We start from the raw sequence: 276,958 nt of genomic DNA, 5'->3' as shown, positions 1-276,958 counted from the left end.
ACAAAGCTCAGCAGTCTCTGTCCAAAAACCTTGCTCAACTCAGGACTTGCTGTTGAATGAAGAAATAAGAGCCTTTATAAATAATACAACTTATTTCTGCTACTGTTTTTTTTTCCAACACATTTGGGATGATAGTGCCCGATATGGTACAATGTTGTGGTCTTTCATTAAGATCCTTATTGTGGCCATTTTCTTGTATGTAGGGGTTAACAGTTCATATGAAGTATTGCAATTACTATTTTTTTTCCCCTGAAACTATAAAAGCTTAAAAATTGAGTGGAATCTGAACTATTAAAATAAACCTAATGACCTTAAACCTAATATCCTTAAAGCCTAATAACCTTAAAAAGGCATGGGGAATAAAACTAGTGTTTTGTCCACCTGTTAACACCAACCTCTGGATGCCTTGTGGCTGTTCCAGCAGTGCCTAGCTAGTAAGCATTAGGTTCTACTGTACTGCACAACCAGCTCTAAGACACATTTCCTATTTTCATTCTAATTCTAATGGACCCGGGCTGTAGCAAATCATTGAAAACTACCTTTTTCAGTAAGTTTAGAATTAAACGTTTCCTGTACTTAACCAGGAATGCAGAGGATTAATTGCACACTCCTTTACACCCAGATGAACTGTGAGCTTTGCTGACTGAAAACTCCTTGGAAGCATTCCACGCTGAAGTGATTCTCCCTGCAGCAGCAGCAATAAGAGATGATGACTGATAAGGAAAGCTTTTTCTGGTACTTTAATGATGAGTTGGAAGAGTTTTCATCCCTGTATCTGCACTCTGCTTGTCATTTACGGGCAGGAAATGCCTTTCCCATCAGCCATTTTTACTGTTAAACGCTGGGAAAGCGTAAAATAGAAAGAAGGAAGAGAAAAGGATAATCTCTGCTAAACTCACACTGCAGCAAACAGCAACTGCAGTAAAGGTAGAACCAGGACTGGAGCCCAGGCACTGCTAGTGGGACTACAGAGACCAGAACTGGAGGTAGGTGAGCTGCTGTCTATAAAGTTTGCAAGCTAAAGAAAAAGAGGAAAAAAACTAAGAAATTTCACCCAGGCAGCTGCAGAACAAAAAGGTGTTTTGATGGTTCTGTTCAGCTCTGTGTGAATTACTATATGTTGTTAAAGGGTTATTTTGTTCCTTGATCTTCCACGGTACCATCTCAGGCATTCCAGAGCTTAGATGCAAACTTAGGCAAACTCAGATGACGGAGATGTTAAACTACTGTAAAGAAACACGACAAAGAGGCTGATTTCTTAAGCTATATATTCTTTTTACGTAGATAGTTTATGCCTTATAACTTCACTATATTTTTGTCAGTGCTTCACAGGACTATTCAAACCACAATTTGCACAAACATACATAAAAAGATCTAGCTTACACTACAAGAACCAGGCTTCAAGAACCAGGACAACCAAGGGGTGAATCAGAATATTGGTCAGTGCATGTGAGAGCATTTTGCTAATGATTTCTGGAGACAGAAAACTGTCCGGTGCCAGCAGTCTCTAACAGGTACAGCTAGTTTGAGGAATTCTAATTGATTAATTATTTAATTCTAGTACATATCAAGACCTTTAAGAACCAATGAGGGAGGTTTTTTTTCCCTTTTACAACTCCTGTGAAGTTCAGCGCAAGGTCAGCCCCAATTAATTTTGCAGGGCTGTGCCTGCAGTGGGAGTGGACTGCTGTCCAGAACTGCTGATTATCAGGTCAAGAGTCTGCTTGCTTTTGCAAATAAACATTGGAGGAGTTTTAGTGACTGTTTGCACATGGACGTGCACATTAGTTTAAAAACGTAAAGATCTGTTTAACTAAAAATACCACGCTCCCCTTCATGTACAAAAGAGACTTTGATATGCATTTGTATAGAAAAGAGGCTGTGATATGCCAAAAGGCAGCAAACGCCATGAGAGAGAGTAAAGATATACAAATAAAATACTCGTGGAAAGGGCTGTTAGGACTATTCAGCAGGTTTCATTGTGACTTTCACTGTGTTCTATACTGGAGTTCAGTACTCTATTGCTCCACATTAAGGGAGGAATTTACTATGTTTAAGGGCTTGGTTTCCCATAAAGAGAAAATGTTGTCCAAGTATATTTAAGTATATCAGTTTTTCCCATAAGTGAAAGCCGATCAAAGCAAAACGTGGTTTACCATCCCATTTTAATGATGTAGATGTCTGTTACTTTTCTGGAGAGGAAAGCATTTCCATACCACTGCCCTTGTTATTTCCTGCCCTTGTATAAGCCAAGATGTTCCTCTCTGTGTCAGAAAAGTTGTGAAATATTTCATTAAGTGCGCTCCAAACAACAGCCATGTTGTGGCATGGGTAGGTACCAGGCAACCACCAGCTCAGCCTGACATGTGGTCCTGAACTGACAGCTTTCATCACCAGGTAGCACGTGTTTCACACACGGCTCTTTTTCCTTTTCAAAATGCCCGTTGCGTGTATTTTCACAAGAGGTGATGTAAGAGCAGCACTCCTGGCTGCAGCCCAGCTCCCAGGGAGGTGACCGGCACTGCGGAGCAGTGGGTGGCCAGGGCAGGGCTGCCTCAGGAACTGTCAGTACAGGCCTGGGAACTTTTTCTCCATTGGAAGCTTGGGCCCTTCAGAGAGCAGCCATTTATCAGGGCTCATCTTAGGATTCTTCCTTTCCTTTCAGGTTTTCTAGTATGTCATTCGGTTGCACTGGTACTTCAGACACAGCCATAAAGGCAGTGAAGGGGCTGCATGCTCACACCACTTCTCCCCATTGAGCCCCTACCATGGGCTGTCAGAAGGATGGAGGCACCGTCCCCCTCTATGAACCCACTCCCATGAGCTGTGTGACAGGAGAACCTCTATGCCCTTTGACTCTCCCACATAGTCTGTTCATTAAGGTGTGCTTCCTTGAAATGTGCTTGTCCCAAGTGGACTGCTGACAAAGCTGGAGGTGGGAGGGGGTTGTTATAACCACACTTTTTCTGTCACCCCAGCCCAAGACCTGTCCTTGTCTCTCTCAGCTCCTGCTACATGTCTCATGGAGCCCAAGAAGAAGATTATGCGGTGCAAGTTAGTGGCTGCAGTATACACGAGATTGGGTGAGATAAGGGTCATCAACTATTACCATAACAGTGACTGTTATCTCAGTTACCTATCCCCCAGATTCCCCTCAGGTTGGTACAAGGGTCTGTCTCTCAACCTCAGCTCATTTTGGCCCTAATTCTCCTCTCACATCCTGGGGTGACTTCACTGGCTTCATTCTGACTGCACTTAGTTGGCACAAAGAAGAGGGTTGGTCCTCAAGACCAGCTTCTGATAGACCTAGCATTCCAACAGCATGTACATTTATGTGGTAAGACATCTAAATATCTTGTGAGGTAGGATGTTCTAAGTGTTCTTTCTGGGTTATGCCTCCTTCTACTACAACACAGATTATTTTAGATGTTACATGTATATCGTTTTCTAACTGCAGCCTGTGAGGCCACATTTCGTAAGCATTAAACTGGCAGCAGGGTTAGGGCAGGCCCTAATTATATTACAGTCTAATGGGGAAGCAGGCTGTGTCAAGTGAGAGGTCAGCAACGTATTTTTGGAGCACATCTCAAAGTTCACTCTGTACGCATCCTTTGCTTTTACTAGAACCTTCACAGTCTGTTTGTTTCAAACAGGCAGCATCCCTTCTGTGAGCCTCTCCTGAGAGGCCTTCGGGACAAAGATGGTAGGTAGAGCCTCCAAACAGACATCAGCTGCAGGGCAATCTCCTGTTCTGCGTTCTCTCCCTCTCCAGCTCTCCTGTGATGGATTAGGACAGCAGCTTTAGGGTGGACATGCTGTAGTAACCCAGACAGCAAATGTCAAGCTCTAGAAGACCATATGTGCTGCAGCTAGCAGTCAGAAAGCGATCTCTGTTTAGGCAACCTCCTAGGTCAAAACAAATCTGATTTAAACCTTGTTAGACAATCAGTGGGACCTAACCCTGGTCTTACCTATCCCTACTGAGTGTGCAAAATCAGCAGCACCACCTTGTTGTTCCATGAGGCTTTGTGAGAAAGGAGTGCTATGGAAAGGAGCTCAACTGAAGGTAAGGAGTCAAAGCCAAGGCAGAGATCTCACGTTTAGGGACCGGAGAGGACAGAGATGCCCCCTGCAGCCCTGGGGTCTCCCACTGTGGAGCTCGGGCTGCTCCCTGCACACTGCGGGCACTGCTGGGAGCCGCTTCGGGGGCAGTGATTTGGCAGAGTTTAGTAAATCTTGTTTACACAAAGCGTATTTCCAACCCAAAGTAAAATACAGTTTCATTTTATTTTTTTTTCTGGAAACATCAAACTCGTGTTTATAGAAAAGTGAAATGAATACATGAAAAAAATCCTATCTTCTGCCACCTTATTTTAAAACAACAATGGGATCATCTTGGTGCAGCGTTCATTCCTTTATACATTCTCTTATTCATTCAGCTTATACTCGTAAGGATTCCTCCTTCCTACCAGAAAGCACAGCCGCTCAGGAAGGTGATCACAGCGTCCGAGTGTTTCATTCCATTCGATCTGATACACGTGTGTTTTATAAAATACTTCACCTACCAAACAACTACCACACAAGACCCTTAAAATAAACATCATTGCCATTTCCTTACGTGAGTATGTGGTTACTAATTCTGTTCTTTCTTTTTAGACTCTGCACTGTGGAAAGAAATTGAACATCTTGACCTTGAGACACTTTCACGCATGCTTAATTTTAATTGTGCAAGTAATCACAGTGGGCCCAGTGCTACTCATGTGTTTAAATTTCATCACAGGTGCAGGTGCTGGCAGGTCAGGGCTTTAACACGGCAGAAAAATTAATGTCTCATTTTTCAGCATGAAAATGAATACGGGTTTTTAAAGATAAATCCTAAGGAACAGACGATAAAAACGAATCTGTATCTAGCAAACACTTCAACTGATTTATATATCTCGTAGAAATATTTTCATAATTGCAATTCTAAACATCCTGTTGGAGGCTTGGCTTTCCCAGCAGTCATGCAGGAAAAGGGAAATCAGGGATCTCCTCACATAATTAGCATCTATTTTCTGTCACTGAGCCTACGTGCTGCGCCTCTGCATCCTATGGAAACCATCCATGCTCCAGTGCTTTGCCAAATTCGGGCAATAGTAAAGCCCCCCCGTAGTCTTTCTGGAGTATAACAACTGCTAAGGTTCACGCTGGAGATCTGATACACAACCCCATGCAGAGAGGAAGAAACCCACGGAGAGAGGGTTAAAGGAAGGAAAAAAATGGGGAAACTCTGTTTTCTCTTCTCTTAGCAGAAGAGTCAGCACTTATTCCAAGGAGGCATTGCAGCCCCTGCCCTGCCCCACACGGGTGCCTGGGATCCTCCTTGATAGCTCTTCTCTTTCCAGCCCACAGACCCAAGAAGGCCGGCTGGCTCCATGTTAAAACAGCCGCTCTTTGTCCTTGTTAACTCAGTGCCTGTTGACACAAGCACTGGGGAGCTATCGCCATTGCAAACAAAAATATTTGCGGTTCATCTGAGGATTTCCCAGGTATTTCCTAGCACATTTGTTTTCCTTTGCTAGGGTGTTGCTCTGACGCCAATAGTAGTGCTCCCAGGGCCTCCCCCAGGGGAGGAATACGGAGAATCTTATTTTGCTGCTGTTGGTGTGGGTATGCAGTCCTCATTCATTCAGCATTCAGTTCAGTACTAATTCAGGCTAAGACATTATTGTCACTATAGCTAATCTTATTTTAGGAAACACTGAGCCGCTATGTGGGATCTCTACACCCCAGAAAGTCCAAAAATTAATGAGTTAATTTTTCCCTAACTCAGAAAAGAAACCCAACCTCAACGTTGACTTTTATTTGCTTTTTCAAATGGTAATGATTTTCTATACCGAACTACTGTCTGAATACTTTGATGTGAGCTTGGTTTAAAAATCAAGCTAACAACAACAAAACCCAACCAACCAGTAAGGGCAAGCTGTACTCAACAAGATCTTATCGGTTACTTCCAGCAAACTCCCCTCATCACCTCCTTCGCTCTGCTATTCTAAGTTAATTTGCAAAGCTTCAATAAGGAACAAAGGTTAAATAGTTGGGATTTGCACAGGTTCTGCGGTGCTGCCAAAAGTTGAATAAACATTACAAATAAATGCTAGTTTCTCCAAGAAGGACAAAGGCAGATGGTGGAGGCATGGGGCGCAGCTGCCCTCAAAACTGTGGTAAGAAAAAAATTCCTCTGGAGCCGGTAGCAAAGCAGGAGCTGGAAATGCAGAGCATTGCAGAGGTACAGCTTTCAAGAGTGTGTGATCGGGGGCTCCAGGTAGCTATGGAGCCCAGAACTGTTTTGCAAACAGTTCCTATTAAAACACAAAACTGTAACACATAAACCCACTCTGGGAATAATGGACTATGTTTTTTGCAGTTTGAGCTGAGCCATGAGTTTTGGTAGCTGGGGATATTGCTAATTACAAGTGGTGAAAATACACATGAAGCCAGCCATTAGATCCCTGTGGTGACACAGCATGTTACGGTGGTGGATGTTTGTAGTTATAAAACTGGAGCCCTGCATGAGCTTATAGCAAAGGAGAGTCATTTTATGACTACTAGGTTGTGCTATGGGAGATTATTTCTATCGATGGCATTTGGGTTGTTCTGTTTGTGTATGTTTGCTTTGGTTTCTGCTTAGTAATATTCTCAAGATCTGTTAACTTCATTCAGGTTGCTCGTTGTAGTAGCAGCTGCCATTCAAAACCACCTAAGCACAGCACACCATAGACCTCCTAGCAAGTAAGAAGCAGCAAAGCTGAAGATGCAGAACGAAAGTCACGGTCCTTAGGTCATACAGTATGGAAACCACTGCAGGGAAAACAGAAAGCCTCCAAGTCTTGGTCAGCTCTTCTGGCAAGTGGCTGGGTGGCACTGTCAGCACAAGATGCCATGGCAACCCTTTCTTCCTCCTGCCTTCTTCAGATACATACAACTATTTTGTGACCAGTTCTGCTGTTCATTCACTCTAAAAATCAGTGATGATAATCAGAGCACGGTAAGTGCCTGGTCTCGGCGGCGTTTTGAGTGCAATTAAAATACAGGATGTGTTTGGAAGTTTCTCCCGAATCCTTTGAATATGCCTCCTGGAAAATAATCTTCCTACCAACAGTTCTGCTTGCCAGCATATGTTTTCTGCATTTCACTCTTTCCCGCTTGTACTACTGTGACACCGTACAGGAAAGTGATGAACTATTTTCAGTTCTAGTACTCAATGGACTCGTAGTTCATTTGTGTTGGTATTTCAGAATCAGACTTCTACCTTCCCAGGCCAGTCCTGGGAGAAGTCAGGCGTACTCAGCTCTTAGGAAACCTGCGGGGCCGTGTGTGCTCAGCACACAACTAAGGCTGAACGATACCCAGCCTTAGCAAACAACCGGCTGAACAGCAAATGCCCCACTATCATTCCGAAAAGGAAACCAAAGCAGGCAAGAAAAAAATGGCAACTGTTTCTCCAGCTATCCTAACAAATTATTAGGAAGCCGGTCACTTCTGAAAACGGCACCTAACTCTTGAAACTAAGCACTGACATTTTCATTTCTTCTTACAGTTTCTTTTTTTCTCCTGGCTTATACATTTCACAAACACTTCTCGTAGCATTTATTCAGAATGCACTCATCGTAATTCTCTGAACCATTACCACCAGCCTTCTGACACGTTTTTCTTAGGAAGGAAGCTTTCATCACGGTAACAGTACCCAGCTTTGCCTTATTCTTACTGTTTTCCTTCTTTCGTGTTATTCATGTACGCAAGGTCCAAAATATTTGCAATATGATCTCATACTTTTTGTTGCTGTTTCATTTTGATCCTGTTTTCCTGCCTGGAAGGATGTGTGTCACTTGCGTTTTGAAACCAGCTCTGGTAAATACAGCCACTTCTTGAAAAGATCACTGCTTTCATGTGAGCACGACTTTTCCATAAATATACAAGTGGGAAGAAAACCATGAAGGCTTCTTGTGTGAACTACCCACAGCGGGGCTCAGTCCGAGCCCCATTACAGCACGCTGCTGTTTCTGGATTCTTCCTCGCAGCCCACAACCTATCTTCCAGCTGTGTGCAACATGAGTTCCAAAGAGGGATAATTGTGTTATAAGACGTTTTAATTCCCCAACTTACTTCAGCTGTTATCAGCAGCTGGTTACTTCAGCTAGCTGATATGCCTCGGTGCCTTGTAAACATTCTCTCTAGTATTGCACATTACTCATAGTTTGAAAATCACTTTGACTCCTCTAACATAATTATGTTAATGTCAGATGAGTCACAGAGAAACAGAAAGCCTGCATCAGAGCTGCACCTTAGTGCCAGTTTCTGAAGGTCCTGTTGGCACAGGAGAAGTAGGTTAGGGGGTTCACCGGGAAAAACAACTTTCATTTAATGACTGATGCGAGATGACGATAATGACTCACGAGGAGGGCGGTGTGACAACCAAATTCGGATTCGGGGAAACAAAACCAGAAAGAGAATAGGCTGCCTGATTATTTATGAGAGCAAGAATGAAAAGTGCTGCATTTCTAAAGAATGACTTCTCTAGGAAAACTCCACAGATACCTTCTGAGCATAAACAGCTTTTCGACATTCATGACTTAGCACCGACCGCAGTGCTTTATTTAAATTTACATTGTAATTAGGCTGCACCTCACAGCCACCCATCTCCAGTGCTCTATTAGTTCTACGTCCTTGCTGGTTTAGTTAACACGAGTCATTATTTGGGATCGCAGTGTGAAAAGGCAGAAGCTCTTCAAGCAGCCCAAAGGGGCAGCAATGCGCTTGTCTCGCTTCAGGCAGCTGGAGGGACTCTGAGGGCAGGGCAGTTCCAGAGGTACGGGATGGGGACACAGCCCTGCGGCAGGGGCCATCACACTGTCACCTCTGGCACTTTTTCCATGCAATACAGAAGCTGGTTACTCTGGTATTTCCCTAACAGGTCGGTACGCGCTCAAAAAACCTATCGATATTCATCAGATCGGCATGCATGAGTAAGATATATCACCTCAGTGTGAGAGAAGGGCTCTTTTATTATCATTGAGCAGATAGATACATCATTCCCGGGACAGTTCAGTTCTCAACAGACCCGCGGCGCCCCTCACAGACTCCAAGCTACCGAAAGGCACAAGCTGCAATCACAGCCCGCTCAGGTGAAGCGGAGGAAGCACCCGCAGCGCTCATTCAGCCACAGCCAGCTCCACGTTCGCATCCCGCCAGAAGCCCAAAGCGCACTTACGGTTCCCGAGCGCTACATCCCTCAGCACCGCCCGGCGGCTCGCTCCCTCACACCCGCTCCCACCCGCCCCGAACCCGCTTATTAAGCGCCATCCCGCGTGCCCCGCGCCGTTACTAAATCGGGCGGGAGGAAGGTCACGCCGCAGGTGACTAACGGCGCCCTGGATGCCGGCTGACCTCAGTGCGGGGCCGCGGCATCCCCTCGGCTTCGCCGGGGGGGGGTCACGGCGCTCCGCTCCCGCCCCCTGCCGGGCGGACCTCGCCGGCTTCCCCACCGCGGCAGCGAGGGGACCGCATACGGCCCGCAGCCGCTCGGGCTCCCCGGGCGCCGCTCCCGGCCCTCAGCTGCGCCCGTCCGTCAGGGCCGCCCCCCGCGCGCGGGGCGGGGCCGGGGGGCGCCGGCCCTTTAAGGCAGCGAAGCCCCGCGAGCATTCCGACCGCATCTCCCCCCAACGGCGCGGCCGCGTCATCGTTCCGGGAAGCAGATGGCGTCATGCCGTCCTCCCGCGGCGGAGGGGCGGGGACTTGAAACAAAGGAATAAAAATAGAAGGTGAGGCCCAGGGCACGGAGTGACGTCGTAGCTGAGATCGGTCCCGGGCACGCCGAGCCCCGCCCCCTCTCTCTCCCTCCCACACCCCTGAGCCGCGCCCGCGCCGCGCATGCGCCGTGCCGCGGGTTATTTATAGGCGGCGGGAGCGAGAGGGGTGACGTCATTCGGCGCTCGCTGCGTCGTGCGCGCGGTGTGTCACGTGCCTGGCGGCGTTCCCAGCGGCCTCGCGCCGTTGCCTGGCAACCGGGACGAGGGTCCCTGCTTCCCCCGGAGCGCGCCCTGCCCGCCCGCACCCGCTCCTGCTCCTGCTGCTCCGCGCGGCCTGAGGTGAGGGAGCTGCGAGCGGGGCCTTCCGCGGGACACAGAGAGCTCACCAACACGCGTGGCCATCCCCACAATTAGTTGGTACACGAATATCATCTTGAGGAGGCTATAGCTTAACTGCAGCTCGCATCTCCGTTCTGTTAGGGACGCCTGTGTAAAGCCCGCCTGTGTGGCCCTCGTGGCTGCGTGCTGGGGCAGCGGGAAGCGCGGGGTGGGCACGCTGCCATGCGGAGCTGCCTCGCATCCTTGGCTTTGTTTATTGCTGAGAGTCAGCTCTTCCTTCATTAAAAACCAAAACAAAGCATGTAAGGCTCTCTGATAGTAGCGCCTCCTACTTATTGCTGTGCAAACAACAAAAAATGGCCCAGTAGCTATTTGATAGTTCGGCTAGGAGAAGTGATTTTTCAACGTAGCACCCACCTGTGTTGAGGTTAGCTACGTATTCTCACCAGCACTGAACGAGAGCCTGCATGCTGCGCTCATAAAGCTCTGCACCCATGGAGGTGACCTGCTGTCACTGTGGCTGAAACACAGCACCTCGCTGTGTCACACCCTCTGTCCAGTAAACATCACTGACTGGCTGGGGCTGCCACCTTTTTCCGCATGCAGGAGCTCAGTGATGCACCACTGCTCCGTACCCAGTGCCATGTCAGACGCCACATTGTCAGACTGCCCCTCTGATGCCATCTGTCGCATGGCATCGTCATGTAATGGAATATCGGGAAGGTTTGACTTCTGCTGCCCTAACACCGACATCTGCCTGCGATATGGTGAGCCAACATCATAAAATGGGAGGCATTACATTTGCAGCAGCCCTTATATAATAATGATTGTGTATTTGAAAGAGTGCTGGGCCATGTGCAGGCTTTTAATAGACTTAAGTAGACAATACTTACTCGCTACTGTATTTCTGTGTGTCAGAACCAGCTGTTACAATGATGCTTGGGCCTTTTGATCCAGTCAGCAGATGGCTCTTTAGAGAAACTGTCCATTGGAGTCAGCATGTATCTGCCTCAGAGCTGCTGCTTTCTGTATATGTATGACCTACCAGGCAAGAAATAGCTCTTTAGCTTGCGAAGGCTTGCGTCAGATGGGTTGAGCTCAAGGAGAATGTGACAGGCCACGTGAAACAGAGTCTGAACATCAGTAAGTAGCTTCTGGGCCTTTACTGGCTGAGGAACAGTGAGCAAGTGAAAGACCTGAGAATATGGTCAATTAGACAACAAGTACCAATAGCCATGTCTATGAAAGAGCCTGAAAGTAGGTTAAAATTGCTTGAGGGCAAAATGAGTGTTCTGACTTCTGTCCCGTTAGGGCTGATGTGTCTATATCAGCATGCACAAGAACTTAAACTGGTTGCTCCTCTGTCCTTCCAGTTGGAGGTAGACCTGGGAAGAAGGAGGAGAATGATGGGGATTGGAGTGAAATGATCTTGAAGGTCCCTTCCAATCCCAGCCATTCTATGAATCTTTTTTGTACTAAAAAAATAATGCTGTTCTTAAAATTAGGGTTAGAAAATGGTTCTCTGTCAAAAACCTTCATTGCTTCATCAGTTTCTGTGACAGAAACACAATAGCTGCTGTTTTTCCATTAAGCCGTTTCTGGTCACATGCTGCTATGAACACACCTCTCCAACAGAAAGCTGTTTGGTATACATGCTGTTGCACAGTTAGTTGCTCTATGTGCAAGAAAATGGCCCCAGGATGTATTGTCAGTTCTGCAGTTAGCTCTGCACTGCTCCAAGTGGGCACTTGCAATGCCTGCCTCTCTGTTACAACGATGACTGTGTGCCAACAAGGAAAGTCTTTGGAATGAGCTACCAGAATGTCACTGCAAAGCTTACTGTAATTCTGAACAAACCTGTACTGACTGTACATCCCTGGCTGTGATGCAGTATCCTATTACTGGAACCTCTCTGGAAAACGGTTAAATAATCACCTTATCCTGGCATCAGTCCCGTGCTGTGAAATGAAGTTTTCCTGAATTTTCCCATTTGCCCTCTGTGGCTTTCAGGCAGTGCTGCAGCCTTACCATCAGGAGCCACCTTCCTGGAAGCCCTTGAGCACCAAGCAGAAGCGTGCTGTGCACGTCTTGCATAATAAATGTCCTCTGCAGCAGAATCACCGTGAGTTATGGATCCTACTCATTTGCATTCCAAAATGTGACGTACTTGCTCAGTATTCCGAATGTCCTGATGGAGGATAGCAAGATGAACCCAGGCTGCCTCCAGGCATTTAGTGCTGCCTGTCACAAGCTGAAGGACAGAGATGCCAGGTCAGCAGCTGGAGGACATTTTCATAGGGCAGTCCAAGTAGACCATTTGAGTGCCCCTAAAACACAACCGCTGTGTTTGTGGATGCCAGAAAGCACGGCTACAACAGGAACTTGAATTCAGCATTTAATTTTGTTAATAGTCTTCCTGCTAGCCTTTTTGCGTTCCCGCAGGCAATAAGTAGCAGCTGTTCTTTAAGTTCCGCAGTGATTGAAGCTTCTCCTCACTTTGCAGTGCTAATTGCTCTTTTCTCCAAAAATCTCTACTGTTTTCACAAAATCAGAGTGATTACGTGAAAAGTCTCTTTTGTGAGGGCCCGCATTTCTCTGATCCAAATAAACAAGACATTTTTGATTGCATTCTACACCCTTGCTTGCTATGTCTCCATGCCTTCTGAGTCTGGAGTCCATTTTCAAGGCAGACTATGAGGAGCTTCTGAATTTAAGAAAGACTTGACAGAGCTCTTTGTTTTCAAGGAAGAGAAACCAAGAGGATCTCTTTTGAGTTTCCTTTAATTACAGGCCCGAGGGTAGAGGGAAAGGAGCAATCATTTTTGTTTCTCAATACGATGTTTGTGATTTAGTTCTGCCTGGAGGAGTTGCTGATTTGTTGCTACACCGTAACTGCAACTTCCCTGCGGCTATAGGGTTTGGGCTGTGTTGCGCTTCTGATTTGAGGTTGTCTTCCCTTTTCTGTGGGAGCCCTCCCGAAGGCACACGGCAGCTGTATCTGTGACCTAAACATTCATCAGTGCACTTCTCACTCATAAGGGTTTCTTTTTGGTCAGATCCGGAGTTGAACGTCAAGTCGGTTCTTGCAGTTTGGCTTTTTCATTCTAGAGAAAACATGATACGTTTGAAAGCATTTGAAATACCGTTTTCTCATTAGATCGTTAGGTTATGCAAGGTGGAGGGCGGCAGTTACCCTTTAAGCTATTTATTAAACTGTGGTTGTGAATCTAATGAGGGAAGATGAGATTCAAGAAAGGACATGATGAAAGTTTTGGTAGAAGTGGATATAGTCGGGGTGATGAAGGTGGGAGAGAAAGTTAATGTCAAAAAAGGGTTCACAAATCCTTTGGTGTGTGCTTTTCTGCTGCTGTGTGTGAGTGGCCCTTGATCAGGCAGAGGTACTAAGTCAGTACTCTGTGGTTTCCTTCTTTATGGCAGTTTTCTTCTAGCAGCACCAAACTGGGGAGTCTGTGACTCTTTGAGAAGTGTAGGAATTATTTATGCCATCCCTTTTTGCAATAAGTTCTTGCCTCCAAGCAAGTGCAAACAGAACCATCAGGGAACCTGAGCGTTTTTCTTTATGGGTAGGAAGAGCAGGTAACTTGGGAGCAAGGGTCTCAGGAAACAGTCCACCACGGTTTGATTTAGGTAAGTCATTTAATACCTTCTGACAAATGGAAATGGTGTTTTGTACCTTATAGCAATGTGGCGAGCATATCATTTGGAATGTTTATAATGTAAACAGTGAAGATAAATAGAGATTGCACTTAAAAGGCCCTTTACTGCTTTCGACGGAACAGATACTGCAGCATCTGTGCGAAGTAAAACAATGCAGCTATTCATAGAAGCTGCTGTAAGCTCTCAAATAAATCTATGAAACTTCCATATTGAAATTTGAATAACTGTTGAGAATAAGTCCCTTTTTGACCTCTGCCTTCAACACTTGGTCAGACTTCAGGGTAACCAGCTATCTGTGAATTAATCATGAACTGAAACGCACAAGGATATCATAACTTCTCACTTAACAATTTAAACTCTGTCGTTCCATTTGAACATCCAGCCCATTCATGGGATGAGTGCAGAGTTATTGTCTGTTTGTATTTTTCAAGAGAGAATGAATTATAGAATTCACGAATGTTTTCTTGTTGCAGCTGCTCTCTGCCAACAGCATAAATCAAATGTTTATATTAAATATGACTCTTGATGTTCAGAAATAGATCAAGCACCACTGCTGCATTCTCTGTTCTAATCCTTCCCGTCCTTACCTCCCCCCCTACCCTCAGAACAGTGTTTCCAGTAGTGTAGAGTGAAAATATTTCACTTAAATCTTGGTGCACTTCAGTACTTCCCTATTTGTTTCTCCCAAAACTCTCCATGTCACATTGCCCATTTCCACTCATTCATGTTTTGTTTGCTCTGGCATGATATTTAGCTTTAACATTTCTAGTGGTCTGGAACTCTTTGTTTTCAACTCTTACTCAAAGATGTGGATAATTTCATTACATTTATACAGAGACGAACGTAGCACACTGTGAACTGCAGGGGGAAACTTATTTTGCAAAGCAGGAACAGTTCTGTAAAGAAGCTTAAAACCAGTTAAAAACCCCTCTGTTTTCCCCATAGGCTCCTGTTATTATAACTCTAGACTCAGACGTTCTTGGAACTTACCTCAACGCAATATTACTTGGCTCTGGAACGCCCTACCAAATGTGAGGAGTCTGAGACAGACTCTGTAGATCACGCCTGCCATTTTGAAACTTCCATAATCAGTAGGGCACACTGTGTGTTGTGAAACATCTGTCTTTAGTTGAGCACCTTGCTTACATATCCTTCAGCTGTCACCCACTCACTTGTGTGCGCAGCAGCAAAGACGTGCATGAACAGATCTATGAAGGCGGTATATTTAAATATTACCAGCAGAAGTGCAGTGTGTGGCTGATGCTGGAGGTGATGGCTGTTGCTCTGTGGGAATTTCACCTTTCTTTTTGTTATTGAACGATTCTGAGATGTGTCTTCCTTCTGCCCTACCATTAAAAACAGTGCAAATAATATAAAGCTGTCTCCCAAGTTGGGTGTGATTCTTTCCCTCTTGAGCAAGTGTTGGACTTCTCGCTAAGTGGAGCGATGCAGGACCAGGTGTGCAGGTTTCTGTGATGGAGAGGATGGGTTGTTTGTTCTTGGCTTCCTTTCTGCATATGGATTGATGTGTGCAAAAGCCACAGGTTTGGCTGCTAAAACACACAGCCTGCACTGCTAAAAGTGAAGATCGTTTTAGAATTTGTTTGATTCCCTTTCAGTAATTATTTTTATGATAAACAAAATCTGTAAGTGGAGATTTTTGTCTGCTGCTTTTTTCTCCTAGTACCAGGGATGCAAATTCTATTTCTGGCCATTGATTTCTGTTTGAACTTGACTGGCTTCTTAAAGCTGTGCTATCAAGCAGGGTCTTCTAAGGTTCTGTGCTAACGCTGTCTGATTTTACATACTTTGTGTGACTGGGAGAATTCCCACAGGAGCTTTTTCCCTTCCTTCCTTGCCCCATTACAGTCCTTAATATGTTTTTGAAAATACCTTTCAATGATACTTGTTCAATTGTAAGTTTTCTAGCTTTTAAAGTCGCTTTCTCTCCTAAATAACAGTATTTTTAAGGAGAAAGCTGTATAGTCCATGAATGTTATTCAGAGTTCTGCTGCCAACTGGTTTTTGTTCCGCTGTCACTTAGTCTCTCATTGTTTTAGTTGTGTCTTTAGAACACTGGATTGCAGTAACTCTTAGTAGTATCACATGTGATAAAAGCTCCTCGAAACTCAGAAGAAGAATATTCTCTAACAGTTATGCTGTGCCAAACACAGTATTAAGAAATAAGTCTCGCTTTATAGAAGTTTTGCTTTAGCCCCTGTAATTCAGATTGGTTTTAATAACTTACAGCATAGTATCATGCCTGCCTCCTGGGCAGTTATGCCATCATTGATGCAGCCTTTGACAGCTTGAAAATGCAGGTAAAGAAATGAAGACTTTATTCTTTTGCCCTTTCGTAACTGCTTTAGAGCACTGCAGTTCATGATTGCCGTCCTGCTCAAATGCCAGGTTGTTCAGTGCTGAAAAGAAGCAGTCTTCAGCTGTTGAAAATAAACATGCATCTGCATTAAAGCTTGTTATGATTCATGTTTGTGCTTGTTGTCAGCTCTTTCATAAATATCTTTTCAAATGTAAAAAGATAGATCCTTGTTTATTTAATGATCCATTAGAATATGTTCCCGTGTCACCGAAACAGTGATAATGGAAAGAAGGAAAAACTGATGATTAAAGGCAAGATTTTAAATTTCAAGTTCATGGAGAGTGTTTTAGCATTAGCGGATCACATTCTGCACCCAGTGAAGTAGAGATTACCAATTACTTCTGAAGGAGTTTAGGAGAAGCTAAATGTGCTGAAATGGTCTGTTTTCACTCAGACTTGCAATACAAGGATTACGTGTTGACGTGTATTTAAACCAATCCGGTGTGAATACTGAACAGATGCTTCTTGGGAATGTTTTTTCTGATAGATTTGAGCCATAAAACACAAGGTGACACTTTCTTAATCAGCATTTCTGATTCCTGCGCTGAGGACGTGTGCATTCTCACAGATACAGTGCTCAGTGTTATTGTGCAGATTCTTGTTTGGTTACAAACTATAGTGATCTTGTACAGTGCTAAGTGCTGCAGTGAAAATCTAGATACAAAATAGAGTGGTCATTTGTACGAGAGAAAATAAATCACCTTGACCTAAACTAAATAAGTTCTCTTGCTAAAATAACTTTCGGAAAGTTTTACAGACTGGGTTAAGTCTTGGTTTCTGTCCGTTCTCGCTGAGCACGAGGCCAGCAGCACACAGTCGATATGTCTGATGCAGAGTCCAAGAGTGACAGTGGAGAAAATGTACGTCCCCTCATCCTTTTTTCCCCTCATGGAGGAGCTTTCAGAGGTGGGACAGTGCTGTTCCAATGCTAACCTCTTCTGTACCAGTGTCAGATAACTGCACCTAGAGACACAGCTGGGAGATCATCATCTTCATATTGGAATGCATTACTGTCATGGGTGTTGGCTTTTATTATTTCTACTAAAAGGAGTAAAGGAAGTTCTACCTTCCCCCCACCCCCTACTTAATGCTTGACTATTCTACTGAAATCCTCTAGCACCGATAATGAACTTACCACACTCGTGTTAAAAACAGAAAATCCACCAAGTTTGGACAATTGATGACTATAAATTATCTCTTCACTATGTAGTAACGTTACCTCATTGAATCACAGGAGTTTTGCTGTAGCTGTGTCTGGAAATATGACTTTCTCCCAGTCTTTGCTTGGCTCTTAGATCTACACAAGGCCTCTTATTTCTCAGAGAATTGGATTATACATTTACTACAGAATGCAGTAAATTAAAAGGGAACAGTTGCACATACACAGAAATATTTTCTGCTCTCCCTTTGTTTGCATTATATGATTCATGTAGAAAACATACTGAAAGCCACTTGTATCCTTTCTTGTATATCTTTGCATGGCTTTTCTCCAAAACCTGATGGTTTAGAGAAAGCCTTATAGCATCTGACACTAAGGATGACCTTGAGGTTTTGTAAGATGTGCTGACAGTTCTGTGCTAACGTTTTGCGTAATATTTCAATAAGACAGTATGTCTTTCCTGCTTGCATCTGCTTTCAGAGAACTTCTGTTTCAGCATGTTGGAGTAGTTAACTTTCTTGTGAGTGGCAGTGTCATTACAGGATATACATTGTGCATAGTGTTTCACTATGTGCAGATGGATGCAGCTTGGAACCAATTTTACAGCGATCAGATTAGACTATTTCTCAAAAACACTATACAGGTATATACTATCTAGTAGTAGCAGCATGCAGGCAGGGGTGTGTAAGTTAGTACTGAAGAAGCACATGGTATCTGTACATCGCGGTATGGTGTCTAGCTCGGGTCTTTGATGTGGTGCAGTGCTGTTGTGGATAGCTGAGTTCATTTGACAGCTATGCCCAGACAATATACAAGCTCATATTACATATTGTAAACTTATCTATTACTTCTTAAACTGCATAGTTCTGGTTTAGGAGAGGATGGAGGCAAAGAACACTTTGTACAATAAGTTTGCATTATTCCATTAAGGTAACTTTAGTATGAATATAAGCAGGTCGTAGAAGTTTAACAATAACTTGACTTTATACACTGAGTCATAAATATGTAAAATGTAGAATAAAAACTGTACTTATGTGCTTGCATAGCCGTGCCTATAGTTCAGCTGCAAAAGGATATGTTAATTTAGTTAATGGTTAAGGCTGCTTTTTGTTAATATTTGCTTATGCATTCTTTTGTCTAACTGCCAGTGATGCCAGCCACTTGCAGAAGGACAACAGCATCTTAATTGATATCAGCTGGGTGGGTGAATTCCCAAGGTAATAATAGGTCAGCTGTCATATACAAATCTTCAGTGATGATGAAGGCTTTTAGCACAGTGAGGCCTGGAGTATAAATTCTTACTGATGTGAAGCTGCAACAGCTGCCAGATTTCTTGGCTCTTGACTTTGTAGGTGTTCAGAAGTCTGGGAACCCGATCATTCTGACTGTGGGTCAGCCTGGAAACTGAGTTCACTCATCTTTACTTAGCACCTGCCCAAGTGTTCAATAGCAACTGTTCTGAGGTTGTTGGTGTCTTTGCTTGTTTATTTCATTTTGCATCATGGCTTCTTTGATCCAAATGCTCCCAAAAGCAGCATAAGTCCCTCTTTAACTATGATTAGCTGACCATCACATGACATAATAGTAAGCAAATATTGATTGATTCTCTTTAGTTCCTAACAGACACCCACACATCATGGAGAACCATGAATGGCCATTGTCTCTGTTACTCACTTTCCTTCCAGTAATATTTCATTTTCAGTATGAAACCCTTGGTCCTACACAGTATTACAAGTAAGCCACATAAATAAGAAGATCTTGCCACATAACTGGAGTAGTAGGGGTGGTATTTTCTAAACTTGGAGCTTTCCCAAAATCATGGTCACTGATCCATGTGACATGTTACAAAAGTTGCTGATATCATTGTTTGGCTTTTTAAGCATGACTTTCAACTTGTAGATGGCTGAAGGCTGCTGCAGTCTGTAGGCGGAAGGGCACAAAGGACAATGTATTACATAGTGAAATGGAACTGTGACTCAGCTTTTGCCTGAAAGCAACACTCAGTTTATTCCTCTTCTTCCTGGTTATAAAGAAATGCCTTACAGCACTGGAACAAGGGAACGTTCTGCCTATTTAAGGATTACTTTCAAAACTTGCTGAAAATAGTGAATCACAGAAAAGTAAAACAGTAACTAACAGTAGCAGTGTTGCTTTCTCAGCGATGAAATTTGTAGCAAGTACAGAGCAATTCCTAATCTTAGGGGCAAAGTGTCTCATTCTGTGTACACATGGCACAAAACACTGGACAGAGGTGAAAACTTTCTGTTAAGTTTTCCTCTGATACAATACTGAAGGATAACAGTAGTACATATGTTTTGGGAAGACCTACAAAGTTCTTCTGGTAATGGCAAGTGTTTTCCACGCTTGGTTTGTGTTATCTCAAATATCAGGGATGGAAAGTTAACGGCATCAGGACAGAATGGGTACTCTGCCTCATGCAGATGTTTCTTTGATGCTGATGAGAGCTGGTGGTCTTACATTCCATGAACAGCTCTGTACTGTAAATAATGTAATGTTAAATAAGTAGGTTTATGGGGGTGTTCTTGTTTGAGTTTTTGTTACTATGGACCATAGTTTCTACTCTGCCTCTCACACCACCTAAATTCTAAAGCTTTCAGACCAGAAACCCTGATGCCTCTCTCCCACATTTGCCACAGGACTATATAGAAAAGTAAGCACTGCACATACTTGTTTAAAAAAGTTTCAGAAGTTACCACAGATAAACTAACAGGATTATTTTCTTTAAAAATCTTTGACCCAGCTCATCTTCCTGGCAAGCGAAATCCCTGTCAAAGAATCACAGGAATCTATAGAAAGGGGTATCTGGAGACTATCTAATTCAAAGCACCACCTGCTTAAATCAGGTTGCTTAAAATGTTATCCAGTCAAGATTCAAACATTTCCAAAGGCAGAAGAACCGGCTTCTCTTGGTAACTTGTTGCAAGGTTCAACTAGTGTCACAGTGAATAAAATCTAATCAGAATTTCCCTTCTTGCAGCTTGTGTACATTACCTCATCTAACACAGTCCTATCGCTGCATCTTTCTGAGAAAAAAAATGACTGTATCTTCTCTACATACTTCCATTAGGTCATGGAAGACAGCAATGATCTTCTCTTGTTAAAACCATATAAGCCTATTCAGTGCTGCTTTGGCGCAGCTTAACTTCCCTCTGTAAGACTGAAGTACATGTCTTTTTTGAAAGAACAGGTTTGTTCATCTTCAAGGCCTTTCTATAAGACTCACAGAATGGAAGGTGAAGAATCAGTAAAAAAAGCCTGAAGACAGAAAAACATATAAATATATTTTGCATTGAAGTGCCTGACCCTTACAGTATGGAATAAGAAAAAGAGTCAAAAGATGGTTCCCAGTATTGTATTTCCACAAACAGCATTGGTGCTGTTGTCTATCATTACAGCCAGATACGGTGACTTAATAAAGTTGCTTGAAGCTCCACACATCCAACCCTCCACTTCCCCTTCTATTAATCTCTAACACCTTTTTGGGTACCACTCCTGCTAGAGATTCGTCTGGCAGAATTTGTTCTAGGAAGGAAAAAAAGTCATTTCTGGTGTCTCCCTTGTTATGTATTGAAGTATTCTTCCCAGCATGTAGCTATCCCCTGGGTAGTTCTTTCCCTTCTTTGATTCCAGTACCATTACAGATTGATGTGTAGACTGGAAAACCCTGGTGTCATTTTTCTTTGAAGCGAGCGCCCACATTGACACTGCAATCACTACTGATGTTGGAAGCAACTTCAAACTGGTTCAAACACCATCCTCTTTTTGCTCTTTTTGATAGGTCCTCACCTGTGCCAGCAAACTGCTTACGCCCACAGCTAAATTCCAGATCTGGTAGAAACACTGCACGAGGTAGATCCAGGAGCAGTTCTCACATGTTCTCTCTGCTATACCCTAGCCTTCCTCTTTGGCTGGAAAAATATTTCCTTGAGGTAGTGTGAACAGAACTGGTCAAATAAGAGGTTGGAGGTGTCTCTAGAGTGCCCTCTGGTGAAACTGGCACTTCGGGTGCCTCTCCCTGACACAGGAAAAGGGTGGCTGCTAGGGGCTGCAGATATCAGCACGGTGCCTTTGGGCATCCTGTCTTACTCTGTGTGGCTGCCATCATTAATGTCACAGGACAGAAAGGAAGACACATCAAAGTGGTGTGCTCTGAGCATTCTGGTCAAAAGCACAAATAAAGGCCAAACAAATTCTGAATCCAGCACTCAGGAGTTGCCTCAGCTATGAGTGGAAGAGCTGTATCTACTTTGAGAACAGGATATGAAAAGGTGAACAGTTTTTCTCTTCTACGTAGCACACATCCCTCACCACCTAATCTTCTTCTTGTGGAAATCTCTATTGCTCACTGAAAATAAAAGTCAGTCTAAGGAAACATTACATAATATATATATTTAATGTAACTGCGCGTCTGTGAGTTTTTCTGTAGTAGCAATACTTAGTATCTCTTGGATTAGTGCTTCTGTTGTCTTCAAGCCTAGGATAGGAAGTGCTTTGGAGTAGACTTTAGAGCACATATTTGTTCTGTGCATTAATGTTGCTTTATTTCTTTGCAGAAGGCAGTTAGAGAACAAAGTATGTCTTAGAACATTCTACTGACACCTTGACTTGACAGTTAAGTTTCTAAGAATTCCTAATGGAGTGAACTTCTTAATCTTCTTAGGTTTTAGTGTTTTTCTGGATTACAGTCTGCCTCATTTCCTACCTGAGAAAAAAATTGGTAATAACTCTTAACAGAGATAAAAAAGGGACAAGAGCAGAAAGATCTTCACTTCCTCCCTGTGTTCTCTGTCTCATAGATAGCATAGCATCCTGCCTCCACATTCCTGATTCCTGGGTGCAGTTTGAGCACAGCAGTCATCAGAAGGGAGGTACAGTCAGAATGCTTTTCTGTAGAGATATCTACCTCTCTGGTAGTATTTTAAGGGCTGCATTATGTGCATGAGCTGGGAAATATGGAGAACTGCCCTAAGTTGTGCTACAGGCTGTACATGGCTCTGCCTGTTTCTCATGTACGAAGATACAAACCTCCTCTCTTAGATCCTTGTACCCTGCGCTGGCAGAAGAATGTGGATCAATCTGAGTTGGTGTGGAAAACTCAGGTATAGTGAGCAACCACATGGCTAGGATGGCTACTGTGAATTTGTTGTCTCCACGCGATGGGCTTTGCTGCTCTTAGAATTACAAGTAGGTCGTTTATTCTGAAGGCTCAGGTGTGACTGTGAAAATCTGTGAAGCATTGATAGCATATGAACATTGTAAGCAAATGCCCACACTTCAAAGTGATGGTGTGAACAACAGCTGAGTTGTGTATATTGACTTCTGCCCGTCCTTTAATTTCCCAGTGCCATATCAAGCTATGTTTTTTATATACAGGTAAGGCTTAAATTACTGTCAATATTTAACTTACAACTTGAACTAAGATTACAGCAAAACCAAATTTAGTATCAAAGAAGCCTGCAGGAGTGGCTCCTGGATCAAAATAATAGCTGATCCAACATGCCAATCTCATGTATGGGCCCTCTGAGGAACAAAACTGTTCTGAATTCCTATACATACAAAGACAAACCCTAGGGAAGTGAGGTCACTTTTCATCTAAGCATGTAGATCGAATCAAGGGCTTCAGGAGACCTAGTTATAAATTTGATTTGCTTATCTTGTGTACAAATTACTATCTTTATTGCTACTGCTAAGTTTTCCATACCAGTGAGCTCCTGACTGCCTGAAGTAGACCATTTTGCCAACCATTGCTGAGCTCTGTGCTGCCCCACCTAGTTTGCTGCAGGTATCCCAGCAAATTGTTCTAAAGCTAGAACAGGCATGTCTAGGTGATACTGCAGCCACTGTTATGACTGCATTCTTAATTACTGTGAATTAATGTAATTTTTTCCTTTATGAGGACAACTCCTGGAGACACTACTCTTTGATTTTATTGTTTCTGTTGGTTGAAGATAAAAGCTGCTTAGAGTGAAAAAGGACACAAGTCTTTTTTTTAACTAATAAATGATCTATGCCAGTGTGAACACATCTTATATGAAAAAAGTGGCAGTTGTACTTCATGCTTCTGGAACTCTTAAGAAATGAGGTGCTCAAAAGATCTTAAAGCAGCTTTAAACAGGACATTGTGATGCATCTATCTTGAGTAATTCAGGATTTCTAAAAGCAAATATTTTGTTGTCAAATTATGTTATACATACGTAGCTTTAGCCATGCTTAGATGAACTACTTAGTCATGTTGAGATGAACTATGGATTATTATGCAGATGTTATGTGGTGGAGAAGGGATAAAGTTAGCAACATAGAATATAAAAGTGGAATGGATCATTGAATTAATCTTCAAGGTATGACTTAAATTGATGAAAGATTTGGTTAAATCCTTAAATTCACTCATTTGCAACAGGTAATAACAGCAAAAAAATAAAAAAGGGTTAATAGAATACTACATGATCTGAAATTTTCTAGTCTGAATGTAATCCAACCCCCTGCCACATGCAGGGCCACCAACCTCCATATCTAATACTAGACAAGGTTGCTCAGGGCTCCATCCAAATGGGCCTTGAACGCCTCCAGGGACAGGGCATCCACAGCCTGTCTGTTCCAGCACCTCACCACTCCCACAGTAAAGAACTTCTCCCTGACATCCCACCTAAATCTTCCCTCCCTCAACTTAAAACCATTTCCCCTTGTCCTTTCATTGCTCTGAATGCTGAACAGAATTTCCTCTCAAATGTTAATCCTGTACAGGTAGCTCTTCCTCCTAGGTCAGCAGGACTGCTCTTAGAAGGACTTGATGTCATTATCCATTTTCTTTTTCAGCTACTGTTGAAATGGCCATCTTTTACCTGAGAGTGGGAATTTTTCACATGAAATGAGACAACTCTCTTCCACTTGACATAATCAATTTAGATTTATTTTTAATTAATGCAATTTTGTATGTGTTATTCCTAATTGTAAAATATAGTTAATTTGTCAGGTACAGTTCAGAGTACATACAGGGCTATATTCAGGGTAACTATCTTGGAACACATTATGTGTGTCTATAGCAACCCATAATTTTACCTCTTCTGCCAAGTTCTTACAAAGTAATGTCAAATGCATCATATTTTGCTCATCAAGGTTGCTTGACTTGTTAACACACAAAGTGTAGCTACCTTTGTTTTAATATGTATTGATAAGACCCTCCACATGATATAGGGCTAACAGTGGGAGTGCTATTGATAGAATAGGGTCAGATACTCTATCATAAATCCAGTGTCTATATAGGCTGGGTACAAATTCCATATTCTAATCTCCATGTTTCAATGTTCGTATGTAATAGTGTACCTTGATATACAATCCTCTGTATTCATTTAGAAAAATTACAGTTTACATCCAATTATAATTTACTGCTGTTCCAATGGATATTTATCTTTTTTGTTAGTGTTAAATTAGAGTAATTTCTCTAGTTTACTATTTTCTGTATGACTTTCTAACCAAGAGTTGTATCATAAAGGAACCAAGGGAAAATACTAAAACCTACCTGGCACAGATAACGCATTTAGATTTCCCTGCAGGTTGCCCCATATTGTCACATCATGCAGACAAAACCTTTTTACAGCTGATTTTTTTTAAATCAGTGTTTGTTAATATTACAGAACGTGTTGCAAAAAGAACAGTCATTTACAATAAATCTTTAGTTTTCGATCTTGTGTTCTAGTAAGACTCTTTGGAAAGTATTGGGATTTTGTGTGACTCATTATGGTAGGGAATTCTTAATCTCAAATATACATTCTATCATCCTTGGGAAGTACACTGTTGATTGCATAGGAGATGTCTGAGTTGCTTAATATATTACCAAACACTTGATTACTAAATAATGCTTTATATAAATGAATTTTGCTTACAGAGAAATTCCATGCTAGGTACAATTTACCACGGACTTAAAAGTCAAAGAAAAGATGTGTTCAAGGCAAGGTTGGATGGGGACGTGAGTAGCCTGATGTAGTGTCTGATTTAGTTGTTGGCAACCCTCACAGAGAGGTTAGAACTACATGATCTTCAAGGTCCCTTCCAAGCCAAGCCATTCATTCTATGATTCTGTGTTTTGTTTTTCTCAGATCTGTGACCTGAAATGACAGCTTAGGAGGGAGATACACTGTGCCAGAAGCACTTGTGAAAATCCAAAACCCCCACAAAAAAAAGTTTTACTTTTTGTTATGCGCTCTGTATGGGAGTTAGGCTTGTCATCCATGCTTGCAAATCAAGCACGTTACTATTATTTCTATTTTATGTGTCCCAGTCAGAAAGCTTGTGCTAACCACTGTAAAAACTGAGTAGATATTGCTGATGTCAAAATAGAACACAGTTAACAAAATGACATGATTTTGCAGCAAGACCAGGAGAAACTGAATTCTTCAGAGTTGGAATTGTGAATGGCTTTTTTGGTTTGTTTTTGTTTTTGTTTTCCATAGAACATGATGAAGCAGAAGGTCTGGATTTGGAATGAGACTTACATTAGATTTTGTAAACTAGTTCAAGCTATTTCGTCTCATTACCAACAATTCTTATACCATGTCTTCCAAACTCAACAAGCAATCTGGATTGCATATGAATGCTTATGTCCAGCTACGCAGCTATGAATTAATCAGCTTCTGTTATCCTCAGTAACACTAGCATCAGCACAGTTCTTCACCATATTAGATTCAGTCATTATTTTAAGCCAGGCCTTGATTTGTTTGTAACATCTAAAATTGTCACTGCTCTTTACAGTGATGTTGGTCTGAGGGTTTGTTTGTTTTCTAAGTTAATGAACTGAATGCATTCTTAAAGGTTATTGGGTTTAATGTTAGTTTTTGTATTTCTCACGTGTTTTCTTTATACAAGTTATCCCTTCTCCTCCTGTAATCCCATATATTTGGTAGTTAACTGTAGAAACCTTTGCTAAACTTTCTGTAGTGTGACTTTCTTTACTGAAGTCACACCTCATATTTAGTTGCTGACTTCATTGTGCTTACTTTCCTGAATGCTTTGCTATGTTGGCTTAAGGATTTAATCCGTTACCTCACTGAAGTACTGTATTACATATGTAAGATAAAAAACAAAGACCAATCTGGATAATGATATGGACCCAAACTCCATGTTCACCTGATGAGAACTGTGAGTTAATGGTGGTTCTCTGAGACAAGTTAATTTTCCCTCCCCATTGCACTTCTTTGAGCAATCTTTTGAGGATGAAAAGTGGGGGAAGTTATGATTAGTGAAATAGATGGAGTTAGGATTGGTGAAATGACAATTCTGGTGTGATTTTTGTTTTCAGAAGCATTTTTTTTTCTTCAAATCCAGAATCTTCTGTTAGAATGAACAGGTTTTTTTTTGTTGCTGAGAGGCAGATGAGCTGCTCAATTTTTCCAGTTTTACAGCCAAGCAAGAACGAGCCTGAGGGAAGCAAGAAGATTTACCGTTATGTCATTTACTAAACTGCAGTTATTAGTTCTGTATTTTCAAGGCTCCCTTGTTCAGGGAGTTTCCAGATCTGGAGATCAACATTCTCAAACTGATAAAAATATTCCAATCATAAAGTCTTGTAACATCTTGTCCAAAGACCCTTGGAATTTACCGATTTACATACTGCTCCATATGCACAGTTGAATTTTGCCAGTGAACTGTGGAAAGAAATACTGCCATTAGAAAAGCTTTGTTTGATTGGGGAGGAATACACTTAGCTGCTAACAGCTGGATCAGATACTTGTCGAGTGTATGCCTTGTCAATAACCATTCTATTATTTCAGTCTTTTTTAAAATTTATTATTATTTTTTATTTATTTTTTTAATTCTTGTGGTTCTATAGATAGACTGATTTACCAATAAGACTGTTGATTTCTTTGATTGCGTTTCATATGTAACATTACTGTTTACTTTTGGAAATGGTCCATTTCTGACTTGTTGGGTGGAATGAATAGCACTGTTGAAAAATGTGAGTTGCCTCTGGCTTCATTACAGCAGGCTTGTGTAACCACTATCATGATGGCACCTCCATTTCATTACTAGTCTCCATCAATTTGAGGAAGGAATTCCGAGGCTTGGTAAGCTGGAAAATTTGGTTATTCCTTCCATGGTCTTTTTAAATATTACCAGTTTGCCTTTTACATGTATAAAATATTTCTTAAGGATGGTTTATTAATTACATGTAGCTTAAAAGTAAGGACATGATATGATTACTTCCTCTTTCAACACTTCACAGTGCAATAGTAATACACTGAGTACTGAAGGAAAATTTACAGCAAAGTAACTGTACAATTATTCTTCAATGTATATGTTACCAGAAATTAAAAGGAAAAAATAAGTCATTCAGCCTCGCTTTAAGTTATGGTGCATATAATTTACTGATCGGGCTTACTTGGTTTTTATCACTATGCTTTGATTTTATCACATTTTGTGAGTCAGTGTCCATTAGCTTTGATGAAAACTTGGATTAGAAACATCCACTGAACATATTTGTGTTCTAGGAATTGCTATTAAAAAATCCATATTTGGAATTCATACTTCTAGGAAAGTGGAGTTGAATGCTATGATATAGAGGTATCTTTTGGAAAGAAAAGCCATTTGTGGTCAGCAGGAATTCTTTTCAAGGCTGTAAATTTCAGCATCCTTAAATTACGTGTATATAGCTGACTAACTATTTCTGAACTTTCACAAACAAAATGATTGTGTAACACTGATGTGCAGTTAAACAGCTGTTAGATTTTGCCTCACAGGTGGCTGTTTCAGTTTTATTGAAGTAATTTCTGGATACCTTCTAAGTCAGTTGCAATGGTTGAATTCTTTTGTATGTGTGTATGTTTGAATATTGAACAGGTTTTTGACACTGTCTCCCATAATATCCTCATAGGTAAGCTTAGGAACTTCAGGATAGATGAGTGGACAGTGAGGTGTACTTAGAATGGGCTGTCTGGCAGAGCTCAGAGGGCTGCGATCAGTGGCACAACCTAGCTGGAGGCCTGTAGATAGTGGTCGGTTCCCCAGGGCTTGGTACTGGGTCCTGTCTTGTTCAACAACTTTGTCAATCATAGAATCACAGAATGGCATGGGTTGGAAGGGGCCTCAAGGATCATCAAGTTCCAATCCCTCTGACACAGGCACTAGATCAAGCACCAGATCAGGTTGCCCAGGGCCCTATCCATTGTAGCACTGAACACCTCCAGGGATGGGGTGTCCACAACCTCTTTGGGCAGTTGTGCCAGCACGTCACTTCCCTCTCGGTGAAAAACCTCACCCTGACATCTGATCTGAATCTTCCCTTCATGAATTTAAAACCATTTCCCCTTGTTCTATCACTATCAACCTATGTAAAAAGTTCTCCCTCGTGTTTATATTCTCTCTTTAAATATTGGAAGGCCTTAATGAGGTATCCCCCAGCTCCTTCAGCCTTTCCTTATAGGAGAGGTGGTCTAGCCTTCTGATAATCTTCATGGTCCTCCTTTGGGCCCTCTCCAAATGTATGACATCTTTCCTGTGTTGGGGGCCACAGAACTAGACACAATACTCCACATGGGGCTTATTGCCGTCTTCCAGTACCTGAAAGGTTCTTACAGTGAGAGTGGGGCAGGTCTCTTCTCACTAGTGACAAGTGACAGGACAAGGGGAAATGGCCTTAAGCTGCGCCAGGGCAAGTTCAGGTTGGATATTAGGAAGAATTTCTTTACCGAAAGGGTAGTTAGGTACTGGAATAGGCTACCCAGGGAGGTGGTTGAATTGCCATCCCTGGATGTGTTTAAGAGCCGTTTGGATGTGGTACTCAGGGATATGATTTAGCAGAGGTTTTTTTAGAGATGGGGTGCTGGTTAGGCTGCGGTTGGACTTGATGATCTTCAAGGTCTTTTCCAACCTGGGTAATTCTATGATTCTATGATTGTCCCTTCCCTCACTCTGCTAGCCACCTCTCTATTTTAGTCAGGATCATTTTCACTGCCCATGAGGAAGAACACTCCTGCAGTGTGCATTTTAAAGTCCCCTTCTAATGGAGAATTATTTTTTTCTTTGCTAGGCTTTTTGTTTAATGGGTTGCAGAGCTTAATGGGATGTCTTGTGTTGGGATTTTAACATTAGCATTATATGATTGCAGAAAACTGCGTACTGTTACAATCCTTGCGTTTGTAAGACTAAGTTTTCCTGGAAGCATAGGTTTCAACTGCAGCCTGTGCAGACTCTTCTTCACTTAGAGGCACTAAAATTTCAACCTTTCTTTTTTGTTTGTTTGTTTGCATACAAATAATCATTGGTGTTCTGTGTCATTCCACAATTGCCAACTTTTTTCCCACTTCTTATTATGATGTGTGGCTGAGTTGAAAATAAGAACCCCATGTCCTCTTCTGGGGTTGGAACAGAGGCTTCTTTATCATACTGTCAGCTGTTTACCTGAAGTTGTACCTCGGTTCCTTTAAATCCCAGCACTATGATGCAGCAATCTAACTGCTGGAGATTCTGCTTCATTTTTGTCATAAAAAAATTGGCATTTTTCGGTGACTGGAACTGTTTTAAGACATAATTTCTTTTTGTATTTAGACTTTCTGTAAAACACTTCATATGCTGTAAAAGATGTATCATCACAGAACTGAGTCACGTGTTTAATTGCCAATGACTTGAGCTTACTGCATTTTAGTGTAATTCCGTGATGTCCTCACCAAAGAAACAGCACATGATTATTTGTAAGCTTGCCATATCTAGAAGGAAATTTGATAAGGCTTTCAGAATCTGCATTGTAATGCTTGTAATTGCCATGATCCAATAAGAGAGCCCTCGGTGCTGGCATCACTAGAGAGAGTAAGCGTGGTGTGACTGCTGCTGGCTTCTCGGATCACACTATCTAATGAAAGATTCATAAGATGATGCTTTGTAACAAGCATCTACTACTGCCACCAGGTCACAAGCTTGATTTCAGCCAATCAATAGAGTTCATCCTCCTAAAGGTAGCTAATGACAGCATGCTTATGAGAAATGAAATGCCCTGCAATCTAAGACAGCCTGCAGGTTCCTATTGTGTCAGCTTTAAAGAAACAGTATTCATTTTGTTAGGTCACCTAAACCTTGGAAAGAAAGAAGAGGCAGGGAGAAACTGCCAAGAAAACTCCTTAAAATTCTGAAACTCAAGACAACTGAACTAAGGGAATCCTGAAGTTAAAAACAAATTGTAATTAAAGCTCTCTGGAATATAAAGGAAATAGAAAATAAAACCCGTCATATATTCTTAGTGCTAATAGTATCTGAAATAGAAACAAGTATTTAATTTGACTTCAGGGTTCAAGGATCAGATGTACATGAACGTCTGGATTCTTAATCCTAGCAACAGCTCACTGGCCCATGAAAGGCAGGGGGTCATGTCCCCTTCTGTGTCATATTGACCTATCTGAGAAGAGATGAAAAGAAACTCCTGTTCTTGCACTCACAGAGAGACAGATAATTTTCTGTAACTTAAATGAATCTCCAATTTATTTATTTATGTGTTTTTAAACATTCTGCCCTCAGACATGATCCTGTGAGAGACCAGGCAATCTGAGAGCTGGGGAGAAAAAGGACGAAACAAAAGCCAAGACTTTCTTCTGAAGTTCTCAGTAGAACCTTGCATCTGTGCTCCACTCTGAGCAGTACTGTACTGTGCAAGTGTTGGCAATGAGTTGTTTTAACATATGGAATAAGGTATGTTAACATATGAATAATGGAGCTTGACTTCTGAGCGATGGATTATTAGACCTCAGTTTTCCAAGCTGCAGAGTGGGAGATCCTTACTTTTCTAATTAAAAATCTGTTCAAATTGTATAGTGAAAGATTCTGATTTTCCTAGCAAAATAGTATTGTCCTCTGTGCATATATGGGACCATACTGACCTGGCTCCAGTTTGTACCTTAGGTACAAAATAGCATTACAAAAAAATGACAGTTTATTTCCAAATTGAAAGTAGTATTCGTTTAAAATTTAGGATACTTGCTCTGTGTAGTAATTTCTTTCTGCTTAACTAAGTAACATGATAAGCTCTATGAATCTTAACGTTGTTTTAATTAGCAATGTTGTGTTCCTTGTACCTGGAATAGCTTGAAATTGGTCACAAATATCTTCATGATAAACAAATATATAAATATATATATACATAATATCAAAATATCAATACAGGATCTAGAGAGGCCAGTAGAACCCAGGAGAATATCTGTGCCAAAATCATTTTCCAGGAGCGCAGGTGCATCAAAACTCTCCCTGGCAGTGAGTAAGCAGTCTGTTTGGTGAGTAAGCCACTTTTAAAGCACTGAACAGCAATTCTAAGAACAATTTCAGACCACTTCTACGCTGTTGTAAGAAAGCTGTATATCGTCATTAGATGATGTTTCTTAATGTTTGTCTTTCTAGTTTCTTACAGTAGAGGTGGGAACAAATTAATCACCCCTAACTGCAATTTGAGCTTACGATCAGATCTTTGCTTCAGTAAGTAACAAGTTAATTTTTTCCCTTTATATTGATTGCATTTTGCTTCCAGGCTGCACTCTGATCTATTGCTCTCATGTTTCTTGGATTAACTCAGATTTCTCATGCTTTCTGTTTCTTTTTCCCTGTTCTGGTAAATGCTTTAAAGTTTTAGATGTTTAAATAGAAGCACTTTCCCATAAGGCTTGGAATTTGCCAGGATCCTTTCCTAGAAGAGCATCATGACCTGTTAGTCAGCACACACACACAGGAGATGGATGCTGCTGTGTTCTTATCCTATTTGACATACATTCGTGGCCTTGGGCAAGTCTGTAAACTACCTACTGGGGACCTATGAGGATTAATGAAACAAGCTAGTGCACCACGTAATGCTTAACATGGTCTGATTTGAGGATTACTGTACATTCACTGTAAGCCTTGAATATGGACAGTTTGGGGAAACTGTACTTTTTCAGTGATCTTGCCTGAAGAGCAACATTCAGATTCCTGATTCCAACAAAATGAGAGTTGTTTTCATGAAGCAACCAAATTCTGTCATTTCTGCCTCTCTTTAGTGGATGATGATGTTGCCAAAGTTTCCTATAAAGCTTTCAGAAGAAGTGGAGTTTATCTACATTTGTGACGATCCATATTGACATAAATTTCATATCCATAGTCTTGGAATAGAAGATGGATATAAGAGATGTCCAGAACACAAATGTGCTAAAACTGATGTCTGGAGAAAGGAGAAAGTAGTACATAATGGTGGTTACATAAGTTGTAATTATTTACTCATAAAAGATATTATAAAGGAAATATTAAAAGTATTGATTTTAATTAGCTTGTCAATAGTTTGATCAGACTATTTTCTTTCATAAGGCATTTGATCTACATCTTTAGCATCTATCTTATTAGTGTTTTGCTTGGGAGCTCAGGTCAGATTTTTTTCTGTAATTGCTCTGTTTTGATTTAATTCAATCTTTCTTGAATGTTAATGAGAAGATCTCACACGCAGTACCTTTATTCTTATTAGCTCTTTGCATCCTGACAGAATATTTTAGTGCCACATCACAGTGATGGCTCATAGTCATCCTCTGGTGTATCTAACATATCCTATTCTTTTTCCTTATTTGTTATCTCCAGCTTGTCACAGGAATTCATAACCTTATGTGTATGACTATGCGCTTCATCTAATTCCACTTTTTTTTCTGTCATTGCAGAGTTACTCATTCTCTTTTGGTGTGGAACACAGTCTTTCTTTGTATTAACAGCTTATTATAGACGTAGCTTCTGTGCCAAGGTCACAAGGGAAAATATTAAGCATGTCCCAAGACTTGAGGAATTATCCCAGCAGTTTCTCTTCAGCGTGATGTTTTTTTCTGTTTTCTCTTAAGCCAAGCTACAGAAATACCAGGGCATATATTCCAAATTTACCTGTTAACTTTATAAAAGAGCCTGAGGCATACAACCCATACTTAAGTGTGAAAATGGATCCTCCATCAGTGGTCAGAAAAGTCTCGGATTCCAGAGATTCTTCAGGCATCTGTAGAGCAGCTCCACTCAGACCACAGTGCCATCACTACATTTTCCAGGCCAAATAGCACATTTGATTGTAATTGCTACTTGCTCTGGTTTTATTCTGATGTCACCAAGGTTTTACTTTGCAGCTTCTAGGGGTGGCATGTGTTTTTGGGCACCTTTCAATATTAGAACAAATTGGTGTTTGTCAGCGACTAGAGTTCAAGTTGTGGTATCCACATCATAGAAACTTTAAGGTTGGAAAAGGTCTGTACTCCAACCACCAACCCATCACCGCCATGACCCACAGTGCCATATATACTCTTTCTTCAAACACCTCCATGAATGGAGACTCCACCACCTCCTTGGGCAGCTTGTTCCAATGCATTGCCACTCCTTCTGATGAGAAATTCTCCTTAATATCCGAATTGAACTTCTCCTAGCACAAACTGAGGCCATTCCCTCCCATCCTGTTGCTGTTACCTGGGAGCAGAGGCTCATTGCCACTTTGCCACAACCTCTTTTCAGGGCAGTTGTAGAGAGCAACAAAGTCTCCCCTGAACCTCTTCACTAGACTGAACAATCCCAGCTCCCTCAACTGCTTGTCATAAGACTCATGTTCCAGACCCTTCACAGCTTCATTGCCCTTCTCTGGATGTGCTCCAGGACCTCGATCTTTCTTGTAGTGAAGCCACCCGGGCACACTGCTGGCTCACGTTTAGCTGAGCATCAATCAATACCCACAGGTCCATTTCTTCTGCACAATCTTCCACGTGCCGCCCCAAGCCTGTAGCGTTGGCTGGTGTTGTTTTGACCAAAGTGCAGGACCAGATACTTGGTCTTGTTAAACTTCATTCCATTGGTCTCAACTCCAGAGATCCAGCCTCTCCAGATCCCTCTGCAGGGCCTTCCTTTCCTCCCAGCCTGGTGTCACCTGCAAACTTATTGAGGGTGCACTCAGTTCCCTCATGGGCCTTGATACCAACCCCTGAGGGACACCACTTGTGACCAGCCACAAACAGTATTTAACTCCATTCATCACCACTCTCTGGACTGGGTCCTCCAGCCAGTTTCTTACACAGCAGAGTGTATCTGTCCAAACAACGGACTGCCATCTTCTCCAGGAGAACACTGTGAGAGGCAGTTTCAAAGGCTTTGCACTTCTTCTTCTGCGGTATATTGTCAGGTAGTTACCAGAGGAATCAATAATGTTGCAGTCTTAGTACAGAATGTCTCTTGTCTGTCTTATAGAGGAGAAAAGATAGCCGGTTATGTTTGTGCTGTAGGGCTGTGGAAAGGGTGAAAAATAACTCATCAATTTCATGAATTGTTGGAACTGAAGCCAATGATCAAGAATTGCAATGTTAACATGGCAGATGGTGTGACTTCTTAAAAGCCTGTTTGACACATTTTTGGCACAGCTAAGTTTCTAGTTGAGAAATTTTTGAAGCTCTTGAAGCACTAAAGCTGTCAGCTGGATTAAATGGCTGTTTAATATTTGTAAAGAATAGTACTTTATCACAGAGATGCCTTTCCCTCCCTATGATTAATGATAAGTGAGCTGCTCTGGGAGAATACTGTGGCGACAACGTCAAAGGCTTTGCTGAATCTAGACTGACTGTTTCAACAGCCTTTCCCTCATCCATCTGGCAAGTCACCTGGTCATGAAAGAAGATGAGGTTAAATATGCATGTGCTCTGGGTTCTATTGGGTCAAATCTTGATCTGCTAAGGATAGACTGCAGAACCTCTTCGGGCAACTTATGCCAGTGCTTGGCCGGTGGAAAACTTCGTTATTTCAAATTGCAACCTTTGTTTCAATGTGTAGTTTTCCTCTTATCCTTCTGCCGTGCAACACTGCCATTAGATGCTTCCACACCACCTCTTCTCCAGGCTGAACAAGTCCATTTCCCTCAGTCTCTCCTCACTAAGCCTGTACTCCAGCCCTTGACCATCTTGGTCACCTCTCAGTGAATTCAGTGCAGTTTATCAACACCATTCTCATGCTGGAATGGCCCAAAGAGGATGCAGCATTCTCAGTGCTGTTCCAAATGTGCTGAAATAAGGAGAATAACCACTTCTTAACCCTCTGGCCACGTCTGTGGTGATACAGCCCAAGTAGTTTTTTAACAATTACATCACTTCATCAGTAAATCTCTCTCTCTCTCTCTCCGTTTATTTGTTTTGGTTCATTTGTTTTTGTTTTGTTTTGTTTTGTTTTAAATTCAGTTAATACATTAAGTAACATTTTATCATAGAAATGCATTTAAACCATGATACTTAGGGACCAGAATAGTTTGGAGGAAAGAAAGGAATGGATAATAATACAGCTTTTAAACCTGAATTTATTTCATTTATTGGCTGATCCTGAGATAAGAAGTCTCTAAAACTGGGTGCTCAGTGGAACACTGTGTTGATGCTCCCAAGTTGGTGCTTTTTAATGATGTCTCAAATCTAGGGAGCTTTGCTAACTCAGATGGAGTGCCTTGGGAGCAATGTCCTTTCTGAGCTCAGGTTTGCCTGAGAATCCAGTACTCATACTTGTGTGCTGTTGCTTAGGTTTGGTGGACTTCAGCTAGTGTGTATGTTACCCTATTAAGTATCTCTGCACCTGTGTTCTGACTTATCTGCAGAGTAGGTAGGCCACCCAAGAATGTGACTGAGTTATTGGCTTTGCACTGAGAATAGAGTCTCAGTAACTAGGTGGTTCAGCCTGAACATGTGTTTTTAGTTAATATTTTCCAAGGCAACCTCCTATTTGTGTTTTGCAAGTGATTTGGCAAATAAAAATTGAGTCATTTGGTAAAGTTTTCTATCTGATGTCATTCACAAATTAAGCAGATGTTTAAATGTCCCTGTTTACGTTTATAGTTATTTGCAATTGTAAAAATAAATGGGGAGGCAGGAATCCTTTTAAAACTAGGTCCTGAACGTTTTGGTCTTGATTTTGCTTTGGTTGAAACTTCTGAAGAGCTCACTGCTAGTGTCAGTGGGAACAAGGTGGGGTGTGTTTATAGGATATGGACATTACATGACTGGTAGTGGTGCGATGTTTTATATCACTCAGTATTAAGTGGCTTGCCTAGAATCACTTTCAATATTATTTCTTGTTCTCTATATAGTTAAGTATGTTATTAGGGAACATGTTATACAGCAAACTCAGTTTCAAAAATTCATTTTTAAAGCATAGAAGAAGCAGTGACCAAAGTCCTGTCAGACTCTATTGGATACTCACATGTATTTTATTGCAAACATAATATGATTATGCTGTATGTTGTCATAATAATTGGCAATAGTATGGAAGTCAGTCACTGAGTGCTTCGTTCATGTAGTAAAAGATGACAAGGGCTTCAGTATTTGTTGGAAGAAAACCTGTTTTGCTTTGTGTTTTTTTCTAAGTAAATTGGTTTTAAAATAATTTTCTGGGATGTATTTTTAAACCAACTATCTTAGGATCCAGATGGCTTTATCTATTTTTAATGAGATTTGGGACATTCTCCTTAAAAGTGCTGTTTGCTCAGAGCTGTCACAAAGGCTGTGTTTTTTCCTTAAAACTTAATGCTAGAACAATGGTGGTAGGGGATACCAAGTAGTGATCAGCAGCACAGAAGGGTATGTTAATTCTGATTAATTACAATCCAGAGCTGAAGGGTAGTATGAGTCAAGAGAGTGAGTGCATGAAAACTGAGTCTGGATGCCAGCAAATAATTTTAGGGTTGTGAGGAGCAACAGCTTACCTGCTTATCCACATAGGTTTGGTGTCCTAATCCTACCTCGTGCAGGCCATGTTGCCAGGCCCCAAGGGCTGCCATGTGGCCAGAGCTGGTTGTTGTGTGTAAGTGGGGCAAAACATACACTACTTAAGGCAGTGACCCCCCAAAGAGCAGGTAGGATAGGTAACAGGAAAGGGGTGTTTCTTCTGCTGCAACTTCAAGATGTTTCTTACTGACCTAATTGCCCGTGTCATAGAGGACAAGACCCTCTTGAACTGGTTTCTTTTAAGGTCCAGACTGTATAAACCACCATGCTCTGCAGGATCCTGAGAGAGAATTTTTTGATGGCTGGTGCGCTCGCAATAGGTCTGCATTTGTGTTATGATGGAGTGAACTTCAGCTTATACCACCTTATACAAACTCAACAGCTGAAAAAATGTTGCCTGTACCAACTTTTCATCTTCCATCAAATTCATATTGTAAGGCTCAACTACTTAGCTTCAGATTTCTGCCAAATCAGCACCAACACATACACACACACCCTATTCATCACCATTCTTTCACCTTTACATATATCCTACACTTTTGCCAGTTTGAGTCCCATTCCAGCCCTTGCTGACTTCATAGTACGTGTTATTGCCATGTGCTTCCTGCCTTCCCAGGCCTCCATGGCTTCTCTCATACTGTTTATGTGTCTGTCCTGTCTGTCTCTGTGCCAGTCATTTTCCATTTCCTCACTTGAGGCTACACTGCAAGGTCTCTACTTACCTGCTGCGGTATCATCTAGCGTGTGATGAAATTGCTCCTGTCTTTCCTCACCAAGACACAGTGATACGTGCATGTGTATATTCTAATACACAGTGCATTATTAACTCAGGTGTTAGAATCATTGCAAACTGTGGATATTCCAAGTGCTTTTCTCCTTAATATTCCAATTGCTAACTATATAGCTAATCATCATTTAGAAACGAAGTTGTACATGAAGACTCTGTTTACCCTTTGAGGTCTTGCTAAACAATAAAAGTTGCATTAGCTGTGATGACCAAACAAAATTAGAGAAGGAAAGTTTTTGTAGCATACAAGGTATCTGAAAATTTGTTTTTTTTCAAAACTTCTCTGAATTTATCTCAGTGTAAGGTACACACTGGGATGGGAAATCTATTCATACAGCAGTGCCCTGTGCTGAAATTGGGACTGGTTTATCTTGTAATTTAAACATTTATAAAGAATCCTAAGGTCGCCACCATCTCTTGTGACTTTTATCCACTCCACTGCTTTAGCATTTGAGCATTTTTAGCCATGAAAATCTTGAAGATACAGCTGTGCTTTGCCACATCTCTTTCTCTATAAGGAATAGTAGAATGGGAGAGAAAAGGTTTCCTGTACCAAAACCATTACTCAGAAATCGGGCCTTTTTATATCCTCTACAGTGAAAAAAATGACAAGGGTAGTCTTCACATTCTTGATATTGTAGGGTAATATGCTTGAAGGCACACAGCAACCTAGCCTTAGGAAAATACACTCTTCAAATATTCACAGCCCTTTTATGCCTGGTATCGGAGAAGGAAAAGAGCAGACATGACTTTTCCTTCATGGGTCATTTTATTCCTTACAGCTCCCCCTTTGATACAGTTATTTGCAAAGAGACTTAAAACTGTCTTCCTCAAAGTAACACAGCTTCTCAGAAATCTGAGAGATCCTAAGTTAGCTTCTGCTTCTTGCACATTGAAAAATGCATTCCAGTCTTGCTTTAGATTCAGTTCAAAGGACAGATACAAGGTTTGTGAACTTGGGTGTTGCACTGCTTCAGAGTCACGCTAAACTCTGTGCTGAAGACAATAATGCTGTGCCCTTTCAACAGGTATTGTGGAAAGTGTTGGCCATCATCCTTCAAACAGCACGGTATTTGCATTGCTGTTGATCGTCTGTCCCAGAGCAAAGTTCAGTGGGTTGAGGAAGTATTGTTTAAGTGCAGTTGATCTAAAAATATATCAAAAGGAAACAATTGTATATGAACAAACTATGGAAAGTCTTTATATAATTCTGTTGATGTCTGTAAATATGTAAACAAGGAAGCAAGACCTCATGACATGGTTATTTCTGGAAAAGCGGAAGGTCTGACTGTGTTATTGCTGCACCATGCACAGAGCCAGGCGGTTGCTCTTGAAGAAACTGAGTGGAATTAAGAACCCCAAAATTAGAACTGTTTCTGCATTCTTAGGAACTCGTTGCTCTGGGTCTCACCTCCATGCAAATAAATGGCAGATCACATGTGAATCTGTTTGATCGAGCTTAAGATCTCTGCTTCCCTCTCCACTCCAAATCTGTTTCCTTTCCTTTCCTGTTCTGATCACAAGCCTGAGGATATGGTACTCTTCAGTGATTTATAGCAGATCTCAACAGAGCATATTCTAAGGTCAGTGATCTCTGCTGACTTCCAGAAAAGAAAGAGTGAAACGTACTTACTGCATATGCAGAAATACATAGATATGGACAGTCTACTAAGTCAGTTACCTTGTTCTCTGTGTCGTAGGTCATTATTACGTAGTAGCCCCTGTACAGAATATTTGGTGTTCAGTTGCAGCAATAAGCATTTACATACGTGTGCCACTGCAGCCCTCAGGCTTGAAAACCTCAAGAACTAAAGATGCTATGGAAAATTTGCATGGTAATTGAAGTTATAAATAACTTGTTATTTAATATGCCTTATTTCACACCTGAACTTTGTGTTTACACTCAAGAGCCCTCTCAGAGCCTGTATTTCTGTGACATATTAAGTCAAACTTGTTAATTTTTTTAACAAATGGACTGTAAATCTCCCAACATCTCACTGTAAAACATCTTCTCTTTGTTTTGTATACTTTTTATATTCTATTTTGAAAAAAACTAAGATGTGAAACTTGACGTGGTGTTTCTCTGTGTGTTTTACTGGTGTAACATGTAGTCGTATACATCTGTTTTGCTGTTCACCACTTATTTTACACACTAGCATCATCTGAGATTTTTTTTGCTGCAGCATCAGCTGATTGTCACCTCTAATACTAAATACTTTCCAGACTATGTGTTTTTGAGAGAGGAGACTTGCCTGTGGTGGAGCTTTTAGGTCTGATCCCTCTGCGTTTGGTCATAGTAATGCGTGCTTAATTTGAGTGGCCTTCATTTAACTGATCTAAATCAGTCTGCATGACTATTTTCTGCCCTTGTCTTCACTTATATTTTAATTAATCTCACAAATTTTATTATTATAGATTTAAGTATTTATTTCCAAGTCACTGATAAAAATGATAAGCACTAAAGCACATTCATATTACTAGTCTATGTTCGTTATTACTTTTCTGCCTTTTTCTGTTGTTAGTCCATTGATTGTATTTTCTTCACGTTGTGTCACACTAATTTTCATGACTGGAATGTTGTGCCCTGTTGAGTCAAGCACACTCCACAAATACACTACATCTGTACCATCTTTCTCATCAAACAGTGTAATAACTTTATGTTTCAAGATGTGTTTGCCACACAACTGTTGACTGATATCAGTTATATTCCCGTACTTTACTTCTTTATGAATTTGATTTCATAATGGCTTTCCCATTTTATTACCTGGAAGTAGTGTCAGACTAACTGGCTATCAGCTCTCTGAGTCATCCTGCCAGCTTTCTTTGTGTTGGCACAAATGTGAGCTCTTTTCCAGGGAAATGGAATTTCTCTAGAATGCCTTATTAAAATAAAATGTGGTTAGTTCAAGGCCTTTTAGTCTTATTTCTCAGGTATAAGGCGGATGGATTGGCTGATTTTGGAATGCTTGTTTCTAGTACCTGTTGTACAGCATCCTGCTTGGTTAATAAGTGACTGGATAATTCTTTGTCATTGCCATGTGACATGAGAACTTTCTAAATACAGCATGGAAATATTTCTAATAGTTTTTGTATTTTCTGCATCACTTTTAAGAATTTTTATCATTTCCATCTGACAAAGGGGATTGTGTTACTGCTGCAACTACTGGAGCCTTGATAACACTTTAAAAATCTTTCACACTGCGTTGGTACTGTCACCTATGGCCTTTTTGCTCATGTTTCTGGCTTGTCTTATCAATTCTTGCTCTTTGTGAATCCTAATTCATATGGATTATTGCTGTTTCCTTTTTATCTTCATTTATTATGTCGTATTTTTATTACTAACTACCTCTGGCACTTGGGTAGTGAAACAGGACACCATTTGTAGCCAAAATTATGCTGTCCTTAGCAACAATTTCTTGACCATCCTAAGAATTCTTCCTAAATAAACAACAATAACAGAAAAACTTCTGGCTTGATTTTTCCACTTGAGTTTAAGTCATCATTGTAACTACTCTGCTAGGATACTTTAGTTGCAAGTTCCTGACAGCTGTAACTCATATGCTACACTCATGGCTTTGTGCTGGAGTGTCTTTGATCTCTCCTACTTATTCTGCCCCTTCTCTAATGGCATTTTTTTTCTTTTTTCTTCTTTCTCTCCCCCCTCTTTTTTTTTTCTTTTTTTTTTTCTTTTTTTTTCTTTTCTTTTTTCTTTTCCTTTTTTTTTTTTTTTTTTTTCATTCAAATCAGTCACAACATTGCAAATGTTCTCTAGTGATAATGGCATCGTACTGCCATTCTTTTCCACTAGTGATAATTCAATTTATTACCTCTTCCAGTCTCAACATGTAAAGCCTTGAGAAATGTCATCTTCTAGTACTTCTTACCACAATAATCCAGTGTCTTTGAGGGATGCTGGAGCATGCACTGTGTTTGCCTACTTACCAACTTCCTCAGGGGCTGCCACTTTAACATTCTCCAGCTTATCTCCAGCTCAGACTGGATACCCATAGTACGCTCCTTTCCTCCAGGGCATTTCAGTCAGGCCACCAAGCCATCAATGTCACACCATGCTAACAGCTCACCTGTTTGCTGCCAGCGTTTTCCAACTGTATGGGAGCAATGTAGTATGTCAGGGGTGTAGAGAAAGAGGGAGTACTTGCACCATTCTATTTAGAGGATTTATTTTATGGATATTCCTGCTTAAACCTGCTGATAGCATGGGCTAAAGAAGAAGTCAGAAGAAGAGTTATTTCTTTCTGTAGGTTTTAATCTCTGGAGAGTAGAAATGCTGATAGATGATGAGCAGAGAGGAAGAGAGCTAAGAAATTTTTCCTGCACCTATTCCTTTATGGGCTTTCAGTCTGTTTTGTAACGAGAAGAACACTAACCAAAGGAAAGCAGAATGTACTAATAACCTTAAACCTGGGCTTTTCTCTTCCAAATTCATAGTGTAGTACTCTGTTTAAGTGGGCCTCTTATTGTACACATTTCACCTAATTTTTTCCAGTGACAGATTCAAAACCCAGTGATGACTGAGTGTCATGCACTTAACCTGTGGCCTTGGAATGATTTAGTCCAGGTCATGCTGCTAAAGAAATCTTTAGATCTCATGAGTTCATAAGAACATTTATTTCCTTTCTGAATAAAGATCACAGAAGCACTTTGTGTAAAAACAAGTACAGTCCTACTGTAGCAGCAGTATTTTACTTGACATGATAAATACAGAAAAAGTGCTAAGAAAGGGTCACAGTGATGGAGCTACAGTTCTTCTAAATCCAGACTTGTTTGGATGTTTTGAAAGAGAAAATGAAATTGTCACATGGTTGCTGATTACATAGTGAGTGAATTGTTTCTAACTGTGTGTGCTTGGGGAGATAGACTGTGCAGCTGGGAAATCCCCAGCATGTGACTGGTACAGCTGTGCTTGATAGCATGATTCAGCTTCACTGTAGACCTGAGTATTTCACCACATTGCATCGGTACCTGTGGGTGTCTGCTTGTTGCAGCATTCCAGTAACTGCCGAATGTTTCTGGTCTTTCAAAGTTTGCATCAGTCTTTGAACACCCAAGGTTCTTCAACTGTGTTAATCTTTCTTTTGTTGATAATGAATGAGGAAATAAATAGAGTCCCAAGTGCAGTGAAGAAGAAATTTTTCTTTAATAGTGAATACAGTATCCTTAAGTCATTTGTGCCCTGCTGACAAAGGACAGAAATAAACAGTTGGGAGAAGCAGAAGCTAGGACTTCTGCTTTTCTCCAGGCTATTTTCATGCTTATCCATCCACATCTTGTTCCTGTGTTTTTTCCCCCTGTGGCATCTTGTCAGCAATTGAGCTGGTGAGTCCTTTGGGATAGGAGCTCTTTGTTACTTGCTGGTACAATGCCAAGGTTAACAGGACTCAATTCCTTATGGGGTTTATAAGTTTTTTTGTAATACAAATTTTCTATTTCAGCTCCTGGTTTGTTGGATGACTCATCCCGCCCTAGCATGTTACTGTGTGTGTCAAAGCTGGAGGCACTTGGTCGTGCAAAGTGTCCCATATTCATCCAGGAAAGGAGAGATACTTCATGGCTTTGATGTGACCCCTGTTAGGGCTGCAGAGCTGCCATCCAGCTGCACGGTAGGAGGTTTGGTTCATTAATAATTGCAAAGCATCACTGTGATGACTTTGTCTGTTTTGTAGTCAAACTTTTTCACAATTCTGCTATTTTCAGGAGGGTTTTTAACACACTGTGGACTTCTGTGTTTCTCCCAGATAGGAACCCATAGCCCAACCTGATAGTGAGCAGTCATCATCATGATGTTGCAAGAAACCACCTCTCCTTGGATTTAGAAAATCAGTTATGTGGTTTCTAAAATACTGTGATTCCTGACCAGAGCAAGTTACTAAGAAGTAATGTAAATAGAACATTATTGTTCAGTTGGAAGGGACCTACAAAGACCATTGAGTCCAACTGCCTGACCTTATCAGGGCTAACCAAAAGTTCCCCCTCACCACTCAGCAGTGGTGAGGCTACACATCAGGTACTCTGTTCATTTGTGGACTACAAGAAAGACATGGAGGCCCTGGAGCATGTCCAGAGAAGGGCAGTGAAACTCTGAGTGGCCTGGAGCACAAGTCTTATGGGGAGCGGCTAAAGGAGCTGGGTTTGTTTTAGTCTGAAGAAGAAAAGGCTCAGGGGAAACTTATTGCTCTCTATAACTGCCTGAAGGGAGACTGTGCTGAGGTTGGAGTTGGCCTCTTCTCCCATATAACTAGAGATGGCCTTAGAGAGAATGAACTCAAGTGGCACCAGGGGAGGTTCAGGCTGGACGTTAGGAAATGCTGCTTCTCTGAAAAAGTGGTCAGGCACTGGAATGGTTTGCCCAGGGAGGTGGTGGAGTCACCAACTCTGGAGGTGTTCAAGATACTGTACTGAGGGACGTGGTTTAATGGGAAATATTGGTGGTAAGTGGATGGTTGGAATAGATGATCTTGGAGGTCTTTTCCAACCTTGGTGATTCTGTGGTTCAAAGCACATTACTTAGGACATTAAATGTGTGATACCCTGGTGGAATCTGTTAGGGCTGTAAGCTTTCCCTTCTATGACAATTCTGCTGATTATGGGTCCGGATTATAACAGTGCTGCTTCAGTGGTCCTGATTAAACAAAACATTTAAAATGTGTTTTCCTCTTGATATGTGTTTTTTAACATTTAACATAATGATCCCTTTATGAGGCCTTTAGTGGGCTGATACTTCATCATTCCAAAGAATTCTCTTCTGTCAGTCATTTCGTAATGAAGAGCAACATATGCCTTAGTTGATCTGTTTAACTAGTCAAAGATAGCAAGAAATGGCACAAATGTTTGGTAGAGCACGTAGTAAGCATTAGCACTACAGCAAGAAGATCATGAGCTATTATTATTCCACCGATTTGTTGTTTTCTATTTTCTGTATGCTATATATTTCTCTGTACTCTTTGAGGAAGTAGTCAGATAAAAGGTCACACTGGCTTTATGAAAGTGAATCATACACTTAATCACTGTACGCAGTGTGTGTTCTGTGTATTTGGATTGTGCCTTCCTCCTTTATTTTGCTGTCTGTACTGCTTAGATGAATTGGGATGTAAATCAGTTAAGTAGGTATGATGTTGCAACATAACTTTATGGACTTGAGTGGAAAATAATGTAGTTTGTTTACTTTCCACAGATAAACTATAATTCAGTGTTAACTTACGCCATAACACCAAGATCTCTGAGATGGGACTGAGATGAGGAGAGACTTGCTTGACCAAAGTGGAATTCAGGGAGCGTGCCCATCACTTGCTTGTCATAGGATGGAGAACACTCTCCCTTTCCAGATTTCCATGACTGTTTGCAAGTGTCAGAGTTTCAGGACATGATACTTCCCCAGACTCACATTAAAATATGTAAAATGGAGTTGGGGTTGAGAACAGGGCCTTTGTGACAACCCACAAGAGCCAGAGCAGCAGCTTCTCTCATGCTTTTCTGTTATTGCCAGTAGGGTTGGCAAAGCTGCCACAGCTGGGCTTTGGGGAGAGCAGGCAGGGAAAAACACATCCCAGGTAGAATTCTGAAGCAAAATAAGTCACCAGAAATTTTGATCAGGATGGTGCAAGAATCTGGTTTGGTGTTTGTTTGTTTCTTTGTTTCTTTGCTTTCCACAACAAAGCTGACATATTTGTGCATGCTGCATTCTGCTTAGTCATTTGGCTAACGTTCCTTGTTCTCCATGGCCACCATGTTGCATAACGTAGAGGCATTTAACCAACCTCACATGCTTCACCACAGTGTGATAGGTCACTTGACATTATGAGGAACATTGCATAGTAATTAGGGACCTTTTCTTTCTTCTTCCTCCCCAAAGCAGACAGTTCCATGCTTGTGGTATCATGTTAGCAGTTCAGGGAAGTGATGCTTTCTTTTTGCCCCCAGGGCAGATACAACACATACTGTTATGCTTCAGGCTTTCATCATGCTGCCATGTCAGCATCCCAATTCTCACTTGGAAATGCAACTTTTAGGGCTGAAAAAAGCAGCTTAGGCCAGCTTGGGCATTTAGTTCATTGTTACCGAACATTTTGGCTGAGCTAACAAAACATTAAAGCTAGAGAATTCCCTGTAGCTTCCACTGGAGCAGACAATCTTGAGATATCAATACTGATGCCAGTGTGATCTTCATCTGCTAGAGGTTCTGCTTGGTACAGGAGACAGCCAACAACTTTCTTATAAATCATGTAGACCAAACCTTTAAAGCTGTGATCTACCGAGGACACTGTACAGACATGAACCATCCGTACGTCTGGGTACTGTTGCTGGGAGTGAGGGAGAGAGACAGTCCTAGTAGCAACACCTGTTATTCTACTTAAAAGTAATTGGAAACCAAAGCCTACCAAGGAAAAGTACCACTAAACTTCTCTATGATTCTTACCAACAGAAAGCTAACCAGTTTCATTGATGCATTTCTGGTCTGAGGCACCTCGAGTTTCTTCTAATGACAAGTATAAGTACAGGTCCTCTGACCTCTAGCTGGTTTAATGCCAGCATCCAGCCTTGAAAGTTGTGCGCTGTGCTAAGGGAGTTTGAGTTTGGTTTTCTCTTACTTACTACACCTACAAGTGGAATGCCAGTCTGATGTGCTCAGTAATGAAAATAAACACTGAGTTGAACAAATGGAAGCACTGTTGGACACGGGCTCAGTTTAACTTTGGCATCATAACTTTGTTCTTACAATGCCATCCTGAAGGTGTTTTTCAAGATGAAAGAAATCTGTTTTCCAGCCTTTCTTCTTCAGATAATGTGAGATCAATATACATGGAACTGAATGGACTTCATACGGTTTGTGGTTTACATCTTTGGAATTACCCTACAACATGTCTGCTGAGTGTCACTTCATTCTGTTCCTATATTTTGTACAGATAAAACAATGTCTTAAATCTTTATTTGAAATATGAACTGACAGTAGTGGTAAGAGAGGGAATGCCTCTGTAAAGTGTAATTACTTGCCACTGAATATGCAGGCATTATACAATACGCAATCTTAAAAGTGGCTTTGTCTCTTCCTCATAGGCAGTGCTTGTCTCTTTCTGAGATGCAGGTTTGCAGTATTTAAGGGGGAAAAACAGGACTATTGATTCCCCTTCAGTTTATCTTTACAATTAATTGGCATAAATTCTCTTTCTGTGATTTATGTATTCAAGGGGAAGACACAGTTGCATTCATGCGTTTGTGTGTTATTAACTGTTCAGGTGAGCTTTGCAGAAATTGGGAAGCTTTACTGATGCACTTTGTTTTGTGTAGTCTTATACATTACAGAAATTGTACTCTGAGAGATAGAGATATGCACATCACCAATTCTGGAAACAAAAATGCGCCCAAACTTCTTGGGCACTCGGAATAATGGACAGTAGTGAATAGTTATGAGGACAGGGCAATGTATGCAGCTGAGTTTGGGAGCTAAAACAAGAAGCACAGAGTAAGTAGGAAGTTTATTTTGGATATGCATAGAGAAAAGCTGAGTGAGAGTGTAGGGCTGTATCCCACTTTACCAGCTGGGGGCTCTTGTAAGCCATCTCATTTGTTTGGTTCCTACACAGCTGGAAAGTATCAAGCTCAGTAAAAGGAGTTGTTAGTTTTATCCTGAGAGCATAGCTGATAAATAAATTGGAGGGAAAAGAAGAAAAACAAACAAAGTGTAAAGTCAGTTCTAGTTTCTGCCTTCTCTCTGTGGGAGGTTTCTAGCCCTTCAGCTAGAGTGCAAGTACTCAAACAAGTTGAGTGCCTGTCTTAAGCACAGCTGAGGGCCCAGAGCTGTGGTGAGGAGCACATCCTGCAAACAAGAGTTAGAAATCTCCTAAAACCGATCTAGCATCAACAGAGGAGGTTTCTGTGCTCCCAGCAGCAGAGCTGCAGGGCAAGTTTTGCACTCCTTGCCTGGCTGCCCCATTTTGTTCTCTCTGTGGCAGAGGCTGAACCAAGAGTAGTCCCTGTGGCATGCTGCAGCTGGTGAGGCAAGGCCAGTGAGCAGGGTGAGCACGGGGTGGGATGATAATCAATTAATAACACTCACTGTTTTACACTGGTAACACTGGTAGTAAAAGCTAATGATTATTTGTGAAATTGGTAATAGCAAACCAGTTACTACATTTAATTAAAAATCTATGCCAGTGTCTTCTAACTGGAAAGACCTCCAGAACTCTTTGTTTTGTTTAGGTGCTCAGGTGTTTAGGTGTTTTGTTTAGGTGTAAAAGGAGTTGCTGCTAATGGCCCCTCGTGCTGCACGGATGTAAATCCCTTCTAGGTATTCACCTCAAATCTGCTGTTTCTTGTACTGTAAATCACAGCACTTGTGTGCTTTGACAGCTGTGAGGCTGCCCATTCCCTGCTTTCCTGTGTGCGTCTCATCTTTCGCAGAGCTGTAGTTCCCTCAGGTAAAGACATTTCTTGCCTTGCTTTTTGAGGTGTAATGCTGGAAGATTTTGCACTTTATCAGGTGCTTTCTCCTTACAGTTCTCACGGTGACAGACGCGCTTTGTCATTTCTTATATAGAAAAATAGACATAGATGAACAGGTTGACCAAGTATCTTGACCTCCATCAGAGCTCAGAATAGTTCAATAGCTCTCCTCACTTGAGGCCGTTGCCTGAGTCATCCACATCTTAGCATGGGACTATTCCTTCTATAAACGTCATTTGCTTGTTTTCACACGTTTATGTTATACCTCTGTGGTACGTGTTTTTATTAATTCGGGCTAATTTGGTCCTTTAATACAATTACCTTTTTTTTTTTTTTTTTTTTTTTTTTTTTTTTTTTTTTTTCTTTCCCCCTTTTGATTTTACCACGCTCCTCTTTTTACGGATAGTCCTATTTCTCTGCCCACTGCTGCATTTCCAGTTGGTTACATTGTACTGCCCTCTAGCGGTAAAACACTGCTTGCTAGCTCGTATCAGAAGCAGGAAACTTTCAGGTACTTCTTTCTCTATGTTGGTCACGCGTTAATGCTATTCCAGAAGAACGTCGTGCCTTGAGAAGGTAGCTTAATGATAACGAGCATTTAGGAAGAAGTTTATTAAGCATAGGAACTTTGTAACAAAATCGATTTTAACTGTGATAGTGTTACTTTGCTAATGCAATTTGGTTTCAGGTTTAGGTCTAAATTCTGTTTCACTTCCTCGGCCATTATTCAGTGCTGTTTCTTGAACTTGCGCGTGGAAGAATATTTGTTGGAAAAAGTATGAAACATCAAGTTAGATTCTAGATATTAAGAAGAAAGCGAGGCCCTGGCACAGCTACCCAGAGAAGCTGTGGTGCCCCATCCCTGCAGGCACTCCAGGCTACACTGGATGGAACTGAGCTGGGGGGAGAGGCACTGCTCACTGTTGGAGCATAGTGGGCTTTAATGTCCTTACCAACCCGAATCGTTTTGTGATTCTAAGTCAAGAGTAGTTGCTCCTTTTCAACTCTATAAAGTTTTGGCAAAACATTCAACATCATTTTTCCCTACTGCTTTCTGTATGGAGAGGGGAATGACTCTACTAATCATGGTGTTTGTTGGCTATTGATGAAATCAAGATCCTAAACACAAATTATTTGCTATGTAGAAAATAGTATTGTATCACCACTTATCAGAGAACCCTGTCTCAGAGATGGTATTTTTATATGTTTGCATAAAATCAGGATGAGTTCTTACCATATGTAATTAACAGAGGATTGTAACTTTTCCCTCAGTGAATTGCTACCTATGATAACAGACTTCAGAGCAATTTGGGAGCTAAGGGGAATAAAATACAACACTAAAACTTATTTCAAACTTACTTTATTTTTTGTATGCATAAACTAGAATGCTTTGTTGATGCATTTGGGCCTACATTAATAAATCATTTATTAATTAGTGTTTAATTTCTGATTTAACCTTTAAATTAAAATAAAGATAATAATAATAAAATTAAATTAAAACAAACAAACAAACAAAAACTGACCTAAAAAGTAATGATAATTTCTAGTTTCTGGTGTCCAAGTGTATTAATATACAAAACTAGGTGAAAATTCCATGAATTACCATGTTGATAATTAACCTTTTTTTCTAATAGGACAAAATTCACATGGATTTTTATACGCTCTTCTGCAAGAATAAGCATAGAAAGAAAGAAACTCTCATGAAACCAAGTGCTAACTTCAGCCAGCATCACTTTTATCCTCCCAGTGGGGCAGAAATCTGAAGAACTTTTCATATCCAGAGTACAGCACAGTTAGGTAAGAACTGATGACTTTCATGAGTCCAAGACTGATTACACGGTGTCATTGTTGTACAGTTACACTGCTAACTGCAAGTGACAAGTCAGCTGTGGGAGCACAGGTGGAGGTAATTCAGCTGTGCTCCTGGAAGGGGTGGAGCTTGGTTCTACCTCTCCTAGAACCCATTTAAGGGCTGACCACCACTAAAGTAGCATCTCTTTCTGGAGATTGCTGCTTTGTGGAGTTCTTGTGGTGAGCCTCAATGTTGGTGAGCATCTATCTCAACTGAAAGCCTCAGCACTGATGAGTCTTCTCCTTAGATATCCTTTAGCTATCTATTTATTCTATAATTATGACTATGCCCTTGTATTATTCTATCTATACAATTGGTTCAAATTCTGGAAGTAGATTCTAATTATGCTAGGTATTAAAATCAGGCTCAGTGGTTATTTGATAGTTAATAAATGTTTTATTCCATTCAAGCATTAGAATTAGTGTTGATATGACAACTGTATCTAGAAGTTTTTACTAGACAGCAGTAAGAAGTGCCTTGTGGACATTTCTTTCCTGCTTTTATAGTAGTATAGTAGCAACAGCAGCACAGCTGAAAAACCTTGTAGGGTAATGCACAGTAGAGTGAAATATCTGTATTTCTATGTATTAGGAATAACTACTGTAGCTTGATATGTTGTTTAGCTTGTATGTAATGCATTTTTCTGTGCATGTATATGGTAGGAAAGGAAACAAATTTCTTCTTGTATTGAGTCTGTCAGTTTTTTTTCTTAGTAACGAGAAGCGCATCCTACTGATGTGGGGTGTCACGTTATATGGCTGTTCTTTACTTCACTGGCTGTATACAATTTTCTTTCCAAAAACACGGATATTTGCTCAGAGCTATCAGTTATAACCTCATCTTCTCATTCTATGCTGTTGTTAGTGAAGTCAACAATTGCCTGCATTCAATTCTTCTTTAAATTTTGGAGGATTAATCCATTCCCTACTCTCTTACCAGATTTTATTGGTATATGTTTTTCAGGTTTGTAAAGGTCCCACCCTTTAAAAAGTCAATGATTAATGTATGTCATTTGCTTTTAGCAAAAGAGTTAGTTGTAAATCATTATTGCTAATAATTTGTCCAAAACTTTATTTCTGTTTTTCCTCTATTTACTCATTCTGTCTTTGCGTTTTTAAGTGCTCGTGTGCTTGTTTGTTTCTGAAGAAGCTGTATTTTTGTTTATAAGAAAGTTTGAACGGGACAGTAATTATAAGGATTTTTTAATAACAGATGCTGCAGATACCACTCATTTATAGTGGCAAATTTTGTTTCTTATTATTACATGAAGATCAAGCCACTTAATATAAGGGTTTACCACAATGATTCTCTGGACTTCTCTGGTATCAGTAATGGCTAGGAAATCAATTTACTGTGTAGATGAAAATAAGTAGTACAGAATTGGAGAAAATATTTGAGTGAAAGGTGGTAGATGTGAAAAGCACCCATAGGCATGATGAGATGTTTAGAGTTAGATTCTGGGTTGACAGAAACTGCTATTGTTCCTTGGAATTTAAGACCAATTTCATCAACTGAGAATCAAAATAATGAAGTTAAGCTTATGAGGAAAAAGTGAGAACCACACATAGGACTTAGCATGCACAGAGAATGTCTGCAGGTGGCAGGAGGAATACCCAGCACTGGTGGCAGGAATAGTTTCCTCTGGTTCTGTATCTCTTACAGTTGGGAAGCATAGGAATGGCTTCTTATAAAGGCATGAGCATGGAGTATGTTAGAAAATCAGTTTGTCTCGTTAGATTAAAAATGCACTTATACGATCCAGCCACTGGATGTCTCTCTTGTTCTGCTTACAAGGACGAAGACTGGCTCTCAGAGCCAAGAATCTCAGGGATAAATGGGCCACTGTGGAAAGCCAGCTGTCAGAGATGCCCAGCTGACTGCAGTGACACAGTGCCACTCCTGGACTTGCCAACCTACAGTGTGTGAGGATGTAACAAAGATATAAACAAGAACAAGAGCTGAGAAATGCATTTTTCTTGCATTACAGCTGCACTTCTTACCAGCCCCGTCTTTTCCAGTGTTCAACACTGCTGTATTAAGGATGTTGCTGCCAATAACTGAATATTATTTGAGAAAACAAGTTTAAATCAATTCTGTCTTTCTCAGTAGTTAAAATATATAAGCAAATAGTTCGTTGGGCTGAAATAGAAAAATGCACCAGATATATTTTCTTTTTTCCTGCCAGGTTTTTTGTTCAAGTGGGTTGAAGTTGGCGGTAACTTCAGCTAGACAAGAACCAGATTTCCTTTTTCTGGAGAAGTCTGCAGCTTCTATTTATTTCTCTGTTCTGAAAGGGAATTAGAAGAGATGCATTCAGAGCTTCCCATGAAATTCTGTTCTGGAAAAATAAACATTAGGAAAGGCTTTTTTTAACCTGAGTGGAGGTACAGGATCAGCTTCTTGTTTTGCTTAGCTGTGTTACTTGAGCAAGGGAGATCTTTCTGTATGTACACTGTCTTGTTCATTTGAGCATCCTGAGGTGTCAGAAGTTAATGAATGTGGGAAAGGGTGTAAGAAATCCTTCAGAGGTTAGGAACCTTAAGATCTCTGGCTTGTATTCACACTGAATCAAGTAGTTTCATGTGGCATCAGAGCACACAGCATATAGTGTTCCAGAGCTCTAAGGAACAGGGAAGGACAGAGTCAGGCCTTAGGCAGTGATTTCAGGGCAGATGAACCTGAGTGCTGGGAGCACGGGGTTTCAGTGGCTCACACAGGATAACACAGGAATCTGGGAACTGGGAGAACTAGGTCACTTTCTCCATTCTTCCCATCTTCACTTTTTTCAGTTTCATCAGTATGTTTTAACATACACTCTCCTCCTTATATGTTAATACCACGTTTTACTTAAAAACAGAATAAAACCCTAGGTTACAAATTCTGAATGAGGAAAGCCTTGATGTCTGTAGGAATTTTGCTTGGATTTTTTTTTTTTTTACTTCTTAGTATACGTGAAGTGAGTTATGTAACTTTTTGCCTTGGTTGTTGGCCAGCGTGTGAGCTCGTTGGTTTATTTCTGTCAAAATATTGGTAGGAAGTGATGTGTCTTTGTGGACATGCTTTGTAACCAAAATGGGATTAAACTGCAGTCCTGTTTCCCTGAATGAAGCAGGAAAATAGACAAGAGGAGACAGCTCCTCTGGTGGTAATCCAAGCCTCTCAGTTCAGGCAGAACTCGGAAAACTCTCTCCTGTTCTCTCCTTATGTGTGCTCAAGATCATTCTACAGAGTGTCTCACTGATTTCCATCTTTGCCTGCATTTGGTCTTCAGATGGGTTTTGCTGCCTTCTGTCTTAGTGGAGTTACAAAGGGTAATGGAAGCACCTTTTAACAGCCTAAACTGAGCCTTAAACAGTGGATATAGCAAGTGTCATTTCTTACTGTCTGATGTAGGCAAACCTGTGTTTTGCTATACTGAACATTTTAACTTCTGGATTCCAGCATTTTCCAGTTAGTAATCCCTAATCCTCATCATGTGAACACCATCATCTGAAGTGGGCATTTAGTTCAGGAACCAGACTGTATGGCTCTTACCTTTGGCTGGGAAAGCCCTGGAGAGCTGCTTACTTTTGCCTATTACTGTGCAATTGGAAAAGAAGTGTTCATTCCACCCCCAGAAATCAAGAATAAGCATCATCATAACTTGTGATTTCTTTTTTAGTGCCTTCCACTGGATTTGGCAATAGCTTCAGTGTTCATTATTTATCCTATACTGCATCTTGCAATGATATTTGAGCTGCTGTTGTGGGAACTCCTTGCAGCATGTATCCATAAAACCTCTGCAAAAGAAGCTGTGAAGGGAAAGGGATAATGATGTATGCAGATGACCGCAGTAGGGTACTGAAGTTCCAGTGTGTTTTTATTCAAAAGCAAATGTCTAATTCAAAAATTGTGGATGGAAACTGGGTCTGTAATTACGTTCACCAATTGAGAGGTCTGCTTTTGGAGCTTAATCTAAACAATACAGAGAATGTAGGTTTCTGAACACCATAGGAAACATCAAAGCTGACCACACAGATTATGGTGGTGCAGGAAAAGGAGGAGGGATTGGATTCTGAGACATTGAGCATCAGCATAGCTCAGTTGAAGCTTTTTATTGATGTACGCAAGTTGAAGATTGTTTTATGGCTTCAAGTTGCATAGAAACAAAGCAAACCAAAGAATCTGTTATGAAAGCAACTGTCCAGGAAAGCAAGGGAAAAGAGGAATACGGTGAAAACAGAACTTTCTAAATCAATTTGACTTATTAAATAAAGTTTCCTACTGGGGAGTTTCTGGGAAATGTAGATTGAAATGTGAAGGAAACTTTGATTGCTCTTTCAGCTGCCTTGATGGTATTCTTAAAGCAAGAAGTACATTTCATTTTTGTACTGCTTCTAAAAAAGCTTTCTAGATAAAAATGCCTGCGCTTCACAACCACCTTAAGAAGCATTTGTTGTGATTGTTGCTAAAGGAACAACATAATGGTTTCATAAATACCAGAGTTAACAGGCTTCTAAAAGCAAGCAAAATTGCCTGTAGGTGATTTCTATTTATACAGAAATAGTTACTCTCTCAGCTTAGACTTTCCCTAAACTTTCTCCCTGGGCCTGTTACCTATTAGTGCATACTTTATTGTCCTGTTCCTGCTTCCTTTAGCTGTTTTGAATTAACTGTGGGTAGAAGCAATACTTAATTTAAAAGTACTCGAGGGAAAAACCTGATCTGACAAATTACAGAAGATAAATAACATTATGGATAGCTTGCGACTGTGATGAGATGAGAAACAGGCTGATGGGGAATGCTTCCTTTTGAAAAAGCAATGGCTGTGCCACATCATCATAAAGCTTGTGACTGATGTTAGAGAAAAGGGGAAATCTTCCAGCAAAGTGGCTTCCAGAGTAAAGTCTGAGGACAAAGAGGCTTTGATTGTTATTATTTCTTTTGTTGAGCTGCTAATTGATATTCATGAGGAGGTGCTCCTCCCTTATTTTTTGCTGTCTTTTTTCCACTTGAATTTTAATTTCGATGATATTAAGGCACCCGGCATCTTGGTAAGCAGCTTTTACTAGAGCTGATAAAATGATTATTTTTCCCCGCTGACTTGATGTTTGGACAGGCCTCATGCTAGTCATATTTAGAGCTCTTTCCTTTCCTTGGAAGTGCAGGGGAACCCTGCTGCTGGCCAATCAGCTTGCATTGTGTTTTTCTGTCATACTTGGGATGCTTATCGGTGGACAGCTGACAGGGCTATGCTTATGAAAGGACACATGAAGTATGAAGAAAGATACTAGAAAACTGGGTCTTCCTCATCTGGTTTTGTATCAGGCTTTGAGTCCTCATGTTCTTATCCCTGAGAGAACCTTAAAGAGGTGGAGAGTCCTGCAGCAATTCCCTCTGAGCAAGAGCAAGGTGACAGTAGTATACTGAAAGGATTCACAGTGCTGGTCCAAAGCTGGCACACTTACTTAAAGTGGTCTCAAGTGCACAACGCACAAAGTGTTGATTTTACAGAAGGAAAGAGACTGGAACAAGGCTGAGCAGTACATTGTGGGGACTGTCTAAAGAAATCTCCTGGTGCTCCTGATCACAAAAGAGCCATTTCCACAGCACAGGTGGACTGTAGTAGTGTGTCCACATCCCCATTTGGTGCTCACCAGGTAAACACTAAGAGGCCCATGCCCTGTTCTTCTTCAGTGTTCCCAGGTTTGGTATCTTCACTTTGCGTTCATCATATTAGATAATTTGTACTCTGCATTCCTCAAGTCTTCTGAATTCTGAAGTCTTTACTGGTTAACACCTCTGGGAGATTGATTCCACCTGGAAAATGTATAACTCCTTAGAAAAGATGAGATGTTATGGTCTGAAGAGTGAGTTTGTAATCCCCTCATCTGCTGTCTTTCTTTGGCAAATCCCTGATGCTTCATTGCAAGGCACTAAAGAAAATCATTTCTTTCTCCTTCAGGCAGTACATAAGCCTTTCCACTTTCCCACCTTTGAACTGTGATTAAACAAAAACCATCACAGAAATGGAGATGGAGAAATAAAATGTGAAATATTGGTCAAAATATAAAATATAAATAAATCTCCAAGTTTTCTCTTTAAAATGTGTGTGCCGCCTTTCCCCACTACACTAGGCTGAAATAAGGAGGCAGGACCCAACTAGATAATAAAGGCTGACTCTGATCTTCTCTTATTCCACCGTGACTGTTGGCATCCAGATTCCTACTACCTCTCCATTGCTTAATTTGAGGTATTCGTCTCTACATTCATTCTCTTTCCCCCACTGATCTTTTCCTGATTTTTGTCAGCTTTTCAGTTTGTTCCATGGTGGCTGGGTTGGACCTACTATATATTTTGTACTGTGTGACAGGGGAGCTGAAGTTCATCTTCCCCTGGATTTCTCAGGTGCTGTGTGATGGAATCATCTGGAGTGTTAATTCTTACTTGACTGTTCTGACATTCTTGATGAAAAACATGCACATTAAAATCATAATGCAATTACAGATTTTGCTTTTAGCATGAATATATTTCTTCTCAGTGACACTGAAAATATTCAGTGCTCCCCGTATCTGTACATTATTTTGACAAACAGGCAGAGAGCTATGTGTAATTTTAAGGTGGCACAGTTTGTTCCACATAGCTTAAAAGCAGGGATTTTCCTCCTCCTCTTTTTTCCCATCACATTGTATTATTAATGGATGCATGTGAATTGCCAGCTTTCCCAAAGCTTTGGCATACATGCTGGAATGAATAATTAACTGATCAGATTAATTTAATTGCTTAACCACATCATTGACTAACCGGGAGCACTGAATTCTCCCTTGCTCTTGCTTTATCTTTTCTGTAGCAGCTCTCCTTCTGTCTTTCACTTCCATCCTCTTAAACAACAGAGCCTCTACTGTGGAAAACGCAGCATTCCAGGGGTTGTGTGTTTATGAATTAACTTGAGGCACTGTCAGGAGGCAGGATGCTAAGGCTGGCAGGTTAGTGATGGTTGTCATGAATATTAAATAAAAGAACTGAAAGCTCCAGAGAGATGCTTTGCACAAATGTGATGTATGGACACAGCCAGCGCAGACAGCTGGCTCTCTGTAGTCTGTCTCAAAAGGAAACAGCACTGAGGCACATCAGGATGACTTTTGTAAACCTGAAGGCCAACTTGTAATGTATTGTTTGAAAGTTAGAGGTATTAATGATTTATAGCTGGAAGTAGAAGGCTGCTTTCTGAAGTACACGTAGATAAAAAACACGTAAATGATATCTGTGCTGTTCTCTCTCTTATTAGCCCATTCAAAACATCATTGAGCTTAGCACTTGCTGAAAATCTGTAGAGGGGGGTAACCCTCAGTGTTGACATTTGTATCAACTCTCTTGCACAGCTGCATTCCTGCTCCTTCCTCAGCAGTTCCTTCATTTCCTCCTTTGTTGTCTTCCTCTCTGAAAAGATCGCATTGCAGGACGTAGCACTGTGAATTATGGTTGTGTCTATTCCCTGACAGGACAGTGGCTTGCTATTTGAAGTGAGCTTCCTCAGCTCCAGAGGGGTAAAACCAACTCCTGCTACATAGAAGAACTACTCCAGCACAGGAATAAATAATATTCAGAAAGTCTGTATTGAAGTAATAGTACTGTAGGTCTGGGGTGATTCTGCTAACAGTACTGCAGTTATGTTCTGTTTCTAAGAGGATAAAAGGCCGTAAGTGAAACATTCTGTACAGCTTAAAGAGTAGTATTTCAACTACACTGTAAGTTGGGGTAAGGTTCTTGACTGATAGTTTTGCACATAAGAGCCATAATGGCTATGGTTATGTAAATTTATGTCAACTTAATATATGGTTCTGTGATTTCCAAACACCAAAACGAACAAGCTGAAATAGCAAAGTAGGTTTTCTCAGATAACTGCATGTTGGTGCGATCCATTTTGTGCTGCTTGTCTGAGTTCAAAAAGATAAAGTAAATCTGAACTGTTTTTATGTGCAATGAGTCAGTCTAAATGCACTGATGGAAAATGATATAAATGAAAGGACAGTCCAGTTAGAGGAAGGTATGAAATGTAATGCTTTTATATAAGCATTTTGCAGAACTGATTTGGCTTTCCAAACAGTGCTTCACAGTGGCTCATGGAGACTTCGCCACTCACATAGTGCTGCCTGTCTCTGCTGTCAGTTCAAATGCATTAAATGTAGAATGTATTTTTAATATAGAATTGTAGAAGTATTTATGTAAATAATCAATGTGGTTCTTACAGTGTTATGTCAATATGAATGGTGTGTGCAATTGGAAATAGAAGAGGCCAGCAGATATCTATCTGGGGGGGGGGAAAAGAGCATTTGGTGAGATATTTTTTTTCAGTTAGCATCAGGGCAACCCCTTGATTTATTTCTGCTGCTGTTCTATCTAACAGGAGTGCGAGTGACTCTAAGGGTGACATAAGCCAGATTCATTTAAAAAAACTCAACAATTGCCTTTGGTTTTCACAGTCACGAGAAACTTACACCCAAGCTCTCTGACACAGCATGCAGTGTTGCATGCTATGATACTCTGGAGTAATTGTTTGCAGCTATTTCCCTATGTATTAGATGTTCTCATAATTATATACTAATTTGTTTAGCAGGAACAGCTAATATAATTACTCAGATAAAAACCTGCTGAAGAACTTACTCGTTTCCAAGCAGAACAGCTCCTTTAGGTGCTCATAGAAGTTCATGTTAGTTTATTTTTGTCTGCAAAGGCCACAAACTCTGTTTTGAGGGTTGGAGGCCCATTTCTTACTTATCTGAAATACCTCATTTATTTTAAAATAAACCAGCTAAGCCTAGAAGATGAAAAGTTTACTTCTGGCTTTCAGCTGCAGCTTCATTTTGTACATTCTGAATGTGTGATTATGCGTCTTGGCAATGCTGTGAAATACATTCTATACAGTATCTTTAAGCAGCTGAGTCAGAAATACTTTTGGGGTCATTGTTCTTCCTACCAGTATTCCAATTATCTGATGGGCATAGGCAAATTCCAAGTGATGACAGATGTGGATGAACATGAGCCCTGGTATCCAAGCAAAATTACCTTCTTCAAATGGCAGAAAGTTCCAGTACGGATGAAAGGTGAAGGGAATACAAGGGAAACATGAGATCATTTAACAGACAGAAAACCTGCAACTTGCAAAGCTGTAGTGGAGCATTGCACTTTGATCTGTGTCCCTGGTCAGGAGAACTGCAGCCTTCTTTCTTAAACTGTCTTCTGGAGATGAAAGGAGAAGAACTGCAAGTTATGGGCTGAATAGCACCAGTGTGATTAGCTGTGAATCCAACAAATACCTCTGATAGCTGCAAGGTATCAAAGCCATATGCCTCTGTATTTTTGGAAATGAGACTGAGGATGTCAAGGAGCCAGCAGCCACAAACTGCTGAACTTCCCAGAGCTGTATCCATAGGGGATGTCACACTTTTCCATTCTAAGTTCAACCTTTTCTGTGAGTGCATCAGCAGTTCTCACCACTTCTGAAACTGTGCTCTCATGTGAGTTATTTATAACCTCCAGCTGCTTTCTGTAAGTAGAATTTCACTCACCTGCTGTGGATTGTTCAATCCCACTGCTGTACTTCTGCTTCACATATTAACCTTTCAACAGCCTATTTTCTTCCAGCTCCAAGACATATAGTCTTAAAGGAGACCTCTCAGAACTGGGAAGTAGGGTTCCGAGTCAAATACTTCCTACAAGTCTGACTGTTAAGGGTCTTTCTTTGCTTTAATCAAGTCATTCACAGGCAAAATCTTTGAAACTATCAGTTCCTCAGACAGTGTAAGTAGCTTTCAGGTTATGGGTTCACATGCATTTTATTTTGAGTGTTCCTCATGTTGCATCCATCTGTCATCTGAGTTGTGTGGCTCTGTAGTGTTTCCTGAATGGACGTGAGCTTTAAGCAACAGTATACATGGATGATGGGCAGCAAAGTGTGTAACTGTTACCATTTACATCAGTTCTAGGGATTTGAAGGTATTCCTGAGGATATCCAGTATTCATCTGAGACTATGCAAATATGAATCACTGTGACTTAGCACATCTTACAGATGTGCAGCTGAATCCCACTGAATGGCAGTAGGTGACAATCCCATTTCATAATTACATATGTTCTGAAAAGCAGACTATTGTTTTGTTAACTGCTGAAATAAGGTATTTTGGTGCAGCTGTCCATTAAAACCTCAGATCATTCCAACACCCATGTTAAATCAGCAAGGTGCAGGTTAGAAGCAGCACAGCAAAAATATTGGTACTTGCAATGGAAGAGATGCAAGAAATTAATCACCCTCCAGTGGAGCTGTGGGGTAGTAAATGTCTTACAGCAGGGCTTTACACAGTGTGCTTGTTTTGACTGCAATTTATAGATAGTGGGGGCAGTTGTCTTACTGGAATAATATGGAGGTCAGGGAAATGCAACTGACTGCACAACACAATACCAGTTTGCTTGTAAGCAGAACAAATTTCAGGCTGCTGGCAAGCAACAATCTTAAGAAATCAAAGCATCGTCAGATTAACACTGAAAGAAATATTGTGGTACTCTGAATACATACTCTTTATTTATTATAAGAGTAGTTGAGGACCTATGTTCACTTAAAGGCTTATTGCCATAAGACTGTCCTGTTGAGTGAAATGCACTCATTTCATTTGTGATATCATATTCATTAGTAACGGAAGGGATGGACAGGAGTATCTCCCTCAGTTTGCAGGCATAATGGTAGGCTGGATCCACAAGGATCTCACATGAAAAGTGGTGTTTATATCAACTATTTCCTGTTGCAGCAGGATGTTTCTTCACCAAAATGCATCTGAATTTGAGTATGAATGGGAGCTGATGAATCACCTGTGTTGAGATCAGCATTAACAGGAAAAAGCAGGGAGAGAATGATAACATTAAGCAATAGGTTACAATCTAGCTACAAAACTTAGGAAATGCTGGTAGATAAACTGCTCCCAGATAAAGCAATAATGTGATAGTAATCACAGCAGCCCAGTTACTGCAGCCTACCCCATAAGTAAAATGGAAGGGGAAGAACTGCTGGCAAGAGAACAGCAGTCATTATCAGCGAGCTGATGTGCATTGCCATTAGAAGGGCAGATATTAGATCAAGGAGCCAACTCCCAGCTGCTGCTGGTGGTGTATAATCAAAAGGTTAGCAGTTATAATAACGACAGTAGAACAAAACCAATCATCTGAAGTGGTATTAATTTCATCAGTGCAAACTTACTTTTTTCACCCCAGAACCCTTCTTAGGGCTTCATAACTGGTGTATGATAACATACCAAACAAGAGCGAAATCAGTAGCACTGTGAAAATAAGAATAAATACATAGAAAGTATTTTTTGTTGTTTTTTTTAACTGACAGCCAGCAGATCCTTTGTCAGAGCACAGCATCCAAAGCCTAAAGTGGAGAATCATCTATATACATTTCTTTCTAACAACAGCCAAAATGCTAAAGAAATAGAACAAAACATCTTTGAGGAAGTGGGAGCAGATGCTCAGTTTTTCCATAGCAAGTCAACCTGCTGCAGTGATTGAAAAAACCCATGTGACAATTTACATTCCTCTTCAGTTACTCTAGAAGTCAGTGGTCAGCAGCAATTTATATAGTGCACGCTTGTACTGTCCTCTTGCTTTACTGCGTTTTTGCCCTCGGGGACCTGGAGGCTTATTTTAGATTAAAAGGAGAAACACATGAATGCTTTATCTCATTGCAACAACAACGACGACAAAGCCGGAGTAAAAACAAAGAAAAACTAACAGAAATTAAAAATCATACTGACAATTTCAAGTCTCAAGATGCCATGAATATACATAGGATTCTAAAATACTGTAACAAACTTGGGCTGCAAGAGTATGTGGTAAACAGTAGGTGAGTTCCCTTTTTTTGCCCAGAGAAAGAGTGGAGGAAGCTAAAAGGAAATCATAATGATCTAATATAGATGATATACTTCATTTGCTTTTTCAAAATAATAATAATGAAGTATCACAGTAGTTCTCATGAAGAGAAAACACCTATTTTTCCTGTAGGCTTTACACAAATATTCTACTGTAACTATGTTTTGAGAGCGAGTGTTTTTATATCCAGTGTTCTCAAACCTATCAAACAGTAAAGCCACGATGCCTGTTCAAGTACAAGCATCCATTACACCTCCTTATACACACGGGGCCAATACTCACATGAAGCAGAGAATTGATGTTAGCTCATCCAGATAATGCATTGCTTTTCCAAAGAATGAAAAGCAATTCGGGATTCACAAAAAGACCATTCATGTTTCAACCCTTAAAGGCTTTCTTTTTCTGCTAAGAAATGTAATTTTACGTAATGTACTTGCAAACAAAGAAATACAGGCAGAAAGAACATTCAAAAACATCAAAAAATCCCCACCATTCAGAGCAAAGATCCTGTGTATACGCCACTAATACTGTTTTCTTTCATATTTTCAGGAGTTCATTACAAAAATTAGCTATCAGCAATCAGCCTTCTGTTTAGACAATACAGATGTGTACACACATATACAGTACATTGCGTTTTGCCTTTCAGGAAAATATCTCATGCTTCTCCCCAGGCATTTTCCAGGTACAAAAATGTTTATCAAAATTCATCTCTAATGTTGAAGTGTGGCTGATCTTCAGGCTTAAAGTCTAGATTGGGGCTGCCATCCTCATTCAGAATTCTTCGAGAAGTATAGCCAACAATTGGGTATTTGGCTTTGTAAACATTATTGAAGACATCATCCAGTGACTTTAGTTCCTCTTCTGTGAGTCCCGTCTAAATGAGATTGAGTCAAAGAAACAAAAATGCAGGTATTTAAATGAATTTTTCCTCTTCTTTTGATTACTGTGAATCCAAAGTCAGCTTTTGGGTTTATTTTGCAGAGCACCATTAACTGAATTGATAGAAATTACAGGTTAATCTTTCTCCTCATTCAACCTTACGGAACTTTAACATATTCAGATCAAACAAAATGTTAGTCACCTTTCTTTTTTTTTTTTTGGAAAAAGTAAATCAGATGTAAAATGAGCAACAGCCCAACGTCCCTTCCAACCAAATGCTCCATTCTCATACCAGCTAATTGAATGTTATCACTCATCATCCTTCTGAGCTTTTCACGCACACCAACTAGCACACAAAGCAAAAGAATGACATTTTGCAAGACGGAATGAAATTAAGAAATCAGTTTCTTACTATGTCGTGAGTAAGATCTGCTGGATCCAGAGACATCTTTGCAACTCCCCTTGTTGAATCCTTCCCAACCAAAGCATTGTATGGGGCTCCTTTTCCATAGAATTCTGTCAAACAATAACAAAACAAACATAAAACCCCGCAAAGTGATAATCTGACAGAGTGAGGATCGTCTCAGCCTGTAATTTTCACCAGCCTATTTCACTTGTTAGTGAATTGAAACTGTCGCCTCAAGTCTAAGATTCCTGCTTCCAAAACTCATGCTTGTTTATCTCAGTCCTCAGAAAGTGGAGGATGGAGTTTAACACAGCCTCTGAATTCCAGCACTTTAGGGAGCAATGCTTTACGTTCTCACAGACTGTTTGTAGACTCCAGAATCTGCAGCAGCAAGCCTCAGCTCACTTAGGATCTGAGGATCATCAGATACGCATGCCCAAACAAGGCATATGAATGAGCTTCGGACAAGCAGAGCAGCAAGCCATGAAGGCCTGTTATGGCGTTAAGTTCAGTGGCCAGGAACCCTTGGTGCCTTCAAACATCATTATGTGATACATGCAGTGTGATACAGGCACATCCAAGTTCGCCTTGATCTGGCCAGTTTACATGCCCAGAGTACTAAGATAACAAGGACATGGGGAGCCAGGCAGACGTGTCCAGCAATTCTGCCATCAGCCTCAGCTGCCTGCACTATGCTGTGGGTATGCAGTAATTGCAAACCAGAGTACATCCTACAAACAACCTTAGTGTGGGAGGTGCCAGCAGAGGAAAGCTGAGTTCTTTTAAAAATGGAACACATATCTTCTTTTTGTTGCAATTGAACCGTGGGTTTCTAATAGTCTGGAGACGTTTGGAAACAAATGACTGAATAACAGCAAAAAAACAAAGCAGGAAGGAGAGGAAAACCCAACTTGCCTTTTCCAGAGGTGACATCAAACACTACCCCCTTCACTGCCAGGTAAATGGGCTGTCCTTCCTGAAAGAAAGAAGTTGGTATGTCCTCAGTTCTTAAGGTAGGCAAAAGTTAATTACTTTAACCTATGAAATCTGTACTTTCCATCCTTAGGAAAGGGTACAATGCTTATTTGTCGGTTCTCAAGGGGCTTACAATCCAACGCACAGCAAATACACAGCCCATAGTCAACAACCTGGTACAAATGGCACATCTGTGTGTATGTGGGCAATGCGGTGCATGGTATTTTCATACCTGGCCACTCTGAAGGCTCTCAGATACCACCTACTCGTGCATCCTTGTGTCAGCTATTGTCCATATGCAGCAGAAAGAGAAGAAACAACAATGAAAATGACATCAAGAACCAGAAAGGAGGGAAAGAAAGGCTGCACACTCCTATATCACAAGCAGCTCCCTGCAAAAAAAGATATCTTAGTGCTATCTGAAGACCGACAGCAGCACTGCATCTCCCGGCCCTTCTCCTGAAGGCTTTAGGGTGCGCTAAGAGTAGGGCTGTGTTCCATAACACAGTGCCTTTTTCTGGAATGGACATGGATGAAAACTGTTTACTTTGCAGAGGTCTGTTTGTGGGTATGCAAACAAACTTGTTTTCTCCCTTGACATTTCTTGCTTGTGCTTCACGCTGTCTCTGCATCTTGCTCTTAATGCAGATGGATGTTGCCCTGGATAAAAAGGTGCAGGCGAACAGCATTCTTTATTTGATTAAGAGGGTATGGGATTAATGCACAAATGGAATCTGCTGCTACCTGCATGAGGTGTGCAAGCTGCTGAGTTCCCTGGGAGGACGAAGAGAAGGCCCAAGGAAAGTTGGCCAGCATGTCTGTCAAAAGAGAAGGCTTCTCTCTGTGCACTGTACAGGAATTTCTCATCTCGAAGTTTTGCCAACTCCTCTGCCTGAGAAAGTTTCGCCAATCTGTAGTTCAACCACCTCGTTATGCAGCAGTGCACGGAGCAACTACACGTCTCCTGGGCTCAGAGCTTCGGCAGGCCCGGGCCGCGCAGCGGGACAAGCACCCGAACCCGGCTCCGCCGCAGCCCTACAGCCAGCGGCGGGCAGCACAACGCCCGCCCCGCCGGGGCCCCGCAGCCTGGCAGTCCCCGTCCGACCTCCCTCTCTCCCCGCTTCCCTCCCTCCCGCTCGGCCCTACCTGCTGCCCGTCGTATCTGGCCAGCTCGGGCTCGGTGAACAGCCGCACCGGGGCCTCGGCGCGCGGCGGCGCCTTGAAGCGCAGCTCCCGCTCGGCCGCCGCCAGCGCCGCCACCGCCATCAGCAGCGCAGCGCGCAGCGCCCGCTCCGCCCCGCCGCCCGCCATGCTACCGGCCCCGCCTCCGCGCCCCGCCGCGTCCGTGCTGCGTAGCGCCGACACCCGCCTCGGGGCGGCTCCGCTCGCGCTGCTCGCGGCACGGCCTGCCCGGAGCGCCGCCCCGGCTGTGCAGCGGGACCGTTCCGCGTTCACCTGTTCTTCTAGAATAACGTTATTAGCGCCCCCAGGGAGGGTCGCACGCGAGCCGGTGCCGTGATTGCGTCAGCGGGACGGGAGCCCACGCAGGCCGGCTTTGCGGCCACAGCGCCGGGTCTGTGCGCAAGAAGCGCCCGCGGTGCCGTTTGCTCGTCGCCAGGCGCTGCCGAGCACGCGCCGCAGAAGCAGGCGGGGAACGGCGAGCGGCACCGCAGCAGCAACGCGGCGCCGCCCCTCCCGCCGCCTGCTCAGCGCGCCGCCAACCGCAGCCCGCGGCCGTCAGCGCGGCTCTTGCCGGACTACGCCTCCCAGCAGCCCCTGGCGCCGCGGCGGGCCGTACCAGCGCCTGCGCGGCCCGGCACGGGCAGGGCGGCGGGGATCGATGCCATGCTGAGGCCGGAGTTGTCCGCGTCTTACAAGGAGGTACGGCGCGGGGCGTGAGGCGGCGGGGAGGGCTGCCGCTTGCCGTGCGGAGGAGCCGGCACCTTGGCGCGGCGGCCCTGGCGATGGGATGCCTTCCTCGTTCGTGTCGGGCGTTCCCGTCAGCACAGCTGCGGCGGAGATACGGAAGGGAGCCGCTTTTCGCATCCCGCGGGGTAAAGCGGTGCAGGTGTGTCGGTGCTCGTGTAGCAGCTGTGTGCTCCGTGCACCTGGGGCGAAGCGAGGGCTGCTGTGGCGGGGTTTGGCTGCAAGGAGCCGCGGTTCAGCTCGGTGCCGCTCGTTCGGTTTCAGCTGTCTGTTGCCTTCGGAGCAAAAGGCGTTAGGAGGTGATGAACCCGTTGTCCAGCAGCAGGCCTGCAGGGACAGGTTCTTCTTTTGCTTATGAGGGTTTTATCGAGTAGGAAGGCCTCATCCCGTCATTATCAGGATGGCACCGTTAAGGTTGGAGAAGACCACTAAGATCACCTAGCCTAACACCAGCCCACCCCACCGTGCCCACTGACCGCTTCCTTCAGTGCCACATCGCCACGTTTCCTGAGCACCTCCAGGGACGGTGCCTCCACTGCCTCCCTGGGCAGCCTGTGCCACTGCCTCAGCGCTATCTCGGAGAGGAAACGTGTTCTAACATCCAACCTGAACCTCCCCTGATGTAACTTGAGGCCATTCCCTTTCATCCTATGGCTGTTACCCGGGAGAAGAGGCCGGTCACCACTTGCTTTCAGGTGGTTGTAGGGCGCAGCGAGGTCTCCCCTAAGCCTCCAGACTGAACAATCCCAGTTCCCTCAGCTGTTCCCAAAAGACTTGTGCTCCAGACCCCTCACAGCTTCATTACCACCCTCTGGACATCTTCCAGGGCCTCATGGTGTGTAATGCATGTAAGAGCTTAAGTCGTGTAAAAGCTTGTGTTCAGGAGAGTGCTTGAGACAGTCACTGACATCACAGAGACACCTGAAAGCAGACTGAACTATGCATATTGCCCTATGTGTCAGTCACCACCACCCAGCCCTGCTCCATGTGCCAGCTCCAAAGTACCCACCTGGGCAGTGAGCGATGTGCCTGCCCTAGCAAGGAGGGTGACGTAGCTGGAGTTATCTTCTCTGCATTTGTTTGTCCAGTGTGAGGGATGGGCAAGGAACTGCTGGGTCACCAGCCGGCTCCTGCCATTGTTTCTCAGCCAGCTGCATGTGCTGAGCACAGAGGATTGCTGAACAAAGCTCTGTTTCATGCCCTTCATGCTCTCAATATCCTATCTCCCTGTCCTCTTGTAAGCTTAACTGCCCTGTGAGTTGTTTTTGCTGCACGATAGCACCATGCTTCACCTCGTTATCAAAAATAGCAGAGGAAAAGCCAGCCTGTGGGAGTCAACAAAAAAGTAACACCACTGACGCCTGATAACTTCACTGATGTCAACTGCTGCAGCATAGGGATTCTGTCCCAGCTTCTGGAGAAGCTAGAATGAACTGCATGCAGTACTACTGTGCAGGCTTTTCTGCAGCTCTGGGTACGTTTCTGTGCTGTAGGGCCACAAGTAGTGCTAGCTTCTAGCATCCACAGTTTGGGCTTACTTAGCTCTGTTTCTTCTGAAGGCAGGTGTTTGGGATTTGCAGTGAGAAATTAGTTGGTCGAGGGGAGGCTTTTGTTTCAGCTCAAATTGCTAAGTACACCTGAGGCTATGTGAGTTCTGCCTGCTTTTGACTATCTGTACTTGACTGGTGCTCCATGTGAAAGATGTCTGAAGCTATGTCCATCTTAAGTAGAGATCATAAAAAATGTGGTTGCTTACTGGTTTTCCTGTTAGATTCTAAGTTATGTTGGCTGCTTCTCCTCCTACTTAGAAGAATCAAGAGGATCTCTCTCGAAATGTGATAACAAGTGTTGCCTACTGTGTTCTCGTTTAAACCCCTGTTGAGATCTTGCTGTTAGGAATAGAACCCACTTAACCCCCTACACAGTGACAGCTGATGAGGTGTGGGTGTCAGGGAACCCAGCCGGAGAGGTACAGGAGTCAGCTGGGACACTGCATGGACTTTGTAACTCCTGGTCATCTGTTTGGGTCAGGAATTTCCGTCGGTATAATTCAGAGTGGCTTTTCAGCTGATGTAGCTAAACTGGTGCAAAAGGCTCGGTGAATGTTCTTCCTGTGTCACAAGAGCTTATTTTAGATAAGGTAAACAAGTAGAAGCGACGTGGCCCTGTATAAAGGGGCAGTCTGGAGTTTCACTGATTTTACAGAGGTTACTGGACAAAAAATGTCTTCAGTCATACCCAGGTAAGTCTCCTTGAAAGGAGCTGAGTGTAGCCTATGATTTACCTGTGTATTCCATGCCTAATACCAACATAAATTGTGCTTTGTTTTAAATGCTTAGCACGTGAATAACTGGTGAATGCTTCCAGCTTGCTTTGTTTGGTGGAAACAAATACAGAAATGCGTCAGAAGGTGATGGAGGCTTTGCATCAGCCTTCTGAGATGTGAAATTAATGGATTCTTTCCTAATAAATGCAAATGATGAACTGTGAATGATGCAATGATGATAATTTTAGTACTGGAGTTGCACAAAAGAAAAGCACTTAATGGATACAGACAGTTACTGTTCAGTTGGGAGCGTACAGTTTGTTAGCACTCAGTGTGGTTGCTGCATCAAGCGTGCACCCTTTTTCCTTGGAACAGGAACAAAGCTTATCTCCCTGAATTAGGTATTGGATGCTGAGTGTTCAGCTGGATGGGTACTGTGCAGAACATGATATGCTGTGAGCTCAGGACTCAGTTTACAGTGCTGCAGATTGTGTTGTCCCCTCCCATGGAAGACAGACGTGCAAGGTATACTTTTAACACACAGGAGGGGGACCAATAAAAATGTCAGTTGTTTCCTAATCCCATGTGATCTTCTGATTGAGGAGCTTCTGACTCTGATGGAGACGACTCAGCTGTTGGGACCCAGAGCTCTGAATAGCAAAACAAGAAAACATCAGGTCTCTGCTGGTGTGGAAACACTGGAAGACCAATTAGTTGCATCACCACTAACGCAGAATAATATTTACAGAGAGCTCAAGGAAACATTAAGGGTGTCTTAATGTCTTTTAATGACCCACCCACCTACCTATATAGCCGGGACTGCGTCTGAGTTATTTGTCCTAATATCTGTCAAAATTCAATTTGCTTTTTACATACTTCTCTATATTAAGGGGTGCTGAGGCTCTGTTTGTTAGTCTGTTGTGGTTTCTTTATGCCTAAAATATGTTACTGAGAAACAGAACAGAGTTCCTGCCTATTTCAGAAGGCATCCCCTTAACTGGGGGTTCTGTGTGAGCTGAAACTGCCAGAGAAACAATTGCATCCATCCTGAAGGAAAAGGTGATGTTATTCTTGAGGCAGCAGGCCAGAAGTAGGTTAAATGCGGTGTGCGTGGCACTTAATTCTCAGCTCTAGATCTACGCAAATGTGACTCCTGTGAAGAACGGGAACAGACACTGGGTGCTGTTGGACTGTGGGCACGGTTTTGTGTGTTGGGTTAGTTGGAGCCTCTCATATTTGTACCATAGAAATTCCAGCTATTGCAAATTGAGAGTATGTTTGGAAATTGAACCACTGTTTTAACTACACAGCTGAGTGAAGATGTGGAACGAGTATCTGAAAACCCAACGGATGAAGGAGAGGGAGAGATGGGAGTTGATGAAGACACCAGCTCTGCTATTTTACCAGGTGAGAACTGCTGACCCCAAGATTTCTGTGCCTGGTGAGCTGTTTCTGTGCAAGGTTGTGGGTTTTTTTGTTGGGTTTTTTTGAATCAATGGGCTGATGCAGGCCAGATTTGAACACTGAGGTACGCCAACCTGAAATGAATATCCCCTAAACGTTCTGCAGCTGCTCAAGACAGACTTTTTGTTAATAGTGCAATTTTATGCATATTAATGACCTAATTTCCTTGGCTGACGTCTCCTGGCAATGAAGTTTGGAACACTTGTGTGGCCAGGGACCTTTGTATGTGGTTGCGCGTTCAGTAGGAGCTACAAAAAGGCCAGTGTTTGCTGTGGTAAGGAGCAAACAGCAAACCCTGCCATTATAGCTGAAGGGCAGAGTGTGGCATGGCCTAAAAGGGCCTGACTCATTAAATTACACCACACAGAAAAGTCATTTTAAAATATGCCTATTTATTTCCTTCCATGGGTTTGGTTTTTATGTTTATTTTGCATGTTCAGCTTTATATCGCTCACAATCAAAATAGGAAGGCGTAACTTCGGTACATGATTTTTTTTCTTACAAGTACTGCCAAAAGAAGTTCAGAATGCAAAGGAATGAGGAGTAAACAGTGTTTGTGTAGCTCTGGGTGCGTAAGTGGAACTAGCAAGAAGCTCTTCAGAGAATAAGCTTTGAAGGCAAGAAGGAAGGAAATGGGTCTGTTTGTTTTTTTTTCCGAGATGTAATTGGATGGAGCCTTTTTTTGTGAAAAGCACTGCCATGCAGTTAACTTTGTAAGAGCATTATTAGAATATTGGGGCTCTCTGCCGACACATATGCTGGAGGTGGGCAGGATCAGATCAGACTGGAAGCAGGGAGAAATGGGATGTTTTTTCCAGGAGGAAAGATGGACCGCTAACAGACTTTGTCTTGTGAACTTTGAACTTTGTTTCTGGTTGGCCTTCTTGAAGATAAATGCTGTTTCCTGCCTTGTCCTTTGGTGAATGCCAAGTTCAACGTTTAATCAAGAGGCACAGCCGTCCAAAGATGGTGCCTCGTGCTTCAGGAGGAAGCATCTGTCTCGCTGGTCATTGAAGACAGCAATAGTTTTGTTTTTTTAAATCAAAGTGAGCTTAGGGTATATTTTCCTCTCAAGTGACTGATCTTTAAACAAACACTATGTAAATTCAGCCCCCAAATCCTGCATTTCAGGGTCCTAATTCATGTTCTGTTTGGTTCCAGATAGTGAACTGGGTACCAGTGCCCCTTCCTTGCGTTTCAGCAAGACCTGCCTAAAGAATGTGTTTTCAGTAATTCTTCTGTTCATTTATCTGCTGCTGATGGCTGTAGCTGTATTCCTTGTCTACCAAACCATCAGTGACTTCAGGGAGAAGCTCAAGCACCCTGTGATGTCTGTCTCTTACAAGGAAGTGTCCTTGTACGACGCACCTGGTAAGACTGGTAGCTAATAAACAGGAAAGAATTGTTCGTGTTTGTCTTGCACTGTTTTACATTTACTCAGCATTGATTACGTGGGCCCTGGGTGCGTACAGTGCTTTGACACAGATCTTTGGATTGCAGTTTTTTCATTGTGTGTTGCCTTGACATTACATGGAAATGTTAATATTGTAGGTCAGATTTGGGGGGAAATATGTGCCTGCCAGTGACATGGTATAATAACAGGGACAGTGGCTGCGGACGGTCACGCAACATTTGATAGACAGGAAGTGTCTGCACACTCTATTCGGGCCCTCATAGGGAAAGAAGATGGTTTCTCATGGAAATGCTCCGCAGATGGCATTACTGAGGCAGTGGAGCACATAGGATCTGTTCCAGGATCTCACCCCTGCACTGGACTCTGAGGTGCTGCTGGCAGTACAGAATGGTTTTTCAAACCAACAACAATAATAACAACAAAAATCAACCAACCAAGCAAAAAAACCCAAACCAACTAACCCAGAAGCAGTGCCACTTCCTACGTCTGTTTGGAATTCTTTACCACTTGGAGGTACATCAGAAGGCAGTGACAGTGTGATGGCACTGCAGAGAACAGTGTCGGCATAAAAATGTAATGTGGCATCAGAAAACTGTACTGCAGTTTGCAGGAGGGATTCCTGCACAGAAGCATTTTTGGATCGTGAGTTCTATAATTGCTTTTAAAACTTATCTGGTAGCCATTTGCAAATAGAGCTGTGGTAGCAAGTGCAGCTCAGACAGCATTGGAAGCCTTTTGTATGTTAGTTTCCAGTGTGAGAGTAACATTTCTGTTTGAAGTATTACCACATCTTAAATATCACAGTTCCAGTAATTGTAGTTGTGAGGTGTTTCTTGTTGTCTTTATTCTTACAGATGTTTGTAGGATTAATGTAGCCTTTTGCTAATGTGCACATTAATGTTGCCTTCATTGCTCTGTTAAGGTAACAAGTTGCATGCATGAAGCACCAAAGGAAGGAATAAAGCATTTTTAGACTGATGTGTTCTGACTACTCTGACATCTCACATTTTGGTGGACAGGTCATCTCAGTTGTGTGAGTTAATCGCACAGCTCATAGATCATACTTTATTTTTTGTAGTTGGTCTAGATTAGCTTCAGGCAAGTTTGTTTCCAGTACTGAACGTGGCATAACAAGACGTTTGGATTGGGGCCTTGTATTTTGCTAGGTTTCTACAGCTGAGGTATTTGAGGTCTGAAACCTCTGCTTGCTGTTGGGATGCAGTCACAGACTTGTGGTATATACACGTACATGTATTCACATAGAGGTGAAGTAGTAGCTTGTCAACCGAGCAATAAAAGTAATAAGGGATTGGTTGTCGCAACGTTGTATTTTATGAATAGAAGATGCTAGATGTTCTGAAGAGCATCTTTTCACTTTTATGAGATTAGTTGGTGGGCTTTATCTCACATATATAGCACATATGTTTTTTCCTTTTAGAATATCATGAAGTAAATGATAACATCTGAGTAAATACGTGTTGAAGCACTTTGTGTCCCATCTAACTTCAGTGATCTCCTAGCTTACTTGGTGCTTTCGTCTCGTCTGGGGCTGGAAGGACTGACTCCTTAGCTGTTTGCTAAGGAGCATGAGGGGAGCTTTGTAACTTCTGTGAGCTTTGAATTGCAGTAATTCAAAAGAAACCTGGATTTTCTTCAGTGCATTGCAGGACTTCTGTCCTGATGAGTGCAGCTGGCATTATCGTCCTGCTGCAGAAACGTACTCAAGCACAGGATGTAATTTGATTGTGCTGCTGGATCTTGGCAGGACGACTCAGTGTCCTGTGGGATTAAATCCCAGAGTGAAAATCTATGAATGTCAGCTCTCTTCAATGTTTTCTCTCCTAAAACAGGTATTGCCTTTTACCCAGGAAAGGCTCAGCTGCTTAGCTGCAAGCATCATTACTATGATCACATTCTGCCTCTGATAAATCCAGGTCAGCCAGGAGAAATTGATTGCACCACGCAGAGAATCAACTACACAGATCCTTTTACTAATCAAACGATGGTAATAATACAACAGAATAAAGCTTATTCAGTGGGGTGCGGGGGAGTTCTGCTTGCAGTAGGGGTACTTGAGAGTAGAAATGTTTATGAAATGCTGCAAAATATCCTTGCTTCTAGGGTTGGTTTTTTTTCCTATTATTAAGTTTCCTTTTTTCCTCTAAACCATCCCTTCATAGTTTCAGAAATGTAAAATACCCCAGTCAGTTTGTGTACATGTTATCGATGATCAGCTGTCTGTGGCTCTGTGTAACAAGCAGACCTGAATGGAACGGAAGTCTTGCTTTGCACAATTAAACTCAATTCATCCCCTGAGTGCAAGCACATTCTTTGATATAGTAAATGTAATGCTGAAAGCAGTAGCAGTTGTGTCTTTTTTGTCGCACTTGGAAAATTCTTAGTTAGGCAACTGAGCATTTTATTGTCCTTTAGCTCCATGTGCCAATAAGATAAGACAGTACATTCAATGGCAGTCTAAATTCCCCTTAAAAAATGCAGGGAATCTGGCTTCTGTACAGATAAATGTTCAGAAACTGAAAGTATGAGGTGGGGTCATTTGTGTCTAATCTGAAGTTATTGCAGATTGTTCCTAAAAGAACTAGACATGAACAAAGAGTGTAGCTACCTCTTTGGTCAGCTTTTTTCCATCCTCATGTTTTTCCTTCTGTCTAGTCACCAGTTCTGTCTGGGAAGAAGCTCCCAGTATGTTTTAAAACAACGTGCCAAGTCTCAATATTTAATGTATTTCATTTCATTCTCTATTATTTTTTTTCTCTCCTCATGTTTTAATAACCTAAGAACCTGTCTGTTATGCTGTGTGGTAAATTTGTTCAAGAGCTTGCAGTCCTCCGATTGAATGGAGAATCACTGAGGCAGACCTCTGAGCCACACAGCGCCCTGTTTGAATTGGCAGAGTCATTTTGCAAGCAACAACTTGCTGTCCAGTGTAATCCTGCACTTTAAGCAGTAATTTGCCTGCTAGCTACCTTTTTTTTCTTTCATTCCCTCCCTCCTTAGCAGCTTGCTCGAGGGCTATGAAACTGTGCCTCTTTCTCAAGGACAAGCCTGATGTTCTCTACATCAGACTTCAAATGAAAATTGTTTTATGTCAAGAACTGAAAGTGCCCAGACTGTAATGCCCCAAACTGTCTTGATTGTCCTTCTGCAGAATGCAAGCTGCAGAGCCTTAGCTGATAATTCCACATGAACCCAAATAACAGTGATGGAAGTGGTGCAGATCGATGGAAGTGGTGCAGAGTGATGGAACTTGTGCAGATTTCTTAGCAACGCTCTGAATTTTGACTTAGGAACTTCATTTTTCTACCAGGAGGTGGAATTCTCATTTGCTTGGCAGATGTTGTTTGTGGATGTCTCAACCGATGTCTGCTTACTAGAGACGAGGAGAACCTCATTCTGTATTAGATTTCTATAGAGTATCAGTGACAGGTGGCAAATTCATGAACAGGAAATGAGGATTCCTCCTCTCCTACTCTCACTGTCTCTCTGTCTGCTTATAGAAGTATGCTTTGATTGTTCAAGGCCCTCGTGATGTGAAGAAGAAGGAGCTGGTGTTCTTGCAGTTTCACTTAAATGGAACAGACCAAGATTTTAATGCCATTGACTACCTTCTGTTTTCTTCTTTCCAAGAGTTTGTCAACAGGTATGTGGAGGGATGAGCCTGTAACTGCATTGAGCTGTTACAGCTGGGGGTTTAAAAATGCTTTGTGTTGATTTGATAGCAGTGCCATTGAAGTGACTGATCAACCTTTTGGTTATTTTAATAGGGGTGGAATTAGTCCTTGCTTGAACATTCTTGAAAGCTCCAACCTTTTTCCCGCCTCGTGAGAAGCTTGATTTTAGCTTTTAATTTAAAGTTGAGTTCTGATTTTCCCGCTGTGGTTCAGATGAAAAGTCAGTCAAGACCCATTAGGCACAGTGGTACCTAGTAAGGAGCCTTAATTTGTTAATGGTCAGATGTAGAGTGGTAAAGGGCCTATGCAGAGAGAAATAAGGTGAGGGAGAGGAAGAAAAATAACCCATTATTGTAATGAAGCGCTTTTGAAGGCTTGGGCATGTTCATCCTGGTGTATTTCCGACAGAGGAGCAGACTGAGAGCGTTCGCTCATGGTGTTTCTGGATGGCTGAAGGCCAGTTATATGAATTTGCGTTTTAGAAAGCATTTCTACTTCAGTGAAAGAGACAAATATTAAGCTTAGGTTTTCAGGTACTTCCTGTAAATGCACAAAGATGCATCTGAACAGTGCGAATGTTCCAGGTATTTTGGGCAGGCAGTGCAGGAATGGTGGGACTGATTCCAGCAAAGTGCTCAGTTATTTCTGTGCTTCAAGACGTGATTGAGTGTCTGAGACCATCCCCAGTGGATGAAGATCCGAAGGGGTGGTAGTGTGGTGTCTGCTTGCTGTTCCTGTGCAGAATGAGCTAACTTACAAAGACACAAGTTGGCCTGTGCTGACCGGAGTTCTGGAAGCTGCCATTCTGTTCTCATTGTATCAGTTTGCAGATAAGCCATTCTGAAGAGCTGTTTGTTTCCCACTTAAAGCATGCATGTCCTGCAACCTGTCTCTGCCTGCAGACAAGTCCGTGTGCTGCTTTCTGAAATGCTTGTATGGTATGTTGTGCAAAGGTTGGGTAGATGTGAAAAACAACGTTAAATGGTATTGCCAAGGCCCTAGCTTGACGGCTGTAGTTGAGCCAGAGTGGATGAATCCAGTAAGAAACATCTGTAAGCTGCCTGAAGAAACTGGGGATTGCAACATCCTTACTCCAGGTTTCCCAGATCAGATGAGTTAGATGGCAGAATTGATCCCTGAAGAGAAAGGGAAAGGATGCTCTGTTCCTAAAGAAGCTGCCTTGTCTCTGCTGGGAGAGTGAAGACTGAGCCCAGGTTATGTTTGAAGCAAAGCAAAAAGGTAGGAAATGGTGTTGTCTTTATGAAGGTGCATCCTTTGTGCCAGCTTGTAGCACATAATAGGAATGTAGATTAAGGGTGGTTTTGAACTAATCCAGATAATGGTAAAATTGGCAAAGGCCTCCAAGTGTGCTGGTAAATGATCTGATTGTCCAGCTGAAATAGAGAATCAGTTGTGCGCAAGATATTTGATACTGTCTCTTAAGGCATTCTCCAAAGCCTAGTACAAACTGTATGTCTTTGTCTTGCTCAGTATTGTGTATTGCCCTCTTGGTGTCCCAGGGCACAAACAGGACAGGTTCAGGACAGGCTGAAAACTGATCTTTTCTCCTGACTGTGAACTGCAGGTGGAACATCCTGCATTTGTGGGATCTGCTCGTTCTGTTCAGCTTCTAGCAGGAGGGAAGATAGAAATGGCTTCTGGTTCCTCAGCTGATGCTCAGTGTAGCTGATGGGAAGTCTGGGCTAATATCCTCAGAAACTGTTGTGTATTGACAGTGTTCCTTTGTCCTTCCATAGACTCTAAAAAAACTTCAAATACTGACCAGTATTTGGCTGTTGTTAATTCCTTTTCCTGACCACATGTATCACTTGTGGGTTACAAGAGCTTGTTTTTAGCACGGAGTCCAGCAATGAATGTAAAGTGCTGTGGTGTTCCTGTAGATGCTGAGATGCATGCTGCAGTTCTTCAGATATCATTATTACCTTTACAGGGCTTTTTTTTTTAGTTAGCTTTTAGGATGGCTGCTAACAGCAAACAGCTTAGGTTGGGCTGGACAGTCAGGCTGCTGCAAAGTGCACGTGTTGGATGTTTGATCATAAATCGTAATCTGAACACTGCCCTCTTTGCAATCAATGAGAAGAGTCCAGCTGTATCTGCACCACCACAACTTCTCTGTGGGTATTAACAATAACCAGTGAAGGCTGCTGCAAGCATCAGCTGTAAGCAATACTAACAATGGTTTGTAGACTCTTGTGCTTTAAGAATTAGTTGAGTGGCGAGGACTCAAGCAAGGCCCAGTTGTTTCTGCCAAGGGTTTTATTTTTTGTAGCTCTCATGTTAAAATTGGATCACCAGCCTGTATTAAACTGGCAGTGTGTGCTGGCTTTGTTTTGGCCTTCACAGAACACTGCTGAATTGGGTGCTGTTGTCGGACTGTGAGTTGGAGGAATTACTGCCAATGGATTTTCTTCTTTTGTGTTTTTTCTTGAAGCCGGTGGCAGCTGCTGTGTGTACCACATTGATGGAGAAAGGGGAATAATGAAACCCTTGCATGTTAACCAAAAATGGGTAGCTAAGTATGCAAGTTCCTTTCCTGAACTGTCATTAGTGTAATACATGGGTTTAAGATGAAAATCCTCTGAACGTATTACTGTCAAAAGTACTGTTATTTTAGCATGTAAAATAACTTATGTGAGATGACGAATACCAGTCAGAACGGGGCAGAGATTATTTAAGGGTCTAAACAGAGCTCCGTGTTCACTTCTCTGGATTGCTGTGTGCAGAGAAATAAATGGTAATGAAGAGGAGCCAAGGCTTTAATACCAGAACATCTGACCCTGTGTTACATCCCGTGTAATGTCGGAGAGTTTCCAGTTCCCCAGCAGAGGGGAACTCAGGCATTATTTGCCCTCTGCTATTATTCATGCACAGCTTCTGCATCTCTGCGCTGTCCTGCCTCCTTTATTTTTTTCCTGACTCGATGGCAGTGGTGTGGATGGTTGGCACACGCAAGGAGATGCCTTCTCAGATCACCTCTTCACAGCTTCTCTTCAGATATCAATCTTTCAAGCCTACAATTACCACTGAAGGCAAAGTATACTATTGCTGCCTGCTTACTGTGTGAGCTGTGGCTGTGATGTTCAGCTCTGAGTCCTAACTTCCTGCCTCAGTTTTCCATGTTGGTTTGGAAAGCTTTTCTGGGTGTATTGGGCACATGACTGGCTGGCACAGTGCTAATTATGTATGTTCTCTGAGTGACAAAATGCCACGCTCTTCCTGGCTGCTGCTGTTCCCAAATATTGAGAGCGGCTGCTGAAGTGGTTTGTCACTGGTTTGCATGGCAAGGAGCAGTCAGCCTTTCCTCTCGTGTTTTGCCTACATCTTCACTATGGGATTGGAGAGCTGCATCTAATGTTACAGAGAGCTGAATATCTCCTAAATGGCGTAAGCACTGTGCAGTATCTCGATGGTTAGCAGAGCATTGTTTTTTCTTTCTGGAAATGCTTCTCCTTTCTATTTCTGTGTGTGGTGGAGTTCTGTGTTTGAGCCCTCCACCCGAAGCCCTGAGCTGAGAGCAGTGACCTTGCTGGGTTGTGCCCTGCCACTGTCACGTGCATCCTGAGCAGTCAGTGTAGCGCAGAGCAGCCATCAGCATGGTCATCTTACCAGTCCGTGCACGTGCTGCCAAGCGGACGAGTCATCTTTCTTTATCAGAGAGAAAGGAGCCCCAGTTCTGAAAACTGAGGGAAGAGTTGGAAAAGGTGTAAATCCACCCAGTGCTGGTACGTGGTGGCAGATCTTCAAGGTCACTCTTGATTTCCTTGCATCTTTCTCCTGGAATACCAAAGTGGCTTCAACTTCCAGCAGACCTTGCCATGAGCTTCCTCTGCCCTTTCCCTTCACCTCAGAAGGTGGATTTACTCTGGGTCAAAAACATTGTTCTTTCCCCTGGCCTCAAGGAGCAGCATGCCCTGCCATAGCTCCAAACCTGAGATTCACTAAAAACTTGCAGTCTCTTTTAATGCTTTGTGACTCATCGCAGTGGGTTACCTGTTTGTTTCAGTCGAAACCCTGTGGAAAAGCAGCTGTAGAGACAGGCTTATTTCATGGGGATGTCATGAAAGTGGCTAAAACGACAGTACTGAGAAGCTCCAAGTAAATGGAATGGTTAATTCAGTGTGTCCTGTGCATTTAATAGAGACGGGGCATGTCCGGTTCCTACCCTAGAGCAACCTCGTTCCTACTTGCAGGATGAGGGATATTGGAGGATTTAAGACGGCAGAAAGTCACAGTAATATAAAAAGATATAAACCAATCCTGTTATTCCAGGGCTGCAGATAGCTGTGATTGTGTATTGGGAAAACAGCCGTATTGCAGAGAGGAGCCTTTATGTTGTTCCTAAATTAATAGAAATACATTAGATGTAAATTTCAAGGCATGTTGTCTCCATTGCAAGCAGTTTATTTGCTCCCCAGAAATGGGGTGAAGCAGCTTGCTTCGGCCTGAGGTTATTCCTTCCATCTCTTGCTTCTTAGCATTGTGGTGAGCTGTTAGCTGGAGTCCTGGCTCTCTTCCTCCCTCTTCCAGTGGTGACACATGAGCAGGACAAAGCTCCCCTGAAAAGCAGCACAGTCTGCAGGGGGAGGTAGAACTCCAGGGCAGCAAAGCAGCAGGTGAGTCTCCTGTCATTAAGAACATGAGCACAAGTGCTAACGTTAATCAGAACTTTCCTGCTAACAGTGTTTTAAATATGCTGAATTATAGCAGTCAGTATTTCAGAGGAGTTTTAAACACATGTTTGTGGACCTGACGTTCTGCTGCTGCAGTGTCCAGGCACTGCTCTGAGTGTGGTCAGCACAGTAACGTTCTTTCTCCTTTAGTCCAGAAAAGGCCGAATTCATGAAGGACTGTGAAAGTTCATACTCCAGCTGGAAGTTTTCTGGAGGCTTTCGGACTTGGGTCAAGATGTCCTTGGTGAAAACGAAGGAAGAGGATGGTAGAGAGACGGTGGAATTCAAACAAGAGGTGAGCAAGCAAAGAAAAAAAGCCATAAGGATGTTGGGCCGTGTTATGTGATTAAAAAGCTGGTAGCTGCCAAAGAGTAGGCTGCTTCTAGTCGCAACTGGCCAACTGAGCAGCGCTTGGAGCAGGTAGCAGTGTGAGCTGGAGGAAGGGGTGGGTGCCTTGGTTGGTTGTTCGAAGTGAAATGCCAGGAGTCTGGCTTCTGCTTAATGGCATCTGCTGTAGCCCTTGCTGCTGAGCAGTCTGTCGTCTGAACCATCTCTGCAGTTACTCGAGTTCTTTCAGTGTGGAGAAATTCAGTCAAACTGTAGATGTCCTGATGAGCTCTGCTCTTGGCGTGGAGGAGATTGGCTTCTCAGGAGAAGCATCTAACAGATAGGTGAGAAGTTTGAGGCCCTGATTGTGTTGTGACACCTGTATCCAACACGTGGGTCTGAAAAGACAGAGCTACCTTAGTTCGAGGTAGAGGAGCTGCAAATGGAAAGAGGTGCTTTTTAGGTTGCTACAAGGGCTGATGTTAAAATGAAGGCATAAATATAAGCTGTGTATTGATTATAACACTGTCATATCTGCTTTTTGTTTGGGATTGGGATTTTTATCTATTAATTACCCTTAGAAACCTGGAGTAACTCAACTTCTTGCAGTATCTCCAGCTAGAAAGTATGCAGGTGGAAGATGCAAACTTAGATAGAAATGAAATAAGTCCGACTGCTCACAGTGACAGACAGGAGTGTGTTCTGAGTGTTGATGGGAGAGGCCTTCTGTGGCAGAGCCTTGATGGACAAGCTGTGACTGTGGGCGGGTAACCTCAGCTCTGCTGTGGGAGAGTAGGAGAATTGTGAAGTCCTGCAGTGTGGGCCTTAGTCTGGAGGAAAGGATGTCCCAGTCAGCTGATGTCTTATGAGCACTGACAGCAGCTGTCTGCCCTTCGTCATCTGCAGCCCTGTTTCACTTGCCACTTGTGGTATTTATGTAACGTTGGGTTTTACTATTTTTTTAAGTCTTTGCTGTGTGCCCACATCTGAAGCATCTCAGAGAAGAAACAAAAGACTGACCCAGAATCAAGGGTGAGCTGTTTGTTACCGCAAGCATCCGTTTAGTCCAGCAGTTGGCTGAGCTTCCCAATCATCTGCGTGGGCTGTTTGTTTTATTAAAGAAAGGACGTAGGAATTGGTACAAATGTGCATTTCACGTTTCAGTTACCTATTAATTAATGTCAGTTACCTATTAATAAATACTGCAGAGGTTGAAATAGTTCAGACTAATTGCACTTGCTGTTTGACAGCACAGTGTCTGCTCAGATGGAATAAGGAAGTTCATTGGCCTGTCAAATCTAAAACGGGGAGGCAGCGTAGCAGAAAGCTGGACACAAATACTGGGTCAAACAGCCAGTCGGTCAGCGAGTAGCGCAGCAGTCATTACTCGGTCTGTTCTGCCTTCCCCATTGCCTTTGTGACCTGCTTTCCTATTGTGCAGTTTTCCTGAGTGAGTGCAGCTGGGGTGTTGTATGCTGCAATAGGTAAAGGAGCCATAGAAGCATAGGCTGAATGTGCGGCAAAGGGGTTTGACTAGAAAACACATGGCTGTTGAGACCTGTATGGGAAATGGGTGATCACAGCCTGAACCTCTGATTAATCAGCTGAGGCAAGTGTCGGGTCAGCTGTGGGAGCACAGGTGAGAGTGATGTAGCTGTGCTCCTGGAAGGGGTGGAGCTCAACTCCACCTCCTCTGAGACCTCATTTAAGGGCTGACCCCTAGTTAGGCAGCATCTCTTGGAGATTGCTCCTCAGTGAAGACTGCCCCAGCCCCTCCGGTCAAGGCATCAACACTGGTGAGTTTTCTTTTACATATAACCTTTGTATACTTACCATCATCTTCATTAACATCTTTATATTAGCCACCCTTACAAGACCTGATGCCTCCATTTCCCAGTTGTCACTCTTTGGCCTAGAGCTCCACATGGCTGCACCATCTCCGTGGTCCCCTGAGCTGTAGGTGTGTTGCAGCTGCTGGGAGGTGTCACAGCACTCTGCACCACGCAGTGGTCCTTTCAAACAGTAGTTCAGCCAAAGGGCAGCACTGGGAGGTACGGTTTGGCCAGCAGCGTGTAGGCTGCTTTTCCCTTTTTCCCTCTGCAGTTGCTGGTATCCAGCTTGTTCTGCACATGGTTCTTTATAAAAAACACACAAAAAAGCCCCAAACCCGAGCCCATTCCTGCCACCATCACTGTAGTTCTGTGGTAAGTGGGGACAAAATGTAATGGGGACAAAAGTGATCATCAACACCAAGGGTGAATGGAGTGGGGCTTCCTGTGCTGGTACATGCTATACCAGCTCAGAGCTGTGCTGCTGCTGCAGCGTGTGCTGTGGTCGTACCTCTGCTTGCTGACACAGCACAACACCAAGTAGGAACAATGAAGCACTGCTATATATAACAGAAGCCTCGGCTGCCCATCTGAAGTGACACAGTGTTGTATTAGGTGAGAAACAGGAAGTGAATGTGATCACGAAACAGATGGAGGAAACTGATGTTCTGTGCTGTGAAAGCCTGACACTGCAGGCAGAGGCAGAACAGCCTGCTCAAATCGCCTTACTCGCCTTTTCTGGTGCACTGAAGACTGGACTGTACAACTGCAGAAAGTCATCTGCACCTTCTTCACCTTTCTCTTTTCTTCCTCCCCAGACCAGCGTGGTTAACTACATTGACCAGAGGACTAAGCTGAGAAATGACCAGCTGTTTTTTGTGGTGTTTGAATGGAAGGACCCTTTTATACAGACCGTTCAAGATGTAAGTGAACAGCCTTGCACTTTATTTTCTTGCCTGACGTGCTGATGGTGTGTGTTTGTGTGTGTGATATGTCAGAGCTTCTGCATGGACCGAGGTAACAGAGTGATGTTGGTTTTGCAGTCTCACTCTGCGGGGCTTTGTTGTGGTTTTTATACATTCAGTAATCAATAGCCAGTGGGGCTCAAGAGCACCAGATGTCCTTCCTTGGCTCAGTGACACCACATTACCTTGGCAGCCAGAGGTGTGTGTAGCTAAGAGGAAGCACCTTCAGCCCGTGGGATGGCCCGTGTGCCCCCACCACCTTCCAGCTGGGAGGAGGGCGCTGTTAATTTCCTCCTGCTGATGCTGCAGCCCATGCTGCTGTGTTGGGTGGATCTATGATAGGGGCAGCCTGGTTGCAAACCCTGTGGCTCAGCTTGTGACCCCGTGCTGCCGCCTCTGTGCTGACTGTCAGTGTCTGGTACACGCAGCAAATCTGAAAGCTGTGTTACCTTATTGCTGCTTAAACCTAAATCCGCTCGCTTCATCCTGAGGTCCCAAGAGTCATCGCTGTGCCCGGAGGTGCCAGAAGAATTGCAAACTGTAAATAAGATCCACTACTCCTGAACCAAGCGTAGTTAAAAATAGAAAAGGAGATACTTGCTGTAGTTCTACGGAGGCAGTTGCTGCTGTCAGAATGTGGTTTATCATTACAGTGAGTCTTGTCGGAGCTTTCCAGTAGTTCTGGCTTTGTTTGGTCTTAATGGAAGAGCCTCTTCCTTGTGATTGCTCGTGTTTCTTAAATCTGTACATCACGCTGTCAGTTGCTAATATAGCCGTATTTATTGAAAGCATTTAGCAAGCCCCGAGGTCAGAAGGAATTGAGCAGGGCACAGGGCAGCTCCTGGCAGAGCGCTTCCTCTCTCACAGAAGGAAGGGAATGAAGGAGGCACAGGTGTGGTGCGGGGCCTCAGCCCTTCTTTGCAGCGTGGAGGCGTGCGCTGCCAAACTGCTGTTTGAAGAACGGCCGTGCTGGTTAATGGACAGGTAGGACTGTATGCCAAGGAGATTGAGGAGAAGAACATTTTCAATCTCTTGCAGATAATCACAGCAAATCCTTGGAACACGATTGCTCTTCTCTGCGGTATCTTTTTGGCTCTGTTTAAGGCTGCAGACTTTGCTAAGTTAAGTGTGAAGTGGATGATCAAAATCCGAAAGAGACATCTGAAGAGAAGGAGTCAAGTCATGAACCACATAAGCTGAGACTAAAACTGCCCCGTAAGTATCTGCAGCAGGAGGGACGGAGCAGAGCTGGAATCAGCTCCCATGGGCAGTGCAGCCAGCAGGTATGTTTTCTTCAGGAAAAACACAGCTGCTGAAGGAGCGGCCTCGTGAACTGACGTCTGAACCTCTGGGAAGAGCTTAACTCTAGGAACAGCTCTAACAAACTCATCCTTTTCTATTCCAGATTTAACGAGTTGACCTCGTGTGTGGGGGGAGCGAGGGGGGCTCTCTACTGTAGCAGTTAGATTCTTTAAAACAAACCAAAGGAACTGTTTAGAACGCTGCTCAGAACAGCAGGCTGTGAAAGTGCTGCCTGGGCTCCGAACCCGTATCCGCTACCAGAGAGCGGTTACTTCCTTGACTGTACTTTGCGGAAGGTAAAACCCAAACAACAAAACAGTCCGGCCTCCCCTCTCCAAAGAATGTTTAAAACAAACCAAATACACTGGAATTTCTACTGCAGCGTTTCTCATTTGAAGTGTATTGACTTGACTATTGAAAAAAAATAAAGTAAGATTGAAACGAGCTGTCACATCCTTCTCTGAAGCTGCCTAATCCAGCTGGGTATCTACAGGAGGTAACGATCTGGACAGGATTATTAACACAAGATGTTGTTTATGTATTTCTGATCAGTCTACCTCAGGCAACTCGACAGTTTCAGAGAGAGACTTGGGCTGCTGCTCCTCCCTGCTTCTTGCAGTCTTTGCTAAGGTACTAATGGAGCCTTTCATCAGCCTGGCACTTAAATGTGATTCTCTGTTCTAAAGAGAACGTGCAGTAATGAGCTGTGCTGGGGTGGTGGAGTCCTTTTCTTCCTTATAAGTCCCTTGCTGGTCAGACGTGTAACGACTGGGAGCTGTGCAGTCTGCAAGGCAGCAGTGCACCACTCACCACCGTGTTTGCTCTGTAAGGTTTGTTGCAAGAAGGGAAGCATGCCGTGCCATATTTTCTTCTTCCATCCTCCACTAATGGCTTGGTAATTAAGTGGTAAGTAAGTGTACTCCCAATTTTTTTTCCTCTTTGCCTTCTAAGGAAATATTCTGGGACAAAATGTACTAATTTATTTTCAGGTGCTTCCCAGAGCAAAATCGAGGCACACACTGAGGTTTAGAAGCCACACTCTAAGTGCCTTGACACTGCCAAGAGTGGTACAGGCCAAGGGTCGTTGGTAAGAGCCATTCTAACACTCTGGTCTTTATGAGCACAAAGATGTGATTACAGCACTAAATACAAACATAAAGACTTTATTGAATGCTGCTCAGTTCCCCAAAGATCTTTCATTACAAAAGTTTTCCACACAACTGCAATGATGAGATTGGAATGGTACTCTGATAAAAGGTGTGAAAGGTACTTGATCAGGTGACAGACAAGACTTCCAAAGTCAACTCCCCACTTTCACGAGGTGGGCTGCATTTTCTTTAAATAAAACAAGGACCTGGTTGCTGACAGCCCGCCCTCCTTACTGAAAAGGAGCCCCCTTTTTAGTATTGCTCATCCATCCACCAGGTGCTAAAAGTAACACAGAAATGGCCACAGCAGATGGGCAGTGTCCAGGAGAACCCTCTGTAATCTCAGGGTAATCACTGATGGGCTCTCTGAGCAAAGCTCCATCCTCAGCTGCAGCAGGAGGAAATGTTAAGTAGCGACACTCGCTGTGTGTAACCCAGCACGTGGGCCATCCTGCCCTGTGGAAGCTGCCCTTCTCTCCCTGTTCTGTCTCACACTAAGTGACCTTATGCAAAAATGACACGTGAATTCAGTCAGGAGTTCCTGACCAGCACCGCCTGAGAGATCCTTCCAGCGCTGCGAGGGATGCTCACTGTGTGTCTCGTGCTACCGGTAACCGACCTTGGTTCCATCTGAGAAAATACAGCACCACTAGAAGCCTTCTCTATCATCTTCACCAAGGTATGCAGCGATGTGAAAAGCACATATAAAACAAGGAAAAAATGTACATAGCAAACTATACCACCTATGTGCAACACAATCAAAAATTCAAGTCATAATTCTCACCACTCCCGTAATTATTTCACTCATTAAGGATGATAATTCAGTTCTAGGAAACGCTGGAAGTGACAGATATCGATAATGAGACAGATGTACAATATGCCGTGGTACTGACAGCACTTCAATGCTGAATTGCAATTCCAATCTTCTCATTTACATTTAGCCAGAGAAAAGCCGGCTGTTCCTACTGCACTGATGAGGTTTATCTTGCAAAGTTGTACGTATCTCAAGAGGGTACAAAAACGTGTGTTTGCCCAGCAGAGGCTGTCATTTCTTTTATTTGGCACTTGTATTGTGTGCATTGAGCACGCTGTGAGTGCTGTTCTGATTCTCTGCCATCGCCTTCTTCAGCTTTAACTCCTCGAGCTTTCTCCACAGCTCCTCACGTTCTAATTCTTTCTTTTTCTCTCTGGAAAAGAGTGAAGTATCCATTTCAGGCCCATCTTTAAGCACAGTGTGGTGAAGCAGGTACCAAACAGCCATGGTCTGTACCTGGAAATCTGCAGCTTAAGGTTTTTTCCCCAGAGCTACGTTCAGAGGCATTCCGTTTCCTCCATTAAAAAGCAAGCATACAAGTTAGTAAAGATGAGCAGTAAAACACTAACTGTGCTCTGCCATGTCAGATGGTTACTGTAGTGTGGTTTTGCAGATGACTGCAGTTTGCAAACAAGATACTGAGCACTTTGAGCCAGTGGAAGTACAGCTGCTGGAAGGAGCCTTAGTGTGCTAGCACAGCTCCAGCAGCACTGCTGGGTGGCTGGTGGGACAACAGAGGCGTTTGAGCAGTGAGGTATTTTCCAGCCAACAGCACCAGGTGGCCCCTGCAGCACCTGAGCCCACTTCTCCCTCACCAGGTGCCTCCTGCTGCAGTGCCACCCACAGCAGCAGTATCCACTGTGTGCTTCTACAGAACCCTGCAGCCACAGCAGCTCAGTGCTAGATTTCAGCTGGCACATTGTAGGCATGGACTCATCAGCACCATCCTTTTGGACAAGCAAACAAAACAAAGCAAACCCCGTTACCTTTGCCTTTCTGCTTTATACGAGCTGGTGAGCTCATCGAAAAGCTTGCCGTTCATTTCCATCAGTGTTTTCAGCACATTATATACCAGTGCCACAATGGTTCTAGAATGGAAGGAGAACAGCCATCAGAATCAGCACATACTTCACTAAGCAACTGTTTAGTTTCCTTTTTGGACCCTGCACTTTGTATTTAAGGTGCTGCTGTAAAGCCCAGTTTCTGAAAGAAAATCCTGTGCTGCAGTTCCCTCCATAAACAAACAAACAAACAAGTATTTAACTTGAAACTCCCGGCTTTGGTTATCACCAGAGATGCACTGTCATTAGAACATCCCAATTCCCTCATTTCTGGAGTGGATTCCAGTCCTCCATCATAATGCACAACAGTGACACATGACATTGCTGAAAATTACACCCATTTTAGCAGGTTTCATCCAAGTCCCAAGGAGGACACGTCTGCAAGGGTATGGCCTCAGCTCAGAGCAGTGAGAGTTACTTACGGGTTCCAGTGTTCTTTGGAGATCTTGTACAAACTACCAAACATAATTGGCAGAATTTTATCGATGTTCTCCTCGATCAGACTAAGGATATATTCATTATTCCAAAAGTACAAAGCTCTTTCTGCAACCTGAAAAGCAAAGCTGGGGGGTCAGCAACCAGAAAACAAATGAACGCAGGTGATTTTGTGTGGTTTTTTTTTTTTTAATTATTATTATTTTTACCTGAAAATGTGAACTTGACACACACTTGGATATTTGCTTAAATAAAGGCTCCTCTATTTTTTTGAATTGTGTCGGCTCTATTACATCTAAGATTTCTTCAATTTCACCTAAAAACATCACCTGTTTGTATGAAAGAAAAGACATCAACAAGCATGAGAATGGTTTGTATTGACAGTGGGAACAGAAACAAAATAGGGCTTAAACACAAGGACATGCACAGGGCAGCGCCTGGGGATCCACAGGCATTTCTGCAGGCTGAAAGAAGGCAGCACACGGTGCCAGCGAGCTGGATGCAGTTCCTGCCTCGGGGTGTTCCTCTGTGGGACTGCTCTGGCACCTGGCAGAGCTGCTGCAGAATTGATTTTCTTTACAGGTAATAAAAGCTGCAACATTTTACTTCCAGAGTAGCAGCAGAGGTTACCTCTGAGGTCTGCAGAGCAGCTGCTCAAGCAGCCAGTAGTTACAGGGGTTTTAACCTACATCCTGCAGGGCAGTGGGCAGGTGGCGTGGAAAAACTCAGTGCCTTGCAACTAAAGGGACAGCAGTGCTGCAGGGCCCTGCTCTCAGGCAGCAGCAGAGGTGAGCTGTGGTGGCATAAGTCCAGCTCCTGACTGTGCTCATTGGAATTACAGAGAAGAAAAGCCAGCCAGATAAAAACCAACTTCCCCAGAGCACTAAGAGTTATTTTCACCCTGCGGACAAACGTACGGACGCTTCAGAGTTCTATTCAGCATCTCAGTGACTACATCTGGGTTGTGGTACACACGACTGCCTCCAACGTACTGCAACCACTGCAGTACTTTCAGCTCAAAAATCTATTTCTCTATACGGTATCTTAATTGGAATGAACATCTAGCACAGTTTGAACATAGCAGCACCACAGTGACAACTGGCATGCCAAAGAACTACGCTGAGTAGCGTGGCAAAGATGAGCGCTCTATAAAGGTTCAAGAGCTGCAAGTTTGTTGCAAGATCCCTTGAGAAGCGCAGCAGAGCTGGGGAGCACAGCCCGGCCATGGCACAGTCTGCAGCACAGCAGGAAAGAAACAGAAAAGAGAGGAAACAAAACCAACCTCTTTTTGACTGCAAGTCTTGGGCCAAAATTTGAGCAGTCCTCTGATGACCTGTATGAGAGACAAGCAAGTTAAACCAGAGCACGTTTCTGTTACAGATTTGATAAGATGGAGGAGAAAAAAAAACAAGTCTTTTTCCCTCCCGAGGTTCAATAGTAACTGAATAAGGCTAAAAGCAATTCCATGAAAATACTTTGTCTCATTTAAATGTTCACCTTGCTTTGGTTTTCCATCCCACCGCACCACCTACACTAACTGATAGCGTGTCAGTATCATCAAAGCATCCCAAAATGAAGCTCACCTCCCTGCAGGCAGACTGCAGTACTCTTACTTGCTCCCTCCTGACACACACACTGCAGAGCACTGCACCCGGTGGGTTCTGCAGGCCATGAGAAAGTGCACAGGCTGCACAGTGCACAGGCTGCACAAACAGCAAACAGCAGCCCTGGCCTCCACCATTCCTTTTTTTCTTCCATGATTTGAAGTGTCAAAGGCTGGAGACCAGAAATGATGGGAACTTACAAAGAAAACGTATTTCAGTATCTACACTGGAAACTACCTCATGTAGGAGTGCAAAAACCCTTTGGGAAATGTATTTGGAAAGCACAGCCTCTAAGGGGGGCAGGAGAGGAGGGAAATCACCACCAGCAAAAGGAGCAGCAGCTGTTCCCCAGAACAGACACCTGACCCAGTACCTGCCCTGAAGCACCAGCACTGGCTGAGGAAAGCCCAAACTGCGCGTTTCAGACACAGGAACCACCTTCAAGCACTGACATTTCATTGTGAGGACAAACCTCAGCTTTTATGGGACAGCAGCACCTAATAGATCATACCAACTGCAGAGCTTCACCTACTACATGAATGCCTTCCATACTGCCATTTTCCCATGGCTGTTTCCTCCAGTCTTCCCAGCTGGCTGTTTGGCTCACAGCTGTGCGTACTGCCACAGGGGACGTGCTGACAGGGAGTTAATGATGGCAGGTGCTCACCAGGCTTTATCCTGGGATACGCAAACTAGAAGCCTGGCTGTCACTTCAGGTGAAACTCAGCAAATGAGGACTTTGTATTTTCTATTTCTGAAGAACAAGCCGGTACACGTACGGTCTGCCAGCACCTCCCCTTCCTCCACACAACACCAGAAAGCCAGAATCATTTCAGATGGGTACATCTCCCAAAGAAAAGCTACTAGAACTGAACATACATCTCTGTAACCTGGAGCACGAATGTACTGGTATTGAAGGCACAGAGCTGGGTCAGCTGCAACAGTCCAGTTTCCAGCAGTGGACAATGGGTGCTGAAAATACTTCATTCACTACATGGACCCACGTTCTCAACTTGTCAAAGTAATGATATGTTACTGCTATAAAGTGCATGCCCCCACAGCATACCTATTCCTCGCTCTTTAGAGGGAGTATCAGTTTCCAGCTTGACCACGCTCTTACACTGAAAAGCTGATATGTGCATACTGAAGTTCAGAGCCTTTTTTCCCAGAACTGCACAAACGTAGATGTGAAGTTGCACTGTTCTCACAGCACAAAATACACACACTTAATACTCCTCCCAGGGCTACGAGGTTCCCATAAAGCTGACTTACAGCAGCAGGCACCTGCTAGACAACTTCCGCACAAGGGCTGCACATTCAGCCCGATTCTCATGAAATGAAATTCCATCCCTGTACAGGCTGTGGCACTCAGCAGGGTTAGGTAATGAGCTCCTGTCAGCTCTGCAAACATCAAGACCGACCTAAGGCAGGCTACCACAGCTACATGGGCTCGGAACACACGTCCTCTGCACTGACCCTGAGAGACAATTCCTGCCAGAAAAATTACAGGGTGGAACTCAAGGAGCCTTCTGATGGCCTTCTTAAAGCACTGCTTCACCTACAGCCCAGCAAAAATCCGTATGCTATTTCATCAGTGGCTTTATCAAGTTTTAACACATTTCAAGCACTTCCAGTTTCTTACATCTTCACTTACTACTCTCTTTATAAAGGCAGTTTTACTGCAAATTCACATGAATAGCCAAAGTATTAAACTTTCCAACACCTCCTTACTGGAAGGTTTTCCAGTTGCTGACCAAACAGTTTCTGCCCTGGCTGCTGCAGTGCCGCTCTGCTTCCCCAGGAGCTGCAGCACTGCCTGCACTCAGTACGGCACAGCCAGCCCGCCTGCAGGAAGCGCTGCCATTCCCTCCGTGGCTGTGCAGGCTGTGTGTGCCACAGGAGATGCAGTGTGGCAGAAGCCACTGATGCCCGAAGCAACCTCTACTGCAGCTGCCAGGAGGGGTCCTGGGAGCCCCAAAGACAAACTTCACATTTGGAATGTCAGCATCATCCCTTCTGTCTAAATAAAGAGAAAGTGCACTTTAAACCTGGGACTTTCTCCTACACTTCCCCCCCCCTCTAAAAAACGCCTATGGATCATAATCAAGAAGTTGAAATTAAAACCAGAAAAACATGCGACTGAAAAACACTTACAGGCTCTGTTAAAGTTGTGTCTTTCTCCAGGAACTGTACAACACAATAGGCGAGCTAGAAGGTAAGTCACACAGTTATTTAAACAGACACTGGCTGACACTGCAGCACAACTAAACAGCACAGCTTATCGTGAGAGCATTCAGAGCATGACAAAATAAGGAAGGATAAAACCCCAACGCTGTGTTCTTCCCCCCCCCCTCAGTGACTGCTGCTCAAGGGCCTGAGGAGTGATACTGCACACTCTATACTCACTTATTGACACACTGGTTAGTTACTTGGCACACAGTTAAGTGACAAACAACCACAGCTCTGCCATGTACAGAAGCCACACAGTGATAGTTACACTTCTAAATTCAATCCAGATTGATTTTGAGAAATCACGGTGTGCTTCATCCCACAATCTGACCCAGACACAGAATTATTGCTGTGCATTACATGCCTATTGCCAAACCTGAAATCAAGAATGACCTTCTTTTCTTCCCTTTTTGAATCTGTTATCCTAGAACAGGCCATTACAATAAGCCTAACTTCCTGCTGCTGCTCATAAGGATGTGGATTCAAAAAACAGTAGGGCACATGCAGACATCACGAGTTCCCATTAAGGCATTACTGTGTCACTTATCCACTGTTCAAAGACACCAAAGGCTCAAACTGAAGCCAGCCTTAAGACTTCATCTTTTAAGGGTGGGCTCCTTGTGCTGTAGGAACACAGCAGTGAGGTTACATCTGGCAGACTGTGCTGGTTTGAGGTTAACACGAAGGCAGAAACACAGCGATGGGATTGCTCCTTCATTGCCAAGTGCTGGTTTAGTACGAAGCACTACTGGTCTGTAGTTCAGGCAAGCAGCCTGCTCAACAAACCAGATGCTGCTTTCCAGTATCCAGTACAGCAGAGTATAGAGCATCCTTGTAGGTACCAATGGACAAGATTCAGCATCACAGAAAATGGGCAGCTTGCATTACTGATCTATCAAGGAGACAGATACCTCTGGCATGTGACCAGCTCCTTCATTTCACATGGCAGCCTATCGCACAGTAATAAACCCCAGAGACAAGTGATCTAATTAACTCCCAATTCTCATATACAGTCTTAACTGAGCTCTCAATCCTGTTTGTACTCTATACAGTCATAATGATTTTGCTTTAATTAGAAACTCATTTCCTCATTTTGTCTATAAAGGAGCTGTATTAGCAGGCGGACTGAGTTAACAAAGCTATTTTTTAATTAGCCAAGCTGAATTACTTGTAAGTTTACATCAAATGTATTCAATGTTTAAGTGCCGTATGTCTGGCAAGGATATACATTATTCCTCCAACAAGATGAACGGCCTCACTAAGCATGAGAATGGAAGTCAAATGAATAACTGCTGCACTCTGACAGCATGTCATGGATCTACATAATTTCTAGCTGAGCCAGAGAGCTATTGTGCATTTCTGCTGCTTCTACCCAACACCCTTCCCCCCTCACAATCCCTGGAAGGCTTTAGAAATAAAGCACTTCTGAAATAAGCACCTAGCCACACTCGGGGTTCCTTGATACACAGCATGTAGACTACATTTAAAAAGTGATAAGAGCACAGAACAAAGGTCTGGGATTAAATGAAGCTCGGAGTGTGACAGACTGCCAGACCAAGAAGCTTCCCACTTCAGCTGATGCGAGTTCAAATCGCTGTTACGTTCCTTCACTTTTAATACACGCTAAGCATTATCTCAAAATTGCTGTTTATAAACAAGATTGGCAAGATGTTAAAAAGCAAATACATTTACAAACAGCTCCAGATGTTGGCATTATAACACACGCCGCTTCAAACTCTCATTAGTTTCAAATGCAAATACAAAGAAAACCACTACTCTTAAAAATAGGTGAAAGCTTACCTGTGCGTGAAACAAAGCTAATCCCTTTGCAGTATGCATGGGAATCAGGACTTTCATAAGGAACTGTTTGTGTTCCGCTTTCAGTGGCAGTGCAAAACCATTGATAATACTGAAAACGTGAATAAGCAGGATTTATTTTTATTAAGAACTCAAAAGAAAAACAAGATTTTCCTAGCAAGAAGTAAAGAATTCCTGTACATTCAGACATTCTATTTCTAATTCCATTTCTAACCCCGGTAATTATGAAGCCAGAAAATAACTTCACATATGCACAGCCTCTAAAGGTTTGCCATCTTGGCAGGCATATGAGAGAGAGTGGCAGAGTGGAAGCCCACTGACACTCAGGAGAGGACTTTCACCATCACCTCCTCCAGGTAGAATTATCTAAAGTAGCTTGCTGCCACCTAAGGATAAAGCTCATACACATCAGGAAGCTGATCCTTTCATGCCGAATCCCTTAATCACAGCTTGCAGAGGAACAAAATAGATGGCATATAATTTCTTTTAATTATTACAACAGCGCAGTTTGAAAATACGTTTTGAGTTTTCCCCCTAAAAGTAAAGCTTCCAAGTGGTCGTTGATTCAATAACCTTGTCGTAAGAGTCAGCCATAGAACAACAACAGCCCTTCAGGAAGACTATAGGTTTTGTTTCCCAGATTTTAGATAAACCTGAGCAAATGGAATCCTGTTTGCTTGGTTTCCATGATGACTGATCCCTTTCACAATCTGTTAAGCCACTTATGGTTATAGTTTTCTACCATGAAATACATCTGTGTCAACTTCGGAAAATTACTCAGAAGACACCACAAACAGCTTTCCAAGTAAGAATTAAATAACTGAATTGGTGGCAAAAATGGTAATGAGATACTTTCAAGGCTTTCCTGAACACACTCTGAACAAAGTCAGCCTGCTGAAGGTTAAAGCATTGCGTTCAACTTGAGAGCTGAAGTTAACATTCATTTTCCAAAGCAAAGAATAACTCTGCTGGATATATTCCTCAACAAGAGAGGACTCCTGAGAAATATTTTGCCTGTCATCTTTAAAACACACACTGAAAAAGAAGGATTTAGACTCGATATCCTAATTAGATGTTCACATGGTAACCCAGACAGGATTCAATTATATCAGTGGCTGCACTTCATCACTCATTACTGTAACAATCTTCCCGGTCCCAAAGCAAGGAAACTAAAGCAAGCATTGCTCACGGTAGCATTTTGTATATTTTCTGTCAGTTCAAACTTACCTTCCTAATATCTCAAGAAGTTCAGCAACACCATTGAAGTGCTCTGTTTCATATATAAACCTATCACGAAAAAAGACAAAAATGGAAGCGGATTCCAAGTAAATAATCTCTAGTAAGTTTTAGAGATTTGAAAGGCAATCACAGATCCAACCCAGCTCTTTCAGTGCAAGAACAAATCTCTGCAGTCACAGACTACAAAGGGAAAGTAGAACATTGCTCAACCTGGACAGACATACAGACTGAGCATACCTGAGGAAAATGTTATTGATCTGTTTCCTGATGAATGCTCTTAAACCAAGGAATTTGCCATAAATTCGATGCAGAACCGTCTTCAGGAAATCACGTTCTCGTGGGTCTTCACTGTCAAAGAGCTCCAGTAACTTCAAAAATTAAATTGAAATGTATTACCTGAGGAAGACTTACATTTTGTCATGCCCCTAATCGAGCTGAGCTCCATCTTTAACTTACAAAGTCTGCATTAGAAAAAACAGAACTGGTATGACTTCATATTTGATTTGGATATCCAATGTTATTTTCAAAATCAGATTTTGAATAAAGCTGATTTTTTAAGTGCACCCAGCAGTTTCACTTCTTTCGTATCGAAAAGTCTGCATACAGCAGACATCAACAAAGCCATCCCAACCATTACCCTATCAAAATAACAATGACATTTTAAGAAGGATATTATCCAATTTGAGGTAAGTGGTTTGTACTCAGTCTTCATGAAATTAGAATGAAGCAAATTTGTGTCATACATTTATGATTTCTTAATTGAAATCTCGTTCTACCCATTTCGATACCCTACTCATGCCTCCAAGGTTAAACACAAGCATAATTCTCTGCAGAGTCGTTTTGTGAGACAAGTCTATGATAAGAATCATGCACATTTCCTCGGGGGACAGAGAGGGAGACAGATGTTTAACAGAATGCAAATGCACTAAGAACGAGCTGGGGAGGGGAGGGAAATCACCAAGTACAAGTTTCTTCATTTCTGTCTGGCTTTAATGTCAGCATTTCCCCTGACCTGTTTGGTTTTGTTAAATACCTTTTCCCTCCCCACAGGAACTTAGCTCCAGCAATCACTACAGCCTCCTGCTTACTCCAGATCTGCAAGCTCTCAAACACCTACACCAAGCAGCAGCAGGGACTGGGAACTGCTGTTTAAGAACTTTACTCATTTCATTTCCATATTCAGAAGGAGTTCCTCAGGGTCACTACTGCACTTCCTCCACACAAACAGCTTCGTGTGCTTTGCACCATCTTTATGTGAAACAGGAGCTAAAATACTGCAAGATAGCTCTTAAGAACTGTGGGCCAGTTGGTGAATTGGACACACATGGCCAATAGCTCAGCAGCAGATTCGGGTTTGAATTTTGTTATGAAAGTTGAACAAGACAGAGAAGAAGGGAACACCTACAAACAAGGACAGTAAACCCAAAGAAGCATGTAAGCATGCATATAAGCAGTCACTGAAGGCAGCAAGTGGAAGCATTCATCTATGTTTTCACTTCTCACTGCTGTACTGTGACAGCCTTTTCACACTCAAGCTTTGGGCATAGTAAAAATCTCCAGTGCGGTAACCTTGGACAAGAATTATTAGAGTATCATACAGCCTAATGTGAGGTGGGACATCCTACTTCACTTTTCTTCATAGTTACTTCGTGCAGTGAAACAACTTTGCGCTATTTTCTCATGAGCTTTCTCATTTAATTTTCCTTCTGCATATAATACACCACAGTATGAGAATGACACCATCCAGTAATAACTCAGCACATGTTGGAACACATTTCACGTACATTAAGTTACTTATTCATAGGAAAAACAATTTTGCTGTAAGATTTCCCATCGTAAATCTCCACGAAGAAAACAAACATGAAAGCACTACAACAGTGCCATTGGCACGCTGCTGATTTGACTGGAGGTAAGTTACTAATCATTAAAAACACAGCTTGCATTAACAAAAAATAAAAAGCTTGCATTGCAAAGCAAAGAGGCTAATACCTGAAAACAAAGTGTTTCTGCAGTTGCTAATTACTAATTATTGCCTGTGCAGCAGGAATTGTTTGGCAGAAATCACTGTTGAAACAACTGGAACTGACCCTCTGTCAAAGTGCTTTTCAGTATCGCCTCCTCTAACAACCATCAGTTAAGCCTGAGAGGCAATCTTTAACTCTGAGGTAGGAAACCTGTCTACTTACCTGCTGTACAAATTTCTGGTCAATGAATCTCTTTGCAATGCTGGGCTGAAAATCCGGGCTTTCCAAAAATCTTAGGAAAAATTCATACACCAACTGCAAAGAGCAAAGAGAGAATTTTGAACCAGTTAATAAGTGCACCGTGGTATGGATCTTATCCCCTACCCGAGTCACTGGGACTGTTCACATACTTAACATCAACGAATGAAAACGGTCATGGCCTCTAGTGCAATTAACTGTAAGCACCAAATGCATTTTAATTCCCAGAAGATTCTAAGCTTAACAAATCAATAACCAAAAATATCACTCCACAGCAAAGTAGAAGTATCACGTAAATTCACACTTCCTACTGCATTAAGAACTCATTACATAGAAATAAGTTACCAAACGCTTATAAACAGAGGGTAAAATTAAGTGCTCTAACAGCATCTAATTCCCTGAAAACAGATTCAGAAAAGTTTGCTAGGTGTTCCTGAAGAATGGTTTCAGATTGAAGCACCTAAAATGGTCACACTGATAAAGCTGAAGAAATACATACAAACTGTAGTGCTTAGCACAGCATTACATATTCTGTATTCTATACTCCAGGCACTCCATTCAAACAGTAAGACCTCCTGCAGATTTACCTTCAATATCCTGTATATTCTGTAGTATATTCTTTCTATTGACTTCAAGTCCCCATTCACTATGATCCCACACGGCCCACAGAGAGGACATGGAGGCAGCAAGGGCCTGAGGCAGCAGAGCAAGGCACAGAAATGGCAGAGCACAAGTCCCACACAAACATGTGTATCCATAACACTGGCAGGTGGGAGAGAACACATGCAACCTTCCAACTTATAAAATACACCTCAGGCATCTCGTAAGCAAGGCAGAACTGAGAGGAAAGATATCTTCAGATTAGCTGCATTCAGGGCCTCTTATGTTTTCAGTGCCTATTTCTCAACTCAGGAATAGTTAAATTGTAAGCAATAATACTAAAGCAGGTTTTAAGTAAATACAGAGGTAACAGAGGCACGTATTCCAACAATTTTCACTAAGAAGAGTTACTAAACCACTGCTATTCCATCTCTTTCAAGCTAGAAATTAGATAAATGTGTCAGTGGTTTGTACTGGAATGGGAAACATGACCGGAAGGAGGCTAACAGAGTACCACGGGAATTCATGCTGCAATTACATTTCATTATGTACTGAATTTGTATAGTACATCTTTCTATCAGCAAACACAACAAAAATAGTTATCTGAAAGCTGCTGGAATGAAGCCACAATATTGGAAGCTATTGCTTGATTTAAAAAAAAAAAAATTAAAAAAAAAATTAAAAATGAACATCAGGTTATCAGTAAGAGACAAGGTAGATACAGGATCAAACTAAATGACTGCAAAGTCAATTACAGAGATAAGAAAAAGCTCTACTAAGGAACAGCAAGCTTTGAAAGTGAGACAATGATTGGATACTAGTTCTAAATGCTAGGATGACAAAGTTCCCCAGCTACACAGCAAAGCCACAGCAATGACAAACAAAATCCTGGGATTTTCCAAGATAATGACAGAACACAGAGAGATGTGCAGTACCATACATGCTGCAGAAAACATTCAGACCTGAAAGGATACAGAGGAGCCACAAGAATGGCCAAGGGCCAGAGTACCAATTGTTATGAGCCAAGACTAAATAGGTCTGTTTTGTTTACCCTAAAGGAAGGCAGGGAGGGAGGACAATTATGGCTCCTTTCCATAAATAGATATGGGAACTGGGATAAACACCCAGCAGAAGAACAGGGCTAAAGCATAATGCCCTAGCAGAGTCATAGAATAAATCAATATTAATGCCAGATTCTCAATATCTGATGACATGGCATGTCTCACTTCGAATACAGAGATCCACTGGTAACCGTGTGAATACTCTGAATAATCCAGGCAACTCTAGAAACACCACTGTTGCTACCGCTCTTAAAGAGAGAACTTTCAGAAAAAAAAAACCATGTAATGCTCAAAAAGCCACATACAGTTACTCAAACCACACTTAAAAATGTACAGACAGTAAAAGGTAGCAAAAAAATTTTTGAGATTCCTTGGGAAATTTGGAAAACTTTATCCATAGTGTCACAAGCTGTAATGGCCGTTTCTGGATAACTCAGCCTCTTCCTTTTCCCCTACAGTAGTGCTTGAAAACAGAAGCACAATTCTAAGTACCAGCAAGGGGAACAAGGATGGGTTCTAGACACAACAGATACTGGCTACTTCAACCTTGGAAAAAAACAAACAAACCAACCAAATAAAGAGACTGGCACATTTAACCTTCCTGAGCACAACTGAAATGTTACCATTAGGAATACTAAATCATGGGGAGAATTGCTGGATTTAGTAGTTTCAGTTCTCCAAGTCAGTCTGTTTGGGTAAAAGAATTATGGCAAATAGCCTGTTATATTGAGGAATATATATATGATTCACTGTTCATTGTTGTAGAGACCACTAGAATACTATTGCTTTGAGCTAATAATTCTACCATCTACCTACAGCTCCCTAAGCCCAGAAACACAGGGTGGTTCTAACACCACCTTGTTCAGTCTAGTTTGGTTGCTACAAACCACCTTGTGTATAACTTTAAAGCTACATCTTTCAAGTGACTCTAGTTTTTACTGAAGGTCTAAGCTCTTTTGTAGTGGCTACACTTGCTGCTGGTAACTAACTACGTTATTATCTGTAATGTTATGTTACAGTGAAATAACACATTCAACAGAACAGAGAACAGTAGAGCCAGAAAACTGGCTATGTGACAGACAACAATTCTGAGTTCTACCTTTCTATGATGGAGAACTCAAGGAGAACTAATGGAGAGAAAAAACACAAGCTACTTCCATTGTGCTGCACTGAGCAAATCTATTCCGCGGACCAGAATGATCAGCTGCAGGAGCAGGAAATCCACTATCAGTAATCAGATAGCCTGGCCAAAACTCATTTAGAAAAAGGCAGAGGAAAAAGCCAAAAACAAAATTTCAAATGATAACAAACACCACAGAGCTCTTCCCCTTTCTCATAGATGAACCTAAAGCACAAAGTGAAATGGTCACAGAAACCACAAGATTTTTCCCCTATAAACTATAGTTCACTCGTGTCCTAAAGTGAACTGAGCAAACATTTACAAATTTTATTCCTGGGAGACAGCATTTGGAAGTCAAATGACGCCTCTACAGACTTTAGGAGATATTTACATAGCCTTTGCGCAACATCCCCACTGCACAGGGATACACATGCCCCTTGTAAGGACATAAAATACCTTCATGCAGTATTTTAAGGACAGAGGGGAGCAGACAGCATATGGACACTTAGCAAGTACTGATCTTCTACTTTCTATTAGAAGTTGCTACACAACTGAGTACCTGAGATCTGAACATGGATGATGACAAGTGATTTAGGATTGTTCAGCTTCTAACAGATAATTGAGAAAAAAAATCAGCAGTAGCACAAGTAAATCATATCATTGATACAGAGATGCCATAAAATCCCAAGACTGATAGAGGAGAATGACAATAGAATAACTAACCTACTGTTAGCAAACAATGCCTATATTGTAAAGTTCTCGAACAGAGGGAGTGAAGAATGAGGAGATATCTATTTCTTGCTCAAAAGACAAATAAAAGCTACTGCTCTGTTTTTGTTATTGTGACAAACCGAATTGTTTACATTCACTTAATATTTTATTGAAACCCTACAAAAATTCATCAGGTGCAGAAAACAAACCTCCTAAATACAGAACATAATTACCCAGAACATCCATACATTTTTAAGACATATAGATACACACACCGCACTTTAACACTACAAATCACTCAAAACAAGAAAGTGTGTTTAAACAATTTGGAATGCTTATGTTTTGCCATATTCCTGCATGTAAGAAAAACACATTTTTCCCTTTTCCAAGTATAAAAACTTCAGTTATGTTTTTATAAAACCAATTCTGACTTTCGTGCCAAAGGTACAAAATTACTCAGATATCTATTCACAGTTTGTGCCTTACAAGAAGGCTTGACAATCAAGGAATCCCATACCTGTATGTGGGGCCAAGAGGCTTCAAGAGTTGGCTCATCTTCTTCTGGATCAAAATCTGGGTTATCGCTAGGCGGAAGTGTTCTGAAAATATTAGAACTAATCTGAAAGAGAAAAAAATACATATTAATGGAATCATTTCTTTGCTTCCACAGACCACACAGAGTAAGGTACTGCTCCTGTCTTAAAATAACACAATGTCACACCAGCTAAAGAAAAAACAATTACCAACCTTTCTTTACGTTTTCCAAAGGCCAATGAAAATACTACGAAAGTAACTGATGGCTTCATTATTTTACACATTTATAGCTAGATACAATCATACCTACATTTTTTCTTCAAAGCAAAAGAAAATCTCTGCTTCCTCCTACTGAAGCCTGGTTTTTAACTACATGATGCCACGAGCCGAAGCTTTTTATCAGACACGAAATACAGCATGGCTGATTATGAGTCAGACACAGCTCTTTCCACATGGAAGGTTCACAGTTCCAAAAAGCATATCTGACTTTAGATTTCTTAACTATATTTCAAGATGCTCTTCACTCATAAGAAAAAGCATAAGAATTGCTTACAGTTTTTTACCTTCCGTAACTTCAAGGGATTTCAAGGTTTTGGGAAGTCAAGCATAGCTAACAATTGTAACCTTTTGATCTAGCAAAGTAACTTTGAAAAACTAGCAAACATGGCTACCATGTTGCTTTAAGTATGACCTAGTCATGTCAAACCAATTTCAAGAGAACTGATTTAAAAGGAGGTTTTTTGACTGTACGCAAGTCTGGATAGAAGACCCATCTTTCAGATGTCAAAAGAAAAATAAATGTCATGTCATCTGCCAAACGCAACACACTGGATTTTAAATCATTTCAACACGAACAATAGGGAACACAAAGCTAATTTCATTTCTGCATTTTTCCACAGTTCTCTCAGGAACACATTTAGCCCAATTTTTCCAATTAAATTTCAAACTCATTAGCCTTTTCAATCAAATCTGCTTCAAATAGCTGCTATCCACCCAACCCTACTAAACGCAAAAGAAAGAATGTTTGACAGTTTGAAGCCAATGCTACTGCACAGCTTCCATGGAGTCTCCAAGGTGTTTGAAGGATCTTGCAAAAGGACACAAAAAGATCCAGAAGTCACCCAGCTGGCTCTGCACAGAAGAATCAGCTGCTTCATTAAACAAAATACAAAGCTATTGCATACACTGACTTCTCAGTTCCTCCTATGCCCTTCATTTCATTCCCTGTCACTGTCTCCTGCTGGCACACATTAAAGCTGCAGACACTGCTGCTCTAGACTAGAATGTCAGTGATGTTCTATATGGATGGGCATTGGAGCACCATCTCCTAGCTCTCCGCACAGCGGGGAAAAAAACACTGCAGTTTGTTGTGTGGTCTTTTAAACATATGGGACATGAGTAAAATTGGCTGGGGTTGGAGAAAATGGGAGCCTGAGAGAATGTGGATTTTAATCAAGCCCAAAAACCAAGTCTTGGTTCTGTTACTCAACAATGACTACTCCTATCAGACATGCAAGAAGGTAACCATGAAAAGCATTCAAATCAATCCCCTACCGAGGCTCACCTACATCTGCCTGCAAGACTTCTGGTAATGTCTATTGAAAATGCACCCTTTTATTTCTAGATGCATCTTGCCAGACAGAACCAGTTAATCTTTTAGCACAGAGCTTCAGTTTCCATACAGAACACAACAATTTTGACACACGAACAGAGTACCGATTACCAAACATGTCTATGTAGCAGAAAAATAGCAACTTCTATTATTTAAAACAGCCCTTCTCATTCCTAAGCAGGGGGTGGTTATTATCCCAAAACAGCGATTTTAAAAACACAAATCATAACAGAGTTCTACAGGCTTTTCTAGCTCCATCAGCTTTTACAGAAACCCAGCATTAGCTTTCTAAAACTCAGCAACTACTGTAAAGTGGCCTCTGAAAATGTACCAGTTGAAGCATTAAGATAAAGCATTTTTTTTATTATCATCTCTGAAATAGAAAAGAATCTCCTACTTTCCACTACTTCCCAAAGAAGCTAAAAATCTGGAGAGACACCAGATTCAGTTCTCATTTCACAGCATGCAGATAGAGATATGTGATACCTTCTGAAATTCTGAACACGCTGCTGCTAGGATAATCCATTTGCATTAGATTTCTATGTGCTGGTGTAGAATGAGGGGAGGTTGGTGGACAAATGAGAATAAAACAGAAATGGGGACAGTGCTCTGCACCTCAGAGCAGAGTGGGGTCACTTGCACAAGGCACAAGTGCAGGGTGCTGGCTCAGCAGCTGTCACAGTACCAGAGTTCATGCAGAGACAAGGAACACCAGGAGACCTCCTCACCTACACAGACGGCAGCTCTGGTTATCTGTAAGGGATTGCTGACCTCGCCTCACCAAAACACAGGCAATTCCAATGAAATCTGTTCAAATCAGAAGAAAGTGATCCCAGGCCTAGAGAAAGACAAGGGGCCTTGGAAGAAAATTAGCTCTGTTTCTGTCACTGATGCCACTCTGGATTTTCTAAGGGAATTTTTGTGGTCTGTTCATCCTTTACTGAAGTCAGGTGGCTGTGGGACTTCACCAAGGTTGTTTTTTTTTGTTTTTTTTTGTTTTTTTTTTTTTTTTTGCCTCAGAAACAGTACCCTTCTATACGGATCCAATTGTACAGTTATAATGTCAATGACAGAAGTTATGGAATAGAGAGAATAAACACTAAATGCTCACTGATGTTGAGACTCACTGTAAAGATAGATGCTCACCAGTGTTGAGGCTCACTATAAAACTTCACACAGGAGCAACCTCCAGAAAGGGATCCTGCCTTAGTGGTGGTCAGCCTTTAAATGAGATCTAGGAGAGGTGGAGCCAAGTTCCACACCTTCCAGGAGCACAGCTGGATTACCTTCACCTGTGCTCCTGCAGCTGACTCATTGCTCACCTCAGATGGTTAATCAGAGGTTCAAGGCAGTGATCAACAGTTTCCCTTACACCTTCAAACTCTGCAAAGACCTCTAACGCTTTTTCTTTTAATGTATTAACACTGAAAACAAAAGCTTGACAAGTAAAAATAAAGATACATATTTTTTCCAAATCTCATGGAAGCTACAAAGAAAGGCCTCAAACCTGACACACATGTTATTTGTAGGGATAGACCCATCCAGGGCTCTTTCAGAAAGCTGGTACTTAGTCCTAATTCATAGCAAAGACCTTTTCTGCTGCCAGTTGCCAGGGAGACTAGAAATACTGTTCAGGCTTGGAGAGGTCTTTTGTCTCAAGCTCTGAAAAAGCTCTCATTGAGCATTTAAGGCCTTCTTCATTTTCTGTCATTTTAAGAGAGAAAAGGAGATGGAAATTTCTTGGAAGGAAAAATAAGCATCCACAGAGCCCAGTCATTTGCACAGCAACAATAACCTCAAAAGAACAGCCTAACACAGTATCTCCAAGAAAGGGAAACAACTCCAGTATGAAAGAAAATCTCTTCACCCTTCAGCAAGTATGATAGGCTAGTTAGTGTACTCTTTCTTCTAACAAGAGGCTGCAGAGGACACAGCCAGAAAAGGGTTCAGGGTTGGTGCCACCAGCAGTGGGAAAAGAAAAAAAGAAAAGCCAAGAAATAGGTGGACATTCTCTGTCCTCTGCAATCTTGGATAAAAACCATTTAGTGTGGAAACACAGCACCTCTTTAAAAACAAGACTACACACACACACAAAAGCGCCCTAGATCTTTTGTAAAGCTTAACAAGCATCCTGTGAAACAGCCAAAACAATCAGCAGAGTTTCAATAATCTGTTTCAACAGTCTTAGCCCTTCATTATAATGGTTACAATTCCTATGCTTACTTATAGTAAAGACCATCCTGCTGCTCACAGAAAGAAATAAAAAAGCATTGAGGGAAAAAACCAACACACTTCAATGCTTCAACATACAGAAAATGATAAAAGTTGCAGGCTGTGTGCTTGAAACTTCTCTGCTTACCTACTCCACAGTTACTTCTGAGGTCAGCAATGTGCATATAAGCTTAACCAAAGTTTACTCAACTGTTAGCCTAAGCACAAGGGGGATTCAACACATCCTTTTTTAAGTTCATATCTTTAGACAAATTAATTCTGGCAATATTCTGAAACATTTTTCAAGGCCTTCAGTTGTGTTCCCTGCACACATAGTATACATACACATAAAATGACCTTAGTAGCATTTTAAAACGTGTATTAAAGATCTAGCAATGTCAGCAGATAATGGGCACATATTTTGTTGCTTATTCAACAAGCCATTTGCTGAAATGGCACAGAACAAGTCATTCTGTGGTTTACAACTCAAGAGAACCACTTAAGCTTATCCAGCACAGCTCTCTAAGGCCCAAACAGTACTAACAAACAGCCACACTGTGTATTTACTATATACAGACAGTTTCTCACACTGATAAACCTTTCTGTCAACATTAGCACCCACAAGAATCCTCACCAGAAGACTTCATGCTACCATTCCACTGGCATTCTTAAATAAATAAGGACAGGTAGCACTGAAGTATTTCCATTTTCTGAATGAGAATGACTTCAAAGCATACAAAAAATGCCAACACCTGCAGTACACCAATTCCTTCATTTTAATTACCCTAGAAGCATTGCACTTAAGCTAATAAATAAAACATCCCAGTTGTGTTGCTTTTTTCTTTTGTTACTTTTTACAAGCCTTTCTAAATAATCCTGTAAACCAAGTTACCATTAACAAATGACACTGTGTTTTATAAGCAGAAAAAACCAACAGCAGCTCTGAGTTAGATGCCATCACAACTGTAAACCGGTTCATTGAGGATACTATATTCAGTTTAGAGCATTCAGTTCCAGATTCTACTTACCATTTTCACTATGTCAGCATAAGCTGATTCAACAATCACTCCACGATTCGTTGAAACATATTCAACCAGTTCATTCAGTGTTGCTCTCTTAATTTCTTTGCCTCTCAAGTCTGAAACAGAGTCCATGAAGTCAAAGAGCACGCAACACTGCTGCAACTTCTGACAAAAAAGATCTTGCTGTTCATTGGAGGTGGCATCTATAGAAAACAAAAAAATAACAAACACCGAAGTCCATAAAAGCAAATTCAGTTCACTAAAATTTGCATAATCTGTCAGATTTGCATAACCTGTCAGTATGTTGTACAACCAGTAAATTAATAAGCTAAGTAATACTGTGAAAAGGGAAAGACACTGAAAGTATCTGCTTAAGTATGTTACAATGGCTCATCATTCAAAACTTGTATTTCATGGAATCCCAAATGAATGCAAGGCAGTACATGTATATATAGAAATCAAGTGAATTAACTTTATTTGAAATGCACAGGCTTCGGTAAGTACCAGCTCTCCCTCACCAAAAGTTACATACACAAGCAGTGCATCATACTAACCTCTCATTCATCCGATTTATCTCATTCTGTTCCCTAATCCTTTATTATATAACCTGCTTAAAAGCTGTAAAATCAGCTTTGAAGGAACTTTGTCTTTTTTTTTGTAACCCCAATGCAACATACTTCACATACTTTTGATACCATGTGATGAATGTTTCCCTTGAGAATTGACTCCAATATCTCAAAAGGATTAACCCCAAATTTTGACATTTCGGTCTAAGTTATTTATTACAGTCTTAGTCATGTAAGGTTTTACAGCTTTTTTGGCCTATTAGAGCGATGTGTTTGTCTACAACTTGGCATTTCCATTTTATAGTGTGGGTTCTCCAATAGTCAATAAGCAAAATTCCTCCATTAGTATTTCACGCTAGCTGTACATCAGCTAGATTACTGAGTAATATATGCTTCAAAATAAAACACACCCTGACAATGTTCGAAGGCAGCCATGGCTTTAACTGAGAGATCAGATTAATGTCACAGTGCCCAGGACAATGCTGAGAACCCAGGTGCCCTTTGTCTGGTTTTTCTGAGTTACTTGAATTGTCAGGCTTCTTCTCAGCCACTCCAGCAACACAGAACCACCTCATCTATCAGTCACTTGGGATTTCACTTGTTCTGGTGAAAAAAAAAAAACGTATTCCCTATTTCATCTGGGAGTAAGGAATGCTTTTCCCCCCGTAAAACATCCAAGACCCGTCTACATGCAGATGACCTAACCCCTTAGTTTCATTCATCCCCTGTAGTATTTGTTTTAGCACCACCCCTTCATCAGAAGGAAGAAGATGAGGAAAAGACAAAAGCCCTGTAACACCACTGAAAATCTTAAGCCTCATTTTAAAGGTTGGCAAAACACAGAAGGATCTCATGCTTCTCTTCGTTGTTCTAGGATTATTCTAAATTAGCAAGCTTTAGAATTTTTAAGTTTAGTGACTCAAACTCGTTTTGATGATGCCAGTTCCTCAAGTTTCTCAGCAAAACACCTTCCATTTCCAACAGTCAGCAATGGTTTTAACATTCACATCTGATAGAATCCTTTCATTTCCATGCAAACAAAGAAGTTATTGCTAAAATGGACTAAATGCAAAATCCCAAGTGCTTGCTGCATCCCAAAAGTTCCAGCATCAGAGCACTGTACTGTCTTCCCCTTTGCCAGCTGACAGTGACAGTCCTATTAACTGAGCACAACAGCTTCAGGGATCTTGTAAGAAAGCTGATGGTTATTATTCCCTCGTAAAGAGCAATCCATATTATTGTACAGTAATTCTGATTCTTGGACCATCTCTTCTGGAGAAAAAACTTGCAAAAGATGCTTGTTGCTCACAGATATCAACAATTCACATGGCAGCAAAGATGTGAATCGTTCCTCTGTGCAAAATAATGAGCATCAGCTGTAAAAACATTTGTAAGTTACATAACATTTCAGCTCAGATCTTCTAATATTCTGCAGCAGATTGCATGAGTAAGTGCTGTATCATAGCAACAAAGCAATAACAGTGACATGCTGAGGAGAAAATCCAAAAAGCTGAGCTAAAGGAACCGACACAGGACGCGTTTATTTCTGATAGTAACCCCAAGCACATAGCCAGCCTCAGACAGGACTCACATCTCCTCTAACTCTGCCTCAGTACAAACCCAGCTGTATTCCACATTATAAAAGCCCAGCAGCAAGAGGCAACACGTGCTGCATTTGGTTGATGGTCAATAAAATGAAGCCTTATTCAAAAACCAGCCGATGTCACCTGAACACTTGCAATAGTGGTGAAAACAAATTCAAGACCTAATGCTGAAATCAAGTAACAGGAATTCAAGAAAAACAATTAAATCACTTATTAATTTCCCTTTAATATCAAAGAAATCTCTATATTAGCCACTTTCATTTAGATATTAGAGTAACAGGGATCGTATCTCTCTGACCACACATCAGTCCATTCCATTAGCAATCCAATCTAGCTTAGTTAGACATTTCTCCAAATGAAAAACCAATTCATTAATCAGTTTTGTTCCTTGTGCCACTCAGAACCAAACTGAAGGAGGTATTTCCTTCTACACATCTATTTTCCACAGTGACACAGGGAAATCATATAACAGTGACATCTGCAAGAGATAAAAATGATGTGCAACCACCATAATAAATAAAGTAAGAGGACAGGCAGCTCTGCTGGATCAGCAATACCTGCCTCCACCAGTGTAGGACCTGCTTGACACACAGCACACCTATGCCAGGAATGTTAGGAGATGTGCAGCACAGCACACATATCCCAAGAATGTTAGAAGAGGTGCCCTGGTAAGCCCCTGGGGATGTGGGAAAGCTCCTTTGTCAGATAGCCTTCTGACCTCCTAAAGCCTTGTCTTGAACTCTGTTTAACTATCTCAGCACAAGAGAAGCCAGACACTACCACAGTAAAGTCATGTTGCAATAGTGTATTCCAGTTCCGTGAAAAAACCTGTGCCACCTTAACTGCAACACCACCAGAGCTTGTAGCTTTAGTAGTTTAACAACTGGCAAGGTGATTTTTAAACTAGTTTCAATTTAAATTCTGTGTAGATTTATACCATCCATCTGAAGTTAAAGACAGCTGACTACCCTAAATAGCACGAGGGCCATACACTACAACGCAGGTTCAAAGTAGGCAGTGGATGCTTCAAGAAAACAACCTTGTTGGTAGGCTGTACTTTGAGGTGACAAAATACAACAAACCCTGAATTCTATTACCAGCACATTCCAAAATTGCTGTACGTTGTTGGAAAAGTCACTTAAAAGAAGGGCAGGGAGAAGGAAGAAAACAAAACACATGGAAGTCTAAAGCAGAAAAACAGAGCAAAGACATTTAATCCTGTTTGGAAGTGTGTCATGACAGATACATTAATAATAAAAAACAGAAAATGGCCTACACAACATCTGATCCAGGTGATCAAAACCCAATTGCCTCAGCTTTGTTTTCTAGAGGCTGCATGGCAGAAGCACAAGTCAGGAAATTCTTTCAATCTATTCTTATATCCTTTGAAAGGCTGTCAGTAGATCTCAGATACTTGGGAAGGCAGTAATGAAGTTTTAGGTAGCTGCAGAAAGCCAGTTCTTAATCAGACACGATGGCAGAAAATCCTGAAGACAAAATCTTCTACCCAGTACAAAAAAGAAAAAGCCACTGTAAATTACTATTCACTTTAACCGTGACTTTTAAGGACAGTCACTGCCTCTGATTGTTTGCATGATAGATATTAACATGTGCTTGTAACTGACAAAACTAGTAAATTTGATCCTCGCACTCCATAGCACTGCAATTCTCAGCCTCTCTCTACTATTTACAGAAGTCTAATGATTACAGACAGTAGCCATGATATCAGTAAACCAAGCGCTTAGTACTTGCGAGGTTAGCAATCTAAGTCTGAGCAAAGTACTGAAAAGTTAAAAAGTAATATCTTTATTTATATTGAAGGAAGATGCAACAAAAATATAGATAGGGAACTTGACAATCCCTGGCCTACTTCACCAGCACTTAACTGGAGACAACACGAAAGTATCACTAGCCAGGGAACTACAGTGACATCTTCCCACAGTATGTTTATTTCGTATGTTTACAGGCACTTCTCTTGGAAGGAAATGAAAGATACTTCTCCTCTCTAAATGTAATTGTTTATCCAAGAAGTCCTGTGCAAAGCCGCAGAACTTAACACAACTCTTGCTTCAGCAGAAGCGGGATCTAAACCCACAAAAGCTCCCCTCCCAACTACACAAATTGGAAACTCAAAAACTTACTTTCCCAGGCAGTGCAAAATTAACTCACTATGTGCAGCTGTACTCAGTACTGGAGGGATTTGCAAACGAAGAATGAAGCCTTAACAATAATACAGCAAGAGAAGCACATGTACTATGGAAGACGTTGCTTGTTTTTTTCTATTTCCTCACCTCATTAGAATATCAACATTGCTGTACAGTTTCCTCTTTCCAGAGTAGAAAGAGGCTGTTCTGGTAAACTCTGGTCTAACCCTTCTAAATCAAGCACAGGGAGTTCTGCCTAACATCACTGTAACATTTGTTTTTGTCCTGTGAAGTTCTTGCGTGCACTATTGTTGCAATCTCCTGAAGCACCTGAAAGGCTTGAGCTCCAGTGTTTATGTTACAGCCATGGTAAGACATCGTTAACAGAGTTTTGGTGCAACTGATGTTACAAGAGAGGACAGAATATACCTCCCAGTCCTCAGAAGCCTATGCCTGCAGCTTGACAGGCGGCAAAACAGCTAGCTGACACTGACAAGGAGAGGTCTCCCTTGTCATGTACTCATCCTTTCCCTCCTTTGCTTCCAGTCACATCTATCCCTCAACACTGGCTCTGGAATTTGTCAGACCCTTCCGTGCGTTGCTTTAACTCAATAACATGGCCATATTAGTGAAGTTAAATGGCTTCTGGAGGGGTCTGATGATCACCAGGTCTGGCACAAGGGTAGAAATGGGAGCAAAAACTCCTCTCTCAGCTGCATCAAGCCGTTAACCATAGCTGTAACCATATCCTCCAGCCTCACAGGTATGACATAACTGAAACATCTTAACTATATATTATTTCCCCTCCTCCTGTCTCCCAAAAAGCAAACTTTAAACACCATTTTAAAGAAAGATGCAGCCCCTGTACGAAATGTCACAGTGTACTTTGCTATACTGGTGCTCTAAAATATTCTTACACTCTGTCCTTATATCCGTAAAAGATGTTCCCACAATTTCAGCCTTTGGTAGCTCAGCAGCCCAACGAGAACTACTCAGACCAGAATTATGCACCGTGTTGGGTATCCAAGGAATCCTGTCATCAGATTGCCATATTTTCTTCCCCCATCCAGAAATATGCTGCCATCTAAGGAATAAGTGCAATTTCCTAACAGAATAGGGTTTTTTTTTGTTTCTGTCTTTGTGGGTTTTGTTTTTTGTTTTGTTTTTTAAATGCACAGTTTGGCAGCATACCTTTTCCAATTACCCATAGCCCTACAGTAGTCTACAGGCCTTGCTGGAATCCTGGAAGGAGTTGCCCTGGGTGTTTTCACTAAACACAGCTCAGATTTGCAAGTCAGATAAGAGAGTCAGAAAAAAAACAACAACAACAACATTATATACCTTAGGAGTTAACAAGCTCTCTTCCTGAGGGGGTGGTTCAGAAGATAACAAAGCAGAACTCCATTCTCAAACATTATGATACTAGGAAGGCCATACCACATACAGAAGACAGCCAAAATAAACATTTGACACAGGACTAAAGGCATGGGAGGCACACTGATCGATCCTGCCTGGGACACGTATGTTCATAAAAACAGTCACTCCTCTTCAGAAATCCAAAGGACTGCAAAGGAGCAATCAAGGCAAAGTGCTGAACTGCAGCTTCCACCACTTACAGATAAACTGTTCTGCATGTGATCATCAGGTGGGACTTGCAAACAGATCCACGTGAAGGCTACTTTAAAAATGTAACACAGCACCCTCCCATTTGCTCAACCATCCCTAGAACATGCATTTTATCCAAAGAGCTGTGCAAAAATAGCAATGAATATCCTTTAAAATAAAATAAAATTAAATAACTAGTTGAAAGCAATTAAGATTAAGAAATCACAAGTTTTGCTTATGAGAATATTGAGAATTTAAGATTAACTCCTTGATACATCCTACAGCAAAAAGTAATTAAAAAAAATCTCACACTAAATAGAGATAACAGCCTATGCTGACTTTTATTCGTATACTTCATTCTGGCTTTATAAGTTAGCTAGGAATTCTAGGCTATAAAAAAATGTTAAAGTTGTTAACTAAAAGTGCTACTCAAAAGCTATCTTCTGTCCAATAGCAGCACTGCTTTGCAGCAAGACTCATCTGCCACTCCATGTGGCCAGCAGTTGACCTTAACAAATCAGTCCAGAAAATCTGAAAAGCCTACATTGATCCAACAACATCTGTCACAAATTTTCTCTGACATGACTCCTTGGAGTGACAGTAAACTAAAAGTGTCTCCGATCTAAATTGTTTCTACCATCTTCCAAGCATTCTTATAATCTCATATGGCTAAGGCCTCTTACAATAAATCCCTTGTCTTTAATGAGAATTTGACTCAAATGAGACACTTCAGACAATAGGAAAGTACCCAGCTGAAGTGCTTTCGTATTTAATAGCCCTATTTTCTGCCACTTAATTACAGAAGACAACATGCAAACAGATGCAGAAGGTAATAAATTGCTCACATGGTCCCCAAAAAGTTAAAAATAGCAAGACTCTAGTGACCAGACCTGCCACAATTCATCTCATTTCTTTCATAATGTTCTCAAAAAGTGGGATTAAAACCATATCGACTCCTTAACACAAGTTGGTATGGTTTTTATATAGATATAGATAGAGAGAGAGATGTATAGATAGATACATACACACATACCCCTACATATATATATAATGTGTGTGTGTGTGTGTTAAAAAAGAAGAAGAAAATCTACCAAAGCAAACACCATATCAACCACTGGAATGGGAACATGGATCATCCTATCACACTAAACTCATCTTTGACAAAACGTACAATATGAACCTTACAAACTTTTCCTCGAGAGCATCACTCATTCAGACCCTAACTGAAAGTCTGTTGCATGCAACAAATAACTCCCCAAAACCAAAACCCAACAAAACCTAAATACCATACATGTATATATACACGATATACATGCACACACATATATACAGCTGGTGACATGAAACAGTTGAATCGATGTTGCTTATAACAGAAATTACCAAGAAGCTGAGGAATTTGCATGTGGTTAACTGCATGCAAGCTTCATTTGGAGCGACACTATGCATTTATTATAGAAGGCATATATGTATATATGTGCAGCTGATGTATGCATTTTCACAGACCAGTTATGCAACTCTTCTCGACTTTGAAGCAAGTTTTCTTGCATCAGTAAGACAACTGGCATGTTCCCTAGTGTGTTCACTTGTTTTTGGCGTACACTGCTACTACATTTGCTGTGTTCATTTTAAAAAGCAGCAAGCAGTGGTGATGACTGATCACGTGCCAGGATGGGCCTTTCTTGAACTTACCCAGAGGTTCCAGGAGTTTAGCATTCTCTGCTGCATGCAAACACAAATATTGGTTTCACTGGCTCGGTGAAGATGGAAAGGTTGGTGATTATTATGTAATATTAATCTTAAAATCATTTAGAATAGGAAGCCTGCTTCTTTATGGAAGACAGTGATAAACGTAAGGATGATAAACCTCATCATGGCTTTAGTGTTCACAGCCAGACCATTAAACTGGGGAATAAGTGACTTTTGAAATGGGAAATTTTTATTTGGAAGGCAAGAAGATGGGACAGGTTTGGTAATGCTTTTCCAAAACAGATGTAGAAACGTAACACACGCCTCAGCAACAAGCACACATCGGTGTGCAAGGGGCAATGTTGGCCTGAAACCAGGGCACTAGTTTTATGGTTTTGCTCTCTTTTAAAATATGTTTATTAAAGCAGATAAAAATTAAAGAAAGTTTTATTAACTACATCCATTAATTTATATACACCATGAAAGTAATGCCTCCTATTCTATTATGTTGGCCCACGATGCCAGAGGCAAATGTTGCTGGTACAGCTGTAGAAGTTGAACTTTCCCACCAATATTCCATTACATGCTGTTGCTGCGTGACAGACAGCAGCAGAGGGGCACTCTGACACAACAGCATCTGACATGAGAGCGTGTATCAACCAAAGATGTGTCACTGAATTTCTCCATGCAGAAAAAAACAGCACTCACTGACAGTTATTGATCCTTTCTGAACATTTACAGAGAGCAAACAGTAGATGTGAGCACCATGAGGTGGTGGGTGGTACATTTCAGCAGTGCCAACAGTGGGTCAGCTCTGCTGCTGCGAAGTGTTACAAGCATGGTATGCAGGCTCTTGTTCATCACTGGCAAAAACGCATAGCTAATGGTGGTGACTATGCTGAAATACAGGGTTTTTTTGTAGCTGAGAATCTGCATTATCAAACAGTTACTGTGTAGTTATACCTGCTGTTTCAATGTAAATAAGAGGCATTACTTTCAGTGTGGCCCATGTATACAAGACCTAAGACAATCCCTTTGCCCTGAACATGACCCTCGCAAGCAAGAAGGTTGGGCACTCATGCCCTACAGAAAAGGAAAGCAAATACAAACCAAGTCCCTAAGACAGCCACATCCAAAAGATGAGAAGGGAACAATCACTGTGGTTCTGCTGGTTCCTTTAATACATACTGCACCAAAGTACGAGAGCTGTTGTCAACTCCACAACAGACTTCTATAATTATGCTTTCTCCCAGACACAGTTGCTTTTAATGAAAAGTTATTTATTTAAATCTATGTGTTTGACACAATGTAGGATTTTCATATGTCATTTTGAAGATGCAAAACAACCCTTAGGGTCATGAAGACCAGAAATGTTCCACATCTCCCCTGCTTAGAATTAAAGTAATGGGAATGCTCTGCTTGCTGCTCCCCCCTCTTTGAACAGCTGTACTACTCCATATGTCCACAAACCACAGTACAAAGCCATCTGGAAAGCAGGTGACAAGATGGTGAGCCACACCAACTAAGCACAAATTTCAGCTCAATAACCACCATACAGTACAGCGTTAATAACATCCTCAAATTCACAAAAAAAAAAAAAAAAAAAGCTTTGCTTGGCCAGAAGCTCCAAACAAATTCATCTGCACCTCTACGGCTAAAAGGATAGAAAGTATGTTTACTATTTGAATAAGGCCCCTTTTATTAACTTAAATGTACTTTAAAGTCTGTTTTCTTAACTTCTTCCCCAGTCATTTGTCTGCCTGACCCAACAAATTAATTTTTGAATAAAATGCTGAAGTTACTCAACCAGGTTATGCCAACTTTAGCAATCAATCTTCCAAAACCTGAAGGAATGTTCTTATCATGATCACATGGTAAAATTAGCGCTGAGTGCAACACAAAACTGTTCTTTGCAAAGCAAGAGGGTAACTGTTAAAACATTACTGCACAGAACTACACAAGCTCATTTTACAGTTAATTTAGCACTTATACTGTTTTAAGCACATGAAGAGGACGTATAGGGGAGTAATGTAATAGGAAAACCAAGGAAAACCCTATTCTTTCTTTGATTGCCTCTGTAAACCAGCATGGAAGTTACAGGCATTGGAGTGATTCCTTGCATAAATACACACTTAATAATTGGCTAAACTTGTGTCTCTTGATTCCTCAAACAAATAAGATGATACTTAATAATGATATAAGAGTAAAAGTAGGAAGAAATTAAATTAAACTATACTGGATACAAAGGTGAAATCCTGGTCTTGCTGTGATCAGTGACTTAACTCCCACTGACCTCAAAAGGAATACATCATTGTCTTTAGCAAACAATCATTCAAGCACTTGCACCCATTTCACTTAAACTAAGCATTCAGCTGCATACATAAAGGGCCAAAATACTTCTTTTTCACCCATTTTATAAGCATGTTCTTTCTACCAAAAGTTGTAAACATCAGGTTTACAGGATAACAGGATAACAAGGGATTTCTCCTACACCTCAATCTACTTCCATTTGGCAAAATCTCATGGCTGTTTTTAAACTCTACTTAAATCATTAAGATGTGCTGAGTTTATTTTGCTCCTGCTCCCTCCTACTCCTAAGGGAAAATCCTCAGAAATACAAATCATTAAACCTTCTCCTTCCCAACTGCATTGTGGGACCCAGCCTATGCCTCTCTAGAGGGCTCTGACATTTACATCTTAATCTCGCATCTCAGAAGACTAATAAGTGTTTGTTTGCCTACAGAAGCCACCAGTGCTAAATGATTTGCTCACCCCACCTCCTTTCTCATTTCTTCTGAGAAAATATCCTAAGCAATTTCCACCCCTTTTACTCAGAGCATGTCAATATTTAAAGTATGCTTATGGCCCCATTTACATCAGTTTCTCTTAATCAGTAATTTGAAAAAGTAAATCTCGTTTTGCTAACCTTTACATTCTCAAGAGTCTCACTTGATGAACCAATTCATCCGCAATGAGTTCCTGATTTATCGAGCAAAAACCCTATGCTAGTGAAAATTCAAAATTCACTCTTCAGAGTCACAGGTTTTCAAACCTCCTTGGTTACAATGCAAGACTATGAAGAAACAAGAATTGGAGATGGTATTTCCAGGAAGCTTCACAGCCAGCCTCTGGCAGAACAGGAGTGCTAAGATCCTAAATTCCAGCCTAGGTGCACCTGCCAGACAGGAAGGCTCAGCTACAGACCCTTCTGCCCTCTCTTTCCACTTGGCATCTCCAGCCAGCCTGCTGCTTCCGATTCCAGACCACCATCTGCAATACACTTGCAGGTTTAGAGCTCAAGACTATTGGTTTTTTTTTGTTGGTTGGTTTTATCTTGGCTACGTATAATGTATTTTTACTCTAGACTTAGAAACAGTTTGAATTGTTTTTGCTGAAACTAAGAAAATCAGCTTGAGGAACAGTTCCAAATCAAACTGTCCATACTTGGCATGGAAAACTTCAGTTCAAAGAGTTCAGCAATGCTGCAAGCAGCTGAGAATAAGGTCTCATGAAGGAAAATTGCTGGTAACTTAACTAAGAAGAGTTTGGCCTTTAAGTCTAAAGTATACCACTGAGAGTGAGCAGCAGCTCAGCAAAACTTAACAGAAACTGTTTCAGTGACGCTGTGATAAAAACCTATGATTCAAACATTAAAATAAGCTGCCACTGTCAGTCCAGCTTTTGGAAGAGTGTTTAGCCAAGACACTCTTATACAAGAGCAGTTATTTACCATTTATTTGTCTAGATAGCCTGTAGTTCCAACCTTCAAAGTTCACACACTGCTCCGAGACTACAGATGTAATTTTTGCCTGTGCTACAATGGCACAAGTTGAATTTTATACTCTTCCCAAGGGAAACATCTTGTCTCATAACAACACGACACTTAACCCTTCTACACTGAAAGAACATCAATCTGTCTGGAGCAGTTGGTACAGCGCCTTTCCAAAAACACCAAACAATTTTAAGGAAGACAGATATTAAGAAGAGTTGCTGATTGACATAATCTTTTGATCGGACAGCCAAAGCAGTATTTCTGTTTGTATTTCCTACAGCAACTACCACTAAATGCAGCACCTGCAAAACTCATATCTGACTAAACTAGAAAGCAACGAATATGGAAAAAGAAATGTGATACTAAGCTGGCACGCAGAAGATGTGAAAGATTTAAATAGAAAAGTTCATGTGAAGACTGTCAATAGGCTCTATATTTAGGAGTTGTTCTTGATGGAAGAATATTCTAAGACCAAAAATTCAAGTCTAAGGATAAAAAAGGTCAATTTGTTAAGAATTACAGACCAAATGTTCCACTCCATAAACTAGAAACAGTTCCTTAATATAGGAAAAAAAAAAATTTAATGGAACTGTATTAGACTATTAAAAGAAAGGGGGGAAAAAAGCACCTTTAATCTCCTTTAGCTATTACAGGTTGTCTATTTTTCAAGACTGCAACTTCACTAACCAGAAGCTCTAAGTGCCTCACTGCATGCCCTGTAGAGACTGAACCTAGGAGTTCTTTGAATATTCCCCACCAAACATCTTCATCTGAAATCACCTCTTAGGGAAAAATGTAGCTGGGAAGATTGGAGCTGCAAGCAGTGCCAAACACAAAAGGTAAAGGATGGGGCACTGTAGGAACTAGCATTGAATTATCAGGGATTTAGAAAAACACCACCACAAAACAGTGCAAGCTCAAGGGACACACAACTGCCTTTAACTTACAAATATTTGTTAGGGCTGTAGTAAAAGCAAACCATTCTAAACTATCTGAAAGGTATTTTCCTTTTGGGAACAAAGGCAACTTAATGTTAGCATGAATTAAATTCCTTTCAGATGCTTTTAACTCCATTTATTTTTGTCACTCTGAAATACGCACTGGATGACTCAAAGCATCAGATGTTTAAGGTCCAAACTGCCCCTGCTGGATTTAATAGGATGAAAATTATACCCATAAGCAATCTTACTTATTAGGCCTTCCTATAATGTTTCCACAAAAGCTTGACTTGAACACAGCACCTGGTTCTCAGTCAAATCCAAGCTCCCACTAGATGGCTTAAATAAGGAAAATACTACCATTAGCACCTATTCTGAGCCCCATCCTTGGATGCTAAAACTACCTACTGGAAGGACTTTTAACAAACGTCTTATCCCAGACTATTCCACCACTACACCGTACAGCCCCACAGAGATTCTTACAACCAACCCTGGCCTACAGCTGACAGACTTTTGGACCAGTTTCCAGCTGTTCTGCTGCAAGGGCCAGAGTTTTCTCTGTGGGGAGACAGTTTAATTTGGAAGCGAATACTAAGAATTTCTCTTAATAGTTTTGTTCTTTATGTGTGATATAGGAAATAAGCCTGCAGTGACATGCACTTTCCCAAATGGATCTTCAGTACTGAGAAAGATATCAGGAGACATTTATTCATTCCAGCTGTACTTGACAACTTCGGTAACAGGAAAAAGGCATGCTTGTTTTAAGGCCTGACAGACCATATTAATTGCGTTAAACAAAAGCAACAAGCTGTTGTATTTTTAGCAAGACCTTTTTCTTTCATTACATCTAGTTCCCATTTTCCACCTGTATTTCTACATAGCTCAAAGATCATAAAATATGTGTAGTTACATTGCCATTAGTCAGACCAAGTCCCAAGGTCAGGCTATTTTCTTTCCTCCAACAATGAAGCTGACTGCACGTGCTCTCACAGCCTTCCAAAACAAGTCACTAACCAGACAACACTACCCCTCCTTGCAGTGGTAAAATAACACTTCCTCCACCAGATTTCTTTAAGCCCGGCACTCTTGGCATTGCCCACTAAGTGACAAAATCCTGCTGCTAACAAGCACGTTATTTTGGCTGCAGATTTGCAAAGGATTTCTATTAAGTAAACCAGCAAGTAAAAAAATGAAAAGGAGCAATTTCAGTATGTCATAGGTCTAATTTTTTTCTTTTCTTTAAATTCTCAATCTTCAGTCTTGCTTATTCAGCTTAAGCATTACATTAAAGTGCATCTCTCCTAAGTAACAAATACAGAGGAAGCTTAACTGAACAACAGATTCCTCACTCATTTTAGATGAGTTAGGTTCTGCCGAGCTTTTATCCAGCAATGATACATAATATCACATGAACAATCCTAACGTTAATAACCAACAGGAAGTGCGGCTGCCCTCCCCCCACCCTCACAAACTCCCTGAAGTTACAAGTCTGTACCGTGCGGGACCTCTGCTATTCACAGACAGGGCTTCTCCTAGCAGTGACATCACAAGCAGCCAAATTAGGGAATACACACAAACAGCACAATTAGCTCCAGAATTATGTAAATAAAAACATCTTTCGACAGGCTTCCAGACACTACTATGGAGACCCCTCCAAAAGGGCCTTACACAACCTGGTCTGTCTATATTAGGTGGCAAACAAGAAACAGTCCCTAGATGAAAGGAGGGGAAAAAAAAATCTACTCAAGGAAATGTTTAGTAGCACCAAACTACTTTTTCATCTACAAAATGCTACTTTTCTCCCAGTAGAGGCTTCAAACACCCTACATTTATTTGAAGATATCTGGAAAAGCAAAAGGTCTCAGTCTAATTTCTTAAGTGTGTGCTGAGCACTCTCGGGCATTAGGATAATGACTGTACTTTCCTTTTTCTGCCCCTCCCTAGGAACATTGTCTACGCAGCTGGTAGATGACATTACAGCATCACAACTATTACTGAATCTCACGTTGGCTTTAAAGAATAAAGCAGAGCTTCATCTTCCAGAGACATACGTGACTACAACAAGAAGTTCCACAAAACTGTACATTTATGGAGAACAAACACTTTTCTTCCGTTAGTTCCTGTGGTTTGAGGCCAGTGGAGGTTTGAGAGGGGAAGGGAGAAAGGGAGTCAGAAGCGAAGGGGTGAAAACACCCTATATCCTTAGCTACGTTCACTCCATATCTAAATTCCTATTATATGCAAGCACCACAGTCCTGGGGACAAAGCATGCAGCAGAGTGCTGCCCAACTTCCTGATACAGGACTAAGTGGGATACTGTAGCTCCTAAAAGCAGATTTACCCTTTGTTTTCTGAAGCAGATTTGGAGGGTGATACTCTGAATGTAAACCATAAGGACAGCTGTGATTTTCCTTTAAGAATTTAAGGCAATTCAAACAGCTATAGAACTCTGCTTAACTGAACACATTCCTGTGAGAGTTTATGGCCTCGGATTTCTAAACAGCCGAGCTGCTGATGCAATGCAAACTTTCTCCACACAGTAAGCAAAAAGCCGTAAAACTGCACTCACTAAATTTGAAGACTTAATCATACGAAGTTTAGGTTTATGTTGAAGTCCAGCAACAAACGCGAGTATTTTGCTGATTGAAGCTGGAAGTGCTCCCTGCCTGAAGAATGAACACTCAGCTGTTTACTGCATCAGGACCCAAACTTTCTGAAGTCTGCCACCTATGTGCAATATTGATCAAGTGCTTTTTACAAGGTCTTTGGAGCTTTATTAAAACGATCTTTGAGGGAAATAGGCTGTCTGAGCAGCACGTGAATTTGTCTTTCCTTGTAAGTTATTAAGAACAGGTTTTGTCATACTAATAGCAGAAAATCAATCGTGATCTCAAAGAAATTATTTTGGTTATAAATCCCATAGATCAGGCTAGAATACCAAGATAGGAAAGAACTTCACAAACAAATAAGCACCACGAAGAACAGCTCTCTTGTTTAAGCAATAATGGGCACAGCCACTGCAACAAAGAAGATAAATAATTCCGGTGCTGCCTTCCTGCCCAAACTTATTTGCACTTAATATTATTTCTGCTAATGACCAGATTCACAATTCGTGAACACCCACCATTTAGGAGAAGCAAGAAAATATCTTGAGATCTTACAGCCGTGACTGTAAAACCCATTGAAATGAAACAGACAAGGATTTAGTTATCAGCTAGGACTAAACTAGTTGGCCATGCTGCACTCAGCTTTCAGACATTTGCTGCAAATCATCACGTTTTTTTCCCCCATCATATGATGCTGCTTTAGAAACCAGGAGATTTTATTTGTTGGGTAACACCAAGAGCAAGGTAACCTCACCCTTATTTTCCAGATCCTTGTCACAGACTTTAACAAATTTATATTCCCTGTCTAATCACTATTTTTCTAACTTGAGAATTATACAGAACTTCAATGAAGCATCCAAAGGTGTGGGAGGCTGCTGTTAACTTCCGCTTCATTTTTGCTGTCATGAACTATGTACTTTCTGATTTCAGTTTCACAACAAAGGATAAACTCTTACTCATTTTACTGTCAACGCCTAAAATCTTCATTCGCTGCGCCCAGGAGGGAGACAAACCCTCGCCGTTCCACCAAGGCAGGCAGCGGGTCACTCACACGGCGTCCCACAGAGATAGCAAAGAACACACGGGCCCAACGCGAACACTCCGCTAACTCAGGTCGTTATGTCACAAGCACAGAGTTCCTTTGGCAAACCCCCCGTGGGAGGAGCCACCGCTCGCTCGCGGGCTGTAGCATTCAATCCCCTCGCTCCTAAACTCAGCTTATCGCCTGCATTTTGCGCGGCACGACCTCTCCGGGAGCACCTGCCCAGCCAACCCTCGCTCCCGGGTGACCCGCAGAAGGGGAGCGAGGTAGCGGGGCCAGTCCCCGGCACAGCGGGCGACATCCGTCCCGCAGGACTCTTGTTTACCGAAGCACGGGAACGGACCGCCAAAGCGAGCCCGTGAGCGAGGAGGATCCGGGGGGAAGGCACGGGGAAACGGCCCGGGGGCACCCGTACGGGAGCGGGGCGGCGGGGGAACGGAGGTACCTTTGAGCTGGGGCAGCGGCGAGAGCTCCACCTGGCTGCTCTGGCTGCGGAACTGCGAGGAGCCCTGCGAGCGCTTCTGCCTCTGAGCCTTGCGCACCGATTTCCGTGTGAAGCCATCCACTTTCTCCGCGGCAGAGATGGCCGCCGACATGGCTGGGCGGTGAGGCGGCGCGGGGGGACGTCGCTCTCCAGAAGCATATATTAAAGCGAAGGGAGAAGCGGGCGGGCAAAAAATGGGGCTCGGAAAGAAGAAAAAAATTAAAAAATAAAGGGAAAAAAATAGATATAGAAAAAGCAAAGCTTGCTGCCCCCGCGCACAGCCCGGGATTGGGGCGGCCGCCCGAGGGGACGCGCTCCGTGCTCCCGAGCCTCCTGGATCCGGGCTGCGCCTGGCTCCCGAGTTCCTGCTTCCCTCGCAATTTCCTCTCCGCGCCGAGCCGGCTCCAGGGGAGGCGGGGGGGGAGAGAGCGGAAGGGGGGAGGAAAAGGAAAAACAAACAAACAAACCCGACGGCAACTTTGCCCGGTGGGGCAGCCGCTCCGCAAACTTTCCGGCGAGCGGGCGGGCGGCCGCTCTCCTCCTCAGGGCCGGACCCGCCGCCCGCCCGGCCCGGCCCGCCGCCGCCTGCCTCTCTCGCTCCTCGTCTCTCTCAGCCCGGCTGGCCGCGCCGATCCCGCTGTCATCGGCCGGACTGCCCCGCGCCGCGCCGCCCGGGGAGGCTGTTCCCACCCCCCGCTCCCCCGTCGATCTCTTCCACACGCCCCTTCTCCGCCTTCAACCGCCGCCAGAGGCTCTCCGCGCCTCCGCCGTCATGCCGCGTCCCGTCGCTCCGCCACGGCCCGCCGGCGGCTCCGCGACTCGGGGCGAACGGAGCGGAGCTGAAGGGAAAGAGCGGAAAAGCGCCGGCGGGGCGAGAGGGAGCGCGAGGAGCGGCCGTTGCCGTGCGGTGATTGACGGCGCCGAGCGGCCAATGGAGAGAAAGAATCGTGCAAGCCCTGCCATCCAGGCCGGAGGGTGGGGAGGACGCGACGAGGAGCGCGTGATTGACAGCAGACTCCTCCAATCGACAGCGCGCTGCGGGGTGGGCGGGCTTTCCCTTGGCGACATAAATACGCGGGAAGCGGGAAGGGGCGGAGAGCCGTGGGGCGGTCCTCAGCCAATCTGCGCGGGGGGCGGCCGCTGGTTGGGGGCAGTTGGGAGCGGGCGGCCGCGGAGCTCCGGCGGTACCACCGCTGGGGAACGGCTGCGCTCCTGGGCCGCTGCACTCTGCCGCACTCTGCCCGGCTCCTGCCAGCCTCCCGGTCCCCGGGGCTTCTTGTTGCGGCTCGGGGGTGATGAGGGGAGCGCGGAGCCCGTGCCGGTTCCCGGCTGCTCTGGAGCGCGTCAGCCGCGCTTCTTCCTTTCCAGGAGGCCCTCGGCGGCCGCGTGCGGATGTGCTCCTCGCGGAGGAAACTGCTGCGAGGGGTTCGTTCCAGCGCCAGAGGCGCGAGCGGAGTTCCGGCAGCACGCAGCGTGCTGTGCTGTGTGTGCTGCGCTGTGCTGTGTGCGCTGCGCTGCCATCGCGGCACTCGGAACTTTGTTGTCCCATCCTTCTCGCACCGCAGCAGTTTGTGCGCTGCTTTACGCCTCCGGCTCAGCTCGGCTGCCGCGGGTCTGCGCTGCTGTGGCGGTGTTTCTCTCACACGGAGTCGCGGTCTGGATGTACGGGCTGCGAAACACGAGTTATCCAGGACACGTGCTTAACTTCCTAGGGGTCAATAGTTAGGGAGTGACCGAGTGCTCCGTTCTGTTGGCTCGGGGAGAATGCTGAGAGGCTTGTGGGCTGCTGGGGATGGAGACTGACGCAGAAGGTGCCTGTGAGGCCGGGACACAGAAATCTGAGAGCCTTCGGTCTTCCCGCACAGCAAAATACGACTCTGAACTGAGGGTGAAACTTTGATCTGGCGTCTCTGTTACAATGTGTTTCAAGAAGAAAAATGCAGTCCTGCTTATGTGGTTTGAGGTGAATTAAGTGGGAAGCAACAAGCGTGTGAAAATTGTGTGCCCAGCACAGAGGTGACCTGCCCAGGCCCATTGCCAGCTGTGAACAGCCCAGCTTTTGAACTGCAAACATGTGGGATGCCTTAGCTTGTAGTCATTCGGGTGCAGAGTAGCTTCACACACATCAGTGTGTTTCTTAAGAGGTAATTCTAGGTACCAATTTGACAAGTGAGCGTTTTTAGCATCTAAAATCACAGAATTGCAGATGCTACAGTCTCAATTTCAGTAGGATGCAAATGCTGTCAGGTATGCTCAAGTGCTTTCATGAGGTGGAGCTTAAATAGAATCCACAAATCAAAAGCCATGTGTCGATAATAGCTTTATGCCTCCTCAATAGAAACCATTGGCTCTGTTTCCTTCGGTCATTTTTTCCCTTCTCAGTTCTCCCATCAGCACTATCTCTACTAATTATATCTTTCTTCTAAGTGTACAGACCTTAAACTGCCAACTTGCTCTTTGTAGTAGAGGAAATCCTTGCGTTCCTTGCCTGGTGAATTCACATTGCACTCTGTGGCCCTTAGGTCCTATGCAGGCAGCAGTAGGAGCCAGGTCCTGTGTGTGCTCCTCTGTTCCTGCCTGCCTTCCAACAGCTGTCATTTTCTTCTGCACCCATTTTTAGAAAGTGACACGGTCCCGTGTGTCCTGAATGCTGTTCATTGGCAACTCAACCCTTGCTGCCTGTTCCCAATATAAAAGTGCCTACTGTGAAGCTTTATCTATTAAATATTTTCAGAACAGTTAATGAAAAGTTTTATACGGGTTCTGAGCAGCATCAGAATGTTTCCTGGGATTCCAAGTATTTTCTCCAAGGCTTTGGGACGGTTGCCATGTTGTTTGAAACAATGTCATAAAATAGTGTCAGTTCAAATTCTGATGCAAAGCCCTAAATAAATAGAAGGTTTAGCCTTGCAGTGATGAGATTTTCATATCAGCTGCACTGGAAAACATTTTCAGGTTGTTTCTTCATTTGTCACTATTATTGTGTCAGAAATATCAGTGAAATCTGAGTCAGCCAAACAAAAAATATACTGCTTGATTATCTCAAATAAATGAGAAGTGCTTTGAGCTATTGTGTTTCCTGATGTCTCTTTAATGTCATTTTTCATTTGGGGGGGGGGGGGGGGGAGGAGGAAGGGACCATCAGTTCTACTGTAGACCAGCTACAGTTTCCCAAACTGAAAAGGTAATATTTGAATTGATGAATGCTTCAATAAAGTTGAAGTTCATGTTGTATGAGGCCATTTGAACAAAAAGGCCTGTGAATTGTGTTTGGGGAAAAGGAGAAAACAGGAGAGAGCTGTGGCTGGCAGTCTGAAATAGCTGCACTGGAGAAGGCTGCAGATTACCCTTCCCTGCTTTCTGCACTTACTGCTTCTTACACAGCTGTCTGAGCTGCTTCTGAGTCAGCTTCTGAACCCCATGATTCCTAGACTGTATTTAAGGCATACAGCAATGATGCCAGGTTATAAGCTGCTGGCTCCAAGTCTAATTCATAAAAGTCTGTGGTGTCCACAATGAAAGCTGTGAATAGTAATTTTATGCCAAGCTGTTCCTGCTCTTCAATCAGAGTCTTCAATATGCACAGAAACACTGATTCTGCAAAACCTCGTGTACCTAACTTTACTTAGAAGAAAACCCATCATCATTCATGATCCTTGTTCAAAACAGAGCTGCAGCATTTTAGAACAGATTTAATTAAAAGTCATATTTGCAGTTGTTTTCATTTAATTACAGAGATTTATCCCCTGTATCTTCTTACCATCTTTTTCTTCAGGAGTGAGACCTTTGGAAAGGTGAATGGGAACATGATTCCGCAATGCTGTCCAACTTGGATTGGAAGCATGGGGCTCTTAGTACCAGGTTGTTGCTGAGCACTTGCTGCAGGAAGTACTACTGGAAGTGTTGATCTGCCCCTGGGGTAGCGAGGCCCTACAGAAGGATCTGGATGGGCTGGAGAGCTGGGCTGAAGCCAATGGGATGAGGTTCAATAAGACCAATTGCCAGGTCCTGCACTTCGGCCACAACAACCCCAGGCAGCGCTACAGGCTTGGGGCGGAGTGGCTGGAAGACTGTGTAGAAGAAATGGATCTGGGAGTATTGATTGATGCTCAGCTGAAGATGAGCCAGCAGTGTCCCGGGTGGCCAAGAAGGCCAACCACATCCTGGCTTGCATCAGAAACTGTTGCCAGCAGGAACTGGGAGGTGATTGTCCCCCTGTACTCAGCACTGGTGAGGATACACATGGAGTACTGTGTCCAGTTTTGGGCCCCTCACTGCAAGAAAGACACTGAGGCCCTGGAACACATTCAGAGGAGGGCTACAAAGCTGGTGAGGGGTCTGGAGCACAGGCTGTATGAAGGGCAGCTGAAAAAGCTGGGATTGTTCAGTCTGGAGAAGAGGAGGCTCAGGGAGACCTTATTGCTCTCCACAACTACCTGAAGGGAGGTTGTTGTGAGCTGGGGGTCAGCCTCTTCTCTCGTGTAATCAGTGAGAGAACTAGAGGGAATATCTTCAAGCTGCACCAGGGGAGATTTAGGCTGGACATTAGGAAATACTACTTCTCTGAAAAAGTGGTGGAGTCACCATCCCTGGAGGTGTTCAAGGAGCACTGTGTTGGAGAACATGGTTTAATGGTGAATGGTTGGACTGGATGATCTTGCAGGTCTTTTCCAACCTCGGTGATTCTGATACAGAGAATCATCTAGTTGCCAGCAGGCAAGGAGTGAACTACGGTTTTTCTCTGTTGTTCTTCTGTACAGGTGCTGAGAGGCCAAGCTTCAAGAAATCCAGTTCATCTCAGAGACAGTGGGGGGAACAATACAATAAAGAGGATGCCATGAGTATGTGAGCCCTCAGCCAGGAAGGTTTGTGGAGAAAAGCTATGAATTACTTTGATTTCCTTCTCAGAATTTTCAAGGAAAATTCATGTTGACTGCAGTAGTGCTTTTATTCACTACTGTGCCATCCTGCCCATTTTTAAAGATATTTCAACTAACTTAAAATACTTTCTGGGTTAAGACCGTGCTCTTTCAAGTATACATGGAATTAAGTTTAAGCACTTGAACTGTCATAGTAAAACCAAATGAGCTATTCACATATGTCAGGTTGAACTATGTTCTGTGATCCACACTGGCTAGTCTCTGCACAGCAGAAGTCTTCCTAAGTCTTCTGCCTGATAAATCCTTAAATAATACCAAATCAATTATCTCAGGGACCATCTGCTACCTTCCTCCCAGAGCAGGATTCTGGGATTGAAAACCAGAGATTAGTTGGCAAGACCTTCTTTTTAAGGGTGCTGAGTTAGATTTCCTTCCACATACCTTTGAATACGTCACTAAAGTCTTTCCAGGCAAAACTATGCACAAGGGTATGTGCAGGCAATGGACTGTTAAAAGTAGCTCTGATTCATGTTGTTATTTTAAAAACCTTTTAATTACATCTTCTGTCAGGCAATCCAGCATCATTGGGCTGCAGATAAAAGATAATTTTAAGAAGCTTGTACACAAGCACATACATACACTCGTACACCAACTGTCCTAACTGATAGGCCAATGAAAATATATCCCAAAGTAACTAACTCCTTAATTCTGTTTGTTTTGAATTATCATTTTGAGTAGAAACAGTGCTGTCTGACAGCACTACAGGAGCCTGGCTCAGTAAGATGCAAAGCACCCCTAAGGGACATAGGTTTACAGCTAAGCTTTCAAAGTCAGTTAGCATCTTGTCCATAATGGCATTCCCTTAGCAAAAATTTACAGCACATAAACATGTATATATGTTAATCTGTTACCTGTGTTGTGTTATGTAGCAATCTTTATAGCAAGAAGAATGGATTCATAGTATTTCTAAATGTAACAAATAGCACCTCCGTTCACTAAAACAAATAACAAAACAAACCTGAAACCACCACCAAAGAAAGAAGGAAAAAAACCCACCGTACCAGCTCTAACCTTTCTACTACCACTTGTTAAGTGCTTCTCTCCATTGAAAACTGGATTTTTGTAAATGCTAGCTAGGACTCTTCTACAAAGCTTGTTCAAAACAGCATTTAGAAAATAAAAAGGAAACATTTCTGTTATGAAATGTTTGCATTTAATAGCAAACACCTGGGAGCTAGAGTTCTTTCAGAAATAATTCCTAATGCTCAGGGAAGGGAATTAAACAAACAAACAACAAGGCTTATTCTGTCAAGTTCTCAGCAGGCTAACGAGAATTACTGTGTGCTAAGAATCAGCTGCTCTTGGAAACTTAATGACTGTGGCAGCCAGAAAAGTACAAAACACAGCTAAGAGATGTGATATAGACTGTAACAAAGGGAAATGAAGAGAACTGGTAAGTCTTTCAGTAAATCCAAAGTGGAAAGACTTCGCTGTTCCAGGGTTTCCAAACACTTTCACAATGTAGAATACTCTGTAAGGAATCGGTTTTGCATCTCAAATTGTAATTCTACTCCCATGTTGGAAGTGGTAATTACTTGGAAAAATAATAGAACATAAGTTTTATATTTTCATGTGTCTCTGCGGGGATTTAACAGCTGGAAACAAAGAGCCAAACCATAACAGCCAGGTCTCTGCAGTCCACTAGCCAGTGGCCTGACAGCTGCTGCTGGCAAGTTTGCCCTCTCTTTCCATCCTCAGTTTCAAGCAGTACCTTCTGAGGGACATGTTTTTGTAGCTTTTTATTGAGAAAGCAGAATGAGTGCCAGTATTAAGGAGGATCATTATAATCAATCCCTCCACACTCTCGTCAGTGGAAAAAAATCAAATCCTATGCATTTGTAGGTCTGTGAATTTATCGTGTAGGTTACAAAGTTTTTGTGTGGTTGCTTCGTGTTTTCAAGTTGTACTCACCTGTCCTGAGAGCTGGAAGAAACTTTAAAGAGACAGCTATGGTTTTCATGCACTAACATGGCTCCCAGAGCTGGATGTTTGGGAAAAAAAATGGGATAAAGTCATCGCTGTGAGTAAACCCACAGGAGAGACTGAATTGAGCTCTTAATAAATCTAGGTGATGTTTATAATAACTCAGTCATTTGTCTGTAACGTCCACGAGGATTTGTTTTTGCCAGCAGTTGAAACAAACAGCCTTACTGCCATTTCAGAAGTACACAGCTCCATGTTAGGACTTGCCTACCTTAGGGAAATTTACTGCCTTTGCTATAGCAGAAGAACCACAGTGATCAAATTAAAGCCGCACAGTAACACCAGTGAGTTTTGCTTATGTAGATGTGCTCTTAGTCACGATGGTAAAGGAAGCAGACGCTCATTTCTGCCACAGCAAAATCTGGTGTTATAGCAAAAGCTGTCTCTCACAGGTCACTGTGTACATCAGAGTCCCAGCCTTTCCCTGCTTTTGCAGAAGGATGGAGCCCCTTAGGTGACCTGACTTGCTCTCCTTCCCGCGGATCTGACACCACGGGCACTAAGCACAGACCATGCAGCAAGCTCACTTAATCCTACCCAGTGAACACATGAGCCACAGTTTGTGTTTCAGTCTGTAAATTGTTCTTTTGTTTTGCAGGCTTTACTGAACACTGTTTTATTCCATGTGACTGTGCTATTTATGGAGGAGTAAATATTGCCGGGGGTCTATTTAAAAAGGCCAATGACCTGGATTTTTTTCCATTTGAATTATCTCCAAGAGTCAGACGTGTTTAACAACGGATTTTTTCCCCCCTCATTGCTGTAGACTGCAATAATTTCTAATGTCTCAGGTCAACACCAGCTAAAAAGGTAAAGATTTTGAGATAAATAAAAGTTTGTGTAGTATGAGAAAGATCAGACAGCATGCAGCATTTCCACATTTGGAAAAGACTAATCTCATCTGGCAATTCAACCAGTTATAGGCACATCGTGTCTTTAGCTCTGAACCTTGTCATACTGATAAGGTAATTTCAGTTTATAACTCTAGTTTGTTCATTTTACTATTATTTTTTATTATTATTATTTTTACAAAACCTATTATCAAGTCTGTTTCCACATATTCTAAATCAATACAGAAACCATGTTTTCTGGAAAGAGAAGCTTTAAATAGAGTAAATATTCTTCCTGCTGCCCTTGCAATCTAAATAGCAGTATTGCTTTACTGTTTAAGAATCAGAAAGTTAAACAGCACTGGAAAAATACTGTTGTATTTTCACTTTCAGGAATGAGCTTTTTGAAAGCCATGTGTCAGGAATATCAAACAGGTCTGAGTGTTCTTAAAAGATAATCAGTATAAAATGAGTTTACCACTATCACAGTAAACATAATGAGCTCCGGTGTGAAATTTAGCTGTAGACGTACCTATATTTACCTAGCCACAAAAAAGATAAATATTTTTTATACTCAGTGACATTCAATGTATGTCCTAAAGCTTGTCGGTTTCACCATGCAGTGAGAAGATGCCCTGGCTTCACTGCTAAGCTGGCTTCAGAAGTTAAACTTGGGAGAAGGGTGAGCTCTCTAGGGCAATCTTACTGCCAAAGCCATCAGCTCACCTGCCTTTGTTAAGAATCCCATCTTCATTGGGAAATGAGCATAGTGGACAGCACTTACATAGTTCAACACTCTTACAAAATAAATGAAGAGTACATATTCAACATTCTTCTGCTTTGAACCCCACTATACCATGGAGCAGCCCCATAGAAATATGCACTGATTATTCTTCAGATGAAGCAAAACTTCATCCTTACCCTTTCTTCAGAAAATATACTTCACAAGGAAGTATTACAGAAGGTTTTCCATTCACTCCCACCACTTATTACTCATTTTTTTTTGTGCATCCCTTTTCATACACTGGAGTTTACCAGTAGGATACTGCACACTTTAAAGGGTTTTAGATACTAACTCAAACCATCTTTCAAAACTGCATTAGCTACAGCCTTAATTAGCCAGTTCTGATCAGAACAGTTTGCAATGACTATATGTGTTACTCCAGTCTATCTTTTGTTAAAAAGCTGTTAGCTCTTAAGGGAGAACAAATTTCAAGACTCTTTTCTGTCTTAGTAGTCCTCAGAGTTATTTGAAGAGGAGCAGAATGATCATAGCAAGCACCTCACTAATCCCTTCCTAGATTCTTTCTCACTGATCAATTTATTTAAATATAAGACAAACCCTAATGGAAAAATAAAGTAACTCATTCGGTAATGTATGTCCCAACCAGGGGTGTTGCAGAATCCCCTTACATTTTCTCATCCATACAATGACTGGTAGCCTGATTCCTCTCTACTCTAGGTTTTGCAGACAATCAAAAAGTCAAAGTTACACTGATGTAGAACTTGCTAACATGACATCAAAGACCAGTTCCTCAGATGAGCCCAAAGGCCAGGTTTTGCAAAATGAAATGTAGAAAAGCAAGTTTTCTGAATTAAAAAGATATTTTGTTTAAAATGGTCATTAAAATATGCACCTGAAAAGTAGTCATCCATTGTCTTCCAGAACAGGTAGGCAGCAGAAGTATAAATTGATCTGCTTTTAAAAGCAACTCATGGACTTGATATCTGCCACAGGTTAAAACATTAAATGTATATGGAGAAAGGACTGGACTAAGACTATGTAAATATGTATGTATATACAGCCTTAAATATAGAGTATGGAGATCTAGCTATTCTGAACATTTATACTTCAGACCAGTATAATTCAATCCTCAAGTATGTTGCCCTGTGTTAGACATCTTGCTACTAGTGTCCTTCTCCATAGCCATTGTCCACCTGAGTGTTTCTAGTGTTCTAGCCCTGCATTATATTACATGGCAATTTGATGATTAAATTTATACTGTATGTTCTCTTCTGGTTACTTGTAAAGATTAAATTCAGTCCCTTGACTGAACAGAATGAAAGGGCTTGGAATGTTCCTTTGCACCTGGCCACATCAGCTGCTCTTTGCTGGGATATCTGCCTAAAAACTGCAGTGTGGTGTCAGCTCTTCCACATCCTTGCAAACCCTCAGCACTAAAATTCCCCATCAAAGACAGATAAAATTGCTGCATTCTTCTGCAAGGTATTGAAATGGTCCCTACAGACAACATTTGAGATCCAGTCATCAAATAAAGCACTAGTTTACAGCGCTTCTGTAGCTGGCACCACACTGGTACACTGCACTGCCTGCTTCCTACTCTGCTGCTTGTGAAAGCTTTCTGTCTTCTGGGCAGCCAGCATGGGGCATATCTTCAAATCTTAAGTACTGTACAAGAAAACAAAGAGGTGGCTTAGACATTCCTGAAATGAGAGGGCATTTCACGTCTGATAAATTAAGGTAATTACAAAAAATTGGGCTAGTGCATGCATTACTTCATAGCTTTTCACATGTGCTTCTCACAAAAGAGCATCAACTCACCAGAGCTGATGCTTAATAAAGTATGTCAAAAAAAGACAGAAAATATTAGGCGTTCTTTCAGTATAAGCCTCAATAAAGAAAAATCTTTACTGATCCCCAAATATTCAAATGCTGTTACTGATCTTAGCAATGTAACTTCCAAAAACAGGCTTTGTCACAGAGACTGCATTGCTCATCTCTAGCCTAAGAATGATTACTCTGAGTTTTGAGGTTGGTTCTTTTCTCTTTTGCTGTTAAGAGATTTATTAAGTGAGAGTTTTTGCAAGTGCTGTTGCCATTCCCTGAATTTCTTACGTAATATTTTCTTTATTCTGTTCATGTCAACAGCTGTACTGGGCCATGCGTCGGGGTCATGCCGTGACTTCTATGCCTGTTTTTCCATTGTGCAAATTGAGTTTCTGAAAACAGGGGAGGCATTGTTAAAAGTTGTCTTCCTGCTTTATTCAATACTGGCACACTCAACTGCTTTTCTAGAGCACTCTAAAGGGCAGAAGATGAGATTGCTTCCTGTGACTATTGCTGTTAATACTGCATTCCCAAAATAATATAGTCAAATCGCTACAATAAACTTCTGTATTTTAACTATTATACTTGGAAGTGAACCATTCCTATCTCCAAATACATGTCCTGGATCATAAATTATTTTCCTTATTCAGCAATTTCTACAACAGTGGTCTCAGTGGACTTACCAGTTTTTTACTCCTTAGCACAATTTCAGTTTCACAGTCAACAAACATACAGCTGGAAAGAGTAGCATGGTGAGATGCCAAAGGTACAAAGAAGGAATACCCACCTGTATCCAAAGATTTAGGCTCACAGTGAAAAACTCCACAAAGGAGGAATCTCCAGAATGAGATCCCTCCTCAGTGGCAGTCAGCCCTTAAATGGAATCTAGGAGAGGTGCAGCCAGGCTCCACACCTTCCAGGAGCACAGCTGAATTGCCTTCACCTGCGGTCCCAGGGCTGACCCACTCCTTGCCTCCAGTGATCAGTCAGTGGTTCAGGCCATGACTCAACAGTTCCCAAACATCATTGTAGTCCAGTGTTAAATGTACGGCTGTCTACATGGGTAGACACTACAAAACCCTTTTGTCATTGAACTGTCCTTATTGCTCCTTTTTTCACTAGGGCAGTGAGAATTCCAAATTCTTAATGTGTGTATCTGCAGCTTTATTGTCACAATTGACTGCCTTTTCTGTTGGAGAAAAAAAAAAAAGGGTGAAACTTCAAAGTCACTGTTCCCATTGTGTTACTTAAATATCTGTGTTGATTGACTGGGCTGATCAGCTGCTGTTTATGAGACTAAAGTGGTGCAAAAATGAGTCCTGATTTTTTCTTAGGAAAAAAAAAAAAAAAAAAGAAAATACCTCTTTTAAACAACATTTAAGCTGTATTTGATCTCTGGCATACAGGGTGGTCAGTACGTTCTACACACATCTTACACATTTTTGACAAAGTTATTCTGAATATGTTGTATTTTTAATGTGGAATGGGCAATTTGCTGACTGGGTCAGAGGAGCTTTAATAACTGTACCAGATAATGTGGACACTTCTCAAACAGGAAGAAGGAACAGAGACCAGAAAAGAATAGTGGGTTTAAAAGGACTCACAGAGGGAACAGTGAGGAAGATTTATGAAGTGTTTCAAAAGTTTTGAATAGGAAAGGTGATTTTTTGAAGCAGAAGATGTGTGGTTTAACTGTGAGACCCTACAATGTTAAAGGAAGCCACCTTGACTGCAATGAGAAACAGTGAGACACAAGAAGACCATTGACACAGCCATAGAAAATGATCGACCTACTGCAAAGCTGAAGCTGTGGAAAAGGATTCCTGATCATTGCTAGCAACCTGAGACAATATCTATAAAAGTGAATTAAACAGCCTGAGAACTGTTTCCAGAAGCAGGAACTCTACCCTTTCTGTTACTGCCCAGCTGGAATGGCACCTTGCCCAGGCTGTCCTTACCAATCAATGTGTAAATATTGCCCTGGGCATGAGGCTTAGGGGGTTTTCAGGCCCAAACACATGTTCTTACAAGAAAGTTAGCTTCAGTGCTAAGAAATGGTTTCAAAAGAGTTTAATTAATCGATACGGAAATGTACTTAATCTACGAATCTTTTGAAATCAGGTCAGGCTTGTTTGCACAATGGGTTTGCACAGCCTACGGTTACTCCCTGACCTGGTCACTCTGATAGTCCCAAGCTGCAAAACCCATGTGTATTTTGCTCAATTTGTCTGACCATTCTTTCACTGGGAAAGAAGCTTTCTCATGTGCTGGCTCTTTGCTTGTCACACCTTGGATACAGGGTAGTATGGCCCAGCCACTTCCTGCTTTTGACAGGTAGGACCTTGGGACTGAAGTTACTTGGAAGTCTGCGCAGATCATGAGAGCAGTCTGTCAGCAGCACTTGGAGGGGTGAGGTGACATAGTTCACTCTAAAATTAGAATGTCCTCTTCACCTGAGAACCAAGAAGCACATTATTTAAACTATTTTGCTGTATAATTCGAAGTGGAACAGGATTAAATAAATGTATTTATTTTCACAGTTGTTCTTTCACTACTGACCTATTTTCTAATAATTGTTTTGGACCAATTTCTAAGCTCCACTACGTAAGAGTTTGTTGCCTCCACTGAAATCATACTGATTTACATTTGTTGAAAATATGTCAATTTCTTCAGTCTTTTCTCAAGTCGTTTATTTTTCTGCCTACCCCCCATATTTACTGTATGACACTTGCTGTTTTTCTTGACCTCTTTTAACTGCAAACAATCTTTCACTGTAGGAACTGTAGTGCTATGTGATTTAATGTTGCTCTTAGCACCATATACCAGAGCTGAAATCCTCTGTAGAGTGTGTTGTGCTGTGTGTTTTTAACCAGATTGCAAGCTGCTGTCATTTTGCTGTGTCTGTTTTTAACTGAGCCTTCAGAGAAGTAGGTAGTAAGTAGTAAATAGTCTAAATAAGTTTAGGTGAATTTTTAATATCTTGGTAGGAAAAGGGATCTTTTATGGACCAAGTAACTGAAATAGGAACCAAAACAGAAGCTTATGCGGTTAAAGAAGTTTGCTTGCTCTATGGTTAAAGTTTGTGGACATGTGAAGGCACACACAAAAAAAGAGAAACTGAGACAGGGCAGTCAGAAAGTGATGGCCGCAGCCACAGAGATACCATCAGTCGGGCACTGGTAAAAAAATAATAATAAAACAAAAGATACCATTGGGCAGAATGCTATCTACAAAAGAGATTCAATTTTGTCAGCAAAGCCTATGTCTCCTGTTGCTTCACTTCCTTTGCATTCAAAGACACAGGACTATTTCCTTCCTTAAACAAAAGTGAACAAATTAATATTGGCCCCAATTTCTTCTACAGAAAAGAAACCGTACTTTCCCAATTCTAGTTAACAAATGGTTAAAATAATCAGTATGTTACTTTCTGAGTTGTTATACAGATTTTGAAACTTTCCATTTCACTTCCTCCTGAACAAACCTGACAAGAATTGAAGAATCTGGGCTTTCCCAGGAGTACAGACCACATTCTCTAGTTGTTATTACTGTAAGGTGTGCTGTTTTCCTGATGATTAGAGTGCTTCTGTGAAGAAGACGCTGATGAAGATGGGAAAAGTAAGGAAGTAGAAATCCTTATGATGTTTTCAAAGACAGAAAACAACAGGGCAAATATTGTAGTAGCTCAGCCATTTCTCTTAATGCTCCCATCAAGAAGACCAATTTTCTAAGATGTTTGTTCATCTTCACAAACAGAAAACAGCATAAAAGTATGTATGCTGTCCACAGCAGAAGGTAGAGGTTGGAACCAGATGATCTTTAAGGTCCCCCCCAACTCAAACCATTCTTTGATTCTGTATTTTTGTGTTCCTCAGTTTTAATTTATTGCTGCATGTGAGTTGGAGGCCTTTTTGAATGAAAATTTCAACATAAAAAATTCCACTTCATAGTAAATCAGTAGGGTTTTGTTTGTTTGTTTTAATGAGATCTTCAGAATGTTATTCTGCAATAATGTGAGCATCAAATTATTTTAGAATGGTATAATATTGTCATGATACAGTGTCAAAGTATGATGCATTTGAAACTATTAGACTTAAGAATATTGACTTTTGACAACATGTTCTTGCAAGCATCATCTCTATTACTGTGATCTTTAGCAAGGATTTTCTATAGATTAATTTATAAAAAAAGCAGCAAGCGAGGCATCAGTACTCATGCAGCCTGCTTCACTATAGGTAGGTGTCCAATGGAACAGCATCTTACAGACCAGAATTGTCCTCTGTGAGTCCCTACAACCTTCCCATTACTCCAATGCTCTTTCAAACAGGATGCAGACAGTTCTCAGAGTCAGCACTCTGAGGTCTGTTGCACGTCAACTGTCCAACAAAGATGCATGAACAGTCTGGCCAAAAACCCCATGGCTGTTGAGCTCACCCAGCAATCTATTATCATGCTGAGATAACTGCTGTAGTCTCCTGACTACAAACCATGTGATGATTTTCATGACATTGAGAAGAGCTTTTATTTTTAAGACCCCCACCCTTCTGTCAAATATGATTAAAATTGGCCAACTGACTAAGGATTTGTTGTAGGGGTATACCCAACAGATTGTGTGACTGCATGAGTTCCATTTCCTCAAGAAAGCAGGCAAATATACAGCTAACACCAGGTTTTTAAGGGAAGTAATAATATGACATCAGTTTTATATGTTACCACATGGGTCAATGTGAGGTTGGAGCTAAGGAGATCTTGGGGAATGCAGTATTGATCACAGCCATCCATCACTGCTGCAATCAAACCTACAAGACTCTAGAGTCTAGACCTTCAGCCCTATCCCCATGACACTCAGCCCTAGTCTGAACTACACCTCATCCATGCCCAGCCCTAGGCACCATGACTACCCTGGAGCTCCATGGGACCTCTCCTTTGGGTGTGTAAAACTTGGCTACCACAACTGCCCCTGAAGAGCTACACAGACACTGTTCCTCCAGATGGGTGGGAGCTGCCACCACGACTCCCTTGCAGATCCAGGGTAACAAAGGAGGCAGGTCTGAGCCTTGCCGACTTCTGTAACATTCCTTGTCCTTTCCACCTCAAATCCTTTAATATACGCTCTTAAGTTGAACCTGCCAGTTATTGTAAACAAAACCAGCTGTTTTAGGAAGATACATATGCTGGATACCCCAAATTGCTTTGTTTTTATTATACAGCATTTCCAAATTCATAGTAGGACTAGCAGTGTTTGGTGAAATTTCTAAATTACGTAGCTGTGTGACTATGAAAGAACCATTATCACTTCCCAAACTTGCCTTATGGATCTTGAGTGTTTGAATTTGGCTTTATGCACAACAGGAAATATCAATTCCATAGTATATGCAGCTAGTCTACATGCCACGTGAACACATTTTCTTGTCTAATCAGCCTTGTCTGCATAGTATTACACAGCTACCTACTCAACATTACATGCAGCCAATTATTCACAGCTATTAGTTTATCTTGGAGTAATGTTTTCATTAAGTAAGAGTAGATTTCCAGTGTGGAAATTTGTATTTCTTACAGAATCTGCAGTGTATGTGGTAGCTATGATGGTAAAATCCACACTTTCGTTCTTTTTCCTGGCTTATCTCTATGGCCAGAATGAACAGGCAGCTTTCACTATTTGCTGCAGTCAGTATCATTCAGAACCAAACACAGCCAGTGGTGGCATTGCCACAATTTTGTACAGGGAACAAGAAGTCAGAACATTATTAAGGAGGGAAAACTGCAAGATAACAAAGTCTGAGATTCCTGCTACCACGTCTGGACAGCACAGAAAGAAGAACTGATAGCTCAGAGAAAAGATCTGAATATATATATCTGTGCCAATCAGTAGGAGACTGCATCTCATCTCTTTTGAAAAGAGAAGACAGTGGTATCTTCACACTGAGCCATCGTCAGCTGTGAAGAGCTGGGATAGGCAGAAATGGGATTGTAGAAATGGAAACTATTTTCTATATTCAGCTGTTAGGTCTGTTTGCTTAAAGCCCTGAAAAATTAAATGCAGATAGAAACGTTAGTTCCTCATGTTCTGACAGGGAACTGCCATGTTCAACATTAGATCCATACTTACAGGAGAAGAACAAAGCCATCTGCAGAACAGTGCCATTGTGGAGTCACCACTGAATACTGCTGCTCTCCTGTGAATGTTTTGTGGACTGAAAGAGCTCTTGTACTTTTTTTGACTGCTTTTTCTGATTGCTGATGTGATTACCTTGCACCATTTTCCTTCTGCTTTCACAGCGGCCCATTTTTCTTTGTCTTTTTTTTTTTAATATATATTTTTTTCCTACTGGAAAGCAGCCTTGCTTTTGTGATATGTCATCCCAGAGTGTTGCTTCAGCGTTTGAAAAGAAGTATAAATTTGAAAACCTCATAGCTGCAAGCAGGTTTTAAACAAATAAAGTAAAACTCCTGGGCTGTGCTCACTGGCACAGTGTACAAAAACTGTATGAGAAAGAAACAGATGTGAGTCCAGGACCCAAATAAAACGTAGATGAATGTAGTACTCCTACCCATTGTGGTGACAACACTCCATGATGTTGAATATTGATGCCTTCTCACAACCGATAATGGTCCACGGAGAGCATTCCTAATTGAGTGCTCATTTGTGTGTTGGCTCAGAGAGGAGAATTTAGGATCCAGATTGGCATCTTTTAAAGACCTAGTGTATTTGCTTTTCATGAGACCTGTATCTGGCTGTGGGGTTCTGAGATGATAACTCACCTGAGCCTGTGATCATTTGTCTAGAACAATTTTTCTATGAAGGCTTGTGAGGCTGCACTTCTATACTGTGCATATAACTTCTGCATGTGGTTATTTTCACATATATTCCAGGATAGCTCCAGGCCCACCACCCTGGGTACTGGAAAAGTCCACAGAAATACAGTAACTGCACCAAAGGATATATGCGTTAGGCCCACGTGAATTAACTGCCTGAATGCATAGATAGTTATCTTACACACAGTGCTGAGGTGCCTGAATTAGGGATCTATGCTCCCTCTACAGTCATCAGAGAGAGGCAGTTTATTGACGGGCTGAAGGCGTGCTCTTTTAGCTCCTGGCTCTCAGTGAGCAGGGGAGGATGAGGGACTGGTGTTTAAGAGAAACGACTGAACAGCTGGAGTCAGGAGGAGTTAAAATTTCCATCAGTGAGAGATACAGTAAAACAGAATGGAGAAAGGTGGACTGTGTCACCTTGGATGAAAGGCTATTGCACTTGCACTGAGCAGGCTGTGTATGCACAGTCATGCTAACGGCAGCCAGGAATTTCACAGGAAATCTATGTGAGAAGAAATAAAGGTAGGACAAATGGGAACAGGGTCATACAAGATGCCTTCTGGAGTTATACAAAGGGGTCAGATTGCTGTAAATGCCTTCTGTTTTCAGTATATGTCATGCCTGTTTTGAATTACTGAAGTATCCAAAACTTTTGCAAATCCCTCACTAATGTCTTAATTCAAAAAAGCACACACAATAACTGTAGGTAGATCCTTAACAGATCACCAACCTCAACCATTTTGACAATGTCCCTCCCAGGCTCCTGGAGTCACATCTTATCATCAGAATAAAAAAAATATTCCAATGATTCCTAATTGTGTTATTTTTGTTTACAGGGAAAAACAATTGTTTGGTGTTCTTCAGTATGGCTTATGTTTTCAAGACATCAATGTTAAAATGCTTACCCAGTCTGAGAGACTGTCATCAGAATTGCATGGGCCACAGACATTTTGGGCTCTTTCCTATAATTAACAGGAGTTCTGTGCTTTAGTGGCTCTCTCTTGATTGCAAGACAGTCAACTTCTTAACAGATATCTCCATCAGTATATACCAGGAAAAACTGATTTCATAGAATCATAGAAACATAGAATGGTCTGTGTTGAAAAGGACCACAATGATCATCTAGTTTCAATCCCCCTGCTATGTACAGGGTTTCTAACCAGCAGACCAGGCTGCCCAGAGCCACATCTGTCTTGGCCTTGAATGCCTCCAGGGATGGGGCATCCACAACCTCCCTGGGCAACATGTTCCAGTGTGTTCATGGTCATCTTGTAAGACTGCTTATTAACTCACACCTGTATCACCTATGAAATGGCCAGCTCAAGTTCTGGCAACATCCATAGATCGACTTAATAAAAATCTTGGTATGTAATACCGTGTTACTAAAATACTCAGTGAATTGAGTAAGTTTGCTCAAGAGCAAAACCACAATTTTCTCATTTTGTGGTTTCTTCTAATTCACACCCTACTTACTTATTAAAGATCTCCCTTCCTTACAGCATGGCAATTTTGTTTTAAAATCAATCCTGATTCATCCGACCATTATGATAAAGGATAACCAAACCACAGAAATCGAGGGCTATGTGGTGCCAACAATTAAGGAAAGTGCATTACAGACCAACCCCCTACTTGTGCACTGCTCTTTAGGACGCCATATGCCTGTAGGTAACACAAAGTGCAGTTTTCTCTGGAAATGAGCCTAGCAAGACACTGTCACTGAGCCTGTTCACTGCAGTATTTTTTCTCTTCGTGTACGATAAAGAGAAAAGGTGGAAATATTGAGAGAGAATATTTTGCTCTGTGACTTGATAACATGGGTTTCAGACATCTCTAAGTTAGGAAATGAGTCAGATGGTTACTATTTACTCATCTAATTCCACTGTTTCTGCTGTAATAACCATTTTTATTGTGACTGGGAGCATTGCATTCTTTAAAATTAAGACTTGTGAGATAAGCAACTAACGGCAGTTTCTACTTCTCTGGTTACAAAGGCCAGTATATACCAGGCTGGCAGCCATATTCACACCTCAGACGATGGACTTCCTTGTAGGTGCTAGAGGGGATCTGCCAGCTGTTTATTCTGTAAGCAGTGTTGGCAGAGATGCAGGTAGTAATATGGGGATATCCATATATCCATATGGGAAGGAGGGAGGGAGGGAGGGAGGGAGGGAGGGAGGGAGAGAGGGAGAGAGGGAGAGAGGGAGGGAAAGAGAAAAAGAGCTGATGGTAAAAAGCAGAGTCATTTCTGTGCTGTTGCGTTTCTATGAGGATCAAGACTTTACATGGGTGTAAATGCCAGTTCCAGCCAGGCTGGGAAGGAGGAAAAGTAAGTTCATCAAACAGTGGAAGAGCTTCTTTTTGATTCAAACTGTACACAGCTTGTAACCTAAGTATCACACCGCCATTAAGCCCTATCCACTTACCTACTTCATTAGTTCAAGGATTGTGGCACTTTTAATCTTTGCGATCTGGGTCACTGCAGGATTCAGGCTAATGGTTGAATCAATGCAGTGTTCCAGTTCCTACTTCCACTCCTGTTCTTTGCAGCTCGTCTGTCCTCACTCAAGCTGAGTAAACATGAAGGAAGGCAGATTTCTAAGCTTGTCTTTTTCCTTTTAACACTCACATCAGCTACAGTCTTTCCTTGGTTTGTTTTTAGCTTGTTTGCACAGCCTACACCCAGTAATCAGGAATCAAAATCCCACTGCAGCCACTGCTGTTCACCCCTCTGCTTCCCCAGCTTGCAGAGATGCAAGCTTGGAGGTGTTTGGGGTGAGAAGGAGTTTTCTGGGCTGGGACTGTTCCCTGAGCAATGCTTTGAAGCATTTTGATACCTACTCTATCTATCTGCAGAGACAACATCACTGAGTATAAGTGGCTCTCCTGTGCAGTGGCTGTAAAGTCACATTCAAATACCTGGTAAATAGCAATGTGCCAGAGCCTCAGAGAAAATCTGTGTAGGGAAAAATAAGGTCAATTCTTAGGGAAACCTCTTTGCAATGGAAAATAGGCCAATGAGGCAGTCTGATGGCAAGACAAAAATTGTACCTCTCATAGATTGTATTCATTCCCTATCTTCCTGTATGAAAATGTGGGTATAGGCAAGTACCTGTGCTACCTAACACCCACCTGTCCTGCTGGAATAACTGGGCTTGTTTTGGCTGCCTACTGCAACTGGTTTGGTCACCTCTGATAGGAAAGTAGAGGATGCATGCATGGGGAGGAACCCTGAAATTTAAATGACCAAACCAGTCAGTGGGATCCTTGAGCACTGTGAGAAGACTGGAAGAGCCCAGGCTGGATCTTGGCCTGGGGAGAGGTTTGGGAGCTGAGGAGATGCATGGAGATACAGCAGGAAAAGCAAAGGGGGAGGGAGGAGTGGTAAAGAGATCTCCAAGGGAAATAAATAAGCATGTTCACACAGAAATAACTTTGGTTGGCATTTATATTTAGTTGACACTGAGGTTTTATCATGTAGAATATGATTTTGTTGTTGATTTGTGCGTTGCCAACAAAACCTGCACTCCACATACAGAGTGCAAAGGTGTTCATGCCAGTATACCAGTATAACTGTTGCTGTGCCAGAAAGGCTTACTGCACTGTGCTGTCTTAACCGAAGTAGAAGAACTTATAAGCAGAGATGAATCCTTGAAGACTCGGGGATCTTGTTTGGAGTCAACAGAGCTTATACTATTGGTTTTTTGAGATATTTCTTGCTCTTTTAGTTTTTGCATTGAAATTTTTCTGTATTGTCAAATAATCCTTCTCAGAGTACTGTGTGCACTTAACGGTGTGTGCTGGTTTGTTTCCCAAAGGTTTCTTTTCAATGTGCAGGGCTGCTGAAGCTTTGAAGAGAAATCTTGGATCACTTTTTTAATGAGGTGTGGAAAGCAAACTGTGGGAATAAGTGGACTTGGCTGGGCTGTAACTTCCCCAGGTCCCTCGGGAGCTTTGAGTATCCAAGGGATGCAAGAGCTTGATGTTAAGAATATCCCAGAAACATGAAGTTCCTGAAGGAAATAATAACCATCTTTTCATGCATCCTAAACCACTGCAGCTCCTGAGATTTTAGGCATTTATACAGTATTCCTTGCTTCAAAGGAAATACGGCTGAAAGGAGCATTTAGATGATCTGCAGTAAAGTCTGTAAATATTATAAGGCAGTAAAACTCTATTCTGAAACAATTAGTAGCATTATAATTCATAACACGCTTGAGATACTGGAACTTCAGCAAAACGTCAGGGAAGATTGTGACCTCCCTCGCCTCCTGAGCAGAGCACAAGCATGGTCCTGAGTGCCAGGGAAAAGAATAACCCGGGACTGTCATGCCTCAGCCCTTGGGAAAGATAAGTGAGGTCCAGAAAGTATGAGAAGCATTTCTGCACACGTCAGTGCAGAGAAGGGACATACTTTTCTCCAAAGCACTTGAAATACTTTATCTGTTTAGGAGGAGGTACAGCAGCAGCAATCAATGAGATACTGGCTAAGAACTTGTGAATTAGTGGGGAGGATTTTATATTGAGAAAAAAAACAAGGGGGATTGTACACATATTTACAACCATCTCTCTTTAACAAGAATGAGAACGAGTGGTCCAAACACTGCTGAAAGCAAGGTGGTTCCTGCCTTGTTTGAGTGGGAAGGATCCTGCCTACCCTAACAGCAGCATCCAGGAGCTGACCGGAAGCATGTGCTGCTCTGCTCACCCGGTGCGTGCTAAGTGTGCAGCCACCGTCTGCCCAGCGCTGCTGACCACAGCCTCTCTCCGTGCCTGCTCCAGCATTCCTTTGGGTGGAGAGGCCCTCCCAGCAGCTCTGTTAGTAGTGGGAGGGTGAGTGCGCAAGCTTTACTACCTGCCACTGCCAGCTCACCAGGAAAGTATGGCATTCCTGAGCCGACAGATATGTGGCTGCTGCTGTTTAATTATCATATGGCTGCCTTGCCAGAAGCACTGGCCCACAATGTCCTTTGGCTTTTCATTGCTGTATGCAAAGCAGGAGCTTCGTGCTGCTCTGAACGGGGTGTTATTACAGCCGCTACAGGGACTGAAGTGCAGAGCAGCAAAGGCTTTGGCTCTGCTGATGAGGAGGAACTGATTCTGGTATGTTTGTAACTCACAAAGTCTGTGCCTGAGATTTCTACGACATGAGATCTCACCGTTCTTAAAAATAATGATTGAAAGTCCTGTCTGCAAATGTGGCGCATTATAAGAGTTTAAATAGAGAGCTTCTTTCTGCCTCTTCCTATGCCCATGGACAAGCACTGCCTGCTCAGAGGCCGACTGGCGATGCTTCTAATTCAGTGCTGTGCTAAAGCCTGGTTATACAAACGCCGCTACAGGCAAAGAAAAACTACTGCAAAAGAAGGATGAAGGATTAAGAAAAGAAAAAAGAGCACAAAACGCAGCCAAGCCAAAGCCACAGGAAATGGAGTCTGAATCTGAGCTCAGGAGCTAGACAGAAAGGGATTTGGCTGGAAAGAAACTGTAGTTAGGACTTCAAGGAGAACTATAAGGTTTAGTCCTATAAAAGTCATATTTGTGATGAGTCTTTATCCCACAAGTAAATTCATCTTCAGGGCACTGCAGGAGCTTGTTAGGCCTGGGATTGGGGGAGGCTGACAGAAGGGTTAGTTTTGCTGAGAGCAGGATCACGAGGTAGGAATGGAATAACATGGAGAGTGTGGATGGCTGCTGTCAGCCCTTGAGCTGCTGCAGCCTCACCTCACAAAGGTGGGCTGTAAGTGCTCCTGCAAGTGAGGAGGAAGTTGTTTGCAAAACAGCAGCTCTGGTTGTGACAAAAAGGGGGACTCTTCCCATATGCTTATTTGCCATTTCTTCTGTTTCAGGCAGGATACTCCTTGTTATGCTGGACTGCTTCCCAGCCTCCTGTAGGTTTTGGAAAGTGTCCCGTTCAGCTGCCATGTGGAAGGCTTTGAACTTTAAATGGGAACAGGCGCAGCACAGCCGGGAAGGGGGGGGGTGTTGCTGGCAGTTCTCCCTCCCCCCCTTCCCTCCCCAGTGCCACCTCAAGAAGCTGTCCTGCAGCCCTGGGGCCTGGGAAGAGGCAGTAAGTATATGTTCTACACAATGGGAACATGTCCTGAATCAACAGGTGACACTGGTATTGCTCTGTACAAAATCTGCTGTTTTCTTCCCCTTCAAGGAGTGGGCACACAGGTGGAGAAAGTGCCACCTGTGCATCAGATTTTGGGCACCTGCCCAAGCAAAGCCTGTTGCTGCTTTGTAACTAGTGGAAGCATAGTCATAAAATCATAGAATCACTTGAGTTGAAAGGTCATCCAGACCTTCTCCTCTGCAATGAACAGGGACACCTACAGCTCAGTCAGGTTGCTCATAGCCCTGACCAGCCTGTCCTTGAGTGTCTCCAGCGATGGGCATCCAGACAATCTGTAGGCAACCTGCTTCATTGCCTTGGTGCTTACATATCACATGTTTATTTGTTGATAGGTGTGATGCTTGCACATGGCATCTGACCTAAAGAGATGAAGAAGCACCCTGAGGTACGGTCAGTGTTGCCGTTGATCACCTTGTGCTGTGCTTACCTGCCACGGTGAGTTTCAGAAGACCTCCTCACGGGCCTAAGGAGCTGCAGGAAGTTGTTGGTGTGCTGCAACACAGCAAGCTTCTTTCTTCACTTCCTTCCTGGCACTGTTGTGTAAAACTGTGGTCAACAGCACAGAAGAAAAACAGAATGCATATTTTTTCATCCTTCTTCCAAAAGGCCTCACTGGATTTGTTCCTCAGTGCAGCAGAACTGTACTTTGGTTACACTGCCTCAACACCACTCCTGGTACTCGGCACCCCAGGAGGAGAGATACAGCAACCCCGTCCACCCTCCAGCCTTCCCTGAGATGGGTATCAGAAAGGCAGATTTCAGAAGGGATGGAAAAAGCACACCATCAACTCACATGGAGATTTCTCACGTCAGATGTGCCTGCAACAAAGGAATTCAGAAATAATGTGGCTCAGCTCCACAAGGCCTGTGGGCCTGTGGGTTTTGGAACATCCAGGACAAGAGCTTTGTTCCTTTATGGAATGCATCAGAATGAGAGAAGCACCTCGCTGTACAAATGGGGCAATTTAAGAACAGCTACATTTACAGTACTTATTCTTTTGAGAAATAAATTCTTTCTGCTATGCTTAAAAGCCAGCTTGGTTCTCTTGGGCAGCAAAATGCCATCTGGCTGAAATGCTGGACTGTACACAGGGATAATGGGCTAAATTACTGACAGGAGGCACTAATGTTTAAAAATCAACCTTAAATAATGTAATCAAGTTAACTGACACAAGAATAGCATAAGAAATATGGATTATCTTGTCTTTTCTTCCATTAATGTGGGAAAAAAAAAGGAGTGAATAAGAGACAGCTTTTGACATGCTTTTGTCTTCAGTGATAACACCTAGTGAACTTTGTTGTCTATCTGAGTGAGGGAAGTGTGATGTGTAACATGGCCAGCTGCGATGCTTTGTTCTTTCTGTATTTCCCATCAGTTCATATGTGTACCTGCCCGTGATACATCACTGAGCCGACAAACCCACAGCAGCCCAGAAGCTCTATAGACTGCCCCTTTATTAGGCACCCTGGGGTGGTACTTCACCCCCTCCATCCCTCCTGCTTCACTCTAAACTGCTTTGCCGTGAAAACAAACCTTAGTTACTTAGTTGCAACAAGACAGAGCTGAATGGTTGCGCTGGGAAGGTTACCTAACTAGGAACTTTGTAAAGTTCACCTCATATCCATTTCAAAGTGCAAAGCAATTGAAAGATCAGTGGTCAGGGATTTATGAAATGATTTACTGTGTTGGTGACCATGGAGATACTTCGTGCTGATGGAGCGTTCTTTTCTGTCACAAAGAGAACGGTTGTTTTCATCCAGGGCCAAAACCTGAAGCCATCATTCATTTTATTACTTAGGCAAAATTCTCATTAAAGCCTTAAGGGACTCAGCTTAAGGCTCAGTACTTCAGAGGAGGCTGTGTTTAGAGCAGAAAATAGAAGATAAATCTCTGCAGATATCCGTGCATCTCTTTAGGCTCCTTCTACAAACACATTAAGTCCACCACAATGGAAGGGGGGAAAGTGGATTCAGCCACAATTACCACACTTCTTACTTGCTGAGGGATGGGTGTATGGGCCCCTCCTGAAGATCATACTGTCAGTGCTCTATCAAGGTATTCCACAGCCTTGAGGCTGTGTACAGATTTCACGCTGGCCTGAGGGTCCCCCAGAGACAGATTGAAGGAGCAGGGCGCTAACTGATTGGCAGGCACTGATGGTGTACACAGGGTGTGTGTGGTTTTGCCTCTGCCTCATTTGGAGATGTGGTATCTGTGTGCACACAAGGTTCCAGGTGATTCTGCGCGTATGTTCTAAAGATTAATTGGATACTTTAAAAATATGGAGGTGGCTTACCTGCAACACGTTATATTTCCATCAACCTTTGCCTAGATTTGACAGTTCCTTAGGGCAGGAATTATCTTTCATTGTGGTGTGCATATGGATGACAATTAAAAATGCGGTAATGTATGTGAGGAGAACTGGAAATGACTGTAATTGGCTTGGTGTTTCCCAAGGGTCTTAAAAGTTCCTTCTGCAGGCTCAGACTACAGCAGAACAACATCCGTGCAGTAAGAGATGTCTGAATTCAAAGGCAAAATTTCAGTGTTTGTGAATTTTACCACCTTCCGTCCTGAAAACAGGTTTTCCCTCTTCACGCGTATGTTGTCTCGCTCTTCATGCATACAGTGAAAAGTAAGAATGGCATTATTCTCTTACTTCTGAAAACTAAATTGATGAATAGAAACAGTAGCAGACTAAGTTTCTTGATAATAGGCTGCTGAGAGAAGAAGTGGAGTCCTGGAAGTGTTCAAGAACTGTGGAGATGAGGCACTGAGTGACATGCGTTAGTGGGCATGGTGGGGATGGGCTGATGGTTGGACTATATGAGCCTAGTGGTATTTTCCAACCTTGTGTTTCTACGATTCTGTAAACAGATTTTTTGAGTAGCCAAATTAGAATGAGATTGAAGCAACATAATTAACCGTTGCTTAAGACCTCGCATGGATGAATTACTATTTGCAGGCTGTTTTGCAGTGATCCTTCCCTGGGCCCCCATCATCCCCAGTGAGGTGCCAGGAAGGGTGAGAGGTGACTGCTGGGCATATCCTGGCATTCCCAGCACCAAGGCAGGAAGCCTGTGGTTACATTAACACTCTGAATCTGGGGGCAGCGTGCATTCTCCTCTCTCCATCAGCTGGAGCTGCAAAGTGCATCTCCAGAGATGTCCCTCTCTCTCCATAATAATTATCATGCATTTGGCAAGGGGCAGCCTCCTCCAGCATTAGGTGAAATGCAGAGGAACAGCTCCCGCTGTAAGGGAGGAGAAACAAGGACAGTCGTGTCAGACAACCTGCAGAGAGTCCTGCAGAGAGGAGGGCTTGCCTCAAGGCTCTTGCCCTGTGGACACCTGTAGGTATCCTTGGAGTGTGCCTGGCACAGTGCTTTATCTGGAGTAGCGAATGACTCACCCGCAGGCTTGCTAAGCAAAAATCATCATCTGTGATAAGGCTAAACACAGACTATAGCTTCCTGCTGTATGCGGCAGATTGAGAAATGCAAGAGGCTACCAAAAAAAAAATCAGAGAAGTGGCAGAAGAAACTGTTGGTGTTATCTAAAGCCCCGTGAGCATACCTTTTCTTTTTCTGTGGGCATTTCCGTCTTGCTTTTTTGAGGTGGGGCTGTGTGGGACTGTGAGCTGTGCTTCCATTCTGTCTGCGCGCATCACAGCTGTGTGAAAGCTGCCGGGGGACAGCAGAACTGTGGTTGGCAAGGTCAGGCTGCTCGCTTGGGTTGCACTGTGTATTCTTTCCCCTGTCAGTGCACTTCTTTGCACCCCTCCAGCACACTTTGGAACAAGCGAGCCCTGTACAGTGGTTCTCCTCACATTGCAGAGAAACCTTGAGCGGTCGTCAAAAAGCCAGACTCAATTTAAATGAGGTGTACTGGCAAGGAACAGCAAAGGTGAAGCTTTTCCTTTGAAAAAGTGTGAAGCTGGCTGCTGCAGTCTGTTATGAAGAAGATTTTATTTAGAAACACACAAATGTGGTCATGTAAAATACCATTCAAACTGCAAGGCAGCAGAATGCTTTCTTGCTGATGCTGTGGTACAAATGGTTTGAGGTTTAAATGAGTCAAGAAAAAGATAAGAACATTTATCTACTGTGTTTCTGCTTTTCTGTTGGATTCACACAACGACAACGCTGTCTGCATCCCATTTTTTGGCATCAGTTCCTCTCTCCATAGCATGGGCTTTCTGCTTTCTCCATGCTTTGAAATGCTTTCACAGGAAGGGTGGTAGGTCTCTCCTATTTAGAGATGGGTATTGATCATAGAGATAAAAAAAATGCATCAGTACTTACAGTTGAGCAGGAAAAAATGCTTCTAAGGTATCTTTTTTCCATGATAGGGTGCTGCAGAGACTAACGTATTAATGTTTGATTTATGCAGCAGGACTTACAGTGATAGAAGACGATCAATGAGAAAGTGCTGCAGTACAGGGCATGGAGAGCAGCAAATGTTTTCACGCATTGATCTGTCTGATGGTTGGATTAACCAGTGACTTCTGCCTTTAAAATATTACAGAAGAGCATCCAGGGCTTCTTTTCGAAGATGCTAGTCTTTCCTGGAGCTGAACAGAGTTGAGATTTTTATTCTCATTAACTCAATCTCTGTAGCTCCCTCCAGTGAAAAAAAGTTTCCAGTGTGTCGATAATGATATGATGATGGTGCCCAAGCAGAGCACCTAGCAAGGAGGGTAGAAGAAAGGCATGGATACTCAGCTACAGCTACAGCTATCAGGCAGCACTTGGACTTGCAAAGACCCATTGAGAACATGGTGGGTCCATGGCCTGAACCTGTTTGGAAACACCTGTATGAAAAACCCACCCAGCAGCCTTACGTTCTGACCCTGAGTAGAGGCTCTTCACCTGCACAGGATAGGATTGAGAGCCTAGCTACCCACAATTACACCTCTCCATTTACTGACCCAGGTCTTAATGTTGAAATGTTCCTTGGTGCTGGAGATCCTTGAAGGTCTGCTTGCCTCCTGTATTCACACATCGCTGCAAGACCCACATTCATGTCCAGGGGATGAAGGCTCCTTAAGAGTACAAGATGCCAAAGATGCTCTTCTGCACAGGTGAGAACCAAACGTCTGGTACCTGATCTTGTCACTTCCTGTCCATGTTACTGCGCTGGGTATTTCTCTACTCTGATGGTTACAGTATCGTTTTTGTTTTGTTTTCCTTTCTTCACCAGGTGCAACATGAAATGGAGGTGATTTAGGTTGTGAGCTGTCAGTTGGCTGCCTATCAGTCACCAGGGATGTGCTGCTCCTTGATTGCTGTCAGCCAGCATCACAAGACCAGTTCTGATGGTATATTTGTGCTACATTACAGATATTCAGCTTAGAAAACTCTGTTCCACTGTCAACAAGCTTGGCAAACCACAGTGGTTTGATGCTAATTCTTGTACTGGCGACTCTGCTGTGCTAGTGGGGTTCACAGTGCTCCAGTCTTGCTGAGCGATGGAAAAATCTTTCACAGCAGAAATCGTTTTTTTTCTATCAAGCTTAAACCACGAGAAGTGCTATATTATATCTGGTAAAGAGACTGAGAAAGCTAAGCAAAGCTAGCACGCCACTGTACAACTGGGGGTGTTAGAGAAACCACTGTGTACTCTAGCTTTGTACTATTAAATAGCCATCCTGCTTCACACCCACAGCCACAGAGCCACTTCATTTGTGTTATAGGCAAAGGCAGCCTGCAACAAGCTTCAGTTAGATGAAGAGATCATACTGTCAACAAGACTAATATTTGATTATTAAGAGAGAGAGTCCCGGCCAGGAACAACACATCTCTGAGTTTACGCCCTTATGATCAGAAGGATAATCTATTGATAATCTGATTTTTAGGAAGAGTAACTGGAAAAACAGTCTGGGAGCAGCTGAGATGGCATTTTGCTGTGTGCGTTTGGTGAAAGGATGTATTATCACAGTCCCCAGCACTTAATCATTGAGCGCAATACACAGAAATAGTCAGAAAGTTGCAGACTGTGCTGAATGGGTTGAAAGGTTGTGGGAACATGTTCTGGCACAGCCTTGTGCTGTGGTGAGACACAGAACAAGGGTGAAAGGATAAACCCTCTTCTCTCCTTAATTCAGCATCATTTTGCTTCCTGGAGCAGAAATAATTTCCATTACTCATTTAGGGTAAGACTTTTCTAATGCATATTACATGGAAATTTCTCAGCTGCAAATCTTTGGTCCTGCTCAAACACTGCAAAAAATCTTTAGTATATTACACAATGAAGTATTTGTAAACACAGCTGACTTGAGTTTAACAGGAACTTTAGCCAGTTGGAAAATAAACCAACAGTGTATTACATGACAACAGACCAGCCTGGCATGAAAACTGCCAAGATCCTGAGGCCCTGGAGTGTTTTCAGAGTAGGGTAATGAAGCTGTGAAGGGTCTGGAACACAAGTCTTATGGGAAGGACCTGAGGGAGAGCTGGGATTGTTCAGTCTGGAGGAGACTCAGGGCAGATATTATCGCTGTCTACAACTGCCTAAAAGGAGGTGGTGCTGAGGTGGGGATCGGCCTTTTCTCCCAGGTAACAGTAAAATAAGAGGGAATGGCCTCAGGTTGCATCAGGGGGGATTCAGGTTGGATATCAGGAAGCATTTCTTCTCAGAAATAGAGGTGAGGCAGCGGCACAGGCTGCCCAGGGAGGTGGCTGCCCCCTGAGCAAAGGCTGCCTGGGGACCCATCCTGGCCTTGAATGCCTCCAGGGATGAAGAACCCACAACCTTTCAGATTGCATTCAGTTAGTTAGGGTGGGCTAGCAAGTGCAGACAACTGTACCCACACACAGAGGAAAGAAATTGGAGGGTATGGATAGGAGCCTAATACAAAGGCACGGAGTGGGCCTCACAGGCCCTAATCTTTCTTATGTGTACCTAACAAGCACGTGAAGCTGTTTCTCCTGCCAGTGGCACCTCTTATGCAATGTATTTTGTTCTTTCAGTTTTGTTCTTGCCTGGAATAATTTTTCCTCTGCTCAATTCTGCCAACGTCAGCTTTCTGTTTATCATTGCAGTTCCACTTCTTAGAATAATTGCGTATGTACAAACAACCAATTTCTAGTGATGCAACACTCCCGACTTTCACGTGACCACCTTGCTATCAACTACCTACAGCAAATCAGAGCCTAAGCAAATCAAGGGTCATTTTATGTATTTCAGTCACGTTTTCAAGAATCCAGTAGATTCCTTAATCTCACATACACACTGTCGCTTCCTCCATCAGTAAATCCATGAAAATGAGCAGAACAAAAGAAATGGTGACACTGAATAATTCAGTAATACACTCTGACTGTATTTTATAAGCTCTTGTCAGCACAGCCTACTTTGCTCGTGCTTCAGTATATAAGTGGCCTACAGGCTATTACAAGTTTTTTGTTTTGTTTTGTTTTGTTTTTTTCTTAATATTTAACACCTCTTGCAGGAGCAGAAATAGAATAATAAACAGAGATTTTATCCTGATGGTGTCAGAGATAGAAGGATGAAACCCCAGGCAGACAAGAGTGTACTGTATTTCACTAGTTACAGGTAAGTTAATGTGAAAATGACCAGCTTTATTCAGTGAGCTTTGTCTTTGCTGCTTGGGTGTGTGAGTCCAACTCTTCAGCTGTACTCTCAGCAGCAGGTGGGAACACACTCACAGGGCAACCAGGGAGTTATGAAATTCATGGTCCAAATAAAAAATCCAGGCACAGTTAAAGAAGTGGATGTTTAAGGATACTTTACCAAACAATTCAGCCTTTCTTCTTTAGACAAGAGGGGAGAAGTACATCATAAAGCTGAGTCCTCAGGGTGAATGAAAGACACAGAGTGGCTTTGTGTTAATACTGGTAGAACAACTACAGTGGTACTTTGGTATGAAGGAATGGAGCGCTCCCTTCACTGTTTTACTTAGACTTGGGAATATTTTGATCTTTTGTATGTGCCACCTATTTAGCTCACTAGAGAGACCAAGGGATGGTTCAGACTCATATCTGGATTTCTTATACATTGGATGAAAGGCCTATAGTAGTAGAAATACCTTTAACCTAAACGAAAATAAATAAGTACATAAATAAATGTGTGTTCTAATAATGGAAAGATACATTCAAAACGCAAATTAGAGTCTTTTCACAGTTAGTATTTCACCTCTAGAATAATTGATGTACAGGTGTAATAGACCTGTGATCACCTTTTGCCTTTAAATCAAGAATGAACTAAGAAATGCTTAAGCATTTAGCACTTAACAGAGCTAAAGACATTATGTTGAAGTTAATGTAACAGGGTATTTGAACTTTGTTATGCATAACCCTTTCCTGTATTTGCATCCAAGTCTCACAACCTGCACAAGCCTGGGGTAATAGGTCTTCCTGTCATAATCTCGCTGTAATTTTAGTCCCTAATTTTTTTTTTCCATAAGGCTTAAATTATGTGTTCTGATTGAAAAACAAATAATCCAGTTTGAAGTTTAAAAATGAAAGGTAATCTCTGGCTTTACTTTTGCTTCAAACCTGCTGGTTTCATGCTTTCCTAGTAACATAGTGCATGTTTCTAAAAGGGAGTTGATAAGAAATGTTTCTCATTTAAAAAATGACATACAGGCTCCTTGCTGCACTTCATGTTTGCTTTCTCCACTTCCTTTTGCACAGCACAGAGAGACCACTTGGTTATGGCCAAAGCTGTTCTTTGGACAGCAGAAGAGGGATACCATATAGGAGCAGAATCTATTTTATTATAGACTGGGCAATTCATGAACCAGAAGGAGGAAAATATGCAAGCCACTGGATGAACTGTTTTATTAACAGAACGTAGAGAAATGAAGTGTGATATTTTTTACTCACTTGGAAAATTGTTATCAGCTCCAGAAAGGAGGAATGAACTTTGACTGCAATGGGCCTGAAGATGGTCCAGTTTACACTTACAACCAAATCAGCACTGATTACAAAATATTCTTAATACTTGACCTTAAGGAGTGTCTTTATAGGACATTCTGGATGCAAGGCCTACGGTTAAACCCTTGAGTGTGGTGACACAGCCAGCTAACATGCTTTTGGCAAACTGGCTGAAAAGAATCTATTTCTAAAAAAAGCTTGTAAAGAAATTATATACCGCATACAGATAGTACCGACCATGTTTTCAGTGGCACCATGGTTTATCTTTAACTGCAGGTCAGTTTGCAGGGTTGTATGAACACTCAAAAGTAAGATGAACAATTCAGATGTCATCCATGGTCAACGGCTGCAGAAAAAACTCTGCCAAAGGAAGTCTTCAGTACTCCCTGGCTAACAAAAAGTTACCAGTTCTATACTTGAAGGAACAGTTTGATGACATCATCCACTGGAGTGGGTGACGGTGTCTCCAGACTCTAACTTCTGTCCTCTCAACTGGTATAACTGGGTTTTGAGTTAGGGAACTGTGGCAATTTACTATTTTTTTCTTTTTTAGATGGCTTCCCCATGGGATTCTTTTGATAACAGAAGAATCTTGCCAAAGCCATTAATCTCTACAGAACCTGTGGGTAACTCTTCAGCTTTGGCAAGCCAGGCTAACTCAAGCCACTGTCAAACTATAAAATTGCTTGATAAACTAAACTGACTGCTCAGTTTAGTTGGAAACAGTACTATCAGAAGCTGCCATGGTCATTCCCAAATCACACTTGGCAATTAGAAGATGAACACTGCAGAGTACATCAGTAAGCAGTATGATCTGCATGGAAAAACCTACAAGATGGATAAGACAAGACATATGTATGTATAGGGTTTGTGAGATCCCTTTCAACCATAGAGTAGAATTTTTATCAAACTTTCAGAGAGATAATTTAGAGATATGGCTTGCTAGCTCAAAACAACAGTTCATAGCCCTTGATGCTTAGTTTGACAAGCATCTCAGGTAAAGAGAGCAGTGTTTACCTTAAATCACTTGAAATGTGATTATGTGATTCTTCTTCTGTGCTCCTGCAGACATGATTTTATCACATTGAGATCAAGGCACTTCAATACAGAAGAACGTAAACTTCAGTGATTTTACTTCTTTTGGTTCTGAACCAGGCTGGCATCAGCTTGAAGTGTAAGAAATTGCAACTGATAGTCCACAAAACAAATTGCTCCACTAAATAGCTACTATTTAAGAGGAAAAAAAAATTCACATCTCCAGTTAAGATTATTCATTTAAGAGATGCACCATTAGTGTAAATCATCACTAGGCAGCCTTTTACAATATACAAGAGGTAACATCTTGGATGTAGAACTTTCCTGCCAGAGGAAAATACTGTGAAAGGTATAGAGGGACATAAAACACTATCACTGTTGAAACGACTGACAAAACACTCAAATACTTTGAGAGGGTCCACATCTGCTTATTCTGCAAGCTGTTATTTACAAGCTGAACAGAGAAATCCTGCAGAGGCTGTAGGCAAGCTAAACAGTTTCTCTGATTAATTGAAATTAAGACAGAATTACATTGCAGACCTCCTAGGTTGCCTTTGTTATTTTTCTTTGCTACTTCCATCTACACAAAGTACGTTAATATTAAACTAACGTAATTTTTTATTCTTGTTTTTCTCAGATTATTATTTATTCAGATAATCCATTTAAAAAGCGATTCTTTAAAATCAAGAACTACTAAAAAATGTCCAAAGAACTACACTCCCTTTCCTGCTTTCTTCTAACTTAATAACATCTCCTCAAAGATCATACAATGATGGCTTGTAATTCAGTAAACAAGAGGAAGTTTTTCTGGCCCTTATAAATAGCAAGTGCTCCTACTAAAAGCTGCAGCTTGACAATGACTAGTATTTGTTTTTTTTTCACCCATTTACTTTTGCTTTGTAGCTGTGAGAGAACATTTACAAAAGCCAGTTTCTTTCATGTCATTTATTGCCTTGCAAAACACAATCCACAGCAAACAAAACAAACCAGCATCTAAATCCTTTCGGCTACTGCACTTTCCAATGCTGTAAAGTAGGTGGGAAAACTTCAGTCAGAAAACAAAGGTCAGTTGGAACACATTCGCCTTAAAAACCTCAGCACTTTTGCAGTATAAAGACTTAATTGGGACTGCAGTTTTATTTTTATTAAGTTCATAGAAACCATCATACCAAAAGGCAGAGTAAATACTCAGATCTAAGACACAGATCTTCTACCGGCTACCCTCGTGGAAACAACAGCTTTGGAGTCAGTATCATTACCTAGCAGGCCAGTGATCTTGTTTCAGCCAGTGATCTTGTTGTGCCAGTACCAATGATGACTTAGAGGTGGCAAAGCATGTAGATATTAATCTGTAAACTTTGTGAAGTGCTTTCTAAAATGTGAAGTGGCCCCACGTTTACAAGCTATTATTTCATAAATACTGTATTATAAAAGTGTCATAAAGGTATTTTATAAGCAGTTACTAATGCCTTTGCTTCAGGGCTGAACATGTAAGAAGTCACTGAGCAACCAGTTGTTATGGAATGCTGTTTGGCAATTACTTTTGTGACACACTTTGCCAATATTTTATTTCAGAGAAGTGACAAACTGTTGGCCTCTACAGCTCTAGTGCAGATGGTCCAAAAGCCAACTACGTTGGTAAGTACTGAAGTTTTCAGCCTTTGAGAAGGAAAGCAATGGCAAGAAGAGTAAAGGCATTAAGTACTCAATTACACCCTCTCTTCTTTTAGACGATAATCACCAGTTGTGTGATTGGATGGAGATGGACACAAAGGCATTTCAAATTATTTTGTATTTATAGGTTCAAAACTTCCTTGCTGGAATCGAGTAGTTCATGCTGTAGTAGAGGACTAACTGGAAATGCCATTCAGTACAAAGTAGTTCAGCTCTTCCTCTAGAATGGGCTTCTGGACACAGCATTTGCTTTTCTGGAGGGTACAGTACTTCACACAGTATTCTCAAATAAAGAAAGTTTCAATGGCAGATTAGTAACATTGAAGGATAAACTTCATGTGCCTGTCAGCAATACACATCATATCAGTTGCTCTCTTTATAACAGCTATCACATAAAAAATACTGTTTTCTCTATAAAAATGATCCATTACCTGACATGAATAAAAGAGCATGAGTCTCTATGTATCATATTAATTTTCTATGCTCTGATGATTTCAGGTGTTAATAGGCTTTAAAACAGGAGAGTTTACTAATGTCCAACAACAAACTGTGTAATGCTGGCATATCACTCTGTCAGCTGTGCTGAATGCGGTCTCAGTACCGCAGTGTCAACATCCAACATCCATCAGGTGCAACAGCCGCACACTACTTCAAGTCAGTTCTGCGGCTTTCTGTGGAAGTACGTGCAGATCTTCCTCATGGAAATTGGAGTGGTTACAGCCTATAAAAAAACAAAACCAACAAGACATGTTTCTGAGTTAACAGTTTGTATGATGCAGAATTCTTAAAGTCTCCTTTCCATCACTGTTCCAGTTTGTTTAGCTTCTCAAATAAGATAGTAGCTGAACAGTTCCTTACTGTATAATCTGTTTGTCTCACAGATAAGAAGCTTACTACCTACAGGAAACAGTCTAAAAACTGGGTTTATCTGACTGCAGCTTTACCTTCCCTACCACAGATACCAGGGCTGAGGATCTTCGAGATGCAATAGACCAAGGAGTGCCGCTAGGCACCACGACAAGCTTCGCGCACAACAGAGACCACTGGCATCCCAAATTTGAGCTAGAATATACAATGTGGGAGAGATAATTGTTGCATGGTAATCACTCTCCAGGGCAAATCTTAGTCTTTATGTTTAAGCAGGTACACCATAAATCACAAGCACTTGCAGGTTTTCTTGGTATCACTACAAGATGAAGAGTTCAACTGCTGTGACCCAAGGTGTGGTGGTTTGCACACTCCACACCTTGTAGAAGGACTGAAGGAGATGTGAGATATTTCAGCAAAATAAGCCCTAAACACGCAACAACTTCTAGCATCAAATATTCACTTGAAAATACAGTGAAAATTTGACAACTGGAACTTTACTTGGAAAGTACTGAAATAATATTCAGTCAAAGATGCTTTAGGACCTAGAGCCCAGTTTCGGAGTTTAGTTTGTTTTTTAAATATCTAATTTCTCAGTATTAAATCCTCCAGTCCTCATGCCAACTTCTCTAGCTGCTTTATAAGCAGATCATTCAGATCCTAGGATGAGCTCAGTGACAGGTTTCTTATATATCAAAACTAAGGTTATGTAGGTCAAATCCCACCCTCTGACTCTTCTGCGATTCCTTTGTTTTCTGTTAGTTTTCTGTAGAAAGAACTGGAGGCATTATTTAGCTCATGGTTTTAACATGAGTAAAAAATTATTTTGCTGCTTGGGCTAGAATAAAATTTAGATCTTTCTTCCAGTGCTCAAGTGGCTTTTCAGTAGTATTTAGTATTAACGGGCAGATGTGACGCTGAACAGTAGATCTGCCAGGAAAGGTGCTGTCATTATTGTGCTTCTCAGAGAAGAGCTGTATTTCAGAAGACAGCCACAGCCTTCAAACATCCAGCTGGGAGCTACGAGGATTTCTTAGTTTCTGTGTGCTTTAAGTCCTTCTCAAAGGAGGTACAAGACCATCTTAAGAATTGTCTTCCTGCACGGAATGGATCTGTGTATTACAGCATTAATATACCTAGATTACTAAGTGAGGAATCACATCTCTCTTGTCCATAATCAAAGATAGCAGACAATTCTCCTAACGTTTAAGAGAGATCTGACTGTGTGTAGAAAGGGGACAGTGGTAGCTAGGAATAACTTCTCTCGTTACCACTGTCCCTGATCATCCTACTTACAGCTTTTGGTGAGGTGGTCACTGCCGCAGCCTCTTGACGTTTTGCACTGGAACTGTAAGATGATGGGGGGCTGCCAGCTTTGCCAGTCCGTAGCCTCTCTCCCAGAGCAGACAGCCAATTTCTTCTTTCTGGTGAACTATTCTCTTTATCTACTACATCTGAGTGTCTCTCACAGGGAGACTGTAAAACAAGAGGGGGAGTTGGAGTGCTGGATGGATTAACAAGCTTTCCAGGAAAAGAAAGCTCTTTTGGGCTGTGGCTCTTGTCTTCATGCTCGTTATCCAAGTCAGCCAGACTTACAGAGCCCTCATCACAAGCTCTTTGGCCTGCAGCCAGGTGACATAAATTTAGCTTGGACTTCTTAGCCACATGGTCCAGTTCAGTCACACAGCTACAGGCCTGCAGACACTTCTGCCCTGCTTCATCTTCCTTGCTGCAGTCCAGCCTTCTCTTGGCACGCTTTTCAGCCTGTATGTGTTGTGCTTTAGGAGTGCTAGATGTTTCCAAGAGACTCTGTGTGACTTCTGCCAGGGCTTTTCTAGGTGAAGGTGTCTTTTTCCCTACTTCTGGGGAAGAGCACGGAGTCCTGGCAATCCAGTGTTTAATGGACATTTTGGAGGAAGGCGCCAGTTTGGGAGAAGCACGTGGGCTGGCTCCACTCAGCTTTGCTGGTGTGCAGACTGAGGCCATTTGTGTTTTGAGAGAGATTGTTGGAGTGTTTGTAGATAGAGGAAGGTCTCCAGAATAACTGGGAGCACAGGCAGCTGGACGTGGTGAGGAAGCACATGGGTTGCCCACTGAGAAGGCCTTGGCAGGAGTATTCTGTGGGCTGGCTGATCGTCCTGATGGAGCAAAAATAAGCAGTCTGATGAGGAACACAGAGCAGCGGACTAAAAACAGCCCTTTCATACCTGTCCCCTCTAGGAGATTAATTCAGTGCTGGCCCCGATTCTCATATATACCCTGCTGAATTAGATTGCATGGATGCTTCTATTAACAGTTAAACTGATACAAGTCCACATAATCCTGTATCACTCAGCTAAGTATAATACAGTACGTTGGCTTAATGTCTGACTTCTATTCCTTCTATGACTAGAACCCTTACTTAAGTTGCAGCTGAGGGACTAATGGATAGACAAAACAGATCTTGAATCTTCTAAGTTTATCTAGCCTTGCTGGCAGCTTTGCAATAGCTCAGTCCGGACAGCTCTGCTTTGGGAAGCTGCCTGAAAACAAGGCTGGCTCTCTATCTGCAGCTGGCCAGCCTATCTGCCCAATCTTTAACAGTTTCATGATTGAACTAAGGGACAAAGGTACTGTAAGCAGGTCCCATAGCTAATTATACCAGGAAAGCTTTATTATGCAATGCCATACCACATGATCAATGCTCCTGGTCAAGCATTAACAATTGCAATTTTTTAAGATTAAAAAAAAAAAGAGAATGGGAAAGTACATACTTTCACCTTCTTGTCTTTTTGATGGAGAATTTTCTGCAGTGCTATTTTAGGACAGAGATGGTAGTTATTTACCACACCCAATGACACGTGAGAAATTCTTCACCTCCCCAGCAAGGATTTAAATTCCCAAGGAAAAAAAATCTGTCACTGGCCTTCTTTAAAACAAATGACCCCCAGACAAATAAGTCACAGTGGCACTGGAGCTCGCTAGTTAAGCTGTTAAAATCCCCTGCTTTTAAAGCAGAAGCTTCTGAAAACCCAGGTTATTAAAACAGTAGTCAGAGGTAGCTTTACACCTAAGACCTCATGAGGACCTTAACAATAACAGCGGGCATCATAACAAAGATCTCAGTCTGCAGCAATACTAGAGAATTATTTTTTTTATGGGACCCTCCAACAGAGAACACACTTACAGGTCTCTCAGATTCCTGCTTTCTTACTCATCTAACTTGGGGTGATGCAATCAAATAAGATAGCATATTAATGACTCCAAGTATTTCCTCTCCTGAGCACAAGAGCTCTGACTGTTTTCTGAAGGTTTAATCCAAACTCATAATTTTCAATATTAGCTGCTGTAAAGTACTTCATTAGGACAATGAGAAATCTAGTGTGAATAACCTGCCATTTACTTTAGGATGTAGGTCTGTCTGACAAATAACATGTCAAGTGAACACCTACATGACTCTTTGATACCATTATAAGCCTATTTTGACCCTTCCTTTTATTACATTATCTGGCCCTTTAAAATAAACGACTGGTGCATGAGAGCAAAAGGAATATGACACCATATTAATGGATCTCACTACAAATCACCTAAAAGCAGAGAGAATTAAAGGCTCCTTTCCAGACAAAATGCGCTACTTCATAATAACTTACTTCAACTTGGACTAAGAGAAAATCACTGCCAAGATTGGGTCTCTTAATCTTCACTTTAATGAGCACTTACAGAACAATAATATCTCAGCTGGGGAACCCAATGCATTTTCAAAATTAAGCTCCTAGAGGTAGAAGAAAAGAAGCAAGCTCAGCAGTTCTCATTCTCTAATGACCATCCACAAATCCGCACAGCAGAAATGTGGCATGACCAGCTGGGTTTGAGCACTCTCAATCCCATACCAATGTGAAAGCTACACTGTGGAGACCCTGGATAACAGAAAAAAAGCTGTTATGAGAGCTGGAGGGGGGTCATGGCAAAAAGCAAACTAGTTGTATCCCCAAATTTAAGACAAGGAAGATGAACATGAAGCTTTTTTGTAAGACTGCATACATTAATCAGGCTTCTGCTGAGCCAGTCTCAGGCTGCTCCCCTTCATGCTGCCATTCCACATAGCATTGCACGTTTCCGTATACTGTGAGTATCTGCAGTCAAGCTGAATAACACCAATGCAGATATTTGAGAAATTTCCCACCTTCTCTGCTGCAAATTCTTTAGAACGGTATTATGAATCTTCAGATTTAAGAGTCATGAATTTTCCATGCGCAGGCCTGCTCCAGGAATTTGGTTACACAAAAGCATAGAGAAAGTAGTGCAAATTAGGGAAACCACAGAAACAGTTTCCAAAGGAAAGGAAACTCTACTTCCTACACTTCATAATATAGGTCAACAGTTAATGTGCATCCTATGCCTCACAATTCGTTCCACACAAATGGGTGGAGAACTACCTAGACTTCATCCCAGCAGGTCTGAAATACTACTTAGTTGCCTGCTTTGAATCAGTCTCTGCAGATAACTCCTATATTTTAACAGCACATGCTTTGTGTTCAAGAGCCAAGGTCAGCAGGAAGTCTGCTGTTGTGTTTGCAGTGTCTGTGCACTTCCTTTTCCCTCCTGTGTTGCTTTAATGCAGCAAGAACCAGGAGAAATAAGCTATTTTTCTAGTATAATTGCTGAAGCTGACTTGTAAAGTTCCAGCATACAAATCACTTTGGATTTCAGACTTCTACACTAGACTCACATTTACTTCTCTTTTGCAGAAATGAATACACAAAGTGTTCTTCTCAGCCCGCTCTGAAGCAGTGTGAATGCACATACAAACCGTAAACCACCGGCAGAGCAGTGCTGGCACTCTCCCTGCTATTGTCTTGCAAACTTCCTGCAAGACTGTTACTCAATGGCAAAAGGTTAGATATAATATTATCACATTAGTGGGATTTGGAGACCTTCAGCCCTTATATGTGTTAGCCAGAGTGAAATTTGTTCAGAGAGTGGCTAGAAAATATAGGTAGAACAGAGGAACTCATGCCAACAGCTGCTGGAAAGCTATTGTATTACCAGTTTCAAAGCCACACTACAGAGAAGCTCACCTTATTTCTCTCTGTCAGGGTTATTTGCCTCTCACCCACCCTACTGTAACAAAATGCAAGTTCCAGGCAAGTCAAAGTAGCACTACAATGCAGGATTCCTTTCTTTTCTCTGGGGTACTGCCCAGTGAGCTGTTCCTCTTCCAGACAGAAGCTGCAATTCACAACCAAGGCTACACTACAGACATACTACTGAATTTTCCTGCTGGCAGTTCTTCAGATGAATATATTGTCATGATCTTGATCAACCTTAGATATTCCTGAGCGTGGCAGAGCTGAGATCTGCCTGCTAGCTGTGAGAGCATGCAGGATGGTTGGTCTGGTCACCTAGGCATTGTAGAAAAGTATTACATCTGAACTGATGGACATGATCGATCAGTTCTGTAACATTAAGATCACATTGTGATTCACAATTGTGATTGTCTACATGCATTTTGGAAGCACTTGAACTAACTGCCATTTGTCTGCATGGACAGTCAGTTACAACAAGATGTAAAATTAATAGCAGCAGCAAAGAATGCTGCCCACAGTTTAACCACTGGGAAGGAGGAAACAATTCAGAGTTCCCATGCTGTGCAGTCAGCCCTTTGCAGGGTAAAACATGAAACTAGAAAAAGAGCATGGTCTTACTTCTCTCAGTTATCATTTGATATGAAAAAATATGACTTGCTGCTACAGCCAATGATCAAATCCTCTTTAGTTGGAACTGTAAGAATGCAACAGTGAAGCAGGTGATTCTGGCTTCCAGCTCCTCTGGCTGAAGAAGTCCATGTACACATTACATCTCCTTTGGCCGTTCAGTTATCAAACACTGCTGATGCCCACTGAAGACCTGGCTGCCTGACAAGTTGTATTAATAAATATTTACTTTGGGGGCTGGTCATGCAGACTTCAGCATACTGTAAGCTATTCCAGCCAGCTCATCTTGGTGGTAGTAGAAGTATTTACAAGTAGAAGTGTTTGGCTGGCTTTATGAACTATTACCTAATATGAAAAAAGAGAAGACTAGGACAGGCCAAAGGATTTCACTGGTGAGCAGCCAAGTTTCAGATGCTATGCTGCAGAGCAAGATATCACAGGGGCCTTACCTGCTCCATGTTGCTCTTCTGATTTCTTCTGTGTGATCCAGCCCACCAATTTGGCTTTGCTGGACACTGATTCTTCCTCCTCAGGATAATGTTGTAGGCGCCAGATCCTTACTGTGTTGTCGTCGGAGCATGTGGCAATCTATAATATAAGTACATTTGGGGAGTGGCCAAGGCACATTCTGTGGATCACAGGCCAAATGAGCTAGGACAGCTACGCCCAGCACACCATGCCAACATGTATGCAGGGCAAAATCTGGTTGAGGAGGATACGAGATTTGCCCATTAAACAAACAGAACAACCCAACTCTATTCCATTACTGTACCACAGACAAGTGTTTGCTTTGAAGGGGAAATCAAATCTTTCTTCTAGGGAAATCCTAGTCACCATCTGCCTTGTACAGCTCTGTAACAGAGGACAGCCTGCTCAGGAAGGGCCAGTGCATGTTTTGCAATTTTCATTGCTCAGTAGCTAAAAGTAGCCATGCTGCTTCTTGCACCTGCATCTCAGTCTGTCTGTTATTCAGGACCTTTTCTGCCTGAGGACAAACTTTCGCAACGCACAGAGAAGGTGACATTGGAAGGCTTTTGCATTAGCCTTAGGCGCTATCTCTACAGACTCAGATGTCAGCAGTATCTGGCAGAGAAACCAACCCTGCTGGAAACATTCGCCTAGATTCCTGCTGTGGCTTCACGTGTTCCAAAATGATCCGTGCAATCTATTTCAAACAAGCAGTAGCATTTAATCTACTCTTGTACAGATCTCTTTGGATAGGTTATCTGGTGACTCATGTGGGAATCAACAGCAAGAAGGAAATGCTGTGGCTGAAGATCACGGTAATCTTGGATAGGAAAGTACTTCTACTGTGACCTCTGTGACACCAATATTATGCTCACAGAAAGCAACCTGGCCTCTCAAATCACTTGAAGCAGTTCTTGACCTTTCTTAGCACAGTGTCTTCACTTTCTCCATGCTTCATGACCTGTACTGTGGCTAACTATTTTTTATCTGCGTTGGTATACATTTTAAAGGCTGTACTGGTCTGCATTTCCAAACCATGATCAGAACACTAGGTCACACAGACAACAGATTTCATCTAAAATGCCAATTCACATACCAATGTACATCTTAAATAGCTAAAACAATTATCCTTGTTTGCCTACAAGACTCCCATTCTCCTACATTGTGTAAAGCTTTTCTAAAGACCTGGTGCTACAGTGAAAGGTGGGCAAAGTGTCTGACGTGCTTAATAACACTGAAGTGCAAGGAATTATTATTAGGGCACTGTCTAGGATTTATTAGAATTACTTCTCATTTTGATCTAAATCAATCATTTACTCCAACATCCTCCTGCAATTCCTTTCGTTCTAATGATACTTGGAGTATTATTACTGGCAATTTTACTATGAATTTTTGGGTGTATATGCAAATATGTGTTAGGAAAACAGCTCTGAGTATAAGAACAGTAATGAGGGAAGAGACCACATGATTTTTAAAGGGCATACTTCTTACCACTCTGTACAAGACTGGCAGATATAGCAGTGGTCAGGCAGCAGTGTATGGAACCGCAAAGCGAGTTTTTGGGTTTTGAAAGATCCAATGAAATGGTTTCACAACTTTGCCTCTCACAGGCAGTAAAACAAGCTCTAATCAGAAGTCTTTGTTCATTCACAATTTGCTAGGTTTTATCAAATAGCCCAAATTACTAAAGAATAATGAAGAAGTTCTAATACATTTACGTAACAAGCTTGGTTCACTGCCCTCAAAAAATGAGCATTTCTGGAAATTATTAACTAATAACTTCCTCTCAAATAAACTAATACGGTTGTAACTTTGAAAAGCAAATGTTGCCATGGCACATCTATTGTTTCACAGTGAAGACAGTTTTCCAGAAAACAAACCTTAGTGAAGTCTGACGGACACCAAGCAATGGAGGTGACCTCTTGAGTGTGGCCAACAAGGATCCGTGGAGGCAGGCTGGGTTCAGAAACCTTTGAAATGCCATAGAAAAATAAGTACAGAATCAGAAGACCCATACACCACTAAGAAAGACCTTCACAATCCACCTGTGAAGCATACAAGACAGCTCACAGAATCATAGAATCATTAAGGTTGGAAAAGACCACAAAGCTCATCTAGTCTAGCCATCAATACATTGCCGCCATGCCCACTAAACCATTCCCTCAGTGTCACAAATGATAAATCCTTCTGCCTACAATCACAGTCCATTGAAGCTGAGAGGCAAATCCAGACCTCCATCCCTATTACTAACTTCATGGACTTCTTTCAGGCAATGGCTGCCTAGAGAGGTGTCGTACCCTCCTGGGAGACACCACAGCTCTGCAGCTGTGCAAAGGCAAGATTCTCTGTAAGACTGAATGCCTCAAAGCAAGGGAACACTTTCAAAGGGATGATGTTAATAAGGATGGCTACTCCATGACAGCTGATCAGTAGCCCATGTAGGACAAGCCCATAGTTTCACTTCGACACTTCATGGACATCCTAACACCCCTCCTTCCTCAGAACATACCCCCGCATTGCATACTGTTGCCAATTTCTTCTGAGAGATGTGAACTAACAGGGCTCTAAAAATCAGTTCATGTTCCACTGCTAAAGGTAAAGCAGCTGGTCAGCAATGAGATGCACTGACTTGCCTGGAAACACTTCTTTATTTCCTACTGCACGTGGGATTTCTGCCAGAGCTGTCAGCACAGCACACTATGCAAAGCAGTATCTCTATCTCTTCTAGGTGAGATGCTTAAAAGTTTAAGAAGATCACATTCTGAATGAGAACAGGTAAGTATATTCAGTTGCTATTTTAAAAACAACCCTAAAACAAATGGTTTAAAAATGAAGAACAACAACAACAAAGTCCAATATATGAATACTTACTAACTTCAGAACTGGTGGCTGCCAATCAAATGAGCAAGAGAGCCTCTAAGAGTTGATTAAAAAGTTCCCTAAAGCACATGTGCTCATTAAACTTCAGTCCTTTTCTCTTTTACCCTTCATAGAAACCTTTCTCATTATTATTATTAATCTTTATTCTTATTACTACTCTTCAATTACAGCTTGTGTAAGTGACAGATACAACTGAAGCTCAAGCATTAGGTAGCACAAGGAAGAAAATACACACACACACAGATTATATCCAAGTTTTGCATGCTTTCAGCAGAGAACCCATTCCAGATTTATGAGTCACCATTTTCGACATGACATTATATGGGGGATTTATAAGGGGGATTTGCATACATGACTAAGTGAATGAACCGATCCTTTACCGTGTGGGAAAAGGAGTAGATGTTACATATGGATTTCAAAGAGAGATGTAAAACATCAGGGAAGGCTTCTGATTTACACACATTTTTTCTTGTGGATGCCCTCCTACAACCTGTAATTGAATATCCAGCTTCTACGTCTTAAACTTGTTCTGATATAAACAGGTTCTTCATAATAGGCCATGTTTTCTTTTTCCTGGCATAGCAGAGGCAATCTCTGATTAAATATCCACTAACTGCCTTGTTCAGAGCATTCCTGTCTCTGACGAAACATGTAATGCCATAGAAACTAAATCCCTATTTAGGGAATAAATGACGGAGGTGCAGAGAAAATCTTTGTTTATATTTAAGAGCAGTCTTGCACTGCACACAGAACAGTTTAGTAGTCACTGACTGCTGAAAGGAAAGCAGAGGAAGAGAATTCCTCCAGCTGGGCCAAGTTGATGTTATAGTGCATTAGTATAAACTAAACCAGTTACACACAACTTACCATTTTGTGAAACAAAGGATGGTGTGTTCATTAGAATATGAGGGAGGAAGAGGCTAAACGACATCACCCATAGTTGGGTGCTAGAAAAAAATTGCATTAGGAAAAGCTTTGTATTTCCTTATGTCGTTGATATGTCAAAGTATTTAGAGTCCAGAAACCTTCATTTTTAGCCTTGCTTTCTAAGGAATGAAGGCTTTTGCAGTAAGAGATTCTATGATTCTAAGAGGATCATCAGAGGACTCGGAGGATAATGAAACTGTGGAAGTGCAAGCCTATAAAGCTGATTTTAATTACCAGGGAGGTAGCTCATTTAGGTACCATTTTACAGAGAACAACTTCTCTGCTCCCAGGCTTTTACAGTCCTAGAGTTGTTTAAGAGCCAGTTCATTAATCAACAGACTAGTAATTAAAACAACCAACATAATAAAGTGAGCTTTTATTGTCTGAAAGTGATGTTATATGTCAAAGCAGACAGAAACAGCATCCACATCAGCAATACCTTCTAGCCACAGTATTCCTTGGGAATTGCTGACCCAAGTGCAAATTGGCATTGCTTACAAAGTTCCTCAAAGAAATAATCTGGGTAGACAATGTCTAGTTTTGTTTTTCTTTCCTCAGCAAGGACAACCTCTCTGGTTGTGGAAAGTTAGTACTCTTCTTTGAGTTCTTTCCAACATTACCTGCTAATTGCTGCTGAAATATCTAAGCACATATTTTCAGCACATAGTAAATCCTCCTCCCAGAAAATGCACATATGTTTCGGTGTCACTAAAATCTGTCAACAGTTAAAACAAATTAAGAATTCAAATATGGCAGATCAGAAAAAAAGACCAAGTTTTGCTGAAAGTCCTACTTGCTAACACGACTGTGGAATTAAAAGCAATTATCTGATGATTTACTTAATAAATATTCAATATGATCTGTCACCCACACATGATAAAAATAGACACTTCCTATAAGCAAATGCTTTTAAATGTATTTGCTTAAAATTTGAGATGCTGTGGTGTCCTTGAATGGCCTTGACCCAGTTCCAGCCTGCTTTCTACAAAAGTGTCCAAACACGTGAGTGTAGGCTGCACAGCCCAAGTTTGCACAGGTATTTTTGCTGAACTCACACTGAAGTGAGAAAGGCTAAAATTACACTGCCTGACATGCGACTGGCCATGTTGCTGCACTCTGCTCCTTCTGGGTAAGCAACCTAGCTGCTTACAAGAAGCATTCACAGAAACAAAGGAACTAAATGCTCAAACCACAGTCAGAGCAGGGCGACTCTCTGCCCTCAAAGCTTTGTACTGTACTTTCAAACTCATCATGAAAGGAATAAACAAGTCAGCATTTCCTGGAATTACCCCAAACCTGAAATAAGCAGTTACCCGTGACTTCTATTTATTCTGCTTGAGATAAGAAGTCCACTTTATTCCTGAATGGCTGTAGACTATGGAGAACAGAACTTGAAGCATGCCTTATTCTGAAGTCCCTGCTATTAACTTTGTGACATTTGCATTTCCTACACGTCAGTGAAAGATGCCAAGTGACTAAGCCTCTCAGCTGTCAGACAGTGCTTTGGAATTTTGCTGAAGGCTCTGGCTGAGCTCTTGCTGTAATACAAAGGCTTTAACTACTGTAAATTTAGTATGGTAAAAAGTTAAGTCTGAAACAAGAGCTAGAAAAAGGGAGGAAGAAAAGAGTGCTCTTTAAATACTTAAAATGTAAGGTTTTTTTCCGACATACTCCATTGCTAAATATGAATCAAGAACTGTCTACTTGCCACAGGCACCTAAATCAACAGGATTGAAAGAAGACTGTACTGCCCATTAAAACCAGATTAAGATCAGCAACTTGCAATAATCAGCAGTGATGAGAGATGTATTGATGGCAGGAGGTTAGCTCTGTTTTACATTAAATAGTTAGATCTAGCCTTGACAACACACTCTGGGCACAACATGCCAGGATCTAACCCCACACTGCATTGAGGAGGAGTAAAAGGCAGGGAGTGCCCTACGTGAACATGAAAAGCAAATGAAACCAAAGAGCTGAGCAGATCTGGGCAGCCAGCCTGGGGCTACACACTTGGGTTTCTCCCAGACGTCTCACCTTCCAGATGTACGCGTTGCAGTCACTTGAGCCACTAACCAGGAACTGGTCATCTGGGCTAACACTGGATTTGATGTAAAAGGTAGAATTCTGGTGTCCGCTGAAAACCGCCACTGTGAGAAAAACAATGAAAATAAAAACAGCACTCAACACACAGCTGTGGGAGTTGGTTGCATAAGCAGGGCTGATCTGACAGGCTTTTCCTGCCTAGCCATGTACATTCTAGAGAAAGTGGTTGTACTGCTTCCTCGCTATAGGGCTGGGAGCTCCAGCCGGCAGGCAGCAGGAGGCATCACTCAATAGGAGTCCTTGCATCTCCCTGCGTGAAGCGGGTTTACAGAAAAGGCTCTCTTCACAGCATTATTAAAATGCATTAGGTTTATTAAAGCTTTAGCTCTATCCATATCACAAAGCCAAGACACCTGGGCTACCCTTTGCTCCTTCTTTCTGATGCCACCAGCCAGCCCCACTTGTGTTAACAAGGACAGTTGCACAGAAAGTTTCCACTGAAGCAACCAAGGCTACTCCTTTCCCCTGCTGCCAGCCTCTTTGTCAGCCAAACGTATGCCATGTCAGCTACACTTGTCCATCATCTATATTTAACGTCCCAGTAACGCTTCACCTCAAGCCTCTGAATAGCTCCTGCTCTTCCTATTGCAAGCACCGGAAGAGTCGATGGCCAATGCAGGAGCTGAATGTGGCTTCTTGGCCATGCTACACCCAGCCTTCTTATCAGGGTGGAAAGGGCAAGTTTCCCTATTTAGCACCACGTGGGGCTGGCACGCCCTTGGCCAGCCCTGGCACAAGGCACTCAGAAGCGGGGACACCGTGAATACTGTAGGTTCCACAAGCAGTTAGCAGTCAGTTAGAAGACTTTTAGTCTCTTTTCCATCATGAATTTGACAAAGGTGACCCACAGACTGGAGGACACATGATTGCCTTTGGCTTTCTTTGAAACCTTGTGAGACCCACAATGTACTTTGATTTTAAGCTGCAGCTCTTTCTGCGCAGTGGTTACAGGCAAATCCTATTACTGAAGGATTTCCTCACGGCCCTCTTCCAACTAACGCTGCTCTCCTGACATTAGATTGGAGCAGCTGCCATCTGGATCCAGCCCAGCGAGGCAAGAGGCCCAGCATCCTCCCAGCAGCTTGCTGCAGCCACAGGCATGTGCTGCCCTCTGCGGGAGGGCCAGCTCACTGATCCCCTGCCAGTTCCCCAGAAGTCCTGCATCTTTCAGATAGAATGAGGTTTCTGTCCAGGATTTAATTTGCTAACTTGTTGACACTAGTCAACAGAAGATGACAGCTAAACGTAAAAGTAGGTGGTAGGCTGGCCTGGACCTCAGGCAGAACCTGTTCTTGGAAATCATAGGATATCCCAAGTTGGAAGGGATCCATAATAACCATCAAGTCCAACTCTCAGCTTGGGGCCATGCCCGTCCTGGCCTGCCTGCTCCATGCCCACCACCCTCTGGTGCAGACCCTGTCCCCAGCCCCCAGCTGCCCCTCCCCTGGCACAGCTCCATGCCGTTCCCTCGGGCCCTGTTGCTGTCACACAGAGCAGAGCACAGCGCTGCCTTCTGTTCCCTGTGAGGAGCAGCAGCCACCATGAGGCCTCCCTCAGCTCCTCTGCTCCGGGCTGAGCAAACCTAGGGACCTCAGCCACTTCTCACACACCTTGCCCTACTGACCCTTCCCCATATTTGCAACCCTCCTTTGGAAGTGGGACAGATCAGGGGAGTATTTCCACAGCTCAGCAGTGGCACACAGGGTTTAAATCAACAACTGACCTATTAATATATAATAACTGCACTTCTTCACTTTGGCAGCATCCCCACCCAACTGACTGCTTTCCTGAAGAGCATACAGAAGAACACATTGTTCATTTAATTGCAATTAACTGGAAGACTGAGAAAAGGCAACGGAAACTAAATCATATGTCTGTCTGGAGCGCATTTAATAAGATTGGCTGTTTTGCTGGATGCAACCATTGGCCTATGACAAAGAAGTTTTAGTGCACCAAAATCTGCGAACCATCTTGTTGATGTAAAGGTCACAGACACAGAGCTGAAGGAATCTAAAAAGCTGGAAAAAGACAAAGCATCTCCACAACTTGTGGGGGATGCTTTCTTCCAGAAACTGACACAAAAATTAAATTTAAGACACCTTAAAATAGTACCTGAGTCTAAGAGGTGATCCCTTTACATGGATTCAGAATTAAAGCCCTTAGAGATCAGATTCAAAACTGCTTCAAGCAGGCAGTGAAACTTGTCTTTCTATGCTCTGTAATATCTCGTTAGCAATGCCAGTCATTAGTCCATAACACCGTCCCCATCTCTAAACTGCCTGGTAAAACTGCTCCACCAGGGTTCCAGCAAGTGCTGTGAGTACCTAGGGCTGGGAGCAAGCAATCTGCATCTATTCCATCACATTGCTTGCAGCTCTTACAGTGCTCGTTTCCCTGCTGATCAAGACCAAGTTTGAAGCAAGGGTCCATGCCCATACAATGCTACTGCAAGCCAGCTGCTTCATTTAAGTAGATGCCTGCTCTTGTGGATGAACTCAGGAACCTTACTGTATGCAATATTGTTTTTACAGGTTATTTCCTCAGATATCATTTTTACCTGGAAAGGTCTTTGCACCTGTCATGTTGAACATGTAGATACTGTCATCAGTGCAGTTAGCAAACAGATTAGCACCAGTGGAATCCAACACCAGACTAGAATATCCTAAAGACAAAGAGAGAAGTTATTCCCAACAAATAACTCCACCAAAACATTTTGGAAAACAGGCGTTGTCAAAGAAATGTCAAGAGAGGGAAATCTGGAAAGGATCTCTGTCACACAGGAGACTGTCATTGGAAAGATGATTTGTTTGCCAGAACACTTGCTGGAGTACAAAAGTTTTTAGCACAACACCAACATTTTCTCATGAGGATTCAGAGTGCTATTTAGAGAGAATTCTCAGCTCCAGAGCAGGCAAGCCACTTATTTGATAGTTTCAAATGGATAGCGGGAACATCCAATTGTAGAAGCAGAGGTTAAAAATACTCATAAATCCTCATGGTTAGTGGCATTGATGGCTTACACCATCTGCTGATTTGCTGATGATTTAGGTTAAAAAAAAATCTTGCCCTGTTGGCAAGTTATTTCATAGTCAGATCCTCAAAGATTTCCCTCATGTTATTGGGAATAATGACCATTACTACATCAAGACGGCTATTAGACAGGTTGAGAGCAATAACTGTGTTATACTGTAAGGTATACTGTAAGGTGTCAGGTACAAAGTAAGAACAATACAAACAATAACAGTATTGGTTTTGCACTGAACAGTTTCATGTATTGCCCTGCTTTCAAAGGTTACAATGTAAAAACCCTTCCTTTCTGTTGTCTTGCAAGATACAGTGCAAATAGAGTTGAACTATCCAGTAACTTACCCAGCTTGCGAGTGCTGGTGCCAGGATAGAAAAAAGACTTCAAAGGCACAGGATCCTGACGGTAAGCAGCATAGTTCTTGCGCAAGTCCCACACTTTGATCACACTGAAATATATGAGTATAGGTGTCTACAATTTGCCAAAAGTCAAACCTTCTTTTGCAGTGCAGACAGAGCCCTCTAAAAACATAGGAAGACAGGCTGCTCATTAATAAGGATTGCTCAGTGATGGCACAATGGAGCAAGAGTAGAGCAGAGCTGAAAGCACAATTGTTCTGCTGGGCATGGATGAGGAAGCAGCATTGTTTTGTGTAACTAATACAGCACAAAACACAAGCCCACAAGCCAACTTTCCTCAGCTAGAACATAACAAAGATGCTTTTATATTCCATTTTTTTTAAATGAAAACCTTTTGAGGTTTCTCTTGCTCTCTAGGAGCAAGTCTCTATCATAAAACATGGGATGGAGAGTCAATATTATGTGTCTCAGAAAGGCTCTGGACACAGTGAAACCTGAAAGACCTGAAAGATTAATCTATGTGCTAAAAAGCAAGACATTTTCCTGAGCTCCAAGATGCTGCAACAGATCTGGCATCAAAAAGAATGTATCCTTTGTAACTCAACACAACATTTTCTCAAGTACACCCATACAAATTTAAAGCTCCAATCTCCTCCTCAAATCCCAAATTAGCTCTCTGCCTAACAATAGCCTGGTTACTTGCCATCCATATTGCCCCATTGCTATACTAAAGTTAATATTTACCATTGAGGCACAGCAATCTTGGGTAAAGAAGGAAAGAACTATTCAGCTTTGGCAAAGAAAGCTGGCAGCAAGTTCTGCTAACTCTGTTCTAACACTAGGGCTACCCCAAAAGTAATGCATTCTATTTATTATGTTGATTCACAATGTCAGAGGAGGACGTTGGAGTCCAAATGGTGGATGTGAGCACAGTGAGGAGGTAAGAGGTATGTTTCAGCAGTGGCGACAGCAACAGTGGGTCACCTCTACTGATGCAGATACTTATGGGCACAGCACGCAGGATCCTGTTCATCACTGGGAAAAATGCACAGCTAATGGTGGTGACTATATTGGAAAGTAGTGTTTTGTAGATGAGAATTTGTTCTATCAAATAGTGTGACTGTGCTCTATGTACCTGTTATAGTTTTCATGGAAGTAAACAGGAGGTATTACTTTTGGAGCAAGCTATGTAGTAATTGTAGCTTTGTGAGCCACTGTGATCTTAGAAAGAGAATCTCCCAATCTTTCTGTGTCACTAAGAAAAACAAACAGAAAAGCAGGCATCTTCCTTACCCATCAACAGCTCCTGCAGAGATCAGAGTATGCTCATCTTGAAGCAGCACCACGGTTACACTCTGCTGGAAATCCTTGAGGAGAAAAAAAAAGAACTTTGTTTCTGTTCACGGTCAACTGAGTCTTGCTGCTAAGCTGAAGGCCAAGTGAACATTGAGGACACCATCTCTCAGCCAATCTACATTTCTCTTGGCCATAGGCCAGCCTGAGTTTTGCTCTAGAATTAGCCTGAGCTTCTCAGGCTCCCTCCTGCTAGAGTTTGCTTTGTGTTCTCCAGCAAGCTGCTCACTGCAGGCAGGAGAAGGCGGAATACCAGATTTCATTTAGGAGACATTAATCCTTTAACCCTGCTCAGCAGTGTGGTTAAAGGACCACAGGAAGTGGTCAACATAAGATTACACCTCACAGGTCAGAAATAAGAAAATTCCATCAGAGCGTTTAATAGATGAAATAAGAGAAGATCTTATTCAAGAGAGGCTGTTGTTTATGTGGTCGCATTTGGGAGGTGTACTGTGGAGGGAATAAGAAGGGAAAGAAAGGAAAAAAAAAATGGAGCCCTTCCTTTCTCACCTTTCAAAAACAGAAATTGTAGCCACTCCTTTTCTATCTGGAAAAAACAGATGTATTTTCACATGGTATTTACACAAAGACAGCTCTGATGGCATGTGAGTTATTAGAAAACAATGTCTAAAATTAGCCAGAGCAAGTGCCCATGACACAGAAACCTAACCGCAAGAACAAATTAGAGTGTTTACAGAATTCAAGCCAAATATTTCTCACTGCAATTACTTAGGATGGCCACTATGCATGACACTGTCCTCAGAGCAGAGGCCTCTGTTCTGCCTGTCTTCCTGGCACCTACCACTAAGGGAGCAAGTCCTCTTGTGTTCTGCCTCTTCTTCCTCAGCTTGGAAGGAGTCTGCTTGTCAGCCACGTTGTGTGCCCCGCTGATTTGATTCACCTGCCTGTAAAATCCATCTGAAAGACAAATACATGCAAATTGTCAGTTTCCACGCCTATTTGATTTTGCCACCGTTTTCATGTAACAGGCAAAAACTTGGAATAAGTCCTAAAAAGCAGCTGAGACAAGCTTTTAAAATCAGTGATGTATTCTGAAAACATCAACTGCTAGTTATGTACAAAAATGATGAGAACACGTTCCAGAAAACTGCTGGTGGCAGGGAACTGAGAAGTATGAGGGCATGAACTGACTGGTGAGGGAGAAGCTCCAGGAAGCAGAAGAGTAGAACGATCACCCTGCATGTAGGTGGTCTGCAACACACTCAGATTCTCCCAGGACTCACAATCTCCTTTGCTCCTTCCGATGCTGGTAGGAAACTTTCCAGCATTGATTAACCCCCTCCCACCCCTACCAATGGCTCTGAGTGAATGCTCTCACCCAGCCCATCTCAGTGCTGTCCTACACAATGATGTGTTTTGTGCTGCCTTATCTCTTTAACAATACACAGGGTAATATCTGGGCAACACAGACATCAAGCTGCCAATCTGAGACAAAGTGAAAAAACTTGTTAGACATAGTCTGACCTATTCTACCTATTCCATCCTCTCACTGTACTAAAGCAGTACCTGATTACCTGACTTCTTCTTACCTAGTATTAAATAGTACCACCTATGCTGTATTCAAAAGCATTACTCCAGTAAGTACATTGGAGCACTATTTCTACACGAGCTGTGGAGTTTTATTAATACATATCTGAAAGTTCAGTTACCTTTCTTGTTGCATCTGGTGTCCCAAACCATGATGTTTCCATCTCTGCCTCCAGTACAGAAAACAGCTGTGAGAGAGAGAGCTATTAATTCCCAAAAGCTGAGGAACTGAATCCAGCACAATGCCATCTAAGTGCCTCTAGAACTACAACAGTCAGGCCTTTGGTGTTTTCTGACTAGATTATTTATGGTCTTTCCTTAGTGCTACTGTAGGAAAAAAGTGCTTACAAAGAGTATTTCCAGATTTATGTTTGTAAGTGAGGACTGAGTGACTTCAATGCCATGTCTTAAAATTGCTTAAGATCAGAGACACGCAGACAGTATCAGATCACTGCAAGGTTCCAACACTAGTTAGGTCTCTGCTCAGCCCACCTGTACTTTGTGCAACCAGCAGATTCCAAAGCCCTTTTTTAGCCCTGTAAGAATAGGAGCGGTAATTGGAAAGAAGGGAAAATGCCAACATTTACCTTTCTCAAACCTAGAAAAAGCAACTGACTTGAGGCTACACTGGTGACCTTTGCATATGCCAAGCAGCTCCCCAGCTCTCACGTCCCACACCTTGGCTGTCTGATCTCCTGAAGCAGTGACCTTCAGAGGATAGAATAAGAAGCTTTCATCATATTCTGCACGCCATTGCCAAAATATTAAGAATAAACTTAGATAGGAAAAGGCTTCTTACAATCCTGTGCTCTCCTGGTACCCAGGCAAGATCAAACACAGCATTTGAGTGAGCCTGCCATTCTGACAAGAGAACAAAAGCCAAAATTAGTTCAGTGCACACGTCCAGTACAGCATGACAGCATTTTGCAGGAGGCAAACAAACATCAGGCATCAGAATCTGAAAACAGGTTGCTTGTTAGCAGCTTCCCTCAGGCAAGGCAAACACTCAACCATTCATCTCCTGTTGCTTTTGTAAGAGCACACTCACACGGCTGCTTTGTAAACAGGACTCTGCAAAGTATATAAAAAGATGCAAGTACTTCCCAGATTGAGTTTAAACAGCTTGCATAAAGCTTTCCTTGATTCCAGTACATCCCATACTTCAAATGAAGATCATTGAATACTTACCCTTAGAGATCAGTTTGGTGGTATTCCGAGCTTCAGTATCATACAGTCTGACAAACCCTTCTTCATTTGCAACTGCCAATATGTGCTCAAAATTTGGGGCTGAAAAGAAAATTGAAATGTAATCATCTATTACAAGGCTGATCCACAATTGTGCCTCTTCCCTTTGTGAAGGGAGTACAGGCACTTTAAGTGGGGTGCACACCAAATGGATAGCTAGAAAAAATAAAGTAACATTTACACGCTGATCTCCATTCCCAAAATGCACAAATATTGCCAAGCATTTCTTTCTAGACATTCCGTTCTAAAACTGTAGTATATGGGAAATAGAGCGGGTCAAGGAGCAACTTCTAAGACAATGCCCTCTTTCACCAGCACTGGTGAAAGTTCCTTTCCTCCATCTTTATGGCCTGTCCACTTGGATGTTTCCCAAGTGCTTTCCTTGGACGTGAGATGGAGGAGCAGCCTTGGAGAAAGGCATTTAGGGTCTGATTGTTGGGTGGTCCTGCACGGAGCCAGGACTTGGACTCGATGATTCTTACGGGTCTTGTGCAAATAGGGACAGGTCAGCGATTCTGTAATAACCCCATGGCACACCCAGAGTACCACACACCAGCGCTCTGCCCTAAAGGTCTCCAAGACCCAACGTGTAGGACGTGGAGGTGCACGTTCCCTGTTATCAGCTCACGCTATCACCGAACCCTGCCAACAGATCATTCAACAGAGCCGAGTGTACAGCGGGACCCACACACCGCGGCATCCCAGGATGCGGCCGTACCTGAAGAAAAACAGCAGCCGAAGGGAGGGACTGGCATTCCGATTTCTCCGTAGGAGAGGTGATCATCTTCCCTACTGCACCTATAGCCATCCAAGAGATGCTGCACTGGAAGCGGTGAGGACTGACCTGAAACGAGACAAGCGGCCCGTGACTGCACCGGGCACCGCGATCCGGGAGGCGAAGGGCCCTGGTGCCGCACAGCCCTCTCCCAACTGCCATGCGGGCTCCCTGCACGGCAGCCCCCGGGTCGCGTACGCGCGGTACTCACGGTGACCGGCGGCCCGGCGGAGCAGCGCGCGGCACAGCATGGCCGAGAGCCCGCGGACCGGCGGAGCGGTACCGAGCTCCCGCCACCGACCGACCCGCCAAACGCACCTCTGCTCCCTCATTGGACAACCCGTGCGCGCCGCACCGCCCTCTCTCCGCTCGGATTGGGCTGTGGCAGGGAGGCGGGGCGGGCGCGGCTGTTGGCGCGCGCGGAGGAGCGCGCAGGCGCCGCCGGGCCGGTGTGGCGGGAGGGTGGCTGCGCATGCGCGCTGGACGGCGGCGGGGTTCGCGATGGCGGCGGCGGGGAAGTCGTTCCTGGCGGACGCGGGGTACGGCGAGCAGGAGCTGGACGCCAACTCCGCCCTAATGGAGCTGGACAAGGGTGAGGGCCGGGGATGGGGGAGCGCGAGGATGGGGTGTGGAGCGGGGCCCGGCGGGTGCCGCCGTAGCAGTCAGCGTTGTGGTGCTCTGTGCAGGCCTGCGGTCCGGCAAGCTCGGCGAGCAGTGCGAGGCCGTCGTGCGCTTCCCTCGGCTCTTCCAGAAGTATCCCTTCCCCATCCTCATCAACTCGGCCTTCCTGAAGCTGGCCGACGTCTTCAGGGTGGGGTGAGTAGCGTGCTGCTGGCTTTAATTCCGCTGGAGGCGGTTCTCTGTAGGTGCCTTCAAAAGCGTAACAAATAAATGAATGATCAGTTCTGCAAGTCCCGTCCGTGAGGAAGGTGAGTTCGAGAGCCTCAAGCCGAGCTTTTCCACGTGCCTTGTGCCTAACTGAGCCGTGTCTGCTATGCAGCTGCTCTCAGTAGAGCACATTCATAGTGTGTTACTTGTGCTGTGAGGCAGTAGGAAATTTGTCACTTGTGCTACAATATAGTAGTGCATTCATATTCTATCCTTAACTGTAGCAGCCTGCTCGAGCCATTTGTAAAGCACGGAGCTTCTTTGTTGTGATTAGCTCTCTGAAGTTTTTCATAATACATTTAGTTTAGAAGCCTTTGAATCTGCATTATCAAACAGCTCAGTAAAGATAAGCACGTGTTTTCTGATAGAAACAACTTCCTGAGGCTGTGTGTGCTGAAAGTTACGCAGCAGAGCGAGAAGCACCTAGAGAAGATCCTCAACGTGGATGAGTTTGTGAAGAGAGTTTTCTCAGTGATTCATAGCAATGATCCTGTTGCTCGGGCTATCACACTTCGGTACGTAGCACAGAAATGAACCTAACTTACTTAAAAGCTGTAGCTCTTTTATTAGTGTGCTCATCAGTTCTAACAAAATCAGCAACTACTCAGAATGTAGGAGTTCTCTTCCATGTTCATCATAAAGACAAAAGCGGGGACATCTCACAGGGAGTGAGCAGGGGATCTGTAAGTGGAAGAAGAAGGTTTTTGCATGCTTGTATTTGCGATGTGAGAATGGTGCAGATGGCTCCAGTTGAGATGGGATTGGCGATATTCAGGTATTGTGTGCTCCGGAGATAAAAGAAACTGATGTATGTGTAACCCAGATAGTATCTATACAAAGCCTACATGCATTATATGATATACTTAGAAGATGACCAAAAGGAAAGTGCTTCTGTGTATGTCAAAATACATTTTGCTAACTTGTAAACTGAACTAATTCATGTGATCCTTGCTATACTTTCATTTATCCTTCATTTGTTGTTGTCTTGGATGCTTGCTGCTTGTTTGTCTGTAATTCATGCTGTCTGAGGAGATTCATTTCTGTTATTGATTGCTCTGGCCTTCCTAGAAATCCAGTGGGTAGAAAAAAACACACTTCAAGGTATCTTTAATGTTGCTGTCCTGCTGCTTTGGTCTCTGTATCTCTAACAGTACCCGACATTATAATCTTTTCTTCATCTTCCTTCAACTCCTGTACGACTGAATTAAAATGTGAAAAGAACACTCCTTCTCCCTTGCTTATTCATTTCTCCTATCTATCCAGAACTGTTTCTGGTCTTGCTGTTGAAAGATAGGAGTCATTAACAGAGGTTTGCTTTATTATCTCACACACCCATTTCTTTTTATATTTTTGAGATGGTTTTGTGCTTTAGGATCTCAAAAATGTGAGAATGCAGTGTATATATATGTTTTCTTGTAGTTTCATCTCAGTATTCTAATGTAAGTCTATGCTGTTGGCTGGTATTGAGGCCCATCTTGACAGATTGCTGGAAGTCCCAGGAATTTGCTTAGTTTGCATTACAAACATTACGCAAGATGCAACAGGTGAAAGATAGGTTACAGTAGCTCTTGGTTCAGCTCTGTAGAAGTTTTTATTTTCACCCTTCTCCAGTAGCATCAGTAGGAAAGGATACGCTGAAAGATCTAAAGCAAGTAGTTAATTTTGACTTCTCAGCCATGTATCACTTCAATTTGAAGATTTAATGGGAAGAATAAAAAAAGGAGAAACAACTTTGTAAATGCTATTTTATTTCTCCTGAACTACCAAATGTCTGACTTTTAAATCGCGCGATGTATACTTTAAGTATGTGTGCAGTAATGCATCTTAGCATTAAATCTGTTGCACTGGTATCAGAGCTTGGGCACAGAAGTGTCTTAAAAATACGCGGTGTGCCCCATGCCATAGTGTGCTCCTCGCTTTATAACAATTCTTGCTTTCCACTAATGATACTCCAATATGATTATTTTATTGTTGTTTGTTTTCATTAAATGACTAACAGAAGGCTGATCCCAATATTATCATGTTTTAGCGATATGCCTACTGTCAGTGTGTCTTTGTTTCTGTAGTGAACGTAAAAGAGCCCTCATTTATATAAAAGTCAAGACTTTAAGCCAGTCTTCCTGTGCTTCCCTTTGAGTTCATCTTGCATTTCTTCATAGTTATTGTGCTTGCTCATTTTCCTGTTCTGTGTCTGTAGGATGTTGGGCAGCATGGCGTCTATCATTCCGGAAAGGAAGAATGCACATCATAGTATTCGTCAGAGTTTGGATTCCCATGATAATGTGGAAGTTGAAGCTGCTATTTTTGCTGCTGCCAACTTTTCTGCACAGTCAAAGTAAGGTGGATTTTTTCCCCCTCCCCTCCCCCATTTTTCACATTGCAAAGAATAAGAGCTCCACTGTCACTTACAGAACTTAGTATTTTCTTCAGTGGTGTTAGAACATCCTTCACAGCTGTTAAGTGTCATGGTAGTAGTGTAAGGAAGTCTGAATTCAAGTCTAAAAAAAACCTATGAAACTTATTTGAAAGCTTCCATTTTATCATTTGATTGCGCACCTGTGTAGGGATTCTAAAATAACTAAGTTTTGGCAGGCATTCCTCTGGTGGTTTTTATTATTAAAATGCATTGCTTGGTTCTTCGGTTGATTTTTAGTCTGTTTGCTTTCATTTCACCTGGTGCTTTATCTTTTTCTCTATAGGGACTTTGCTGCAGGAATATGTAACAAAATCAGTGAGATGATTCAAGGTATGTACAAATACTGAGTGATGATATCTGGGACTTCTTTTTTGTACATAAGTATATAAAATGTCACTATACATGAAATGACATGAAATGTCATTGCCCTTACCCACAAATAATTCCAGTTTTATAGTTAAATTAAGTAACAAATAATCCAGTACCTCTTCTACGTGTACACTGAAAAATCAGAGTTTTCAGAATATTCCTGAACTCTTAAAATGCTTGATACTGCTGTGTTTAAGGTGCTGGCCAATGGACAGGTTACTTGAAGCTAACACAGGAATCTGCACAGACTGCACTGATAGCAGTGATAGTAATGCGTACTGCATGTCTTAGTACTACTAAAAGCCAGTACAACAGCCTGGCAGTGTCTCTATTCCCTGTTACAGGTTTAGCCACACCTGTGGACTTGAAATTGAAGTTGATCCCTATTCTACAGCACATGCATCATGATGCTAGCCTGGCCTCCAGCTCCCGGCAGCTGCTTCAGCAGTTGGTAACGTCATATCCTTCCACCAAGATGGTCATTGTTACTCTGCACACGTTCACTCTGCTTGCTGCTTCTTCTTTGGTTGACATTCCTAAACAGGTAATTCTTCTTTCAAATGAAGCATGTTTAAAACAAAACAGGGATTGTTGAGGATAAATTGTGATGGATGTGCTAAGGTGATTGCTTCTATGTGCCATAGAGGCAGAGTACTCTGCAGCAGCTGTCACCTCCAGATGACTCCTTCCAACACAGAAACCTTTTTCATAGTTCATTAACCGTCTTTCTTGGAAATCAGTAATGAAATTAAGATAGAAAGCAATTTTTTTCTGAAAACTTTCTTTTTGCCTCTAGAACCCAGGCTTCCTTCTGTATGTTTTCCCTGCTGTATGTTAGTGGGTGTGCCTTTTACCATCTGTGCATACAAGGAAATGAATAGTTCAACAGCATAGAGTACCTTTAAAAATGTTTTTGAAAGACCAAGTCTATTGTTACAGCTTGTTTTTAAACCAAGTTGTGAGAAAGCAATGATATAATACATATATAATGCAAAATATAATGCTTTTATGCTTAGATAGTGGGCTTTATTAATGTGATTCATATAGCAAGTATGAATGCAGTGATATTTGAGATTCATCTAACTAATTATTGTAAAGTCATAAAAATCTATTGCCATTTTAATGCCATACATTTGTGGAAGGATGGTGTCTATTCAACTTACTGCACTGATTTGTTTAAAACTTCTTGGGATGGCTGACTTTGAGAAATAGTACTGAATTTGAGCTGGCTGAGACAACATTCAAGCACTTCACATGCTCTTTATGAAAGTAAGCAATGGGCTTACAGGCTGTATTTCTGCTACACAGCTGCCTATGTTGCACATATAAATCAGGTAGCCAGGATGTATGAGTTTCTTGTTATTTTTTTCTGAGACAGAGTGTATATCTGTGCTGGTCTCTGTTGACTGCAGATCATGCAAAAATGCCTGAAATACTTGCTACTTGTGTAATCGTGGCAATGCAAAGTGTTGTCTGAGGTCCTTGGGAATGTTTTACCAGTACTTCTGTGAGAGCAGGAATGGCACTCAGGGCTTCTTGGGGCACGTGGGGTGCTAGCAGAGAAGTGTGCTTGAAGAGACAGGAGAGAAGGATAGCAGAAAGCAGCTGTTGGATTAAGTCCACTTGCCATGGAACTGCAGTGCAGTCTTTGCTATGTGGGAAGCAAGCAGGCAGGAAACACATGGCAGTTTCAGATGAGTATTTTCAAAATTCCTTCATGAATATTTTTGAATGGGCTTCTTTACTGTATGATCTCTTCCCTTAAATGATGAATTTATCTTGTTACAGGTCCAGCTTTTGTTGCAGTACTTGAAGAATGACCCCAGAAAGGCTGTGAAGAGGCTTGCAATCCAAGATTTAAAGCTGTTGGCTAACAAGATGCCACATACGTGGAGTAGAGAAAATATTCAGGTTAATACATTTTTAGGCAAAAGTTTGTTATGAAACTTTGCAATTAATTGTAGAATTCTTTCCAAGAGAACAGTTCGTGAGGGAAGGAAGCAAGAATATGTGCCTCTGTGTCCTTAAATTAGGCATAATCTACCAAGCAAAGCAGTCAAATATAAATGAACAATTGAAGTAATGTAACTGAGGAAAAGTATGTATCATTGGCTTTAGAACCTGGTGCTGTTGATACTTAGAGCAGTTCGTTAGGATACGTGCAAGACGTTTTCTAGATGCTTGTCAGATGAGCAAGTTCTGGTTTGATTTCAGTTTTGCCTGTTTTGGTCATAGGCCCTTCCTTCTTACAAACAGGTGCAACTAGACCTTTAATACAGATAATTCGTGGAACTTCCTTCCATTTGTATCTTCTCCCTTCTCTTAACCTGTAGGCGCTGTGTGAATCTGCTCTTCACACTCCGTATGACAGTTTGAAGCTGGGAATGCTGTCAGTGCTTTCCACGTTATCAGGGACCATTGCCATTAAACAGTACTTCAGCAGTGCTCCAGGTAAGAAAACCAGATTAGATTATAATCTTTGGCATTTTGGGTAATTAGCTGTCTACTCCAGAATAGTTTAGATTAAACGTTGTTGCATATTCTGAAAGTATTACTGAACTTCAGGGTGCTAGTTGAGGGTCAAGCTGTGTTTATTGTATCTGAGCTTGAAATGAGAGAGCTTGCACCAATGAACAGTCATAGGTTAAGATTCTGTTGTAGATCTTGCGGCTAATAAGCTCTGTGGAAGTTTTGTTTACCTTTGAATTTTCAACTTCTTGACATAAACTAGAGAAACAGTTTGCCTTTTAAATGGTCAGCCTGTGTTCTGTTTAAGGCACTTTGAGACCACGCATTTGTGTAGTGTTTTAGTGTGAATGAAGGGAGCAGTGAAGCATAGAGGCTTTGTAGTTGAGAAGAAGCAGACATTCTGAAATGATTAAAGGTATTTCATTCTGAAAATGGAGATGATACTGTCTTTTATGTCTTGAAAGGCACTATGTCTTAATGAGTATAATGAACCCAACAACATTGGCTGCAGAAAAGAAGAGAAACAGTATGTTTTCATCAGTAATTCTGGCATGTCTTAATGTGCTTGATAGCTTTTTTTTTTCAGTCATTAAAATCTTTGGGACAAGTCTAAAGATCTCCAAGTCCCTGTAACATCAGCCTTTCGACCTGCATACTCTTTTCTTGTGTACATCTAAGTTGTGCTTTAGGAAAGAGGAGAGAGTCTCTGTGTTAGTATGTTTATAGGAGCATATGTTAAAATGTTAGGATAAAAGCATATGAAGTAAAATAAGTAATTTTAAGAAACCAAGCACCACAAATCAATATAGATTTTGTACAGGAATATACTTGAAAGTTTCATAGTCTAATTAAGCTTTGTGCTGTAATATGTCTGGTTTACTTTGTCTTTGTTTAGGAACAGCGACTACAACTGCAAGATCATTTGATTTAGTAAAATTAGCACAGGAGTGCTGTTACCATAATAACCGTGGCATTGCGGCTCATGGTGTGAGAATTCTGACAAATATATCAGCGTCTTGTCAGGAAAAAGGTAAATGAGAGCAAGGACAATGAAATAAATTTATTTGTAGTCAGGCTTATGCACTTAACATACATTAACTGGTCTTGTCCTTGAAGTTTTCTGTGAATCTGTCTGGTCCTTCATGCTGGTTAGGGGGACTATATAATCTCTGCAGATGTTTTGTGGTATCTTGTGAATGGTTGGGAAGATTCCATTCCATTCCATCTTCTGCTAAGTTATAGAAAATTGATGGACACGGTAGAACTGCTATAATAAATACTTCTGCTATGAATTACTGAATTTCTGTTAGCCTTTGGTAACTTTTGGCACAAAATCTGCTGCGAAGGAATAATGGAGCATTTAGGAGTTGTAGTCCAGAATTTTGTGCTCCCCCTACAAATGTCACAGTTAATGTGAGTGCTGAATAATTACCTGAGACAGAATGGCTTCCAATTAATGCAAGTCAGAATTATTAGGAGAATATTCATCTGTCATCACTGCAACACCAGTGTAAGCACTATGTTGATTAAAGACAGGAGCTGTAAAAGGGAATTGACTGACTGTTTCTTTTTCTTAGATCTTCTGCCTTTGGAGCAAGATGCAGTTTTTGGCTTAGAATCTCTTCTTGTACTCTGTAGTCAAGATGACAGTCCAGGAGCTCAAGCAACTTTAAAGGTGATCGTACTGCTGTGTTCACTAGCACAGCTATAAGTTACAGTAATGGTTTCTCTAGCAGAAGAGCTGAAGTGTACCAGATCTTTCTGGTGGAAATATGGCATACTGACTGGAAGGAAATAAACGTTTTTCTGTGTTTTGTCAGTAATTAAGAGTTCAGAGCGATAGTACATAACTGCAGTGTGATTGCTTTCAACTCTAGTGTAAGTTTGTTTTCATGGAGGGAGGGAAAGGGTGGACTTCTCTGTGGTACAGCTGTAATAAAACACACTTGAACAAGGGGTGGAGGTGTCTCTAGAGAATGAAGGAATTCTTGGGAAAGGAGAACCCAGTTTTTCTGAGATGGGGATGCAATCTGCAAGATAATGATGCTCCTATGAGCTGTTATTTTTATCATCCCACTTCATGATCTGGTGCCAGTAATTTTATTTAATTATGTACTCGTAAAGGCATGAGAAGAATTGTTTTTTGGTGTCTTTATGCTTTGAGTTTGGAGATAGAGGCTTATGCTCTAAGGAAATCTCCTTTTTGTGTATTTCTGTAATCACACTTGCAGCAAAGTGTCTGTTTTGGTATTACTTTTAAGTAGGCATTGTATTAATTGTATCTGTTGGTGTTTGTGTATTACAGATCACCTTAACTTGTATGGTAAAGTTGGTCAAGTGCCGTCCTCACCTGAGCCAGTCGGTGGTTGAATCTCTGTTGACGCAGCTGCACAGTGCTCAGGATGCTGCTAGGATTCTCATGTGCCACTGTTTAGCAGCTATTGCCATGCAGCTGCCTGTATTAGCAGATGGGATGCTGGGAGATCTGATGGAGCTCTATAAAGTGATTGGACAATCTACTACAGATAAAAAACAGGAACTCTTGGTAAGACCTCCGTCAGGAGAATAAACTTTGTTGGACAAAATCAGAATGATAGAATGGTTTGGATTAGAAGGGAGGTTTAAAACTATCCAGTTCCACCTTCCCTGTTGTGATCAGGGATACCTTTCACTAGACTGGATTGTTCAAAGCCCCATCCAACCTGGCCTTGAACACCTCCAGGGATGAGGTATCCATAGCTTCTTGGAACAGCCTGTGCCATCTTGCTTCACTACCCTCAAGTGAATAATTTCTTCCTTACATCTAATCTAAACCTACTCTCTTTGAGTTTAAAGCCATTACTTTTCCTATTACTACATGCCCTTGTAAAAAGTCCCCCTCCAACTTTCTCGTTGGCTACTTTTGGCAGTTCTGCAGGTGGGGTCTCACAAGTTTAGAATAGAGGGAAACGGCCACCTTCCTTGACCTGCTGATGACACTGCTTTTGATACAGCCTGGAGTGCCCACCATGTCCTGGGCTGTATCAAAAGCAGTGTCATCAGCAGGTCAAGGAACGTGGCTGTGCCAGCCAGGACATGGTGGGCACTCTGGGCTGCAGTCATATACTGCCAGCTCACATTGTGCTTGACTTTAACTAACACCCCCTAGTCCTTTTCCTCAGGGCTGCTCTGAGTAAATTCTCTGCTCAGTCTGTGTCTGTGAAATCAAATCCATCTCTTTCCAAAGAAGAGACAAGAATGTCATGTGGGACAGTGTCAAATACATAGAACAAGTCCTGCTACCTACATGACAGTTCTTCCTTCACCCACCAGCATTGTAGCTCCATCTACATAAACTACTATGGATAGCTTTTTTCCTTCCAAAAAGGTAGCATAAAGCACTTGTTAGGTCCAAGTTGATGTGCCAGCCTATAGTCTCATTTTCAGGTTGTTTTGGTTTTTTTAGATAGTTCAGCTCTATGAGGTACGATTTCTGAGTTGTGTAGGCATATGCAGTGTTTTCCTCTAGTTTTCCCAGCAGATGGCACTGCTTAGACAAACTTAAATGTATTGAGATAGTACAATAAGGTTTACAGAAGAACAAAGACGGCAGTTAATTATATCAGTTTACATGTGGTAGTCTGACAAGTGTTTTAATATACCTTAAGAGATAAAAATACTCTTATTACATCTATGTAGAAATTAATTTAGTTTTTGAGAAAGAAATTCAAGCTTTCTGCTTATTTATCTGGAGCCTTTGAACTATCCCAGTGAAAAATGGCAGTAAAGGCTATTTAAAAAGTTAGTTTCATCTACAAGGAATATTTTGGTTGCCTCAAGTATCAAGATACATGACTGAGAAGGGTTCTTCAGTTAAAATGTATATTAAGTCTTCTATGTAGTCCTGAGCCCAAAATCAAGCAGATCGTTTCTAGGCTGAGTTGGTTTGGGTTTTTGGTGTCTGTGGTGGTTTGTTCTTGAAATACCTTATTCCTAACCTCTTCGCTCTTCTATAGGTTTCTCTTGCCACAGTGATATTTGTTTCCAGTCAGAAAGCTTTATCTCCAGAAATTAAAACTGTTATTAAACAGCAGCTTGAGAATGCCTCCAATGGATGGACAGCCTACAGGATAGCCAGGCAGGCTTCCAGAATGGTAGGTGAAAAGAAATACCTGGAGGAAAATGTTTTGGTGTTGTTGGAAGGATCCTAGTGATTTCTTTGAATTAGGAAAAGAATGTAAAAAAGGGTAATAATAGGGCTCAGAACATAGAAAACGATATGGGTGGCTGTGGGGAGTATATAATTTTCCTTCTTATTTCTCTGGAATGCTGATTCCATTCAGAGTGGTCACCTCATCAAGGTGGATTTTCTAGCCATTTGTCTTTCCAGAGTATTTGAGAAGGGAGACGCTAATGACCTGACCTTTATTTTTTAATGAGCATGTCTAGTCTTTATTTTCTTTACTTTAGAAAGTGCTACAGGCCATCCTGATTTATGCTTCTCTTCAGTGTGAAGAAAGATTGGGTTTCTTTCTCTCCCCTTCAGCTGGGGTTAGAGTTATGCAGAAAGCCTAGAACAAGATGCAGGGGTAATTTTAAGCAGATAAGGTATGTGTTGCAGAGAAGAGGACTAAGTATAGCACTGTTTCAATACATCAGCCATGGCTCCTGGTTTTAGCTCTGGTCTGACTTGATAATAGTTTCAAACCCAGTGTTACTGTGGAGATGAAATATATGTTTTCAGTATTAAAAATAAATTTGTTTCTGGACTTGTTTCTCATCTTGTTATACTGTCTTGTATAAAGAATTACTTCATGCAGGCTCATCTTTCCATAAAAATAAGGTTTTGTGGTTTGATTTGTTATTAGGTTTGTAATGATCAAATGACTAATAACAGATTCACTGGTTTTATTTTTTGAAGTATGACTAATTCTGGGGAAATTGCTGTTCTAACACAGCAATTACCCGCAGCCTTTTTTCTTGTCCTCTCTTCCAAACCTTCTTATCGTTACAGGGTAACCATGACATGGCCAGAGAACTGTATCAAAGCCTGCTGACTCAGGTGGCTTCAGAGCACTTTTACTTCTGGCTGAACAGTTTGAAGGAGTTCTCCCACGCAGAGCAGTGTCTGACGGGTTTGCAAGAGGACAACTACAGCTCAGCACTTTCTTGCATTGCTGAAGCTTTAAAATCATATCACAAAGGAATAGCATCCCTGACGGTTAGCACAGATCTTCTACTGTAGTGATGATTCTGTGTGCTGTGGCTGATCTGTTTAGTTTCTGTTCTTAAACTTCTTAAAAGGTTTTAAGGGTGCCAAGCTCTCTTTTATGTGAGGGCTGGAGGGAAATGCCTGTTATAACCCGCTGTATCTTCAGAGAGATCAGCAGCTAAGCTCATTTGCTAGATTTCTTTTTTCCTGTTTTTTCCACTCCTCGTTTCCTACGTTGATCAAATCATGTGATGCATTTCATTTTTATTTTTTTTTTACTTAAAGTTACAGTGCTTTAATCGTCTTCCTTCTTCCTACTGAGTTCACAATGCGTTGTATTTGACAATGTGGTCCTGTGGAGTCCTAAGAACAGTAAAGCCGCACCAATACAGTAAGAGGAAGGAGAAAATCCAATGTTGACAAATCCACAGGAATTTTGGGTTAGATATTTTAAGCAAGTGTTTTCTGCTTTTCTAAGGTAGAGAAAATATGGTTGTGTGTGCTGTCTCTGTTAACAACAACAACAAAGGCATTAATGAATATGGACTTCCAATTCATGCTGTCATCTTAACAAAAGGCATTCTGTCTTCATACAGCACTTCTAAATGAAGCAGCTTACTTTTGCTGTTGCTGTCAGTGTCATGTCAGCTCAGATATACTGTTTTTTAATAAAGTGCCATTTGAGTAACATGGAAGGTTATAAATTTTGTGCCTTTATCCTCTGAGAGAAAGTCCTGTAAGTATTTGCCTTTAAGTTGTTGGCTAAGTGGGTGAGGCTTTTCGTTCAACACTTCAAGGCTCCTCTAACATCTAGAAGCCATTGGAGGGGGCATCTAATTAGACATGAATATTTAATATTCATTAAAGGCAGGAAAGTGGTTCAGCAAATTAATTTGTCTTTCCCTAGAGTCTGTTTTTTCTTTTGTTGTTGAAGAATTACTTTCCTCATCTCTTCTGGCTTCCCTGAAAATTGTGGTTCACAGGTTTCAGAGAGCTGGAGAAGAGGAAGCTGCTTTATTTTTACTATTATTGCTATTATTTACTGGCTGTTACTGACTTGTTGTGTCCCTCTTGGCAAATTTCTCCCTGTCCTCAAGTCTTAACTGTGAAAGGAGCTGCTCTCAGCTTCCATCTGCATAACTCAATGTTTGGAAGAGTAGCAAAGTGTCATTAAGGATGCATGGTAGTCGAACTGCAGAATGCTTCAGCTGTCCCTTCGCTCTGACTTCATCTTTTTCTGTCGCTTCTGTTTCAGTGTAGTGCATGGCTCAGCACTGTTGGTGCTGCAGACCATTGGTGCCTGTGCAGTTGGGCTACCTTGTAACTACACAGTTCTCTGCCTGGTAATCTTGCAGATGTTCTGCAATGGTAACATATCCAGACAGTGTCTGATCTTATCAGAATATTTCTTTATTTCTTAATTATTTCGTGATATGCATGTAAGAAGGAAAGTTGCATTGGGTGCATGCAGAGTGTTTTTTCAGGTGAGTTTCTCCTCTTGAGGACTGAATCCAATTTCTTTACAGATAAGAGAAATGTGTGGGACAAGGAGTTACAAAGTGCATCATCCCCAGTCCCATCTGTCTCACTTTGTGCTTTCTTGCATAGTTAGCAAAGGTTTTGAAACAGGACTCTTTGGCAAATCGCTTGCATTTCCTTGGAAACTCCTGCTTGTTTTTTCACTACTGGTAGTGTAGAGAAGAGACAGAACTTGAACAAAGCATTTGTATGATTAAGTAATGCTAACTCAAAATACGTTAAGTTGTGTCAATTGAAGAACTTAACTGAGCCAAAGAACTTTCCGTCATTTTCCAAAAAGGAACTTTAACTTTGTTATTGCCCATGGCGATATGGGTTGCAGGTAATTTAAATCGCAGTATTTATGAGGCAAGCTTGTATCTCCATTTACAAGAATCAAGTCCAGTTTGCACTACTGAGAATGTCTCGCTTTTTATAGCAGTTGGTTGATGTTTCCTTGGTTTCACCCATGATAGGCCAGTTCTCAGATGACGTGGGACATTCTGCAGTAAACCTGTTTGTTTTCCTGACAGCAAAAGAAAGAAAAAAGTTCTTGGTAATGTGTTGGATGCATTCTAGCTTTGATTTTTTGGCTTGACTAGCATCAAGTCTTGAACGCTGCGGTTTGTCCCTCCTGGGCGTCTTTAGCTATCACAGATGCTTTTTGAAGTCAGATAAGCTCCTAGGGGACAGAACTGCATAGAGCAATACCCTTAGATTAATAGCAGCATGTCTTTCTTCCTGGAGTTCCATTGATCATCCTTGGTTGTCACTGCCTTCATCAAATATAAGATTCAGTGCTTTTGTGGTTCATGTTCACATCACAGTTCAGAGAAAATCAAAGATGGTTACTACTGCTGTTAGTTCTGGGTGGCTTTAGCTGGTCCTTTATCACTTTGGCTCATCCGGAGATTCACTTTTGCAGTCCAGTGTTTCTTTGCCTTCCAGTTCATTTTGCCCTGTCCTGGTAAGGGCTGGTCTGGACTGTGTGGATTTCAAGGTCTAATAGCTTGTCCTTTGATGAAAGGGAAATAAGTGCACAGATAAAAAGCTGAAGTCACACTTGTTAGGTGCATGATACACTTGATGGCTTAGTATTTACCTACATTTGTCTAGCCTTTATATTCAGTATGATTTAAATTGAGCAAATCTATTAGATCTGTTGTTTAAAATCAGCGTTAGCATTGACCTGGAGAGTTTATTTGCCTGAGAAGACAGTTTAGTGACGTTGCGAAGTTATTTTACCACGTTTGCTTTTGACCTCAATTGCCAACATTTATAATTGCTGTGTTTCAGGCCGCAAGTACACCACTTAATCCTCTGAGCTTTCAGTGTGGATTTGTGAAGCTCAGGATTGACCTTCTGCAAGCTTTTTCTCAACTTATTTGTACCTGCAACAGCCTGAAAACAAGTCCACCACCAGCTATTGCCACAACAATTGCCATGACATCAGGCAATGATCTCCAGAGGTGTGGACGCATCTCTAACCAGGCATGTGTTCTTCTTCCACTCTTATGTAGTTATGTTTCTGATGTCATTATGTATTTTGCTTCTCAGCAGACACCTCATGGTTTTAGATCAGATGTCAGGGTGAAGTTTTTCACAGAGAGAGGGGTGAGGCGCTGGCACAGCTGCCAAGAGAGGTTGTGGATGCACCAACCCTGGAGGTGTTCAAAGCCAGGTTGAATGGGCCCCTAGGCAGCCTGAGCTGGTGCTTGATCTAGTGGCTGGCAACCCTGTCTGTGACAGGGGGCTTGGAACTCGATGATCCTCTAGGTCCCTTCCAACCCAAGCTGTTCTGTGGTATCTGGTGAAGGAAATGAAAAGCATCAATAAGTAGTGGGCCGTAGTTTTCCATTATAGCTGAACCAGGCTATATTTTTTTAGCTGTGTGTGTGTGATTTTTTGCACATAAATGCATACAGTTTCCAACAATATGCAAGTAGTAACCCATTCAGTACACTCTAATTTGCAACAAAACCTTTCCACCTTGCTTTTAAGCACCATGGACATTCTGATTATACCAGTTAAAAGGAAAAATACACTCGTAAGTATTGCTTTGTAACTTTTTGTGGTGACTTGGCAAGGGACAGAATACTGAGACAGTGCTTCTAAAAGCATGCCACCTGTAAGAAGGAATCAGTGGGTCTTTGAAGGACAGAGCAGTTCCATTTCCCCTCTAGGGGGGAGTGGAGATAAATAAAATCATAGAATGGTCTTAGCTGGAAGGAACTCATTAGGACAATCTGATTCCAACCCTTCTGGATAGGGTTGCAACCCAGTAGATCAGGCTGCATGGAGCCCTGTCCAACCCAGGTTGTTCAAGTTAGTTTTGTTTTTAACCCAAAAATGGTGTGCTCTTTTGTTGTTTGTTGAGCTTTTTTGTTGTTATTTGTTTTTTACAGGAAGAATATCTGTTTAAATCATGGGTAATACTTTGTCACTTTGGTGCTTTTTATCCACGGAAAAAACTTGATATATCCTCAAGAGTATGTTTTATTTCTTCAGTGGTGTAGGTCAGTTTAGTGATTTTCCGGATGTGTGCTGTTTTTCTTCTGTTATTTTGACTGGTAACATTGTCTCTCTAGATGAAGTTATCAATGGAGGAATTCCGGAACCTGGCTGTGCGTTATGGAGATCTGTATCAGTCATCTTTTGATGCAGACTCAGCAACTCTAAGGAATGTAGAACTGTATCCTTTTAAAAGCTCAGAGTTTGTTCTCTTACATTCTCATCAAGATGGCACGAAGCTTAACGGTCCTTTCTCTAGAGAAAGCTAGCACAAAGTCATTTTGAAGCAGTTAACTGCTTAAACAGGTTGCTTAAAACCTGTTTGGAAATGGACATTGCTGTATTATTGTTCAGAATTACTCCATGAGTAAGTTAGGACTTGAAATTTACAACAGCATAAAATGGGATTTCCATGGTTGTTCTGTTTACCAAAGGAATAGTGATAGGATTACTTCACAAAAGTTAGAGAAATAAGAAGTGCTACTGAATAGTACTGTGTTTCTTGTTTTAGGAACCAAGTTTGTAAGTCTCCGAACTCCTTAATATTAATATCAGACAACAGCAGAGTTGCCTGTTGATTTCACATGCAATTGAAGCTCTGATTTTGGATCCAGAATCTGCAAAGTAAGTTTTAGAGTTAAATTTCTGCTCCTTTGCTTTTAGTTTAACACGTGGGACTTTAGGAATTCAGGTAATGTTCAGAGAAGCTTCCCTGTGGCCCCTTACAATTTTGTTCTGGCCAGGCTGGATGGCCTGTTGGTGCTGTGCTGTAGCTGACAGGCTAACCTGTATTTCGAGTTCTGCTTTATGTACTTACTCTGCTCTTGAGAACTGTACTGCACTCATCTTTAATACAGACTTGAATTAAAATAAGAAATGACTTTCTATCTGTTGCCATGTATTTTAATGTTTGCCATTCTTTGTTAACTCTCATACTTGTAAGTGGAAATAGTAGGTACATGTTAGTTTTCTTTGGAGTCTTGGAAATACATGCATTAGATTAGTGTAAGATTTTTAAGGTAAATTAATTGTTTCTGTCTTTTTTTGTGTGAATAAGCTTGTACATATTAGCAAAGTCCTGCTGAAGCAGCTGTGAATCAAATCATTCTTTAGAACTCTGATGTTGTGATTACAGGGAAGATAAACTTGGCTAAGCATCTTCATAAATGCGTGATTCTTGTAACGGGGAATAAAATTGGGCATCCCAAATGTCCATCTACTGTTATGAATTAAGCACTATTTTGAAGATACCTTAATCACACTTTTTCCAATTGTGTCCTTAAAAAAGTTAGGTTTCTAGGGGGTGAACTGTATTCAGAGCATCAGATTATAAGATTCCATGTTTATTATTAACTCTGACTGATACTGCCCATTTTTGTTGAGTTGTGAGACTTTTTCGAAGCGTTCTAAGGGCTGCTGGCTGAAATAAAATTGCTCAGGGAATTAAGCACATCCAGTCTGTTAGAGCTGCAGTTGCTTCAACTGGGAAAGGATGGGAACGCAAAGTGCTGGATAAGCTGGAGTTGAGAAAGGGCTTAAATGTGCGGAGCAAGTCTGACTGGGAAAACAATAAATTAAACAGTTTGCTCTGTTTATTTCTTAATGAATTTCAAGTTGTAACAAAGGACGGTCTTGTTGGGCGTGTTTTGGAGTGAGCCTCTCAGACTGGGATGAGAAAAGTATTTTAGGCACAGCAGAATGTTTTATTTTCTAGTTTCCAGGAATACAGTTCAAACGGAGCAGCACATGTTGAGAGTGAATACGAAAGAAGAATGATGTCTGTATTTAATCATGTACTGGAAGAAGTGGAATCCCTCAACAGGAAGTATGCTCCTGTGTCTTACTTGGCAAGTAGTAGCTTTACATATATATTCTGTAGATGAAGGTTCTAAAACCTCAGGAAATCTCAGGTGATCAAGCAACTGAAGAGCACGTTTCAGTTCTTCAGTGTAAGCTATTAGTGGTACAAGGATCTCAGTTCCTAAGGATACACTCTAATACTTGAAGAAAAAAAAAAAAAAAAATAGGTTTTGTTGAAACATCTATAGCCTTACTGGCCTGATTAAACATGTGGCTTTTAGAGTTCCTGGTACTGTGTGTGTAGCAGGTGCTGATACAGTATTACTTAGCATTACTGAGTGTCAAATCCCTCGCTACAGTCACTTTAAAATACCAAAATAATGTTTATTCATACTGTTGTGGTGCAGGAGTTCCACCTGTGGCACACGCAGTGCTGGAGGGTCCAGTGCTAGTCCAGCTTTGGTATCTGAGCTGTTGGCTGTTAGTACTATGTGGCTGGAGTATAATGTTTCTCTTATCAATACAGGTCATCGGAAACACAATGTAAAGTGTGCTGAATGCAAACAGGGAGCTGATAAGAGTACTCCTTTACAGTCCTAATCTGGTGTTGTCTCTTTCTGTTAGTGAAAATCATAAAGCTGAAGTGCGTGTTGGTGGAAACAGGGCAGTTCGCTTGTTAGGACTGGTACCTTCTTGCCTATTTTGTTCTGAGTTCAGCAGTCCTTACAGAATTCCAATTTGCAAGGAAAAGTGAGTTGGCTAAAATGTAGCCAAGGTAAACACTGTAAACTTTAGTTGCTGTCTGTTCCAACCCAGCTGGGTGATTTCAGTAGCACTGCATTCACTGATGTTACTATGCAGTGAGGGAAAGAAGAGCAGATAAAAGGCTTAAAGCTCAAGTTATTGCACTCTGTGAAGTTGTGGGAGTTGCAAGTTTTGTTTGCCAGGAGTGGATTATTGTTTATTTGAGGATCTGTGCATCAGTTCTGTGTTAGGAGTGTGTTAAGAAGATATTGCTCAGCTAACTGTAATACTGGGACATAAATTATCTAGATTCCTATTTTTCTTGGCCTGCTTGTTCTTTCTAGAGCAGAATACCTTCTTCGTAAAGGAGAGAGCATAAACATCAGCTGACTTTAGTTGCTGCCATTGTAGTGGCTGTTATTGTATGACCATGTCAGTATATTTCTGGACTTCCTAGTGGAAGTTACTGCAGTTTCATTACCTTAAGTGCATGTCTTTTCCTTACTGTCTGAAATATTCTCATTTGCTTTGGCTCTGTTTCTTACAGCATACAGCTTGTCTGTGCAGTGCTGTTATTGCCTTGCTGAAGGTACCCCTTTCTTTCCAAAGGTACTTCTTTCAAAAGCTACAATCTACAAGCATTAAGGTAAGTGTTGCTCAAATGTGGCCTAAAATTTCTCCTTATAGAGTCTTTTCTTCATGAGTAGTCATACCAAACACACAAAGATTCAATATTTTTACTGAAGATACTTAACTGCAATACAGACCTGGGCTTGCCTGTTAGGAAGGGCTTAAATAATGTCTGTGTCATAACTGAATACATATGTAATTGTTATGAGCCACTAGACTGTGATTTAATCAGTCAAATGGGATTCAGTTCTTTGATTGCAAGATCTTAAAATAAAACCTGACTGGTAATTTTTCTTGATTCTGCATCTGCAGAGCAGATTTTCTGGTCTTAGGAAGACAACTTTTATAAGCCTGAGTTATTTTTCCTTTTTCTCAAAAAAAAAACAACATTTACTATAGAATGAAGTTGTAATATTTATCAGTTAAGTAAGTGAGAACAGCAGTGTGATGCCTTCGAGGGGCGTATTTTTAGCTCAGAAGGTCCTTTTTTCTGGGAGAACTGGGAGCCTGGAGACTGATGATATTTAATCATACAGGTGTTTACTTCTGTATTCGTCTTTATATGCTTAGAGCTTATTTGTGGATATTTTATGGAAGACTTCTTTTGAAGATGTTTAACTAAAGAAGGAGATGCAAACACCATGCCTCATAGTGCTGAAGATGCTTATAGATCTCTACAGTAGTCTGTTTCTGTTGCAAATTGTTTCCATCTTCTGCTTTTCTCTACTAAATCCTTCCTTGAAATTATGCTATCAGAAGGTGTTCTGTTTCATCTTGTAATTATCTTTGCTTTTAAGGAGGCACGAGGTTACATATTTTACTGTCTTCTTGTGTTACAGCTTGCTCTATCCCCATCTCCAAGGAACCCTGCAGAACCCATTGCAGTACAGAACAATCAGCAATTGGCCTTAAAGGTAGAAGGAGTGGTTCAGCATGGGTCTAAACCAGGCCTCTTCCGTAAAATCCAGTCGGTCTGTCTAAATGTATCCTCAGTACTGCAGAGCAAATCTGGACAAGACTTTAAGGTATGGGTAGACAAGAGCAAGGAGGAATCTTCTTGGTGTATTTTCCTTCCTTTTCAACCTCTGGTTGAAATTAATGTGTTATTGTATAATTCTCTTTTGGCAGTTGATGTTAGAGCACAAGTGGGAGCTATTCATAGTGCTTGGAAGGAATCTGGGATTTCTGTGCTTGCTGTATAGTGATAGCTTTTTAGTATCGACTTTCCTTCCAACCTACAGAGTCAGGAACTGATCATTCTTTACTGCACAGCCTCTAACTTCTTATCCCTTATATTAAGTTGTTGGTTTTTGTTTGTTTTTAACAGTCCTCATAATTTCCATTAATCCAGTGAACTGCCTTATCATAGAATCATCCAGGTTGGAAAAGATCTCGAAGATCATCAAGTCCAACCGCAGCCTAACCCTAGTACCCTAACTCTAACAACCCTCTGCTAAATCATATCCCTGAGCACCACATCCAAATGGCTCTTAAACACATCCAGGGATGGCAACTCAACCACCTCCCTGGGGCGCCTATTCTGGTGTTTATCTACCTTTCTGTAAATAAGTGCTTCCTAACGTCCAACCTAAACTTACCTTGGTGCAACTTGAGGCCATTTCCCCTCATCCTGTCACCTGCCACCAGTGAGAAGAGACCAGCCCCGCTCTCACTGTAAGCACCCTTCAGATACTGGAAGAGGGCGATAAGGTCTCCCCTCAGTCTCCTTTTCCCCAGACTAAACAGCCCCAGCTCCATCAGCCTCTACTCATAGGGTTGATCAAAAGTTGCATGTCTGAAGTTCAGGTTATGCAAATGTGATACTTAAAGAAAGGTCTGTTTTGATGGGACTGGGGGTTCTTGAGGTTTTGGGGGGGGAAGTCAGTTGTTTCTAAAGCAACAGGATTATAGGGAATACATCTGAATTGCATTACTGCAAAACCAGAACTTGGTGTTAGCTACCTTACTTTTATTGATAGATACAAAAAAGAAAAGTTGCATTCATGCATTCATCTATGAAAAATACATCAAAATTGATGCAAGCATACATGTGCGTTGGTTTAGGGAAGTCAAGGACAAACGTGTTTTTTCTTTCCTTTCTCTTTCAAGCAGAGAATAGAAAGCTGATTTTAGCAGGTTATATAAAATGGTAACCTTTTTTTTGTGTTCTCAGATTCCTATTGACAGCATGACCAATGAAATGGAGCAGAGGGTAGAGCCACACAACGACTACTTCAGCACTCAGTTTTTGTTAAACTTTGTGATACTTGGCACTCATAATATTACAGTAGAGTCTTCTGTAATAGATTCCAATGGTATTGTTTGGAAAACGGGGCCTAAAACAACTATTTTTGTTAAATCTCTTGAGGATCCATACTCTCAGCAAGTTCGTCTTCAGCAACAGCAAGGACAGCCGCCATCACAGCAGCAACAACAAAGAACAGCATACTCACGGTTTTAATTCCTGGAAGTGACTCTTGTGATCAGTGGCTACTTCATTCTGGCTAAGGGAAGTGATATTTTCTGTCCCCACTTTGATTATTATGTAGTTAGCGCTGTGGGTGTGTATGTGCATGTTCCCAAACGCATGCATGCACATACCTACGACCATAAATAGCTATAAGGTCCAGAAGGAGATGATTCACCTACTGTACATGCAACTGGAGATCTGAACTGTTTGTGGTTGCTGCTTTTGCCATTGAAGTCTCGGGTTATTGTCTTAACCACAGAATCTTTCTTACTATAACACAGAAAAAGAAAGCAAAAAGCCTCAGATTAAAGCATCAAACAATTTTTTATCTTGTATAATGAATGTTTGTTTCTTGTTCTGTTATTGACGGATACGTTGCTGAAAGCCTGTGATGTCAGCATTCCAAACCAGCTGAGAAACACTGGGGAGCAGACTTTTCTCATAGGTTGCACGATATTCATGGTGTGTAGCTGAGCATGTGAGAATTCTAGTAGAAGAAACTTAAGCCAGCTCAGGTCATTCCCTGGATGAGTCTTTATTTTCCATGCACCAGTAAGATTAACCTTGCTCCAATTCCAGAATGCATTCCTTCTCCAAAGGACTTTGTTCACCTGATCCAATAGGTATGTACAACTCCAGAGATGTACATCAATTCTAAAGCCAAGCAAATAGCACTGAAATCTGTAAATCTGAACACTAGGGATGGGAGCTTGGGGGGGCAGAGGGAAATGTCTCATGCTGGCTCATTTGCAGGCTAGTTAAATGTGTAAGCCCTGGACCTATTAGAAAACTAGAGTTTAAGGAAGTAGAGTTACGTAGGTTATGTAGATCTTGCAGTAAGGTTATTTTTGGCTGTACTTTTTCTAAACACAGTGTGTTTTTATTTCTCATACAGTTTGAGATACATTTGGCAAACAAGAACCAAGACTTTTCATAGAAATTAATGACTCAAAATACTCAGCGAGGAGTGAGGAAGGATGTTAAAGCTGCAGCAGTGTACAGAAAGCTTCTGCTGAAGCCATCAGGGTAAATGCAATCCTTTTCTATTAATAGACAGGTTATCTTGACTCCTGTTTTTGGTGCCTATGCCTGAAAATGCACAATGAAGGATCTATAAAGTACTTCTGTGATATGGGCTCGAGTTAAATCTGGTTAGTGCTTCTCAGCAAACAAAATAGCAACTCGATTGCTGCGCATATTGCACACTAATAATGCCAGATGATTCAGTTGTCTCAGTCACTGGAAAAGTAAGAAAATATTCAGTGGCCAGACACTGGTCTTGAGCCTGCTGCAAAGAATTCAGACAGCAGAATAGCTTATGCAGGCAGATGCCAGTTGCATCATTATGTAATCTTAATGGTGAAGATATGCTTTGATGTAGCTTGTGTAAAATCTTGGGTTGGGAAAGGATGGAACCAGTGATCAAATTCAGACGAATTTGGAGTCATTCATAAAATACACCATTCCATGTTGAGCCAGTAGTAAAAAGTGTTAAGGTCTAGAATTGAAGCTGTGTTCCTTGTGGGTGATGAAACCAGATTTTCTCACAAGTGGAGAAAAACACAAAACTGGAAAAAGCACATTCCTGTAAAGTGTGCTCAGAGCAATTAGAAGGGGTCATCTCTGGATGCCTGGCCAGTCTCTTGCTTGAGGCATTGTGAATCCTTAAAGAGGTAAGGATAAGAAAGGAATTTGCTTTAAATTCTGCCTTTGGAGCTCAGAGTGTAATCTGCTAGAATCACTTGATTCTAGTTTTTCATAGATGATTCTCTGAAGTTGGCTTCTTGGACTTGCCTTTCCATTATCTTGAGTACGCGCTCATTTTACCTGAGGACGGAAATGCCTTAATTTAGCTGAAGTTTATGTATTTGTTAGTGGATATGTGTATATTTAGCTTTAAATCACATGAAACTGTACAGGAGTTTGATAAGTCTGGAAGCAAGTTAATGGTCCTATTTTCTAGAGGAAAATAACTGTCTTTTGATGTTGTCCTCCAAATGCGTCTTCTTCATCTGAGTTGGAAAAAATCTCAAGAATAAACTGAAGCCTGTATTTATTTATTTGTTTAACTAACTGTGCCTACTAGGCAAATTTCTTGCAAATTGACAAAATTTGTTTCAGCAGTAGTTTTGAAATTCAGTAGTTTCGTAAAGGTGTGTGATCCTACCTTATACACTCTGAAATGGAAGCATGTGCAGGCCTGTGTGCATATGAGTTTGAGTATGTGTGTATACATGGAGAGAGAGATTCTTTGATTCTGCTGGCCTGCAGTGCTTTTGATGTCCCCTCAGTCAGCATTTTTGATGACCTCTCAGTCAGCATATTTATACACGTGCCCTTTTAATTCTCAGCAGTATCTTCTCAAGACACTGTTCCTTTTATGGCAGAGCGGATGTAGTTTGGTGTCTGCCTTGTCCAAACCCAGAAGCTGGTAGAAGAAGTAAGGGAGCATGGAAGGAGTGAATTTAGTCACCGTTAGCTCACAGAGCAGTTCTGAGGTGAGAGTGGGGCTTGCAAGCTGATCTTTCTCTCTGCTTGACTGTAGTTCAGTGCGCGGCACTCTTAGAGCTGCTCTCCATCCATGTAGATGCCTCCAAGTGCATAAGCTTGGATACTAAACCAGAGGAGAATAATCCAGAGCCTTGCTTATTAACCTCCAAGGCAGAGAGAGTAGTAGAGACCAGAGCAGTTGTGGGAAGTGTTACATTACTTTTCCTATTAAGATATATTATGTAGTGTTCATTACCTTCTGTCTATGTGAATTTTAAAATTAGGTTCTGTTTTGTGTTACAGGGAAATAAATCTTAGCAGCAACAGTAGACAGCTTATGGTTTTTTGCCCTCCTAGGGCCACATTCCTGATAAAACAGCACTCACTGCTGAAGTTAGACATTTCAGTGAGCCATCCCTATTGCTGTATTGCATACTTCCAGAAAATTGCTCTGCTCTGCTGCCTGTCAGCATAGTGCTCAGAAATAGGGCATACCTTGTTTGCTTTTGGGGGAAAGACTTGATCCACCTCCTTCTTGCTCACCTCTGAGCAGTACTGTCCAAATTAAGGATACACTGTTAATGGAGTGTCCAGTTAATCTCTTGACTAATGGTGGCAGACAAGATAAGAAGGGTTCACTGAACTTCAATGGCAAGTCTTTTTCAGGGTAGGAGGAGCCCATGGCAATGGTTTAAGCTCTTGAGTCTACTGGACACTTCAGTAGTAAGCAGCTCTATTTTTCCCTTTTGTCAACACTGAACCAGTTGATCCAGTACAGCAATTTAAGAGGTGCTGCATTGTTTCCATTGTATGGAAATGAAACTGAGGAAATACCCACTTCAGCCTGAAGCCTTTTTTTTTTTTTTTTTTTTCATTTTAATGGATAGGAAGTGTTAAATTCACCTTCCTTTAGATCTGAGATTGATGAGGTTTTTAAGAGGTAGTATAATGAAAGACATCACGGGGAGTGTTTTTTTAATGGATATTAGTGGTGGCTGCATAACTCTAAAGAAGGTAAGATAAGATAAAGGGTGGTTTAAAATTGCCCAGCAGTTGAGTATGTTGCTTGCTGCCAGTTCATCTTATGAGTCTGTTCTCTGCTCCCTAGAAGTACTAAATTCAGATATATGGTTAATTTGAAGTTAGTAGGTGTCCATTCTTAATGCGCTGCTTTTAACTACAGAGCAAAACCAATGAGTAGGTGTGGTAAATATAAACAAAATGATGCGTGAAAGTTTAGACTGCCAAAGATGATGGGTTAGTAATCTTCAGGATACAGTTTCACACTTAAGGCAGGCTAGTTGTGTGTTGTTGCTGCTGAAATGGGCTCTCTGCTGCTCTCTTTGTTCTTTACATCATAAGATTATCTGGTTAAGGCTTTCACTTTGCTAGGGAATTTTTCCAACTAAATCAGCAGGTCTGTCTTGGCTGACTGCAGCAAATGGATCACAGCCAGTACAAGGGGAGCGCTACGGAAGAAGTATATCCCACAAGTCACACTCAACTGTTGAACTGACTGTGGATGCGTAGTATGTTTCTGTGTTTAACACAAGCCCAGAGGGAACAATCTGTTTAGTGGCATCTGAACTGCGGCATTACTGCGTGACCAGTTTGAGAGCAGAGTTCACTGGGCTGCAGTTGCTACCAGCTGGCTGTCTGGCCTTCCCTTCTGCTGGGAGTTGCCTCCCAAAAGTGGGGGAGCAAAAGAGAAGAAATGCACTTTGTTGAGCAATAGATGAGTCCAAGGCTGCACTGATATGTCTGAGTACTGAGGATGTCCTTTGCCAGCAGAGTGTAAGGACAACAGTTGTATGCACTGGCAACTGTCTGGCTCATAGTTTGACAAACTCCTAAATAATGCAGATGTTAAAGGTACCAATTTCACATAATCTTTTATATTTTGTTGTTATTCCTCCAGAAATGCTTTGAAGATTTGGCTAGGAGCCAGGCTTCTGTCACTTGTCCTTAGAACCCCTGGGACTGATTTCACGGGTACATATTTGTAGAAATTGGTCTCTGCTGATGACAGTGCTCAAACTATGCCATTGTCTTGCTGAGTAAAATGAAAAAGCAGCATGGATTGTGATGGATGGGACGTTCTATGAGTCCTAATAACTCACAAAAAATGCTGTCTGACTTCTTCAGAAGGTCTCTCTCCATTGTTGTTTTTTTTTTGAGGGAGGAGCAAAAGCTATTGTAATTGATAATGCTAATTGTTGTGCTTCATTCAGTGAAGCTGCCACCCTGCTGCTACATGTTGTTCTAGAGCAGTGTGAATTAATCCTGCCTACGGTGTGCAGACTGATACAGTAAGTTTATTTCCTTTGTCTTTAGCATGTACTGCCAATAATGAACAATGTGCATTTCACCCTTCCAGAGGAAAAAGTTTACCTGAGGGTATGAGGGGTGCAAAGCCTTTCCTTGGTTAATCTGTTGTGCGGGTTTGTGTGTTAGTGTGGACACAGTGTTTGGATACTGGTTTCCAAGAGGAGCCATTCCCAGTGCACCTGAGCAGTAGTGCAGCCCACCCAATGGGTTGCCTGGAGGTCTGCATGTCTGTAAACACGTGTATGCCAGCTTAAAACCAGAAAGGTACTCTTTGATTTTTTTAGGGTTAGGGTTATTTATTTTTTCCTGGAGGGTGGGAAGATAGAGGGAGGATAAGAGTAGATTAGCTTAAATGCTGGTAGGTTTAGTTGCCTTTCTGATATTTCTGCCTAACCAGAAACAGAGCACCAAACTACAGCGTGCTGGTTTTCTTGATTAAAAGGAGCGAGAGAATTGAGCTTACTCCTATTGTTTTGTACTTCAGAATTATTTTCCATTATTCTTCTAATTAAAACTTCTCAAAAAAGCCAACATTAGGCCTAGTACTCGTATCCTGATCTATTTTTCAATGTTTTTAATGTACTAAATGGGCAGATGAGAATGCTGACGATTCATTGGGTACACTTATGCATATATGTAAACACTGGCTCGCCAGAAGGCAGCTTACCAAGAGGGATATGGTAATTTAAAATCTGTTTCCGATGAAGCCCGTTCTGTAGTATAAACATGATGAGCACTCACTGTGACAAGACAGATGGGAGAGCCCTCTGCGGTGTCTGCTTCATCACCTGAGCTGCTCCTTTCTGCTTCTCTTGGGCTTCGTGTTCTCTGAGCCATCCCCTTATCATCATGGCTAATAATAGCATTTAAGGACTATTAAACAGTTGGCCACTGTTTATCTGTGATGTGAGTTACCTTTCCTGGTTCTCAGCTATGCCCAGCCACTTATTTTCTGCTGGCAGAGATGAGAGCTCTTTGATGGGAGAAACTGCTGGGAGCCCGAGGCTGCTTCCTGCTATAAATCCGAGGCTGCTTCCAAGGGCTGGGAGGCAGCCCAAGGAGGAGCTGGCACTGAGCCTCAAATATTCTGCGATGCAATTGGAATAAATTACAAAATAAAAAATCCATATTTAGTCTCTTGAGCTTTTAATTTTGAGCTGTTTCTCCGCAGTCGTGATGGCTGTAAATAATGATTTGCATAATATCGTTCTGCATTTTTATTTTTAGTACTTGGCTTCAGGAAGTTTGGCTCCAAACAAGAAACAGCCACCAAGAACCCAAACGTACAATGTGATCTGTCCTTCCAGCAGTATTGTTAATTCAGTTAGCTCAGATTTGGCCTCCAGATTCCTAATCTTGTTGGGTTGGGCGTATTTGGTCATCCAAGGAGCAGTGGAATGCAAACAAGTGTAGCAAATAAATAGAAGTTTTCCAAGATGTCTTCCAGTCAAACCTGTAAAAAAGGAAGTTTGTGTGGGACGTGGGTATGAGCGAAACCTGCTAATTGGCAAAAGTTGATCAGCATCAAGTTAGCAATTTAAAAATGTATCACTGATTGTCACCTATTTCTTCATTGCTTTCCACCTTTTGTGCAAAGAAAAAACCGGGTGCCCTCTGATCCTGCTCATAGAAATGATTGCAGTTAATAAAAATTCCAGTTTACTGAGTGTATGTCATTGAAATATTGGTATCCCTGGGAGCAAAATTCTAGCTCACTTTGTCCTTTACCTTCAAGGGAATACTTTGGCCAGTTTTTCTAAGGGATCTGCAGAACCGGGGTTACTCATAGCAGTTTAGCTGCCTGTGCACTGATTCATTTGTGTGGCCTGTGAGTACTAATTGTGTTGCTGATAATGAAAAAACTGATGGCTGGAAATCATACAGGGACAAAGGTAAAAAGGACCTCGTCCAATGTGAGCAGCAGTCCACAGGTATGCTGTCTGTTACATAACTTGTTCGCCAGACATTTAGTAACTCAAGGTGGAGTCACAAGAAACTCACAGGAATGAAATTTACAAACAGAACATAGACAGAAGTTTCTTTGGGTGTAGGACAAATACAGTTGAGCAGTGTAGGATGGTCGGCACAGGGCATGAACTCTTTGCTACAGTTCTATACTGGGCTTCTGTTAAAACAAGGTACATAATTAATGCTCAGAAGAGGCAGACAGGACTATGACTCATTTGTGCCACTCTAAAATATTAAAACTTCCAGGCTGCTTCAATTACAAACCTGGCAGGACATAGAGTCTGATACAATGAAATCTTTACTTGTTATCCTGCAAATGTCAAAGAATCCAGCTGTTGCAAAGAATGCCTACTTGTGATTAACAGTGTCGTTATTTAAATTCATTCCGTATTGTTTTGAGTACCTAGGAGCAGAAGTAGGTATAACTGAGTATTTCTACTGTGAAAATATGTTGGAGACTCATGAAAGCTTTCTAACTTTCTTCAGAAACTTAAGTCTTTGAAGTATTTGTGTGTGTACAGGCAGCTGTTACTCTGAAGTAGGATGATGTGAAAGATAAGAGACCAGACAAACTTAGGCTACTTTAATAGCAAAGATTAAAGATGAATTTCAAATGAGAATTCGAGAAGGATCTCAAGGAAATTGAGTGGCTGGGAGGATAAGACGTTAACAGTGCATTTAAGTAAATACAGCCAAATATCATGGTAAGTAATGAAACTTAGTGATTGAAAACTACTTCAAGTGTACTTGACAGTCAAGTCCAATGTGACAAGAATTAGAACTAGAGATTAAAAACTGAACTGTTGATGAAGTTCCCTGCTTTAGCTCTTAGGAATGAAGATGCTCAATGAATACAAAATAAACATCAGGCCTACAACAGGGTAGATGCAGTGTGGCTTGCAAAGAGCATGAGTTAAGTTGAGGCACACCAGAGAGGATCCAGACTGTCCTTTAGCACTGTATTTTCATTGAAGGAACATGGAGAAGTTTGAATTTCTAAGCACTTCTGAAGAGCTAGAACTAGAATCTTGTTCATAAGCATCCTTTAATCTAGCTGGTAGAAATACCTGGAGTTTATGTGATCTTCCTTTTTTTGTTTTGTTTTTCCTCTAATGATCAGTATCATCATATCACAAACTTTGATTTTGATTTTAGTGTTTGTGTGCAGCTCTCTTGAACAATGTGTGCACACAACAAATGTATGTAAGGGTAGACTTGGCCCAGAACCGAATGCATGCAAATGTCTGTATATGGGAAACTGTAGACTAGCCTGAAAAATCTGAGTATTCAGCTCATGTTTCCCTGCATAATGCAGTCACCGGGTAATTGGTATCAGATTATGTAAAAGTCTTCTTTGGCTTATAACACTGAGGCTCACGTGAACAGCTTTTGATGGACAGTTCGTACTGTTTATCTTGCATGATGAAAACACACAAATGGCTGCTTGTTTGCATACGTTGTGATGACCTTTGTTAGAAACCCTGCAGGATTTTTATAACCATCCAAGTGAGATTAAATGTGGAGCAGATCAGCTGCTACAGGCTTGGTAAGATCCCAGCAGCATAGCTCACAGGATGAAGAGTGTGGTGGACAAGGACACAGAGACCTAGAAAGAAGCTGTTATTAAGTAGAAATTGTATCTAAAAGCAGTATTACTATTGGAGAAATGCAAGCTTTTAACTGAAACAGCAAATATACAGGTATTTCTTTGACAAACCACTTTCCCATCAGAACAGATTATGAATCCATTGAAAACAGATGACAAATAGACATAAAGTCAGTGGCCGGAGATAGGATGAGGTCTTAGCAGCTGCAAATCTCCAGGCTACAGGATTGTAAGACTCAGGCTGCAAGTCAGTGTTTTCATCTTTCCACTCTAAGCCTTTCCCCCACACATGGAAACACACACACACACACCTGCTTGCTTGCAGTCCTAGCTGCTGCCTCTGCCCTTCTGCCTGACCCCTCTGTGCTTCATCCTTAGCAGAGAAACAATCAGTACCTGAAGTATGTAGGAACTCCGAATGTACACCCACTTGGAGTGAGGAATGACCAGACTAAGTGTGTGTTACAGGCAGTGGAATGTGCAGAGTAGTTTGTGTACTCCAAATTGCTGGTCTCCCACTGGGGATGAGACAGGCATAGCCTATGTGGAACCACAAGGTGTCAAACCTCAGCTTCCTCTTCTCTCTGCTTTTGGGAGTGGCAGCTCACTGGGGCTGCTGGTTACTAGCAAGCTGTAACAAATCCAGTGCAATTTGTTGGACTGCTGAATTTCATTTCTGTGTGTCTCTTAAGTAGCTTGGCTTTAATGAGGGTGTAACTCCAGTGTTCACTGAGTATTAACAATGGAAAAGAGGTTTCTGGAGGCTGAAATCCCCTGAAGACGTAAGTACAGTGAAAATAACACTGAATAGTGGGTTAAATACTAAAGCCTCTGTTCTGTATTGTGCTGTTCCTCCAGCATGTTACTCATTTGATCCTCATGCTTTGCCAAACATGGCGCCATTTTATGACAGGATATCCTTTCACTTTTTCTTTCTTATTCTTGCTCTGACTGGAACTTTCTGTTTCTCTATAACTTTTTGACCTAAAAGGTTTTAATTAATGCCTTCTCTTCAGATAGATGCTGCCATTTAGAAATGCTATCTAAAAGACGAGCAATTAAATCTTGACCTCAATTAAGTACAAAATTCTTGCAGCTGGGTGTGATAAGCAGTTACAGTTCTACGATACTGGATCAGCTGTGATCTTTTGTTTTATTGCTCAGCTCAGGATTAACACGAGGCCACATTTTGTTTGAGAATGTTTCAGAGCCTCAACACATCAGACTGTTTCCTGTTGCCCTCCTCGCCAAAACATAGACATTGTGGCTTTCATTGTTGTGTCCAGTCTTGGCAATTGTTAACAGAAGCAAAAGGAAAGACTCGAGTTCTATCAATAACCGGTCTTCTCATTCATCTGCCTTGCAATTGCATTTAACCACATACGTATTTCTTTTCCCCTTGAAGCTGGGAATGCTGAAGATACAACGTCCTGATCAATGTGCTTTCAGAATGGGTTGTGCTCTTAGGCCTCCCTCTCTGAGCTGTTTTGGGCCCAGCGTCCATGTGAACTCATGAGGCTTTAGAGCAATGGAGGCAGTAGGTATGAAACTCCATCCAGTTGGATTGGACAGGTGGGAACAAAAAGGTGTGCGTGTGTCAAAAGCAGATCAGTGAAACAAGGACTGTTGACTACTGAGGACAGAGCCTTTGTTTATAGGAAGAAGGGATAACTGTTTAACAAATGTTTGAAAGGTTTATTCTTTTCCCCTTGCATTCCTTTTGTGTAGGAAAGGGTCTTTCATTTAAAGTTTACTGTTTTCTGTGTTGATTTGTTTTTAAATTTTCTCATAAAGATGTCATAAATGAATAAATTAAGTAAAAGTAGCATCACAGTTCATCTTGATCATCTCAAACTCTTTGCTTCCCTTTGCATTTTTGTTATGAGCCTTTGTCTGATCAAATCAGGCTCTGTAATCCCTCGTGGTCTGGCTGGAATCACCCATGCCATTAGGATTGCTTTTCTTAGCCACAGTTAACAATGGTATAATGGATTTTATAACGTTTTATTAAGTTGAAATGCATCAGTAGCACTGATGAGAAACAACCGTGGTATTTTAGGAAGAACAATTTCCAGTATTTAGCGCCCATGCCAACCTGCAGACTTCTGGGGCAGCACTTGACTCTATGGCATGAAAATTTGCCCATTTCGGACATGTATGCTCTATGGCACAGGCTTGAGGAAATCAGGCTCAGGTGTCTGTATTAAGAAGTATGTAAAAGCATTACTTTCATCAATCTAGATTAAAATTCCTCTTCATCTGAAGATTACTGTGTCTTAAACCTTTGCCGCTTGTTAGTCTAAATCAGGATAAAGTGGCCTAGCTTGGATTTACAGTGGGTAGGATGAGTGTGATCTTGTTGACATCAGTCATATGATGTGACAGTTGTAACTCAGCCTCCTTTCTTTGTCTTCCTCTGATTCACGCTCTGTCTGTCCCTGGCTTAGGTTGGTAAACTTAATGTGAAAAGACAGGTGTAAGGATTTTCTGGAATTTGATCTCCTCCTTCATTTTGAATCCCTATGAAAAAGGCTACCTTCAATGTCTAACTAATAGTGTTATCTAACTTAATTAATGATTACCAATTAACCAATGCCAACAGTACCTTTAAGTGAACTTTTCCCAAGGAAATGATTAATTGTTGTTAACACACAGCAATATTCTACTAAAGGCATCAGAGAGGCAGCGATGCTGTTTTTCAGCTGTGGAACAATCAGGCAGTGAGACTGCAGAGGGTGTGGGGGAATGCAGCTTAGATGCAAATCATGGTGCAACTTCTCCTTTTGGATTTCCCAGTATTGGGTTATTTCTTCAGTCGACTTCAGCTTGTGCAAAAAGAACTGTGCAACTAGCATGCAGCATGGGCATCTTTATTACCACTGTAACTGATTCAAGCTCAGTCTTGAGGAAGCTAAGCAAAAGAGTTGCCAAAGAGTTGCACAGCTGTGTGTGTCGTCATAACATCAGGGGTTTGTGTGTGGAATGGTACCGAACGGTGGGTGGGAAGGTGAATTATTTTCTGTAATTGTCCTCAGTCCTGATCAAATTTCACTGACGGTATTTATTCTCCAACCCCTGCTTCCTAGAAATGCTCAGTGGACCTTTGATCAGACCTGATTAGTTTGTCCCCAGTGCTTCAGTCACCTGAACTGGAATGGATCTTTGCTCTTTGCACAGAGCTTTTTTGAAGTTTCTGGAATTCACATGGACAAATATACTCCCCTGCAAAGGTGGCTGACATTGTTACATTGGACTCTACTTTCTTTTTCAACTAGAAAACTGATGCTTTTCTGTACCATCAGTATTACATTTAATACATTTATATATAACCCAACAAAAATAAGGAATAAGGTGGTTGGAATAGTTCTTTGAATTTCATAAGCTATTTATTAGGAAGTGTGAGAATCATCTTTCTTAATAACAGTAACAGGGATTTATTTAGTTTTCTTCTATTTGTGGTTTGATCTACAAACATTGACTGTGTGCTGATAAGAGTTTACCAAAAATCAAAGTCAGTCAGTCTGGTAAACGTTGACTTGAACTGAACTTGAATAGGTTTGAAGAAAACAGCAGCTTTGTCTGGTGTCTGACCTCACAGCATGTGATCTTTGCAACCAGGACCACGCCCTGCAGTACACACATTGCTGATGGAGTAACATTTTAGAGATCAATTCATTGCAGTCAACCCCCCATTTGTCACTATGCATTCGTAAAATGGCTAATGGTAAATCAGTACAATATATAGCTAGAAATTGTCTGAGGAGTTCCATCTGCCTAAAGACATGTTGGCTTTGTCTTCGCATTTGTACTATGATTGCATAAGCAAACATGATGGGATTAGAAGAGTCTTGCAAAACATAAATTTATATATAATCAGCATATCGCAGTTGCCTGAAGTAATATGATTCTGTAGATATGATTGAACCATGGATAAAAGATTTCATAACCAAACTAGCGCAGAGGTGAAAGATTCAGTGAGTAATGAGAGTGTAACTTAAGAGCTCCTTTCTTTCAAACAAGCAAAAACAAACAAAAACCCTCAGCTGAAAATTACCTTGGTGACAGTAATGTCAATAGATGAAAAATGCCCATGTAACTGAAATAAGAACCTTGTTTTGTTGAGTTCCACTTAAGCCACCCAATGATTGACAAACAGTACGGCAGGAACACACTATCTGCAGTAACCAATTGTAGTGTTGCTCGTTGACCATCTGGTTGCCTTGTGGTGTATCCATTGTCCATCTTTAATAAGTAACTCTCTGTTGAAGTTTTTAGTTTAGTTTTAATGAGAAATGAAACACCTCAAAGCATCTGAATAATTCAGCTCACAGTTGCTGGCATTGATAGGGGAAAATCCAGCTTTGTATGAGATAGCACTGGAATAGCAGAAGCAACTTTTCTTCCTGCTGGTGTATTTGTATGCTTATTGCAATGCTGAAAGTCAAATCACCTCACAAAGCAGAGACTCCAAACATGATCTCTCTGGGGTTAAAACTGAGTTCTTGCTTATCTTGTACCCTTATGAAAAGTGTAGCTGGAAGAGAGAAGTTAACTTGTGCTTCTTCAGGGAAATTGATTCCTCTTTTGAATGGTTTAGCTGTTCAAAAGCCAGTGTTTTTGAGGGCTAACCTTTCCTGTTTCAAAGGTGATATTGATTTGGCAACAGTGAAACGCATCACTTATCAGATCTCTACGAGTTATGGGAAGTGTAGCTTCAACAAGAGCCTAATGCTAGACCCAAACCAACCAGAATAATCTGAGAGTGATGCATATATTTTATGCAAAAAATTAAGATGGAAAAATCCAAGTGGCATTGCTTTAAGATCTAATCTCTTCTTAAGCGGAAAATTATGAAGTGTGCATGTAGCTGATAGAAGAAACAGAGGGATGGCTACATCTGCTTCACGTTCTGTTCTTAACTGTCAAATTGTTCAGATGTGATGCATTCTGTTTTTTTACCTCTTTCACAAATGATGAAGGACATCAGCAGAGACAAATGTGCTGTTCTCATCCAAAATTTCTCATGCCGGACATCTGGACAGCGTGTGAGTTTAGTCTTGCTGTGCTGTAGAAACAGTGCATATGTTCAGATGTCATTCTACACAAGCCCTTTTGGGAGACCAGGGTAGCCTTCACTGAAGCATCATGTGGCCTGGAACCCTCTGTAGCTTAGTCTTGTCAGATTCTTTGTAATGAAAGTAACATGGGTGTTGATTGTCATGTCTTTTCTGTGCTACAAAGGGAATAAGTGTGTCCAAAAACAATTATTAAGAAACAGAAAACACCTTACCAAACCTTGAGTGCTTCTAAAACTGAAAATGTAACCTCCATCTCAAAAGCTTAAGAACTGTTACTTTCTATGTGTCTTTAACCAACAAGTGATAAACATGAATTATTTTTCAAGAGGGACATGAGCATATTCCTCTAGAGAGTGCCCAGCTGTGGTGTGATCAAAAGGAAGAATGTCATTTGTTGTCTCAGGTCTATGTTACTCAGTTAGATGGAGCAGTGGTGATCTAATGGTTCAAGCAGCAGTGTAGGGAGAGTGCCACAGCCATGCTCTTGGAAGCTCTTACTATATGAAGAGGATCCTCCGTGTTGCAGAATTTACTAGACAGAGCAATGGGACCGTAGCCAGAGGCAGTGCTAGATGTGAGTGGTCTTCTCTTTCCCTCAGGCACACTTGATAATTTGTACTCATTTAGCATGAGTACTCAAAATAGATACCTCCTGGTTTTTATTCTCTCTCATCCTAGCAGTAGCTTTTGGGTGTCTTTGCTCTACTCAGCTGTGTTTTTGTATTGTTTGTTTAAAACCAGGAATGCATCTTTCTACTTGCTCCAGGGAGGAAGGTAAATGCCCCTAAACCAACTTAGGGTTACATTCATACTGGAGGTGCTTTTAAACTTTCATCTTTCCAAATCCGAGACTTAATTCATCTGAGACACTTTCTAGAGTTACGCTGCCTTGAGTATTTGCCCCATTTCGTGTTCTTCTGGCAGTCTGTGCTCTGCATGCTCTCCCACCTTTGTAGTTCCTCAGTGTCAGTTTTGCATACTTTTGTCTTTTCTCTCATGTTATTTTCCAGTAAAATTTAATACTTCTGTTTTCTCAAGTGGCAATGAGCGGTAGGAAGCAGCAGTTGTCGGCAGCTCTGCAGGATTTCTGAGATTTCTCGAGTTATTTGTTTGCCTTTGTTCTCTGCATGACAGGCCTCCATGATTCTTTTTTAAAGGCAATTTTGGTTCCAGTGTCATCAGCACACAAGTGTGTACTCCTAACGCTTTTTTCTCTGGCCATATGGCATCTGTGACTCAGTTCGCTACAAGAAAAGCAAACGAGAACTGATTGAATCTGGTCAGGACAAAGGAGCAGCTTTTTAATTCCCAGCCCTTACAGGGAAACTCACTGTTTCTGAGTTCCAGAAACAAATCTTTAAGTTGATCTGGTGTTTACGGCCTTGAGCCTGGATTTCATTACGGCAATCCCTGTCTCTGTGACATGTGGAATATGTGAATGCCTGCAGTGTTCTCTCCTTGCAGCTATGCCTACAGGCAGCTCCAAAGAGTTGCCAAAGTTGGAATGCCTGCCCTTGAGCGGTAACATGAGGTCCACAGTGGTAACTCCTTGAAGTGTACCCAGAAACAAAGTTTTCTCTTCTGCAAAAGTCTCTTGAAGGGTTAATGAGTGAGAACTGCCTTGCATCTTGTAGCCAGATACTGTGATCAAATCCAGCCTGGTGAACTCAGAATCTCCCACACTGCGCAGCTCGCCTGCAGTCATTTGTGTGCTGCTCTTCAAAGTAACTGTCTGGCTGCAGCAGATGCTTGTTTATTGCTGTACAACACTCCTATGGACATCATGGCACGTTTTTCCTTCTTACAGGCAGAAATAAGCACAGCTTCTGTCCGTAGGATTTTTGGAGGTGGATGGGATACCATTCTGGTATTTCATTATCTGCTCTGGTTACCCTTGATATCAGTTAATCACCCAATGTTACCAGTGCTGGTATCTGTATCTTTCTAACCTAATAAGCACATCAAACTGTGTTTTTATAATGATCAGTAGTGACACCCTCATCGGTATTGTCTGTCAGGCTGAACAGATATAGTTACATTCCATCAAAAAAAGATTTGAACTTCAGAGAAATGGTCAAAAAGGCCATGAATCAAGAGTTCCTTGTATTAATCTTTACTTTTTTGTTATTACGATAACTAGATGACAAATTGTACATAAAGAAAGCTCATAATCTCTTAGGGATGATAAGAAATTTGCCTCAAGGAATTGAATTTAAAAGACAAAATACCAACAAAATCCCCTGCTGACACCTCACCAAGAAGCCATTTGTGAAACTGCTGCTCTTCAGCATTTACACTTACTGACCTCCACTGCTGCTGATCTTTTTCCTTCATGTTACCAGCAGACATGGCACATACATGCACACAGGTGTTCCTTTATTTCTCAGAGCCTCAGACTGTACAGCAGGCAGCATCCTTCCTGGGCTCTGCCAGGGACATTTCCTGCACAACACTTCTGAGCACTCGGGCAATCCATATGAGGGAGGAAATGAGGAGCAGGGGTGGTCCTTTGCTCATTCAGCAAGATGTTAAACCACAACTTCCTAAGCTGTAGGGCAGCCGCTCTGACAAATACTGCTTTGTATGCCTGCTTCCTCATCTGCTATTCCTTACTACTGTACAGATCCCCTCATTCACTTGACTTGCACAAACTCTGCAAAATCCCTCATTTTGAAGCATTGTGTATTTCAGAACATTATTCCAAAAAGCAGGAATTACAATTGATTTCTATACTGGGATAACATAGACAAGGCTTCATTCTGCTGTTGGGATGTTAAAAATCAAAACATAATTGTAACAGTTACGTAAGAGTTTACTTTTCCAGAGTTTGGACCAGAATTTTGCTGAGGGTAAGTGCAGGTTTATGCCCTGGATTGCTTGTGTGTGGTGGAAAAGACAAAGACCAAGTCCTGTTGAAACTGATAATGCTACAGAACAGCTGAAGCTGACTCCATAACGATCACCAAATGCACTGTCAGATGTAGCCTAGTAATAAAAATAACACAGAAACACCCAGAGATGGAGCCGCTTATGCAAGACTTGTCCTTTTTGTCAAGAAGGTCAGCAGTTTTGTTGTGCTTTGCTCAAATGGAACATGATGACATTATTTGGTTGGTTGTGTTTTAAAATTCTGAAATGAGATTTATCTGCAATAAAATCCTGGGTTTCTCCCTGGAGTGGAGGTTTGGGTTTAATTTTGTCGAGGGTACAGTCATTGCTGAAGACTCATTGTCTGGGAAACAGCGGCCTAGCAGTGCACATGGCAGGGTTTGTCTGTGAAAGTGATATGATTCAGTTTAAATATGACTCTTTGAAAGCTTTATTTTTCAGAACAAAAGGCCTTCTAGCATATCTGCTTCTTGAAACGCGTGGTGTTTTTTTTTCCAGCCTCAGAACTGAAGCCAAGTTAAAATCACTTGCAGGAGCCTTTCGGTTTAAGTATTAGAGCATTTGAGCAAAGCTGAGGAAACTGGGCCTTGTCAGCCCAGAGGGGTGACCAGTGGAAGAGGGGTGGATATCCTGTTGGACATTCGGACATTCACGGCAACGGGACAGGGACGGGCTGCAGCAAGGGCAGCTGCAGTGACGCAGGAGGCTGCACTCCTTCACCCTGCGGGCTGGGCTGGAGGGGCCATGAGGTTTCCATCTCACTGACTGTGGGCCTCGCCTGGTGGACAGCGGGGGCTCAGGCCCGGCACCCCAGAGCTCGTGTCTGTGTTGGACCTCTGTGGGACAGGTCGAGGGAAGAGCCAGAGGAGCTGCTGTATACGAAGCAAGCTCGAGGTAGCTTTGACCACAAAGACAGCAGAACGAACCACACTGTTGCCGTCCCGGCCAGGGCTGATGGCTGTGAGATGCGTGAAGCCGGAGGGACCCGTGACCAGGCGCTACACCGACCCCTCTTCCCCTTTGTAATTAAATCAGCTGCCAAGGGCAAACAAACCGCTTCGGCACCGCTTGGGTCGGGCGTGCGGGGCTGGGACGTGCCCATCGCCCGTCCCGGCTGGGAGCGGAACCCCGGGCCGAGCACCTCGCTCCTGAAGGGCGAGAGCAGCGGGGCGAGCGGCGCCGCGCGCGTGTATGCGGGGCCGGGGGGCGGCGCTCCCGCAGCGCCAGCCCCGCTCTCGAGCAGCGGCGGGGGCGGGGAGCGCGGCCCCAGCAGCCGGCATGCAGCCCCGGCTCCTCGCGCTGCTCGCGGCGGGCACGGAGCAGCAGCAGCAGGAGGCGGCGGCGCTGAGGTACGGACGCCCGCCCCCAACAGGTGCAGGGTCCTCCCATGAGCCGGCCCAGAGGGGACGGGGCTCGGCGCCGCGCGGGGAGAGGAAGAGCCGGGCAGGGGTACCAGGCCCGGCGCGGGAGAACCGAGGTGAACCCGCGCTCTGCGCCTGCCCACCCGGCCCGCCGCTCCCGCCTCCCCGCCCGCCGGCCCCCGCGCTCACGCCGCCCGCCCCTCTCTCTCTCTCTCTCTCTCTCCCTCTGTCTCCCCGTAGGGAGCCGTAGGGTGAGCGGCGTTCCCCAGCCGGGCCGGCCGCCTCCGGGTCCATGAGCCGCTGCCAGCCGCCGCCCGGGACTGCCGCCGCCGCCGGGCCCAGTTCCCCCAACCCCGCTGCCGCTTCCGCCGCCGCTCCGCCGCCGCTCCGGAGGTGAGTCCCGAGCCCGGCCCGCTCCCGTCAGCGCCGCCCGCGGGGCCCGGCTCCTGTCAGCCGCGCCGGGGCGGGAGGAGGCCGACGGCGGCCGCGCCGGCGGCCGTGACCTCTGGAGGGTTGAAGATGGAGGCCGCGTGGGTCCGCCTGTGCCCCACGCCTGGCTGCGGGCTTGGAGTACCGCGAGGAGGGAGGCGAGGGACCGGGGGGGGCCGGCGGCGGTGCCGCCTGCGGTGCCGGGCAGCACCCGCGCCCTTCTGCGGCCGCCCGAGGTGACCGGCCGGGCGGGCGGGCTCGGCTCTCCTCCCCCGGTCTCCCCGCCCTGCCCACAGCACCGCCCGTCTCTCTTCTGCTCTCCCGCAGGACGGTCCCGCTGTGAAGAGGATGGCTGTGACCTTAGAGCAGGCCCAGCGGGTGGGCTACACCTTCCTGAAAGCACTCCTCAGGTTCGCTTTTATGGTCGCCAATAACCTGGTCGCTATTCCGTCCTACGTCCTGTATTTAATTGTCCTGCAGCCTCTCCGACTGTTGGATAGCGAGAGCTTCTGGTACATCGAAGGAGTGCTGTTTAAATGGCTGTTAGCTATGGTGGCTTCCTGGGGCTGGTGGGCCGGATACACAGGTAAGTGCCTCCTGTTAATTACGGATGTACAGTTGTAAGGCTGTGAACGGGCATTTGGAGACAGATAATTTAGTATGGGGATGTGTGAGGGGATATCTAAATGTGCGTGTGGGGGTGTTTCTCTTCCAGGGGTCTCTTTGGATTGAGATGCTGAGTGTACTGAAACATTTTTCTTAATCATCGATGCAGATTTATTGTGTGTTAAGCAATAGAGTTTCTCATTCAGTACTTTGTCTTGGTATGATCAGGAATCCCTGGGTTGTTGTTTTTTTTGCATTACGTGTCTTGCATTACGCCTCCTTAAAAGAGCTTTGAATTGTCCGGTGCACACAGCTGACAGAGCTGAACTTCAAGTATGACCGAACTTTCCTTGTTAAGTGCATGCATCTCTAAATCATCTCTGCTTAAAACTGTCAGGACACAAACTAAGAAGTTTGGCATGAAGCTCATCTGCAAAGTGTAGGTCTTCTGGTCCTTCAACCTGTCTTCTCTATGAGAAGGGAGGGAAACAGGCAACCTTTTGCACAGAGCAATGTGCGGTGCTTCTTCACTGTACGGCTCTTCGTTTACTGTTAGCAAAGCTAATTACAGAACCCGTAGGGATTTTTTTCCTTCTGCATGCTTGCTTTATGGTGATGATCAAACTTATTTTCACTTATTAGCATTCATAGGCTTATCGAGGTGAAGGACTGAAGTACTAAGGAAGGCTCTAGTCTTGTCCTTGGGTGCACTGATTTTCATCCTGGCTACTGTGCTTCCTGCAAGAAAACAGCCTTAAAAGTCTTCGTGTGTACTGAGACCTTGGAAGGGATTGATAGACTCAATTGAGTGCAAAACATGAACAGCCCTCCTAAAATTCTTTCCCTCTCTTCTGCCCAGGCTGCACCCACAGGTCTTGTCCATGTAAGCAAGGAAAGAAAGGAATGGCAACACACAACTCTGGAGTCTGGTCAGACTCCCGATTAGTCAGAATGTCAGTGTTGTCCCAGATGGAGCCCTTTTTGTTAGGCTACAAGAGCTGAAGCTTCTGTGACACTGTGCCTTTTGGTACCCTGTCACGTGCCCTTCTGGGATGCACAAGGTTTCAGTGGATTCTCTAGGTGAGCTTCCAGTTCTTCTTAAGGAGATGATGGCAGCAGCAAGCTAGGCTCTGGTCTGCTGGGCTAGAACTGTCGCAATGTTGCACTGCTTCAAAACTGCCTTGCCTCGTACAGCTCAAGCTTTTCCAGATGCGCTGTTTTGAAAACCTTTTTATATGTTTATATTTGCTCATTAAAAGAAGTCCACATAGTATTTGCAGTGGCAGGTGTGTTTTTAAAAGTCTGCTTATGCCTTTAAGCAAAAAGTCTTTCCGGAAGGACAGACTGACTTTCAAGGTGTCGTGTGCATTATTAATTGGAAATTGGAAAGTTTATGGGCATAACGGTAACATTAAAGTCATACAGCATACATACGCTGCATACGTTGAGTGTGCTAGTTAAAATTCAAGCAGTCATCCCACGGCGATGTGGTTGTCTGTCCTGAAGGCAGTTTCTTTGGGATAGCTCTACTGCTGACTGCAGAACTGTGTGGTTTCTTTTGCCTACTGCTTGGAAAGCGGTCTTAGCATGGTCTGCATATCCTCGAGTCCTCCTGAAGCAGCTGTTGAATGGTGTTGCTGATGTAGCTTGACAATTTGCAAAAATCCTTTGTTGTTTTACCGTCTTGAAATGTCTCAGTACGTTTGTGCGACGTGTCGTTCACAAACAGCTGCACAGAAGTGTTTCTGGGATGGCCTATGGGTAAGGTGGCTTTTCACTTTTCCCTGTAAGGTGTGACTTTTGATCTGGAGAGAATTTTAAGCAAACACTATTTTGAAGTCTCAGTTTGGACATGTTTTCTTACTTGGTATGAAGACATGAGGGTGGTGGTTGTTGGTTTGTTTGTTTTATTGGATGCTACAAAATAACAAGAGTAGCTTGTTTTCTTGTCCTTCCTTTCTTTAGCCATATCAGTGCTCAGCACCATGAGCAGAACGGACCTGGAGACAATCCCTTCTTTGCCTCACTCTAAGAAAAAGTAAATTTATGTTTCCAGACTGATGGATTTCTAAAGGGCTATGGCTGTGGTGTTCTCTTCTTGTAGAGTATGGCATTCTTGTAGTTAATTCAGAACTAAAACACTGCTTTATTAGAGCTGGTCTCCAAGCCTTACGGTGGTGCATCTGAAAGATAACCTGCTCCAGAATTTTCTATTTTCAATTCCAAAATTAAACTGAAGATAGGCCTTCACTATGTTCCACCTTTGTGAAAGTAAATATATGCTAGTAGGTATACATGGTTTCAGTAAGAGGATGAAGGATTTTTCATTTCTGGGGGGTAGCAGAGTGGTTAGTGACTTGAATTATTATTATATTTCCTCTTGATTTGGGTTGACCAGCTAAGTAAGTTTGCCCATCTCTTAATTGATGATAACGATCTGCTTCATTTATTTTGAAGGTGTGTTTCTATTTTTATTTTCTGTTCATTTTTTCCATTTCCAGTCTTCAGTCATCTGTTGGGTAAGAAATGACGTTATAACGAGGGACTTAAACTCAGCCTGCAAACTAGATTTAGGGCAGGTTGGTTTGCTTTTTTTTTTTTATATAGCCTCTGTAAGATTGTGTGTAATGTGTGGGAGAGGGCTCAACACCAAATGAAGACAATGTGGTGAGTGTTAGTTTTATCCTTCTGGGCTTTGCCGTTGTTGCATAACTTGTTGGTTCTACTTTATTGAGTAAAGCTGGAACAGCTGAGGAAAACTCATGAACTGGGTCTGCCCTTCTCCCACCTCCGCATAACCCTGTGAGTTAGGAACACAGAGGGTTTGTTAAAGAAACTGCGTGATCTGGGTCTATATAGCTCTGACCTGTTCTTTTTGATTAATGCAGATATTCCTGGTTGCATATGAACCTGATGTTACGTAAAGAGAGACTGTAGAACCGGGCACGGAAAACAGAGGAAGGAATGGGAATAGAGGTTGTAAAAATCCCTCTCTGATCCCTCTCCCTCGTGTCATATGTCTTCTGAAAAGAAAAATGAGTGTCTTTCCATGCAGAATGTTCAGACATCTAGCGGTGTTGTTTTATCAGTTTGCAGAAGGATGTTCTTACAACTCTTACAAACATTTTCTAAGGCTTTTTGTATCAATGTACAACCCTCGTTGTAGGAGCCGCTCAGTTAGGACACTCAGAATGTGTGTATTAGTGTGGTTTGAAAGGCACCTTTGAATTACACTTCTCAGTATTTTCCTGCATTTGTTGGAAGATGCAGTCTAAAAAAAGCAAACTCGAGAGCGCTTGATCCTTTGAGGCAAGTACGTTTTTTTCTGTCCTGTAATTTGTCATTTAACACACAAGTAGAACAAAAGCTGCTAAATTGTGCCATAGATGAGATGGGAGGGAGATGGAGCGTATCTGTGGAGGTGAATTTCCAATGACTTCCTGCTCACCTACAAAACTACTTTTAAAGCTGCCATCTTCTATATTTGAACTTCTTCAGGTCAGTGACTATTACTGACTAAAGTTTAATAACCCTGCATCTAATCATATCTCTAAAAATAGTTAGGGCTGTTAGAAGAGAACTTTGCTTGGCTTAAAAATGCTTAGACACAGTTTTGTTCTCTTTTCCTGCTAACTGCAGCAGCTACCATTAGCTTGAGATCCTCCCATTTTAATATTGCAATTATAAGTCTCTGCGTAGTCATCAGTCCAGATAACTGGAATACTGTTCTTGTGCTTTGTTCTAAGGTTGTAGGGATGTTAAAGACCTAGTTCCATTCCCCATGCTGTGGACGGGGACACCTCCACTAGATTAGGTTAGCCCATCCAACGTGGCTTTGAACACCTCCTGGAGATGATGATGGTGAGTGTCCTTCAGCTGCAGCTGCTGTCAGCCCTCCTCTGCCTTTTGGGAGAAGTGTCCCCTGTGGTCAACAGGGTTGTGTGCTTCTTAGGAGGGGATTCTTTTATGAATTGTGAGAACTCAGAGCCACCTTCTGTATCAGCCTCTTGCCAGTCTCTCAATCAAGTTGGGCAGGTTGGCAAAAGGAAGAGTAATATACCTCTGCTGCTGTGCTGAAAGCATCTTAGTGGTGTGAGGGTGCTTGCTGGTACTGTGGGTAAAGATCTGAACTAATCATATGGAACTGCCTGTGCTGTTCTGTACCAGTCAGTAGGGACATTTAAATAGTCCCTGTGAGAATACTGCAGTTTTGTCAAGGGTGGAGAGTTTTTGTTTCCTCATTCCTTGATGCTCTTACAGGAAGAGTAAAACTGAGATTTGGGTTTCTAGTTGTCTTTCCTCTTTTCCACTCAAGTGATTTAAAATTTATTGGCTGACATTTATGTAAGATTAAGTAGTGACCAGTATATCATTTTTTCAGCAGTCATCCATTTTTTTTTTCTCTGATTCATAACGTTCTTAGTTTCTCTTTCATCTGTCACCAGACTCAACTCCTTTAATCTTTAAAGAATGGGAATATTTTGGTCTTCTAGAACAGCGACGGGCCCAGATAGAGTTGTGATCACACCTCCCTGGCACAGGCGACGTGTGCTGTCTGCACTGCCTCTCGTGGCTGACCAGCCCCTCTCCAACGGGAAGTGCGACACAAGTTGGGAAACAGCAGATGAGATAAAGTACATTTTTTGCACCAAATAAGGCAGGGGTGTTATGTCAGGAGATATATCTATGTGTGTTTCCCTGCTATTGTTTCCTACCCTGCTTTGTTGCTGCAGTTTGATTTTTAATTGGCAATATTTGGGATTTGAGAATGGTCACTGCTGCATGGACTAGGAAAGCAAATGGGAGAAGTGCACGTATTTCTGAAGTCTAGTGGTGCGTAGAATTAATAAAGAGGATTGTTCTTTGAATGTGCAAATGTACCTGATATGACTTCATAGGTTTGGATAGTAACATACCAGGTGGAGGCTATATTCCTCTGTATTGAGTTTCTTGGTGATTCCTGACTTGATCACAGCTTTCTCTGATAGAGACGTATGTAACTTTTGCGTACATTAGGCTGAGATCGAGCTGGGATGTTTGAATTTGTTTTGTAAGAGGAAGTTTGTATGCAGCTTGTGAGCTGCCTTGATAAGAAGAGGTCAGAGTTGAATGAGTTAGGGACATTGGAACTGCTTCTGCCACAGCCTCAGAGCAAAGGCTCTTTGTGGCATTGCGTAAGATGTGGTGGGGAGTACAGTGAACTCGCTGTCTGCTTTGTGCAAGTGGGCTCTGTGTTTGTAAAGGGTTCTTACAGTGACCCTGAACCTATTTTAATCGAATGTAAAATCACCAGGGAATTCCCGTCTCTCATTTTTGGTACAGGTTTCACCGTAATTCTTCCTTACATGTAGCGTCAGCAAAGTGTCAAAAGCAGCAAAACTACTCTCTCTGTTTCCTGTTGTATTGCTTAACTATAAAGGGTCATTCCGAAAGATTAGCTATAGAAATGCTAAGTTTTATTTTTAGAAAGCTCCTGCCTTTGGGCGCAGCACTTAGAAGAAAAGCACACACTGTTATTTTTTTTTGCCTGCGATATTTCTGTTGTTTGTTGCCAGTTGCTTCTTTTTCAGTGTGGGTTAGTGTCTGCTCCATGTTTTACCTGATGTGGGTAAAACAAGATGTTGCAAGTGTAACGAGTCTGTCATGTCTGCCTAAGGTTAGTAAGCATGACATTACCAAGGAGTGCTTGTACAGAAAGGTGTGAAGGGAAAACTATTTACTCTCAGCTCCAGGAATGCTTGTGGAATGCTTCTCCACTGGCATTGCATTCCTGCTCATGGCCAGGTTTTCTATTTTTAGGATGTCTTCCTCCCTTTTGCTTCTTCTAGGCATTACATTGTTTTTAATGTATCTGTGCATGCGAGTCATCTTACTCCCCCTAGCATTGCTGGTTAAGTGCCTGGAAGGGTATGACTAAATACATGAGAGATGTCTCAGTGCATTTTCTTGTTCTTTTTCTTGATGGTAGGTGGGCTGTTAGGATCCACGTGAAGTAACTGTGGGAACAGTTATTCCGGCTCTGATCTGGAGGTAGAATAGAATCTTAGGGAGTTAAACCCTTTATGTACCAATTCTTTGTGTTTGAAGGAGGAAATTTTTTCCCCACTTAAATAGTGGGATTGTGTCCATACTAGAACATATAAGAAATGATGCCTTGATGTCAGAGATGCAACTGCTTATTCTCATATATATTTAATTTGACTGTTTTAAAGCTCGAGAATCTCAGAACTTTTCAAGAAGACTAGAGACAGCACTGACTGTCTCATGTGAATACAGGATACTTTTCTCTAACATCTTGTTCTGGTAAATTACTTTTTTTAGAATTCCACTCAAGCTGATGAAATCTATTGCTTTCTCTTTCCCTGCTGGGTGTGTGCAAGGGGCAGGGAAGTCTTGACACGGGTTAGCTTGCAAAGGTCTTAAGCAGCTGAAAACAGAACCTCAAAATGGAAGAGCTGTGCAACCTTAGTGAGACTAGGCAGTTAGTAAATCCTTTGTGGTGTATGAGTTTGGTGGTGTAACTTTCCAGTGTGAACTGAGCCAAAATACAGCTCCAAGATATGTAATCTGCTTGTGTTTATTACAGTGAACATAAACTAATGCTTAAGATGACACGTCAAACTCAGGATTGCGTAGGCATGTAATTGCACTGCTGTTGCAGTTGCCACACTTGAGATAATAGTCCAGCCATTTGTGTATGCAGTTACTGAAATAAGTAAGGCCAATATGTTTGCATTCCTAAAAGTGCTCTGTGACACTGGTGAGGGATTTTGTGTACAGGGCTGTATTTTGATTCTTTTCCCCTTACAAGATTTTCAAGCAGGGAGTGCCCCAGAAAAACCTTGTCCCAGCTTTCAGTTTCATGCTCGCATCACCACTTCAGTATTATTGCCAAATATTTTAAGCATTGTGTGATGATCTTTATCACTACCTGCTGCCTTTTTTGCTGTAGTATTTAGACACTGGGCTGCAATATGTGAATAAAATGGTGTTGAGGTAGACTTCTTTACTTTCTTCTTCTGTCTTGCTAAGTGGTTATCGTTATTTAGACTGTCCAAGTGCCTTCTGTGGAGTTTCTTTAGAGAAGAAAATGAAGCACAGAGTGAGAGTGAGGAGCTATCGTGAACTGAAGACTGCTTGCTTAGGGAATAAAAAAGCCAGTGTTCATTTTAATGAAAGGTTAGCAGTGGGGTTCCTCGTGAGTTTTGTACACTTGGCTGTTTGAGTTTGTGAGCTGCAGAGAGGTTTGTAAAGAACTTTGGATGTCGTTAAGCTATGTGAATGGCCAACAAATTGCAGAAGTTGTTTGGTGTTGAACAGTCCAAAGTAATGAATGTTTCAAGAAAGCATCAGCATAAGGAAGAGACTGGTATAATGATGGAGAGCTTAGAGAAACTTTTGGCTCAGTGCATACTGTGTAATTAAAGTATGCAGAGAACAAGGAGTATAATGAAAATATCAGCTTCACTCTTTGCTGTTCTCGTCTCAGATATTTTAAAGCTATTTGAGAATTAAGAAAGGGACTCCAAGAGGGTCAAACGTTTCATTAATGGAAGCTGAAATCAAATCAGAGCAATTCCATTCACAGCTAAACTTGAGTCGGAATTGACCTGGACAACTTAGTGATTCTGTTTCCTGGGCAGAGCAGAGCAAAGTGCAGTCTCTTCACCTCTGTGTAAAGAAGTGAATTTTTGATAACATTAGAAAGTAACAAATCAAAATCTTTTAAGATTTAGTAAGGCAGCAGAGCCTAATTTTTTTGTTTTTATTTATATATATATTTTTTCCTTAAATATTTTCATTGTTTTTTCACAAATACTTTGCTGTGCAGGTTAAGTAATGTCAGTGGTATTAGTTCTCAAGTCATGCAACATAATCTCAAAACCTTTTGTTTAATAGTTAACCCATGACACTAGTTTAGGGTGGCACTTCAATCTTGTAATTTAAATAAGGGGGAAAGATTAGTGGCTTTATTATTGCTTCTCGCTTAAGTAGAACTAAAACCAGGGTTTCCTGCAAGCAAGGGGCAGTGCTGCTGCTGGTTAAGAGGATGTGGGCAGTAGAAAGTTGAATCAGTGGGAGGACAGTGATATGAGTTGAGAGATGTGGGTTTTTGATGGTGAAAGGGAGGATCTTGTCTTGGAGTTGTTTTTTTTTGTTCTTTCTTTTTTTAATTTAGTTTCATTTGTTTTCTAATAGCCCAAGATCCCAAGTGTGCACAGTGAAAGTCTGTAGTGTCTGTGCTCGCTTACAAGAGTGGGGGGAAAATGACAACACTGAGAAATGTGCTTTTGGTTGGTCTAAACATCGGTTGTGTTTGTGTGGTGTTTGGAGTGGGCCAATGAACACCTTTTTAAAGTAATTTGGATACCTGTATAATTTACCATACACATAGATAAGCTTGGCAGAGTTTTTAGGATAGCTGCCATGTGGGATGGATGAGGCTCCTCTTTCTCAGCCCTCCTACGCTTCTGATTTGCCTACTCACAAATTTGTCTGCAGCTGACCAGATGGTTCAGATTTCAGAGAGAATGATGTTCGGGGAGTTTGGGGGAAACTTGCAGCTGAGCTGAGAAGAGAGAGGCCTTAGTTTGTGCCTCAGCTGAAGACAGAGCGGGCAGAATTTGGCCATCATATGTCTCATTGGACATCTGCTGCACCAGCAACTAGCACACAGGAGGTTCTGGGTTGGTTGTGCTGCTGACACTATCCTGTCCAGCATGTTGAAAAGAAGAAGGTCAGACAGCAAATCTTTGGAAAACCTGGCTTTGTTACCTTTGCAGCTTTCAGACTAATTGGTTAGTCTGGCAGCGGCGGACATTGTATAAAGCGGTGTCCTTTCCTTTGGGAGATGTTTAGTTCACCTTGGTTATCATAGCCTTTTAAGTCTGAAATGTATATGGAGACAATTGTCCAGTCTTATATCAGGAAAAAGGATATGATAGCAAAAAAGAGCATAAAGTATTGGGATTTAAGACTTTCCACTCATCTTTCCACAATAAAAAAAGGAGTTGGCGTTGTACCCTGAAAGAGAGCCTGAAGGACATTAATGGAACACTAGGGGCTGAGCCATGATGCTCAGGTGGCTGTAGGCAACGCAGAAGCAAAGGGAAGTCGGTGATGAATCTGACCCAGAGGTGCTTGGAAACATGAGGCTTGAGGTGTATTTGCAGAGACCTAGAAGAGAGCAGCGATGCAGGCAGTAAGCAGGGTGATGATCTGTCCAGCAAGGTTCTGTGCCATTGAGTAGCGTGCATATAAGCATTGCAATACTGAGGTGGCTTCTTGAAATGTGTTCCTGTCTGGTCTATTTTGAATGCTTAAACTATATATATATATCTAGATGGCCTGGCAATATTCCAGCTCTGGTGGCTGCCAGTTTCCTTTGCAAATGCATTCTTTTCATTTGGATAATGTACCCATTTTTATTTCCTGTGCTTGCCTCTGGCATAAAATTTAGCTTTTGTTCGTCCTAGCAACAGCTTCACTTGGAAACAAAATAACCACAGACCGTGTATCTGCTGATACTCCATGAAGGAACCTGTGAAGTTTAGTTTGTTAAAATGTTTTCAGATGAAGGTATGGTTAATACTGATGTCTATTAAGCCTCTTCCGTGCATTGGATTACATGAAAACTAATGGAGGAATATTTTTGGTATTTGAGATTCTTCTATTTATATCATCAAACCTAATACTGCAGTCTTCTAACCTAATAATCTACAGACGGAACGTTACATCAGTGAAGTCTTTATCCAGATAGTTCTGTTCTCTTTGGTATATTTAGATGATCAGCTAATGTGATGACTGAATGTATTGACCAAACTTTCTCTGTGCGTGTGTTAGATTTTTGTATTTTTATGGCCCAAACACTTATTTTTGCCCACTTCTCTTTTTGTGTGGGGAAGGAATGATTTGTAAGAATTCCCACAAGTGCTTCCTGAGTAATCAGAGATGCTTGTAGCTTTCAACACATTGCAGATAATGTACTTACAGTGCTTGTTGGTATCAACAGCCTTAGGAGTATTCACATGAATCATTTAATTGTAAAATAGAATTTTGACGTGTTTATTTGCTTTTATGGCACATTTTCTGTATTTGAAATATAGATGTGTGTTTCCACAGTCTCTTTCACAGTCTTGCTCAGTCCCTTTACTGGTGCCCTCCAGAGAAACTGCTCTCCAGCAAAGCCCTATTTTTAATTGATGTGTGTGGTAGCCTGTTCTTTCTCTTTTTCTGCCCCCAGCATTTTCCTGTTGTCATTTTTTAGCTCTTAGAAAAACTTGTTGATCTGAGAGATGTGGACTTGTTATTTCTTTACATGGGGAAAAGAGGAAGAGAAGCCTCGATGACCAGCACCGCAGCAGCTTCACAGCTGGGATCTGGGTAATGCATAGAGAGGCACATTGAGTGCTCTGCTGAGGGTGAGGAGTAGGCACCAGAGCCAGTCAGTCAGCGTTTGAATAAATCAGAGTCCATTAAAAGAGTACTGCAGAAACTCTTGGTAGGGCTCACCTGCAAGGTATTTTTTTGCAGTAGTGAGCAGGCGTAAGAGGGTTATTTGTTTTGTAATAGTAGCACATGCCAGACAACTAAATGTATTTGTTTTTTTCAAGTTAGGAACAGGAAACTTTCTTCTGCTGCTTTGAGGTACATCAGCTAGAGTAGTGTGAGAATGCTTTTCCTCCTGATCACATCTTTTGGGACAGCCTGTGCGTGCCCTGAAAGGTGTCAGCTCTGATTTTATGATAATAAACAGACTTCTGTGTACCTGAAATATGGTTACACGCTTTCTTCTCAAGTGTCCCTGAGCTTCTGTAGGATAAGCTGGGGTAAATTTAAATAAGATACTTGGCTTGGTTTGTTTGCTGTGTCATGCCAGCAGAAGTACTTGATTCATTTCCAACTCCAGTAGTTGTCGTACACTTTTCAGTGTGCTTTTCAAACTTACTGTGGCCTCGTGTTATAATAGTGGGACTTGCATAGATGTAAAACTGAATATAGGAATATGCTGTTGTGTTAATCTGCATCATTATCTTCATATTGTTTTATGATTAATTTACTTGGATTACATTTGTGGTAACAAAACATTGTTTTTCCCCCAGCCTTTGTAAGCTCTATTATTTGAAAAAAATGAAAATAATGTTTTAGAAGCCCAAGGGGAAATGTTTGTAGTGCTTGTTGGTGTTCTGACTTGGATGTTTTGAAGGCTGTTGTGGCATGTGTGAGATGTTGAATAAAACCCTTGGAAGCCAAATAATGAAAGCATTTAAGGCTTCCATTAGAAGGTTTGTGCTTGCACTTCCTTCCATCTGTAACCACTGATTTCTTGGTTCTTTGCATGCCTTTCATTGTTAAGTTTGGCCCACCAGGCTGCAACTTGAAAATGTCCAATGATGGTTCTGCTTTGTAATGTGGTGAGCTTAGCCCATTTGAACAGCTGGGGGATGGCACAAAGGTATGTGGAGAACAAGAGTAATGCTGCCGTGCTTGATTAGTATCCAGTTTGGTGGATATTGAGTTTTTGATGATGCTACTTCTGCAATCTCAAACTACGTTGTGTGAGTGCATATATCTGTTCCCATGATTGTTCGGGCATTCAGTAGCTGTTCTTTTTCTGGCTGGAGTTGACTGAATTTAGGAGTTTTAAATGGTCAGTGTCCTCCAAGTGCAGACAAGCTCCTCAGTTCCAAGGTCACTGCAGGGAGACAGTAAATAAAGGCACAGGATGGCCTTTTGCCCCTCCCATGTGGGCCACATAACAGAGATTGTCTAAAACGTAATGTTTTTGTTGAGTGCATTCGGTGAGATTTTTTTGTGCTGTGTTGTAAGTTTTGCTGGAAAAGGTCTGTTGTATAACAGGACAGCATCAACAGCATTTTCTAGTAACTTAAAATCACAGAACGGTTTGGGTTGGAAGGGACCTCAAAGCCCATGCAGTCCTAACCCCTGCCATGGGCAGGGTTGCCCCCCAGCTGCCCAGGGCCCATCCAACCTGGCCTTGAGTGCCTGCAGGGATGGGGCACCACAGCTTCAATATACGCACCCTGGAATACCGTGCTTTATTGATTTCTGAGGAGAAAGTGCTCTCCGTCCTTGTACAGTCCAGTAACAGTTTTCTCCATGCGGTGTGCCTCTTACCTGAAAGAGGCTCTCATAGTGCTCTGAAAAATTGATGGTCCTAAAAATATCCATTAATTTAGAACTTGCAGTTAAAAATGTAAATGTCTTCCACCTCATATCTTCCCACTGCTGGTTAGAATCTCCAGGACCACGAGAAACAAAGAATACTTGATTAAACCTGCTGGTGACGTTCATCTTCTTATGTGTTTCTTGTTTATGTACAGCCACTGGGTTCTGATATTGCTCTTTTTTTAAGTCCTGAAACAGAATTCCTTTTTTCCTCAGTCACTTTTTTGAAGGCTGCTTTAGTCTTGTGGGTGCCTTTTTCTACCAAAGTGGAATCTTTGTCCATTTTTCTGGGCTGCATGTTGTGGACTATTTCTGTAACACAGAGAGGCATTTCTGATTCCTCATAGTCTGCAGCACACAGGTCTGTGTAAGCAGCCACACAGCTGAGTGGAAGTGAAGGAAGTGTTGTGGTCCTGTAGGAGGGTATGTTGGTTATGTGCTTCAGCCAGCTGGCACTAGACCAGCTGGTTTGCTTCTTGCATTTCTGCTATTTCTCTTTTTATCAAGGTCCTCAAATTTAACAGCTGAGGCTGCAAAGAAGGTTTCAGCCACTCCCCCTGCTTTGAAAGGGGTATTTTTCTCTCTGGAGGAAACAGGAGTGATGTTTCACAAGTCATTTGCTTTGCATAGACCATTACCCTAAAGGCATTTTTCACACCGTTGATTTGGGTATACTGATGCTTGGTGTTGGTTACACAATCTGAGAAGTATCCCCTTAGTTAGGGCTGTGAACCTTGGTGTGTTCTCTGGTCATTGTCAGCCATCAAACCCGACTGTGAAGGTGCACTCTAGTCCTCTATGGATTAGCTTTTCTAGGGTGTGCTGTTCAGAAGCTGTACTTTTCGAGGGTCCTTATCAGTTGATGGAAATGAATTGACTTATGAACGACTCTCTTCTGGCCTCACGGGGAATTTCACATCTGGGAAGACAAGCGGCAGCGTCAAATTAGTAATGCATACCATTGCCAGTGACTCAAAAGGAAACAGTAGTAATAGTATTGTAGTTTGTGATAATGCCCCCGGGTGGATTCTGCCGTGTAGGCAGATGACTCTGCTGAAAGACAGCTCAGGTTATTGTTAGATGCGGCAGCCGAGTTGTGACTGAGGCTGCTTTCAGAGAGCTCTCTTAGAAAATACATTCCTTATTTTCTTAAGATTTGTTTTCACCAAACAAATTCGAAACCCACTAGCGAATCAAACAGCTGTCACCCCATCCCTGCCCAAATAGTGGATCTGCAGGGGTGAGTGGGAAGCCGCATGTTTTTGGCACATTCTGAAGCACTGAAGTAGAAAACACCATGCTTGCTGTGGTCTAAAGACAACAACATTTCTAACAAGGGTCGTTTGTTTGTTTGTTTGTTTGGTTTGGTTTGTTTTTTAAAGCAACTCATCCATTTAGAAGACAACTTGGGTGGCTCGTGCAGGTTATGCTCTGTGTTCTCTGCTGAAGGGAGCTGCCTGGCATCCCTTCCAGCCTAACAGACCACAGATCCATGAGGGTTGGTTTGGGTCCAGCTGTTGTTGCTGCTTTTTCTAACTCTGATTGAGCAGTCCTGCCTCCTCAGCTTACATTTTTTGTTAATGACCAGTACAGATGCTTATATGATCTTGTGGTGGCTTTGTTTTGCTTCTCAAATATTAGAGCAACTTGCAAATCTTGGAAAAAGAGGGTACAGAAAATAATTGAGGCCCTCCCATTTTACAATGCAGAAGGAAATGTGCATGCCTTCTTGTTTACTTGTTACTACTTCAGTCTTTAAGTTTTGTGTTTAAGTAGGTGGCCGATAGCTGAATGTTAAGTAGTAATTTGAATGTTTTGGTGTTGGAATAACCAAAAGTTGCTTAAATTGGATGCAACTACCCACATGCTTGGTATTCGATGTGCAGGCAAAACAGCCACAGTAGAGTTTACTTTGCTATATTTGCTACTATGGACAAAAATACAGATGAAGATCTGAAGTTCTCTATATCTTTGGCTAAATATCTCAAGACTTTGTAACAGTGAATACAATGTCTGGACCCACTTTTTTTTGGCTCTTACAATCCCAGGTTAATCATATTCTGCATCTTACATAATTAAGGACTGAATTATTTTCCACGTGTTGACATCTTCACTGCAGTTCTGCAGCAATATGAGGAAAACCCTGCTCACTTTTATTTCAAACATGTGTTGTGACTGTAAAGGTAACTGATATGAAAGAATTCTGTTAAATTTCTGTGGCTTTTTTCCCTCCTGATATGAGGCTGTAGCTCACAGAGTTGTTTATGTTGGAATGACCTCTGAGGATTCAGCAGCCAAACACCCTGCTTAAAGCATGGCAAGCTGGAGCAGGCTGCCAGTTCTATGTCTACTCAGATTTTGAGCAGCTTCAAAGATGGAGACTTCACAGCCTCACTGGGCAAACTGTTGTTGTTTCACCATCCTCTCAGTGAAAAAGTTGTTCTTTTTTTCTTGTGTTGATGTGGGATTTCCTGTATTCTGGTTTGTGCCTGTTGCTTTTCTGCTAGTTACTGGATACCACAGGAAGGAGGCTGTCCAAGTCTTCATTACTCTGCTCTCTGCACCCCCATCAGGTTTCTATATGTGCATAAGACAGCACTCCTTGAGCCTTCTCCCCTCTAGGCTGAACAGTCCCAGTTCCCTCAGCTTCTTCTACAAAACATATTCCCGTCCTTCGGCAACTTTAGTGGCCCTTTGCTGGACTCTCTCCTTACTCCAGGAGCAGTCCCCCTACAGCTGAGGGGAAGGGAATGATGCTGCTTCCTCCACCTGCTGGCAGTGCTCTTCAGAATGCTGTCCAGGACCCCAGGGCTTTATTGCCATGTAATACTGCGCAGTCATGGTGAGCTGAAAATTATGTATGCCTTTGCTCTGTTTAAGAACTTACCTGAGATTCTTCCTGTTCGGAGTCTCTTTAGTGCTTGTTCTACATAAGAATGTGTACTTGCTTCTGTCATCATGGTGGTGTGGTTTTTTGACCATTCCTCAAATGTTTAGAAGCTTTTAGCCAGTCATCTTATCTCATCTGTGTATCTCTTTTTGCTTCACAGTAATCTGAAAGGCAGTCTGATAAACTGTGTCTTCAATAATCTTCAAAATTCATGTTTTTAAACATGGATTGATGAAATATCTTTCCACAATGTAACTTGGAGTGACCAAAATGGGTACTGTCGGCTTTAAATATATAGTGAAGCGATAGCAGTCTGTCTGAGGTATACTTACCATTGGTTCTGATTCTTCCATGGCCTTGGATACAGTGTGCTTCTACCTAGATCATGTTTGGTGTAATTTGAAATTCCTTGCCTTTTTTTTTTTTCAGTATTTAAGTCTGTCTGATTTTTGATGGGTCCTAATAAACTTTCACACAGACTCACAGAATCGTATGGGTTGGAAGGGACCTCCAGAGATCATCGAGTCCAACCCCCAATCCTTATTCTGGTATTTCATTTCTTGTGTTCAAAATTGAAGAAATATTCTTCGAAGGCAACAAAAAACTTGAAACGGTGCCCTGTTGTTTTGTCTCTCCTAGGCTTCAAGCAACCCATGTTTCTGTCCATTACAACATCTGCAATATGTTAGGTATTAGAGCTTCGGGATATTATATTAGTTCACAAATGCATTGATGTTCCTCTGGGTAGTTAATGCTTAATGTATTTTATCTGTCACTGGGGAGGAACGCGCTGTACAGCTTGCTCTCTCTGCAAATGGTCTGACTCATGAGCTCGAGGTACTTCAAAAGGATTTCAGCGCTCCATCCCATTCTTCAGTTTTGGAGTTGCTATTCTAATAATAGAAGCAGCAAAGCAGACAGTGGAATTGCTTCTTGTCTACTGCAGTTTATTACCAGCCTGGTCACGAAAGCAGGCATAACAGCAGTGTTCACGTTGCACAGGGAAGTGTGGGTGGTGAGAATGTGAGCACTGCCTGTCTTGTACCACTGCTTGGAAGCCATAACCACAGTAAATGAAGAGGGTTTGAGTCAGCGTGGTCAGAAGGGCAGATAGTGAGGCCTGGGTGTCTCTGGTAGCTGTTGAAGTCCTGCAGAAAATATCAAGGGTGTGATCCATGAAAGACGCATCCTCGTAAGGCATAAGTTGTACTGGAACTATGCCTGCAGTATCTGCAGTCAGCATTGCTTTTCTGTCCTGATGAAATTTAAATTCAAAAGTTTTTATGTCATATAAACTGGTTGCATAGCATAATTTTGAGCAGAAGAAGCTCTTGAAATGATATTGCCTGCACTGAAGCCAGTGGAAGATGTTCTCTTCATGGAAGGCGAGCTTAGGTTTCACTGCTATTGATTCTCAGTCATGCACGGGTAAAAGGAGCCCTCTCTTCAGCCACAGACATTATCTCTTGTGCCAGTGAATTATAGAACTCAACAAAATTGTACCCCTGAGGTCCTGAAAGCACGCATTCCAGGAAAATGAAGTCAGTCTTCAATAGCAGTCATCACTAAGATCTGTTTCCAAATGGAACCCAAGTGGTTCTTGGGTTGATGAGAGTCACAAGAGTGATGGGGCATCTTTATTCTAATAGTCTCTTGTTTTTACCACCTCTGATTGCTAATTGCAATAAGAGGAGGGATTGACTTACAACATCAATATTGTGACCACTGAAGTCAACTTCTCCACAAAGCAGGTGTCAGTAAACTGCAGCAGTAGAAGGTGGAAGCCAAAAAGAATGGAAGTGAAAGTAAAGGGGAGTATAGTTTGCTCTTTAAAATAAAGTGTGGAGGAGTATGAAGTTGTTTGCCACAGAAAAGTTAAAATGATAATCAGGATATCTTAAACTAAGACTTAGCATATTAACATGTACCATGGGAACAGGCTCCTTTCATTTGTGGGTTTCTCATCCCAGCTTGTTCTCCTTACTTACCTCTCTTTTATAAGGGTTTTTCTCAAAGGGAAATAAAAATTGCTTGGCAGCAGCATGATTTGAGTTAGGTGTGAAAGATGCTCTTCTTTTGGGTGAGTTGGAAGAGCTGTTCCTCCTCTGTCCAATAGAATATGTCTAATTTTTTTAAGAGGCTTTTAATTTCCTTCTGGCTCTAAAATATTTAAAAAACAAAAACAGAATTGCATTCTAATTTGCCTAGCCCATTGTCTTCTTGTTTTAGTTTTTACCATAGGCAAGTATATCAATTTGCAGAGACAAATACCTTTAGCCTTTTAGCAAAGGAGGTGGGGGTAGATACTGTTGTATTTCTTTATCCACTTTTTTTTCAGTGAAACCTAGATGTGTTAAGTAATAAACCACAAGTGATGCCAGAGGTGAAACTTAGTGCCAGATATTGAACACTCCCATCCACGAAGAAGGCACAAATGAGTTCAACAGCTCCTGCTGCAGCATGCTTTAACTACCTGCTTGGGAATGGTCAGGCAAGGGTGTAACTTCCCAAAGATGAATGATAGAGCATGAGGGGAAATATTTAAAATGTAGAAACTTGGTCGTTGTGAGCTACAGTTACTACTGAATACCTAATGATAAAATCCCTTCTAGAAAGCGGGGTGACTTTTTAAGGAGCAAAGGAGAGCATCCATTAATAACCCTATGTATTTCTTATTAAGGGTTTGCAAGTGGTTGACAAAAGGTGGTACTGTACAGTTCTATCTGTTGCCAACCTGTGTTGTCTTGGAATTGTTTTTCTTGAGATCTTGCTTCATGGGTGCCTATGATTACAAGCGATCAGAAACAAAATAAACCAAGTCTGGTTCCTTCTCGTTTCTTAGTGGATGCTGCAGTTTCTGGCAGGAGACTTTCCTGTTTTCCAGTTTAGTGGGAAAAGAAGCTGAAACCCAATGTGATTTCAAATTAACAATAAGCCCAAGTGTTAACTAAAATTACACTGACACCTTGATAACTTAATACTGGTTCTTGCAGCACACACTACTAACTACAAAGAAGAGGCAAAGAAGTTTCAAAATGCAGTATAGAAGTTATTCATGTGCTTCTAGTCAAAGGACTGCCTCCCCTCTAGACAAAGAGCAGAATAATGGGCTGCCATTCTGACCAAGTTTAAAAGCACAACATAAATCTACTGGATTGTTAGTTAGCTGAGTGATGATTTGTCTGGCCTAATGACATACTGCAATTAAAATGCTTGAATATTTATTCATAGCATCACTTACCTGCAGGCAGTTGTGAAGCCAAGTGTTCTGAAAGCTCTCCATGGCTACATCTAGATGTGCAGTGGTTTAGCTGCAATATGAAAAAGGAATCGTTTTTATACTTGAGACTTTGCAAGGATTGGCTCATAAAAAGCTCACTTTGCAGCTCCTTTTATGAAACATGTTCTTGGTTTAAAGACTTGTGTGTATTTCAGACTTGGGTAAATATTTCTGTCCATTTATTTGTCATTGCTTGCTGTGTCTTCATCCTTTACTGGAGAATCCCAGGTTCCCACTAAGTCCCAGATGAAGTCTTTCTTGCAGCAAAACCATTTTTGTGTCACTCCTCTGGGTAAAAGATTTCATTTCTAATCAGGATTACCAGATTTGCTTGATACTGAATTTACTACGATTTCCAATAACCAGGCTAAATTAATGTCAATGGTTTATGGGCTGGTTCTGCCTTTTCCTGCCTTTATATTATATTATGTGAAACCACAGTTGCAGAAATCTATTGCAAGGCTGTAGTCAACACACAGCTTGTACCGTTATAGAGTGTGTCTTGGGAATAGAAGGAAGTCATGGAGGAATGCTTGCTGGTTTTCAGGCATCCTGAGCAACAAATGTTTGCCTTTGAACATCTTTTGTATTGTTACAGTGGAGCTGTAACTTGGTTCCTTGTTCTGCTGCCATTCACCTGAGTTTTTGATTTCAGTGTTTTTGGTTGGAATGGAATGTCATGGCACAAGTATTTCTCAAAGAAAAAGGTTCTTGTTTTGAAAATTTCAGCACAGGGGGAAAATCTAAGATGGGCATTTCTTCCTCCATTGAGTTTAAGGAAACTGTGAGCTTAAACTCAATATTTGGAGGATTTTCTTCTTTAAACAAAAATATGGTAGCAGGGGTGGTTTGTGTGCATGCTTCTGTGGTGTACTGTTGTTTCCCATCCAGCAGTGATATGTGCAGGACTTGTACTAAGTGATTCTTTTCTCTTTGTTAATCAGTTCAATCAACTGGCAATAAAGTGATGTTAAACACAAGAGACAAGTCTGATTGCCTGGGGAGAAATGACGGAGGGAAAATGAACTCCAGGAGGTAGGACTGAATCACTGTGATTCAGTAAGTTACTTCCTGTCTGCTGGGTGCAGGGGTTGAGTTATTAGTCCCACCAGTTGGTAGATAAAATGAGTTTATAAATCAACTGAAGGATTAAATCAAACATCTTTACCCGGCAGCAGGACCCCCCCCTACCTCTACAGCTGAAACTTGGTAGCCCACTGTGAGCCGGATGGGATCTTGCCTTGTGTTATCATAGAATCACAGAATCCCCAAGGTTGGAGAAGACCTCTGAGATTATCTAGTCCAACTGTTCACCTACCACCAATGTTCCCCTGCTAAACCAGATCTCTTAGTACCACATCTACACGTTTTTGAACACCTGCAGGGACAGTGACTCTACCACATCCCTGGGCTGCTCCTGGCCACACTCTGGGAGAACTTTCCTAATACTACTGCAGCTGAAACTTGGTAGTGCATTGTGAGCCAGCTGTGAGTTTGCCTTGTATCGTACTTAATGAGAACAGGTGAAATCTTCAGTGTATCAGCAGAAGCTTATTTTCCCCATTTTCCATTGTCTGAAAACTTCCAAGTCAAGTCACAAATACTGCACATTAGGAATAATTAATAGTATGAACTGATGCGTTCTGAGAAAGTATCTGTAGCATTGAGTGATCTAGAAATAAAATCACTTTATTTGGTGATACTTAGATGCTTGTGATCCACCTTGTTTTGCAGCTGCTCAATCTATTTAGCGCTCAGTTTTTGTGACTTCTGGAGAGTTGCAATGAAGTTAAACTATTGTATATTGGCAGTGTAATAAAGATGCTGAAGTAATGATTTCAAAATGAGTACATTCTTAATATGTTTCCCTTAAAACGGTTCTTTTTTCATCTTTTTTGCATAGTTGGCTGCTGCCATTCACAGGAACATGGAATACTTGATAAGTAAGGTGCACAGTCAACTATGACTGCTGCTTCCAGGCATTTTGTGACTTCCATGGAGTTAAGGATATCTAAGTTGGAAATGAGTTCAGTGCACTCTGCCACTTTCTCTTCATTCTTCCAAAACTTTTGAACCCATTCTTTCGCAGCCTGGTGAAGGGCAGCAGTTTATTATTATAGTTCTGAAGCAGTTTATCCATGTCAGTCCTGTCCATGATGCCAATTTTTGTGTTTCATTGGAGGTTAGAAAGGTTTGGCAGAAAAGAATATCCCCTTGCTTTCCAGCTTGTCCTCAGATGTCAGAGGGACTGGGGGCAGCTTGGCTTGGATTCTGAGTAATGCAACTTGGTACAACTGAGCATGTGAATCTCACCCAAGAGGTGTCTTTATGGGGCAGGGAGAGGCTCAGCCTGTCAACTGGTCTCAGCTGTCAGTGATGTCATTCCAACTTGCCTGCAATGGGATCTTCCCTAAAATTCCTCCTCTTTTAAGCTATTTTTATACTGTTTTCTTACTTTTGGGCAGAGCTTTAGTGATTTTAGTCATACATACTTCTGGCTTTGCTTTTGATAGTGTAGGCTAAAAAATTCAGAGGGTGTGCTTGGTGAGGGGTGGAGGCAGGCAGCCTTTGGGCTGGAGGTGTGTTTTGCTATTATGATAAACATATAGTAAGCGAAGTTCACCCAGGGCCATGTTTTCAGAAACAACAGAAAAAAGGAAAACTGTTGACTCGGGATAACAACTTTGCTATTTACAGGTTCCATGGCACCACCAAGTTCTGATCCCTTTGGTGTTATCAGAGCTTGGCCATGGAGTTTGCTACTTCGCTCCACTGTCCGTGCTGTTTCTCTTGGAACCAGCACTCCCAAGCTCCCCTGGTGCTGCCAGCCTCAGGGCTGTGCATTATGTTGCCTGGGGAGCCATTATTGAACAGGTTCTTTGTACGTTCACTGTACTGTGCCCTGGAAGTTTCCTTAATGTTGTAACATCTCATAGAATCGTATGATCATATCTCTCAGGGGAGACATCGGGACAAGTCACAGCCAGTGGTTATTCCACAAGAATAAAGGGGATCCTCGAAGTTCACATTAAGAGAAATGAGGAAGGATCCATGCTTAGTTTTTGTCAAGGAAAGAAAGGGTGGTTGATGTTATGGGATGAACAGGCTCTCTCATCTTTGTGTGTAGTTTGATTTTCCCTACTTGTGACCAAATAGAACATTTTTATGTATTTAACCTTGAGTTTGTCTCGGTTCGGTACTAACTTTGAAGCTGCTAGAAGTTAATAGAAACAGCAAGTTTCAAATGTATGATGCTAATGGAATTTCTTCAAGGACAGGGAAGCCATGCGTGGTTTATTGCTTCACACCTTCAGTGTGTAGCCTGTGGGTTTTGCCTCAGTTAAATTACAGCTTAGGAAACAGCAGTGGATGTATTACCCCATAATTGTCCTGCAAGGAGAGCTGTCTACTGCCTGGAGAATATTAATAAAACCTTTCTTAAAGGTACTAAAGATCCAATAGTGAAGGTAAAGTATTTGCTTTGATGTCAGAAATGGAAATAATAGCCAATGAGAAGCACTTGAGATGCTGAGAGTCCAGAAAAATAGTTGTGTCCTTCATGCACAGGCAAGGCATCTTCTTCTTCTTGTTGAACTTCATAGAACTCCTCAGCCTCCCTCATCCTATCCCTTGTGTTGCAGTAGCTTTGCGTTTGTTGAAGATGGCCAGGCTCTGAACATTGGTCTCTTTGCCCTGGAAACAGCAATCGGCATAGGCCAGGCTTTGATTTATGGCACATGTTCTTCAGTTTTCCATCCTGTGCTCTTCTGCAGGAGGCCTTCTTCACTTTATTTATTTACTGACTCTATGGTGATGCAGTTCTAACTCCTTCTTACCTCAGCACATTTTTGCTAGTGAGTTGGGATGCTGAGTGATCAACATCTGTGGCTTCATCCTGGTGTCATTCTTGCTACCGGAGTATCTGGTCTCTGGTCTACAAAACTGTGACTAATAGTTTCTGTTATCTGAGCAGCTTGTTTTCTGAACCTGTTTTCTTGCCTGTAGCTTGTTTAGATGTGAATGACTAAGTTTGCTTAATGAAGGATTTTAAATAGAATGGTCCAACTACATTTTTTGTTGTTGTTTTGCTTTGACCAGTGCAGTTTGATAGTAGTAAATGTAGAAATGAAACAAACTCAGTGAGTCTTAGCAATAAATAAATAAAAAAGCATTTTTTCTTACAACCTGATTAAAAAAATAAATTAATGAGTCAGTTGAATTTGAAAGCTGGGTCAAAAGCTTATGTAATTTAGAGACCTTAAATATAGAATAGTGTACTGACACAAAAAAATCAATCTCTCTGCATATGTACTGATAGAGTATTTTTTGTTTTGTTCTTATTCTGTGCATGTGATTTACAGCTAAGCTGGATCCCTCTGCTTGAAAAAATGGTCTTGCCAATATAGCGTATGTTATGCTATGTGCCAATTTAAATTCACGTATAGCATGTAGGTTTCTTCATTATAACTGGATGTGGAGGTCTTTGATTTGTTTTGTTTTCTAGTTTTTAATAGTGAAATTATCAGTGTGGTCATTGTAAAGTTGACCTTTTATTTTTCTTTTTTAATAGTAGTGGAATGGGGTGATGATGTTAAAGCGGTATCAGAAGATGAAGCTGTGGTGCTGGTGAACCATCAAGCAACGGGTGATGTCTGCACTCTGATGATGTGCCTTCAGGATAAAGGCACGGTAGGCTACAACTGGGGAGTGGGATAGCTTCTGTCTGTAATTTGTAACCATGGGTGTGCCTGCATCTGAGTGCAGTACTGATGACTTCATTTGTGCATTGATCTATCAAATAATCACAAGGCTCTGAATACAGAAAATATTTGGTTAGGTTTTGGATTAATGTGGCAGTAGATTGGGGAAGGTTTGAGATCACTGTGTTGCCTTCAGAGGTCAGTTACAAGCTGAGTCAGTGTGCAAGTCTAGGTTAGCGTGGAGGGAAGCAGATCTCCTTGAAGGTTATTGTGTCCTTCCTCTCGCCGTATGCCTCAGTGCAATTCATACCAACTTCATTCAAACACACATGGGTATGGCTTTTAGATTGTGACTTGATCTTGACACTAGAATTAGAAGTCAGAAACAGCTGTGGGATTTTGGTAGAAAATCAGAAACTGGAAGTAACTTCCCTCGGAGAGCATATCCAGACTGGCCAGCTATGTATGGCCAAAATTGCTTGAGCTCTTATCTTATGCAGTCTTGTTGAGAAATGCAACTAATGTCAATCATTTCATACATGGGTGTTCAGAAAATTCATGTCAAAGAATATAGTGCTGGAAGCTAGAGAATAGGATCTGGATTGGAAATTAGTATGTAGGGTAATTAGAAAGAAGAGGTATATATGTTTAGGCTGCAGAGGGGTAGGTGCATGCCTAGCAAGCTGAAATGCTGCATCAGCTGTGTTTGTCTTAATGTACTTCTTTCCTGCCATCATACTGTGGGGAAATGAGGAAAACAACAGCTGCTCTTTATTGTATCTGCGCAACCTGTAACTGATGCTGTTTTTCTTAGTGTACCTTCGTGCACATTATGCATATGCTGCATTTCTTCCAGTTTTTGTACAGACTTTCCCAGATGTTACTTATGCTGAACTGATGTAATAAACAAAAGCCCTCAAGTCTTAGAATTGGAAAGTACGAAAATGCTGCTCAAGGGTGAGGAAAGTGACTAACCTCTTTCTGCTATAGCCTAGAGAAGATGGTGTTCTAACAGCACTTTTAATTGCTTTATTTCCTTTGGGAATTGAGGAAGTTAGGTATGTGTGGTATTCTGTATTGTACACTTCTTAATTCTCTTCATCAAAGTTATGCTTTGGACAATCTTAGTAAAGGTACAGCTATGAGGATATAGTCCCATGGATACGTATGTCATATAGGATGAATTGGAAGGGACCTGTAAAGGCCATCCAGTCCAACCTCCCTGCACTGAACAGGGATGCCTACAGCAGATCAGGTGCTCAGAGCCCCCACAGCCTGACCTTGAGTGTCTCCAGGGATGAGACATCTGCCACCTCTCTGGGCAACCTGTGCCAGCGCCTCATCAGCCTGACTGTAAAAAAAACCTTTTTCTGTATATCCGATCCAAATCTCCCCTCTTTTATTCTGAAACCATTTCCTGTCAGAACTCCTGTCAGAGTCTGTCCCCTTCTCACATATATGTATCCTAGTTTATATATCTGTATTTGTGTTTAAATCTAAGCCATTCTGATCCTATTTCACTCCATAGCTAAAATGTTTCAGCCTAGGCAGAATGAATTTTGATAAGTATAGAAGATGTTAAAAATGGATTAAGGCGTCGAGGTGGCAAACAGCCTTCAGTGTGGAGAACGTTAGGTTTGTGGGTTTCCAAAAAGCAAAGCAGCCATAGACATCTTCATGTTTCGCTTATGGGGTTTCCATTGTTCTGCTTGGAATAATCAATGTTCAGAGCCTCGAGTGGCTTTAGTATTTTGTTAGCTAATAATAATAATAAAAGCACCAACTTTAGCACATGCTTAAAATATTGCGTGAGTGGTAAAGCTGTCTAAAAATAAGGAGGAATAAAAGAAGTTTTATCCTTGATGGAACTTGCTGAGTCAGGTGTTTTTAAATAGCGTACTTCATATTTCTGAACAGGAGGATTGTCTTATCTTGGAGGGACTGTGAAACCACTGGAGGAAGAGGAGAAATCATTACACAATAAGCTAGTACTTAAACAAGACAGGTTTTTGTTTGGATTTGTTTTTTTAACAGTTTAAATTAAACATGAAGTCCTTTGTAACCTTGATATTCAACTGTTAGTAACAAGATAGCAATCGCTTTCATTTGGTTTAGGACAGCTAAGCTGTGTTAATTCTGAAACACTTTTTACCACTCGAGCGACACTTTTTAGCTGGAGGTACTTTGTGTAGGTGGGAGGCTCCTTTCCTTTCACACAGGAGGGTGTGTGGGTATTTGAAGTCGTGTACCAGAGGTGGCCTCTTGCTGACACAGCAGTGGCAGAACTTCCTCCCATGGTGGTCTGAAATTTTGCTCTCCTTTGCCAGGCAGTATGGATTTGAATCCAGCTACAATCAACAAGCATTTCTCCTCTTGTTGCTGCCATTTTGTGTTGTTAACCTAAGACATCAGAAGTGTTTGATTTAAGACAAAGTTCTGTTTTTCTGTGTAGCAAAGTAGAATGCCAAAATTATTTTGCAGCTTGACAGTAGGTTTCCTACAGGCCAGGTCAGGAACTGTGATATATGTTTCCTAGCATTCTATAATTACTTATATATAAATGGTAGTGTATCCTATCTGTTTTAAGCAAACGATCTTATTAAACAATAAGTTAAAATACGTGTGTTAAGATGTTTCTTCTCTTTGAGATTAACTGAGGTGAGTAAGGAAAACATATTCTGTTAGGGAAGTGGAACTTAGCTAAAAGTTACATGCAGCGGAAGGGCTGGCATGGGATTGTTTTAACAAGTGCCATAAGATAAGGCACACAGTAGCAGGTTTGTGCTGATTCAGATGTGACCTGTGCACACTTATATATAGCTCTAGAAATGGTTCCAGTTTGTGAAACTGTTAAACTCTCAGTAAGTTAGTTGAGGTCTCCTAACCTTTAATGTTAGGAAGTAGATTCAAACACTCATGTTGCTGCTTTCTGCCTGGATTAGGGCCGATAAATTTGACTGAGTTGTTTTATTGTTATAAAGAGCAGAATGAGTGCAGTGGAGAGCTCGTAGCTGTTTTAGTGCAAGTTTCAAGACATGCACACCTGAATTTCATAGCTGTTTTAGGCAGGTGCTTTGAAGATGAAAGACTGTCTGTTTGGGTTGCTTTGTTATGTAATCTATGCAGAGTGAAATCAAAATGAGCCTGTGAATGGGAGGCACCTAGATTTTCTATTAAAATATCACAAACTATTATCAACATCCTGTATTTAGCTTAAATAGGAAGGGTGGAACAAAAAAAGACCAAAAATTATTTGTTTTGTCCATGAACACCTATGAGTTTGTGTTCAGAACATTTTTTTAATGTCTTTGCTTAACTTGAAATGCATGTGATAAGAGATTCCTCCGATAAGCATTGTTTTGTTCAGAGGATGAAAACCACCACCATTATCCTGCAGCCTTTTCTGTTCTGCCTTTGGTAGTGGAACAAAATGAATATCCAATGATCTCGTTTGCCTTTTGATTGCAAACAACGTGACTGTGTTGTACTCTTTGATCTTCCCCTTTTTGATGGGCTGTGTATGTCTGTGCCTGTTGTTCACGAATTAATACACATTAAAATATTTATTTCTTTTTTGTACTCCTTACAGCTGCATAGGTTTGTTGGCAGACCTGTAATCATTGAGTTATGGAGTTTGCCTCTTTGGTAGCCCATTTGGCAGCAAAAAAAAAAAAAAAAAAAGCCAAAGTCATAGATGAACAGTCATATGGGTACTGCATTCCACTAAAACATCATCTGTGGAATCCGAGTGCTATTTTTAGCTTGTTGGTTGCAAAGGTTGCATTTCCCTATGATGTGTATTCTCTGCATGCGTGGATGTGAACTGATGAGACTGTGACTTTGCATGTCTTTGAGAACTGCCCTTCCCTCAGATACGGTTTTCTCTTTCCGCCTGCAGTAATGCTGGACGGCCTAGGAACCGGTGCTCTTGCATTATCCAAAATCATCAAACAGAAAGTTTGCTGATACTAAAAACCCACCAAATCTGAGTGGTTTTTATTGCGTTCTGTAACATTCAGATTTAGCTGAGAGGTCAGTCCTATGTCTAAATCTTTTGAGATTTCAAATACCTTTCATTATCCTGTAGAAGTGATGGTCAAGGTGATTCTAAGGGTTTCCTGTCTGCTTTCGCTTTCTCACCATGCTGCTTGGCCAGGATAAGGAGCATTTCATGACTTAGTGAAATTGTCAGCTGCATGTGGCTGGTTGCTCTGCTGTGAGAGACACTAGCAATGGTATATGGGCTGTGCATAGGTCTTGGTGATGGCACTGTTCGAAGATTATAGGGAGCACATGTGGAGCACGTGCAAGTCAACAGCAGAGAACGAAGTGACTTCATTCTAAAACTGTCAAGTGTAAAATGCATAAGAATACCTGTTTGGTTTTGTTGCAGACGTAAATCACTTTGAGATTTCAGACTCAGATTTGTATTGCGTTGTGGACTTTTAACTAACACCAATAATAGTTTTAGTTTGTAGATGACTTCAAATTGTTATGGCACATCTGTAAGAAGCGTTACACCTCCCATAAAAACATTGAGTAGAAATGACTACAGCATATGGCTAATAGTGTAGAACTGCATCTCACATCACAAAAAGGCACTCTGTACTTAACACCAGTCTTAAAGGATAAGTGTAGCACTTGTGTTGCTTTATACTTTGATGCACAGGCACATAGTTCTGTTGCTTCTCCATGACTTGTATGTATGCGCTTCTCTGTGCTTATTTACTCAGCTTTTGTCTTTTTTCTTCTCAGGTTGTCCGTCAGATGATGTGGCTGATGGATCATATTTTTAAGTATACAAACTTTGGCATTGTCTCACTAATCCACGGAGACTTCTTTATAAGGCAGGTAAGTGGAAACATAACAGTGCTTTGGTTTATCCTAATATTTGGGGTATTGGGATGCTATAGGTCTTACCTCACGCAAGCCCATCTCGGTTGGTTTTCAGGATGAAATAACTATGCTGATGTGTGTATTTGGGTAGAGCTTATTCATCTTCTTATTTTTTTAATAGTCTGAGTTTTTTGTTTGGACACAGTGATTCAACTGGCTTTTGTGTTTGTTTTTTGAGGAGTGGGGAGAGGTGTGTATGTGTAGTTACTTGGAAGTTTGATATCTGTTGATAAAACTACTCTAAAAGCAGAATTGTAGTCAGTACACTGGTCAGCATGGATCTGGTGCCAGTTATCCCCGTATTTTCACTTAGACTTTTAAACAGTCTGTGGCAGACAGAGGAAATTCACATGTTTAACTTTTCACCAGGCAGCCTGGATTTTTCAGATATGATGGTTGTTACGTGCATTTGTGCTCCAGGACTCTCCACTGATTCACCAGTTGTCACGGGCACTTTTCTCTGCTTTCTTTCCCTTTAGCTTGGTAGATTTTTCTGTATTACAGCTGCATCTTAAACCTCGCAGTGTTTGCTAAACTTCAGTTTATGCACCTGCCATATTTGCTTAGTATGTCTAGGTCTTGGGAAATTGTAATATTTAACTTGCAAAAAGTTTATTGTTCGCTGCTCTTTTCTGAACTGCTTTGCTATCCTGGAGTCCTCTGGTCTGGTGTCAAAGAATTATTTTAACTAAGGAACTTTTCTACTGCTCTTTAATTCCATAAATGTGAGCGGACGGAGCTCATTCCTCCTTTTTCATGAGGTTAAGTTGGAAATAACTGCAGTGGTGAGATACAAAAAAAAATCTGGGAGGAACTCTTTCGCAAAACTCACCATTGATAAAATACTGTTTCTTGTCTTCAATCAGCCTCACTCCTCGCATTTCCTTTCCTGCCAAAAGAAAATAAAGAGCATAGATTGAATGTGTTTGTGCCAATTACCTTGAACTTTCAGAGCCCTTTTAATGCTAATTGATGTAAATTCCTGCCTCAAAATTTGGATGGCATGCTCTTAGTGGTGTGAAGGTGAAAGGAGAAAAGACTGTTGCCGAAGATTCTGTTGGTATTGTTGCAGTAATTAAGGTCAAATCTTACTGTCTTAAGCGGAAATAGTTGTCCTAATACATTGAAGAGGAAAAATTAATGAGGTTTTTTTCCCTACCTTTGGTCCTTTGGGTTCAATTATTACCTGACTATACCCTGTATACCTCTAGTTGTCAAACTAAGAGCAGCTGTCCTGCTCTGGCTTCTGTCACCCTCACTGGTCCTGAGGGGGAGAGCTGTGTGGAAGGTGATGCCTGCAAAGTTACTCTTGACTTGCAGAAAGTACTGATAGTATGTGGACCTTGGAAGAATGGCTTGACCCCAAGTTGCATTTGCAGAATTCACCTTAATGAGTTCACCAGGGAACTCTGTGTGTCTGTGCCTCTGGTACATAGAGTGCCTGGTCACTGTCTGGACATCACTCCTGCAGAGAAGTCATCAGAGACTTTCATCCTCCCTCGCAAGGGTATTTTTAGTTATTTCTATGAAGTGGCATTTGCAGGCCACCAGTGGGTACTCTGACGAGAACACTGTTTAAAAGAAGGGCATCAACGCTGTGAGGGGCTGGAACACCAGCCTTAGGGGAACAGCTGAGGGAGCTGGGGTTGTTCAGTCTGGAGAAGAGGAGGCTCAGGGGAGACCTCATTGCTCTCTACACCTGCCAGAAAGCAGGTGGTGGCAAAGTGGAGGTCAGCATCTCTTTTCCCTTAACTAGTGATAAGACGAGAGAGAATGGCCTCAAGTTGCACCAGAGGAACTTCAGGTTGTGTATTAAGAAACATTCTCAGAGATAGCGGTGAGGCAGTGGCACAGGCTGCTCAGGGAGGTGATGGAGTCACCATCCCTGGAGGTGTTCAGGAAACGTGGAGATGTGGTACTGAGGGATGTGGTCAGTGGGTGTGCTGGGGGTGGATTGGTGGCTGGACTAGATAGTGGACTTTTTCAACCTCAGTGGTTCTGTGATTGTTTTGTGTTGTTGCAGAAGCTTATTTGTGTCTCTGAAAAGGGAGAGAAATGTTAGAAATGTAATAATTACCTGGCACACGTTGTATCCTTTAAGCAATCATTTTATTTAGTCAGTGTTCTTTTCTTCTAGGGAAAAGCACACCGTGACCAGCAGCTTGTGTTACTTAAGGAGCATCTAGAAAAATATTACCGGAGCCGCAATCGGAAATGGATTGTTTTATTTCCAGAGGGCGGCTTTCTTAGGAAAAGGAGGGAAACAAGCCAGGCGTTTGCCAAGAAAAACAATTTGCCATTTCTTCAGCATGTCACCCTGCCAAGACTCGGGGCAACTCAAGTGATTCTGAAAACGCTTGTAGCTCCGCAAGAAAATGGAACTCCTGCAGGTGGAGACGCTGTGATAAAAGGTAAAGATGACATAGAAAGAAAAGTGCATGTCCTGGATATTTGTGTTATTAAACAAAACCTTTTGAGAGTTGAATTGGCCTCTCAAAATGTCAAATACACCCATAATGCACCATCACATTCATATAAATATGTTCATTTTTCATTTAATCTTTGATGCTGAGACAAAAACCAAACACCTTAGCTTTCATTTGACTTAGTCTACAGTGGAAAGAGTGGATACTGGAATGAGCACTGGGAGTGAGCAACAACGTGGGGCTGCTCTGTTCAGCCGGGTGGTTGTTTGTGCTGCTTTGTGTTGGTGTGGGGCTACAGTACAAGTATTTCTGGAATATAGAATAAGCAACGTTTAGATCTTAATTTCTGCCTTTTGAAGTTTCTTTGCATTCTGGTACTGTATAGTTTGTTCTTCTTGAACTATCGAGTTCAGGTTATTTTATTATTTTATTTTATTATTTTTTTTTAATATTAGTGTATTTTATTTTCATTATTTTAAGCTGGCGGTCATCTTTGTTGCTGAGGGTTATGCTGTCACTGACAAGATTTGAAAGGCTGTTTGGGGTCTGTAACTGGGAGTTACGAAGGGTCAAAACTATTCCTGAAGCATTGTTGTTCTGGGGTGCCTGGGCTGCAGGGGAGAGGATAGTTGGGATGTAAGTAATGACTATAGCTATGGGACTGTGTGCTTTTAGTTGCTCAGTTCTTCTTATGCACTTCTTGGCGCTTTCAGACAGGGGAGTTGGATTGAACCTAGTTGTGCATTTCTTCTTCCAGGAACAAAGAACTGGGGACTTCTATTGTTTTCTTATTGGTGGGCGATGCTGGTGTTTCCATACCAAGGTTATTATAATGACTTTGCAGTTGTAGTCATTTAGAAGCAAACACCAATCCTAATGAAGACACAGGAGAGTTTTTTTCTGTGCTTCAGCTGAAATCTCAGGGTTAGCAGGAAGCTTCTATCAGAAATTACTGCCAGATTTTTAGTTTAGAAGCAAATCTTGTCAACATAGGAAATGAATGAAGATGATTTACTTGCAGGAGGGAAGATTTTAAAGTAAATGAATCTCAAGCTGTGGGATGCATAAAAATCTCTCCTACATTCAGAAAAGACACAACTCCTCAGCCCTCATTTTCACAGAACCTTGTAGGTTCTTTAAAAAAACAACAACCAAAAATGAAGGCCAAGCCTTTGTTCTAATATGGTTTTTTAAGGGCAAAAGTCTAATCTGTTTTGTTTCTTCTGCTCTCAAAGGCAACAAGGTATGAAAAGAAGCTGTTTCCCTAATGAATTGCAGGTCATCTAGTTCTGGAGGGAAACTGAAGGCACTTGCCAAAGTAACTGTTTTATGTTTGTGTCCTCGTATTGATTGATATGGACTGAACATCAAGCAGCACCGTTTGGGGTTTGTGTCTGTGTGTTTTTGTTTTCCTTGTTGTTATTGTTTCCTCACTTGTTTTTGAGTGGCACAATTCAGACTCATGAGAAATGAGCATCTGATAATTGTTGACATATTTGGGTAATAAAATAAACCAGTCATCTTAGACATGTAATGGAAAGCCCACCTACCCATCCTGCTGAAAAGACAGATGGAAAGAAGCGGAGAAGTAGGAGAGGAACATTTCCTTTCTAGCTACAACTATTTCAAAGTGAAAAAAGTAGTGGATATGGAAATGTTTAAGTAAATAATAATAATTAAAAAAAAAAAAGATGAAAAAGAGAAGTGAAAATAAATGTTGTGTGCTTGGAAGGAGTGATATTTGGCACGTGTAAAGCTGAGCTTTTTTACGTTCTCTCACAAAAATGTTTCTACCACCATAAAAATTCCATTCCAGAGGGGTATGGAGGTTTAACTCTTGATCTGTACAACGTAATCAAGGGCTCCTCCTCTAATATTCTGCCTTCCATCTGCTTTTACTTTACACTTTCCCTTCAGAAAATTCAGGAATATTTGTTCAGTTGAATAAAACAGAATTTTATAAATGTACAGGGTTATTCTACAAAGTCCTACAAGGCAGTGATCATCGTTTTGTTTTACTTTTCCCTTTCTTTTTTCTTCTTTTTTTTTTTTTAACTACATGAAGAAGTGAAATCAGACTTGCCTTTATCTTCTGCAGTTTGCCTTCATCTGGCTGTGGCTGCTAGAACTAAATGCAGAACGTACAGTTATGGCTTCACCAGAGCTGGGCATAAGCATTGTGTGTACCTTTTTGTACTTCGTTCCTGTACTCCTTTGCTTTGGGAAGTGACTTTCTTGTTTAGTAGCATTGTACTTGAACTTCGTGGTTCAGCAAAAACGTTTTTCCTCCACGCTACTTCTCATGCTCTGAACTGTATTGTTCAACAGTGTCCCTGGTGTTCCGCTGTCCTGGGTCACCAAGTTATTCAGCTTGCTGTAAGATTTCTTCTCCATGATTTGTCATTCCCCCCATCTTTTTGTAACTTCCAAGCTTTTTTAATGATGATTAGAGTTCACCTTCTTTTCATTAAATTGCTTTACAGTGATTTTGTTGGCTTTGGATTTTCTTTACTTTCTTTACCAGACAGTCAGGCTGTTGTTACAAGAAAAGGTTTCCTGGGTTGGAAACAATTGGTCATCTTGTGAGCATTAGAATGAGTGAAATCATCTGGTAAAAATCAAACTGCTTTTGCTTTTAGTTGTTGATGTGCACAGATCCAACTCTTACAAAGAACAGTTGGCAATACAAAGGAGTTAGGAGGAATTGCTCACTGAAGATATACATTACGGAGCTGATTTGTGGTGAAACATGCTTTAAGATGCTTTTTAAGATGCCTGCGTTTTATTTCAGCAGGCAGTAATTTGGTCTGATAAGAGAACGGTATGAGCATGATCACAGCCGTATTGAAATCTCATCTTCCTGGTCTCAAATGTAGCACAGTATGTTCGATTCCGATGGTTTGTCTCAGTTTTCTGCAGAGCTGGACACTGGACTTCACAATTCATTTCTCTAACTCGTGCTTCTTGTTTCCTGTTCTTTGAGGAATGTGACCTGAGTAATGTGTGGGAAGGTTTTGTTGTTTGGGTTTTTTAATCTTAGAAAAGGGGCTTCTGGTTTTGTTCACAGGTGGCTTCTTGCTGAGAGATCCTAGGATGATGAATCTGCCTGAGATCTGATCTCTAAGGAAAGAGTTAACATTGAGCCCAGTGGTCCAGATGATCGTTAGAGGGCCAACAAGCAGAGAGAAATGGCAGGAATGTGCTGCTCTGCAGGGCAGGCAACAGCCTGTTTTGGCTGAGTGTTGAGTGATGTAAGCTGCTGGGGAAGCCACACCTAAACGCTGGTGATGCTAGTAAATATTTTCTTTTAATGGAAACTGCAGTCCCCAGGTTCACTGTTGGTGCTTCCTATTCTGAGTGCAGTCTGGCAGTGTTGTTCCACCCAGAGCTTGGCTGGAGGCAGTGTTTCCTGCTACAGCCTCCTGTAGCTCTTTACAGCTTTCTCTTCCTCAGTGGTAAATGCTGATGGTCTGCCAATGGGTTTGGAGGGCCCTGCTCATAGTCAGATGCAGATTGCTGTGTTGGCTGAAGGTAATGCCAGGCTTGAAATGGAGGGGACACAAAGGAACTTTGAAATTCAATACATTTGTGATTGTAGACAGTCAAGTGTCTGCTGTGAGAGCACCACAGAGCATCCAGTGTCTTGAAGGATCTGCCTGAACAGCAGAACAGTTACAAAGATTTACCTCGGTGAGGATTTAAAGGGGGTGGGAACACAAGTTTGGAGACTTGCTTATTTTTTGTCTAGACTAGAAAACAATCGCTACATGTGGTTGTTTAGTCTTGTCTTTGTATGTTCTTTTCTCTTAGCAAGACAAGTACAAAGCAGTGATATTAAGGTATGTTATTTCTGCATGGTTTGGGTACCACTGTGCAGGGCAGGCCCTGCAGGGTGGTTTTGAACATTTATGTACAACTCAAAAAGCATCACTGGTGGCATTTACAGGTGGTTTGAGAATTCAAAATCTTCCACCTGTGCTGGAGGTGGCAAGCAGGATGACACTTTCCCCAGGCACTGTGGAAGAAACAACAGTCCTCAGAGAGATCAGCTTAGATTTGGCCTCTGCAGCTGTTACCGTTGCCGAAGCCTCTGGCAGTCAGGCTGCTCAGTCTCCCAGCAGGTACTAGAAATGAAGCATAAGGATGTCTTTTAATGGAGGTGGGAAGTTCAAAAGAGTTTGGCTGCCAAAAACATCTGTGGCTGTGTTGGCAAAGCCAAGCTTGGCAAGAAGAGCTCTGGAACAGGTGTGCTTTAGCCCGCCTTTCTACAGATACCCAACCTTAAAGTCACACTGCAGTATAACTTGGGTAGCAGTCTGTCCTGAGCTTGTTCGAAGGTCTGGTTAGGCCCAAGAGCAGCATCTTCAGAGATGAAGAGATCCTACCCCTTGGTGTTGCTGCAGTTGTCTTTCAGTTTCCAGGCTATGCTAGACCTTTGTGGCTTTAAAAACCTCCTAGAGGGGACAGTGAGATTTATTTCAAAACTGATTTTCTAAAAATCCCTGGTGACTTCGGCTTTTTTTAAACAGTGTGAGAGGTTGGACAGATTATGAAAGGCTTATTTTAAACCAGGGTACGCTGAAATATGTCAGTGACTGTAATTTAATTACTTGTTTTGGTAAATTGCCTGTGGAGGTGGCTGCAGTAAGACCTGTTTGCTCCAAAGGCCTGTTGCTTACCTCTGGAGGCTGAACATTCACAACTTTGTGTTTTGAAGTGGGGCTCCAGGTAGGCTATCAGAGGCAGGTTTTTCCCTGCCCTGGAAGGGGCTGGAGGCGAGGCTGGAGCTGGTGTGAGGAATACATTCAGCATCTCTGCCCTGCAAAAGATAGAAGGTAAGAAATCAGCAATGAGGAGGGCCACGGTAGTCTTCCCATAAAGAAGTTTGAACCATTATCTGCTGAAAGAACAGTTTGAAATAGAAGCTAAATATTTAATAGATGATTTAAAAACATTTTACTGTAAATAATAAGATAATGCTCCCATACTCATCTGGAGCTTTTTAATTACAATTAATGATCTTTGTTGCTTACTCGGCCAATTTACTTGTCTTCATTCTCTCTTTACATCTGGGAAAATGATAAATTGAATAGCCTTGTTCTGAAATCCATTTCCAAATGAATACTTATGTGAGTTTACTATTAATTTCATATTGGCTTTTCTCTAATACATTGCTCCTTTCAAAATGAAGGACTCTGCACTTAGTGCTTTTCTTATGAGACACGACAACCACGCTGCCATGATCCTGGCATGGAGCCTCCGCTGGTACCTCGTGCACTCACTTTGTGTGCCTGTCAGCATTTTCAAGCAGTGTTTCATCCTGCCCTGTGCATCTTGTGCACTGTCAAATTCTGGAACCATATATTGCATGCTGCTGTTCACCTCAGAGCTAGGGATTGTGAAATACTGTCTAGCCTGACTCAGACTTTGCATTTGGAACGAAGTGATACAGCTCTGTTGTTGGTTAGACACTGTGGCAACACTGCTTGCTCTTTAAAATATTTGATAGGTACAGGCGATAGTGTTGCTGTACATGTCTTCTTGCACTTAATTAATTTAAATGGAAATGAAATACAGGTAGAAACCTGTGAGTCAGCCCTTGTCAGGTCAGGTATGCTGCACTTGGTGTTAATGACTGCAGCTCTTAGCGTGCCTCAGTCAGCGCTGCAGTTTTCTTTGTGTGTGCAGTAAAACTTGAATGGCGACACTGGACAAGACCATACATTTATCTAACCTCAGACCCTCGCTGTGGTTCTAAGAGCATACTGTTGGAAAGCCATGGACAGAGCAAATATACATCGTGCTTCTCCCACTGTACTTCTCTCATATTTTCCTAGTTTGACTGTTTCCAGTGTAGCACAATTTCTAAGCTGAGCCAGATGGGCACTTCTGTCTGTTGATTTTAGCTCTCCAATGGATATCTTCCATATACCTGGTCCAGTTTCCTCCTAAACCCAGTGCTTGGCAAGGGGGGTCTCCTCTGCATGAAGGGTCATTCCTCTTTAGGTATCTCAGTTGCAGGTTTGAAAAGCCTAGCACCTTGTACTGATACATAACAGCTCTTACTTCTGCCAACAGATGATTGTTTTTCAAGTCATCAGATTTTAAAATTCAGTTCTTTCAAAATCCTGTACAATACCACTGGGTGTGATGTAAGCACATACTGCTGCCCCACAAGCCTGAGCATAGTGTGACCTCAGGTGCAGGGCATGACAGCTGAACTCCAAATGCTGCTGTCTGGCACCGTGCCCCCTCCTTGGCTCACTTTCCAGATATGCTGCTCTCCTTCTTGGAAAACGTGTGGATTGAAGATGTGCCAGGTGGGTTGGAGAAACAGCAGAGAGAGGTCATGGCTAGGCTGATGTCTGTCCTTCACTGCTGCTGCAAGTAACTTATGTTATGGCTTAGATTTGACTCTCCTGAATCATTTTTATAGCATTTTCACTTCCTCTTTTTGAATATTTTGGTACGTGCATGAGCACGCACTGGGGTCAGTCTGTCTGCCAGAGACCTCATGGATGGAATCTCCATTGTGAACACTGACCATCTTTTCCTATGTGTTGCTCGCTTGCCTTTCATACACAAAGTGACTGTTCTTTCCTCGTTATCCTGTAACTCAAGTATTCAAGAACCCTTGTGGTGTTTTTTGTTGCTGTTGTTGTTTCTTTTTTAATGCCTTTGAAAGTCCATCTGTGTTGTGTGATGTAAGTCACCTCTATCTGCCCTACCCCAGCAGTGAGGCAGTTGCCCAAAGGGCTTTGTGTGGCTGTTGCAGGTCAAAACAGTTGGATTTTTATGCTGAAGTTTTTCTTTTGGGGAATGGGGGAAGCACCTAAGATTTGAATCAGTGCGCTCTGTGACTGTAACCAAAGAGCAGAGTTGCTGATTTTGATGTGCTACAATATGCACACATGGCAGAGGCAACCATGACAATAAAATCAGAATCTTACTGAAGTTTGTAAGAATATTTCTGTATTCTGTAATGAAATCTGGGTTTGATTCTTAGCTGTCTTATTTTGTCACTTTTTTAAGCTATATTTGTGCCTCATACCTCTTAAAGTAACCTGAAAGTGGAATAGCTATCAAATCAAGTGGCATATTCTTTCTGATTAATTTTAATACAGTATTTCTGTTTTATTCCTAGAGAGCAAATCAAAAGGTCTCCAGTGGGTGATAGATGCAACCATTGCATATCCCAAAGGTGAACCTATAGACATCCAAACCTGGATTCTTGGCTACCGACAACCAACAGTTACACATGTACACTACAGGTAAGAAATAAACCTTCTGTTCTTACACTAAACTACAATACTAAAAAGAAAACTAAAAAGGCTGGGAGTCTATTTAGTCCCCAAATAAAACAGCAGATGTCAAAGAGGAGGTCCATCTAATCCAAGACTACTTTTCTTCTTACATGCTTCCCTTGAGTATCTGCTCCTAACCATTATCAAAGCAAATAAAGGAATCCTACAGTAAATGTTTCATAAGAGCATAATACCTAGATGACGTATTTGGCTTACTGACGTATAAAGCAGCATACCGATGTATCATGAAATAATCAGCAATCTAAAGACGCCCTCTCCTTATCAGAAATGAAACAGCACACTGTGTATCTTGGGGATGAAAGGAAGATGCTTCTCCATAGAGCTCTTTGATCTCCCAGTGGATTACTTCCTTAAAACTCAGCTAGTAGTTTACTTTAGTAAATTTAGTGATTTTGATCACTGCGTAACTCAAATATTTTTGTAAAAGAAGTAGTTTGACGTCCATTACAGGTGGTAACTGGGACAGAAGGTCACCCCAACTCCTGCTTTCAGGAGCTTTCTCAGTTTGTGGCTGGGAAAACTCTATCAGGACAAGAGCTGATGGCCTCGTGTTGCACAAGGAGAAGTTCAGGTTGGACATTAGGAAACATTTCCTCTCAGAAAGAGCAGTGAGGCAGTGGCACAGGCTGCCCAGGGAGGTGATGGAGTCACCATTCATGGAGGTGTTCAAGAAATGTGGCAATGTGGCACTGAGGGATGTGGTTTATCACACTTTCATCACAAAGTTGTGTGATTTTGTGTTAATTCCCTTTTGTCAACAACGCAGCTTCTGGGCTTTTACAGTAAGCCTTCAGATCTCCTTATGTGGATCCCCTGGGAATGACCGTGTGCGATGCGCAGTACAGGATGCTCACTGGAGCTGTTTTCCACAGCCATGCTTCAGTCAGTCCTGCTTTTTATAGAAATCCGTCTCCAAGTTTCTCAAAGGTGAACATAAACACTAAGGTGTATGAGATGGCATTTTATCTGCTGTGCTTTATTTCATCTGCAGCCACTGCCGGGCCCTTCTGCAGCTCTTCTCTTTGATTCTCTTTGATGACCCAGAATAACTCTATACTAGAAAACTGTCGCACCGTTTTATCCATTTTTTAGGCTTACCACATCATTCATCTCATATGCTAAGAACTTCTAATGTATCTGGGACTGGAGCTGTAGTCTAGAATGAATCTTCACCTCCAGTATGATAATCAAACTTATTTTTAGGTATTTTCGTGCACCTTTAAAGGTCTGTTATACGTAAAGGATATATTTATTGATGGTAGAATTAGCAGAAAGCAACTGAATTATGGGTGTAGGTGAGTTCACTCATGCTGTATCATCTTTTTCTATTGCTTTTCAGTTAAGCTCCATTCAGGACTTATCAACAAGTGATCATTTCTTTTTCCTTTTCTCCTCTTGTCCTTTTTTTCTTCTTTTGTATCAGACCATTGTGATGTTACAGATGCCTCCAGTGTTGTAATCACTTGAAATGATAGATTTGTGATTTGAACAAAGTTGTTGGCACCACTGAGAACCTGCAGAGTGCTTGGGGAATGGGGCGTTGGATAGGAAAGAGTAAGAAACAGAAGTACTTTCCCAGAGGGTTTCTGGAAGGAAAGAAAACAGTACAGCTCTGCTGTCAATTGACCAAACCTTCCCCAGCATTGGGCAGGAGATAATTGTGGCTCAGTGCACTGACACCAATTTATTAGAGCTTAGTTTTTAAGTTCTCAACATGAGCTCTCTCATGACTCTCTGGAGCCTCCTAGGTTGTGTCCTCACATGTCCAAATGTGGTGATGGCTTGATCCCATTGCTATGTCAGATCTTAATCAGAAGTTGTTCAGGGGAAAACAGCAACAACAACAAACCAACACCCTTCTACCAAAGACTGTGCCAGTCAAAATGATTTTGCTTTCCTACTGCTCCGTACATCACTTTCTGTGCAGCTCATTCTGAAGCAGAGGACGAGCTTGCTGCAGAGCTGCCTCTGTTACAGCCATTCACGTGGTGCTGTCTGCTGTTCCTCTTGGTCACAAGCAGTCTGTGCTTTGCTGTCTTTTGGATCTGGTGTTTTTCACTTCTGGTGGCCTGTCTTTTTATACAGGTCTGTTTCTCTTCCATCCTACTTAGGGAGCAGCAGCAAGAGTGTAGAGGACACAGCGACCAGCCTCATTTTTCACTTTTCTAACTAATGGAAATGGCAGAGAAAGTTCATTTTCATCCTGTGGTCATTTTTGGTTGACAGCTCCAATTTTGGTAGTGGAGTTAAAGTTTGCTTTTCATCAGTTTCCTGTATAAGTTACTTGTTTTGCAAAAGCTCATCGTTAGTCTAAGCTGTGGCCTCACTTTTCCTCAAAAGAAACTTTCCTTAAAAAAGAAAAAAAGAAGAAAGAAAATGACAGGCAACCAGCAACTTGATTCTTCAAAGCACAGAGGTGTGAGAACTGACCCTTGCAGCTACATTTGACCATGACAGACTTTCCTCAAAACTCACAGGAAAGTGCTGAAAAATGGCTTCTGCTTTCAGAAATGTAAGAATCAAGGAGAATATTTCATTAACTTTTTCCAGATCAAATATTGTTGGAGTTAGGGGGAAATTAGGGAGGCAGTCTGTTAAGGCACTAAGCACCACAGGAAGGGTCGTGTGCCGGAAGGAGCAAGTCAGTAAAGAATGGCTTAGGGCTCATTTTGCATTAACTTCCCCACCTCATATGCTCATATCCCTGCTTGCCCAGCACTCCGGTGAGGGTGAGGCAGAGCCTGAAAGCAGAGCAAGCCACAGCCCTCGTCCCAGCAGGGCAGGTAGCTGCATTCACGCTGCATGAAGGCACCACTTAATTTTGAGCCAGCTCAGCTGTCCTGGCGCAGTAATGCAGATAAGAACTGTGTCACCTTTCCTTATCATACCAGCTTTTGCACTGTGCTGCCGCTGAAACATGCTTTCAACTACTGAGGAAGTTCTTTTTCTGTGTCTGCGTGAATACAGATTTATGAAAATAAGCTTAGACTCTTAGCTATAAATAAAATGGAATATATTGTGGTTGCTGAATGAGTTTTGCAGAAGTGGCTGTGAAGGGCATCCAGTTCTGCAGTAGGTGTTAGCATGCCTTGTGGAGATGTCTGAGGCATACCAATGGCCTCCTTCACACTGAGTTTATCTGAAAAGCCATTGAAACAGCAGGTAAAGTTTAGAAAGAGTAGGGGGATAGTGAATTTAATTCAAGATGGGACGGATGATGAAACGCAATTAGTGCTTAAAGGTGGTACCTATGAGCTTTTTCCATTTTAATGCAGAATTAGAGGTTATCACCAATGAGGACTATTTAACGTGGCTTAAGTGTTCCTGAAAGTGCCATACTTCTGAAAATTATTTGTTAGCTTTTGAGCTTTTACGTTATCTTGAAACGTATCATTAAATTGGTCTGCAGTTGTAGAGGTTAAGATCATTATCTTCACTGTGTCTTCCCGTTCTTTCTGTGTTTGTGCAGGTGTTCCAGCTAGTTGTCTTTTCCATAAAGCTTCTTTGGCTCTTCTACCTCTCTGTGTGTCAAAATATCACAGTAACTGTTTCAGTTGGTTTGTAATCTTAATATATTTATTGGTATGTGCAGATGTTGCTGACATAAATGATAGATCTGTCAGTACCAGGTGGACTTGTGCTTTCTCTTTGTTTTGCTCTTTCCTCTGTGATGGAAAGCAAACCCTTTGCCATCTGGTTGGGTGCTTGGCACGGCTGCAGGCGCTGAGCAGCACTGTCACAGGTGAGAGCACGGCTGGCAGGCTGCTGCTTTGGGTGGAGGCCCTCCTGAAGGGAATGTACTGTTCAGAACCTGGGACAACTGCCAACTGCATCCTTGTTGGATGAGGGCAAGCAATTCTTGGTGCCAGGGAAAACAAGAATGCAAAGTACACTGATGAAGGTAACTGTACCTACATATCCTGTTCTTCTGTGTCCAAGGGTAGGGAAGAATCTAGCAAGAGTTAAGAGCTCTAGTTCTTCATGCATACCATATACTTCATCGTGAGTTTGAGGTGCAGATTCAGAAGGGACGGGTGCTCACAGTGCAAGTTTCCCTGAGGAAACTAAATCCCAAGGCAGTAGAAGAGGATTTCTGTGTGAAGTCTCTTCAGAAGTAGATGGCACCATCTTCCCTGTGAGCCATTCTTTTAACTTCTGGTCCAGCTTTTCTCATCTTGGAATAACTAACAGCAAAATAATGACATGCTGGGGCTGTTCAGATTTTGTCATTGATATAAATAGTGGTGGTCCTTTGTTTTTTTTTCAACTGGCAGAGAAACAGATGTCGTGGTAGGCTTGTCTGTGTGCATGCATGATGCCACAGAGAGAATGGTACTCTAGGCAAGAAGAGCATAGATTGTTTATCGCTGTAATGCTAACAAGATGAGACTAATTAGCTGTCGTGTGTTTTGGAAACCAGAAGAAACATCCGCTTGGAGAGTCCTTTACAGAATCCCCTCAGCTCTGTCAGCCTTGTTGCAGCCAGCTGGGCCCAGCGTGGGGAAAGCCAGGGAAATCCCTGCAGAGGGACCGGTGCAGTTTGGGACACATGAGCTCAGGTGCTGTCTTGTAGGACAGAGGCAGCAGGTGCTGGAGGCTGCTGGTTCAGTGCTTTGGCTGTTACCTAAATACATTAATTTATTCAGGTATTTATGCTGTATCAATTCTGGAAACCATTTCATGTTTGTCTGATGTTCTGACAGAGGATTTTGTCTGCTCTTGTTATGTATCTGATTGGCTTTGTTATCATTGGATTTGCTTAAGGTTTTGCAGATGGAAAAAAGTGATACCTTTTGTCAAACTCAGAGAAAAATGGTAGGATAATTCCTGTTCAGTCTGAGATGTGTTCTGAAAACTGTATGAAATAAAAGTGTGGCTGAGCTGAGGGGAGGATCTCTGGGCTCACAGCATGGGGGACAAATGCAGCTACTTTCTTTGACTCACATTTAACAGATAAAGGAATGAGAGACACAAGAGTGTCTTTGAAGGCTGGAGCTGGCAGATCTGCAGCTAACGGCTGGTGATGAACCTGCTGTAGACAGCAACGTTTCCATCCTTTGGTTTTGGATCATCTGTGTAGAATTTTGCAATGTTGGATCTTCTCAGTTGGCTTTCCTGGACCTGAACTCCCTTTAAAACATGGTCCTAAAGGAGCTGTCTGAGGAGCAGGGAACATGGCAGTGTGTTCAGTTTCCATAGACTGAGGATTTAGACATTTAATCTCTAATTAAGTTCTGTCATTAATGCTGTGCTTGTGAAATAATAAACCTAGATAATCTAAAACCATGTTTGAAAATACCTCAAAATACACAAAACGTTATCACTGATAGGTCATAACAGCCGGTGTAGCATAATTGGAAAACTAGTTGTTCTCCATGCTGCATTAATATTCATTCAAAATGGGTGTGAACTTCTTAACGGTTTGAGTTTGTATTCAGATGTCCAAGTGTTCCGATACTGTGTGGACTCATCTAAGGGCCTGCATGGATTCCAGCAGGAGGCTGGCATACTGTGCTCCATTAGCCTCCCGTCATTTACACTGCTTTGCTACTCCATGACAGTGGCAGCTGATGAATAGTTTCTAACATGCATTCTGTTAGCCGTTGTGATGATGTTTTCAGACAAATGAGTATATTTTTGGAAAAATATCAGGCTTGCTTAGGTTATGGAGTTGGAAAATGCTTGTGAGGCCAGGTAATCCTAGATTTCTGTCCTAAGCCCACACGCGTGTTTAGTCCCTAACTATCTTCAGATGTGTGTAAGCGAGCATCTGTCCTTCAGAAATACGCTGTGAAATGCAATATTCAGTTGCTGAGGCCTTTTATCTCTTCACACCAGATAGAAAGGAGAGCGTAAAAATAGAGCCTGGCAGTACAGCAGTACTTGGGGACAGGGAGGCCATCTGTCTTAATGTTAAGCCCTCAACAAAGATAGTCCCTTCTCCTTGGGGATGCTTTTCACTTGCCTTTTTGTGTTTTAATTTTGAAGTGTTCTGTAACACCAGAGCTTCAAGGTAAGATGATTCGTTACTTGTCTTTTTCTTAATGTACGAACTTAAGAGCTTGTGCTACTGACTGGACCACCAACTACCTCCAGCTCCTCCTTGTGCCAATGACTTCAGGCACGGAGAACTCTTTGAGAACTTTGTAGGCAGAACTGATACAAAAGCTACAGAGCTCTCTGAGTTAACACTGATGCCATAGTGGGAAGTGTTCACCTCCTTATATTGAAATTTTCTTTGTATGTCAAAACATCATTAGTATTTCTCATTGATCGGTTCCATGTTTTGCTGCTTATCTCCTCCACCGCAGCTTGTTTTTTCATGAAAAAAAATGGTGAAAGGAGGAGGTAGGAATGACTTTGCAACAAGTCAAGCAGGAATGCTGAGAACTGTAAAAATAAGAAAGGCGTTCTTCAGAAACATCCGTTATTTCTGTGTCTGCTGTTCCCTTATCAGTCCAGACACTGCCCATATGATTGAGTTGTTATCGCAAATTCTTTTCGGTATACAAGACCGTGTTTTAAAAAAGAAAGAAAACTCTACTAATGGAAGTAAAACGTAGCATAGATGACAGGCTAACTGGGAGTTCTCTTGGGAGGAGAAAGCTCCTGTCAAGGTCTTATGTTTCTCAGCCTGTTTTTTTTTCAGGCCAGCTTGATGCACACGTTTCTTCTTCAGTGCCCTCCCAGTGGAACGCAGCAGATACAAAGCATCTTCTGTATATACCAAAGTGCACTTTGAGTCTGCTGCAGTGGTTTCACCATTGTAAGATCTGAAATTGTGTTTTGAAAAAAGTTAGCTGAGGTACAGTGGGTTGCTGGGAGTTTCTCTCTGTCTGTATCTTAGTGAATTCTATCCCGGACATTGAATTTTCCTTAGCAGACCTAGTATAGAATAGCTTCTATCAAATGCTGCACTATTGTATTTGCTGCAAGCTTAAAATACAGATGTCTCCTGTGAGCATCTGTCTGGTAGCCTGGAGCATTCCTTTCTTTCGTCCTGAATAATTATGTGGTCTGTGAACAAACGAAAGAATGAATTGTGTTTCTCTTCTCTGGTAGGATCTTTCCAATTAAAGATGTACCTGCAGAGCCCGAAGCTCTCTCACAATGGCTGTATCAACGATTCATTGAAAAGGAGGATCTCTTGTCCCATTTCTATGAAACAGGTAGGAAAGTATCTAGCTAAGAGAACTATGCTTTCATTATGGTTTTTCTTACAAGGATCTCAAGGTGACTTAAGAATGTGTATATTTTTTTTACATGAACACAGTACATATAATTACTGACATTTTTACATGGCAAAAGAACTCATGTTAAGAAATACTTAAGAAACATTTGCCTGGCTAAGATGAGAATCAGGTGATATTTGGAAACTGAGACATGACAAATAGAGCTAAGGAAATCCCTTTCTTTCCCCAGCAGTTCAGCTGTGAAACTTGCTGCCAGAGGCTTTCACAGAGGGGAATGTTTTAGGAAGATTCAGAGAGGCAGTGAACACTCACATGCACAATAAGAGAATCCATAGTTTATGTTTGGAGGGGAATATTCAGGGTTTAAATAATCAACAAACTCTTGGCTAAAAGGGATTAAATAAGACTCTCGTGTGAGGCAAGTTTTATCTATTTAGCATCTTCCCCTGGTGCTTGTATTGTTAGAGAAAACTGGTCTAAGTAGTCTGTAAGCATAATGCAAAATCCTAGTTGTATTCTGTTTCTTGTGAGGCAAAACAGAAAGGTGTTATTGGAAGGGTCTGTATGAATGATGCAGCATGAGGTCTCTGGAGTCTGCATGCCAGCCCTGTGCTGTGCCTGCCGGTCTCCTTGCTGTGAGGTGTGCTGAGTCACTTGTATTGCAACATACTTTGGATGCTGAAGGATGAGAGAGATCTAAATAAATGTAGGGCATTAGTAACACTACTGAAGGGATAATGGCAAATAATGTGATTTAAAACATCAGGTAAGCACTTGAGCTGGAGAAATGTTTCCTGAAGCCTCTTTTTTTTCCCCATTCAGTTAATGGGTGTGGGTGTTTTCAGAGTACACACCAGAGGAAATTAACATGTTAAAATGAAAAAGAAAAAACAGAGAGGGAAAAATGGTTTTGTTTAGACATACAGGAAAGGAACTCTATCAAGTACTGACTGAGTAGGGAGACTCCAACAGAAATACTGTAACTTGTTTGAAGAAAAAAACAAATCTCTTAGAGATTACCACAACTTCTGAGGAAAAGAAAGTCTGTTGGATCAACCGAGTTTAGTGTTTCAGAGTGACTGTGCTGAAATGAAGATGCTACTTTTATTGAATGATTTATTGCAAGAACTGTTCTGATTCCATTTTGAATGCTTAATCTTACCAATGTTAACACTTAGAAAGTTTGAATTCTCCGACAACCAGAGTTGTACTATGCTGTATGAAATACTGCTGCCCCTCAGCCATCAGGGATGGCAAAGTCAGAGCCTACTGTATACATCGCATCTGAATGCACATATTAGACAAATAACTTGGTGATTGTGCTTAAAGGTGTAGTTAATAGGATGTCAGGAGTTCATGTCGCTGAGACATTATTTCACAAATACCACTAAAATGAAATGATCATACCTAAAAATTCTAACCAGACCAGAATTGCAAAAAGCGTAATGAATATAATCAGACTTACTCCTTCAAAAATAGGATAATTGGCTATAATTTGGCAATGTAATAAGCAGGAATTAATTAAGGCATCATAAATGTAAATGATATGATGTAGAACCTTATTAGGCATAAATTACCATAACTTAAAAGTTACTACCACTTATGTCAGTTGAGAACTTGGTGGCATTCTCTTTTGCTGCCATGGATTACTGAACAGGAGCTGTTGCGGTTTGCAGAAAACCCCAGGGAGGTCCCACAAAAGGGATCCCAACAATTCCCCGGATGTCAGCTTTTTAATGGCACACTGTCTGAAGTCAGAGCACTGTTTGTTTTAAGCTGGAATAACGTTTAGTTGTACTTGAAATGTCAAAAGCTTGTCACTGCTGTTGTCACCAGTACCATCTGTACTGTGCGCTCTCTCTTTTGAAGTATTTTTATTGGAAAGAAGAAGAATCTCAGCCTAAAACAGTTGGTGTTTGGTTGTTTGTTTTTTTTAGTATTCCCAATATTAAGGACTTCAATAGATCTAGGGAAGATCTGTAACATTTGATAACTTAAAAAAAAAAAAAACAAAAAAAATCCCACAAAAACACCCTTAAAAGTTTGAATATCAGTCTGTCACATTTGTTCATGTAGTACATTTTCCACCTTTCATTTATAAAGTTAAAACTGCTTACAGATTCCCAGCAGCTAAAAGAAAGCTTGTATTGGCAAGCGCGTGATTGCTCTGAAGTCTTGAGTGGGATAACCTTGAACACTGCAGTAACACAAATGGGATTACATTTAGCTCTTGGAGACTAATTAAAACAAATAAAAACCCAACGCTGTAAACTTGGAGCTTATCAATTGGAAATGAATAGTTGAAGACATCATGCTCCTCATTCGTGCTCTGATCTTAAGCCAACTGGTGTGATGCAACTAAAAAAAGTAAGCAATGTCATCCTACAGGGCAACAGGAGGGTATTTTCAGTAGTGCTGGAAAAATACTTTTTCCATTGTACCAGATCTGAAACCTCATCTGGAAATTCTGCATACAGATCTGTCATTCCAGCTCGAGAAATATGAATTGAAGTGGGACGAGGGGCAGGTGATAGGTGTGAAGATGATGAAGGGGAAGGAGTCGTTCCTGTGAAGGACAACTAAAAGGGCTTGGCTTGGCTTGTCTAGCAGCATCAAGGATCACTGTCTGTAACAGTGTATTCATCCTCATAATTTATCCTCATCTCTTGAGTAACTGGTGATAGGACTAGAGGGAATGGCTTCAAGCTGTGCCAGGGGAGGTTCAGGCTGGATGTTAGGAAATATTACTTCTCTGAAAGAGTGGTCAGGCAGTGCAATGGGCTGCCCAGGGAGGTGGTGGAGTCACCAACCGTGGAGGTGTTCAAGGAATGTTTGGACATTGTGCTGAAGGACATGGTTTAGTGAGGTGATCAGTGGATGGTTGGACTGGATGGTCTTGTAGGTCTTTTCCAACCTTGGTGATTCTGTGAAGTCAGAAAAAGTCAGAATGGGGGAGAATAAACTTTTTTTTAATCATGGATGTATCTCTTGCCAATGCTTCTCAGTTCAAATAGGCATTTCAAAATTCATTCTAGAAAACAGAGTAGCAAATCAGAGTCCTCGCTTACACTTCACAACTGACTACTGGATGTTCAAACAACACATACAAATAAGTGCAAGAAAAACTGTATGGCTGTGTGTGTGCATGTGTGTGTAGATGTTCATAGTCAAGAGAAAACTTGAGAGTATACCTGTACTTCACAGTATACAAAATTCTTACCTGACAGTTGTAAAGCTTTACAGAGAACCTAGTCAGTTTGATCAATTTGCCAACATAATACAGAATTAACCAATTAATTGTGTGCAGTGCTGCTGTGGGGCAGGCAGCAGTAGTCAAGAGTAATGCACTCAGCCCGTATTCCTGCTGCAGATGCCTTGAATGTGTTTTGTTTGTTTGTTTTTCATTTTCAGGAGCTTTTCCTCCACTGCAGGGTCAAACGAAAGCTGTTTCTCGGGAGATGACGCTCAGCAACCTGTGGCTGGTTGGCATACAATCACTTGCGTTTTTGTCAGGCGGTATGTGGTACTGCATCTTACAGTATTTTTATCATTGCCTATTTTAAAAGTGGAATGGGACCTGAGGACACAGTGGGAATTGAGGCTCTTGCAAATGAGTACCATGTTGTATGTGCAAATGTGAGTATACAAGAGTAAAGAAGAATACTGGACGGACTCTCACCTCTCTTTGGGGAAATTTTAAACTCCACTGAAAGAGAAGATCAGTAGCATAGTGACCTGATGATGTATTATTTTAAGACTTGTCTGTATTTTTAAGAAGTGTATACTCTCACCCACACTTGAGCAAATTCAGCATTTGGACAAAAGGTGCAATCGTACAACCACCGTAGAAGAATGTCTGCAACAAGAAAACTGTCACCATAAGTATTTCTCGGCGTTGTAGTTAGAGCTCAGAAAACTCAGCAACTTGTCTCTTCAGTAGTCTGTGCAGCATTGGTGTGGTAGAGATTCCTCATTTGCACAAACGTGTGCTTTATTGCAGCTCATTGTGCTGGAGCCAGAGATATCAGCGGAGCTGATGGTGGCATCTTTGCCATTGCCCAGTCAGCAGCTGCTGTCTCAAACTCATTGATCTCAAACCAAGACCCCGACAGGGTCCTGTTCAGGTGTGTTTTGTGAGGAATCGGTCCTTAAAAAAGCATTGCCTCATCATAGTGTGATTAGAAGTTATCCATAGTTGATGAATCAGCCCATCCCTGCTGTGGTCTTACCATCAGCTAACCGAATTCTGTGTGCTACCCGTAGCTCATATTATGAGGAAACCTGGCAAATACTAGTCACTTGATCTGTTTTTCTCCCTTTGTTCAGAATACATCTAGTTGATCATCGTCACTTTTCTAAATGCACTTTTAAAGGCGAAAATACAGTGAAAGAAAGACACGGGGAGTAGGGAAAAGCTTTATCTGCCATGCATTGACCAATTGCCAGAGCAATGCCAGCTGTTTCTGAAGGCCCGCTGGTGCTGCTGGTGATTTTTAGCCACCTTTGTACTTTGTATACTGCAGTCCAACCAAGGTGACCTTTGAGTGGTTTATAGAGGCCTTTTTCTCCCCTGCTAGTTGCAACAGCACTAAATGTACTTGTGGGAGAGTTTAAATGATTCAATGCCAACCATCTTAATGTTTTGCTAAGAAATAACAGAAGAAAACTAGTTTCTTAGAAAAATATGTATTAAAAAAGAAACAAAAAAAAAAAGTAGGTGTAATTGCTACCATGAATCTCTATGAGGATATCACTACAAAAGAAAAGCAAAAGCAATGGTAAATCATCTGAGTGACTATACGGAGGGCAGTATTAATTAGCTCACCAGCATGCTAGAAATCATAATGGAAGAACGAGTTCATTTTAAAGGCAAACCAGAACGGAAGTTCAGCTCGGTTTCCAGATGTATAAAATGAGATGCTCTAGAAAGGGAGTCTGCGGTGTGTGTCCTGACCCCGGCTGGTCTAGTTGGCATTGTCTTTGTGTGATTATACACAGATTTGAGAGAGCTGTTCCTAAAATAAAATTAATCTCTCTAAATACGAGCAGGAGAGCCAGAACTTGAGATGTGGCATGCTGCCTTTTGTACGTCGGTTTTACTGAGAACCAAGTAAGCCCTCAGCGGTTTTGGCTCTCAGTTAGTGATATTGATCCCCCTTCTCCTGCTATCGAACCTGTGGGCGACATGCAGAAACAAACACAGTCAGTTCCTTTGGAGGAGCAGGATGAGCGTACCAACATATGAAGCAAGGCTGACTTCCTTGACATAATTGAAAAGCCCTTTGTCAAATCTGCCACTTCTCTCTCGCTCTAAAATGAGTTTTATCTTGAAGTAGCTCTGTGGGGATGGCTGTGGAACCGTGACAAGTTCCCCTGATCTGAGTCCCCTCATGGACTTACATGTACCACTGCAGTGGGAAGGCAAAGGACAGCATTTATCTAGATATATAGAGCCTTAATATTTTATTTAAGATGCTGTCTGGAAATCCCACCTGTCTTACACCTAGCCCCATACCTGAATGCTGGTGTAACATAAATCCACTTGAGAAGAGGTATGCTCTGAAAAGGGAGTCTAAGTCCTTTCCTGTTGCTCTTGCTAAATCACAGCTGATGGAATGAATGTATTTAATCTGCCTTTTTCCAGGCAGGTTCTGGGGCAGCCCATCACCATCAGGTGTGAGTGGTTAAGGCTGCAGCACCTGGGCACAAATGGACTCTAAAACTGCAAAATGCAGTTGGTGAGCTAATTATTGCTGTCCTCCACAGAGTGGGTCGATCAGAGCCATAGAGATGCCCTTATTTTACAGCTGTTTTAACGTGAGATAGGACAGACTGGGGTGATATGAAAAGGGAAGTTTCTATAAGCATATTGCACAGCAGTAACTTGCACCACGAGGCTGTTTGTAACTGATCCAGTAAACTCCATGTAAGAGCATACTCTTTTTTTCTTTTGCAATGCAGTATTTTTTCCAATGGATTGCAGTCAACAGTGAGTGTTCACACACTGCCTGAAGAAATTAGTAATGCGCAATAATGTTTCAGGTAATCCTGTGGTTCATCTGGTCCCATGCATTTTCAGTTAGTTCCTTTATAGTTCTCAGTATTGAGAGACGTCTGTTTGAAAGCACTGGTTGTTGTTTTGATAGGTTGAGTAAATAGTATTAGGTCTTAGGCTTCTTTCCTGCCTGCTCTGGAACATGTGAGCAGAGCGTGGTGTTGTCTCTGGCTCCGACTGAGCTGCTGTAGGTGACAGTCGAATGAAACTGAAGAAAATCCAAAGTATCCTCCCAGCATGAACTTGGATGGTACTTTATGTGTTGGTGAAGGCCAGAGCTTGGCAGGCAGGCTTGTAAAACATTGGATCCCTGTGGGTTCCGGCTGGGTCGGACCTTCTGGCATTGGCTGGGGCTACAGCTGGGGCAGGCATTGTGCTGCTGCAGCCAAGGGTTTCCTCTTCTGAAGAGTTCAACCTGCATTTGATAGAAGTGTTTATGAACCGTGCAGTTGATCACAGAGTGGTTAATTGCTGTGATTTTAAATACGTGTTAGGAGAAATAATATGGAAGAATGTATATAGTGACAACAGGATGAAAGAAATAAATGGAAAGCTGTTGCACACACAAGTGAGAACGTGGCGGTTCAAGTTCGTTGTGAATAAAGGCATTTCTCTGTCAGGGTTGTGCTCAACATTCCTAATTTTCTCCATTTAATTGTTCATAAACAAGTTTCACTGCAAACAGTGCAGGCCCCGATGGCTTAGCATTACTGCTCTTACTGAACTTCATCATAAGGAGATGATCTGCCCCTCCAAAACAAGCAGCACTTCTATTTTAGTGCCCTTTGTGTGTACCTTCCACACAGATTCTCTTTCGCTGTATGTATGGCTCTATTACCACTTGTTTCAACAGTGATGACTCTTGCAGGAGGGATTTATTTTTTTCCAGCTGCTCTCATCAGGTTTTGAAAAGAAAGATTGCAATTAACCTCACTGCCCTGAAAACTACCAGCTTCCTTCTCCCTGTTCCACCCCGAGCCTCAAAACAGGATGCATCTTGCTGCATTGAAATGACTGCTGTGGAACTGCTCCTTACTCATCTTCTTGTAAACGATGTCATTGTTTGGGGCGTTTGGCCATAAAGTGCTGTTAACTCTGTCAACTTTGTTTGCCTAAGTGAATGCAGATACACCGATCACTGTGTGTGACAGATCCAGCTGCTCCGCTTTGCCTTGACATACAGTGTTGGAACCAAAGGCACCTAGAGCTGGGAGCGGGCGCGTTCTGAGACAGCAGGTTGGAGGCTGCGTGCTGGGCTGATACAATCACACAACGTAATGATGCATCCGGGTACTGTATCGTTTGGAAATAGTGGAGCCATGCGAAATAAAGGGTTATTTTGCAAAACTGCATACTTGATAACTTTTACACTTCTTTTTTTTTTTTAAGAACAACAGTTGCAAGAGCAAAACAAAATGCATTCTGTGGTTTTAAAAGTCTGTGTGCAGTATCAACACTTCTGAGCAATGTCAGCTTTCCTGTGCTAAAGCTGTGGAATCTGCCTGGGATGCAGAAAGGACTGAGAAGGATTCTGTGGGTTTTGAAGTCAAATCTTTGATTTAAGCATTGGATACTGAAGTTTAATGATACACTGACCAGCTGTCCTCTTACAGTGAGCGAGTGCTTTTAAAGCTTCTCTGCAACGGTGTTCATTTTGGACCATAAAAGTTAGTTTTCTTGATAGCATTTATGTTAGCATCCAATTTTCTCCTTCCCCCACGTTAGCCGTGCCGTGCTCTGCATGACAGATGGGTGCAGTTACTCTGTGACTGTGCAGATGGCTGTTGTGGTTGGATTTGTTGTATTGGAGTTATTTCATTGGGTTTTTTTACCAGGTATTTCTAGCAGCCAAGATGTTGTTCAGAACTGCAGGCAGATACCAGAGGAAGCATTTCTCTTCAGAGGCTCTCAAAACAAAATAGCAGAGATGATTTTGTTTGAGGGCTGTATTTCTTGTGCTTGTATCTAATAGATGCACAGTTTGTGCTCGCCATGAAGACTACAAATACTGGAGGAAAAAAAACAGTTCACCATGCAGCTGGGCGTTAAGTGACAGTGTTGGTTATGGAGCTCTGGGGAAGGATCAATAGAGGAACCTCTTTGTACCAGCAGCTGTGTAAGGGGAGGAATGGAGCAGCAGGTTGGGGAAAGCAATTGCTGCAGCCCTCCCCTGCTCAAGTACCTGCTGGAAACTGTGGGTGCTCCGCCTGCAGGTTCTGCACAGGGTACAGTGTAGCAATGATTCCCCTCCAAGTTCCTAAGAGTTCAGGGGATGCTGGGAACAGAACCCAGGTCCGCACTGACCCCAGGCTGCTGCCACCTAGGAGAGATGGGAGTCCAACCTTGTGAGCGAGGCCGTAGTCGTTTGGCAGATGCACCTGTTTAAAAGTGCAGTCTGCTTTTAAACAGCTTCAGCTGGGCAAAGCAGTGTGGAGCAGAACAGCCCCATCCATTCTGCAGCCCTGAGACAGTGCTCAGTTACCATGTGCAGCATTACCTGTTGGCGTGCAGCATTACCTGTCAGCACGCAGCGCTGCAGTGTGACCCAACAAGGAATTCCTCACAGCACAAGGTGACGTCTGGCCAACAGTGACGGCTGAAGCTCCATCTACCTCTTTGTTTCCCCTCTGGGCTTTGTGCTCTTCTTTGTGTGGTGTTTTCCTGTGAGGGGTGGGGGGGAGCTGGGGAGGAAGAACCTGAAATCTAAATGAAGACACAGGTGGGAGAGCGCTGCTTACCGGCTGTGTCATCGTTCTGAGAAGCCATTGTTGTAAATCCATTCCTGCCTAAATGTTTGTTTAAAAAAAAACTGAAACAAAAACCTTTCCTGCTGGGAAGAAAAGATGTATTTTTACAAAGGAAGACGTCCTTTTGGCTACGGGAATGTCAGCTGTCTGAGTTGTGCCCATATCATGACGTGCTGATCAGATATAAATAAATTTGTATCTCTCAGGACTCCTCTGTGTGCTCTTACTTTCAGTTGGCTGCCATGTGGCTTTTGGTTGGTGGGTTGTGCTGCCATCTACCACGGCTGGATAAAAGTTTTAACAATAACGTTAAAAGTAAGATGAATTGTAAGTACTGCTGCAGAAGTGTTAAGAATTGGCACAAATTGATCCACGAGTGTTAAAGATGGGAAGGGGCTCACTGAGTTATGATGAACTGATCTTTAAATTTGCCTCAAAGAAAGTAAAATGCTACATACAAGCCCCCTGCAGGTAGTTTCCATCATTGACTATACTCTGGAAGATGAAAGATGCAGCAGCTCTGTGCAGAAGAAGCTGTCCTAAGGGGTGTGTATTTGGTCCCTCACTCTTGAGGTTAAAACTGTCCTCTTAAATACTTTGCTGTGGAGCTGAGATAGAAGTAGGTTCTGTTTAACTGAATTACCAGGGGAGGTTGTGACCTACATGATGCAGGTAACTAGGCTAGATGTTATCCTGAGTACAAACCTTATTGTTTTACTAGTAACTATATGGCCAATTTTTTATTCATTTAACTTTTCAACACAGTGTTTCTGCCCTGGACTTAATAAGGCCCTGAACTGCAAGAGATAGCAATAAATAAAATACTAATTTTTTCAGGCTATTCACAGAATCGTAGGGGTTGGAGGGGACCTCCAGAGATCATCGAGTCCAACCCCCCTGCCAAAGCAGGTTCCCTACAGCAGGTCACACAGGTAGGTGTCCAGGCAGGTCTTGAATATCTCCAGAGCAGGAGACTCCACAACCCCTCTGGGCTGTTCCAGAGCTCCGTCACCCTCACCGTAAAGAAGTTCTTGCACGTTTCGTATCTGGAGAAACTATTAAAATGCCTGCCTTCATTATGTAAATATAGACCACAGAAGCTGTCTGTGAGTCAGGCCCCAGATATGTCCAAGCCAGTGTCCTCACCAAGAATAGCTGATCTCAGGGCAGACTGTAAGGATCCTTGGAGTGGACGGGTTTCAAATACCTTTGCTATGTATAGATCATTTCTTTCCAGCCTTCCCATTAGAAGCTAGCTTATGTCCTGGCCCACTGAAATTTATATCCCTATTTTGTTTTCCTTGAAGGCTGCCTGCTTAGCATCCTATTTTGTAGTCCTGACATGTTTTTGTGGACGAGTACTGCAGGCTGCCTACAGGTAAGTTTGTTTTCAGAGACAGCTGCTTTAGTTCCAAATGCTCTGTGTTCACACTAGTTGTGCCTTTCCTCCTGTGTTAATGAGTACTTTAAAAACAAATACAATCCCCAATTGTTTTTTTCTGCCTATCTTCCCTTGCTCTATATACCCCTGTCAGATCTGCAATGACCGAGGACTCCTCTGAGCTATCTACTTACATTTCTGTTCTCATTCCTGTAGGTTCATCACCTGCACACTTACATTCCTTCTGCTTTTTATTATAACGTTCGGAGAATTGATTGGCCTGTCAGCGTAATTTATTCAAATAATCATTTAATGCAGCTTGACGGTGAGTTTTGATTTAATAATGGATTTACCATTAGTGACCTCCTGGCTGCAGTGAAACTTACATAAATCAAACAGTAAACGTTAGCACCTACAGCAGAAAACATCTACTGCCAATAGCAATTATCCCCCACGTGAAAATACTGTCTTCCTAAAGCATCTATGAAGTTTGGTCTCTGCTTTTAACTTGTGGCCCTTTAATTGACCGTGTGAAAATAAATCCAAAATATTCAACCAAGCCGAAGGGTAAAGATGTGGAAAAAATACCAATTTCTTTGCACTTGGCTGTGAGAGGAGGTGCGATATATGCTGCATCAGGCAGCACAGCAGACCTGGGGCTGTAGTAAGGATAGATATCACAAGGTCAGAAGTGCCAGTTGCACTGATTAGTGCAATCCTGACTAAGAACAGTTACATGACTTTATGTTTAATGAGTACAAGGATTATGGGAATTTAGACAGAACAATTACCTATTTTTATCTTGGATGTTGTAAGCCCAGAAGATGAGTCAGAAATAAGCTGTATAGACAGAAAGGTGAGTGCTGCAGTTAAATGAACAAAACTGCAGGAACAAGAAGCTCCTTGCTTTGCAGCACTGGATGAATGCTACCAAGTCTTGAGGTTATAGCAATAACCCTTCCTTGATTTTAGAAGCAAGCATTATGATGACAGGGTAATGTATAGCATGGCACCCACCGAGGCAGTTTAGTACAGCAAATCAGTACAGCATTTTTTTGCTCACTTCAGCAAATCAGGGCGAAAACAATCATTTTGCCAACAGTTAATTGTTGCACTGGTTGCACTGGTTTTAATGATGATTCATATTAAAATAGCTATAATCACACAACAGTAGCATTGTGCTTTTGTGAAGGGATTGGGTGTTCATCCAGCATGCTTTAACATCCACAATCAGGATGGAAGATGGTGCCCTGTTGTTGTAACTGTAACACAGAAACAAAGAGTCAGCAGTAAGCGGCACATTGCCTCCAAGGGACCCTGACCTCAGTTTGTATGAATACAGCAGGCCAAGTGATGATGCTTGTCAGATCTAACTGCACCGGTGGCAGAGGTTCCGAACCACACAGCTGGAGGAAGGTAACTTGTGGGTCTATGAAGCAACACCTCCATTACAAGGTTTAAACTGCTTTTTCACCTAACAGCTCGGATCTTGGCACCACGGTGATGATAGTGCCAGCAGTCTTGTTTGTACCGGCGCTCCCATTACCATTAGTACCAATGGAATTGTGCCGAAATCAGCAGAAGTGCAACAAAGGAAAAGCAGCAGACTACAGAAGAAGGGCCTGGTGAGCTCAGCACTGAAGGCAGGGTAGGGACAATTACTCAATAACTGCTTTTATGGGGGCTTGCGGCCTACTGAGAAGCAAATTAAATGCTGCGCCCTGCCCTCTTGAACTGTTCCTTGCCAGGGGACCCACAGTGTTTCTATTACAATGGCTCTCTTGCTGCCTTTTACCCTTTTCTGATAGAAGCACCTTACTTCAAGCTTGCTCTTTGCACAAATCTGAAGAAAAATAATTACTTGACTGAAGTAGCTGATGTAAAAGACAGGAAGCAGCTTTGTGGAAATAATTGCGTACAAGCTCACAGAGGTTTAGTTAAACTGGCTCAAGCATGTGTAAGTGCTCTTCTTTCGCTCTGAAATCTTTACTTGAATGGGTGCTGCTCCAGAGGACTGCGCGTGGAGCAGTGTGTCCCTCCTCACTCCTGCTTCTATCACTGCAGGTGTAACGCTGTAAGTTCTGAGTGGTCGTAATGCTGTAATAGCCTGCTCCAACAAATTATAGCAACTTTGAAAACAGATTAGCATAAGAGAATCAGAGATGATCTCATTCTTCCTCTTAGGGAGAAAGAGAAAACATGTAGTAAGAAATATCAGGCCACCTGCTCCTTGGACCCATTTTCATATCTCTGAAGCAGCGTGTAAAGAGGAACCTCGATTCCCACAGCTGTGTGCCCCTCGTCCTTGTTGACTAATGCATGCCAACAGATAGTGTGGATGAAGCATTGTTATGTAATGGTGCTTGTTGCAGGCATTGAACCTCTCATGACGTAACAGATCCTGTATTAAAGACAGAAGCAGCTTTATCCTAAGTATTATTGCTAATGTGAATAGACCTAAACAGGAGCAGATGCGCTGCAGCTACGTGAAATATTATGACGCCCTTCCATTAACAATTTCCAGTTTAAAAAACAAGTATATCTTATTTCTTCATAGAGGAAAAGTAGATCTTTGTGTTTTGAAGATTTGTAGTTTAATATCTCTAATGTTGTAAAGTCCAAACTAGATTACTGTAAGGCGTATGCTCAGCATCATATTTTGACCTTGGTTACTCAGACCTCAATTACTCAACCTTTCCAGTTATTGTAAAAGAGGTCAGCTCCTCTCATGTCGACTAATTAGAATTATAAATGAAAATGTTCCAAATTTATCCGAAATCTGAAAACATATTCAGTGAACCTGCAGAGAGAGAGACAAAAAATACGAAGGGGGATGGGAGGGGAGAAAATGAAGGGCAGAGTTCATTAGGATACTACTGATTTTGACACTGAAATCTTGGAGGCCTATACACTATTTAAAGTGACATGTGAAGCCTCATGGTCGAACCGCTGGCCTGACAATGGACGAGACTCGGAAGCCATGGCCTACTGCCTGACTTTCTTCCCTGTGCTTTCATTTTCTGCACTGAGTACTAATGACAAAAGCCCTACATCCGCTCAAACCAAGCCATAATTTCCTGCCAGCACAACGCACTGAGCTAGCTTGTGGAGGGATTAACCACCAGTTTCTAGCATTCTGCCTAAAGTGATGCTACAGAGGTCAGCCAACAGGCCTGTGTTTCTCAAGGGATGTCACCGGTGCCACTTTCACCTCAGGAACCAGAGGCTCACAACGAAAGTGACTTTAAATTGCACTCCTACTCCTGCATTTCTGAGTTATTGGTCACATCCAGCTGGACACACTAACCTGTCACTTAACCTACAGAAACATTTGTGTGTTGACTGATGTGCTGTTAGTAGCACTGGAGAACGCAATGGGACTTACCTATGACCTTCACGTCAATGCTAACATTGTAAGCACAAGCGCATTATGCTATCATTCTCATAAGCATCAAGAGCCATTGAAGTAGCTACACTTGGACTGTCTGCAGTTAACCAACCAACCAGATTCTTCTTGTACCTTCTGTTTTTTCATCAGCCTGTGGCTTAATGGGGACCTGATCTTAAGAGCGAATAGCTACGTTCAGTTGTAACAAAGGATAGTGCAAAAATTAGGGGGAAAAAAAGCAGCTTATTTGTATATGACATTTTAAATCACTAAACTTGCAGACAAAATTATGCTCTTCATCATATTAGCAAATCACAATGAAATGTTCTGTAGGAATGTTGGATTATCCCCTACTTAAAAGGTTTTAAATTCTAGAATTACCATATTAAGATACATGATTATTAAATACTTATCTAGAATTATGTATTAGGCATTACAATAATTCGGCCCTGTCGTAACAACATAAGGAAATTACCTTTAAAACATCAGAATGCCTTTAGAGTACTGTGTTACGTTTAATTGCCA

The 276,958-nt window shown here is 42.0% G+C and overlaps 6 protein-coding genes and 1 long non-coding RNA gene across 18 annotated transcripts; 3 read left to right on the top strand and 4 right to left on the bottom strand.

Moving 5' to 3' along the window:
* The first annotated feature begins 9,641 nt into the window (after window positions 1-9,641).
* Window positions 9,642-84,636, top strand: PACC1 (proton activated chloride channel 1). 9 transcript variants are annotated; one of them, XM_072332567.1, is made up of 10 exons: window positions 10,057-10,127; window positions 43,306-43,473; window positions 49,945-50,107; window positions 69,821-69,917; window positions 71,136-71,345; window positions 73,239-73,393; window positions 74,907-75,049; window positions 79,922-80,066; window positions 82,746-82,850; window positions 83,931-84,636. In XM_072332567.1, the coding sequence occupies exons 4-10, from the start codon at window positions 69,878-69,880 to the stop codon at window positions 84,090-84,092; spliced, it is 960 nt and encodes a 319-aa protein (XP_072188668.1). In that variant the 5' UTR covers window positions 10,057-10,127; window positions 43,306-43,473; window positions 49,945-50,107; window positions 69,821-69,877; the 3' UTR covers window positions 84,093-84,636. The 9 variants fall into 9 exon arrangements, 8 of the variants coding, with proteins under 8 accessions (XP_072188667.1, XP_072188666.1, XP_072188668.1 ...); XM_072332566.1 differs by lacking the exons at window positions 10,057-10,127; window positions 43,306-43,473 and adding an exon at window positions 9,642-9,800; XM_072332565.1 differs by lacking the exon at window positions 43,306-43,473 and having other exon boundaries at window positions 10,035-10,127.
* Window positions 60,161-65,918, bottom strand: NENF (neudesin neurotrophic factor). Its single transcript, XM_072332573.1, has 4 exons — window positions 65,465-65,918; window positions 64,259-64,319; window positions 63,350-63,453; window positions 60,161-62,932 (listed from the first exon to the last, which is right to left on the bottom strand). The coding sequence occupies exons 1-4, from the start codon at window positions 65,627-65,629 to the stop codon at window positions 62,756-62,758; spliced, it is 507 nt and encodes a 168-aa protein (XP_072188674.1). The 5' UTR covers window positions 65,630-65,918; the 3' UTR covers window positions 60,161-62,755.
* A 705-nt stretch (window positions 84,637-85,341) lies between the features above and the next one.
* On the bottom strand, window positions 85,342-123,024 carry PPP2R5A (protein phosphatase 2 regulatory subunit B'alpha). 2 transcript variants are annotated; one of them, XM_072332563.1, is made up of 14 exons: window positions 122,044-123,024; window positions 105,642-105,838; window positions 100,774-100,875; window positions 96,729-96,821; window positions 94,780-94,910; window positions 94,531-94,590; window positions 93,286-93,394; window positions 91,411-91,464; window positions 88,935-88,985; window positions 87,862-87,981; window positions 87,640-87,767; window positions 87,143-87,244; window positions 86,613-86,671; window positions 85,342-86,529 (listed from the first exon to the last, which is right to left on the bottom strand). In XM_072332563.1, exons 1-14 carry the CDS (start codon window positions 122,192-122,194, stop codon window positions 86,510-86,512), a joined length of 1,377 nt encoding a protein of 458 aa, XP_072188664.1. In that variant the 5' UTR covers window positions 122,195-123,024; the 3' UTR covers window positions 85,342-86,509. The 2 variants fall into 2 exon arrangements, with proteins under 2 accessions (XP_072188664.1, XP_072188663.1); XM_072332562.1 differs by lacking the exon at window positions 86,613-86,671.
* A 4,457-nt stretch (window positions 123,025-127,481) lies between these two features.
* Window positions 127,482-133,240, bottom strand: LOC140249593 (uncharacterized). The gene is made up of 3 exons (XR_011903039.1): window positions 133,192-133,240; window positions 128,934-129,003; window positions 127,482-127,551 (listed from the first exon to the last, which is right to left on the bottom strand). It is a non-coding gene; the product is annotated as an uncharacterized lncRNA (long non-coding RNA).
* A 22,982-nt stretch (window positions 133,241-156,222) lies between these two features.
* On the bottom strand, window positions 156,223-178,519 carry DTL (denticleless E3 ubiquitin protein ligase homolog). The gene is made up of 15 exons (XM_072332461.1): window positions 178,414-178,519; window positions 178,146-178,271; window positions 177,371-177,469; window positions 176,982-177,043; window positions 176,770-176,890; window positions 176,305-176,370; window positions 175,437-175,552; window positions 174,575-174,648; window positions 173,267-173,370; window positions 172,455-172,559; window positions 169,829-169,941; window positions 165,868-165,957; window positions 163,969-164,107; window positions 159,123-159,964; window positions 156,223-157,680 (listed from the first exon to the last, which is right to left on the bottom strand). Exons 1-15 carry the CDS (start codon window positions 178,451-178,453, stop codon window positions 157,615-157,617), a joined length of 2,163 nt encoding a protein of 720 aa, XP_072188562.1. The 5' UTR covers window positions 178,454-178,519; the 3' UTR covers window positions 156,223-157,614.
* Window positions 178,520-178,653: 134 nt separating this feature from the next.
* Window positions 178,654-201,275, top strand: INTS7 (integrator complex subunit 7). 2 transcript variants are annotated; one of them, XM_072331704.1, is made up of 20 exons: window positions 178,654-178,794; window positions 178,889-179,018; window positions 179,459-179,605; window positions 181,288-181,425; window positions 181,790-181,836; window positions 182,220-182,419; window positions 183,664-183,786; window positions 184,209-184,326; window positions 185,240-185,374; window positions 185,922-186,019; window positions 186,650-186,889; window positions 188,340-188,477; window positions 189,338-189,544; window positions 192,350-192,544; window positions 193,642-193,745; window positions 194,120-194,188; window positions 195,279-195,411; window positions 196,656-196,754; window positions 197,578-197,763; window positions 198,912-201,275. In XM_072331704.1, exons 1-20 carry the CDS (start codon window positions 178,704-178,706, stop codon window positions 199,197-199,199), a joined length of 2,886 nt encoding a protein of 961 aa, XP_072187805.1. In that variant the 5' UTR covers window positions 178,654-178,703; the 3' UTR covers window positions 199,200-201,275. The 2 variants fall into 2 exon arrangements, 1 of the variants encoding a protein (XP_072187805.1); XR_011903061.1 differs by lacking the exon at window positions 198,912-201,275 and having other exon boundaries at window positions 195,279-195,389; window positions 197,578-197,714.
* Window positions 201,276-216,782: 15,507 nt separating this feature from the next.
* LPGAT1 (lysophosphatidylglycerol acyltransferase 1) lies at window positions 216,783-271,884 on the top strand. Of its 2 annotated transcripts, none has more exons than XM_072331842.1 (9): window positions 216,783-216,916; window positions 217,169-217,321; window positions 217,685-217,943; window positions 240,893-241,011; window positions 245,778-245,873; window positions 248,056-248,329; window positions 255,489-255,615; window positions 262,732-262,838; window positions 266,274-271,884. In XM_072331842.1, the coding sequence occupies exons 3-9, from the start codon at window positions 217,706-217,708 to the stop codon at window positions 266,423-266,425; spliced, it is 1,113 nt and encodes a 370-aa protein (XP_072187943.1). In that variant the 5' UTR covers window positions 216,783-216,916; window positions 217,169-217,321; window positions 217,685-217,705; the 3' UTR covers window positions 266,426-271,884. The 2 variants fall into 2 exon arrangements, with proteins under 2 accessions (XP_072187943.1, XP_072187944.1); XM_072331843.1 differs by having other exon boundaries at window positions 216,904-217,044.
* Window positions 271,885-276,958: the final 5,074 nt, after the last annotated feature.

This window comes from Excalfactoria chinensis, chromosome 3, assembly GCF_039878825.1.
Source record: "Excalfactoria chinensis isolate bCotChi1 chromosome 3, bCotChi1.hap2, whole genome shotgun sequence".
Classification (NCBI taxonomy): domain Eukaryota; kingdom Metazoa; phylum Chordata; class Aves; order Galliformes; family Phasianidae; genus Excalfactoria; species Excalfactoria chinensis.
Note: the sequence above shows the minus strand (reverse complement) of the source record. Positions and strands in the feature narration are given on the sequence as shown.

Coding starts and splice junctions, on each gene's coding strand:
- LPGAT1 (XM_072331842.1), top strand. CDS start 217,706: ATGGCTGTGACCTTAGAGCAGGCCCAGCGGGTGGGCTACACCTTCCTG. Junction 241,012..245,777: donor GCCTTCAGGATAAAGGCACG/GTAGGCTACAAC, acceptor TTTTCTTCTCAG/GTTGTCCGTCAGATGATGTG. Junction 245,874..248,055: donor GAGACTTCTTTATAAGGCAG/GTAAGTGGAAAC, acceptor CTTTTCTTCTAG/GGAAAAGCACACCGTGACCA.
- DTL (XM_072332461.1), bottom strand. CDS start 178,453: ATGCTGTGCCGCGCGCTGCTCCGCCGGGCCGCCGGTCACC. Junction 175,553..176,304: donor CACCAGATGCAACAAGAAAG/GTAACTGAACTT, acceptor TTTGTCTTTCAG/ATGGATTTTACAGGCAGGTG. Junction 173,371..174,574: donor TCTGCAGGAGCTGTTGATGG/GTAAGGAAGATG, acceptor CATATATTTCAG/TGTGATCAAAGTGTGGGACT.
- PACC1 (XM_072332572.1), top strand. CDS start 66,164: ATGCTGAGGCCGGAGTTGTCCGCGTCTTACAAGGAG. Junction 75,050..79,921: donor TTCCAAGAGTTTGTCAACAG/GTATGTGGAGGG, acceptor TTTCTCCTTTAG/TCCAGAAAAGGCCGAATTCA. Junction 82,851..83,930: donor TTATACAGACCGTTCAAGAT/GTAAGTGAACAG, acceptor AATCTCTTGCAG/ATAATCACAGCAAATCCTTG.
- NENF (XM_072332573.1), bottom strand. CDS start 65,629: ATGGCGGGCGGCGGGGCGGAGCGGGCGCTGCGCGCTGCGCTGCTGATG. Junction 64,320..65,464: donor CCAGATACGACGGGCAGCAG/GTAGGGCCGAGC, acceptor TCTTTCTTTCAG/GAAGGACAGCCCATTTACCT. Junction 63,454..64,258: donor TGATGTCACCTCTGGAAAAG/GCAAGTTGGGTT, acceptor ATTGTTTGACAG/AATTCTATGGAAAAGGAGCC.
- INTS7 (XM_072331704.1), top strand. CDS start 178,704: ATGGCGGCGGCGGGGAAGTCGTTCCTGGCGGACGCGGGGTACGGCGAG. Junction 195,412..196,655: donor ATGCTCCTGTGTCTTACTTG/GCAAGTAGTAGC, acceptor TGTTTCTTACAG/CATACAGCTTGTCTGTGCAG. Junction 196,755..197,577: donor TACAATCTACAAGCATTAAG/GTAAGTGTTGCT, acceptor CTTGTGTTACAG/CTTGCTCTATCCCCATCTCC.
- PPP2R5A (XM_072332562.1), bottom strand. CDS start 122,194: ATGTCGGCGGCCATCTCTGCCGCGGAGAAAGTGGATGGCTTCACACGG. Junction 93,395..94,530: donor CTTCTTGAGATATTAGGAAG/GTAAGTTTGAAC, acceptor TCACGTTTTCAG/TATTATCAATGGTTTTGCAC. Junction 91,465..93,285: donor TAGCTTTGTTTCACGCACAG/GTAAGCTTTCAC, acceptor CTTACCTTCTAG/CTCGCCTATTGTGTTGTACA.